This window comes from Lissotriton vulgaris, chromosome 5 (genome assembly GCF_964263255.1).
Source record: "Lissotriton vulgaris chromosome 5, aLisVul1.2, whole genome shotgun sequence".
Taxonomy (NCBI): Eukaryota; Metazoa; Chordata; class Amphibia; order Caudata; family Salamandridae; genus Lissotriton; species Lissotriton vulgaris.
This window is the reverse complement of record NC_141693.1, coordinates 595,277,498-595,565,855: the sequence shown is the minus strand read 5'-3', so window position 1 is coordinate 595,565,855 and position 288,358 is coordinate 595,277,498.

The window sequence follows — 288,358 nt, the reverse complement described above, 5'->3', positions numbered from 1 at the left end:
TTCCTCTTCTGCACGCCAAGGCTTGAAAAGTTGCAAAAGTGCTAAATAGAAAAACTCCTTTTTTTCTGGAGATTCGCCACTTAATTTTCGATGGTTTACTAATTGGCATTTTCTTTGCTTGACCAGGCATCCCTCACTTCCAATTACAGCATACACTCCTTTCTCAATATCTTCTTTGATGTTCCTCTTGAATATATAATTTTGGAGAACCTCATATAGACAAATATTCTCAAGGTGACTGCTTCGATTTGGATAATATGTATCCAACATGTTGGTCTTCAAAATGTCGGTACTGTTTGGTTCCTTTTCTGCCAAATACTCAATTTCCCGAACAGGTTTTAGAACTCGATTTCGCGTTGCAGCAAGACCAAGACTCGCCCAAACGAGACTCCTGGATTTGGCATAGAGACTTGCTGAAGACAATCGATCAGAACATTCGTAAGCTCCGATTTCTCGATGCGACAACATCTTCAGACTGAAACTGTACAACTTCTTGCTGAGGCTCTTTTCATGGGAAATGTCCTCCCACATATCCTTCAGTTCGGTCTTTTCTTTTTTGGTGATGTAAGATGTCACATACCGAGCCACAGCCATACAGTTGTCAGCCACAAACTGTATATCCATGTTGGCATTCCACATGGACAAAATCACTGGGTTGTAGTCATTGATGTACTTGGACTCTTCGTTCCTTTTCAAATTGTATGTATTCTTGGGTGATTTCCTCGTCACATTATGTCGCAGCGAAGACATCAAACTGTTCACTCTTCCTTTAGAAATCACCGGTCGTGGAAAGTTGAAACGACATTTGGTGTAGAACTTGTCCTTGTTTCTGAATTTACGACGACAGTACTTTCCACAACGATGGCTTTGGAAACGTAGAACTTGTTCTCTTAGACTTTTCTTCTCCGTTGCGTTTGGAACAGCACACGTAGAATACTGTTCGATGAAATTCATCACTAAGTCATCCGGATCTGTTCCAAATTTAGGTGCATCCTTGATCCACAGCAACATATGTATATGAGGGGCACCTCTTGCTTGGTACTCCTTTCTCCAGAAGAAATCCAACACCTCTCCAAGAGGTGGATTCTTTTTATTTGTGATGAAAGACATCATAGCTTCAAATCTATGATTGAAGTACCTGCATACATTCACAGGATCCAAAGAACACAGTTCTCCAGGTGTCTTGAATTCAATGTTTTCAATATTTCCATTTGCCTCTCGTAGAAATTCAAGTAAGTCATCCCAGCCATACTCGGCACAGCTCAGAGTGAGGAACCATGTCGGAGTTCCTAAGTTCCTCAGCATACATTTTAAGTCACCATGACGACGGTACCAGTACTCATTAGTACCACGCTGACACGCCATGAGATTAATTAAGTGAGAATCCAAAATACTGTCTTGGACATTGACTTTATGCATAAAGTCACTTGCCGAGATGTTTCGCATCTGTATACCACTTTTTAAGATGTGGTTCACTGCATATGACAGTCCAGACAGATCGCTTTCAAACAGGAGATGAAACAAATAGGGAATGCATTGCCGAAACCTAGGATCTTCTGCATACAATCGTAAAGTCCGGTATTCAGACGCAGGAATTTCACGAGGTCGCTCATCATATCTTCCTCCTTGACCTGTGGGAAATAGCTGTGGGAAACACCGAGCTTCCAAACTTTCCTCCCAAACACTAATGGGACTCCCTTTGGCTTGTTTCATTTGAAACAACTCAATAGCATTCCCCATCACTTCCTTGGAATGCAAAGGATGAACACTATAATGTTCATATATTTCTTCACTTTTAGAGGCCTCTACTTTCTCAATTTGGCCAGCACACAAATCGCTATCCTCTTCATCACTTACTTCCTCTTCTGCAACATATACATTCTTATAGTACTTATTATTTTTCTTCAAATACACTGTTGCCTTTTTGACTTTCCTAACATCCACTAAATCTTGCCATATTTTCTTATTCTTTGTCGGAACCCCATTAACCAAGATAACCAGAGGTTCCTCTTCCACTTTTTCTATTCCAATTGTGTTAATGTTTTTGTTCAAATCTAGAGGCAAATAAACAACTCTTCCCTTTAATCCTCTCTGTAAATCTGCTGGAGGCAATTTCCCTGTCTTTGGCTCCATTCTTACAATAGCCTGAAAGGGATGGATACTTTGAATCAAAATAGATTCATAAGTATTTAAATCCTTCAATTCAGAAGGAATCTCAACCAATTCCAGATTATTATGAACTGCCCTAGCAGGCATCTGGTTTTGGTTTAATTTATTACAACAATAAGTACACACACGTTGATCCGATCCCAAATCAAAATAATTTTCTACCATCAAGTATGTGGCTAAATCCTTCCATTCACTATTATTTTCCCTTTCACTTTTTGCATATAAATCCACTACCTTAGTCTGATTCTTATAATAAGTGCGTCGACAACATACACAAGTGAAATTAGGCCTCTCACTTGATTTCATCTGAAACGTGGCAATTTCCTTCTGAAAATTATCTGTACTGGAAACCTGTACATTATCTTCCACATTACCCTCTACTTCAGGGTCAATTTGAACATTCTCATCTTTACTACCAAAGTAACAAAACTCAATTTCTTCACAAAGATTCTTCACATCTATTTCAGAACCATGCAAAAGAGCAGCACATAACTGTTTAAGCATAATTGCTGGACTCTTAGCATAATACAACATTCTCACTAATTTTCTCACTTTATTATGATGCACTGCTAGCATCCTGAAATGATGAAAAACACTCTGGCATACTCTCCTGGAAAGACAAGCCAGTGAATGACCACGCAAACCTGTCATTTGTCTCACTCTGCAAGGATCTAAATCTTGCAACAACTTCATTTTCTGCTTCAAACTTTTCTTATTAAATGTCCGTATAAAATCACATAGCAAATTGATGGAAACCTGTCGCACACTGCAAATAGAACTACACTTCCAAATGTACACAGGACCCTTAGGACGTCTTCCTAAAACCTCATCACTTAGCGCCTCTTCTGTCTCTGTTGTCACAAGTTGTTCTTTTTCAACTGGACAACCATCCTTCACTTCATAAGCTCGACCACTGATGTCAACTGCATGCACCAAATCATTATCCTGAAAATAAGTCTCCTCATTAAAAAATGCCTCAGAACTTGAACTATGCATCCATTCTCCAGAAAAAACTTCACAAAAGTTAGTACGATTTACTACTCTCTTCCATCTACTTTTTGTTTTGAAATCAGAAATTACCTTGCTTAGTTTCCTAATTCTATTGATTACCAAAATAAACAACTTTCGCTTGATTTCAAAAGCATGATCAATAATTTTCTCTACATTTTTCTTCTTCCTATAAAATGCCGCTTTCTGTTGGCCTTTCTTTTTAATATTTTTCAATAAATTAACTAATATCCTATTACGGAACATTCGTTGTCGAATGTCCCTAAACTGTTGTTTCCTTCTACTATCATGCACAGAGTTATCTCTTCCTCTACCAGTAACATTTGTGATGGGTCTCTCCTTTCCATTTAAATTACTTCTCTTTTTGTTAAGAGACACATTTTTTTGAGCAAAATTTTTTTTACTACAAATATTTCTTAAGAATGATTTCGTGCTCTTACCCGGACCTTTCTTGGTGTTTTGACAAGTATTTGGGGAAGAGGACTGCTGCAATAAAACATCATCCTGCTGTCTTTGACGTTTTCTAGCCTTTCGTATTCGACTTCTGGAAGGCATTTTCCAAACTATGAAAGAATCTGCAGTTGAATCTGTGAAAAAATATAATATAAAATGTTATTAACCACTATTACCAAACAGTAAATAAATAACAGTCATCTAAAACTTAATGCTGTACTAATTATTTAACATAGCAAATATTTTCCACCAGCACTGCATCACAAAAATGACACTCAATGGTACAAAACAGGCATACAACACTCATAAATCACTCCCTAATATTTTAAATCATTAATTCAGGATGACGATAAGATGTAGCCTATCTAAAGGTTTGTTTAGGCCCAGATCTTTGGACTGGGGTGAATGTGTGTCATTGATCCACATTCAGTCCATCACCTGTTTTGTTTATTTGAGGTGAGGCCAACACATGGTTGCAGATAAGATTTTCACTGAAAAAAAACCAAGGTAAAAAAACATGTGAAGGCCTACCAATGAAGTAAATCATTAAATGAAAACCAATACATTTCTGGAAATATGCACTACTAGTGCTTCATAAGATGTTTTGGATCATATTTATAAGTTATTTGAGTATCTAGTATGCTATTTTACATTCTTCATGGTGCAAATTTATTGTAAATACGCTCCCACCTGCGGTTGGCAAATTTAGATTTTGATTATGGGAGTTAGATAGGCATGTTAATAATTTCCCAAAAATGGTATATAACCCCAAACAACCTTTGAAGCAAATGCTCTTAGCCATGTTATCCACCTCCCATTGGATAACATGGCTAAGAAGTGCTTGCAAATGTGATAAAAAAAGGCCTGCAATGCATGAATAACGCAGAAAAATCAGCGATATTCATGCATTTTCCAACAAATGCTCTTAGCCATGTTATCCACTTCCTATTAAATAACATGGCTAAGAACTGCTCAGGGCACCATGAGGAACGCTTTCCATTTAAAAAGGGAAAAATAACATCAAAGACACTAAAATGCCTTCTAAATATGAACCCAAACAACCTATGAAGCAATGTGAAAAAAAACTGCCGCAATGCATGAATATAGCAGAAAAATCAGCGATATTCATGCATTTTCCAGCAAATGCTCTTAGCCATGTTATCCACTTCCAATTAAATAACATGGCTAAGAACTGCTCAGGGCCCCATGAGGAACGCTTTCCATTTAAAAAGGGAAAAATAACATCAAAGACACTAAAATACCTTCTAAATATGAACCCAAACAACCTATGAAGCAATGTGAAAAAAACGGCCACAATGCATGAATATAGCAGAAAAATCAGCGATATTCATGCATTTTCCAGCAAATGCTCTTAGCCATGTGATCCACTTCCTATTAAATAACATGGCTAAGAACTGCTCAGGGCCCCATGAGGAACGCTTTCCATTTAAAAAGGGAAAAATAACATCAAAGACACTAAAATGCCTTCTAAATATGAACCCAAACAACCTATGAAGCAATGTGAAAAAAAACGGCCACAATGCATGAATATAGCAGAAAAATCAGCGATATTCATGCATTTCCCAGCAAATGCTCTTAGCCATGTTATCCACTTCCTATTAAATAACATGGCTAAGAACTGCTCAGGGCCCCATGAGGAACGCTTTCCATTTAAAAAGGGAAAAATAACTTCAAAGACACTAAAATGCCTTCTAAATATGACCCCAAACAACCTATGAAGCTCTAACAGTACATATCCTGAAATTTAATTCATTTCAAAATTCGTTTTTAAACACAGCATATAAATCAATTGTATACCTGCATTCATGAAGAAATGACTAAAAATGTCCTTGAGACACATGAAAGTGTTTTCTGGAATGCCCTAGCACCATTTTTGGGACACTATTAACATGGCTAGGTAACTCCCATAATCAAAATCTAAATTTGCCAAGCACAAGTGGGAGCGTATTTACAAGACACTTGTCCCATGAGGAACACTTTACATTTTAAAAGGCGAACACAACATCTTAGACACTCAAATACCTTATAAATATGGCCCAAAACAACCTATGAAGCTCTAGCAGTACATATCTAGAAATGTAATTGATTTCTTAAATCGTTTTTAAAAGCAACATATCTGTTTCAGCTTACATAACAGACCATGAAATGGCCTCCATGTATTACAATATCTTGTGTAACTGCATGCCAGAATGTTACACCAAATATGCAATTATAATTTCTCTTTGAAACTAATTCTATTAGTATATCACTAGAGACAAAACCACATTTTAAAAACACAGCTTTCTTCATCATTTTCTCCTTAAATCATACTATTCTCTATCTAAATTAAATAAATCTTTTCTCACCTTAGCAAATATTTTTTGAGTTTTGAAAACAGTCTCAGAAATACACCAAATTGTCTTCAGCAGAAGAAAAAGGATGCACTCCAAAGGCTGCAGCTATTGAAAGCACAGAAATACAGATATTCTTTTCACATATCTCTCATATTAGCCAATCATACCTCTTCCCTCACTTTTTTCAAATCAAAACCCTTCCCCCCTCTGCCCTGTCTGCCTTGTTTCCATAGCAACCACCTCCTGGAAGACCTCTCATGTTTGCAAATTCACACAACAATGTTTCAATTGAACTCTGAACTCTCAGTGCACCTGCGTATCCAGTGCAATCTTTCATTAAATGTTTCTTCCTTGACCATTCAAATTACATCTTTCAAAGAACACATCCATGCACCCTAACTTTCTGTTTTCAGAAATGGAAATGCACCAATCACTGCTAATGAATCATTAGCATTGTAAATCCACAGTTTTTTTTCTTTAGAAACTCCTACTGTTTCAACTGCCCTTTCATTACCACACTTCATCTGACTGCAGAACAACCTTCTTCCACCATGTTTAACGTCTGGATTGTTGGACATAGTTACATCCACTGGGCTCAAAGGTATGCTGAGAGCAGAAATTTACACAACCTCAATTTACAAGATGTGGAAATTAAGTGGTTGGGCCAAAGAGGATTAAAATGTCACCAATTGATACCATTGGTGAAAACCTTTATGCATTTGCCAAAACCTGACCTGTTAATAGTGCACTGTGGAGGTAATGATTTGGGCACTTTGACAGGGGTAGGTCTGGAAATGCTTTTAAAGGACACCTTGGAGCAATTAATGGCACTTTTTCCTCAAACTGCCTTGGTATATTCCAATATATGCCAAAGACAGAAATGGAGGTGGTCCAACCAATTTTGTCCACAAATTGAGAAAGCGAGGAAGCATGTAAACAAATCTGTTTCAGCTTACATGAGAGACCATGGAATGGGCTCTCTGTACAACAATAACTTGCGTTACTACATGCAAGATATCTACAGAGGAGATGGAGTTCACTTCTCAGATGAGGGCAACAGAATTTTCATTCTGAATTTAAGACTGTGCATTGGTACCTACTTATAAGTACCTAAATGTACCATAAACCCAAAAGCTCTTCTCAGAGCTACCCTACATCTGATCACTCACAATTATTATTTTTCTCTAACTTTTTTCACTAATTTTCCACAAAATTCGCTCCCCGGAGCGCTACCCGGTTCGCTAACCGAAAGCTAACCTCGCGGAATTTTTTTAAAAAAAAATTTTTTTCCGCACATATAAGCCTCCTCAGCCACGCTCAGAAAACCTAGGGGGTCAAGATAAGTCTACCATGACCCCTTCTACCCATTCTAAACATTATTTGCCCTCCATCTTGTATCTTAATGCGAACGAAACACAAAATGGTGGACTCCCGTGACGCTTAAGGTTCGCTAACCGGGCAGCTTCCCGGAAAGCGGTCCTAAAAAAAGGCGGGAAAGTAATTTACAGAATAACGACTAGAAACACTCTCACCAAATATAGATTAGCTCATACTACATAACAATCCCTTCCATTCTCACAAATTTCATTGAAATTCCATTTAGCCATTTAGCCTGTAGACCTCTCCAAGTACCGTGAGGTAAATTACTTCACAAAACACATCTGAATTGTTGGAATTGACAACCAATGAAAATGTTACTTTCATTTTCTACTTTTATTACCTGACATTTGATTGGTTATATACCTGTATATATATAAAGGGAGAGAAGGAAACACAGCCATTTTGACTACTACTTCTTGTTGTACCTCCTATTTCAAAAGCTTCAAAAAACTTCAACTTCTTTGTGAAGGTAAGTTATAATTTAATATATTGTGCACTATGACTTAATATAGTAGACTTTTTCTGCTACATATACACTATCCCTCTGTAGTAGTAGTGTCTTGGTTAAATCACATACACTTTTTTTTAGTCCTATTTCCACTCTCATACTATACACTGCCAAAAGATAAATTCACTGATAAAAACTGCCTATCTAAAATTAATCCCAACAGTGCCCTATCTCTACTAATATATATTTTTTTAATCCAAATTTCAGGCAAAATGGAAGGCGAGCAGCAAGTTTCATTTTCGATTGAACTGAAGGAGAGCAGCCAAGACAAACTTGATGACTTTATGGATGACAGTAGAGACCACGAACTTCTACAATGTGTTGAAGCAGTAGACAACTTGCTTCAAAATGAAAAACAATTACACCCTATAATAAATTATGACATTTCTGACAATGAAATGTTAGAAAATTTAATAAAGTATGAAACACAATCATAATAAAAAAAATAAATAAATAAAGAAAACAAAAAAAAACAAGAAAAACAACAAACAATTAACATACAGTATTAGAAAAGTCTTTCATTCTTTTATCCATAAAGTTCGCTGCCCAGAAAGCTATCCGGTTCGCGAACTTGGCGCTTACCACGCAAAAAAAAATTTTTTTTTTTGGACCCTCCTAGGCCCTTTTAAAACCTCCACATAAAACCTAGGGGGTCAACGAGGATCTACTATGCCCCCTTATGGTAATTTCCCCCTTTGTTTTGGCCTCCTCTTGTCTCTCGATCCTACCGAGAGACAAGATGGCGGCCGCTCCGGACTGTTTAGAATGTTGACAGACACCGGAGGGCCAATCAGCTTCTCATCGCAAAGTTCCGTTACGCGAAAGGTTCGCTAACCGGATAGCTGCCCGGAGCGCTGTTACAGATATATATCTTGATTTAAACGTTAATTTCTCAAAATCCACTGAAGCACATATATTGAGACCTAGCAAAGGCACATCGGGCTAACAGTCCCTACAATTTTGCCAAGTTTCGTGAAAATCCATTCAGCCGTTCGGGCTAAAAGTGAGTCCAACCGCCCTATGGAAATTAACATGGGAAAAAGGCGTTTTGGGACCCCCCTTTTTTCTCGGCCCCCCCTCCACAAAACCCCCCCAAATTTTCAAGGTCTGCTCAGAAACAAAATGTGCCATTTTCCTGAAAATTTCAGCCAATTCCGTCCACGAACGCAAAAGTTATTAGGCATAGAATTTTCAGAAATCCCATAGGGAAAAAATCCTAACTATATATACCTACTGGCGACCGCCAGTAGGTAATATATATATATATATATATATATATATTACCTACTGGCTATCGCCAGTAGGTATATATAGTTAGGATTAATTCCCTATGGGATTTCTGAAAATTCTATGTCTAATAACTTTTGCGTTTGTGGACGGAATCGGCTGAAATTTTCAGGAAAATGGCACATTTTGTTTCTGAGCAGCCCCTGAAAATTTGGTGGGGTTTCGTCAAGGGGGGGCTGAGAAAAAAGGGGGGTCCCAAAACGCGTTTTTTGCATTGAGTTTTCCATAGGGCGGTTGGACTCACTTTTAGCTCGAACGGCTGAATGGATTTGCACGAAACTTGGCAAAATTGTAGGGACTGTTAGCCCGATGTGCCTTTGCTAGGTCTCAATATATGTGCTTCAGTGGATTTTGAGAAATTAACGTTTAAATCAAGATATATATCTGTAACAGCGCTCCGGGCAGCGATCCGGTCCGCTTACTTTTCGCTTATCGCTTATCGGAACTTTGCGCGCAGAAAGCTGATTGGCTCTCCGGTGTCTGTCAACATTCTAAACAGTCCGGAGCGGCCGCCATCTTGTCTCTCGGTAGGATCGAGAGAGAAGAAGAGGTGAAAAACGAAAGGGGAATTTAATGAAAGGGGGCAAGGTATCCCCCTCTTGACCCCCCTAGGAATGTTGTTGGGGTTATTAAAGGGTCCCGTGGGGAAAATAAAAAAAAAATGATTTTTCACGGTAGAAGCGCTTCACGGGCCGCGAACTGGGCCGCAAACTGGTAGCGAAACGGGAATTCGCCATTTTGTGCTTCGTTAATTAAATTACTAGGTATAAGGGGGTATAAGTTGGTAATAGAAGGTAGCGATGTTAGGGACTGTTTCCAGTCGCTAACATCTTGGCACGCCACTTAGCATGTCATTAGTGATAAGTATCACTGACATGCAAAGCGGGGCCCAAGATGGTCGCTATCTCCTTTTAGCTGTCACTAACTGGTGTTAGCGACAGCTTGGTAATAGGGAGATAATTTTATCTCCGCTTTCAAGGCTTTTAAAGCCAAAAAAGCGGAGATAAACCCCCTTGATAATATGCCCCACGATTCCTTGGGGGTTTCAGCTGACAGGGCTTGGTATTGTGTTACATGGTAATTTTTCCAGGAAACGTCAGAGGGTCGATGCAGGGGTTCTAGAAGAGGTGATAAACCATTTAAGCCTCATGAACAAGCGCATGGTCTTTTAAAGATTTGTGAAGTACTCGGAGCGGCGGTGTGTGTGTGCGCCCTCTTTCAGGAGCGGGCGGGGGGGCACTGCCAGCAACTTGCCAGGTCAGGTAGTGTTCAACACGTGCATCACCCTTTCTCTGCTTGCTATTGCGCTCCATGCTTCGGAAAGGTAAGAAAAAGAACGTGCATTTGAGTTTGAAATGTCCGATCTTGTAGCAGTACACTTGCAAAGCCCACACATGACAATAACCCGATTCAAGGCCCCATTCACCCGATTTTTAAAAAAAATATAGTACTCCAAGACAGTTACATTTTAAAACTTTATTAACATTTAAATATAACGAACGCAACAAAAACTAAAAACATTTAAACATTTCTCAACACAAAAAGCAACAATGGTTAGAAGCTGTCTTTTGTGCGAATAGTCCCAAGGCAGCACAACGTGCAGAGTTCTGGACGGCACCCAGGTGATGTCGCCTGGGTGCCGCACTGGTTTAGGGATCCTACAATGCAGCACAGAAAAACAGCGTGGGGCGTCCCGGGTGGTGCGGGGGGAGGCCTCGTCAGTAGCGGTCTGTGTCCAGTGTCACATGGCTGACACAACATGTACGACAGGCACCCAGGTGATGTCCAGTAAACTGCCGCACTGGTTTTGGTATCCTACAATGCTGCTCCGAAAATTGGCGTGCGGCGGCCCGGGGGGGGCGTGGGGGAGGCGGCGTGAACGGGCCTCCCCAGGTGGCGGCCATCTAGCTGAGTTGCGCCCGCTCTTGCGGCTACAGCGTCTCGCTCACCATGTTGTTGAGTTGCTCCCACTCTTGCAGTGCAGCGATAGGCGGCTGCCACATGGCTCTTAAAATGGCGGACGGCTCCGCGGTTTTAGGCCTGGTCCACTGAAATGGCCCTGGGACACTTTGGAACTCGGACGCTTGCCTGCTAGGGCTTGGGCTCCATTCTCGAAAAGCGTCCCCTCAGCCGTGAAGATTGTACAAAAGTCTTGGGGGCCCCCGACTCCCGCAGGCTTCCGGTGGGGAGCGGCTGCCATGATTGCTCGCGGAATGACCACGACGGAGCCACGAGATGGTGGTGCTCTCATGCTGACGCCAGCTTCAGTCTGAATGATCCAGAAACAAGGTGGGGCTTTCATCGTTTGGGAAAAAAAAATGTTCTAAACCAATGAAAAGTGTTATTTTTAGGTCATATGACCAAGCCTTCCATCTTTAGGAAACCAAAAGTAAAATGAACCAATGAAAAGTTTTATAAACAAGTCACATGACCTGTTATGCGGCATAGGGCTACAAAAAGTGTAGAAAATCCGTTGGCACGTGAGGCGGCGTCAGTAGCGGACCGATGTGCGAATAGGCCGAAGGCAGCACAACGGGCCGAGATCCGGATGGTACCGAGGTGGTGTCCAGCAAATTGCCGCACTGGTGTGGCCATCCTACAATGCTGCGCCGAAAGACGGCGTGTCCAGCTGAGTTGCGGTCACTGTTGCGGTACAGTGACTCGAATGCGCCGAGATCCGGATGGCACCGAGGTGGTGTCCAGCAAATTGCCGCACTGGTGTGGCCATCCTACAATGCTGCGCCGAAAGACGGCGTGTCCAGCTGAGTTGCGGTCACTGTTGCGGTACAGTGACTCGAACGCGCCGAGATCCGGATGGCACCGAGGTGGTGTCCAGCAAATTGCCGCACTGGTGTGGCCATCCTACAATGCTGCGCCGAAAGACGGCGTGTCCAGCTGAATTGCGGTCACTGTTGCGGTACAGTGACTCGAACGCGCCGAGATCCGGATGGCACCGAGGTGGTGTCCAGCAAATTGCCGCACTGGTGTGGCCATCCTACAATGCTGCGCCGAAAGACGGCGTGTCCAGCTGAGTTCCGGTCACTCTTGCGGTACAGTGAGTCGAACGCGCCGAGATCTGGATGGCCCCGATGTTGTGTCCAGCAAGTTGCCGCACTGGTGTGGCCATCCTACAATGCTGCGCCGAAAGTCGGCGTGGGGTGCCCCGTTGGCTTATGAGGTGATGTCAGTAGTGGACCGATGTGTGAATAGGTCGGAACCAGCACAAGGCGCCAAGATCCGAATGGCAAGTCCTGGATGTTGAGTGCCTCAGTTGAGAGTTCTGAGCAGTGCTTGTAAGACTGTCTGAAGCTTATTTGCACCTGCTGCAGCTTCATTAGGTCCGGCGGAACTTTTTTCCTTTTCCTTTCTGCTTCTTTTCCTACAATCCGTTTCATCTGAAGACACGACCAGGTCCCTGAATGTGTGCAGGGGGACGCTATTGATTGAATGAAAATGGCGGCTTGACACAAAGCTGACTCAAGCGTTACTGTTGGTGCTATACAGACAAAAATTGGTTTTCAGTTTGTACATTCTTCAGGTTTTTTTTTTCCATCCAAGTCTGATTGAGAGTTTGTAGAAAAATGGCTTCAGATTTTCCACATACTACTCTTCAACATTCTTCCTAAATGTAACAATGTGAAACTCACTAGGAGAACGGCTGTTTCTGTTTCCTTTCAAAATGCTGCCAACAATATTTTCTGAATGGAAGACACCATCTTGTAGCATAAAGGGCCGAAAGGGGTTCTGGTCTGGCCGATGGTTGGTGGAGACATTTTGACTATATCTTGGACCTGCCCGGCCTCGCCCAAAATGGCGCCGGTATAAATGGGACTCGTAACTCCTTGCCCGCAAATGTATATCTAGAAAATGTTATTGTAAGTGGCCCTGTCCTATTTTAATTACAAAGTGTATGTCCACCGATTCCGCAACTGTTAGACACCTTAGTTCTTGCAACCTAATGGCCCGCTCGTTACGTTCCTCTACAGTGTAAATGTCTCCTCATCATATACGATTTCAGTTTGCTCCGTGGCCGGCCCACGTGGTTATAGGCCCGTATTTGTATACTGACATTTTCACAATAAAGGTTTTTAAAACAAAACACGGTAGTAGTATTTACATTGGTAAAGTTTTTACTTTTAGTCACTGTTTTCGAATCAGTAAAAGGCAAGTGAAATAAAGCAGTCCAATTACATGACGGATAAAAGGTATAATATGTAGGAACGCAGTAAAGATAAATGGTCAAGGGCAGTTGTGTTTTTCATGTCTGCAACATAAAGTGATCGATAAGAATCTGATAATCAGGCGTATCGGCGACTAAGACAGCAGGCCGAATCTCTTTTACTCAACGGCTCCGTCATGGAAGGAAGAAACGCCCTTTTTCTCGAAAAAGGAATATATTTTACTTGCAAGACAGTTGTAAATTTTCCGGGAAAGTACATTAGCCTGGAATATTATAACATATGTTTGAAAAAAAAATATTGTTCGAAAACAATAAAAAGCGTAATTTTTAGGTCATATGACCAAGCTTTTCATCATTAAATTAACAAAAGTAAAATGAACCAATGAAAAGTTTTATTAACAAGTCACATGACCTGTTATGCTTACGTTACGCGCTGCGCGCCGCGCCTCGGATCACTTCCGGGTGCGCTAACGCGGCGTGTCATAAAACGCATTACGCGACAACGTAGGTCAAGAATATAGTCTAAATGTCTCCACCAACCAGCGTTCAGAACACAACCCCTTTCAGCAGTCCAAAAAGTTCTGTTAAATGACAACAGAGGGGACAGGCAACAAGAACCATCAGTCAAAGAGGGGAGGGCAAGTTCTTCTCTTCCGGGTCATGTTGGGGCGCTACCGGAACTGATCGAATTGGTAGTCTATAGTGTTTCTGGATGTTTCAGACTAAAGCTGGCGTCAGCATGAGACCACTACCATCTCGTAGCTCCGTCGTGGCCATTCCACGAGCAATCATGGCAGTAGCTCCCCACCAGAAGCCTGCGGGAGTCGGAGGCCCCCAAGACTTTTGTAGAATCTTCACGGCTGAGGGGACGCTTTTCGAGAATGGGACCCAAGCCCTATCAGGGAAGCGTCCGAGTTCCAAGGTGTCCCAGGGCCATTTTAGTGGGCCAGGCCCAAAACCGAAGAGCCGGCCGCCATTTTGAGAGTCCTGTGGCAGCCGCCTATCGCTGCACCGCAAGAGCGAGCGCAACTCAACTACATGGTGAGCGAGACGCTGTAGTCGCAAGAGCGGGCGGTAAACAGCTGAATGGCGGAAGAGGCACAGTGTAGCAAAAGCGGGCGGAATGGCAACTAAAACGATAAAGGGGCGCCCCACTACAGCTTGTCTTCAGGTCAAACGGATTGTGGGACAAGGTCCAGAATTGAAGAGTCATCAAAAGGCAAAAAGTTCCGCCGGACCCCGGGAGCCGGCCGCCTATGTCGGGGGCGATCTCAGGCTACACCAGTGCTATAAGACTTGGGGAGGGTGTCGGAGCCAAGCGTCTTCTCCGAGTCCATGGCCATCACACCGCCCCTCAGGGGCCTCCGTCAAGCTGTTTAGGAAGGTAACATATCACATTGTTTTCTAATGCAGTCAGGTCCACAAACGACACTCACTTACTTTGAGAATAGTGAAGCTGCAGTAGGTGGAAATAAGCTTCAGACAGTGTTACAAGCACTGCTCAGAACTCTTAACTATGGCACCCAACATCCAGAACTTATGCTATTTGAGAATGGCAGTGACATCGAAGCATCTCAGGGACCAAAACCATTAACGTACTTTCACGTATGAAAATCTTACTTGGGGAGGGGGCAGGAGCGAAGCGCCCCCTCCCAGTCAGCGCCACCACACCGTATGTTGAAAATCTGAAGCCACCGTTCTACAAAGTCAACCAAACTTGGATTGAAAAATCTAGAAAAATGTACAAACTGAAAACCAGTTTTGGTCTGCATAGCATCAGTAGCAACGCTTGAGTCAGCTTTGTGTCAAGCCGCCATTTTGATTCAACAAAGCACAGGCATTGAAAAAGGCTGAAATTCAGAACTCTAAACTATGGCACCCAACATCCAGGAGCTTGCCATCCGGATCTTGGAGCCTTGTGCTGTTTTCGATCTATTCACACATCGGTCCACTACTGACATCATCTTATAAACCAACGTTATGTAAATAGTTTTTTAATAAAATGTTTTACCCTGTTTCTTTGCTGGTGTGTTGTCTATATTTTTAATATTTGCATAGGGTTTGTCGTTATTTTGGGCGGGATGGGTGACGGAGCCGAGCTGTCTTGCAGCCCTCATGGTGTGGAGCTCAGTTCATCTCACTATTTTCGTATTTCTCATGAAGGGTTGTTCCTAATATTTCTATTTTAGCGAGGTCAAAAAGAGATCCAATTAGTGGCCTACTGATTTTGCTTGATTACTTTTATTTTTTTTACACGATTTTTCACTATCTGCAAAGACTAAACAGAGTATTGCGACTTTGTGCTTGTTTGTAAATAGAGAATGATCCAAAGAGAACCAATTCTAAAACAGTAAATGCTTGGACAACAATCAATCAAATGGAGAGACAAGCAGGCACGACGGATTACAACGGGGGCAAAGGCTTGCGTTAACTACTGTTCACTATCTGCAAAGAGAGAGTACTACTAAGACAAAAGAGGGGAGGGGGGGGGTGCAGCGTTCAAAGCACATCAGCGTGCATAAATACGAAAATGTTTTTATCTATCACGTACTTGACATTTTAAAGCTTTTCATATTTGCTATTAAAAAACCAATGAAATTCACAGAAAAAACCATAGGTTATAGTGGATATATAGTTAGGAATTTGCATTTACAAAACCTTGAAAATTCAATGAAAAAACCATTGGTTTTAGGCCATATATAGTTAGGGATTTGCATTTACAAAACCTTATTTTACTCGCATAAAACCATTGAAATTCCATATATAGTTATAAGCGCTAACTATATATCGCGCACCCGCAATCCACTGCTGATGATGTCACATATTACATCATTCATGACATGGTTAGTGACATCACTGATGACATCACTGATGACATCTCAAATGACATCACTGATGACATCACTGAAAACATCTCATTTGACATGACTGATAACATCACTGATGATATCATTCATGTGATAATACGATGAACCTCTTCAGACTCTAATATAACCTTAGATACAATCAGTGTAAACAGACACTCACAGACTGTCACTCATCCATGGAGTTACTCACACACCTAGTCAGTCATGCAAAGAATCAATCACACCTCCATTTCCTCAACTATACAGTTATACAAACTTTACTTATTCAAACATATACTAACACATATTTACTCTATTATACAATCCCTGATACAAGTTCACAATGATCCATACAGCCACTCACACATTCACTGGCTCTTATGCACAGTTATTTATATATGTCAACTCTCACATGTACTGTGTTTTACATATGTACTTACTTTGACATGTAGCACTGAGATATCCATTCACTCACCAATACACTCATGCACACAGTCAACCGCCCATACAGCTGTTTGCACATGCACTTTTGAATCTATACATATAGTGAATTAACTACTCACACATCTATGTACAGAGTCACACACCTCCCAGCCACCCATACACACACACTCAGTCTCCCATACAAATACTTGGACAACCAATCAATAACCCATACAGTTACTCATATAGCTACGAATCAACATATGCAGCAGTTTGTAGAACAACAGATATAATGATGCACAAATTAAAACAGTTTAGTCACTAACCCATGCACTCAGTGAGACACATTTAATCACTCACTCAATCAGTCAGTCATGCACCTAGTAAATCCTTCATCCAGACACTTATACATCCACTCATTCTTCAATATGTAAAACATATTTTAACTTTACAGAAACATACAGTCACTGGATGTTGTCATCAGTGATGTCATCAGTGATGTCATTTGAGATGTCATCAGTGATGTCATCAGTGATGTCACTAACCATGTCATGAATGATGTAATATGTGACATCATCAGCAGTGGATTGCGGGTGCGCGATATATAGTTAGCGCTTATAACTATATATGGAATTTCAATGGTTTTATGCGAGTAAAATAAGGTTTTGTAAATGCAAATCCCTAACTATATATGGCCTAAAACCAATGGTTTTTTCATTGAATTTTCAAGGTTTTGTAAATGCAAATTCCTAACTATATATCCACTATAACCTATGGTTTTTTCTGTGAATATATATATATATATATATATATATATATATATATATATATATATATATATATATATATATATATATATATATATGTATATATTACCTACTGGCGGTCGTCAGTAGGTATATATAGTTAGGATTTTTTCTCTATGGGATTTTTGAAAATTCTATGTCTAATAAATTTGGTGTTTGTGGACGGAATTGGCTGAAATTTTCAGGAAAATGGAACATTTTGTTTCTGAGCAGCCCCTGACAATTTGGGGGGGTTTCATCAAGGGGGGGCCGAGAAAACAGGGGGGTTCCAAAACGCGTTTTTCCCATGTTAATTTCCATAGGGCGGTTGGCCTCACTTTTAGCTCGAACGGCTGAATGGATTTGCACAAAACTTGGCATAATTGTAGGGACTGTTAGCCCGATGTGCCTTTGCTAGGTCTCAATATATGTGCTCCAGTGGATTTTGAGTAATTTAGGTTCAAAAAAAGATATATATCTGGGCGGAGCCTAACCACACATCTGATCTGATTGGCTGTCAGCACTTCATCCAAGAAGTGTTGGCAGCCATCTTGGGACCAATATACATGATAGCACCTCATTAAAAAGCATTGTAGTTAATAGAGGGTTTTAGGACTTTAGTTACATTATAAATCATTTGTTGATGGTACCATACTCGTTTTAGGAATTGTGGTGGGTTCTAAGGTGATTTTACCATGTGAAAAAACCTTCTGCTGTGATATCATGAATATTGTTTGAAAGAAAACTAATATCTCATGATTTTCCCACAGTGGTTTGGAAGGGGATCTATAAGCTAAACTGAAAGCATATTTTCTGTAAATTCACATTATCTTTCTCAGTCATGTGAAAATGAAGTCTGACATTCTCAGTAAAACATGTACATCCAACAAGGACAGAGACTGTCAGTTGATTCCTTTGTGTTCTACTGCAGCCTCCTAGAGTGTTCTAAAGAACAACTAGAGCGCTAACAGTCCTACTTATTACAAAGGTATGGCACACCTGAAGCCATCTTGATTGGAATAAAGTGGTAACTCTTAAAACATTTAATTAAAAAGAAACAACATGAGGGGGTATATTTTGCCATAGAAAGTATGATTAGTGCTGCAGAATGAAAAATTAGGGCACATTTTGAGTGACTTCTCAAATCCTTTTCTATTTCATTAAAAGATTCTGACATGCAGTCTCCCAAAATGGCCACCAGAGACAAAAGAGCCCAAATGTAGCCCAAATATCACCCAGATGTAGCCCAAGTATAGCCCAATGACAGAATGTCCCAGAGTGTTCTAAAGAACAACTAGAGCGCTAACAGTCCTACTTATTACAAAGGTATGGCACACCTGAAGCCATCTTGATTGGAATAAAGTGGTAACTCTTAAAACATTTAATTTAAAAAGAAACAACATGAGGGGGTATATTTTGCCATAGAAAGTATGATTAGTGCTGCAGAATGAAAAATTAGGGCACATTTTGAGTGACTTCTCAAATCCTTTTCTATTTCATTAAAACATTCTGACATGCAGTCTCCCAAAATGGCCACCAGAGACAAAAGAGCCCAAATGTAGCCCAAATATCACCCAGATGTAGCCCAAGTATAGCCCAATGACAGAATGTCCCAGAGTGTTCTAAAGAACAACTAGAGCGCTAACAGTCCTACTTATTACAAAGGTATAGCACACCTGGAGCCATTGTGATGGGAATAAAGTGGTAACTCTTAAAACATTTAATTTAAAAAGGAACAAAATGAGGGGGTATATTATGCAATAGAAGGTATTATTAGTGCTGCAGAAAGAAAAATTAGGGCACATTTTGAGTGACTTTTCAAATCCTCTTCTATTTCATTAAAAAATTCTGACATGCAGTCTCCCAAAATGGCCACCAGAGACAAAAGAGCCCAAATGTAGCCCAAGTATAGCCCAATGACAGAATGTCCCAGAGTGTTCTAAAGAACAACTAGAGCGCTAACAGTCCTTTTATTACAAAGGTATGGCACACCTGAAGCCATCTTGATTGGAATAAAGTGGTAACTCTTAAAACATTTCATTTAAAAAGGAACAAAATGAGGGGGTATATTTTGCCATATGAATTATGATTAGTGCTGCAGAAAGAAAAATTAGGGCACATTTTGAGTGACTTCTCAAACCCTCTTCAATTTCATTAAAACATTCTGACATACAGTCTCCCAAGATGGCCACCAGAGACAAAAGAGCCTAAATGTAGCCCAAATATCACCCAGATGTACCCCAAGTATAGCCCAATGACAGAATGTCCCAGAGTGTTCTAAAGAACAACTAGAGCGCTAACAGTCTTACTTATGACAAAAGTATGGCACACCAGAAGCCATCTTGATTGGAATGAAGTGGTAAGTCTGAAAACACTCAATTTAAAAAGGAACAACATGAGGGGGTTAATTTTGCCATAGAAAGTATGATTAGTGCTTCAGAAAGAAAAATTAGGGATCATTTTGAGTGACTTCTTAAATCCTCTTCTATTTCATTAAAAAAATTCTGACATGCAGACTGAAACATGCACTTTGAATACCAGCAGCAGACGTCCCTGGTGAGCAGTAGCTTTACTACAGTGATCTAATGTGCAACTAGAGTGCTAACATTCAGAATTTATGGCAAATGTGTGACACATCTGAATGCCTTCTTGATGGAACCAAAGTAAACAAGCATTGAAAATGCAATAGATATCGCCCTCGTTTAAGTTAAAGCCATTCTGTTTGTAATGAGGTAGCTTTTTAGCTTTGCTTTTATTAGTGTTTTTTCAACTTTCATGTAAATAACATGCATCTGTATGCATATAAGTATATGTATGCATGCATTTATGTTTGTATTTATATAGATATACAGATGATATATGTTTATATATGTATGTATATATATATATATTCACTGAAAAAAACATAGGTTATAGACCATATATAGTTAGGAATTAGCATTTACAAAACCTTGAAAATTCACTGAAAAAACCATAGGTTATAGACCATATATAGTTAGGAATTAGCATTTACAAAACCTTGAAAATTCACTGAAAAAAACATAGGTTATAGACCATATATAGTTAGGAATTCGCATTTACAAAACCTTATTTTACTCACACAAAACCATTGAAATTCCATATATAGTTAGTTGCACTAACTATATATCGCGCACCCGCAATCCACTGCTGATGATGTCACATATTACATCATTCATGACATGGTCAGTGACATCACTGATGACATCACTGATGACATCTCAAATGACATCACTGATGACATCACTGATGACAACATCCAGTGACTGTATGTTTCTGTAAAGTTAAAATATGTCTTACATATTGAAGAATGAGTGGATGTATAAGTGTCTGGATGAAGGATTTAGTAGGTGCATGACTGACTGTATGAGTGAGTGATTAAATGTGTCTCACTGAGTGCATGGGTTAGTGACTAAACTGTCTTAATTTGTGCATCATTATGTCTGTTGTTCTGTAAACTGTTGCATGTGTTGATAAGTAGCTATATGAGTAACTATATGGGTTATTGATTGGTTGCCGAAGTATTTGTATGGGAGACTGAGTGTGTGTGTGGGTGGCTGGGAGGTGTATGACTCTGTGCATAGATGTGTGAGCAGTTGATTCACTAGATGTATGGTTTCAAAAGTGCATGTGGAAACAGCTGTATGGGCGGTTGACTGTGTGCATGAGTGTATTGCGAGTGAATGGATATCTCAGTGCTACATGTCAAAGTAAGTACATATGTAAAACACAGTGCATGTGAAAGTTGACATATATAAATAACTGTGCATAAGAGCCAGTGAATGTGTGAGTGGCTGTATGGATCATTGTGAACTTGTATCAGGGATTGTATAAGAGAGTAAATATGTGTTAGTATATGTTTGAATAAGTAAAGTTTGTATAACTGTATAGTTGAGGAAATGGAGGTGTGATTGATTCTTTGCATGACTGACTAGGTGTGTGAGTAACTCCATGGATGTTTGACAGTCTGTGAGTGTCTGTTTACACTGATTGTATCTAAGGTTATATTAGAGTCTGAAGAGGTTCATCGTATTATCACATGAATGATATCATCAGTGATGTGATCAGTAATGTCAAATGAGATGTCATCAGTGATGTCATCAGTGATGTCATTTGAGATGTCATCAGTGATGTCATTTGAGATGTCATCAGTGATGTCATCAGTGATGTCACTGACCATGTCATGAATGATGTAATATGTGACATCATCAGCAGTGGATTGCGGGTGCGCGATATATAGTTAGTGCAACTAACTATATATGGAATTTCAATGGTTTTGTGTGAGTAAAATAAGGTTTTGTAAATGCGAATTCCTAACTATATATGGTCTATAACCTATGGTTTTTTCAGTGAATATATATATATATATATTACCTACTGGCGGTTGCCAGTAGGTATATATAGATAGGATTTTTTCCTATGGGATTTCTGAAAATTCTATGTTGAATAACTTTGGCGTTTGTGGACGGAATTGGCTGAAATTTTCAGGAAAATGGCACATTTTGTTTCTGAGCATCCCCTGAAAGTTTGGGGGGGGTTTCGTGAAGTGGGGGCCGAGAAAAAAGGGGGGTCCCAAAACGTGTTTTTAACATTGAGTTTTCCATAGGTCGGTTGGACTCACTTTTAGCTCGAACGGCTGAATGGATTTACACGAAACTTGGCAAAATTGTAGATATAGTTTGCCCGACGTGCCTTTGCTATGTCTCAATATATGTGCTCCAGTGGATTTTGAGAAATTAACATTTTAAAAAACAGATATATCTGTGACAGCGCTCCGGTTAACGCCCCGGTTCGCGTACCTGACGCGTAATGGAACTTCGCGAAGTGAAGCTGATTGGCTCTCCGGTGTCTGTCAACATTCTAAACAGTCTGGACCGGCCGCCATCTTGTCTCTCGGTAGGATCGAGAGACAAGAGGAGGAGAAAAACTAAGGGGGAATTTAATGAAAGGGGGCAATGTAGACCCCTCTTGACCCCCTAGGAATGATGTTGGGGTTATTAAAGGGTCCCGTGGGGCAAATAAAAAAAATTCGATTTTTCGCGGTAGAAGCGCTTCCCGGTACGCGAACCGGGTCTCTCACCGGTAGCGTAACGGGAGTTCACCATTTTGTGTTTCGGTGGAATTTAATCACAAGATGGAGGAAAAACAATGTGGGAAATGGGTAAAAGGGGCACGGCAGACGTATCCTGACCCCCTAGGTTTTCTGAGGGTGGCTGAGGAGGCTCATATATGTTGGAATAAAAAAAATATTTGAATTTTTCGCGCGGTTAGCTGCCGGTACGCGAACCGGGTAGCGAACCGGGAAGTGAACATAAGTGAAAATTAGTGAAAAAAGGTACATTTGAAATTTTAAAAAAGTAATTATAGTTAAGGTAGCTCTGAAAAGAGCTTTTGTGTTCTGTGTAAGTTCTAGGTACTTATAAGTAGGTACCAATACACAGTCTTTAATTGTGTATGAAAACTCTGTTTCCCTCATCTGAGAAGTGCACACCATCTCCTCTGTAGATATCTTGCATGTAGTAACGCAAGTTATTGTAGTAGATGGCGCCCATTCCATGGTCTCTCATATAAGCTGAAACAGACTTATTTACATGCTTCCTCGCTTTCTCAATTTGGGGACAAAATTGATTGGACCACCTCCATTTCTGTCTTTGGCATATATTGGAATATACCAAGGCAGTTTGAGGAAAAAGTGCCATTAATTGCTCAAAGGTGTCCTTTAAGAGCATTTCCAGACCTACCCCAGTCAAAGTGCCCAAATCATTTCCTCCACAGTGCACTATTATGAGGTCAGGGTTTGGCAAATGCAAAAAGGTTTTCACCAATGGTATCAATTGGTGACATCTCAATCCTCTTTGCCCAATCCATATGATTTCCACATTTTGTAAATTGAGGTTGTATAAATTTCTGTTATCAGCATACCTGTGAGCCCAGTGGATATAGCTATGTCCAAGAATTCAGACAGAAAACATGGTAAGAGAAGGTTCTGGTGCAGTCAGATGAAGTGTGGGAATGAAATGGCAGTTGAAACAGTAGGAGTTTGTAAAGAAAAAAAACTGTGGAGTTTCAGTGCTAATGGTTCATTAGCAGTGATTGGTGGATTTCCATTGCTGAAAACAGAAAGTTAGGGTGCATGGATGTGTTCTTTGAAAGATGTAATTTGAATGGTTAAAAAAATGATTTTAAGAAAGATTGCAGTGGATTAGCAGGTGTACTGAGAGTTCAGAGTTCATTTGAAACATTGTTGTGTGAACTTGTAAACATGAGAGGTCTGTCGGGAGGTAGTTGCTATGGAAAAAGGGCAGAAAGGGCAGAGGGGGGAAGGGTGTTGATTTGAAAAAAGTGAGGGAAGAGTTTTGATTGGGTGACATGAGAGATATGTGTGATGAATATCAGCATGTCTGTGCCTTTCTTGGTTGCAGCCTCTGGAGTGCATACCTTTTGCTCTGGTAAAGAAAAATTGGTGTGTTTCTGAGACTGTTTTGAAATTCAAAAAGCATTTGCTAATGTGAGATATGGTTCCTTTATTTTAGAAAGAGACTAAAAGGCTTTTTGGAGAAAATAAGGAAGCCAGCTGTGCATTTAAAATGATGTTTTGTGTCAAGTGTTTGCATTATGTTTTCCAAGAAGCTTTTGCATTCTTTTACAAATTGTAATTGTAGATAATGTGACGTATTAGTACTGACAAGGTGTGTTTCTACATAGGAGCTGTGCTTTGTTTTCAAATTATGATCAGAAAATCGTTTTTAAGGAAAAGGAATGCTTTTTAAATTTATAAGAATGTATTTACTTGCGATGTGACTCCTGCAATGTGTCGCTTTTGTTGAATAGATGCATGATGCATCTGTGCTGTTTTTGCCCCATGGTGCTCCACATTGTAAATGTTAAAAGCGATGCATAAGTGGTACAAGGGCCTTGTAAATGCACCCCTGTGTGTGCATGGCCATTTTAAGTCACTTACCCCTGGTGCAAGGGCCTTCTAAATATGCCCTCATGTGTGCCTGGCATTTTTAAATCACTTACCCCTGGTGCAAGTTCCTTGTAAATACGCCGTCATGTGTGCTTGCACATTTCAAATCACTTCCCCCTGGTGCAAGTTCCTTGTAAATACGCCGTCATGTGTGCTTGGCCATTTCAAGTCACTTCCCCCTGGTGCAAGGGCCTTTGAGACTGTTTTGAAATTCAAAAAGCATTTGGTAAGGTGAGATATGGTTCCTTTATTTTAGAAAGAGACTAGTATGCTTTTTGGAGAAAATAAGGAAGCCAGCTGTGCATTTAAAATGTTGTTTTGTGTCAAGTGTTTGCATTATGTTTTCCAAGAAGATTTTGCATTCTTTTACAAATTGTAATTGTAGATAATGTGAAGTATTAGTACTGACTAGGTGTGCTTCTACATAGGAGCTGTGCTGTGTTTTCAAATTATGATCAGAAAATTGTTTTTAAGGAAAAGGAATGGTTTTTAAATTTATAAGAATTTATTTACTTGTGATGTGACTCCTGCAATGCGTCGCTTTTGTTGAATAGATGCATGATGCATCTGTGCTGTTTTTGCCCCATGGTGCTCCACATTGTAAATGTTAAAAGCGATGCATAAGTAGTTCAAGGGCCTTGTAAAAACACCCCTATGTGTGCATGGCCATTTTAAATCACTTACCCCTGGTGCAAGTTCCTTGTAAATACGCCGTCATGTGTGCTTGCATATTTCAAATCACTTCCCCCTGGTGCAAGGGCCTTGTAAATACGCCCCCATGTGTGCTTGGCCATTTCAAGTCACTTCCCCCTGGTGCAAGGGCCTTGTACATCAACAATGTCTGTTCTGGAACAATCTCTAAATAGAAATAGAGTCTCAAAATTAGTTGAGAATAACATATAACAGAGCACAGGTCATATGTAGAAGCATTCCATTCCATTGCTATTTTCTACCATCAAGTATGTTGCAAAATCCTTCCATTCAATTGTTTGCTTACTATTATTGATTTACTGTTTGGTAATAGTATTTAATAAAATTTTTTAAATAAATTTTCCACAGATTCAACTCAAAATATTCTTAAAAATTCAAACATGCCCTCAAGGCAAAGAAAAAAAAAAGAAGCAAAGCGACTTACACCCCACCTTGGTAAAAATGGAGATAATGGACCTTTGCAGCAGTCCTCTAGAATTAAAAGTTGTGAAGTCACCAAAAAAATTCCGGGTAAGACAACAAAATCTTTTTTAAGAAACATTTGCAGACGAAAAAGAATCACTAGAGAACATGTTTTAATTCAGAAGAAGAGAGCCAATTTAAACGGGAAGGAAAGGCCCCTCAACAGGATAATTGGCAATTTGTTAAAATATTTTAAGAAAGGTCAACAGAAAGTGGCTTTTTATAAGAGAAAGAAAAATGTAGAGAAAATTATTGATCAGGCTTTCGAAATTAAGCGAAAGTTATTTATTTTGGTAATTAATAGAATTAGGAAACTAAACAAGGTAATTTATGATTTCAAATCAAATAGTAGATGGAAGAGAGTAGTTAATCGTAGTAATTTTTGTGAAGTTTTCTCAGGAGAATGGATGCATAGTTCAAGTTGTGAGGCATTTTTCAATGAGGAGAGTTACTTCCAGGACAATGATTTGGTGCATGCAGTTGACACCAGTGGTCGAGCATATGAGGTAAAAGATAGTTGTGCGGTTGAAAAAGAAAAACTTGTGTCTGCAGATGCAGAAGAGGTGTTAAGTGATGAGGTTTTAGGGAGACGTCCTAAGGGACCAGTGTACACCTGGAAGTGTAGTTCTATTTGCAGTGTGCAACAGGATTCCATCAATTTGTTTTGTAATTTTGTACGGACATTTAATAAGAAAAGTTTAAAACAAAAAATAAAGTTTTTGCAAGAATTAGATCCTTGCAGAGTGAGAGAAGTGACAGGTTTGCGTGGTCATTCACTGGCTTGTCTTTCCAGGAGAGTATGCCAGTGTTTTTCATCATTTCAGGATGCTAGCAGTGCATCATAATAAAGTGAGGAAATTAGTTAGAATGTTGTATTATGCTAAGAGTCCAGCAATTATGCTTAAACAATTAAGCACTGCTCTTTTGCATGGTTCTGAAGTAGATGTGAAGAATATTTGTGAAGAAATTGAGTTCTGTTACTTTGCTGGTGAAGAGAACAATGTTGAAATTGACCCAGTAGAAGAAGGTAATGTGGAAGAGAGTGTACTGATTTCTAATATAGATATGTTACACAAGGAAATTTTCAACTTTCAGGTGAAATCAAGTGAGAGGCCGAATTTCACTTGTGTGTGTTGTCGACGGACTTATTATAAGAATCAGACTAAGTTAGTGGATTTATATGGAAAAAGTGAAATGGAAAACAATAGTGAATGGAAGGATTTTGCCACATACTTGATGGTAGAAAATTGTTTTGATTTGGGATCAGACCAACGTATGTGTACTTATTGTTTTAACAAATTAAACCAAAACCAGATGCCTGCTGGAGCGGTTCATAATAATCTGGAATTGGTTGGCATTCCTTCTGAATTGAAGGATTTAAATACTTATGAATCTATTTTGATTCAAAGTGTCCATCCCTTTCAGGCTATTGTACGAATGGAGCCAAAGACAGGGAAATTGCCTCCATCAGATTTACAGAGCGGATTAAAGGGAAGAGCTGTTTATTTGCCTTTAGATTTGAAGAAAAACATTAATACAATTGGAGTAGAGAAAGTGGAAGAGGAACCTCTAGTTATCCTAGTTAATGGGGTTCCGACAAAGAGTAAGAAAATCTGGCAAGATTTAGTGGATGTTAGGGAAGTCAAAAAGTCAACATTGTATTTGATAAAAAATAATGAGTACTACAAGAATGTATGTGCTGCAGAAGAGGAAGTAAGTGAAGAAGAGGACAGCGATTTGTGTGCTGGGCAAATTGAGAAAGTAGAAGCCTCTAAAAATGAAGAAATATATGAACATTATAGTGTTCATCCTTTGCATTCCAAGGAAGTCATGGGGAATGCTATTGAGTTGTTTCAAATCAAACAAGCCAAAGGGAGTCCCATTAGTGTTTGTGAGGAAAGTTTGGAAGCTCGGTGTTTCCTGCTTCAGAATACCGGACTTTACGATTGTATGCAGAAGATCCTAGGTTTCGTCAATGCATTCCCTATTTATTTCATCTACTGTTTGAAAGTGATCTGTCTGGACTGTCTTATGCAGTGAACCACATCTTGAAAAGTGGTGTACAACTGCGAAATATCTCGGCAAGGGACTTTATGGATAAAGTCAATGTGCAAGACAGTATTTTGGATTCTCACCTGATTAATCTCATGGCATGTCAGCGTGGTACTGATGAGTATTGGTATCGTCGTCATGGTGACTTAAAATGTATGCTGAGGAACTTAGGAACTCCTACTTGGTTCCTCACTCTCAGCTGTGCTGAGTATGGCTGGGAAGACTTACTTGAATTTCTACGAGAGGCAAATGGAAACATTGAAAATATTGAATTCAAGACACCCGGAGAACTGTGCTCTTTAGATCCAGTGAATGTATGCAGGTACTTCAATCATAGATTTGAAGCTATGATGTCTTTCATCACGAACAAGAAAAATCCACCTCTTGGAGAGGTGTTGGATTTCTTCTGGAGAAAGGAGTATCAAGCAAGAGGTGCTCCTCATATACATATGCTGCTATGGATCAAAGATGCACCCAAATTTGGAACAGATCCGGATGACTTAGTGATGAGTTTCATAGAACAGTATTCTACATGTGCTGTTCCAACGACAAAGGAAGATAAAAGTCTAAGAGAACAAGTTTTACGGTTTCAAAGCCATCATTGTGGAAAGTACTGTTGTCGTAAATTCAGAAACAAGGACAAGTACTACACCAAATGTCGTTTTGCATTTCCACGATCGGTGATATCTAAAGGAAGAGTGAACAATTTGATGTCTTCGCTGCGACATAATGTGACGAGGAAATCACCCAAAAACACATACAATTTGAAAAGAAACGAAGAGTCCAAGTACATTAACGACTACAATCCAGTGATTTTGTCCATGTGGAATGCTAACATGGATATACAGTTTGTGGCTGACAACTGTATGGCTGTGGCTCGGTATGTGACGTCTTACATCACAAAAAAAAGAAAAGACAGAACTGAAGGATATGTGGGAGGATATTTCCCATGAAAAGAGCCTCAGTAAGAAGTTGTACAGTTTCAGTCTGAAGATGTTGTTGCATCGAGAAATCGGAGCTTGCGAATGTTCTGACCGGTTATCTTCAGCAAGTCTCTATGCCAAATCTAGGAGTATCATTTGGGCGAGTCTTGGTCTTGCTGCAACGCGTAATCGAGTTCTGAAACATGTACGGGAAATTGAGTATTTGGCGGAGAAGGAGCCAAGCAGTACAGATATTTTGAAGACCAACATGTTGGATACATATTATCCAAATAGAAGTAGTCACCTGGAGAATGTTTGTCTGTATGAGGTTCTACAATATTACATTTTCAAGAGGAACATCAAAGAAGATATTGATAAAGGAGTGCATGCTGTAATTGGAAGTGAGGGATGTGTGGTCAAGCAAAGAAAATGTCAATTGGTAAATCATCGAAAATTGAATTGCGAATCTCCAGAAAGAAAAGAGTTTTTCTATTTAGCTCTTTTGCAACTTTTCAAGCCTTGGCATGCAGAAGAGGAACTGCTTGGAGATTTCCTCTGTTACGAAGACTCTTTCAATGCAGCCCAGGAGTCCATAGAATGTCCTGTTTTTCCAAAATATCTAGAAATGTTGAATGCAGAAATCGAGCAGGAAGCAACAATTGCAGCTGAGATTGCTAGAGACAGTTCTCAGGACAGTAAGAGTTCTGTTTCATTGAGTCAGGATCCACTAGGAGAACCAGTTATCGAAGATGAAGCTGCCACTGCCATGATTGAAGTGGAAAGAGCTATGGCACATGCTCAGGAGGATGCGGTTAACTTAGAAGATTTGGAAAGACAACTCAACGTTGAGCAGAGGAAAATATATGACGAAGTTACCAAACAAATTGAGCATGGATTAAGTCATGAGAAGAAAGAGTGCTCATGTACGTCGTTGAAGCCTGTCAGACTGTACGTGAGTGGAGAAGCAGGAACTGGAAAAAGTTTCCTCATTAAAACAATTTCATGTTATCTGCAGAAAAGGACTGAGTCATCGCTGTCTTGTGTTGTCACCGCTCCAACTGGACTGGCAGCACATAACATTAAAGGTATTACTTTGCATCGGCTACTGATGCTGCCAGTGGAGAATGATAACAAATTACAATACCACAAGTTATCTGGAGATGCTTGTTGTGAAGTATCTAGAGTCCTGAAGAAGATGAAACTTCTTATCATTGACGAAGTAAGCATGGTTTCCAACGTCATGCTTGCCTTTGTGCATTTGAGAATGCAGGAAGTTCTTAAAACAGAGTATGATGTGTTATTTGGTGGCAAACACATCATTGTTTTTGGTGATCTTCTGCAGCTGACACCAGTGAAAAGACAACCAGTGTTTAAACTGCTTACGCATGAAGATACCAAGAAATGCCTAGGGAGTATTGGCAACGTTAACATATGGTTAAACTTCAATTATGCTGAGCTGCGTGAAAATATGCGTCAGGCGAAGGATGAAGATTACAAGAATATTCTACAAGATGTTAGAATTGGGAAAGTGACCGAGCGTGGGAAAGAAGCTTTACATGCACGATTATTGTCAAATTTGTATCCAGAAGAAGACGTTCTGCCAGAGGATATTTTTCGGAAAATTACTGAGAAGAAATCTGGAATATGTTTGATGCCAACTCTTGCAGAATGTTCCATCTTCAACAACAAAATGTTGAATTTAGAGAACCAAGAGATTGTGAAACTGGAAGCTATTGACAGAATAGAGCATATGGGAGCAACAATTATTTTGTCTGAGAATTTGAAATCTAAATTGTATTCATTAGAGAAGACTATATCTAAAACTGCTGGTTTTGAAAAGACTCTGAATGTGTGCTTAAATTGCCGTATCATTTTGAGAAGGAATTTACATGTTGAAAGAGGTCTGGTAAATGGGTCAATGGGTAATGTTGTTGATTTTGAGAAATACAGAAATAGAGATGGAATTGAATTTTTAAAAATTAAATTTGATGGTATTGAGGAAGTACAGCTAATTGGTCGTTGCACAGCTAGGTTTTTGCTTGTAAAAGACTCATATGTTCGCCGTAAGCAGTTTCCTGTTTGCTTGGCATATGCGGTGACAATCCATAAATCGCAAGGTTTAAGTGTAGACACTGCTTTAGTGAATATTGGCAGTTCTGTGTTCAAAGAGGGTATGGCTTATGTAGCATTGTCACGAGTCAGAAGTTTATCGGGATTGTACTTGATTGACTGTGATGTCACAAACATTTGTGCGGATCTAGATTGTGTTAAGGAATACAATAGGTTAAGAAAAGAGTATGCGCCACATTTGCCTCAATATCCTTTGTTTGAGAAACGTGTGGTAGGCCGGAAACGAAGAAATATCACTAATAGTAGGGAGGTTGTAGCAAAAAGACCAAAAGTCGATTAACCCAAAATTGTAAGCAGAAAGAAAATGAATTCTGTTGAAGATGTTGTTGGTTTTCAATTTGAAAATAGTTCTGGTGTCAACTGCTATGCTAATGTAGTGGTTAATGTTGTCTTTTCACTAGACACTTTAAAAGAACAGATTGTGATCAATTCTGAACAAAGTTTATGCTGTTTGTTGAATTCAGTGATAGAGAAATGTAGCGCTGATAGAACAAGAGTGGAAAGTGTGTCTGAAATTTGTAATCTGTTAGACAAATGTTCAGGTCAAACGCAATTCTCTCAAAATATTCAGCAGGATTGTCAGGAGTTTTTAATGTATATGCTTGATGTATTGCAAGATGAAGGTGTAGATGTAGATTATCTGTTTGGCCTTTCTTATCAATGGCAGAATGATTGCGAGAACTGTAGGCTATCAAGTACTACTAGTGTAGACTCAGAAAGATTTATATATTTAACTTTGCCTGACAGTAAATCAGTATCCTTCAATAAGCTAGTAAATGCAGCCGATCAAAACATGGAGTGTAGCCAATGTAAGTCTGCAATGCTGTCCAGGTTAATTATACAAAGTTATGGCCAGTATGTCATTTTAATGTTCCAACGCTGTAGGTCTGATGGAACTAAATTGACAACTTTAATTAAAAATGTTGTGGCTTCACAGTTGTCAATATCAGGAAGGACTTTTGTAACTACAGCAATTATATATCATGACGGTCCTTCAACAACTTCAGGACATTACACAGCTTATTTAAAATCTGGAAACGGCTGGTCATTCTGCAATGATTCTGTTTTAACTTTCAAAAAAAGATTGCCTTTCCACCTTCAAAATTCTTACCTGGTGTTCTTACAACCAAAATTTTAGGGAAGGAATCTCGGGATTTGTTCAGAGGAATTTCAAGAGGTTCTAATGGCTCCTACTCTATATGGCCTTGTGGATAAGTGTAGTACAGAGCGAAAAATCTTTGTGTTTATAAGCTAATTCAATCAGTAGATCAAAACAAGGAGTAGAGGAAATGTAAGTCTGCAATGCTGTCCACATTTTTTATAGAAAATTATGGGTGAAATGTCATTTTACAATTTCAACTACATAAACTGAATGAAAATAAGTTGTCAAGTCTAATTAAAAATGTTTTGGCTACACAGTCATCGATTTCAGGAAGAACATTTGTAACTGCAGCTATTATATGTTATGATGGTCCTTTGACAACATCAGGATATTACACAGCTTATTTGAAATATAAAAAAGGCTGGTCTTTTGGCAATGATTACCATTTGAGTATGAAGCAATGTTGCCTTTTGACTTATTTTCAGAAGTGAGAATTTAGGGTAGGTAACTGGACTATAATGATTCTAGGTGTTGTTGTAATTTAGTGTGCTATTTTAAATTGCTTTGTATGTCTCATTTTTCTTAAAACGATGGAGCTTATCTTTCAGAAAGTGGCGGGCAGAAAATAATAACAGCACAACAGAGTATAAGCTGTTCATAGGAGATCCTTTGACGTCATGGAAAGTAAGTTACTTTTGAGGAGTTCTGATTTCTGATTGATTATATTATATTGGTTTTTTAAACACAATCATTTTGATTGTGTTTTTTTTCCCCGCTGTTATATGATGAATACCTTCAGCTCACTGTTTTCAGTGAAATTTGATATATTCTGAGAACAGCAAAAATAAACCATTAAATATGTATAATTAATTTTGTACTTTGAATTGTGATTTTTAATATGTATTCATCTTGTCTCATGCTCACTCATCTTTTACTACCTTCTATTCATTTTAAAATTTTTGTTCTTTCTTACACAGATTAAAAGTATAAAAATAACAAGTGACTAAGTTAACGGCAATTATAAGGTAAGTGTTTAGTACTCTTTACTTTACATCTCTATCACATTTAACTTTTATTAGTTCCACTGCTTCATTTCTTTAACCCTCAGTTTCCTGCCTTTGCTACTTCCCTCATTTCTTTTTCTATTACTTACTTACACTACTCTTTCCACTCCTTTTCTCAGTCCCTCTTTAAACAGTATCTCTGTGTTACTCCCTCTATTTGTCTTTCTTTTAACATTACTCTCTCGGAGCGCGAACCGGGAAGCGAATCAAAAGAAATAGAGGTTGCCAGAGTGCTAAACATTCTAGCAATTTCTTATAAAGGGGAGGTAGTTCTGAAAAGAATTTTTTTTAAATTATTTTTGTTGTTTTATATTTTTTGTATTATTTTTCTGAACATTTTTTTAGTTTTTTGTATTTTTTGAACAGTTTTGTATTTTTTTTGGTTTTTTGGGGGGAAACGAAAATGATTCATTATAAAGGGCTCAACAGGAGCAACAAAAAAAAAAGATAATTTATTTTCAGGGGCGTTTTGTACATCGATGATTTTCAAAAGCTGTATTGATTAGAGTTATACTCCTCTCTCCATAGGTAATTAATTTGCCGCAAAATATACAGGTAAATTTCATGTTCCCAAAGTTCATCTGTATATTTGGGACCATCTCCCTTGCCTCTGGTCCCGTCACTGCCTCTTGATTGGATGTACTGGCCACAGGTGGGGGGTTATTCTGCAGGTCACGTACTTGTGCAGCACTATAGTTTATAGGGTGCCATCTTTCCATATGTCGATGCATGGTATAATTCCCATAGCTATATTTCTTTTCTGTCCCTCTGGACAGTTCATTTTGGCAGATCATGCAGGTAACATACCGGGCATTTACCTTATTTTGTCCTTCGGGAAATTTAAAAAATTGCCATATATAACTTTCTTTGGCATGGGACCTCCTTGGCTGTTCAGGTAAAAACCTATTGGTCACTTGCTCCTCTTCCTCTTCTTCCTCTTCTTCCTCCTCTTGTTGTAGGATAACCTGAGGAGGTGGTCCTCTCTTCCTAGGAGGCTGTGGTGGTGGTGGGGGTCCACCAGCTGCAGCAATCAATGAAGCCATTTCTAAGCAATGAAAGTAAATGAAAGTCGGAGTGAGGAAAAAAGGTAGGGGTTTCATCATTTGGGAAAAAAATGTTCTAAACCAATGAAAAGTGTTATTTTTAGGTCATATGACCAAGCCTTACATCATTAGGAAACCAAAAGTAAAATGAACCAATGAAAAGTTTTATGAACAAGTCACATGTCCTGTTATGCTTACGTTACGCGTCCCGGACCGCTTCTGGGGCGCTGCGCTTCGCGCCTCGGTTCGCGTACCAGAGCGCTTCCGGGTGCGCTAACGCGGCGCGTCATAAGACGCATTACGCGGCAACGCGATACGTCGCGCTTGCGCGACGCGTCACAATGTTGTTTTCTAACGCGGTAGTTGCGCTACATTTACCGGTTCGCGGATCGGGTCGTGGAACCAAATTGAGTTAACAGGAAGCTGCCCGGTTCGCGGACCGGCAGCGAAACAAAAAAAATAAAATAAAAAAAATATATAAAAAAAAATTATATTACAAACATATAAAATATATTTTTGCATTAAAAGAAGAATACATTTTACAGCTTTTGATATTTGCTATTAAAAAACCATTGAAATTCACTGAAAAAACCATAGGTTATAGACCATATATAGTTAGGAATTAGCATTTACAAAACCTTAAAAATTTCACTGAAAAAACCATAGCTGATGATGTCACATATTACATCATTCATGACATGGTCAGTGACATCACTGATGACATCACTGATGACAACTCAAATGACATCACTGACAACATCACTGATGACATCATTCATGTGATAATACAATGAACCTCTTCAGACTCTAATATAACCTTAGATACACTCAGTGTAAACAGACACTCACAGATTGTCACTCATCCATGGAGTTACTCATACACCTAGTCAGTCATGCAAAGAATCAATCACACCTCCATTTCCTCAACTATACAGTTATACACACCTTACTTATTCAAACATATTCTAACACATATTTACTCTCTTATACAATCACTGATACAAGTTTTCAATGATCCATGCAGCCACTCACACATTCACTAGCTCTTATACACAGTAATTTATATATGTCAACTCTCATATGTACTGTGTTTTACATATGTACTTACTTTGACATGTAGCACTGAGATATCCATTCACTCACCAATACACTCATGCACACAGTCAACCACCCATACATCTGTTTCCACATGCAGTTTTGAACCCATACATCTAGTGAATCAACTGTTCACACATCTATGCACAGAGTCACACACCTCACAGACACGCACACACACACACTCACTCTCCCATACAAATACTTGGGCAACCAATCAATAACCCATATAGTTACTCATATAGCTACTGATCAACACATGCAGCAGTTTACAGAACAACAGATATAATGATGCACAAATTAAGACAGTTTAGTCACTAACCCATGCACTCAGTGAGACACATTTAATCACTCTCTCATACAATCAGTCATGCACCTACTAAATCCTTCATCCAGACACTTATACATCCACTCATTCTTCAATATGTAAGACATATTTTAACTTTACAGAAACATACAGTCACTGGATGATGTCATCAGTGATGTCATCAGTGATGTCACTGACCATGTCATGAATGATGTAATATGTGACATCATCAGCAGTGGATTGCGGGTGCGCGATATATAGTTAGTGCAACTAACTATATATGCGAATTTCAATGGTTTTGTGCGAGTAAAATAAGGTTTTGTAAATGCTAATCCCTAACTATATATGGTCTATAACCTATGGTTTTTTCAGTGAATTTTTAAGGGTTTATAAATGCTAATTCCTAACTATATATGGTCTATAACCTATGTTTTTTTCAGTGAATATATATATATATATATATATATTCACTGAAAAAACCATAGGTTTGACACCAGTTATAGTTAGCTGGAAATTTTACTGACATAAAACCAATGAAATTCTACGTTATAGTTAGTTGGACTCACTATAACTTGCGCGTGTAATGCACTGCTGATGACATTACATATTACATCACTCATGACATGGTCAGTGACATCACTTATGACACCATCCAGTGAATGTGTGTCTTTCTAAAAAATAAATATGTTTTATATATGTATATGTAAAGGTCGAGGAAAGAATAAATGTTTAAATTATTGTCTTAATGACAGTTTTTTTCAAAAAGAAATGATTGGATAACTGGCTTATTAAGTGTACCTTAGTGAATACATATATTAGCGAGTAATGTTTAAATATTTAAATATATGTATCAATGTTTCACTTTGTGAATAACTGGCTGCATGGGTTGATGAGTACCTACATGTGTAGGTATTTGGGTTCTTAGATTTTTTTTAGTATCAGTATGAGTGTTTCTATGGTTTCATGGGGGTATTACTAATCACATAGATCCATGAATGACTAACTCTCTCTTTGTATGTGTTTAGAAGACACCATATGTGCAGGACTGTATGGGTGGTTGAGTGTGTATAGTTTTATATGCAAATAAATGGATGTTCAGTAGTTTATTTGCATGTGTGAGTATGTGTGTGAGTAACTTTTGGATGATTGTCGGTGTGTAACAGGATGTATAGGTGTATCACTACATATGATGAGTGAGTATATTTATGAGTAACTATATAGAACTGTTGGTGAATGAGAGAATGTGTATATAGATGGTGGAATTACTGAATTGGTTGTTGTAACTGGTATGGGTATGTCAATTTTTTTGAAAATGTTAATTTCTATTTTTCAATATGTGTTTTAAGGGTTACATTACACTTAAAGGAGGTCTGTCATCAGTGATGTCATAAGTGATGTCACTGACCATGTCATGAGTGATGTAATATGTAATGTCATCAGCAGTGCATTACAAGCGCAAGTTATAGTGAGTCCAACTAACTATAACGTGGAATTTCATTGGTTTTATGTCAGTAAAATTTCCAGCTAACTATAACTGGTGTCAAACCTATGGTTTTTTCAGTGAATTTCATAGGTTTTTCAAATGCTACTTCCTAACTATAACGTGTGTAAAACCTATGGTTTTTTCAGTGAATTTCATAGTTTTTTTGAATGCTAGTTCCTAAGTATGTAATCACGTTCGTAACTACATAGTGTCACCGCCTACACGTCCTGAGAAGCGCATGTAAAGTCACATGACTTGAAAACAAAACTTCCAATTGGTTATTAGTAGTTTCTGTTCTGGAATATACACGAAGCACTCCACCCACTTTCCTCACAATCTTTTCTACTCTCAAGAGACAACAACGTCGAGCATCTTCCAGAAGTCTTTGCTGAAATGGCTTCCCTACCAGATTCATCTTCCGAATCTGAAGGAAATGAGCGACCACCGTTAAGAAGAAAAAAGGAATCTTTCATTTGGCAATTTTTCACTTATCCTGAAGATCAAAAGAAAGTGAATGCGCCAAAAGTAACCTGCACGATATGCAATTCGGAGCTCTCAAGGGGTAATCCAAATAAAAAATATTCCTTTTCTGCACACACCATGCAGCGGCATGTTAAACAAAGGCATCCTGAGCATTATGCAAAAGCATCGACAAGAGCCCTGGCCACGCTATTACCATCAGAGGTGGCCAGCACATCTTCTGGTGGACGACCTGTATCTCTATCGAGTGCTGAGATGGACTTGAGACCATATCTTGCGAAGGTGCATATGAAATGCAACGAGTGTGGAGAAATTCTTTTGTATGGAGAGCGGAGCCTCGTTCTTATTAAACTGAAAATTGAAAGTCACAAATGCCCCAAGAAAAGATAAATTTCTACACTTCATTTTCAAACTATTACATACTGAAAAATGTAGTAGCAACTTTAAGAAATCGAAAGCATTATAACACTTCTTTCCCCCCAAAAAGAAAAAAAAAAAAAAGTTCTTTTCAGAACTAACTCTTTCCACCAAAACATGCTCGAAGAGCATATTATAAGATGTTTTTTCGCCGCTTTATTTTAGTGCGAGACCGGGTGCGCGCACCCTTCTATCGCGTACAGGACCTGACACTCCCATGTGAAGTCATGTGACTTCTAAACAACACTTCTAATTGGTTCTTGGTAGTTTCTATTCTGCAATTTACACGCAGCACTCCACCCACTACCATCACTTTCTTTTCTACTCTCAAGAGACAACAACGTCGAACATCTTCCCGAAGACTTCGATACAATGGCTACCGTTCCGCATTCATCTTCCGAATCTGATGAAAATGAGCGACCACTTTTCACAAGAAAAACGGAGGCCACGCTATTACCATCAGAAGTAATCAACACATCTTCCGGTGGACGACCTGTATCTCCATCGAGTGCTGAGATGGACTTGAGACCATATCTGGCGAACGTGCACATGAAATGCACGAACTGTGGAGAACTTCTTGTATATGGAGAGCAAAGCTTTACTCTAATTAAACAAATAATTGAGAGTCATAAATGCTCCAAGAAAAGTTAAATTTCTTCACTTTATTTGGATAGTATGACATACTGAAAAATGTCGTCGCAACTTTAAGAAATAAAAAGCATCATAACACTTGTTTCCAAAAAAAAAAAAAAAAAAGTTCTTTTCAGAACTAACTCTTTGTACCAAAACAAGCTTGAAGAGCATATTAGCTGATATTTTCTCGCCGCTTTCTTATAGTGCGCGACCGGGTGCGCGCACCCACCTATCGCGTACAGGCGTCGAGACACGCATGTGCAGTCATGTGACTTTAAAACAACACTTCCAATTGGTTCTTACTAGTTTCTATTCTGCAATTTACACGGAACACTCCACCCACTTCCCTAGAAAACCAGTTTATCGTAAATCTTTTAAAGCCTCCTCTTATGAAATATTCGACATCAATCACATAGCAGAGTACTAAATAGCACTATATACACTCCGTCCCTTAATTATAAGAGACTTATTGCTATGTAAAATCAACTTTTGCTCTCCAAGATAATGTAAAATGCTGAGCCTATTACATAATTTTATTACACATATATGTAACTAGTCTCCTTCGAGTACTAACACCGTAGAAAATACCACCAATAGCGGTGATATTTTTTACACCGAGAACGGGCGATTTCTATCGCTTACAGCCCTTACAATTATAAAGTTTTATTTCCTAAGTCTCTGATCGCCAACTGTGCAACGTAAATCCCCTGTGTGTCGCAATAAGGTCCATAAACAAAAACTACAGAACCAGCATTATAAACATACACAAAACAACAAAACGACAAGAGCCACCATGCTAATATATATCCTTAATATAATAAACCTCTGAGAATAAATACATATTTCCGTGGCAGCCCATAACACAAATGTGGCGTCCTCTGACTCTGCTCCATTACCAAACACCGTAACTCCCCGCCCCCTCACTTTTCACTAAACTCCGCACTCCACCCCAGCCAAACCCCCTATTACAAACCCCCAACCTACCCTCCCTGCCCAAACCCACCATGAACCTCAAACCGCCCCTAGAAAACTTATAAGACACAGGATTACTAAAACTCAAAGAATACGCAACAGGCACATAATGTAAATAGTACATAAAGACACATATTTTTTCCAAAATACTATTTAAAAACATGTTCTATTTTTAATAAATCTATCATGCATCTGACCCTCTAGAACTGCTTTCAAAACGTGAAATATAAACCTCTACTTTTCATTTTAAAACCATACACTTTCTTCTGACCCTCTAGAACTGCTTTCAAAACATGAACTATAAACCTCTACTTTTCATTTTCAAACCATACACTTTCAATTCCATTATTTTTTTTCCACAATTCATGTAATGTTACAAACCTTTTCTAAAATACACCAGTCCGTATCATTTATAAGGATTTATTTTTAGTCTTCATCAGTGACACTTTCTTCACATACAATAGAAATCACTATAACTTTTTAAACGACAATGCTAACGCGGTAAAAATAACCCTTCATTTACTTTCCTTTAAGAATGCACACTATGTACCCCACGCATGCGTTTCTTAATCTTTGTATTTGGCAGCGAATACCGACCTTGAATCGGAAGACATGAACAAGAGCGCCATTGTCACATTTAAAACTGAACGTTGCATCTGCTCACACACATATCTTTCACTAAGCTAACATTCACAGAAAACAGCATTGATGTAAAAAAAAATTGACCTTGCTTTACAACTCCCTCAAATCACTCCCTTATTTTTTAACGCATTCTCCAGTTCAAAAAAAGCTACTTTTTTAATAACCACTAAGCAATATATAAGTGACTAGACTCCTAGAAAATGTATCAAGTCATTCTGCTCCTCTCCACTGCATAGCCGACGACCTAATTCTGTGGAGTTGCTATACAACCAGCGGTGCTGCGCCGTTTCCTGTACCATCTTGGGAAATTCAAAATGGATGTCCCTCCTGCCTTCGCAAATGAGCCGGGCCACTTAGAACTATTTCGCCAGAGGATGCTTGACTACTACGGCATCTTACCACTCTCGACTTTGAATACTTCATATCGATTATCATTTTGATATTCGCATTTCACCTGTGTGCAGCCTGTATTTCATTGCCTGAGCTGTGATTTCACGTGGGCCCTGGATTTATGTCTCTGCAATTTGGTACCTCCTGAACCGAATTACAATCACCTCATGAATCCGTTACTTGATCATGAACAGCTTTGTTACAACGGAGGGTTTATGGCCTTTGCAGCGATACAAGGAGTTGTGGGTCATTGGAATATATTCGCAGCGGCGCAAGATTTCCTAACAGAGAGCTACATCGAAAACCCACCGAGCTGCCCAATGATGGTAAAAGACACTCCAATAATGACAGATCATGAATGCTCCTTTCATCTTCTCAATTGGATGGCTGTCATGTTTTCAGATGATAACAATGATTTCATGTTAGAGGCACTTGCTGCATACTTTGCCTGCACAATGGACACTTAACTCTTTCCTAACAGCGAGCTACATCGAAAACCCACCGAGCTCCCTCTGATGGTAAAAGACGCTCCGATTATAACAGATCATCAGTACTGCTTTACTCTTTTCCATTGGATAGCTGACATACTTTCCGGAGGGTTTATGGCCTTTGCAGCGATACAAGGAGTTCTGGGTCATTGGAATATATTCGCAGCGGCGCAAGATTTCCTAACAGAGAGCTACATCGAAAACCCACTGAGCTGCCTTATGATGGTAAAAGACGCTCCAATAATGACAGATCATGAATGCTCCTTTCATCTTCTCAATTGGATGGCTGACATGTTTTCAAATAATAAAACTGATTTCCTGTTACAAGCAGAAGCTACCTATTTTCCCTAAACAATGCTTCAATAACTCTCAAACAAGCCATTGACGTCCTCATTTCCTTTTGGTTTTCTATATTCTTCACGTTCTTTTCCATATTTTCTTTTGAAGAACAGACCTATTTGCTTTACTAACAGTGGACATTATAATTTCGTGTTGTTTGACAGCTGATTCATAAAGTAATGATGTATAACCACTTGCATTTTCATATATCGTTCCCAAACTGAAAGGCCAGAGACCTTCTTCCATTTATTAAAATATAATATACTTCCTTATAAGAGTGTACAATGTTTTTTTCCAACTATATTCATTTTTCTTCAACTATAGCGTTTGTATTCCATGTACTACTGACAATACCAATTACTGTGTTTTTTGCAATTTCTGTACTCATATTACATAATGATTTGCCTTTAAAACAGTACATTTCTAAATAAACATTTCAAATATTCACGGTTTCTCTTTTAATCCATAATCTCAACTGAAATGATTTCATATTGAAAAACTATTCATGGGTTCCACATAACCTTAACTGTAGTCACTGAGGACCTTATTTATGAAGACCTTCCGCCGCCAGTGCCTCATTTTTTAAAATGGGAAAAAGTAACGCACCGGTGGCGCAAGGCCTTCATAAATAAAGTCCTGAATGTTTTCTTTTCTCGACCTCACTTACTGATACTAGAACCTGCAAGCCAATTACGGCCCGTGAACTTGTTCTTAGTAGGTCGCGCACCGTAAAGACAGTTATACCACTGTTAACATTTTTTTTTTACTGTTACTAAGCACCGACACAGTTCCGTTTCACTCAGAGTTAATCACTGCTCCCACGCTTCTACAGGCCAGACGCTATGTCGTATTTCTCTCCTTATCACCCTTTCATCTCCACAATAACAAACAGTTGTCCGCCAGCCACCAGAGAACAGACTCAGATGCAGAGGCACCAAAGAGTGAACCCATCACCAACTGCCATCTCCGGCTGTTTCCATGGTTACACCTCATTCTGCACCTTGCTGAAGGCACAGGTCAAAAGTTCATGTCTCAACGTTCTACAACAAACTAAGAACACTATTTTCCCTCCAGAATCACCTGCCAATACACAACTCTGTTACATGTCTTGTTTTTTCACACCCAATAGTACTTTTCGTTTAACATAAACATTGACCTGTTCACTCTCCACTTGTTACAATCAACCAATCATTTTTATTTTTTTAACCACACCCAGCCTCTTCCTTTTTCTTTATTTAAAATTTCAACTTCTAACTACCATTCCACTTCCAGAACCGATCGGAGGACGACTACAAATCCCTTGAAAATGAAGGTCTGGCTAATAGGACACAGTTATATTCACTGGAGTGAAAAATATGCAGTAAGCAGACGAATTTGCAACCTCAGCTTACCAAATGTACACATAACATGGATTTCCAAAAGAGGATTGAAATGTCACCAATTGATTCCATTGGTGAAAACTTTTATGCATCTCCCAGAACCAGACCTTATAATTGTGCACTGTGGTGGGAACGATCTAGGCACAATCACTGGGGTAGGTCTGGAAATGCTTCTAAAAGACACCTTTCGACAATTGATGACACTTTTTCCTCGATCTGCCTTGGTATATTCCAATATATGCCAAAGACAGAAATGGAATTGGTCCAATCACCACTGTGCACAATTTGAGAAAGCAAGGAGACATGTAAATAAATCTGTTTCTGCGTTCCTCAGAGATTATAGCATGGGTTCTATTTACCACAACAACTTGCGCTACCACATGCAAGACGTCTATAGGAGAGACGGTGTTCATTTCACGAATGAGGGAAACAGAATCTTCCTCTGCAACATCAGGCTCTGCATCGGTACTTGCTTATAAATGCAGAAAACACTCAATTAACACAAGGGCTCTTTTCAGAGCCACCTTATATCAAAGCACTCAAACTTCTGATTTACCTCCTTTTCCACACTCTTGTAAATAGGTGTGCGCGACCGAGTGCGCGCACCCCGTATTTTTTTTTCGGGGAAAAATTATATCTTTTTGCGTTTAAGGGCCTTACTGCACACCCCGAGAAAACCTACGCAGGAAGACAATCTCTACCTTCTCCCCTTTCCATGTTTCAACGCTTTGAAATGAACAATATATTTACTCGCAGTGACAAAATGGCGGACAAAACTTCCTGATTTCCTTCGAATCGAACGTTAACAGAGGTCACGCAGCAAAATTCCGCTCGCGCGCGCAGCCGCTTGGGTGCGCGCACGTGTGCGCGCCTATAGATATATAATTGACTTTAACTTTAATTTTCTCAACAACTACTGAACGGATTTACACCATTCTCAAAAAAGCGTAATCTGCGAACAAGACTCTACAGTTTTGGCAAATTTCTTATAAATTCATTCACCCGTTCGAACTGTAGCCGAGTCTAAAGGTCCTATGGAAAATAACATTGAGAAAACACGTTTTGGGACCCCCCTTATATCTCAGCCCCCACTTGACCAATCCCCCCCCAAACTTTCAGGGAAGGAGTGCAGCGAACCTAGCCATCTTCTTTGAGAAATTCGCAAAGACTCATCCACCAGGGCCAAAGTTATTCCAAATAGAATGTTGAGGATTTCCTATGGAAAACAATCCTAACTATAACTACCTACTGGCGACCGCCAGTAGGTAATATATATATATATATATATATATATATATATATATATATATATATATATATATATATATATATATATATATATATATGTATATTACCTACTGGCGGTCGCCAGTAGGTATATATAGTTAGGATTTTTTCCCTATGGGACTTCTGAAAATTCTATGTCTAATAACTTTGGCGTTTGTGGACGGAATTGGCTGAAATTTTCAGGAAAATGGCACATTTTGTTTCTGAGCAGCCCCAGAAAATTTGGGGGGTGTTCGGCAAGGGGGGGCCGAGAAAAAAGGGGGGTCCCAAAACGCGTTTTTCCCATGTTAATTTCCATAGGGCGGTTGGCCTCACTTTTAGCCCGAACGGCTGAATGGATTTGCACGAAACTTGGCAAAATTGTAGGGACTGTTAGCCCGATGTGCCTTTGCTAGGTCTCAATATATGTGCTTCAGTGGATTTTGAGAAATTAACGTTCAAAATAAGATATATATCTGTAACAGCGCTCCGGGTAGCGCTCCGGTTCGCGTACTTTTCGCGTAACGGAACTTTGCGATGCGAAGCTGATTGGCTTTCCGGTGTCTGTCAACATTCTAAACAGTCCGGAGCGGCCGCCATCTTGTCTCTCTGTAGGATCGAGAGACAAGAGGAGGCCAAAACAAAGGGGGAAATTACCATAAGGGGGCATAGTAGATCCTCGTTGACCCCCTAGGTTTTATGTGGAGGTTTTAAAAGGTCCCAGCAGGCCAAAAAAAAATATATTTTTTTTTTTTGCGTGGTGGTCCTCTCCCCAAAATACTTGTGAAATCACCAAGAAAGCTCCGGGTAAGAGCACAAAATCATTCTTAAGAAATATTTGTTGTAAAAAAAGTATTTCTCCAAAAAATGTTTCAGTCCAGAAAAAGAAAAGCAATTTAAATGGAAAGGAAAGACCAATCAAAAATGTTACTGGTAGAGCAAGAGATAACTCTGTGCATGATAGTAGAAGGAAACAACAGTTTAGGGACATTCGAAAACGAATGTTCCGCAACAGGATAATAGTTAATTTATTAAAAAATATTAAGAAAGGCCAACAGAAAGTGGCATTTTATAAGAAGAAGAAAAATGTAGAGAAAATTATTGATCATGCTTTTGAAATTAAGCGAAAGTTATTTATTTTGGTAATCAATAGAATTAGGAAACTAAGCAAGGTAATTTCTGATTTCAAATCAAATAGTAGATGGAAGAGAGTAGTAAATCGTAGTAACTTTTGTGAAGTTTTTTCCGGAGAATGGATGCATAGTTCAAGTTGTGAGGCATTTTTTAATGAGGAGAGTTATTTTCAGGATAATGATTTGGTGTTTGCAGTTGACACCAGTGGTCGAGCTTATGAAGTGAAGGATGGTTGTCCAGTTGAAAAAGAAAAACTTGTGACAACAGAGACAGACGAGGTGTTAGGTAATGAGGTTTTAGGAAGACGTCCTAAGGGTCCTGTGTACATTTGGAAGTGTAGTTCTATTTGCAGTGTGCGACTGGTTTCCATCAATTTGCTTTGTGATTTTATACTGACATTTAATAAGAAAAGTTTGAAGCAGAAAATGAAGTTGTTGCAAGATTTAGATCCTTGCAGAGTGAGACAAATGACAGGTTTGCATGGTCATTCACTGGCTTGTCTTTCCAGGAGAGTATGCCAGAGTGTTTTTCATCATTTCAGGATGCTAGCAGTGCATCATAATAAAGTGAGAAAATTAGTGAGAATGTTGTATTATGCTAAGAGTCCAGCAATTATGCTTAAACAATTATGTGCTGCTCTTTTGCATGGTTCTGAAATAGATGTCAAGAATATTTGTGAAGAAATTGAGTTTTGTTACTTTGGTAGTAAAGATGAGAATGTTCAAATTGACCCAGAAGTAGAGGGTAATGTTGAAGATAATGTACATGTTTCTAGTACAGATAAATTTCAGAAGGAAATTGCCACGTTTCAGATGAAATCAAGTGAGAGGCCTAATTTCACTTGTGTGTGTTGTCGACGCACTTATTACAAGAATCAGACTAAGTTAGTGGATTTATATGCAAAAAGTGAAAGGGAAAATAATAGTGAATGGAAGGATTTTGCCACATACTTGATGGTAGAAAATTATTTTGATTTGGGATCGGGTCAATGTGTATGTACTTATTGTTGTAACAAATTAAACCAAAACCAGATGCCTGCTAGGGCGGTTCATAATAATCTGGAATTGGTTGAGGTTCCTTCTGAATTGAAGGATTTAAATACTTATGAATCTATTTTGATTCAAAGTATCCATCCCTTTCAGGCTATTGTAAGAATGGAGCCAAAGACAGGGAAGTTGCCTCCATCAGATTTACAGAGAGGATTAAAGGGAAGAGTTGTTTATTTGCCTCTAGATTTGAACAAAAACATTAACACAATTGGAGTAGAAAAAGTGGAAGAGGAACCTCTGGTTATCTTGGTTAATGGGGTTCCGACAAAGAATAAGAAAATATGGCAAGATTTAGTGGATGTTAGGAAAGTCAAAAAGGCAACATTGTATTTGAAGAAAAATAATAAGTACTATATAAATGTATATGTTGCAGAAGAGGAAGTAAGTGATGAAGAGGATAGCGATTTGTGTGCTGGCCAAATTGAGAAAGTAGAGGCCTCTAAAAGTGAAGAAATATATGAACATTATAGTGTTCATCCTTTGCATTCCAAGGAAGTCATGGGGAATGCAATTGAGTTGTTTCAAATGAAACAAGCCAAAGGGAGTCCCATTAGTGTTTGGGAGGAAAGTTTGGAAGCTCGGTGTTTCCCACAGCTATTTCCAACAGGTCAAGGAGGAAGATATGATGAGCGACCTCATCAAATTCCTGCGTCTGAATACCGGACTTTACGATTGTATGTAGAAGATCCTAGGTTTCGTCAATGCATTCCCTATTTGTTTCATCTCCTGTTTGAAAGCGATCTGTCTGGACTGTTATATGCAGTGAACCACATCTTAAAAAGTGGTATACAGATGCGAAACATCTCGGCAAGTGACTTTATGCATAAAGTCAATGTCCAAGACAGTATTTTGGATTCTCACCTAATTAATCTCATGGCGTGTCAGCGTGGTACTAATGAGTACTGGTACCGTCGTCATGGTGATTTAAAATGTATGCTGAGGAACTTAGGAACTCCAACATGGTTCCTTACTCTGAGCTGTGCCGAGTGTGGCTGGGAAGACTTACTTAAATTTCTACGAGAGGCAAATGGAAATATTGAAAACATTGAATTCAAGACACCTGGAGAACTGTGTTCTTTGGATCCAGTGAATGTATGCAGGTACTTCAATCATAGATTTGAAGCTATGATGTCTTTCATCACAAATAAGAAGAATCCACCTCTTGGAGAGGTGTTGGATTTCTTCTGGAGAAAGGAGTACCAAGCAAGAGGTGCTCCTCATATACATATGTTGTTGTGGATCAAGGATGCATCTAAATTTGGAACAGATCCGGATGACTTAGTGATGAATTTCATAGAACAGTATTCTACGTGTGCTGTTCCAAACGCAACGGAGAAGAAAAGCCTAAGAGAACAAGTTCTACGTTTCCAAAGCCATCGTTGTGGAAAGTACTGTCGTCGTAAATTCAGAAACAAGGACAAGTTCTACACCAAATGTCGTTTCAACTTTCCACGACCGGTGATTTCTAAAGGAAGAGTGAACAGTTTGATGTCTTCGCTGTGACATAATGTGACGAGGAAATCACCCAAAAATACATACAATTTGAAAAGGAACGAAGAGTCCAAGTACATCAACGACTACAACCCAGTGATTTTGTCCATGTGGAATGCTAACATGGATATACAGTTTGTGGCTGACAACTGTATGGCTGTGGCTCGGTATGTGACATCTTACATCACCAAAAAAGAAAAGACAGAACTGAAGGATATGTGGGAGGACATTTCCCATGAAAAGAGCCTCAGCAAGAAGTTGTACAGTTTCAGTCTGAAGATGTTGTCGCATCGAGAAATCGGAGCTTACGAATGTTCTGACCGGTTGTCTTCAGCAAGTCTCTATGCCAAATCCAGGAGTATCGTTTGGGCGAGTCTTGGTCTTGCTGCAACGCGAAATCGAGTTCTGAAACCTGTCCGGAAATTGAGTATTTGGCAGAAAAGGAACCAAACAGTACCGACATTTTGAAGACCAACATGTTGGATACATATTATCCAAATCGAAGCAGTCACCTTGAGAATGTTTGTCTATATGAGGTTCTACAAAATTATATATTCAAGAGGAACATCAAAGAAGATATTGAGAAAGGAGTGTATGCTGTAATTGGAAGTGAGGGATGTCTGGTCAAGCAAAGAAAATGCCAATTAGTAAACCATCGAAAATTGAGTGGCGAATCTCCAGAAAAAAAGGAGTTTTTCTATTTAGCACTTTTGCAACTTTTCAAGCCTTGGCGTGCAGAAGAGGAACTGCTTGGAGATTTCCTCTGTTACGAAGACTTTCACTGCTGCTAAGGAGACCATAGAATGTCCTGCTTTTCCCAAATATAAGAAATGTTGACTTTGGAAATTGAGCAGGAAGCAACGATTGCAGCCGAGATTGCCAGAGACAGTTCTCAGGACAGTCAGAGTTCTGTTTCATTGAGTCAGGATCCACTAGGAGGACCTATTATCGAAAATGAAGCTGCCACTGCTATGAATGAAGTGGAAAGAGCCATGGCACATGCTCAGGAGGATGCAGTTAACTTAGAAGACTTGGCAAAACAACTCAACGTTGAGCAGAGGAAAATATATGATGAAGTTACCAAGCAAATTGAGCATAGATTAAGTCATGAGAAGAAAGAGTGCTCATGTACATCGTTGAAGCCTGTCCGACTGTACGTGAGTGGAGAAGCGGGAACTGGAAAAAGTTTCCTCATTAAAGCAATTTCATGTTATTTGCAGGAAAGGACTGAGACATCGTTGTCTTGTGTTGTTACCGCTCCTACTGGACTGGCAGCACATAACATTAAAGGTATTACTTTGCATCGTCTACTGATGCTGCCAGTGGAGCATGACAACAAATTACAATACCACAAGTTATCTGGGGATGCTTGTTGTGAAGTTTCAAGAGACTTGAGGAAAATGAAACTTCTTATCATTGACAAAGTAAGCATGGTTTCCAATGTCATGCTTGCCTTTGTGCATTTGAGAATGCAAGAAGTTCTTAAAACTGAGTATGATGTGTTATTTGGTGGCAAACACATCATTGTTTTCGGAGATCTTCTGCAGCTGACACCAGTAAAAGGACAACCTGTGTTCAAAATACTCACGCATGAAGATACCAGGAAGTGCCTAGGGAGCATTTGCAACGTCAATATATGGTTAAAATTCAATTATGCTGTACTGCATGAAAATATGCGTCAGGCGAAGGATGAAGATTACAAGAATATTCTACAAGATATTAGAATTGGAAAAGTGACCGAGCATGGGAAAGAAGCTTTGAATGCACGATTACTGTCAAATTTATATCCCGAACAAGACATTGTGCCTGAGAATATTTTTCAGAAAATTACTGAGAAGAAATCCGGAATATGTTTGATGCCAACTCTTGCAGAATGTGCCATCTTCAACAACAAAATGTTGAATTTAGAAAAGCAAGAGATTGTGAAACTTGAAGCTATTGACAGAATAGAGCATATGGGATCAACAATTATTTTGTCTGAGAATTTGAAATCAAAATTGGATTCATTAGAGAAGACTATATCTAAAACAGCGGGTTTTGAAAAGACTTTGAATGTGTGTTTAAATTGCCGAATCATTTTGAGAAGGAATTTACATGTTGAAAGAGGTCTGGTAAATGGATCAATGGGTAATGTTGTTGATTTTGAGAAATACAGAAATAGAGATGGAATTGAATTTTTAAAAATTAAATTTGATGGCATTGAGGAAGTACAGCTAATTGGTCGTTGTTCTGCTAGGTTTTTGCTTGTTAAAGACTTAGTGTAGATAGTGCATTGGTGAATATTGGCAGTTCTGTGTTCAAGGAGGGTATGGCATATGTGGCATTGTCACGAGTTAGAACTTTATCGGGATTGTACTTGATTGACTGTGATGTCACAAACATTTGTGCGGATCTAGATTGTGTTAAGGAATACAATAGGTTAAGAAAAGAGTATGCGCCACATTTGCCTCAATATCCTTTGTTTGAGAAACGTGTGGTAGGCCGGAAACGAAGAAATATCACTAATAGTAGGGAGGTTGTAGCAAAAAGCCCAAAAGTCGATGAACCGAAAATTGTAAGCAGAAAGAAAGTGGATTCTGTTGAAGATGTTGTCGGTTTTCAATTTGAAAACAGTTCTGGTGTCAACTGCTATGCAAAGGTAGTGGTTAATGTTCTCTTTTCACTAGAGACTTTAAAAGAACAGATTGTGTTCAATTCGGAACAAAGTTTATGCTGTTTGTTGAATTCTGTGTTAGAGAAATGTAGCACTGATCGAACAAAAGTAGAAAGTGTGTCTGAAGTTCGTTATCTGTTAGATGAATGTTCAGGTCAAACAGACTTCTCTGAAAATAATCAGCAGGATTGTCAGGAGTTTTTAATGTATATGCTTGATGTATTGCAAGATGAGGGTATAGATGTAGATCACCTGTTTGGGCTTTCTTATCAATGGCAGCATGACTGTGAGAACTGTATAGTATCAAGTACTACTAGTGTAGACTCAGAAAGATTTATATATTTAACTTTGCCAGACAGTAAATCAGTCTCCTTTAATAAGCTAGTAAATGCAGCTGATCACAACATGGAGTGTAGCCAATGTAAATCTGAAATTATGTCAACATTATTTATACGAAGATATGGCCAGTATGTCATTTTAATGATCCAACGATGTAGGCCTGATGGATCAAAATTGTCAACTTTAATAAAAAAATGTGTTGCTTCTCAGCTGTCAATATCAGGAAGGACTTTTGTAACTGTAGCAATTATCTATCACGATGGTCCTTCAACAACATCAGGACATTACACAGCTTATTTAAAGTCTCGAAACGGCTGGTCATTCTGCAACGATTCTGTTGTAACTTTCAAAAAAAAATTGCCGTTTGACCTTAAAAATTCTTACCTGAAGTTTTTAAAACCAAAATTTTAAGGAAAGAATCTCGGGATTTCCTCTGAGGAATTGCAAAAGGTTCATGAAGTAGAGGGAATGTAAGTCTGCAATGCTGTCTAGATTATTGGTCCAAAACTTTTAATTATAATGTCAATTTAAAAATCCAACTATATAAACCTGATGCAAGTAAGTCTGCTTCATAGTAAGCAGTATCAGTGTCATAGGAAAAGGAGAACATGAGTGAGAAAGAAGGGTAAGATATTAGTAGTCCAGGATTGTGAAAGTAATCTAAAATGTTTTCTTTATGAAAGTTGCGAAAATAGAAAATGACGGGATTTCATTATAAGAATTACAAGAGTTGAAAAGCGCTGCAACATGATTTGGCCAAGTGGAAACATGTGGTAGAATGTGAGAAGTCTTTTATTGTATGTAACATATTTTTCAAAAAGATGGAGGTTTTCTTTCAGAAAGTGGCGGGCTGAAAATATTTATAGCACAACAGAGTGTACGCTGTTCATAGGACATCCTTCGACGTTATGGAAAGTAAGTTAATTTTAAGGAGTTTTGAATTCAGATTTCTTAGGTTGTATGTTTTTTTTTAAACACAATCATTTTGATTGTGTTTTTTTTCCCCGCTGTTACATGATGAATACCTTCAAGTCACTGATTTAAGTGAAATTTGATACATTCTGAGAACAGCAAAAATAAACCATTTAACATGTATAATTAATGTTCTACTTTTTGTACTTATGATATACATTTAGAAATGTGAGGTAGATATGGAGAAACTGAGGCTTCTGTAAGTGTCAAAGTTAATGCTTACAGTGCTGCACTTCTGGGTACTGTTTTTTTTTTAAAACTGAATAGGCCTCACCTTAAAGAAACCTCTTGAAAGGACACATCTTATTTGCATCCTGAAACAATCATTTAAAATGTTAGACACAATTTTATGGTGGCTTTACATCTTTTTTGCGCTGCTATTGCATCACTATTGTGAGACATCAGCAGTGCAAAAGATGCACCATGTTCCAAAATAGGCCTCACTTCATCAGCATCAAGATACTGTTTGTTTAAAATATATATCTTTAGGATTGTGTAGGGGACGTAGAGCAGCAGAGGCTTCTGTAAATGTCAAAGTTGTTGAAAAATTGTTTCTTCTTGAACCTTTTCCCTTGTCTTTTCAAATTTTTAAATACATGTTTTAATATTTTTGAAATGTTTGTTCTCTCTTTTACAGATTGAAAGTATGAAAAAATATTTGAAAAAGTTAACAAGAATTATAAGGTAAATGTTTTCTACTCTTTTTACCCGCAATCCACTGCTGATGATGTCACTGACTATGTCATGAATGATGTAATAAGTGGACATGACTTACTTCATTGGTAGGCCTTCACATGTATTAATGCATACACTGCTGAATTTCTGCGTACTGTTTCATATGCTGGACTACATCTGCACTATGAGATACCTAAGCAAAGGCAACACAGGTGATGTGATTGTGAAATGAGCAAAAGAAACTCCACGTTTTTCAATTACATTACTTGTGTTTTCTAAGTTTACGAATGACATTGTGCAGATGAAGTTTAGGTCTGTCGATGGACACAGAAGAGGTCTGGCCGTTGTTCAAGAGTGAAGTGGACATTTTTTACTTCAATGGTAGGCCTTCACATGTATTATCTCCTCTGTATTCTTCAACAAGCATAAATTTGATATGCAACCCTGAGTAGGCCTCACCTTAAACAAACTTTTGGAGAGGACACACCTTATCGTCATCCTGAATCAATCATTTAATCTATCACATTTAACATCTATTAGTTCTACTGCTTCATTTCTTTAATCCTTACTTTCCTGCGTTTGCTACTTCCCTCATTCCTTTCTCTATTACTTACTCATTCTACTCCTTCCAGTATTTTTCTCAGTCCCTCTCTTCTCATACTTCTTCATTCTTATTCACTCATTCTGTCTCTATTAATGTTACTGTTTCTGAATGATCTCAAAAAATTTTTTAAAACAAGAACAGTAAGTATAAGGGTAGGAAACAGACAGTTATGTTACAAGAAAGACAGCTATAGGAAGTAAACAAAAGATACTGTTACTCGCAATCCACTGCTGATGATGTCACTGACCATGTCAAGAATGATGTAATATGTGACATGATCAGAAGTGGATTGCGGGTAACAGTATCTTTTCTTTACTCCCTATAGCTGTCTTTCTTGTAACATAACTGTCTGTTTCCTTCCCTTATACTTACTGTTCTTTTTAAAAAAAAAAATTTTTGGGTCGCTCCTGGTTCGCGTACCGGAGTGCGAACTGGGAGCGAACTAAAAGAAATAGAGGTTGGCAAAGTTTCAAAAATTCTACCAATTTTTTTTATAATGGGGAGGTAGTTCTGAAAAGAACTTTTTTTTTGGTTTTTGTTGTTTTAAATTTTTTTTATTATTTTTCTGAACATTTTTTATATATTTTTTGTTTTTTCTGAACATTTTGTAATTTTTTTGTTTTTTGGGGGGGAGGGGGGAAACAAAAATGATTAATTGAAAAGGGCTCAACAGGAGCAACGAAAAAAAGAAGAATTTATTTTTTGGGGCGTTTCGGGCAAACATGATTATTGATAGCTTTCACTATAAGAGTAATGCTACTTTCTCGGTAGCATATTAATTGGTTACACCGCACGCACACTTGCTTTACTTCCCCCAAGTCCATTTGAATGTTCGGGACCACCTCCCTCGCCTCTGGTCCCGATACTTCTTGGACAACAGATCTTCTCGCCATTGCCGGGGGATTTTGCTGTTCATCACGAAGCTGGGCAGCACTATAATTGTTTGGGTGCCACCTACTCATATGCCTGTGCATCGTGTAATTTCCGAAGCTGTATTTCTTGTCAGTCCCCCTTGAAAGTCGATCGTCGCAAATACGGCAAAACACATATCTGGCATTGACTTTTTTTTGCCCTTCTGGAAATTTAAAAAATTGCCAGATGTAGTTTTCTTTTCTATTGTATCTCCTGGGCTCCTCTGGCAAAAACTCAGGCTCTTCCTGTTCTTCCTCCTCTTCTTGATCTTCCTCTTCTTCTATGATTGCTTGAGCAGGTGGTCCTCTCTTCCCATGAGGAGGTGGAGGTGGTGGTGGGGGTACACTAGCTAAAGCAACTATTGAAGCCATTGCTCAACAATGAAAAAGGGACTTTCTCTCACCAAGATGAAAGTCAGAGTGAGGAAAGAAGGAGGGGTTTTCATCATTTGGGAAAAGCAAAAGTTCTAAACCAATGAAAAGTGTTAATTTTAGATCACATGACCTAGTGTTACATCATTAGGAAACCAAAAGTGAAATGAACCAATGAAAAGTGTTATTACCGAGTCACATGACCTGCTGTGTTTACGTTTCGCGCTTTGCTCCGCTTTCCGGTCCGCTTCCGGGTCCGCTAACTTGGCGCGTCCAATGACGTATTATGCGACAACGCAAAACGTCATGCTAACGTAACAGTTACGCTAAAGGAACGTTTACCGGTTCGCGGACCGAGCCGCGGCTTTAAATTGAGCTAACGGGAAGCTGACCGGTTCGCGGACTGGGAGCGAAACATAAAAAAATTTTAAAAAAAAAATTGTCTAAAAAACATGTAAAATATATTTTAAGATTTAAAGAAGAATACATTTTACAGCTACAGATATTAGCTTTTAAAAAACCATTGAAATCCAATGAAAAAACCATAGGTTATAGACCATATATAGTTAGGAATTAGCATTTACAAAACCTTGAAAATTCACTGAAAAAACCATAGGTTATAGACCATATATAGTTAGGAATTCGCATTTACAAAACCTTATTTTACTCACACAAAACCATTGAAATTCCATATATAGTTAGTTGCACTAACTATATATCGCGCACCCGCAATCCACTGCTGATGATGTCACATATTACATCATTCATGACATGGTCAGTGACATCACTGATGACATCACTGATGACATCTCAAATGACATCACTGATGACATCACTGATGACATCTCATTTGACATTACTGATCACATCACTGATGATATCATTCATGTGATAATACGATGAACCTCTTCAGACTCTAATATAACCTTAGATACAATCAGTGTAAACAGACACTCACAGACTGTCACTCATCCATGGAGTTACTCACACACCTAGTCAGTCATGCAAAGAATCAATCACACCTCCATTTCCTCAACTATACAGTTATACACACCTTACTTATTCAAACATATACTAACTCATATTTACTCTCTTATACAATCCCTGATACAAGTTCACAATGATCCATACAGCCACTCACACATTCACTGGCTCTTATGCAGAGTTATTTATATATGTCAACTCTTACATGTACTGTGTTTTACATATGTACTTACTTTAACATGTAGCACTGAGATATCCATTCACTCACCAATACACTCATGCACACAGTCAACCGCTCATACAGCTGTTTCCACATGCACTTTTGAACCCATACATCTAGTGAATCAACTGCTCACACATCAATGCACAGAGTCATACACCTCCCAGCCACCCACACATACACTCAGTCTCCCATACAAATAATGGGCAACCAATCAATATCCCATATAGTTACTCATATAGCTACTGATCAACACATGCACAGTTTACAGAACAACAGACATAATGATGCACAAATTAAGACAGTTTAGTCACTAACCCATGCACTCAGTGAGACACATTTAATCACTCACTCATACAGTCAGTCATGCACCTACTAAATCCTTCATCCAGACACTTATACATCCACTCATTCTTCAATATGTAAGACATATTTTAACTTTACAGAAACATACAGTCACTGGATGTTGTCATCAGTGATGTCATCAGGCCATGGGGGCGTGGCTAGCTGGCCAACATGGCGGACGGAGTTTGCTAGTGCTCCGATGCCGCTGGGGGAGAAACGATCCTGTCGCCCACGCCGAGGGGCCGATTCAGTCTGAGTGCAGCTGTGTCCTACAGATCCTGCACCCCGCCTGCCTCGCTGCAAATCCTGGGGCTCTGGCGGCTGGTGCCTCGGAGTTACGCCGTGGTCGGGGGTGAGGCCTGGTGTCACGCTGCGGACCGGGGGACTCGAGTAGCAGCGGTGCCCGGAGGACGAGGGCTGGAAGGTGGCGGCGCGCCGGGGGCCCCGTGACCGGAAGTGCACCCCTGGATCGGGAACCCCGACCCCGCGACAGCCGAGAAAGGCAGGCGACACCCTGCGACCCCGGGTGCCGGGGGAAAGGACGGAGACTGCGGACGGCCTTGAGCGGCGGACTGAGGCGCCGGAGTGCTGTGACCCGTGTGTTCCCGCCGGCTGAGCTACCCCCTGCCCGCGAGGGCCGAAGGTGAGAGGTCCGGGGAGGTGCGGAGGGGCCAGGTGTGGCGCTGCTGCCCCACATCCAGCTGAGGGCGGACTACATTCGGCAGGGACCCCTGGACTGAGGAACGGGTCCGGCCGGGACGCCCTGATAGCCCGGCTGCAGCGAGGTGGTGCCTGGGCCTCCCCCTGGGGCGAGCTGGAGACTGGGACGCCTGGAGGGGAGCTGATCCTACCCCCGGAGCGACATAACTACTCCATTGCCGGCTGGGCCCCAATCACGAGGCACCGGACCGGTGTGGCTGATCCGGACGGGGTGGCACCCACTAGATCCTGCTGCTGTTCTTGGGCCCTTGCTGTGAGCTGGCAGGAGAGAGAAGGAGATAGCGCCTCAGGGTGAGCGGCGCTGCGGTGGGCCCCGACGCCCCTATTAGCTGAGCCCCCCCCCCCCCCCCCTTAACAGGGCCAAGGCGGCCTTCGCCGGCTACCCCAGGTAGTGGATGCTGGGGGCGACCTGCAGGGGGGCAACAGACGAACCTCGGACGGCTGGAGATCGCCTGCGGACGCGACCCTACCGCCGTCTGGACACCGGGCGCTTAACATGGGGCGCAAAGGCTTGAAGAACGCGGAGGGCAAGGAGGGGCCAGGCATGGGCCCTGCTCCAGGTGTGAACCCCGGGGGCTCTGCGCCACTGACGCTGGCTTCCACCCTTTCAGAGAGTCAGCAAGGTGATAAGCTGGACCTTATACTTAAAGAGATCAGGGACTCCAGAGCTGTGATGGAGACGCAGATGGGTACCCTCACCACTAATCTCTCCTTGCTTAAGGCGGACCATGAGAAATTAGCGGACAAAGTGGAGGATCATGGTCTGTCGCTGGCTGAAATTGCCCCGGCGGTGGCGGAGCACACGGACTCTATCCAGCTGATTCAGCGTCAAGTCAAGACCCTGATGGACCGCGTGGAGGATGCGGAAGGGCGTAATCGACGCAATAACATCCGCGTTATTGGCCTGCCGGAACGAAGCGAGGGATCCCGTCCGGCGGAGTTCATGGAACAATGGTTCCAAGATAACGTCGCCCCTGAAGGCCTTTCACCGTTCTTTTGTGTCGAGAGAGCCCATAGGATCCCAACAGGACAACCTAAACCGGGCCAACCGCCAAGACCGCTCATTGTCCGGATCCTGAATTACCGGGACAGAGACATGCTGTTGAACCAGGCCAGAATAAAATCGGTCATACCGTGGGAGAATAAAAGAATATCATTATACCCAGACTACACCACTCAAGTGCAAAAACAACGGTCATCATACTATGAGGTGAAACAGAAACTCCAAAAGGCGAAGTTACGGTATGCCTTACTGTTCCCTGCGCGCCTGAAGGTGATCCATGACAAGAAAACTCACTTTTTCGAAAGTCCCACAGATGTGGAAGAGTGGATGGAGGTGATGGACATTGAGGAACGGCTGGACCCAACACAGGATTCTACGGATGCTGAGTCCAAAGTTGGCCAGAATCAGGAAGACAACGGGGACGGCGCCCGACGCACTCACCCAAGACAGCGTAAACCGACTGCCCATCAGCAAAAGCAGGGACAGATGGAGGCAGTGGCAGCGGTGGGCACCTTCAGGGAGGACCGGGAGACAATTCATACGGATACCGAAGATAGCACAGTCCACTCGGACTCGGACAATAGTATGGTCCTGTTCCCGACGGTGACACCTGGAACCGCGGACGATCTCATGGACAATGCCCAAGAGTAATATCTCCTGTGGACTGGACCTAAAAAGCTTGAGTACACCACAATATCCTTTTATGTGCAGATTGGGGGGGGCGGTGGGGGGAGGGGGAGAGAGATGGACTGTGTTTGCTCTGGCAATATGGGTGGCCCTTCTCTGATGGCGGACACTACGTGCCCCACCCTTGGGTGGGGTGGGAGCCTCGGGTGTGAAGACTGCGAGATATGAACCCTGTATCTCCTATGATCCTGTGGCGCTTGGCAGCTGTTCACTGGCTGCACCAGTATGGGGCCACCCCTGTATTTTCCCCCCCCCCCCCCCTGCCCCCTTCCTCTTCCCCCCCCCCTACCACGAGATGTGGCTACACTTGTCGAATAATGCTGATGGAACTCTCCCAGCGGCGCCGTTGAGCCGGCGGCTTGATCGGACATGGCACTAAGGACACGGCCAGAGCTTGACCGACCCCCCACTAGCGTATGCAACGTTATCTGTTTTATTATGTTATACAGTTTATTGTTCGGCACAGCGGAGTTCAGAGGCTGCGCCTCCACAGTTGGGGTTTGGGATAGGGTGGGTACTGTCTCCTGGTTGACACGGGCGAGTCACTCACTGGGACATATGGGAACACTCATTGCGACACCTACACGGGGTTATGGCTGACGTACAGGGTAGGTATAGGCTGGTCACCTGGAATGTGAGAGGGCTGGGGGCAGTGCAGAAGAGACACAGGGTGCATGCTTTCCTGCTGCGACAAAAGGCACATATAGTGTTCTTGCAGGAGTCACACTTGACACACTCCGAAGCACTCCTGCTGCGGAAGAAATGGAGAGGCACTGTATTCTCTACCACGTACTCTGCATTCTCCAGAGGGGCCACGATATGGGTACGTCATGGTACTCCTTTTGTGGAACTGGAGAGGCGGACTGACGACCAAGGACGCTACGTACTAGTGAGAGGTACCCTAGACGGGGAAGTGGTAGTGCTGGGCAGCATCTACGCCCCGAATTTCGACCAAGATAAGTTTTTAGCTAAGATGGGCCGGGCTCTGGCGGACTGGGCGGACGTCCCCTGGATCCTGGGAGGTGACTGGAACATGGTCTTAGACGTGACCCTTGATAGGTCACACCCCCCCCTTCAGGCAGCGGGAACACATAAACTATCTGAATTGTTTGGAACATGGCTTCGGGGCTGGGGATTGGTTGACACCTGGCGCACATTGCACCCGACACATAAAGAATATTCATACTACTCCCCTGTACACCACCTGCACACCAGACTGGACAGATTTGTATGCTCCAGCTCCCTCGCGGCCAGATGCGACGCAGCAGATTATCTGGCTAAAACGTTCTCGGACCACCGGCCGTTGACACTCGACCTACACTGGGGTAGAATACCCTCGCCTGTCCCTACCTGGAGGCTTAACCCTGCGTTGCTTGCGGATGGCCCGTTTCACTCATATATAGCTGAGGCCTTAACTGGCTACTTCGATACAAACTGGGACTCTGCGTCCTCGAACTTAGTGGTGTGGGACGCAATGAAAACCGTAATTCGGGGGGCTGCTATAGGCCGCCTGGTGGGAGCCAGACAGGAGATTCATAGTAAACTGTGCGAGGTAGAGACGCGGTTAAGTGACCTGGAAAACGCGGTGGGGCAGGACCCTGACCGCCGACCGGATCTGCAGCAGTGTAATATCGAACATGCTGAACTACTGGAGACCCTGAGGGTGATGGACTACGGAGCCTATTTGAAACGGCAACAGTCAGAGGCAGATAGGTCCGGTGCTCTGCTCGCCCGGCTGGTCCGGGATGCCCCTGAGAGCCCTACAATAACGTCTATCCGGAACGCGGCAGGTGATCTGATACACACTCAAATGGGTATTAATACTGTGTTTAAGACACACCTGGAGACCCTCTATGCTCCCCCCTCTGTCGAGGACAGGGACGAAATGACGGAATTCCTGGATGACTTGACGCTCCCAGTGCTGGCCCCGGGAGTCCAGGCGGCTCTAGCCGGGCCTATAACACAGCAGGAAATAAAGGTAGCGATCCACTCACTTAACCGGGGTAAAACCCCGGGTATGGATGGCCTACCAGGGGAATTTTATCAATCATATACTGATGTGTTGGCCCCTGTTCTGGAGAAAATATACCTCACTGCGTACGAGGCTGGCCATCTCCCGGCTACCACCATGCAGGCCTTGGTGATTTCGATCCCGAAACCCGGTAGGGACCCTCAGGATGTAGGTAACTACAGGCCCCTCTCTATGCTCTCCACGGAGTATAAGATTCTCAGTAAAGCTATTGCCTTGAGGATCCAACATCACCTCCCTGGCCTGATCCATACCGATCAATGCGGCTTCCTCCCGGAGAGGAGTACCTCCCAAAACTCGAGGCGACTCCACGCCCTCATGACAACTACACCCCACAATCTGCCACACGCGGGCTGCATAGCCCTAGACCTCCGTCAGGCGTTTGACTCTTTGACGTGGAATTTCATGTTCGAAGTCTTACACCGCTTTGGTTTCCCGGAAGCCCTGATCAAATGGATCCGTTTATTATATACGGGTCCGACGGCCAGGGCGCGCACAGGAAGGCACACTTCGGACAGTTATGGAGTCCACAGGGGCACCCGTCAGGGCTGCCCATTGTCGCCACTACTGTTTGTGTTGACGCTGGAGCCCCTGGCTATTGCGCTTCGCAACAGAGCTGCGGAGGACGGCATACCGGTGGGGGGCACCGACCACATGACTTCAATATATGCCGACGACATCCTGGTGTTCCTCCGAAACCTGCGGGGAGACCACTCGTCTCTGGCGGATATCTTCAGGCGATTTGAGGACATATCTGGGCTGGCTATAAATCCAGGGAAATCCCTGGGCTTCTTCTTTCGAGATGGCCAACGACCTCCCCTCATACAGTTCGGGGCCTACGACATACAAGTGGCACCGACCACGTTCAAGTATCTTGGAATACAGGTCTACCGGGACCCGGAGGCCCAGATTGACGGTAATATCCGTAAGGCCATTACTGGCATACGAGGTAGCGTGGGATTCTGGACATCCTTGCCCCTATCGGTAATGGGACGAGTGGCGGTCTCGAAGATGGTCCTCCTTCCCCGCATTCTGTATTATTTTGTGAACCTACCGGTTCTGCTGCCGCGTCAGATATTTACCTCACTGGATACATTATTGATCACCCTTATCTGGGGCTCGGGGAGGAGGCGGATCAGCCTTAAAAAACTGCAACTACATACTAGGCAGGGCGGACTGGGAGTGCCGGACCTGCGCAGTTACTACTACGCCAGCCAACTCCAATGGCTGACCCGATGGGTGGGGGGCAGGGACTTGCATGAGATCGCTTACACGGAGGACAAACTGGCGCGGGGAGACCTGCACTCCCTCCTCTTGCCCAATGCTAGAATTCCTGGGGACTGCCACCCCCTCCTGCACGTGGCCTTGACCTGCTGGAAGAAAGCGCTGTCGTACTCGAATGGGACCCCCCCATATGCAGACAACATACCACTACTGGGACTCCCGACACCGCAGGGGACCTTAACACGGCGCAGATTGCGACCCTGGGCGGAGACAGGAGTGGACAGGGTGGGAGACCTGTTCGGCGATGACACCTTGCTGGAACATGACTCATTTGTGCAGGCCACGGGAGCACCTTCACGCTTCTACCTACTGCACGCCTCGGTGACGCACTATGTCAGACGGGCTTGGGCCCCGCAAAGGACGAAACCGGAACAGCATGAATTAGTACATCTCTTACACTACATGGGAGCGGGGAGACACCTAGTGAAATGGCTATACACTGGCATCAGGGAACATGTACCTTCACCGATTGCTACACTTAGGGAGTCCTGGACTGCAGACTCAGGGGAAGACATTACAGACGGGGAGTGGAAAATTATTTTAGGCCATCATAGACGGGTGTCTAGGAATGTTAAGTTTCAGTTCATACAGGCCATGGTTCTCCACAGAGCTTACCTTACTCCCCAGAGGCTGCATCGGATGTTCCCTGCCACCGCACATTGCTGCCCGAGATGTTACCAGGATGAGGCACATATTCTCCACATGCTGTGGACATGCCCGAAGTTACACTCTTACTGGGGAACGATCAAACATACACTACACTCCATAACAACACTCCGAATCCCTGAGGGAGCGTTACCATGCCTGTTGGGGAATAGAAAGCGGCCCAAGACATGCAAGGCACAGCTGAGGTTTACGGACCTGGCACTGGTGCTGGCGATCAGGGTGCTCACCATGAGATGGAAGTCACCCAGGGCCCCGCAGATAGAAACGTGGCGCAGCGACTTGCTGAAGTGGGGCAAGGCAGAATCCGCGGCGCTGCGAGACGAGGAGAGCAAGGGCCTGCGCAAATATCCTATAGCTCAGGATTGGGACTTAATGATGGTAGACCTGGAGGAGATAGACCTGGACTGCTCGGGAGGCCCGGTGGGATGAACTCGCAAAGATGGCGGGAGGGGGACGAGGCCTACAGGGCACCAATGTGACTCACATCGGCTAGACCAGACCTACGGCTTTTACCACTTCAGACACACATAGTGCCACCTTGACCCGGGATGTGGAGTGTACGAGTGAGGACGACCAGGAGACAGGGGGTGGGCGGGCGGTTGGGGAGGAGGGGACAGTTGGGGTATGCTACTTACGACGGACACAATCCTGGAGGGTACGGGGTACATATGGGAACCATCCTGGGGATGCTCTGATAAGCAATTTGAAACTGAAATGCACTGATCCCACAAGCTTCTGGGTTTGAAAATGGAAAAGACTGATGTATGTTACGATAAGAAAATGTACAGAAATGTAAGACATCCTGTAACAGTCACGAATAAAGAGTTTAAAAAAAAAAAAAAAAATCAGTGATGTCATCAGTGATGTCATTTGAGATGTCATCAGTGATGTCATCAGTGATGTCACTGACCATGTCATGAATGATGTAATATGTGACATCATCAGCAGTGGATTGCGGGTGCGCGATATATAGTTAGTGCAACTAACTATATATGGAATTTCAATGGTTTTGTGTGAGTAAAATAAGGTTTTGTAAATGCGAATTCCTAACTATATATGGTCTATAACCTATGGTTTTTTCAGTGAATTTTCAAGGTTTTGTAAATGCTAATTCCTAACTATATATGGTCTATAACCTATGGTTTTTTCATTGAATATATATATGTATATATGCAGAGCAAATCCTCAAACCTCCACGCCGACAGCGTAGCGAAAGAAGAAAACAGACCCCACGTTTTCAGGCAAGATGTTGGATTTTATTTGAGACCTTTCAAATGAAGCGTTTCGAGTACCATGTATTCTTGTTCACACACCGTTAGAACAGTCAGCCTGTTATTTTTATATGCTTTCTTTCCCTGACCCTTCCTGACCCTTCCTAAGGGGCACACCTCCTGTCGTGCATCACATGACAGTGAAAATAAACATAGAAATGGGTGCTAGATTGTGGATGGGAAAACAGATGACTTTTCTTGTTGTAATTGCTAAATCACAACATAGCATGAAAAATAATACAGTATATAAAACAATTCAGTTTTTGTTTTTATAAAATGTATTGCGTCTTAAATTTTACAAATGTACATTGTAACATTTATAAAATATAATTATTTCCTACCCGAAAACATTGCACAAATCTCATAGATGGCCTTAACACATATCATGACTGCATGAATGCAGATACCCAAAATAAGGGCTGTTAAAGTGACTGGTGCTTTGTTCTTACTGCTTTAATGCAGATATCCCAAGGTATATACGTGACTAGTGCAAATTCATGTAAACTAACAACCAGATTAATACTTTACATTAAAGGCTTGATCCACTTTGTCATGTGATGGAAACATTTCTGTGACAACTCACTTTGTGATACCCACGAGCTGATGTCTAAAATATTTATTAAAAACTCAAATTTCATGAATTTACATATATCATAAATATCAAGACCTATGTACAATTATATACAAAAAAATATATATATAATGTGCAATAAACACCACATTGATTTGTGCTCATATGTACATGTGCTAAAAGTGAGTGAAAAAATAAAGCTGATAATGAATATTTAATTTTCCGCGTTATATATAATCTTTAAAAGAGAGATGTTGCAAATTCCATATACACACGTGTTATAAAAATATTATCAGATGTATTCAAGGTAATATACCTCTGCCGTGTGAATTAGAATTGTTTGCTCAGTGGGCTATTGATGTTGGAATCGGAATACAGCGTGAATCCAAAACCCAATAATGAGGTAACCAAGACTTGTAAAATCCATTACCCAGAAAAAACTCCACCTCCAAAGACGGTACTGGGGGAGACACTTATAAAAAATTGTGTAAGTCCTCTGTGGCGTTGAGACCGTAAGGTTGTTTACTGTCCAACGCCACGATGTACTGGGTCTCCAACCTTCTGAGTAATTTGTCCCTGTCGCCACCCCGTCTCAACGGGGGCACTGCATCAATGACAAAATAACTCAAACACGCCAGATCCCTGGCGTGCACCGAGTCAAAGTGCCGTGCCACGGGGTAGGCTGAATCATGATTTACTATTGCACGAAGATGCTGCAATATCCTCATGTGCACCTGCGACCTAGTGCTACCTACATAGCTCAAGCCGCAGGTGCAGGTCAGGACATATACAGCAAACTCCGTGCGGCAGTTGAAATTGCCCTTTATTGCTGTCTTAGTGCCAGAAAACGGATTGTCGTAATGGGTGGTATTTTGCCCGAATTTACATGCACGGCATGAGCTGCATTTGAAAAAGCCCTTCCTGGTGAGCCAGTCACTGCCACTGACTAGCTCTGGACTTGATTTGACTAGCTTGCTGTGCATGATGTAGGCTTTCTTAAAGGTGACAATAGGTCTGTCTGAAACTCTTGAACTTAACACACCATCTGTTTTCAAAATGGGCCAATGCTTGTTGATGATGGATTTGATTTGCCTTTGTTGGCGGCTATAGGTAATAATGAGCCTGGGTGATTGATCAAGATGTGCCGCCTCTAGAGGCTTTGGTGACAAGAGAGATGTTCTAGACCTTTCCTGAGTTTTTATTAGTGCCTTGGAAAGGGTGGTCTCACTGTAGCCCCTGGCCCTCAAACGTTCCATCATGGCGGTAGCGCCCTCATCAAATTTCTCATCGCTATTGCAGATTCGTTTCAGTCTCAAAAGTTCCCCCAACGGTATACTTTCCATTACGTGTCGGGGGTGTCCATTGCTGGCATGCAGTATGCTGTTGCCAGCGGTGGGTTTACGATATAAAGAAGTCATGATGTTACTCCCAATGATGTCAATTTGGACATCTAAAAATTGTGTCAGGTCCCAGATTCTTCGCAGAGGCAGAACCGATGCTGGCTCCCAATGCCCTATCCCCAGTGACGCCGCTTCACGAGCAATGGCACCAGAGACAGGGAAAGGGGAAGTGGACAGAAAAGAGAGACACTCCAACAACAACTGGCACCCACTTGTCCTTCTATATTCTATTGGTGATCAGGACTGCACTTGGGTTCGTAATGCACAGAGGAAAGAGAGAAAGACAATGCAGATACTCCAACTACGCTTCCAGGACATATAATACTCAAATCCAGTTTATCCTACCAGTTGTCTTTAGAGCCTTGCTCCGCTCTGTATGTGATTGCGGGTGGTTACCATGAAGGAGTGGATAGTACTGAAAAAAGGAGAACACCCCGTTAGTAACTGAATAGAGGAGATGTTCCCTGATGCTAAACCCAGTATTCCCTCGCCTACCTTCTTCAATGATAACGTTGCTTTCAAATGGGAGTCTGTTCACAAGATTGTGGAATTGGTCATGCAGTTCATGGAGACAGTCCTGAACACTTGGAGGAGGCGCGCAAAAAGGAACCGGGAAGGAGAGAGAGGGAGGGAAGAGATAGGGCAGCGCAATGGGGGAGCTCTGGGGAAAACTAGAAGGTCTTCCAGGCGATTGGAAAGTTCTTACTTGGTCCTCCGGTGTATGCCGGCTTACTGTCACCGACGTTCGCAGCCTTGTCCATGCTGAAGAGATGGAACTGCAAAGTTGAGGATAATTCTCCTCAGGAAAAGTCCAGAAAAGTCTTTCTCACAAGAACTCCTCAGACTCTTGCTAGAATAGCTGTCAAAGCGCAACCTGCTCTCGACGGACTTCTCTTCACTGAAACGTCGAAAGGCGAGAACAGTTCACAGTCTTGGTTCTCACAGCTTACAACCAACTTCGACTCTGGACTAAGATATTCAGGAACGGAACTATTGTCACAGAAAACACTGAAACTCAAAATTCCTGTGAGCGCCTTGAATTACGGCCACTCACAGTAAAGTCTATTTTGAAGTGCGCAGTTCTCTGCGCTCTCGCTCTTCAAGATTGCTGGAGACTAGAACGTCGCCGCTATGTCACCACGGCAATAGTGGCGACCATCTTGAAATCCCAAACTAATTCACATTTACCCAGAAGCTCACCATCCTAGGTTTCACCACAACCCTGGATGTCTTCTTGGAGCGGAAATGTCCTGTGTTGTATAGAGAACTGACTGAATGATTCCTGACAGTACCCCCTCGCAAAGACCGAGACAGCGGTCCTGGCTTGGATGGGAACTGAGAATGAAAGCGTTTGACTAACTGAGAAGCATGAACATCTTCAGCTCTTTCCCAGGAACGATCTTCCGGACCATATCCTTTCCAATCCATCAGATAAAACAACTTATTGGAACGGATCTAGGAGTCCAGAACACCTTTGACCTCATATTCAGAATGTCCCTGAACAAGAAGTGGAGGAGGAGGCTTCTCTATCCTAACCAGAGGGGAAGTCTTCTTCAACAAGGACACATGGAAGACTGGGTGAATCTTCATGGTAGGAGGAAGTTTTAATTTCACAGTGACTGGACCCAGAACCTCTTCAATTAAGTATGGACCCACAAACCGAGGCTGAAACTTCCTATTCCCCTTGAGATGCAAATGCTTAGTGGACAACCACACCCTGTCACCTGCCTGATACTCTGGAGCTGGTTTACGGTGTCTATCTGCATATTGCTTGTACTTCTCTTTAGCCTGAATTAAATTCTCTTCTACCGATTTGTGAAGGGAAGACATATATTTCAACAACTCCCCTGCTGCTGGCACCCCCAATTCCTCCTGAACACAAAAGGGGTTAGGATGTCTACCATAATTGACATAGAAAGGGGAATAGCCTGTAGATGCACTTTTCGCATTATTACATGCGAACTCAGCCATCCACAACTGATCAGCCCACTCTCCTCCCTGATCCATAAGAAACAGTCTTAAATAATGTTCAAGGTCCTGATTTTGATGCTCAGTTTGACCGTCAGTCTCTGGGTGATAACTTGTAGAATACCTAGGCTCAACCCCTAACCCATGAAGAAAGGCCTTCCAGAAGTGGGAAACAAATTGAGCCCCCCGATCAGAAATTACTATCTTGGGAACTCCATGTAACCTCACTACGTATTCCCCAAATAATCTCGCCAACTCTTTTGCAGAAGGGAGTCCAGTCAGGGGGACAAAATGGCACATCTTGGAGAAGGTATCCACAAAAACCAAAATGGTGTTAAACCCTTTGCTAAGGGGCAGATCTACAATAAGATCCATGGATACAGTATGCCACGGACAGGTAGGAGTTGGTAGGGGTTGTAACATACCCTGTGGAACTTGTCGTGTAGCTTTACTTCGGGCACATAGATCACAAGACAACACCTACTGCTTGACAGAGGCAGACAGCTCAGGCCACCAAAAATAACGCTGAACCAGATCTAGAGTTTTCATAATGCCCTTATGTCCAGCTAATGGTTGATCATGGCACATCTTCAAGGCCTTTTCTTGTAAGGACAGAGTTGGGAGATATAATGCTTCTCGATAGTATGGCAACTGTTGGTAACACTTGCGTTCTGGATCTTGAGCTACCCAAGCCTTGATTTCTTCTGCAGATAGACTTTTCTTGACTTCTTCTTGAAATCCATCCAAGGTGACTGTGCAGATAACTTGAGTCTCCGGAGTAATTGGTTGAACCTCCACCAAATGCTGCGTTTCTACAGTATCAATTCGCGACAATGCATCTGCCTTCCCATTCTTGCTGCCTGGTCGATAAGTAATAACAAAATCAAAGCCAGAAAAATAGAGAGACCAACGTAGCTGCCGGGGGGTTAAGGTCTTTGCCGTTTTCAAGAATTGCAGGTTCTTGTGATCCGTGAACACGGTTACTTTATGTCGAGCTCCCAAAAGATAAGGTCTCCAGTCTTCGAAGGCATCCTTCACTGCCAAAAGCTCTTTTTCAGCAATAGTGTAGTTGATTTCCGCTGCATTCAGTTTTCGTGATCGAAAAGCTATGGGATGCAGTTGTCCTGTATCTGGATGTCTCTGCGATAAGACCCCTCCAATCGCCTGATCCGAAGCGTCTGCTTCCACAAAGAAAGGTTCCGCTGGATCAGCATGACGTAAGAGTGGAGCGGACGTGAAACTCTTCTTCAAGGTAACGAAAGCATTCTCTGCCTCACTGGACCACTGGAATTTCACCCCTTTCTTGAGAAGTCGAGTAATTGGGACAATCAATTGTGAGAAACCGGAGATGAATCGACGGTAAAAATTAGCAAAGCCCAGAAATCTCTGAATCTCCTTCACGTCCTTGGGCGACGGCCAATCCTCCACAGCTCGTACTTTTCCCGGATCCATCATCACTCCCTGTGGAGATAGCACGAATCCTGAAAACTCCACTCTACTGGAACTGAATGTACATTTTTCCAATTTTACAAATAGATGATGAGTTTGTAAACGATGCAGCACCGTCTTCACATGTTCTGGATGTTCTTGAGGGTCTTTAGAGAAAATCAAAATATCATCTAGATAGATCACTGCAATCTTGTCAATCAGATCTCCCATGACATCGTTAATAAAATGCTGGAACACAGCAGGGGCATTGCAAAGGCCGAAGGGCATCACGCAGTATTCGAACAAACCGAACTTCGTTCGGAATGCAGTCTTCCATTCGTGTCCCTCCTTCATCCGCACCAGATGGTAGGCCCCACGCAGATCCAGTTTAGTAAAGATCTGAGCATCTTTGATCTGATCCAACAAGACCGAAATTAAAGGCAAAGGATATCGATTTTTGATGGTGGCTCGGTTTAACGCTCGATAGTCAATACAGATTCTTAAGGTTCCCTCTTCCTTCTTAGGAATAAAAAAACAATGGTGAGGAGACCGGGGATTGGGAGGGTCTTATGAATCCATTTGCCAGATAACGATCCAGATATCCCAGATATTGGTTCTCTTTTTCAGTAAGAGCATAGATTCTGCTACAAGGAAGCACTGCTCCCGGCTCCAAATCGATAGTACAATCATAAGAGCGATGTGGAGGTAATACTTCAGCTTCCCTCTCATTAAAGACTTACTTGTATTCTTGGTATTCCGCTGGAATTTCCACAGATGTAATCACACTGACGGTCTGCCCCCATGCGAGAGTAATTGTGATTGAGTCGGAATGAGCTTTGGTGGGTCCTGGCTATAACAATGTTCATGACAAAAATCGGATTGCATCTTCACCGTCCAATTTTCCCAATCAATTGTTGGATTGTGCAAGGCAAGCCATGGTAAGCCTAAGATCAACTGAAACTGCGGCGCATCAATCAGATTAAATTGCACCTGTTCGTGATGGCCATCTGCTTGATAAAGTTCCACAGGTTCGGTGTGACAAGTGATTGGGCCTGAAGACAGGTTGGTTCCATCCACCGCTCTCACTGGTTCACTCTTAGTTTTTCTGATGGACTGTATGCCCATTCGCTCGGCATACTTGATGTCGCAAAAATTGCCCGTAGCCCCTGAGTCTAACATTACCGCCACTCCTGGAATTTCTTGACCTCGAAACTTTAAAGTCAACTGCAAGATAAGACGAGGCATCAGAGTCTGCAACGTGTTCGAAAGCGAATGACCTTCTGGGATCGTCTTCTCAACTTCCACCATCAGAGCGACCCCTTCTACTGATGGTTCATGGCGTTTCCCTTCATCGGAAACTTAGGTCGCTTTGTGCATTCTTTAACAAAATGCACCGGCATTCCACAATACAAACACAATCTCTTAAATCTTCTCTGTTCTTTCTTTTCCTTACTCAGGGGTCCACGAACTGCTCCAATCTGCATTGGTTCGACGTCCGACTGAGCACTGACACTCTTAGACCCTTCAGTCTTCATTCTGTCAAAGCGTGGAATACTGACTCGAAAATCTCTTTTCTTTTCACCTTTTCTTTCCACACTACAAAAATCCAGCTCCAACACCAAATCAACCAAGGTCGAAAGCTCAGTTGGCCGGTTAGGTATCTGAGCTAAGGAATCCTTCAATTCATCCCGAAGTCCTCGGTAAAACAAAGCTGCTCTCTTCTCCTCAGGCCATTGAGTTTCGACAATGTGTTTGTTAAACTGTGCCTAATATTTAAACAAATCTCCTGAACCTTGTCTGAGCTCAAGCAATTCATTATCAGTAGCCTGAGATATCCTCCTTCTATCAAATATACGGAGAAACTCCGTTTTAAATCGATCAAAATCATGCAAGAAGGGATCATCTCGTGTTACCAAAGGCATTGCCCAATTTGCAGCGTCCCCACCCAGATATGACAAGACAAACGCCACTCTAGACTGGGCATCAGGGAAAAGGGTAGGACGGCACATAAAATGTAACGAACATTGGGTCAGAAACAACTGGGCCTTTTGAGGGTCACCATGAAATCACTCCGGAGCCGCTAACGGAATTAAGAGAGAAACAGAATGAATAACTTGCGCTACCGTTCTGGTATCAGATTCTGTGTTACTCTTGCTAGAACTTGGGGAGGGCCCTACGGGATTACTCATTGCCAACCCATCTACCTTCCGGGAGAACAGCAAGGTTTCCTGACGAGAAACTACTAACTCTTGTTTCAAATTTTTATTTTCCTCCCTCACAGCTCCAATCTCTCTCTGAATCCCTGCTAACATTTCCCCAAGGGACTTTAGACTAAACTCTTCAACCATTCTGCTTGGGCGAGTGAACCACTTGGGCACTTCAAACTGTCAGGTCCCAGATTCTTCGCAGAGGCAGAACCGATGCTCGCTCCCAATGCACTATCCCCAGTGATGCTGATTCACGAGCAACGGCACCAGAGACAGGGAAAGGGGAAGTGGACAGAAAAGAGAGACACTCCAACGACAACTCTCACCCACTTGTCCTTCTATATTCTATTGGTGATCAGGACTGCACTTGGGTTCCTAATGCACAGAGGAAAGAGAGAAAGACAATGCAGAAACTCCAACTACGCTTCCAGGACATATAATACTCAAATCCAGTTTATCCTACCAGTTGTCTTTAGAGCCTTGCCCCTCTCTGTATGTGATTGCGGGTGGTTACCATGAAGGAGTGGATAGTACTGAAAAAAGGAGAACACCCCGTTAGTAACTGAATAGAGGAGATGTTCCCTGATGCTAAACCCAGTATTCCCTCGCCTACCTTCTTCAATGATAACGTTGCTTTCAAATGGGAGTCTGTTCACAAGATTGTGGAATTGGTCATGCAGTTCATGGAGACAGTCTTGAACACTTGGAGGAAGCGCGCAAAAAGGAACCGGGAAGGAGAGAGAGGGAGGGAAGAGACAGGGCAGCGCAATGGGGGAGCTCTGGGGAAAACTAGAAGGTCTTCCAGGCGATTGGAAAGTTCTTACTTGGTCCTCCGGTGTATGCCGGCTTACTGTCACCGACGTTCGCAGCCTTGTCCATGCTGAAGAGATGGAACTGCAAAGTTGAGGATAATTCTCCTCAGGAAAAGTCCAGAAAAGTCTTTCTCACAAGAACTCCTCAGACTCTTGCTAGAATAGCTGTCAAAGCGCAACCTGCTCTCGACGGACTTCTCTTCACTGAAACGTCGAAAGGCGAGAACAGTTCACAGTCTTGGTTCTCACAGCTTACAACCAACTTCGACTCTGGACTAAGATATTCAGGAACGGAACTATGAATTATTGTCACAGAAAACACTGAAACTAAAAATTCCTGTGAGCGCCTTGAATTACGGCCACTCACGGTAAAGTCTATTTTGAAGTGCGCAGTTCTCTGCGCTCTCGCTCTTCAAGATTGCTGGAGACTAGAACGTCGCCGCTATGTCACCACGGCAATAGTGGCGACCATCTTGAAATCCCAAACTAATTCACATTTACCCAGAAGCTCACCATCCTAGGTTTCACCACAACCCTGGATGTCTTCTTGGAGCGGAAATGTCCTGTGTTGTATAGAGAACTGACTGAATGATTCCTGACAAATTGGGCCAATTGTCTGCTTATGTTAGACGTGAAAAATAGATTGCTGGTGTTGGTATTAAGAGCTTCGACAAATTGTTGTGCACTCAAAATGTCGCCTTGCCATATACAAAAGACGTCATCAATAAATCTCATCCAGTGTATAACATTGTTGTAACCTGGTGTTGCCACAAGATCCCGCTCCTCCCACCAGCCCACGTGTAAACACGGGTAGCTCGGGGAGAAGCAGGATCCCATGGCAACACCTCTAATCTGTTTCCAAATGTCTTTGCCGTACATAAAAAAATTGTTATTGAGTCACCAATTTACTAAAACACATAACATTTGATTATGTTCATAGTACTCACAAGATTTTTGTCCTAAATAATGTTTGATAGCCTCGATGCCCTTACAATGTTCAATACATTTATATAATGATTCAATATCTAATGTAATCATACACCAGTTTGTTTGCCATTGTATTGTGCTGAGCTTAGACAAAAAATCACCGGTGTCTTTGATGTACCTGGCAAGACTTTGGACATGACTTTGCAAAAAAGTAATCAATATAACGAGAAACATTCTCACCCATACTTTTAATTGCAGAGATGATTGGTCTGCCTGGAGTTGGGTGGCGCATTTTATGTACCTTTGGAATTAAGTATAAGTGGGGCATCACCGGGTTTTCCACATGTAGAAATATATATTCCTCAGATGATATTAAATGTTCCCGGTTATATATATATATATATATATATATATATATATATATATTACCTACTGGCGATAGCCAGTAGGTATATATAGTTAGGATTTTTTTCCTATGGGATTTTTGAAAATTCTATGTCGAATAACTTTGGCTTATGAGGACAGAATTGGCTGAAATTTTCAGGAAAATGGAACATTTTGTTTCTGAGCAGCCCCTGAAAATTTGGGGGGTTTTCGTCAAGGGGGGGCCAAGAAAAAAGGGGGGTCCCAAAACGTGTTTTTCCCATGCAATTTTCCATAGGGCGGTTGGCCTCACTTTTAGCCTGAACGGCTGAATGGATTTACACCAAACTTGGCAAAATTGTAGGGACTGGTAGCCCGATGTGCCTTTGCTATGTCTCAAGATATAGGCTCCAGTGGTTTTTACGAAAATTAACTTTGAAAAATATAAATTGGGCTACATTGGGCTATATATATGTTGGAGCCCAAATGTAGCCCAATGTAGCCCAATGTAGCCCAATGTAGCCCAAAGATGGCCACCAGAGACAAAAAACCAAATGTAGCCCAAATATCAGCCAGATGTAGCCCAACTATAGCCCAATGACAGATTGTCCCAGAGTGTTCTAAAGAACAACTAGAGTGCTAACAGTCCTACTTATTACAAAGGTATGGCACACCTGAAGCCATCTTGATTGGAATAAAGTGGTAACTCTTAAAACATTTAATTTAAAAAGGAACAAAATGAGGGGGTTCATTTTGCCATAGAAAGTATGATTAGCGAATATATGACGAAATCCCGCATACCATCAGTCCGCAAAAAAAATCCTGCATGTACTATTAGGCCGCAAATTAAAATAACGAAAACTTTTAGAACGAATATGCCTTTAGCATACACTAAACAACTAAACTACCCTAAACCCTAAAACACTATCCCCAGCATGACCCTACACTACACAAACAGTACAACACTACCCTAAACCCTAAAACACTACCCCCAGCATGACCCTACACTACACAAACACTACAACACTACCCTAAACCCTAAAACACTACCCCCAGCATGACCCTACACTACACAAACACTACAACACTACCCTAAACCCTAAAACACTACCCCCAGCATGACCCTACACTACACAAACACTACAACACTACCCTAAACCCTAAAACACTACCCCCAGCATGACCCTACACTACGCAAACACTACAACACTACCCAAAACCCTAAAACACTACACCCCAGCATGACCCTACACTACGCAAACACTACAACACTACCCTAAACCCTAAAACACTACCCCCAGCATGACCCTACACTACGCAAACACTACAACACAACCCTAAACCCTAAAACACTACCCCCAGCATGACCCTACACTACGCAAACACTACAACACAACCCTAAACCCTAAAACACTACCCCCAGCATGACCCTACACTACGCAAACACTACAACACTAACCTAAATCCTAAAACACTACCCCCAGCATGACCCTACACTACGCAAACACTACAACACTACCCAAAACCCTACAACACTACACCCCAGCATGACCCTACACTACGCAAACACTACAACACTACCCTAAACCCTAAAACACTACCCCCAGCATGACCCTACACTACGCAAACACTACAACACTACCCAAAACCCTAAAACACTACACCCCAGCATGACCCTACACTACGCGAACACTACAACACTACCCTAAACCCTAAAACACTACCCCCAGCATGATCCTACACTACGCAAACACTACAACACTACCCTAAACCCTAAAACACTACCCCCAGCATGACCCTACACTACGCAAACACTACAACACTACCCTAAACCCTAAAACACTACCCCCAGCATGATCCTACACTACGCAAACACTACAACACTACCCTAAACCCTAAAACACTACCCCCAGCATGACCCTACACTACGCAAACACTACAACACTACCCTAAACCCTAAAACACTACCCTCAGCATGACCCTACACTACGCAAACACTACAACACTACCCAAAACCCTAAAACACTACCCCCCAGCATGACCCTACACTACGCAAACACTACAACACTACCCAAAACCCTAAAACACTACCCCCAGCATGACCCTACACTACGCAAACACTACAACACTACCCTAAATCCTAAAACACTACCCCCAGCATGACCCTACACTACGCAAACACTACAACACTACCCAAAACCCTAAAACACTACACCCCAGCATGACCCTACACTACGCAAACACTACAACACTACCCTAAACCCTAAAACACTACCCCCAGCATGACCCTACACTACGCAAACACTACCCAAAACCCTAAAACACTACACCCCAGCTTGACCCTACACTACGCAAACACTACAACACTACCCTAAACCCTAAAACACTACCCCCAGCATGACCCTACACTACGCAAACACTACAACACTACCCTAAACCCTAAAACACTACCCCCAGCATGACCCTACACTACGCAAACACTACAACACTACCCTAAACCCTAAAACACTACCCCCAGCATGACCCCACACTACACAAACACTACAACACTAATCTAAACCCTAAAACACTACCCTCAGCATGACCCTACACTACGCAAACACTACAACACTACCCAAAACCCTAAAACACTACCCCCAGCATGACCCTACACTACGCAAACACTACAACACTACCCAAAACCCTAAAACACTACCCCCCAGCATGACCCTACACTACGCAAACACTACAACACTACCCAAAACCCTAAAACACTACCCCCAGCATGACCCTACACTACGCAAACACTACAACACTACCCAAAACCCTAAAACACTACCCCCAGCATGACCCTACACTACGCAAACACTACAACACTACCCAAAACCCTAAAACACTACACCCCAGCATGACCCTACACTACGCAAACACTACAACACTACCCAAAACCCTAAAACACTACCCCCAGCATGACCCTACACTACGCAAACACTACAACACTACCCAAAACCCTAAAACACTACACCCAGCATGACCCTACACTACGCAAACACTACAACACTACCCTAAACCCTAAAATACTACACCCCAGCATGACCCTACACTACGCAAACACTACAACACTACCCAAAACCCTAAAACACTACCCCCAGCATGACCCTACACTACGCAAACACTACAACACTATCCTAAACCCTAAAACACTACGCCCAGCATGACCCTACACTACGCAAACACTACAACACTACCCTAAACCCTAAAACACTAGCCCCAGCATGACCCTACACTACGCAAACACTACAACACAACCCTAAACCCTAAAACACTACCCCCAGCATGACCCTACACTACGCAAACACTACAACACTACCCTGAACCCTAAAACACTACCCCCAGCATGACCCTTCACTACGCAAACACTACAACACAACCCTAAACCCTAAAACACTACCCCCAGCATGACCCTACACTAAACAACCACCACAACTCTACACTACACTAACACTACACTACACTACACAACACTACACTACACTACACAATCACTAACCCACGAAAAAATTAACACAAACCCACTTACCTCTCTCGTCATCGTGGTTTTCACAACGCAAATGCATTTACCATACATGCCTTTAAAACGTAATTCTTTGTAAAGGCATGCGCGATAAATGCACATGCGTTTTGAAAAAATGCGGGATAATGGTATGCGAGCTCAATGACCTTGCGGGATAATGGTATGCGGACTGAAAGTCTGCGGGATAAAAAATGCGGGAAAATGGCTGCAAACCATGATTAGCAGCAGACTTCCCTGGTGAGCACTAGCTTTACTACAGTGATCTAATGAGCAACTAGAGTGCTAACATTCAGAATTTATGGCAAATGTGTGACACATCTGAATGCCTTCTTGATAGAACCAAAGTAAACAAGCATTGAAAATGCAATAGATCTCGCCCTCGTTTAAGTTAAAGCCATTCTGTTTGTAATGAGGTGGCTTTTTAGCTTTGCTTTTATTAGTGTTTTTAAAACTTTCATGTAAATAACATGCATATGTATGCATATATGTATATGTATGCATGCATTTATATTTATATAGATATGCAGATTACATATGTTTATATATGTATATTACCTACTGGCGATAGCCAGTGGGTATATATAGTTAGGATTTTTTCTCTATGGGATTTCTGAAAATTCTATGTCTAATAACTTTGGCGTTTGTGGACGGAATTGGCTGAAATTTTCAGGAAAATGGCACATTTTTTTTCTGAGCAGCCCCTGAAAATTTGGTGGGGTTTCGTCAAGGGGGGGCCGAGAACAAAGGGGGGTCCCAAAACGCGTTTTTCCCATTCATTTTTCCATAGGGCGGTTGGACTCACTTTTAGCTCGAACGGCTGAATAGATTTACATGAAACTTGGCAAAATTGTAGATATGGTTTGCCCGACGTGCCTTTGCTATGTCTCAATATATGTGCTCCAGTGGATTTTGAGAAATTAACGTTTAAAAAAATATATATATCTGTGACAGCGCTCCGGTTAGCGCCCCGGTTCGCGTACCTGACGCGTAACGGAACTTCGCGAAGCGAATCTGATTGGCTCTCCGGTGTCTGTCAACATTCTAAACAAACCGGAGCGGCCGCCATCTTGTCTCTCGGTACGATCGAGAGACAAGATGTGGTGAAAAACGAAGGGGGAAATGAAGGAAAGGGGGCAAGGTAGACCACTCCTGACCCCCTAGGATTGATGAGGGGGATATTAAAGTGCCCCGCGGGGCAAAAAATTTTGCGATTTTACGCCGTAGAGGCGCGTCCCGGTACGCGAACCGGGCAGCTCACCGGGCAGCTAACCGGGCAGCTAACCGGCAGCGTAGCTGTCAACATTGTAAACAGTCCGGAGCGGCCGCCATCTTGTCTCTCGGTAGGTTCGAGAGACAAGATGTGGTGAAAAAAGAAGGGGGAAATGAAGGAAAGGGGGCAAGGTAAACCCCTCCTGACCCCCTAGGATTTATGAGGGGGATATTAAAGTCCCCGCGATTTTTCGCGGTAGAGGCGCTTCCCGGTACGCGAACCGGGCAGCTAACCGGCAGCGTAACGGGAGTCCGCCATCTTGTGTTTTTGGAGCGTCCGGTTCGCGTACCGGGTAGCGTCCCGGTAAGCATAACAAGGGGAAAACCAAGAGAAACAGTAAAAAAAAAATTAAGGGAATAGATTTCCAGCAAACTTGGCAAAATTGTAGGGACTGTTTGTTTGATGTGCCTTTGCAAGGCCTCAAGATATGTGCACGTGTGGATTTTGTCTAATTAAGGTTAAAAAAAATATATATATCTGTAAGCGTGCTCCGGCACGCTTACGTTACGGGTTTTGTTTGCGCTGCAGAACCGATACGTCACGGTTATGCGACGCGTCATGAGGCGTCTCACGTGGCTACGTGATACGTCACGTAATAAAGAATATATTTTACAGCTATAGATATTAGCTTTTAAAAAACCAATGAAATTCACTGAAAAAACCATAGGTTATAGACCATATATAGTTAGGAATTTGCATTTACAAAACCTTGAAAATTCACTGAAAAAACCATAGGTTAGAGACCATATATAGTTAGCTGGACATTTTATTGACAAAAAACCAATGAAATTCCATATATAGTTAGTTGCACTAACTATATATCGCGCACCCGCAATCCACTGCTGATGATGTCACATATTACATCATTCATGACATGGTCAGTGACATCACTGATGACATCACTGATGACATCTCAAATGACATCACTGATGACATCACTGATGACATCTCAAATGACATCAGTGATGACATCATGACACACCAATACCAGTTACTACATACGCACTCACTGATTCCTACGTCTACACACACATTCACTCATTCACCCATACAATCACTCATACATACAGTCACTCATTATTACACTATCATATGCACTCATACACCTATGCAGACACTCACACACTGCCACTCATCCATGGAGTTACTCACACACCTAGTCAGTCCTGTAAAGAATCAATCACACTTCCATTTCCTCATCTATACAGTTAAACACAGAACACCATACTTCAGTGACATCACTGATGACATCACTGATGACATCTCAAATGACATCACTGATGACATCTCAAATGACATCACTGATGACATCATGACACACCAATACCAGTTACTACATACGCACTCACTGATTCCTACGTCTACACACACATTCACTCATTCACCCATACAATCACTCATACATACAGTCACTCATTATTACAACACTATCATATGCACTCATACACCTAGTCAGTCCTGTGAAGAATCAATCACACTTCGATTTCCTCATCTATACAGTTAAACACAGAACACCATACTTTTCACACATATACTAACACATACTTACTCTCTTATACAATCACTGATACAAGTACACATTGATATGCACAGAGTCACACACCTCCCAGCCAGCCACACACACACTCAGTCTTCCATACATCCACTCATTCTTCAATATGTAAAACATATTTAAACTTTACAAAAACACACAGACACTAGATGATGTCATCAGTGATGTCATTTGAGATGTCATCAGTGATGTCATCAGTGATGTCATTTGAGATGTCATCAGTGATGTCATCAGTGATGTCACTGACCATGTCATGAATGATGTAATATGTGACATCATCAGCAGTGGATTGCGGGTGCGCGATATATAGTTAGTGCAACTAACTATATATGGAATTTCATTGGTTTTTTGTCAATAAAATGTCCAGCTAACTATATATGGTCTCTAACCTATGGTTTTTTCAGTGAATTTTCAAGGTTTTGTAAATGCAAATTCCTAACTATATATGGTCTATAACCTATGGTTTTTTCAGTGAATATATATATATATATTACCTACTGGCGATAGCCAGTAGGTATATATAGTTAGGATTTTTTTCCTATGGGATTTTTGAAAATTCTATGTCGAATAACTTTGGCTTATGAGGACAGAATTGGCTGAAATTTTCAGGAAAATGGAACATTTTGTTTCTGAGCAGCCCCTGAAAATTTGGGGGGGTTTCGTCAAGGGGGGGCCGAGAAAAAAGGGGGGTCCCAAAACGTGTTTTTCCCATGCAATTTTCCATAGGGCGGTTGGCCTCACTTTTAGCCTGAACGGCTGAATGGATTTACACCAAACTTGGCAAAATTGTAGGGACTGGTAGCCCGATGTGCCTTTGCTATGTCTCAAGATATAGGCTCCAGTGGTTTTTACGAAAATTAACTTTGAAAAATACATATTGGGCTACATTGGGCTATATATATGTTGGAGCCCAAATGTAGCCCAATGTAGCCCAATGTAGCCCAATGTAGCCCAAAGATGGCCACCAGAGACAAAAAAAAACAAATGTAGCCCAAATATCAGCCAGATGTAGCCCAACTATAGCCCAATGACAGATTGTCCCAGAGTGTTCTAAAGAACAACTAGAGTGCTAACAGTCCTACTTATTACAAAGGTATGGCACACCTGAAGCCATCTTGATTGGAATAAAGTGGTAACTCTTAAAACATTTTATTTAAAAAGGAACAAAATGAGGGGGTTCATTTTGCCATAGAAAGTATGATTAGCGAATATATGACGAAATCCCGCATACCATCTGTCCGCAAAAAAAATCCAGCATGTACTATTAGGCCGCAAATTAAAATAACGAAAACTTTTAGAACGAATATGCCTTTAGCATACACTAAACAACTAAACAACCCTAAACCCTAAAACACTACCCCCAGCATGACCCTACACTACACAAACAGTACAACACTACCCTAAACCCTAAAACACTACCCCCAGCATGACCCTACACTACACAAACACTACAACACTGCCCTAAACCCTAAAACACTACCCCCAGCATGACCCTACACTACACAAACACTACAACACTACCCTAAACCCTAAAACACTACCCCCAGCATGACCCTACACTACACAAACACTACAACACTACCCTAAACCCTAAGACACTACCCCCAGCATGACCCTACACTACACAAACACTACAACACTACCCTAAACCCTAAAACACTACCCCCAGCATGACCCTACACTACACAAACACTACAACACTACCCTAAACCCTAAAACACTACCCCCAGCATGACCCTACACTACGCAAACAGTAAAACACTACCCAAAACCCTAAAACACTACACCCCAGCATGACCCTACACTACGCAAACACTACAACACTACCCTAAACCCTAAAACACTACCCCCAGCATGACCCTACACTACGCAAACACTACAACACAACCCTAAACCCTAAAACACTACCCCCAGCATGACCCTACACTACGCAAACACTACAACACAACCCTAAACCCTAAAACACTACCCCCAGCATGACCCTACACTACGCAAACACTACAACACTAACCTAAATCCTAAAACACTACCCCCAGCATGACCCTACACTACGCAAACACTACAACACTACCCAAAACCCTAAAACACTACACCCCAGCATGACCCTACACTACGCAAACACTACAACACTACCCTAAACCCTAAAACACTACCCCCAGCATGACCCTACACTACGCAAACACTACAACACTACCCAAAACCCTAAAACACTACACCCCAGCATGACCCTACACTACGCAAACACTACAACACTACCCTAAACCCTAAAACACTACCCCCAGCATGACCCTACACTACGCAAACACTACAACACTACCCTAAACCCTAAAACACTACCCCCAGCATGACCCTACACTACGCAAACACTGCAACACTACCCTAAACCCTAAAACACTACCCCCAGCATGACCCAACACTACGCAAACACTACAACACTACCCTAAACCCTAAAACACTACCCTCAGCATGACCCTACACTACGCAAACACTACAACACTACCCAAAACCCTAAAACACTACCCCCAGCATGACCCTACACTACGCAAACACTACAACACTACCCAAAACCCTAAAACACTACCCCCAGCATGACCCTACACTACGCAAACACTACAACACTACCCTAAATCCTAAAACACTACCCCCAGCATGACCCTACACTACGCAAACACTACAACACTACCCTAAACCCTAAAACACTACCCCCAGCATGACCCTACACTACGCAAACACTACAACACTACCCTAAACCCTAAAACACTACCCCCAGCATGACCCTACACTACGCAAACACTACAACACTACCCTAAACCCTAAAACACTACCCCCAGCATGACCCTACACTACGCAAACACTACAACACTACCCTAAACCCTAAAACACTAACCCCACCCTACACTACGCAAACACTACAACACTACCCAAAACCCTAAAACACTACACCCCAGCATGACCCTACACTACGCAAACACTACAACACTACCCAAAAGCCTAAAACACTACCCCCAGCATGACCCTACACTACGCAAACACTACAACACTACCCAAAACCCTAAAACACTACCCCCAGCATGACCCTACACTACGCAAACACTACAACACTACCCTAAACCCTAAAATACTACACCCCAGCATGACCCTACACTACGCAAACACTACAACACTACCCAAAACCCTAAAACACTACCCCCAGCATGACCCTACACTACGCAAACACTACAACACTATCCTAAACCCTAAAACACTACGCCCAGCATGACCCTACACTACGCAAACACTACAACACGACCCTAAACCCTAAAACACTAGCCCCAGCATGACCCTACACTACGCAAACACTACAACACAACCCTAAACCCTAAAACACTACCCCCAGCATGACCCTACACTACGCAAACACTACAACACTACCCTGAACCCTAAAACACTACCCCCAGCATGACCCTACACTACGCAAACACTACAACACAACCCTAAACCCTAAAACACTACCCCCAGCATGACCCTACACTAAACAACCACCACAACTCTACACTACACTAACACAACACTACACTACACAACACTACACTACACTACACAATCACTAACCCACGAAAAAATTAACACAAACCCACTTACCTCTCTCGTCATCGTGGTTTTCACAACGCAAATGCATTTACCATACATGCCTTTAAAACGTAATTCTTTGTAAAGGCATGCGCGATAAATGCACATGCGTTTTGAAAAAATGCGGGATAATGGTATGCGAGCTCAATGACCTTGCGGGATAATGGTATGCGGACTGAAAGTCTGCGGGATAAAAAATGCGGGAAAATGGCTGCAAACCATGATTAGCAGCAGACTTCCCTGGTGAGCACTAGCTTTACTACAGTGATCTAATGAGCAACTAGAGTGCTAACATTCAGAATTTATGGCAAATGTGTGACACATCTGAATGCCTTCTTGATAGAACCAAAGTAAACAAGCATTGAAAATGCAATAGATCTCGCCCTCGTTTAAGTTAAAGCCATTCTGTTTGTAATGAGGTGGCTTTTTAGCTTTGCTTTTATTAGTGTTTTTAAAACTTTCATGTAAATAACATGCATATGTATGCATATATGTATATGTATGCATGCATTTATATTTATATAGATATGCAGATTACATATGTTTATATATGTATATTACCTACTGGCGATAGCCAGTGGGTATATATAGTTAGGATTTTTTCTCTATGGGATTTCTGAAAATTCTATGTCTAATAACTTTGGCGTTTGTGGACGGAATTGGCTGAAATTTTCAGGAAAATGGCACATTATTTTTCCGAGCAGCCCCTGAAAATTTGGTGGGGTTTCGTCAAGGGGGGGCCGAGAACAAAGGGGGGTCCCAAAACGCGTTTTTCCCATTCATTTTTCCATAGGGCGGTTGGACTCACTTTTAGCTCGAACGGCTGAATAGATTTACATGAAACTTGGCAAAATTGTAGATATGGTTTGCCCGACGTGCCTTTGCTATGTCTCAATATATGTGCTCCAGTGGATTTTGAGAAATTAACGTTTAAAAAAATATATATATCTGTGACAGCGCTCCGGTTAGCGCCCCGGTTCGCGTACCTGACGCGTAACGGAACTTCGCGAAGTGAATCTGATTGGCTCTCCGGTGTCTGTCAACATTCTAAACAAACCGGAGCGGCCGCCATCTTGTCTCTCGGTACGATCGAGAGACAAGATGTGGTGAAAAACGAAGGGGGAAGTGAAGGAAAGGGGGCAAGGTAGACCATTTTTGCGATTTTACGCCGTAGAGGCGCGTCCCGGTACGCGAACCGGGCAGCTCACCGGGTAGCTCACCGGGCAGCTAACCGGGCAGCTAACCGGCAGCGTAGCTGTCAACATTGTAAACAGTCCGGAGCGGCCGCCATCTTGTCTCTCGGTAGGTTCGAGAGACAAGATGTGGTGAAAAAAGAAGGGGGAAATGAAGGAAAGGGGGCAAGGTAAACCCCTCCTGACCCCCTTGGATTGATGAGGGGGATATTAAAGTCCCCCGCGATTTTTCGCGGTAGAGGCGCTTCCCGGTACGCGAACCGGGCAGCTAACCGGCAGCGTAACGGGAGTCCGCCATCTTGTGTTTTTGGAGCGTCCGGTTCGCGTACCGGGTAGCGTCCCGGTAAGCGTAACAAGGGGAAAACCAAAAGAAACAGTAAAAAAAAAATTAAGGGAATAGATTTCCAGCAAACTTGGCAAAATTGTAGGGACTGTTTGTTTGATGTGCCTTTGCAAGGCCTCAAGATATGTGCACGTGTGGATTTTGTCTAATTAAGGTTAAAAAATATATATATATCTGTAAGCGTGCTCCGGCACGCTTACGTTACGGGTTTTGTTTGCGCTGCAGAACCGATACGTCACGGTTATGCGACGCGTCATGAGGCGTCTCACGTGGCTACGTGATACGTCACGTAATAAAGAATATATTTTACAGCTATAGATATTAGCTTTTAAAAAACCAATGAAATTCACTGAAAAAACCATAGGTTATAGACCATATATAGTTAGGAATTTGCATTTACAAAACCTTGAAAATTCACTGAAAAAACCATAGGTTAGAGACCATATATAGTTAGCTGGACATTTTATTGACATAAAACCAATGAAATTCCATATATAGTTAGTTGCACTAACTATATATCGCGCACCCGCAATCCACTGCTGATGATGTCACATATTACATCATTCATGACATGGTCAGTGACATCACTGATGACATCACTGATGACATCTCAAATGACATCGGTGATGACATCATGACACACCAATACCAGTTACTACATACGCACTCACTGATTCCTACGTCTACACACACATTCACTCATTCACCCATACAATCACTCATACATACAGTCACTCATTATTACAACACTATCATATGCACTCATACACCTATGCAGACACTCACACACTGCCACTCATCCATGGAGTTACTCACACACCTAGTCAGTCCTGTAAAGAATCAATCACACTTCCATTTCCTCATCTATACAGTTAAACACAGAACACCATACTTCAGTGACATCACTGATGACATCTCAAATGACATCACTGATGACATCTCAAATGACATCACTGATGACATCATGACACACCAATACCAGTTACTACATACGCACTCACTGATTCCTACGTCTACACACACATTCACTCATTCACCCATACAATCACTCATACATACAGTCACTCATTATTACAACACTATCATATGCACTCATACACCTAGTCAGTCCTGTGAAGAATCAATCACACTTCGATTTCCTCATCTATACAGTTAAACACAGAACACCATACTTTTCACACATATACTAACACATACTTACTCTCTTATACAATCACTGATACAAGTACACATTGATATGCACAGAGTCACACACCTCCCAGCCAGCCACACACACACTCAGTCTTCCATACATCCACTCATTCTTCAATATGTAAAACATATTTAAACTTTACAAAAACACACAGACACTAGATGATGTCATCAGTGATGTCATTTGAGATGTCATCAGTGATGTCATCAGTGATGTCATTTGAGATGTCATCAGTGATGTCATCAGTGATGTCACTGACCATGTCATGAATGATGTAATATGTGACATCATCAGCAGTGGATTGCGGGTGCGCGATATATAGTTAGTGCAACTAACTATATATGGAATTTCATTGGTTTTATGTCAATAAAATGTCCAGCTAACTATATATGGTCTCTAACCTATGGTTTTTTCAGTGAATTTTCAGGGTTTTGTAAATGCAAATTCCTAACTATATATGGTCTATAACCTATGGTTTTTTCAGTGAATATATATATATATATATATATATATATATATATATATTACCTACTGGCGGTCGCCAGTAGGTAGTTATAGTTAGGATTTTTTTCAATGTTAAATCTCAAAATTCTATTTGGAATAACTTTGGCACCGGTTGACGAATCTGCCTGAAAATTTCATGAAAATGGCCTCGTCGAGCTCCGGTCCTTCCCTGAAAGTTTGGGGGGGATACAATAAGCGGGGGCCGAGATAAAAGGGGGGTCCCAAAACGCGTTTTCCCCATGTTAATTTCCATAGGGCGGTCAATTTCACTTTTAGCCCGAACGGCTGAATGGATTTACACCAAACTTGGCAAAATTGTAGGGACTGGTAGCCCGATGTGCCTTTGCTATGTCTCAAGATATGTGCTCCAGTGGATTTTGAGTAAATTAGGTTCCAAAAAATATATATATCTATAGCAGCGCACCGGTGCGCGCACCAGGGAGCGCTCCGGGCGCGTGACGCGAGGTGCGCATGGAAAGCTGATTGGCTCTCGGGTGTCTGTAAACATTCGAAACAGTCCAGAGCGGTCGCCATCTTGTGTCTCGGTAAAATCGAGACATAAGAGGTGGCTAAAACAAAGTGGGAACTGACCATAAGGCGTCAGGGATAGACCCCTTTGACCCCCTAGGTTTGATGTGGGGGCTATAAAAGGGCCCCGCGGGGCATTTAAAATATTTTTTTTTTTTTCGTTTTGCACGGGGGAAGCGCCCGGTGCGCGCACCGGGGAGCGGCCCGGGGAGCGTACTATGAGGAAAAAAGGTGACAGAGTTTTTAAAAAATGAAGTTTGGATTTAGAAATTGGAGGTAGTTCTAAAAAGAACTTTTTTTTTCTTCTTTTTGTTGTTTTATATTTTTTTTGTGTTTTTTGAACTTTTTGAACTTTTTTTGGCTTTTCAAAACAGTTTTATATTTTTTTTGTATTTTTTTAGGGGGAGAAACAAAAAAAGGGAATTGAAACTGGCTCAACTGGAGCAAAAAAACAAAAAACCCAAAAAATTACTTCTTTTTGGGGCACTTGTGATTATCACCTGCAAGGACGATGAGTTTCACACTTTGTTCCCCATAGGAGATAAGCTTGCCACAAGCAGTGCAAGTAATTTTAAAATCAGCAAATCTCGGCTGAATGCAAGGCATCACCTCGGATGTTTCTGGTTCCGAGGAAGTGGGTTGGTTTCTTTGGGAGGGGGTCCTTGATGAATGGGGGAGGTTACTGGCCAGTTCCCGGAACTCTGCACGAGAGTAGTTGTTTGGATGCTTTCTTGTCATGTGCCGAATCATGGTATAGTTACCAAAAGAATATTTCTTATTTGGGTTGCCCCGTGAAAGTTCATCATTGCAGATGAGGCAAGTCACTTTGGGCGCATTCACCTTTTTTTCCCCTCTGGAATTGAAAAAAACTGCCAAATAAAGTGTGGTTTGGGTTTATAAGGTGTATTTTCTTCTGGCAGCCATCTTCTTCTCCCCTCCTCCTCTTCCTCTTCCTCTTCCTCCTCCTGTTCTTGACCACCAATATAATTTGGAGCTGGTCCTCTTGGTTGTTGTGGTGGTGGGGCAGATGCACCAGCTGATGCTACTAATGAAGCCATTATTTAGAGCAAAAAAGTAGACAGAGCAACAAACAGGTCTTCCTCAGTCAAAGGACAAAGTCAGAATAAGGAAAAAAGGTGGGGTCTTTCATCATTTAGAAAAAAAAACTGTCCTGAACCAATGAGAAGTGTTATTTTCAGGTCACAAGACCAGGGGCTTCATCATTATGAAACCAAAACTGTTATGAACCAATGAAAAGTGTTATTTTCTGCTCACATGACCCGACGCGCTTACGCTACGCGCCCGGGGCGCGCCCGGGGGCGCGCCCCGGGTCGCGCAGCGTAAGCGCGTCGGAAGTTTACGTTGTGCGATCGTATTCGCTCGAGTACTTCCGGGTGCGCTTACGCCCTGCGTATCACGCGGTCGCGGCTACGCGATACGTCACGATAATGTTTTCGTTTGCGATATTGGCGCTCACGGGACGCTCCCCGGAGCGCGCCCCGGGGCGCTTTGTAAAAATACGCTTTTCGGGGTGCTCCCCGGGGCGCGCTCCGGGAGCGCTCCCCAAAATAATTAAAAAAAAAAAAATTGGGATAATTGTAGGGACAGGTAGCCCTATTCTGAAGTGGTTTGTAAAAAACATTAACTTTAGAAAAATATGTATTGTGCTACATTGGGCTTAATATATGTTAGAGCCAAAATGTAGCCCAAATGTAGCCCAAAGTAGCCCAATGTAGCCCAAAGATGGCCACCAGAGATCAAAAATTGAAAATGTAGCCCAAAATTCAACTAGATGTAGCCCAACTGTAGCCCAATGAGAGAATGTACCAGAGTGTTAAAAAGAACAACTAGAGTGCTAACAGTCTTATTTATAAAGTGAAACTTATAGTTAGGAATTAGCATTAAAAAAACCTTTGAAATTCACTGAAAAAACCATAGGTTTCACACCAGTTATAGTTAGGAATTAGCATTTAAAAAACCTATTAAATTCACTGAAAAAACCATAGGTTTCACACCAGTTATAGTTAGCTGGAAATTTTACTGATATAAAACCATTGAAATTCCCACGTTATAGTTAGTCGGACTCACTATAACTTGCGCGTGCAATGCACTGCTGATGACATCACATATTACATCACTCATGACATGGTCAGTGACATCACTCATGACACCATCCTTGTGACATATTGACAGACCTCCTTTCACTATAATGTAACCCTTGAGACACATATTCAAAAATAGAAACTAAAATTTTTAAAAAAAAGGAGATACCTATATCAGTTACAACAAGCAATTCAGTAATTCCACTATCTATATACACATCCACTCATTCACCAACAGTTCTATATAGTCACTCATACATATACTCACTCATCATATGAAGTGATACACCTATACATCCTGTTACACACCGACATTCATCCAAAAGTTACTCACACACATATTCACACGTGCAAATAAACTATTGAACAACGATTTATTTGAATATAGAGTTATACACACACTTCCACCTTACTTCTATTGAAAATTACACATATTTATTCTCTTAAACAATCACTTATAGAAACACATACTTATTTAAACAGGAAATGTTACAATCTCTTACTCTCACATATACTCACTTATATACATCAATATTCATATATACTAGATTAAAACATATGTAGTTACTGATAAAGACACTAGTGAGACAGTCATTCACTCACTAACAAACACATGTAGACACTCATCCACCCATACAGTCCTGTACATATGCTGTCTTCAAAACACATACAAACAAAGAGTCAGTCACTCATGCATCTATGTGCTAAGTAATACCTCCACCAAACTATATAGACACTCATACTGATACTAATAAAAATATCAAATAACCCATATACATACGCATGTAGCTACTTACCAACACATGTAGCCACTTATACACAAAGTGAAACACTAATATATGTATTTAAATATTTAAACATAACTCACTAATATTTATTTTTCAGAAAGACACATATTCACTGGATGGTGTCATCAGTGATGTCATGAGTGATGTCACTGACCATGTCATGAGTGATGTAATATGTGATGTCATCAGCAGTGCATTGCACGCGCAAGTTATAGTGAGTCCGACTAACTATAACGTGGGAATTTCAATGGTTTTATATCAGTAAAATTTCCAGCTAACTATAACTGGTGTGAAACCTATGGTTTTTTCAGTGAATATATATATATATATATATTGATAGTAAATATATATATTTTTATATATATGTTTTATTTTTTTAATTACCCTGTTCACCCTAAAAAATAATTCCACCCTGGTCCCTTTAAAACCCCTGCACCTCATAATCATAACCCACCCTTACTCCTTAAAATACCCCAGCACCCTTAACACTAACCCATCCTGACCCTAAAAATACACCCTGCACACCAAAACCTAAAACTATCCCTGAACCCTAAAAATTCCCTTGTACTCCAAAACTGTAATACACTCAATAAACCTTATCACCCCAAAACCCAAACCTAGCCCTGCACCCTAAAAATACCCCTGTACCCCAAAACCCAAACCTAGCCCTGAACCCTAAAAAATGCCCCGGTACCCCAAAACCCAAACCTAGCCCTGAACCCTAAACATGCCCCTGTACCGCAAAACCCAAACCTAGCCCTAAACCCTAAAAATACCCCTTTACCCTTAAACCCAAACCTAGCCCTGAACCCTAAATATACCCCTATGTGCCAAAAACCCAAACCTAGCCCTGAACCCTAAATATGCCACTTTACCCCAAAAAGCAAACCTAGCCCTGAACCCTAAAAATGCCCCGTTACCCCAAAACCCAAACCTAGCCCTGAACCCTAAACATGCCCCTGTACCGCAAAACCCAACCCCAGCCCTGAACCCTAAAAATACCCCTGTACCCAAAAACCCAAACCTAGACCTGAACCCTAAATATACCCCTATGTGCCAAAAACCCAAACCTAGCCCTGAACCCTAAAAATGCCCCTGTACCCCAAATAGCAAACCTAGCCCTGAACCCTAAAAATTATCCTGTACCCCAAAAACTAAACCTTACCTTGAACCCTAAAAATGCCCCTGTACCCCAAAACCCAAACCTAGCCCTGAACCCTAAAAATACCCCTGTACCCCAAAACCCAAACCTAGCCCTGAACCATAACATACCTCTGTACCCCATAATCCAAACCTAGCCCTGAACCCAAAAAATACCCCTGTACTCCAAAACCCAAACCTAGCCATACACCCTAAAAATACCCCTGTAACCCAAAAACAAAACCTATCCCTGAAACCTTAAAATACCCAATCACCCCAAAACATATAGCTCTGAACCCCAAAACACATACCCCTATACCCATACTTACCTTATCCTAACATATAAAAAACATGCTTTTACCATTCATACATTTACAACAAATTTCGTTGTAAATGTATGCGTGGTAAAAGCCTATAAAATGTAATGCCATGCGTTATAACGACATTGCGGAGTCATGGTAGATTCATAATTAAAGTATGCGGAGTGATGGTATGCGGCAAGAAAGATTCTCGATAATGGGTGTTTACCGTTGTGCGCTTGTTTATCTTTTTACTTATTAAAATGCAATATGTAACAAGCAGATGTAGTAGTTCTTCTGAATCCTGTTATGAAGGATTAAGTGTTTTCTACTTTGTCCTCCCTGCATCAGCTTTCATTCTGTTTACAGGCACAGCACAGAAACCTGTGTTCAGCTCATGAGCCTACTTCTAGGCCTGACCTTCTTGGCATTGTATTTAAGCATGGGCGAATTTTGCGAATCTGGTGTTCACGAATTTTGCGAATTTGCGAACTCGCAATCCGCAAAATCCGTGAATTCTCGCGAATTTGGGGATTTTTTTTTGTGTTCGCAAGGATTTCTGCCAGTTCGCGAGGGTTTTGTACCAGTTCGCAATTGCGAACTTTCACGTCGGCTCGCAACGGTCGCGATTATGTTGTTTCTACGTCTGGTTCATCATCACAGATTCCCAGCACCCTCTGTTTCACCCATGCCACCCTCTGGTACATCAATGCCACCCTCTGGTTCATCATCACTGTAGATTATGGGAGGAAAAGCAAGCACACCTGCCCTACTTCAACTGACATGAATTCATTTGGGGTTGATTTATTAATGTGTCACTGTTTTAAAATTCCAGTCTGGCACCTGCTTCCTTATATGTAATTTGCTTTCTGTTGCAGTGCAATTTTTTTTCCAGGACCTTTGTGGCCTACTTGTAGCTATTCTATGAGCCTGCTGTGAGGGTCAGAGCAGGGTCATACAATTGTTGCAACTAGCAACTGAACTCTGGAGGGGCCCCAGTCAGGAAGCACTACAGGGAATTGTTACTAATGATGAGTTTGAACTTTTGCACCTGCTGAATGCTTTCACTTTTGCAAAACTCGTTTTTCTGCAGAACAGCATTACAGCAACTGTAATGCCCCAAACAAGCTTACTTGTGAAAGTTGATTTCTAATTCAAAAGTGATCCAAAGAAAGTTAAAAGGCCTCAAATCCAAAAAAGTGCAGGCAAATGTCAACCTGAGGAGTTATTCTGATAAAAATCATAATTTTCAGAAGGTCTATGCTGCTTGCTAGTGGATTTCTTGTGCAGAATTGCAATTTTTGTAATTTCGCGAGTGCAAGATTGTTGCTGCCCGCCGCACCTACATGTTCGCAAATGCGAACTTACACCGCACGCCGCAAAATTGTATCACCAAGAAAAAAAATCCGCTGCGTGCAAATTTGCGGATTTTCGGTAAATTCGCGAGCGTTCGCGGATTGCGAATTTACTGAAAATCCGCAAAATCCGCGAGCGGAACGGATTTTCCGCCCATGCTTAATTGTATTCCCCCAAATATTTTGGCTATTCCTGTTTTCTGAATTTGTTTTGTGCAAGTTATGACTGCTATCCCATCATGAAGTGATTGTGCTATAACCCTAACACATGGAAAAACTGACCTCTACTTGAGTGGCACAAGTCATTTATAGTATAAAGTACTACCTATACCCAGACCTGTAACCTAAATGCTACTAATAGGGCTACAGTACCTAGTGTGCCACCACCCTCGACTAGCACTTTAAAGCATGTTGCAGGCCTGCCAATGTAGCCTGTGGAGCAGATTTACACTGCCGTTTTGACCTAACAAAATTAACCTTTTGTTAAGCCCAAATCTTCCTTTTTAATACTTCTAAGTCACACCTAAGGTAGGCCCTAAAGGTCCATAGGGCAGGGTGCAACTTTAAGTATTTCAAGTTTACTGCTTCTTTGAAGAGGATTGTTTATATCAAAGTGGAATTAGCAAACTTATGTTAAAATGAATAAGGACCATATCTAAGTTTTGCAAAAGTATGTTGCTTCCTCCCATCCTCCTACCACCCAAAGCATAAGCCTGCCATCTTTCCAAGTGATTGCAATGGCTAGCAGCACTCAACGCTTGCTTTTAAACCATTGCTTTCAGGAGAGATGGGCCACCAAGCAGTGTGGGTGGGCCTGGCAGCTGAAAGCTGAGGAAGCCCATCTTGTCCTCTTCTGAACATCTGAGGAGGAAACCCCTGGGATTCCCTTTTGCCCAATGAGAATTCCAATGCCTGTCAACCAGTGGTACGTAAGCCATACAAGAGATTATGCTGGCTGTGGTTCGTGACATCTGTGAATGTCCAGTGGGTCTGTTGCATTCCTAGCAATTCACACCTACCCAAGTGAGGCACCCTTTCTGAAAGTGTTTCCCTACAACTAGCCATTTCCACAGAGGGAGGGAGATGTGCAGGAGCTGCAGTATTTGAGTGGTAAATCTCTACTCTTCCTAGGCCCGGAGGGGCCATGGGAAATCCCATGATGGAGTACTATTAGTCCAATTTCCAGCAGAAATCAAACTTAGCATGAGTGTGGTCGTACCTTAACCACCATAGTGAAGTCTGCCATTGGACATATATGAAATAGCCACCTCATACATTTAGAGTGCTCTGTCCTGTAGCAGGAAGATGTGAAACTTTGGAAGAGGGCAGATATTTTGCACCCCAGTCCAAACAAGAGTACAGTTCTGACCCTGAAATCTATACAGCACAATATGGAGAGAGTGTTATACCTGACACCCGTGGCAAGATATTCCACCAAACATTTTGCTTTCACTCCTGCTTTGCTCAGTTCGTTTTTGTTGGCCTTAGGACTCAGTGCACTTTTCCACTTTAGTGGAGAAGGGTTGCTCAATGGTTAGAGCGGCAGACCCTAATGCAGAGGTCTAGCCCGGGACCAGAGTTCAATTCCCTGCCTCGGCGGGTCTTGGGCTCAAAATTCCACGGACCTGATAATTCTCGCCTCGGTGCTTATTCCAATCATGGAGTCCCACTCTGCAACTCTGGGCAATAGCTTGTTTAATATCCACAACGGCCCCCACAACGCTAAGGATGCCTGGCCTCCACCTTGGTGGTGCCCAGGAGTGGACGCCTCACAGGGAAAGCCAGGATGGGTTCCACAGCAGTATTCGTACAAGCGCCTTGAGACCCTTGCGGGTGAGTAGTGCGCTATACAAGTATCAATTTACATTTACTGTTAACCAGGGCTAAAATATGTGTGCTCTCTTTCTAAGACATGGTAAAATTCACCTACCCCTGACTGGCACAGTCAATCTACTTATAAGTACCTACTATATGGTACTATGTGTATCCAGGGACTGGAAATTAAATGCTACTAGTGGGCATGAACCACTCATTATTCCTGCAACTGACGTAGCTCTTTAAACATGTATCAGGCAGCCATTGCAGCCTGTAGGTCAGTTTTAAACTGTCATTTTGACCTGGCAAAATAAACGTTTTAATAATTTGTATGGATTCTTGTTCACTCTGTGTTATTCTTACTTTTTTAAATTTAAAACATGTGCGTGCATCTATGGGTGTGTATGTTTTCTGTTCTACACATACGTAACTCTTAATACTGCTGAAGATATTGGTTCTTTAGACCCCAAGAGCACTGCAAAAGACTATGGGCCAAATGTACGACCCTTTCATTAAGCGCCTCGCAATTTACCGCTCATTACGGTTTGCAAATTGGGAGGCGCTAAATGAAATGTACAACAGTGCTATTACACTGTTTTGTGATTCCCAATGGGGTCACAAACTGCGAGGCTCACTAATATTAATGAGCCTCTCGCAGTTTGCGAGCCCATTGGGAATGCCAGCCCTCCCAGGGATGGTGGCCTGCTGGGGTCAGCAGACCACCATGTCTGGCACAGCTTTTTTAATAAAGCAGTTTTTAAGGGAAACGGGATGCATTTAGAAAAGAAAGATGAAACTTTTCAGTTTCATTTTTTTAAGTGTGGGAGGTGGTCTGCAGGACCACTGCCTGCTCTTAAAAAGTATTTTCCCAAATACTCACAGAGGGGAAGGGGTCCCCAGGGGACCCCTTCCCCTTTGTGGTGTGGTTTACCACCTACGCACGGTAGGTGGTAAACATTAGTACATAGCATGTTGACTCACAATGAGGAAGAGACGCCCCTTCCTAATTGTGCGAGTCAGTGACTCGCAAAATAGCATTTATACATGCTGTTACCCTTTTTTGCAGCCGCAAATGGGAGGATCTCCCGTTGGCTGCTGCAAAAAAGGGTGGTACATCTGGCTCCAGGTCACAAAAAAGAATCCACCATAGTCATAATTTTTTACTTCATTAGTAACTTTATCTTCTGTTGGGTTTTAAACCATGAATCAATTTACATGTTTTTACTCTGATGCAGAGACCACTACTATAGTCTGCAGAATTCCTATTGGAAACATCCTAATTACTAAGTCACTCGTGTTACTTATTATAATGCAGCATAAATTGCTATGCTAATCAATTCAAAATAAAAACTGCCCAATGCATTTCGGGATGAACTCCCTTCCTCACGGACTGATGATTGTAACTACAATAAAAATGAATGATGATGAATGGGTTGAAAACTGTTAGTTCTGAGCATCATCCTCTGCACCCAAGAACTTAATATGATGTGCAGTGTACTATAAACTTCTGTGAATTGTGAAAAATAATGTGAATTACAAAACTGTGCTTAATGTCCTGGATGGCAAAGCTTCTGGAATGGCCTGTGCTAGGTTTTTACCTTAGAGATGGGGCTAACTCATGGACACAGAGAGAAAACAGTCTGTCCCCCAACTGATGCTGTCTGTTCCCATTAAGTACTCTTTATTTCTTTGTCTACTTCCTCAGCTCGTATCCCCTCTCACCTGAATCTCTCCCCTTGCCTGCTACACCGCCTAGCCCCCTGTCCTTTTATGCCCTTTGACTAAGCACTCCTTCTGCCCTTGTTGGGGAAAGATCCAATATTTATACTCTGGAGTCTCACCGAACCCGCTGAGAGAGTACACAGCGCCAAGGGAGCCACTCAAAGTACAGGTATGATATGGCACCCCTTGCCAAAGCACTCCCTCTCCCTTTTTTGGGGAAGGATCCAGTATGTAGGCCTTGGAGTCTCAGAGACCCTCTGAGAGAGTCCACTGCATACAGGGAGCCTCTCACAACAGAGATGGGGAAATTATACCATTTCCCCTGGGATCACAGCTTACTGGACTTTGGACACAGCTTTGACTTGTGTCCCCGTCACACTCCCCCTCCTCTTTCCAAGCTGTGTCTTGTGGTGTTTGTCACATTAAATAAAGAAACAGGAAACTTGAAGAGCAGGTACGTGGATATTTATTAATCTCAGCCACAAAGATCCGTGAACAACTGACTTCCAGAGAAGTCTACATTCTAAGTCAGAATCTCTTAATGGGATTCCATGAGTTAAAGGCATAAGACATATTATAACACATTAGCATGTTATCACACATCTCCCTTTCTAACAAGATAAAAAAAAATAAACAAGAAAATTAAACATAATCTTTTAGGTACAAAGGAGGTCTACGTACTCTCTGACCCAACCTAGAAGAAGAAGGCAAACTTGGAGACAAAGGAGAAGAGAAAAGGGAATTGCCTGAATTACCCCCAACAGGATGGGCACTTTCAACAGCAGGCAACCTTGAATCAACCAGAACCACACGACTGTTATTCCAAATCCTTCCATCATCTGTTTTGTCAGCATTTCTGAAGATTTTAACTACAGAGCGAACTTCAGTGAACTTCGACCAAGACCTACACCCAACAGGAGCTCTGATGCGAACAAGATCACCAACTTTAAACTTTTGAAACAAAACAGACTTTCTGTGATCAAAATATTCCTTCCTAGAAACCTGTTTGTCTAATTCTCTACATCTCCATTCACCAATACTGTTATCAACCAAACCTTTGTTCAGCTTCTTCCAACCAGGACACCACAACGTATTGGGAACTCTCCCCTTAAACAACTCAAAGGGAGATCTTCCAGTAGTCGAATGGGAAGCCATTCGGTAACTGTTAATTCTATCTTTAAGAGAGACCTTCCAATCCAACCCAGATGACCTTGCCAACTGAATTGCTTCTTTAAGAGTCTTATTAACTCTTTCAACCGCACCATTTGACTCAGGATGGTACAAGGAACATCTCTTATGAGTCACACCACACATCTTTAAATAATCTTCAAATAACTTTGAGCAAAACTGAGGTCCATTATCTGAAAGTAAACTGTTAGGAAAACTTTCCTTTAAAAAAATACCATCCAAGAATTTGATGACAGCATCTGAGGTTATATCCCTCACAGCAGAAACCACAATCCATCTTGAATATAAGTCTATTAAGACAATCAAGTATGGAGTATCAGAAACCCCAGACAAAGGACCAACAATGTCAATTGCAACCTCATCCCAAGGATGATTAGGTAAAATCCTCTTTACCATGGGCATTTGTCTAGTCTTCAAGATTTTGTCGCTAGCACAACATTCAGGGCAATCTCTCACCATTCTCTCTATTTCCAGATCCATCCCAGGCCACCAAAACTGCAAACGAAGAATTTCTTTAGTCTTAACAATGCCAAGATGACCACAATGAGCATGGGATAACAATTTTTTTCTGATACCAACAGGTGGAATTAATTTTGTCCCACGAGTGAGAAGACCATCATCAGTAATAGAAAGTTCATCTGAAACCAACAACAATGGTTTTTCTAATCGGGTATGATTTTTTAAAGCAGAAATAAGTTTGGAAATTTCTTCATCCTTCTCTAACTCAGTCTTCCATTCACACTCCTCAACTGCCCCCTCAGTAACTTCACAAACTCTGATACTGTCATCTGTATCAAGAATATCTTCTTCATGAACATTCTCCACAGCAACTAGTCTAGACAAGCAATCTGCTGACTTATTGGCTACACCAGGAATGTAATCCACTTCAAAATCAAATTCCTGTAAAGAAATAATCCATTTCCTAATTCTTGATGAAATGGAATCCAGACCCTTCTTTGAAAAAACTTCTTTTAGGGGTTTATGATCTGATAAAACACACACCTTAGAGCCCCAGATTAAATTTCTAAATTTCCTCAAAGCCCAAAAAATTGCAAGAGACTCCTTCTCAATAACGGAGTAGTTTGTTTCCGCACCCTTAAGGCATCTAGAAGAACAACAGATCAAGAAATCATGCCCATCCTTTCTTTGCATTAAAATAGCCCCAAGACCTTTATCACTTGCATCAGTGAACATAAAAGTCGGAAGACCAGGAACAAAAGCATGCAAACATGGAGCCTTATTTAACTCATTTTTTATGCCTTCAAATTCTTTTCTGCAATCATCTGTCCAATCAAAAACAGAACTTTTGGCAGTCAACTTCCTCATGCTATGTGTTTTTTCTGCAAAATTATTGATAAACTTTCCGTAGAACTCAACCATTCCTAAAAATGAAAGTAACTCATCCTTGTTAACAGGTTCATTTATCTTTGAAATAGTCTCCATTAGTTCTTTTTTAGGGAAAACACCTTCACCTGTAATTCTATGTCCAAGATAATTCACTTCTCGCACACCAAATTTGCACTTACTTTTCTTCAGAGACATACCAGCTTCACTCAAACGTTCAAGAACCAGACACACACGTTCATTGTGTTCTTTCATATTTTTTCCAAATATTAACAAATCATCCTGATAACACTTCACCCCAGGCAAACCTCTCAGAATCTTAGCCATTATCCTTTGAAATACAGAGGCTGCCGAAACAAGCCCAAATGGCATTCTTTTGTATTTAAAAGTTCCCATGGGAGTGATGAAAGTCGTTAGCTCCTGTGAAGACTCATCCAGTTCCACCTGGTGGTAGGCAGAAGCTAAATCAAGAGTGGTAAAGTATTTTGCTCCACCCAAAGTGCCAACCAACTCATCAATGTTGGGTAACGGAAACCTATCTACTACAACTTCCTTATTTAGGGATCTCAAATCAACACAAAGACGAATTTCGCCAGTTGGTTTCTTCACAATAACAATGGGAGCCAACCACTCTGTTGCCTCAACTGGCTCAATTATCCCATTATTAATCAGCTTGTCAATTTCTTCTTTAACTTTGGTTTGTTCTAACAAAGGAATTCTCCTCACCTTTGCTACAATAGGAATGGCATTCACTTTCAGTTTGATATGATGTTTATAACCACGTAAACATCCTAATTTTTCTTTAAAAACATCTGGAAATTTTTCTGAAAAAAAATTACATAAGTCATCACTCACACCACTTTCAACACTCTCATTCACTTCTTGAATTCTCACTTGAGGAATAGAATTTGGATCAAGCGTCACACCAAGTTCTCTTTGATGTAACCACCCTAATAATGCATCACCTTTTTTTTGCTACATATATTTTCCCAACAGTTATGCGACTACCCAATTCCATTTCACCCAAGAAATACCCTAACATTTTTATTGGTTTATCACTATAACCTAGAGGTAAAATATCCGATCTCATTAATTTTGGATTGTCTGGAAAGGTATCCTTAAATAATTTCTCATCAATTAAGGTAATACATGAACAGGAATCAAATTTAAAATTAATCATCCTATTCTCTACTTTCACTAAATGCGAGGGATGGTCAATCTCATTACATTTTATCTCAAAACTGATAGTTCTAACTTGAGGTTGAGACCATTTCTTTTTTATAACTTCCCCTTTCAACATCCTTGTTCTACAAAACTTTGCATAATGTCCTCTCTTCCCACATGAGTTACACACAACTTTTAATGCAGGACAAATTGGAGAGTTTGCTAAATGTGAATTTTGACCACATCTGAAACACGAAAATCTACTAGATTGAGAAGAATACAAAGTATTAGGCATGTTAGGATTCATTACATTTGCTGTTGTACCCTGTTTTTCCTGTCCACAAGCACTCTCCTGTTTTTTTATTTGACACACAACATCATCAACTTTAGTTTCTTCTTTAGTATCAGGTTTCTCCTTTTCTTTCTTCAATTCACCCACACATTTAGTCATATGTTCAACTTGTTTAGCGGTAACCAGAACTTCTTCAAGTGGAGGTTCATCTTTCAACCATAACTCTTTTCTAATGTCATCATGTGCACATCTTAAAACAAATTGATCACAAATCCTTTCATCAAGTGTTTGTCCAAAGTTGTACGAAGATGCCAATTTTCTTAAAGAAGATACATATTCTTCGACTGTCTCATCTTTCTTTTGTTCCCTCAAACCAAAATGGTAACGTTCCATTATAGTGCTTAATCTTGGTAAATAATGACGGTCTAATTGTAATATAGCGATCTCATATTCATTCAGATTCCTTTGCTCTGCTGCAGGTAACTCTGGTAGGTGTTCCAAAACATCTTGTCCTTCACCACCGAGGCAATGTGGTAGAAGAGCCAGTTTCCTTTCTGCACTCAGATTCGTACCACATACTCTGGCATAATTCGCAAAAATTTTTTCCACTTTTTCCACTTTACATTAGGTTCTCCAGGGCTTACCAGAAAAAATGCTGGTTGAGTAATGTTCTGCATTTTTTTTATAAAGCACTTATCCCTTTTTAATGTTTATTTGTTTGATGTGAAAGAGACACTTTTTTATGTATATTAAAGTCAATTCCAATTTTTTTAAATAAACAATTGTCTTTATGTTCAAGCTGGCATGTTCAAGCTGGCAATTGTCTTTATATTCAAGCTGGAGAAAAAAAAACAATTGTCTCAATTTGCTGGGAACTAATAATACACAATGCCTTGGAATAGTATGCCTTGGAATAGTGAGATTGTGACAAAATAAAAACAAAGAATCTCAAAGTTGGAACACGGTGATAATTTGACAAAGAATGCACTTTTTACAGAATGGAACGCACAGCTGATCTCCAAGTTAGAACAGCGTGATATTATGATGAAAGATGCATTGTTCATAGAGGATGAAACGCATGGCTGGAACGCATGGAGATCGTGACGTAGGACGCTCTTCAGTTCGTGCTTACGTCAGCACACATTCTCTTTCTCCTCGCGCAGCTCGCGCTTAACTCAGCTCGCGCTCCCAACGTTCTCCTCAACTTTCAAAGCTCGCGCTCATTAGTTTTAAACATCCAGTCGATTACTTTAATTGACTAAATAATAGTTTTAAGTAAATCCCGCCGAGTTTAAATGCCCACCGCTCTCCTCACCAGATCATTTTCTTTAGTGTGATGAACGTTATTTAAGGAACTGCCGCAGGGAAGTCACCGCTTCCTTTCTTTTAATACAGCCGCTGGAGGAGGGGTGTCAAAATCTTCTTTTTGTTCTCCGTGTTGAGGCCGCCCGATCGTCGCCAATTTAATGTGGTGTTTGTCACATTAAATAAAGAAACAGGAAACTTGAAGAGCAGGTACGTGGATATTTATTAACCTCAGCCACAAAGATCAGTGAACAAATGACTTCCAGAGAAGTCTACATTCTAAGTCAGAATCTCCTAATGGGATTCCATGAGTTAAAGGCATAAGACATATTATAACACATTAGCATGTTATCACATGTCTCTCATCCTCCCCTCCTCTTTCCGTCCACCATTCTCTGTCTACCTCCCCTGCTCCTACCCGCCTCCCCTGAATCTCTCTCGTTGCCTGCTTTTTCCCTTACGTATATGTCCTTTTTGTTCGTCTCGCCCTTACATGTTACTATGTTTGCCAAGCTCTAATAACTGTGTAACCTTTGGAACGATGTGTAACCTGCAACTATGATCTGATACTCATGTAAAGTGCTCTGATACCTCCGGGTCTAGCCAGCGCTATATAAAACCTTTAAACTAAAATAAAATAAATAACAAACATATAATAGCAGCAAGGTCATATGTCTGCGTACCACATAGCTGTGGATTTATAATATCATTTCACTGATGTTGTTCAAAAGAATGTGTTGTTTTATAAACCATTGCAAAGCATATGCACATTTTTCACATCCACCCAATTTTTTTATTTTCTCCTAATAGACAACAACGTTTTAAAGTGTGTCTTTTTTTATTTTATTCGTGTTGTATATCAGTTTTTAAAAACAACTATTTATTTTAGCTCTTTCACTAATAGTTATAATTAAAAATGTATGACCCAACTGAAAGATGTATTATTTAAAAATATCAATGAAATGGCCACAACAGTGACTGACTATTAAATGCAAAACTTTAGGGGAAGCATCTTGCAGGCACTTATAAGTTTTCCTTTTTTTTCTTTTTGAGGCATATACTTGCAATAAAAAATAAAATAAAAATTAACCATTGCACTGTTTGCCATGCTCGGAACTTTTGGTTTTGACAGTGCTTGTTTGGATAGCACTTAGATGAGCTCAGGTGACATAATCTTCATATTATTAAACAGGTAATAAGATATCCCGTAATAAAAATGAAACATCACTAAAGGTAATTTCAGGCCAGATTAGTTCTACAACTGCACATTAGATTTCAATTCCGATTTCCTATTAGAATTTATGGACGTATTATTTAAAAGCATTTCGCACAGTCATGGTGTTGTCTGCTGTCCACGCTGCTAAGGAAAAACGCTCGATCGGAAATTACAATTTATGTTTTAGGAGTATGTGGGAATCATATTTCTTTCTCATCTGCACCCTCCATCTGTTCTTTTTGCAGCTGTGCAGGGGTCTTGCACGCCACAGTGTTCTTACCGTAGTGACAGTTATGGCAATTTGGAACTAAAATCGGCTGTCCTTTTAAACATGGCTTCTCCAAATCTGTCCTCTCTGACTATGGACTTCAACAAAGAGTTCCAGAACGAGGAAAGTAAAGAGACGCGGGCGTGCAGTCCAACTGCTTTCACTGGCTGTGTGTGAGAGGTTAGTGTTAGAGATAAGAGAGACCTGACAGCTTCCAAGCTTTCCACGGTGGTTACATGTAGTACGCTGTTATTAGTGGCAGCTAAGCTTATTAGCAACCCAGCTCATCATACGTGACAGAGACTGCATTGCTAGTCATAGCCTTTATTCACTGATTTGCATTCACTCCCTGGTCTTAAATTTCCCTTTTCTTTACTTCTGCTTGTTATGCAGCACGACACATGGGGTCGTGGAATATCATCCCATATGTTGATAAAGTAATGGCTTGACAGCAGTTACTTCCATCTAAATCGTGCTTCAATGTCTATTTCCTTTATTGTAATATATGCATGTTTTTAAGAGAAGAAGAATAACATACCTATTTGATGTCAAGCAATACCCGTCTTCTCCCTTTTTATGAGTGCTGAAATCGTTGATAATTGTCAAGAACAACGGTTCTTAACCTGGGATCCGCGTTCCAAATTTAAATATTATTAGCTGATTTGTAAAGTGTATCTATGGATAAACAAAAATGTAAAAAATACATATTTTTTAAATTGTAAATGTGAAGGAATTTTAAATTGTAGGCTAAACAATTAATTGGTATCCTTAGCTTAAATGTGGGAGCAGTGCAAATGTTGAAGCACTGATATTAGCCAACAAAAAGAGAACAAGCATTAGAGACTAGTTGGTAGCTTCATCTTTTAAAAAAATGAGCCTTAAAAGTAATATTTAATTGTTTTAAATAAAAAAACATAATTAGGGTATTAGCCTGATGTATACTCGATTTTCGATTTATGTGTATTGTTTTGGGTTCACATCATTAAAAAAATTGCTTTGGCAAGGGTCCCAGGCTTTCAGTCAGTGCTGAAGGCGCCAGTGGTTGAAGGTGAGGCACACTAGCACTCATTTTTTGGAGATCAGGGTTTAATTTTCTTCATTATATTTTTACCCAGAGACAAGGAGAGATAAACCTGTAAAACTCAAAAGGAGTTGGATGAAAAAGATGGAAATATAGTCACAAAAAAGAACGTTGGGCTGAAAAAACAACAGGAAGAGTGGGATAAAGTGGCAGGGAATGCCTAGCAGTGGATTAAAGAGGCGTTAAATGAATTGATGCTAAGTAGCCTTGGTACTTGGCACACTGACATTCAAAAGTGCTGGCAGTCATCTTCTGAGCAAAACATTGTGTCCCAACACGTATTCTTTTATAACGTAAGTACTGCTTCCAGTTGTGATTCTGTGGGGTCCACGGAAGTCAAACAGTTAATCAATGTTGGTCCAGGATTTGACAGAAATAAAAATAATGACTAGTCTATGAAAATGAGAAGCTCAAATACATAGTGATTTTGCAGATGTTCAGAACTAGTGAATTTACTTGTAGCTGTTTTTGATACTGCTGAAAGTACTGAAAAAGGATCACATTATTGTTATGTTAAAACTGTCACATAATTTAGGAGAAGCCTCTATACGTATAATAGCTGTAAGTTCATCCACTTGCTGGTGTTTATAAAGTGTTGATGTTGACCCATGGTGGTCATGCATGATTACTGATGCCTAACTCTAATTGCCATAGTTTTTTAACATTACCACCTACTCCCATTAACCTAATGGAGAGGGTCACAATGATATTTTTTTCCATCTTGCAGCACTGAAATGTGTGGGATCTCACCTTGCTCCTAGTTTCTTTTTCTGTTACACAGAACTCCTCTGACTTAATAAAGAAAGGGGCCGCACACTGAGACTTCTATCACCCTGGTCCTAAGGTGACCGGACACACCAGTCTGCTCCCCCCTTTTTGATCCTCTTGGGGTAGTTTTCATCAAAGGGTCTGTGGTTAGTCCTGTGTTTGGATAGTAAACACCCCTCACTAAGCAGTCTAGGATATCTCTATGACAAAATGACACACAGTTTATGATGGATTAATACTAGCTACAAGCATACTTTCTTTAGGGTTAGACTAAGATACAGGCCTGTGCTCCAAATACGCCCTTCTTTTCTAATTGCTTGTACTCATAACACAAACATTAGTAAAGTGAAAGCACAACACAAGAAAAATCTCTAACAAATTTAGAAAAACAGAGTACATTTTAATAAATAAAATTATAATAAAACAAATTTGTGGCGGTTCAGAAGAAGAGGCACAGAGACTGCTTTATTTTGATAAAGGTCTTTTTCTTTCTGTGGGTTAGTCTTTCTCTTGCTGCAGCGGCAGGGTTCAACGTGGCAGGTAGGGCACGTGCTCTTCGGGGGCTCGTCCGTCTCGGTCCGGTCTTTAGGGAGATCCCTTCTTCCCTCGTTGGTTCCCAGCGCCACATGCGGAGAAAGAGCACTGTCTTAGCAAGATAGACTCAAAGTTCTCCCAGGGGAATCAGGGGAGTGAGGACACTGGTGCACGTGTATTTACAAATCAGTACGGTGAAATACAAGTGAAGGGTTCTCGGTGAGGAAAGGAGGTAGAGGGAGGACAGGGTAAATAAGGGGAGGTAAGTTGCTCACGCTATGCACAATATTTACACGGCGTCTCCATGCCTCCCCAGCCAGCCCGACATACGCTGACGCACCTGGCTGAACCACACTCCTCCTCCCTGAGTGTGGCTGGGCGGTGCGTGGTGATTTTGGCCTCCCGGCACAGCTTCCCCCATCTCCTTCTTCTCCACGGACTCCGTTCTCCATCTCACGCCGTCTCTCCCACTCTCGGCTCGCTCTCCTCTCTTGTCCGTAGTTTCGGAACACCCCGATCCTTCCTCTTCCTGCCTTTTGTCCTATCCCCGTATCCATGCGTCACCAGAGGGCGTGTCTCCTTCCTCAAAGCCGTCCATTCTACAGATGAGCGCGTCACAGGGGGATGTGTCTTCTTCTTTAAAGCCGGCTCCGTAATAGGAACACTTCTCTTTTTTCATAGGTTGTTGGCGCCCACCAATCTTTGTATTCAGTTCTCCAAGTGTCCTGAAACGGTGGGAGAGAGGAGTTTGAAGGTGCGTCAGTTATCCACCATTCCGGGATCGCAGTAGTGTCCATATCCCGTCCCGTCACCCCGCTACAAAATTATATCCAATCAGTAGAACTGAAGTTATGATTTTTTTACATTTTTAGTCTAATCTAGTGTTTAAAAGTTCAAAGCGCCAATGTTGCTATCTAGTTGTGCAAAACCAGGCAAAAGTCGAAATGTCACGCTGACTGCAATGGGTCTTCAATCAGGTACAAGGAGTTAGATGGGCCTGATTTTGTCTTTCCCTTGAACTTTTAAGAAATTTTAAGGAAAAGTTTTGGAGAAAGTAGAGTCTCAAGGGTGCAAGGAAGCAGGTTGTAGCCAATAGAAGGTCTTAGATGATGGAGTTGATGGGTGAAGTCTTGGTGATGTTGTCAATCATAACAGGAAAAGCTCTGGGTGGTAAAATCTGAATTTTCTGGCCAAGGAGACCATCATCTTCAATGGGATGCTGGTCGTCATTGAGACCGGTGAAGGTTTTTACCTTCAGACTTAGAAGTTTGTTTGGAGCTCAGAATCACCCAGGACCTCAAGGCAGCATGCTGTAGTCAAAGGGGGCAACACAACACCGAATACCACTGCTGGGAGGTCTCACTGAAGAGGATTTGCTGCTGCAGAGAAGAACTTAATGTGACCTGCAGTGAAATTAATCCCACCGGTGATGCACCCTTGGCACCTTAGCCTGCAGGTAGGTCCCAGTCTTATGTCAGTACATTTTTTTGCAAAATGTTTTTTAAATCTCAAATTTGGATTCTGATAATAGAAGGCCAATTCAGCACCACATTAAGGTTCTAGGACTTGGGGGCACAATTTGGGGGTTTAGGACTCACTCCAGCAGAAGCCAGTAGCTCAGTTCAAGCCCCCAGAAGCTTGTTACGTCCCTGTCGCTCACACATGAGGCCAGACACTACATGTTGGAATCACTGTGGAGGTCCTGTGTTCAAGAAGGAGGTCCAGTCTGCCTTCTTCATAAAATAGGACAAGGCAGTCCTTTTAGCAGCAGGGCAGCATAGCAGAAGGGCAGTCCTTTTTCTGGATCTTCCACAGGCCCAGGAGTGAACTGAAGATTGATTTTAAGGGTTCAATATTTATACCTGATGCCAGTATTTGTGTTTACTACTACTAAATAATTTTGTGAATACCCAAAATTGTAAAGTTAGGATTCTGTCTCAGTTTAGTAGTAGTAAAGTTAGGAATCCTAACTTTACTACTACTAAATGCCTTCTTTGAATACCAAAAGTAGTAAGTTTAGGATTTTGTCTCAGATTACTTTTGTGAATCAGGCCCCTGGTTCTGAAAAGTCATTTCCTTCCCTTGCCAAGGCTTCAAACTGCCTGGGGTGACAATAGGATGGTGTCTGGTTCTTTTGTGTGTGCTGGAGGCAAGCCATTTGAAGTGCAAGTGAGGCAGGGCACCACTTCCACCCACAGCCATCCTGCCTACACCTTTGAGGTACTGTCCGAGAAGAATGCACAAACCTCAACTGTAGAGCCATTCATGTGACCCAGGATACTGGCAAAAGGCACAAAGGGTTGCAACCAGAAAATGGCAACTTATAAAAGTGGTACTTTCAGATTGTGACTTAAAATTTGACTTTACTATTAAAGAAGATTTTAATTTACAATTAATTTAAGCCCAAACAGCATATTTCTTTCTGCTCTCAATCCAAAATTAGCACTTATTAAATTAAGCCGTGCCAAGTAACACACATCAGAGGTTAGACTAACACATTACAGTGCCTGGCAGTGCATCGCCACACGGATATGCATTAATCACGCAAATTAGACCACCTCTGGCTTTTCACACTTCTCCTCGAGCCCTTTAGTTAAAGTGTGCTATAGAGCCAGTGCGAGCTGTCAACCTGAATGCTGCCAAGTTGCCTGTGGCTCCCGGTCTGAGGTGAAGTGAGAGGTTGCCATGGATAATGGAAAATTCTCAACTCTATGAGGAGAGATATACTGTGAACAGTAATAAGCCCCCACCTGTGACTGTATCTATTAAAGAAATACTCATTAAGCAAATCTCATTTTAGACCATGGAAATAGTGAGAAACTACACATTTACTTTACTAAGCAGGACTGACTAATGTGTTTAGATGCACTGTGGGAAAATAAGGATAATAGGAGTGAATGTGATGCAAAGGAAGATAAGTTAAGTTGTATTTTTGAGGATGTTCTATAGGGAGAGTCCTTTAAATGTAAGGCAAGATGCAGATCTCTCTGTGTGAAGGGTTATACCAATCCAAGAAGTCTGACCAAAGTGCAGAATTGTGCTTGTTTGACCTTTTCAGGTAGGTCTGTTGCTAATGCTTACCTTTAAGAAATGGTTGCATTTATCATGGTCACGCTAGACCCATTTCATGCATGAAACCTAGCTTTTCAGAGCAGTAATCAGGAATGCAAACCTTTTTATTAGAATAAAGTGTTGAAGGTATCTGCATTTGCTGATTAAATGATTAAAAGATTCACACTGCACTAATGCCTTTGCATGATAAATGGAGCTCTCAGTAGTGCAGCAGGGGCAGTGGTACATGGCCTGGAATCATGAGGGGCCCACTGTCGCCAATTATGTCTGCCTTTATTACCCATCCATGACACTGGGGCCCATTTTTGTTCTTTGCAATGTAGCCTGTGTTACCTTTCATACGCCACTCCTGAGCCCTCAGTTGGACTTACAAACAAAGTTCTGTGTTGTGCTTTATATTTAGAGCAGTCACTACATCTTTATAGAACTTCTTATACAGTTCAGTCTTACCTTTAACATTATTTAATTATAGCTCTGTAGTCAAAGTTGTAACAAGGCATCGGGATCCTTCCATATTAACAATTTTTTTTTCATTCTTATCTTCATGTTCACGATAATTGGCATTGGTTACGAACGGGAAACCAGCACACTTCCAACTTTTACCTAGCTTGTCTCAAATAATGTACTATCAAGCTGTACATGCATTTTAAATGAATACATGATTGGACATCTCATGGAAGGGCTTTAAGCCACCTTGAAATCATTTCACCACAACATGAAAAAATAAGAAGCTCTGTGTCCCTGCAGCATGTATAGTCGTGGCCCCTTGATCTACCTTTGTAAAAAAAAATTGGTTTGTGTTTTTGAATGATTAGAGAATTAATTTAGCTTGGGTAGACATTGCTAATCTCACCAAATTTGTCTGGATGATATTTTTAAAACTGGAGGATGTGCTGCAGTGATGATGTAATATTTTCAGGTACCATGAGGCCTTTATACTTCATTTTAATGCCAAAGCATAGTTTTTGGTGGTCAAGTGGCCTTATAGAGACAGAAAATAACTTCTCATAGCAACCCTTCTGACATTACCCAAAATGGCTGCTCTATAATGATGTGTTTAGCCATCATATTGTTAATTCATTTCAAAATTGTTTTTGTTTCAGATTTTCTGTTGATTTAAATATGTAAACACGAGCTAAGCAGGTGGAAGCAAAGGATATTTACCTTCTGACAGAGTGTTGTTAACCACAAAATCTGAGGTCTCCTTCAACAAAGAAAAATGTGGCATATGCCAAACGAATCTGAAAGACAATCTAACATTAACTGCAGTAGTTTGAAGAGAGTTCAAGATGCAGCAGAAATACAGCAAGACGAAGTTCACAAAAGATTGAAACAGCGGGATGAAGAGGATCAAATATTTTAACATACAACAGCAAGTGCTAAAAGATATATATAATGGAAAAAAGCCTGGAAATAATTTGTCAAAAAATAGTAGAAATTTGTGAGTCTTCATAAAAAGCTACAACAACCAAACACAAAGCCCATCCACTTAGAAGATCAATGGCTATCCCCCATTCACCTCCAACAACTGACCAGAAAGCAGAGGATCTTTAATGTGTTATCTGTGGTTTAACCAGAACAAGGGCCAAAGGGATTGATGAAAGTACAAGGTACAGAGTATGTGAGTCTCAAAGGGCAAACATGTTTTTATCTGCAGCTAGTTTCTTCCAAGATGAAGTTTTCAGCAGAGTAGCTGATCTAAAAAGCGAGGTGGGTGGATTTGCAGAAGAATTGTATGCCCACCCGACCTGCATGCATGCATGCATTCAAAAATATATAGGTACAATGTGCTCCAAGCAGCAACATTCCTGCCTGCCTTCGGTTAAATTTGCACACTTTGAAAAAGCAAATGTAGTTTTAAAGCCACTCTTGAGTTCTGGCTACGGGATCAAACTCAGTGAGATCAGATAAATATTTGTCAACATTAATGAAACTGCATGAATACATAATAATGACATTAAGATTTTTTGTATGAGAATGTACAATGACAGAATTTGTTTTTGTCAGTCTCACAAAAAGAATAATCCACTTACGGTTACAGGATGCAGTAAAATCAGCAGGAACCATTTTAAGAAATGTCCTGAAAGATTTAGACTTTGAACCTAATGACAAATCGTGTGATGTCCCAGAGCTCCGCAAATCATGGGAGTCAATAAGAATGCCTGCTGTTGTCTTAAAAAATTTTAAATCATTGTTTAATATCAACAAATTTAACCAATGCGCTCTCCGGCAGGAGCGGGGAACTTACTTTTCCAGACACAATCTTTCACGGAGAAGCGGATAGCAGATAGCGGACGCAGCCTGAGTGCAGGGGCTTCATTGCCGACACCGCCAAGAGTCAATATCGGCAAATTACTCGCGCTGCCGCCCTGGGACTACATCACCCGGCAGGCTAAGCGGCGGCGCGCACTCTTGGACGGCAGAAGGGCGCCAGGAGGTGCATTTAACCAACGCACTCCCCGGCAGGAGCGGGGAACTTACTTTTCCAGACACAATCTTTCACGGAGAAGCGGATAGCAGATAGCGGACGCAGCCTGAGTGCAGGGGCTTCATTGCCAACACCGCCAAGAGTCAATATTGGCAAATTACTCGTGCCGCCGCCCCGGGACTACACCACCCGGCAGGCTAAGCGGCGGCGCGCACTTTTGGACGGCAGAAAGGCGCCAGGAGGCGCATTTAACCAACGTGCTCCCCGCGTCGCGGGACACCGGCAAAGCCCGGGCCAAGGGCGGGCCCGTTTAAGCCCGTTCAAGACCAGACTAGGCCGGGTTGGGCCACCCCCCTGATATTCATCACGCGACCTACCCCTGTGAGCACTTTGTTTATGTTCGTTATTGTAATTCGTTGGGGTTTCAGCAATGCCCCCTAAGGAAGCTAAGGGGAGAGTGGACGCTGCAAACTTTACGGGAGCTATGGACCAATTTATCACAAGGATGAACTCTGTTGTTGATGAGGGGATCACTATAATGGAACGCCGCGTCTCCCAGGAATTGGCCATTGCAAGAAGGTCTTCTATGGGACACATTGCGAATGTGCGGACTCCTGTTAACTTAGGTGGAAATGTTGGTTTAAGTGCCTCACCAATCTTAGAACTCCCCATTCTACAGCTCCCCTCTTGTGATTTATCACATACCTCACTAGAAAATCAGTCTACTGCCTCAGAATCTTTGCTGTTATCTCCCCGAAAGTTGCCCATTGTGCCTAATGTAATGAAGGTACATAATACTAGACAGCAGCGTGGGAAAGACCCCGGGGCAATTCCAAAAAATAAGCAAGGGCTTACAAATAATACAGGTGGGAGGAAAAAGAAAGCCCCAAAAAGTATGAAAGAAATACCAAACCCTCCTGAGCAGCCCTTTGTAAATTCCGCCCCGGGTCAAGCTGATCCTTCACTGCCTCGCGGGGTGCACCAGGTGGCAGGAGGTGTGCTGAGTCAAGGCGATCAGGGAGGGGGGACGGCGAATGAGCCAAATGCCTTCTATGAGACTCTTAGAGCTCTTCTAGCTCCATTAGAGGTTAGATTGACTAACATCGAGGTCCACTTAAAACGGATTGAACGTGACCGCAAGGTAATAGTTGAACCCCCTTTAAGGGAGAACACACCTACAGTTACTAAGCCATTAACCAAAACTCGTGAGAATAAGGCTCCGGTCGCAGCTGTCCAGAAGAACGTAGAAGTATTAAACACAGCCCACAAGGTTTTGCCAGCACCTTCAGTTGTACCTCTTATTAAGGATACAGCATCTGTTAATATAAATAGGCTGCACATATATAATATACCAGAAGATAGCATAGGTGGTGAGATCCCAATTGCCCGTCCAAATATAGGGAAGAACATCTTACATTTACCTCCGGAGGTTTGTCCACTAGTGGTAATTTTAGCTGGGGTACCAGAGTTGGGCAAACGCGAGGTTGAAACCCCCACCAAATTGCGGAACAGGGTTGTACATTGGTTAAACGTGAACAGACCATTGCCCCCTCTCCTCTTTGCTAAAATACTTATGATCCGGAGGGTTCCGTGGGTCGGACACCTAGCCAAAAATATAAAGGGCGATTGTCTATTGATCAATTTTAACAACCCTGGAATTGTTGATCATATTTGTAATTGGAGTTACCCAAGTGCAGGTACAACTATTCACTCGCTCCCACTGACTTATTTTTATCCCCCTGGTCATTTCACCTCACAGACAGATGGTTGGTCACTGGTGCAGCGGAATAGGAGGGGACCACCTCAGGGGGGATGGCCTATGCCCTCCCTTCATTTAGAACATATTTCCAACTACAACCGGTTTGACTGTTTGGAGTCAGTTGATTGACTCGATGCTGAAGCAAGAGTGTTGAATAGTCCTTCTCCCCCTCTGGGTGGTTGCTCTTCCAATTTATCTGTGTTACCACTAACCTTTGATCTCACAACTTCAGCCCTGGAACCTATTAGGATTACTAATATTGCCACCAGTCAAGATTCTAATGGTAATTCATGTCCCCTGATTACCGGTAATGCTCACATAGATAATCTTAAACTTGCTTCGTGGAATGTGGCAGGTCTGCGAAACAAGCTTTCACTCCCAGATTGGAATAACTTTATTGATGGGTATGACAGATATATGTTCCAGGAGACATGGTCCCTTGATCCTTTATATAAACAGGGGTTCTCTTGTTTTCATGTACCTGCTACCAAGGTTGGGCGAGGACATCCCTCTGGAGGGCTTATGGCATGGGTAAGGGTTGACCTTAACCTTAAGTTCACTCATCATACTTGCTCATCTTTGGATATTATGAGACTATCCATTAGGGGCCCGATTGGTGCTACCACTTGGGAAATCTTTAATGTATATGCTAGAGGCACTCAAGGGGGGGCCAAATCATCCACTATTGCTATTTTATCTGTTAAAATTGTGCTCTCCTGACTCTTTAATTCTGGTTGCTGGGGACTTTAATTGTTCGTTTGAGCCCTTGGCAGCAGATGATATCCTTGGAGTGCATGAAGATGATGCTCGATGGGGCATTCCGCCCCTCTTGCTCACGCCTGTGAGGTGTTGGTCCCCAGTTGTTATCCAATTGAATGCCCTCATGATAGAAACAGGATTAAGAGCTCTAAATGGTCGCACCATTTCCGATGTTCAGGGGGCAAATACATATAATAGAGTAATGCATGAAAGCAGAATTGATTATATAATGGTGGTCAGGAGAGCATGGAAGTTAGTGGTGGACATGGTTATTATACCGTCAGTAGAGAGTGACCATAACACCCTATCCCTTACTTTATTGGATGTGTGGCAGAGAAACAAGCTTACTCCGTTAGATAGTGCGAGGTTATTAACTAAGAGAGTTGTACCATCTAACTGCAATAGATTCCTCAAGTGGCCCAAGTTTAGCTTAGATGAAACTAGATTAAGTGCACTGGATGGAATCCTCATCGAGCAGTCTCTAAGGCTTTCAGCGGCATGTAATGGTGCGGCTGGGCCTGTGGAGGCAGCTACCATTTATAATGATACTATAGATCAGATTGGCAAACTGTTCGTAGTTCCAGGAAAGAAGAGCCATATAACTGCCAAGCCAGTGCAGAAATGGTTTGACAGTAATTGCAGAATGAGGAAAAACAACTTGATTATTACTATTAAATCTAGTAATTCAGTCACTGTCCGGTCGGCAAGATAGCTCTATAAACAAGCCATGATAACAGCTAAAAGGGAGTGGGAAGAATCTCACTGGAAAAGCCTCAGAGCTGCAAGTAAAACCAAGAACGGTGAGTTATTTTGGGCCCTAGTTAGAAGATCGAATGGCTGTGACATGGACCAAATCCGCAACCATATTACAGATACTGAATGGTTTGAGCACTTCAGTAAACTCTATGGGGGTGAGGAACTGCCCGGAGCTCCAGGGCATTTGAGCGGTGCCCTGGCTACTGTTTCTGGAGGGGTCCTCGTAACTAGAGTTGATAAGAAAGAGGTGCTGGTGGCAATAGCTAAGATAGTACCTGCTAAAGCCCCAGGGCAGGACGGTGTACCAGGCGACCTTTTTAAAGCCAATCCTGAAGGCTGGGCCTCTTATTTTGTAAGCCTTACGAATGCTCTGTTGGAGGGGTCACCTGTCCCGAATTCATGGAAGGCGGCTGAAGTGATCCCCATTTACAAGAAGGGATCCAGGGAGGACCCTGCCAACTACCGTCCAATTAGTCTTATAGATGCGGGACAGAAGATGGTTGGCAGGGTACTCTTGGAAAGGATTCTTTCCTGGGCTGATGAGACTAATATCATCTCACCTTATCAGGCGGGTTTTAGGGCCTGCACTGGTACGATAGACCAAGCTTTTAGACTGATACTGCTACATTGGAAGGTGGTCACCATTGGCAAAGGCGGTCTTTACTTGGCTTTTATCGATTTAAAGACCGCCTTTGACCTGGTTCCCCGAGACCGCCTTTGGCTGATCCTGGAGGAGATGGGGATCCCATTACCCATTGTGAATCTTTTGGCATGCATGCAGGACGGCACTTATGCCCGTATTAGATGGGGATCACAGGAGCAAAAAACTGACAAAATCCCTGTGAACTGAGGGGTACGCCAGGGGTGCGTACTAGCCCCAACACTCTTCACGCTATTCGTGAATGGCGTAGTCTCTTTTCTGCTCGAAACTAATGCTGATGCCCCGGTCTTGGCAGGTGATAAAATCCCCGCACTTCTCCTTGCGGATGATACGTTGTTGGTATCAAAAACTCCCGCAGGGTTGCAGAAGCTACTGGACCGTTTCTGCCTGTTCTGCAAGTTTAGGAGCCTTGTAATAAATACTTAAAAAACCAAGCTCCTCTATTTTAACCCAAGTAGGTTGTCAAGATCCACCCTTTCCTGGGATGGGGTGTCTTTGGAGCGGGTAAAAGAATTCGACTACTTGGGAATTAGAATTTCGGATAAAATGAAATGGTAGCCACACATTGATAAAATGGCATTAAGCCACAAAAGGGTGGTTGGAGTATTAGGGAGGGAACATTGTGCATCCACCTCCAAGCCCATTGCCCCTGCTTTGGATATCTACGCAGCGAAAGCTGTAGGCTGCGCCCTCTATGGCACAGAGCTCTGGGGCTTTGAGTGTGTCGATGCTCTAGTTACTGCAGAGAACAAGTTTCTCAAGTAGCTGGTGTCGGTCCCGAGGGGTACTCCTACCAAACCACTCTTGAGGGATCTGGGTCGCCGCTCTATTAAGGATCTAGCCACTTTACGCCCCCTTTTATATTGGGCCCGGCTATGGCGGACCCCAGAGCTCTCAAGGTATGTAGATGGCCTAAGAAAAGTCATGAATCTTCATGGTGCCCATAAAATTAGTTGGATTAGAAATATAAAGAAGCTCCTTCTTGCGACGGACCTGCCAACTGATTGGGAGCCTGGGGTATCGCTCTCCAAGGTTGAAACCAAGCGAGTCTATTGGTCATGGGTTGATGATCGAGATCAGAGGGACCCAAACCTAGGTAGGCTGACTGAGGAGTTTCGACAGCATAAATTAAAGCCTCGTCTGGAGACCTACCTAGATTTTATCAAGAAACCAAGAGACAGATCCCTTTTCATCCAGTTTAGGTTGGGAACACTCCCCCTTTGTGATTATACCCGTAAGTGGAAGCCCCCGCACCAAACCTCTCCATACTGCCCTTTCTGTGAAGGTGTCATTGAAAGTATCCCTCATGTGTTTTTTGTATGCCCAGTCTACGCTAAACCTAGACAGAAATGGCTTAAACCTGTGTGTCTGTTGCTTGGAACCAGGGACCACTCCACTGCACTCCGAATACTTAAGGCTGATGCTAGCACAACCTTAGTGTGTGGGGTTGCCAAATTTCTTAGTTGGGCCTGGTTGATTAGGCTGAAGGCTATCTAAAGACCAAAGTTTTAGCTGAATTTTTTATAATTATAAATCTACACAAAGCTGCTAAAGTTTAATCTACTTTTAAATTATTTATTGTAACATAAATGATTTTTATTATAATTTTTTTTAATGTATTGCCAATGAATTGTGATTTTATATCTTATATGTGCTTTTATGATATCTTGTATATCGAAATAAAGCTTTGATGATGATGAATATCAACAAAACAAAACTGTTACAAACGAAAGTTCTTGAGTTCATAACAGAAGCCAACAACATTGATGATGGTTTAGAAGATATAAGCGAAAAAGTGGAAGACAATCCCATGAATAGACAGGCTTATGCTAAGAAAATGTACTGCCTTTTCCAAATCATGTTTTATGAATTACATCACAGCAAAAGGAAAGCTCCGCTGCACATGATGACTTTCCACACAATCTATGATAAGTGCAAAAGAGAAGAGCTAATCACTTCAATGAATAGGATTGGAGTATCAACCCATTGTAATGACATAGTACGGAGCAGGAACTTGTTAGCAGCTCATGCTGTAAGATCTTGGGAATCCGACAGCATACCACTTCCAAGTCACTTTACCAGGAAAGGATTTACAATTGCTGCTCTTGATAATTTTGATCTTGAAGACAGCTCTTCTTTGTCTGGAAGATCCAGCACACATGATGCTGCCATGGTGCTTTTTCAAGACTGTACCAATGAAGTAGCTTCTAGAAAACAAGCTCTGTCAGCTGTAAGTATAAACAAATGAAGCTGCACACTTATAACCCATCTGCCTTGCCAATGTGTGCAAAATCACCACAAGCCATCAACTCTTACCAGTCTACCAGAAAGTTTGAAAGTGCCTAAGGACATGGGTTTTAATTCTACCTGATGCTGTGGTCCAAAAATCTGATTTAACTGAATTTATCATATTGCTTATTCAATGCTGATTTAAGATTGAAGAAAAGCCAGTTCCTACTTGCGCTGGAATTCATGATCTTATCTCCCAGAATACCATCCCACTGAAGAAGGTTGGGGTTTTTCCAGTAATACCATCTCCAGTCACAAACTACGCAACAGTATACACAGCTCTAACACATTTCCAAAATGTGCATGCTGAGCTTGAAGACCAGCCTATCCTGCAAATATTCTGTGATGAAGGTGTTTTCCATATTGTAGTTCATATTTATATGAGCAATCCAGTGGAATTTGATGTTCTTTATCTAATGATAGATATTTTCCACATGACAAAAGTTGTGTTACAGTGTGCAGGAAGCTATCTCATTGGGTGTGGCATAAAAGATGTACTTATTGAGGCTGAAATCTTTGGGAGAAAAACTCTCTTGTTAATATTGAGCGGAACTCATTATGTCCATTCGTTACAAGGTATGCTCCTCATATCTAAGTCTGTAGAAATATTGCATTGGAATGCTTTCTGGAACAAGAATGACAAATTAGGTTTTGCTTTGAAAACCATGTTCATAGAGTTAGTCAAAGAATGTGAAGAAAAATCTGAACTTTGCAAGTATTGGGGAAATATTTTAGACATGATAGCTCCAGTGAAAAAGTTGGTAAGTACTGATTGGGAAGGTGATTGGGAACTGCACGTGAAGACTGTGGCATCACAGATTATTGTGTTTTGTGAGTTCAATTGCATAAAGTACCTGAGATACGGCTCCTGGTATTTGAAAAGAGTGAAGAATCTTGGGGTGGAAAAACCATACCTCTATAGAAAATCTATCCAAAGACAATTTCTGGTAAAATACAGAGTGGATGTTCAATGATATGGCTCCAGATATGAAACTGGAACAGAACAGACTATACAGAGATCACAGAAAAGGCCCAATGGAATTGTTGATCAGGCACATAAAAGTGAATATAATTCTCAATAACAGCTAGTTTACCATGAAGTCCTTTCTATTTATAATGTTTTCAGAGAGATGAGAAATTAAAAATGAATGGGCCATCGTGAACCTGTTCCTCACCAAAAACTTGGGGGAAAGAGAAGAGAACAGCTTAATAAACATGTTGACAGCCTTCTTCATATCGTGCAGCAGCAAGAAAACCCCTTTGAAATGATTGAGCCTGTGTGACTACATAACTTCATGACCAAACAATATGTGGATAACTATATAAAAACATGTCTATTAGATGTCCTGGTACATGGATCAAAGCTATACACAGAACTGAAGCAGGATACATTTGTATTGAAAGAGAAAAAGCTGTTTGACATGATCATTGAAGTTAAACTTCCACACTTTAATTGCCCTAGTAAGAGTGTTTTCCAACTAGCATCTACAACACAGGTTACAAAGAAATAACCTTCACAAGTACTTAAAGAGGTATATGTAGAAAAGGAAAGGGATGAATGTATCAAGGACATTTGGTCTCATAATCTTCTTCCGACAAACACATTATTTGATAGAGATTCTGCAACCAAACCAGTGAAGCACAAAACTGTACAAGAACTCAAATAAAACTTTCACTTAAAGAACTCCTATTCAAAAAGGTGTCCTTAATTGAAAACTGCTGTTGTGGACTATATGTCACTATTACGAATGGTCAAGACTTTATCCATACAAAACTGGGGAGAGGTAATTTAGACTGTTTTACAGATGTAAAAGTCGGTGTGCACCCTGCAAGAACTGCACATTGTCTTTGTCAGTTATATTGAACTATCTGTCAAAGAATGCGAGATAATCTAATGAAACTCTACAAGTGGAACAATTGACCTTGTCTGCATCTACAATTGGACAACTATATCTGTGCAACTTGATAAATGCTGGTCATCAACATCGAGCAAGAAGAAAGTGGAGATGTTGACTCACACATAAATTACTGCTGACTCAGTGAACATTGAATTTCCAATTATTGCATGTGAAATGATTGGCAATGAGAAGTTGGGGCCTGCGGAGATATATTCAAAATTTATGGGCCATATCGTTCAAGAACTTAACAACAAATTGGAGGAAACTGAACCTAGTATTGTGCCACATGTTGATTGGACCGTTCAAAATTGTTCCAATTGAGTCATTGTTCTGTCAAATGACACAGATATTATTATTGTGCTACCTACATTTGTTACGATGTTCATAAGTCAAGGATTATCAGAGTTATGGGTACGTTATGGAACAGGTGAGGAAAGACTTAATCCCACTTTATATTCTGTACAAGAAATGTGAGCTTTAATGCTGAATCTGTGAAGTTTCTAAAAGAATTTGCAGGGACAGAAAAGGATTGTGACTTTAGGGACATAGAAATATACTCTGTGGAAAATGATTTCTGAATTCAACATAGTTGACAATCTTTAGCACAGTGAGTTCAAGAGATCAGTCCCGCTAAGTGACCAATGTCATATTCTGTGCATGGACACATTAAAAGGACGTTCTACTTGATCAGAAGATGTGTAAATGTTTTGAATCATGCTTATGTAGAGAAAGATCCATGTGAATTTGGCTGGAATGTTATTGATGTGGTGCTAAAACCTACGGAATTTCTAAAGCCTCTACCTACAGAACGTACACGTACATGTAATTGCAAATCTGTGCTGTAAAAAGACATCCCTGCCTATATGCTCTTCTCAATTGTTCAACATTCTGCAAATGTACCACAAGCAATTTCCAGAAATACATAAATAAAGTGAACTATGAAAATTCGTCTAAAACGGGAGTGATAAACATGTTTTTCATATTCAGATCATAATCATTGTTTGGTGTATACATAAACGGGCACATGCATCAATGTCCTTTGCATTAGCAAACGGTGCGAATCGCAAATTTCTGCCGTTTGCGAATGCAATTGACAAAATTGGGATGCATCATGTTTTTCGCAAATTTAGAAATCGCAATCATGTTGCGATTTCTAAACTTGCGATTGCATTTAAGAAATCGCAATTTGCGATTTCTTAAATGCAATGCAAGAACATTTTACATTTGCGAATTCACAAATAGGGAGAGGTAAATTACCATGAAGTTGACCTTCATGTTAATTTGTAAAAACTTTCAAAAATGCACAAAAGTGCATTTTTTAAAGTTTCTTTTTACACACACACATGCCCTTAAAGTTATACTTCAGGGGTGCAGGGAGGGGGTCCTTCGGACCCCCCCTGCACCCTTGAAATTGCATTCTCAATTTGCGTTTCGCACATTGCTAATCTCAAATTGAGAATGACTTCCCCTTCATTCCTATGGGCCTCTAGGTCCATAGGAATCAATGGGAAGGGATTCCTTAATTGCGATTCGCAAATTGTGAATCACAATTAAGGAATTTTAAGAAATCGCAAAAAAAATTGCCATTTCTTGGTGCATAACCGTTTGCGATTTCTTAATTGCGATTCCTTAATTTTCGCAATTAGGAAATCGCAAACGGCAACAATGATGCATGTGGCCGTTAATGATTAAAACCTAATAATTTTTGTTTCATTATGATATATATGTCTCTTCTTCCTCTATTGTAACTGCCATTTTGGAAAATGACAGCAGGGTTGCTCTGAGGACTTATTTTCTGTCTTTATTACTCTAATTGACCCCCAAAAGCTATGTTTTGACACCAAAAAGAAGTATATAGGTCTCATGGTTCCTGGTATATTACATCATCCCTGCCATTTTTAAGTATTTTGTCCCCAAAAATTCGGCCCGGATCAGCAATGTCTACCCCAGCTAAATTGCTTCTTTAATGATCCAAAAACACAAATCAAAAATGGAAATCTCTGGGCAACATTTTTTTTATGGAGGTATATCAGGGGGCCGAGATTAATATCTGAGGATCTGATTGTGAGTTTATTTTTCTTGCTTCAATGCTTTTGATCTGGTAATACTTTTTCTTCACTTTTATGGTGCCACTACCTGTAATTTCATATTATAAAGTCACTCAGTGTCACTTCCAGGTATGCCATCAGAGACAAGTGGCACTTCCGGTGATACCATTGAATCAATGCCATGATGTGATTATCATTGACACCATACAGGGTCAAAGGGAAAATACTGTCACTCCTGCTCCTCCTGGTACTTGGTGAATTGACGTATGTGGCCTCCAGGTCCAGTCCTCAACCTATGCCATGTGGGATCTGAGGTCACATACATAAAATAGCTTTGGGTTGGGCCACCAATGTCATGTGGAACCACGCCTTCTGTCTTGTTTTTGACCTTTGTACCCCAGATAATCATCACTGGCTCCTCTCTCCCTGAGTCCACAGCTCCCAGTGTTAGATGTAACAGCAACCATTTTTGCAACTCGCAGATTTGGCAACTAGCAGTGGGATTGGAGTGTGATCCCACCAGATTCGAAATCAACCAGAGTTATTTCCTGGCACCGGACAGAGTTAAATACCATCAATTGCATCTTCGTCTGAGCTCACCACTGAGAATTGAGCTCTTAGAAAGCAGCATGTGTCTAGAGCTGCTAGACTCTTCTGTACAGTGTACTGAGGTAGCCACTTTTGAATCATCGCCTGCCACAGAGAACCTCCACAGCGCCAGGCCAGTGTTCAAGAGCATTGTGACAGTCTTTGTCATGCCAACATCCTCATATGAAGAGAACAGCATGCAGTGAAGCTGGCAATCAGACTGGACAAATTTGTCAATAACTTCTTGGCAAACAGATAAGTCTGATGATCTGGGCATCTTCTAGTTTTTGCTTCTCAGGCCTATTTTTCTAGAAGAGCAGCACACCACTACCCACTTACACTGTGAAAAAAGGCATAGGTAAAGATGCAAGATTAAGTATATCTTCTGAAGGTTGGTTGTACTGAAACATTGAATGCTGTTACACATCATATTAAAGAATGCTTGTGGGAAACTATGTAGTGACCTTCCATTTCAGGTGATTTGCAGTAGTTTCACTGACTTTCCAAAGTTGCTCATTTCTATATAGGGACCTTTTCTGATATTTACATCTTTAGATGGGTTTACACACTCTTCACTTTGCATGGTTTTACTCATACGAAAGTGACACTTGAAGTGTCACACATTTTGAAGTAGATCACCACTCATACTTACACTGAAACCACGGAAATGTCAACATAGGCTGGTTGAAAACATGGCAGCTATGTAAATATTATAAGGTAACCCAGTGTTAGTCAATAGAAAAGATCGGCCTTACTACAGTGAAGACAATTTTAATAGTTTTTCACTTCTAGGAGATGTACACTTAAGTACACATGTCCTACTTTTTAAATGCAATGCACCCTGCCCTATGGGCCTTTAGGGTGCAGTTGCGTTATTTAAACTACACCCTTACAAATCACAGAAACGTCCTTATGTATCGACATGTGACACTATTTATTGTGTGCCATAACTGTATTAACATGTGTGAACCTTTAACTCATGAATTAAATGTATTTACTGTAGTAACTAGAGTTTTATGAATGTTTGCACTAAAGTTCGTGTTAAACATGAAGATTTATTCTGTTTTCACGTTTGCATTTATACTTTGTCACTTTTGTATATATTATGAAAGTCATTTCTTAAGGTGTAATAATGTATCCTTTTACTCTTGTTTGCATTTGTTCTTGAGTTACATGTGCACAACTATAGCCATGTATTTGAAGGGCAGGTTTAAATGTTTAATTAAGTTAGCCTGAGGCCCTGTAACCTTCAACAAAGACCTAAGAATCTCCCTTCAGACTAGAGTCTTTAGTCCCCAGAGTCCGCCGTACAAGAACCACCACAGTGAGGACCGACACTGGTCCCAACGCACCCCACTGCTGCAAAAGAACTGCCATTTCAAGCCACATACTAACTCACAAACTGACTGTTGAATTTGTGTCAATTTCCTATAGCTTGAACTTTGTTTCATACAAAGTGAAGCACGTCAGAATGCACAGACCTGGCTTTGATGGGCATTGGTTGCAGTAGCACCAATTTCCCCTTCTCTTTTACTAAGAAAAACATTTCATGTTCGATATGGATGGCTCCTCTTCTCTTTTGGAGGAATACAGCCAAGGAAGTGTTAATCCTTGAGACTTGAAAATCCCCACAATAGATGAGATTGAGTCTGATGCTCCTACAGTGGGATTAATTATAAAAGCAAATGATAAATCAAATAAGGAGATCAGATGGATAGCCAAATACTGGCACCAAGTGTGATTATCCATGCCAAATTGTATTGCTTAAATAACTAGTCATTTATGTCTACTCTATCCATTGTGTTATTTTTATCAAGTATATACTTGCATTTTTGTATTTCTACCAACTGACCCCAAACTACGACAGAAGAAATGCCATGATAAATTGTAGATAGCACATGCACCTTCAGTCTCTCACAGAATTTTTTTAAAATTATTTTTAATATTGCAAGAAGGACCAAGTTAGATTTACATGTCATGAGATATGCAAGCAAAGGATAAGTAAGCGAGTCAATTAACATCAAAATCAAAAACAGAGAAAATGCTGAAACATTTTTAAAAAACAAATGTAGTTTTTAACAGAAAGAAATCTCCGTAAGCTTGGCCTCTTCGATCGTGGTAGCAAAGAGGTTCCTATTTCAGAGCTCAAAAAAAGTTAGCCACTTTTTTTCCTTCTTTTTCAATGCCTTTGGACCTCTATGTCTTGCTAGCGAAAGTTCCATTACATTTATTTTGTTTATCAAGGTCCACCATTCAAATATATTTGGAGGTTCTTTTAAAATCCATGATCTTGCTATGACTAGCCTGGCGCAGGCGAAAATTATGGTTATTAAGTCTTTATGCTGACAATTAACATCTTGGATGTCCAATAAAACCAGATGTGCTGTAAGCAGTGGGGTAGTGATTTCTTTACTAATTAAGACATCCGTTATCCCCTTCCAAAATGAAAGTAACCCTGGGCAAGAGAAAAGCATATGCTCTATGCCAGCTGCTTCCGTGTCACATTTCGGAGATTTTGTTCTATCGTTTGCTTGATTCACCTGCGCCCAACTAGATATTCTTTGAGGAGTGTAATATAGCTGCATGATGGTTCTGTATAGCTGTAGCCTTAGATTAGAGGAATGGACTATTGAGTTTATGTGGCATAGTGAAGCTTCAATCTGTGTGGGATTGATATTCATACCCAGTCTAGAAGACCATTTAGACGACATTTTGATGCTATCGTCGGTTTTGCAACAAATTAAGTGTCCATAACCCAGGCTAATAAGTGATTTTATTTTGTCAGAGTATAGACATACTAATATGTCCGATTGGGCCACTTCAGTAATTTTCATATTTCGGAGCAGGTAGTCTCGTATTTGGATATATTTAAAATACATATTGTCGCTTAAATCGAATACGAGTTCCATTTTGGCCATATAGATCCCCCAAAGTGTTAATGCCATGTCTAGCCCAAAGATTTCCTGCCCCGTCTGAGAAAATGTCCGGTAGGCCTGGATTACCCCATAGTCTGAGTTCGGCATTAAAAAAAGAAATCTTATCAATGATCATAATTTGGTCCCGAATTTTTTTAATATGTCTAGCTGTCTTAAACTTTACTCGTTTGAAATAATTAGGAACATGTAAACGAAATAAGAATTGGTTGCAATCGGGTCCCAGCATGTACTGATGGTAGAATAGCGAGCTCTCGTTTTTCATCACACTTCGTATACGACGAAAAAAAGTTGCGAGAAAGTATAGCCTAAAGTCGGGAAAAAGCTAGTCCCCCCTTTTCGATTGGTAGCTCCAGGAATTTCATGGCCCTACGGGCTTTTTTGTAGCCCCATAAGAAACTACTACAAATACCTTCCAGTTTAAAAAAAAAATTGCTAGGTTGTAAAGGTATGGCCCTAAATAGATATAATAGTTTGGGCAGAATCTTAATTTTTACAAGGTTGATAAGCCCCACTAAGCTAAGCGGGATCTTGTGCCATTTTTTAAAAGTTAGAGCAGTTTCCTTTCTTAACAATTTGTTGCAATGCAAAGTACTGCAGAAATCTTTTTGGAGGCTGTGGTAAACAAGATCCTGAAGGAAATCTTTTTGGTTGTTTAATTTTCATACATGCATAGTGCCAACATTGTCTAGTTTGCTGAACATCTGTGTTCCCTGTATTGAATTATTCTACATAAAAGTTATAGAATTCACTGAAAAGAGAGTGAACAAGATACCTCGCAATATTCTTTCAATTTCCTAATTCCTAATGAGGAGGGGTAACCATCAGGATTTACTCTGGAATCCAATTGAGTATACAGTCTATGGCTGTATGCGTAACTAATTGAACACTCATACAACAAATTAATCTTGATTGTAGTTCAGTGCTTTATTACAAGTTATATACTGCTTGAACAGCAGAATCATTGGCATAAGAGTTAAGAATCAGACACCCCAACAGAGTGCCCTGAAATATAAAACTTGGGAAAATTTGGAGAGTAACGATCCATTACAGGACGAATTTTGATCAGTATGTCTGGTCTAGATGGTTTTGTGGGAATGTTGCAGTTATCGTTGTATTAAAAGGCATGGCAGATAGAAACCTTGGTGTTGCCCAAATTGAGGGTTCAACTCCTAAATGAGATAGGAGTTCACACGTGTGCCCTAGAATGAGGTGTCAGAGTGCCCTGCACACAAGTTAGCTTGTGGCACAATTTCCTCAAGAAACACATCATCCACAAAAATGTGGAAGTTAATCAGTAGACAAAAAATTTGAGGCCAGATGTACGACGTCTTTTTGCGTGCACAAATGGGTTTTAGTCCCGTTTGCGCACGCAAAAAATACCTGTGGCTCTTGTACTAACCTTTTTCTGCAGGTCGCTAATATAATAGGGTTAGCGACTTGCTCTTAGAAAGAGGCAAAGGACATCCCTTCCTAATATTGAGTCCAACACCTCTGTAAGAAGGTTTTGCGACTGCAATTGCAGTTGCAAAACACTTGCTGTTTACCTCAGGGTAACCCCTTCCAGTTTGTGAATGGGTGCGCAGTTTTACTATTTGGGGGTTAGGTAAAAGCCTCTATTCATCATGACTAGCCAAGGTTTAACTACATAAATGCACCAACCAGATTAGAAGCTCACGTTACAAATGAGTTCACTAGCTGATCTCACACCTGCATACCCTATACCTCTGTTCTGTGCCCCACCTTTTGAACCCAACCAAATGAATTGAATTGAATTGAATTGAAAGAGTATTTATACAGCGCCAGACTACCCGGAGGCCTCGTAGCGCTTCAGAACCAAGAGTGACAATTCAATGAAGACATTATTTGAAGAGATGTGTCTTCAGGTGTTTGCGGAAGACAGTCAGGCTACGTATCTTTCTTAAAGACTGGGGGAGGGCGTTCCACAATTTAGCCGCTAGATGTGAGAAGGAGCGGCCCCCCATCTTGCTTTCCTTATCTTTCTAGTGGAGGCTAAAAATTGGTTGCTAGATCGGAGCGACCTAGAAGGTAGGTAGAGTGGTATTAATGGGTGGAGAATTTTAGGGCCTGTTTTCCAAATGGCTTTATGAGCTATGCACAGTGTTTTAAATTGAATTCTAGCATTCATTGGTAGCCAATGTAGCTGACGAAGAGCTTGTTTGGCCGATTGTCTCCTAGGGACTTGGAGGAGTAGTCTGGCTGCACTGTTTTGTACCACTTGTAATTTGTTAATGGTGGACAGAGGAGCTCCCAGGTATAGTGAGTTCCCATAATCCAGCCGGGAAAGAATTAAGGCCTGAATCATGATTCTTCGTGCTACAAAAGGGAGGAGAGGGAGAATTTTTCGCATCATCCTTAACAGGATGTAGCATGTTGATGATAGTATTGTGGCCTGGTGATTAAAGGTCAATTTGTCATCAAGCCACACTCCCAAACTCTTTATGTGCGGTTTGGATGGTGGGGCTGGACCCAGACATGTGGGCCATGAGGGCATGATGGAAGCAGGGGCGGCATTGCCCAACAACATGATTTCAGTTTTTTCTCCGTTAAGACGGAGGCAGGAGTCCTCCATCCATCCGGCTACTGCTTCAAGGCAGGGTGTCAGCGTATCTTGGCCCAACGATACCACCAGTTGGGTATCGTCTGCGTAGCTGACGATCTTAATGCTGAAAGGATGTACCACAGCTGCCAGCGGCTTCATGTAAATATTAAATAGTGTTGGGCTCAGTGCCGAACCCTGCGGAACCCCACATTCTAATAGCTGAACAGATGAGACTGTATCTCCCTCAAAGACTTGGAAATGGCGATCACTGAGGAAGGAGGCAATCCAATTCAGTGCAGCGCCCGACACCCCGCTCATTCTGAGGCGGTTGGTCAAGATGGAATGTTTGACAGTGTTGAACGCTGCACTGAGGTCCAACAGGATGATAGCTGCCCTTCCTCCTTCGTCTACCAATTTCCTTGCCGCTTCTGTTACTAGCAACAGTGCAGTCTCCGTACCATGGTTAGATCAAAATCCGGTCTGGGTGTCATCCAACAGACTGTTTGATTCGAGATGATTGGTGAGAATGTTGTTTACATGTTTCTCAACCAATCTAAGCCAAGGTAGGAGGGAAATTGGCTGATAATTGGATAGAATGGAGGGATCCAGACTAGGCTTTTTAATCAGTGCTTTCACCATTGCGCACTTCCATATTAAGGGGACTATACTGGTCGATAGAGAAAGATTTAATATGTCCATTATGGTAGTTTCGACAGAATTAATTATTGCTTTTAGCTGTTTGGGCGGTGCAGCATCTGTCGGAGATCCTGAGACTACTTTACCAATGATTGTATTGAGTGTCTCTGGCGTCAGAGGGGCCAGATGGTCTAAGATAGGCACTCCGATTAAGTTAGTAAGATGCTGACTATCTGTATCAATTTGGGTGGGGTAAAAGGTGTTGTATATCGTCTCTATTTTTTCTTTAAAGAATGCTGCGAGTTTGTTACAGCGTTCCAGGGCTCCTTCTTTAGTGGGGAATGTTTGGGTCGGATTAATCAGAGTTTTCGCTATTCGAAAGATCTCTTTGGGAGAATTTGCTGCAGTGGCTATTTTTTCCTCATAAAATTTAGCCTGTGTTTCTTTTATCTCCTTTTTGTAGCTCCTAATAGCTTGTCTGTATATATCTTTTGTGTCTTTCGATTGAGAGGCTTTCCAGGTTCTTTCAAGTCTACGGCATGTTTGTTTTAACAATCTTAGTTGAGGAATATACCATGGTGCAGTGTTTTTCCTGTCACATTTCTGTATAATAACTTTCGGGAGAATGGAGTCTAACGTATTTTGGATCCAGATATTAAATTTGGTATTTGCCTCTTCAATGTTAGTTCCTATTACAGGTTGAGTGGCTTTTAAAGAGGTTTGCCATTTATCCAAAGGTAGCTTACCCCACTTTCGATCGCATATTACATTGAGAGGAGGTGCCTCTCGCGTATTTTTAGTGACCCAGAACAGGGGAATTAAAAAATGGTCGGTCCAGGGTAGAGGGATAGGATCGCCTGAGGTAAGATTTTGCAGGTTACGGAATACAGGGTCCAGTAAGTGGCCTTTCTCGTGAGTAGGAAGTGGGCATTTTAGGTCCAAACCTAAAGCCTGAAGGCCAGATAGGAGATTATTGGTGGTGGACAGAGAGACATCATCTAGATGAATAATAAAGTCTCCTAAAGTGGTGTAATTGGCCATGGTTATCACTTGTTCTGAGGCTAGATCAATCAATTTTGGAATAAAATCCTTGAGCGTCTCTGGGGGGCGATATATCAGAGTGCCCGATAGACAGTCTGTAGAAGATAGCTCTAGGGAGAAAGGAAGGTTTTCTCCTTCTGTAAAGATTGATGGCAGGAGGCGACAGCTATACTTATCCTTAAAAATAATGGCTAGCCCTCCACCTCTACCTGTGCTGCGGTCTAGTCTACAGATATTGTACCCTGGAGGTAGGGCGCGAACGATGTCTGGTTCATTTCCTGTTTGGAGCCAGGTTTCGGTCAGGAATATGGCATCCAATTCCAATTCTTCTATTAGAAGTCCTATTTCTGTGCAATGTTTTGGCAAGGATCTGCAATTTAGAAGTGCTAGATTATAAAGTGTAGTGGACGTATAGGTCTCTATCCCGGTGGTCGTGCTTTTTAAAGTGCCTATGACAATGTTGGCGTAATAAAGGAGACTTAGCAGGGTCCAATGTATGTTGACATTTCGTCAGCTCAGTAGGTCTTAGCCGATATAAAGTAGTGTTATCATAACTCCTAGAGTTCTTGTCTAAAGGACTTGGGGTAATGGTCCCTTGGCCCGGTCGGCCGCGGACGGGCGCAGACGGGCAGGACTCTGGCACGACTCCGGCACAGGTCCGGCGCGTCCGCTGACCGCGTCCGCTGCGCAGAGGCATGACCGTTTCCTTTTATCTACAGCTGGAGCGCGTCACCGCGCTCGCCCACACCCAATATGGCCACTGATTTGGGATCGGCTGCCCGAGACCAGCTCTCAGCGTCAGTACTCAGCTGAGAGTGGCCCGGTGGCGAGGGAAGGGGGAGAGAGATCTCTAGGAGGTCTCCACAGAGTATCCTGAGTTAAAATGCTTTTTAATCAAGCCGAAACACGCAGGTTCAATAAACTCGGTGTATATTTTAAAATGGCAAGTATCACGAATATCGCGAAGTATCACAAATTAAAAATAAAGGGAAAGAGAGACCTCCCGGCTGTTGCCTCAAGAGGGTGAAAAGCGCACTTCTTAGTCAAGCGAACGCGCACAATTGAGTCCTTTTATCTGCAGCTGGAGCGCGTCACCGCGCTCGCCCACACCCAATATGGCTGCTGATTTGGGATCGGCTGCCCGAGACCAGCTCTCAGCGTCAGTACTCAGATGAGAGTGGTCCGGTGGCGAGGGGAGGGGGAGAGAGATCTCTAGGAGGTCTCCACAGAGTGTCCTGAGTTAAAATGCTTTTTAATCAAGCCGAAACACGCAGGTTCAATAAACTCGGTGTATATTTTAAAATGGCAAGTATCACAAATATCGCGAAGTATCACAAATTAAAAATAAAGGGAAAGAGAGACCTTCCGGCTGTTGCCTCAAGAGAGTGAAAAGCGCACTTCTTAGAAATGATGTCTATTTTTAAGTTTGGTCTCACTACGATGGTATGCAACATGCTACTACTATCTTGCACATAGTTTCTGGGAAATACAGCAGCATAAATCTATACAGCCAGGACATATGCTGCACAACCTAAGGATTAAAAAATGGTGGTCTACTATGGCCCTTTTACTCATGTGTGCCCTGTTGACCCTCTGTTACGGTTGGAGGGTGGAAGTGTGTGAGGAAATCGGGTAATAGGGCATCACCTGCAACAAAGACATGTGATATTACTTGTGGAATGTTGTAACTTACCTATGTTCGTTCGATAACTTTATTTCGGCCACAAGGGCCATAAAAGTTCATAGAAATGCATATAATACAACATTTAAGATAATAAATAAGAATAGCATTTAAAATACATTACATATTCAGATTTGCAAATACAGACAGTACTATGCACAAAGTAAAACAGAGATTAAACAAGGATTCATTATCGAACATCATATTGGGTTAGAACAGGAAACTTGTACTAGACGCTGAGCACAGTAATCAATTTTCTACGTTTGTGCCAAATTGCATTCAAAAAGCGAGAAACAGCAAAAATAATGGGGGGTTGTGTGTCATATTTTAACACCCTCAATGCATGTGCACACTGGCGGAAGCCTATGTTTATACAGATTACAATTAGCCAGTGCTTACGTGGACCCTGGTACGCTGGGCAAAAAAAGAAAACATGAATTTCATTTTCCAGGTGAAAGCCACAGGCCAGCACTCTGAGCGGGAGAGTGCCTAATCTAAAGTTCATATACAATTTTCGTGCTACTGCAGGGAATATTAAGTCTACAAATTCCTCTCTTTTGTAATCTACTTTAACATGGAGGAACTAAGCGGTCAATCTGCCCCCCTCGGAACTCGCATGCAGGGATGCTAGATTATGCTTCTTATAATGGCGGCTCAAATCGGCTTTCGATATCTCCGGACAAGCGACTTCTGGGGCTTCCCAAAGCTCTGATAGGCCTAGCCAACGACTAATTAACTTTATGTGGGCCAGCCACCTGATATTCATGCTTCTCAATGCATCCCAAATTTCCCTGAATTCATTTTTATAGCAGACGAGTTCCGGCACGGACCACAATCTTTTCCAATATAATAACGGGCGTAAAGGCATAACCTCCTCAATAGGGAGTAGAGCTAGATCCATGCGCAATGGTACAAGTGGGGTACTTACAGGAAGACCCAGTATATTCCTCACAAATGCGTGTTCCACCTTGGCTACATTTTGAGATTTTTTATGCCCCCAAAGTTCAGCCCCATATAGAGCTGCCGATCTAGCCTGAAGATTATAGATTTCAATCACTAGAGCCCCAGGCTTGAATTCAGACTCTCTATGCAGCTTCTGGATCCCCCCACCACCTTTGTTAGCTTAAGTGCGGCTTTGGCCAACTGAGAATCCCATTCCAGGTGTTCTCCCAAGGTGATACCCAGGTATTCAAAGGTCTTCACTCTCTCGAGTGGGATTCCACCTAGGAGGGGGTTCGGGCGTGTCTGCCTCGGCGGGTTAAAGATCATGAACTTAGCTTTGTCTAGGTTTATCTCCAATCCCCTAGATACACAGACATCGGCAAAGCCATTGAGGATGCGTTGGATGCCCGTTGATGTCTTGGACAACTTACCTATGAATCATATGTCACTCGAAAACCCATCAACCAACTGACATGCATAAAGAGACTTTCAGAACATGTAGATGTCATGCATGCTTCCGGGCAAGTCTGAGTACACATAAGTGAAGCAGTCCCTGTGAAGCAGTCCCTTGCATTACAGATAGCTTACACGTTGATAGACTGCTAGTGGTGAAGTGCAGATTAGATGTTTTCTGTTGTGAGGTGGCTAGATAACCTGTACCTGTAATCAATGGCATGTAAGGCCCAGGGGAATTGGGCAAAGGCATATAAATTACTAGCCAGCTTTTGCCTTTCCACAAGGGACTCTGGACTTGCAATAAACTGTTGCACTATTCTGTGATGCATCTCAGCATCTGGTGCACACATTGATTTATGCTTGCATGTAAAATGCCTCTGTTGGCTGAAGTGACCCACTAGAAAAATCCAGTGGCCATGAAATGGAGTGCAGACAGTTATTAGACATGGACATGGATAGTATGGGAGTGGGCTGTAGGCAAATCAAGTTACTGCCCCAGGATCATCAAGGATCACTTCAGGTGAGAAGCGGTTCCTCTGAATCACTGCTTTGTTTTTAACATGCCAAAAATATTGACCATTTGTCCGTACACTCTCTCTCTCCTCCTTAAATATTGTTTACTTCAAATGAGAAGCAAAGTTTCAAAGACATTCACTTACATAGTGAAGGTAGAAAAGTTGTATGGCGTGTGACTTCATTACTTATGTGGTCAGCATGCATGTAACTGGATAATGATATAGTAAGTTTCACCTAGATTGGTAGTGGAGTCCTGAATCATCACTGCCTCCCTCTTGCATTAGCAGGCGGGGGCCAAGTGTTGTAAAACCTATTGTAATTTGTTATTTTTAAATGACATATTTCAAACAAGTGTTAACAACAATATTTACAATTAAAAAATATCAAAATGTGTTCCCATTGTCTTCCTATTTGTCTCTACTGTTATTTGATGCATCCCTTGATTTTCTATGGAAATGTGAGTGGCCTTGTGTGGTGCTTGACTTACTTCAAAGCTTGGCTGGAGTACATTAATAGGCTGTGTGGTTGGTCCCTTGTAGCGCTGTAGTAACTGTAGAAGTTATTTTGTGAAAAGCAATTATCTTTTTATTTTGAGGGTGTGTTTTAGTATTAGCATGTCCGTCCCTAAACTCCTCCTTGTTTTTGCCTAAATCTCTCCCATTTAGCAGTAAGTATTCCCATTTTTCAGTCATTCCCCCTTGTCCTTCCCACAATTACTAAAATAATTTATACCCATGTGTGTGGAGATCTCTAGACATGAGGTGGAGACCTCAATGCAAGAAGATAAGAGAGGCTGGAGTCTCCATTATTAGCTTTGTGAACAGTTTTGCAGTTTCTGAGGAGTGCTACTGTAGTACTACTGTTCACACTACAAAATACAGTCAATGAACCAGAACCCATGTCTAATCTATGTTATTGTGAATCCAAAAGGGGTGCCGCTCGCAAGCCGTTTGTTGGAATTTCCTTGTGACCAGCGCGGTGAAAACAGCCTCTTGAGCTTGTCCTCTGACACTGGGATTTTGGACCCTTGACCTTGCTTCGTGAGGGTGCGGGACTGCGAGTCCCAGGCGGCAGTGCACGCAGGAGATCGAGCGCACCTGGGACTTTACCCGCCCCCCTCCTCCCGGCTGCTTATCACGGCTCGCGGCCCCCGCTCCGCGGGAGCCGCTCGCAAGCCGTTTGTTGGGATTTCCTTGTGACCAGCGCAGTGAAAACAGCCCTCTTGAGCTTGTCCTCTGACACTGGGATTTTGGACCCTTGACCTTGCTTCGTGAGGGTGCGGGACTGCGAGTCCCAAGCGGCAGTGCGCGCAGGAGATCGAGCGCACCTGGGACTCTTCCCGCCCCCCTCCTCCCGGCTGCTTATCACGGCTCGCGGCCCCCGCTCTGCGGGAGCCGCTCACAAGCTGTTTGTTGGGATTTCCTTGTGACCAGCGTGGTGAAAACAGCCCTCTTGAGCTTGTCCTCTGACACTGGGATTTTGGACCCTTGACCTTGCTTCGTGAGGGTGCGGGACTGCGAGTCCCAGGCGGCAGTGCGCGCAGGAGATCGAGCGCACCTGGGACACTCTTCCCACCACCCCTCAAGGTGTATAAAGCACGTCCCATTTACGCGCCTCGCAGGGCGCGCGCGGGACGTGTCTGGGCGAAGCCCGGGCCAAGGGCGGGCCCGATGTAGCCCGTTCGAGCACGGGCGAGACCGGACCGGGCCCCCCCCCTTTGGCTCGTCTCAAAAACACCCTAGTTAGACACTGGCCGGAAGGGAAAGGACCTTGTCTTCCAGAGAAACTAGGAGCAAAAGTGCTCTGGCCAGTGGAGCACCAACCGGCACTCTGGATAATTATTTTGTTAAAGCAGGCGCCCTCCTGATCGATGAAATTACAGTACTAGAACGGTGGATATCCCAGGAAATTGAGTGGGTAAGAAGATCTTCTATGGGAACTATAGCACACGCAAGGACTCCCGAGAAAGAACTTGATTGTATCCCTCCTGTTTCAGGGGACAGCGGGAAAAATGGGACAATGGCATTGTCTGATGTAGATATTTCAATCTCTTTTAATGATCTTCCTCACCCACTAACTCGACCTCAGATCCTTATACAATCTGGTACCCCCCCCCCCCTTGCTGTCAACATTGCTAGTCCTAACCCCAGAGATAGCCGTTTAAAGCAAGGTGCTAGAGAAGGAGCAATACCGAAAAGGAAAAGAGCTACCCAAAACCCAGGCGGTCGTAAGGCAAAAACCGCCAAGTCCAATCCTGTATTGGAAGCCGACTCTGTCGAATCTGGTAAATCTGCACCCAAACTGCCTGAGAAAACCACACTTACATTACGAGTAAACTCACCTCTTCAGGCAACAGCGCAGGCGAATTCCAACTCCAGCCTGACGGAAGGAGGAGTCATTACCATCGCTAATATGACTGCTCTCCTGAAGTCTCTCCTTAGCCCCCTGGAAGCCCGGCTATTTAAAATTGAGTCCAGGCTTACGACCATAGAAAAATCAACGGTCCGTCTAACAGATGCCCTCAAAGCTGATAATAAAGTCAATAGGGGTGGTGCTGAATCTAAGAACAAGAGGGTTACACTAATTCCATCAGTGAAGGAGGTTAAACAGCCCACACCAACTACACAACCTGACCCGATTACCACCCACTCCCCAATTTCCAAGCCAACTGAAGGGGCCCCCAACCTGACCCAATCAGGGCCCAACACCAAAGCCACTCAGGGAAACCCGGTCAGGACACAAAAAATCAGGCCCCTAATCTTCCCCCAGAGGCGGGACCATATGTAGTTATCCTAGCTGGCATACCAGAGCTGAAACCAGAGACCATAGAATCGGCCACCTCTCTGAAGAACAAGGTGGCCAGCTGGCTCGCCATAAATCGACCTCTCCCCCGAGGAATAGTGAGCGAGGTTCTCACGGTAAGAAGAGTCCCCTGGGTTGGTAACTCGAGGAAATCAATCAAAGAGGACTGTGCCGTGATTAACTTTATGGACCACAGGACTGTTACTCATATTTGTGGCTGGCCTTATCGTGATCTGGGTACTTCTATACTGCATGCTGGCACTAAACTGTCGATCATTACCTAAGCATAGCACTCAAATGTCCATACTACTAGAGGAGCGCGAGCCAGATGTTATGTTTTTAACAGAGACTTGGCTTTCCACTCATTCCGACCCTGACCTAGTCGCAGCCCTACCAAGTGGATACCACATCGTTAGATCGGACAGACCAGTGGGGAAAGGCGGCGGTCTGGCCATTATACTCAAAAACCAGTACCGTTGCCGCACCACAACAGAAAGCATTCCCGAATGCGAAAGCATAGAATTCTGTATAGAGTTCAATGCCAATACATCCTTCTCGGGCACCTTGATCTACCGTCCTCCCGACCCATCAAAGCTGTTTCATAGATCGCTCCCAGAGATCATTGCTAAAAGGGCTATGTCCGTGGCGAACTACACAGTCCTGGGTGATTTGAATTTCCACTTCAACTCCCCCTCAGATAACATTGCCAAAGACCTAACAGACGACCTAGGAGCTCTGCAGCTGTCCCAGCTGGTCACAGCCCCAACTCACGAGAAGGGCAACCTGCTAGACCCAATTTTCAGCAGCTGCAGCGACCTGATTGTCGACTCTCCTATCCCCCTCCCATGGACGGATCATTTTCTGATACCGTTTTCCTGGGCAACCCACAAGACCCCTCAGTCACCCCCCTGTACAACACTCAGGAGGAACTGGTCAAAACTCCAGCTGGAAGCCTGGCTGCTTAGCCTGGACGCCACCCATCCGCCTCCCTGCTCAGACCCTAGTGCAGCAAACGAAAATTATGTTAGCTGGATTACGAACTCACTAGACACGATCCTCCCTCTCCAGAGATCCTCGTCTAAAAGAATGCAGAGATCAGCGCCCTGGTTCTCTGACTCCCTAAGAGAACTAAAACGTCGTTGTAGGCAACGAGAGAGAGCCTGGCGCATGGATTTTCTCTCGGAAAAAAAGGACGCATATAAAGAGGCAATAAAAACTTACAGAGAGGGGATCAAAACGGCGAAATCAACCTTTTACTCTGACAAAATCCTAGAGGCTAAATCAAAACCCAGGGAAATTTTCCAGATAATAAAACAATGTTCTAATGTCACCACTGCCCCCCCTCCGACTAAAACCCAAGTTCAATGCAATGAACTTGCGGACTTTTTTCATAATAAAGTCCTGAAAATTTACTCCACCTTTCAAACAGGAGCAACAGTTCCAGAGACAGTTGACCCACCCTCCCCGAGAACACTCCCTCCCCATGCCCAGTCAACCCTCGAGTACTTCCCTCCCCTGGACCTTGACACCCTCGGTAAAATGGCACGGCAAGTCAAATCAGGTTCCCCACGCGACCCAGCCCCACCAGAAGTTCTGATGCAAGCTCACGAAACCACCCTGCCTGTTATCCTAGAACTCCTTAACACATCTATAGCCTCAGGTGTCGTTCCTATAGCATGGAAACAAGCCATGGTGCGGGCGCTGCTAAAAAAAACAAACTTGAACCCCGACGACTATTCCAACTACCGCCTCATCTCCCTCCTCCCTTGGGCTGGCAAGGTGCTGGAAAAATATATAAACGTCCAACTGGTCCAGTTTATTGAACACCACTCCCTACTGGATACATCCCAGACAGGTTTCAGGCCAAAACACGGCACCGAAACTGCCTTATTAGCGGTCGCCAAGGAATCTCGAAGGGCTCTGGATCAGGGAGGATCAGTGGCAGTGATCCTCCTTGATCTAAGCGCCGCATTCGATACGGTCAGCTATGCCACCCTGCTGAACCGTCTCCGGGACATCGGGGTCTCTGGCGATGCTCTAAGGTGGTTCGGCTCCTTCCTGTCCGACAGATCATTCCAGATCTTCGATGGGGACACAGTATCAGCCAGCAAGCCCCTCAGCTGCGGAGTACCACAGGGCTCCTCTTTGAGCCCTGTGTTATTCAATGTCTACATGAGACCACTGGCTGGAATCGTCGAACCGTACGGCATCAAAATTGTGTCGTACGCCGACGACACTCAGCTAGTGGTATCATTGGCTCAAAAGAACATCAGTCACCCCCAAGGAGGCCTACTGAGCTGCCTAGAGGACATAAAGGAATGGATGACCAGCTCCTCCCTCAAATTAAATGGAGATAAAACAGAGCTCCTGCTTCTAGGCCCTGCCTCGCCAACACCTTTTATCTCCTTGTGGCCCCAAGCCCTGGGCACTCCCCCCACCCCCAAGGAAAGCGTCAAGAGCCTAGGAGTGTGGCTGGATAGCAAGCTGTCCTTCTCCACCCAGGCTACCAAACTGTCCGCCACCTGTTTCGGCATCCTCAAAACCCTAAGGAAGGTCCTTCCACTTCTGCCTCCAGAAGCCAGTAAAGTGGCAGTCCAAGGCCTGATCCAGTCCCGCCTTGACACAAACAATGCTCTATACGTGGGGGCTCCCGAGATGACCCTCAGGAAACTCCAGATAGTGCAAAACTGCGCAGCGCGCACCCTGTTAAAAATTCCTCGAGCTCAGTCAGCCAGATCCGCACTAAAAAGTCTTCACTGGCTGCCAGTTAAACACAGAGTGTCATTCAAGGCGTTGTGCATTGCACACCGAGCATTCTGGAAAACAGGACCTGCTATTAACAGCAAGCTCGTCATCCCCTACCACCCAAACAGGAACCTCCGCTCCTCTGAGGCCTTTCTGGCAGTGGTTCCCCGAGTAAAGAAAGCCAGAGCCAGTGGTAGGATGTTCTCGGTGAACACCGCCAAACTTTGGAACACCCTCCCCCCCTCACTCCGTTCCAACCCGGACCTGCTGTCATTCCGTAAAAACCTGAAGACCTTACTATTCACCAAAGTCTCCGAGCTATAATGTGTCACTTCACCGGTCCCTTCAATTCTTACCTCCCAGCGCTTGGACGCCCCCGGGCAGCAATCGCGCTCTATAAATCTATTTCCATTCCATTCCATTCCATTCCAATCCCTACCTCTTTCCTTTTTCTACCCACCCTCCAAGTACGTATCCGACGAGGAGGGATGGTAAATAGTTCCTAGATGAGGGGATGGCTGGGGAGGCCGGGAGGGAAGAGACTCCGTCCGGCACTTAAACAGGCAGCCTGCCTACTTTAACACATATAATAGGTTACGCTGCCTGGACATGATTGACTGACATCCCCAGAAGTGGGGGTGGGTGGGCAAACAGCGAACTAGTAGGGCTGAGGGAGGAAACAATAGTCGATCTAATAGTCACACACAGCGCATTATAGGGACTGTGTCCCGTGCCGAACGGCACCGTGACCAGGAGGGCCAACCCCTCCAAATGGGGTTGTTGCCCACTTATGGGGAACCGGTAGGAAATCTAGGGGACACGGTCGAAATTGCAATTCTACCTGTGAGTAAACTTGACATGAAGATACTCTCATAGAACCTGGCTGGTCTGGGAAATAAGCTTGATTGTCCAGAGTGGAGCACCTTTGTGGATAGTAAAGACATCTGTCTATTCCAAGTAACCTGTGCACAGGAGGAACACCCGCACTCAGGCTTTGCGGTATTTTCCACACTTGCGAGGTGGAGGGAAAAGGGGCGGCCCTCTGGCGGCCTTGCAATTTGGGTGGCTTCACACCTAGGTTGTAAGGCCACACCTCATACCATAGTGTCGGATGACATTCAATGTGTCATCCTGGAATAGCAAAACTCCAGCAAACTGGCATTGGTAAACGTTTACTCAAGGCTGGTGACCGTAACTAGGGAATCGAGTACCATCGAGGAACTTTCCGCCTTCCTTAGTTATCTCCCACAGGGAATTTTATTCCTGGTAGGAGGAGACTTGAATTCACACTCCGAGCCTCTCGCAGGATTATCCGACGAGATTTCACTGGAGGAAGATGCGGTGTGTCTAGTTCCCCCAACGGCGGCCCCTCCACCTAGAGCCTGGACACTGTTAGCAGTACAGATCACCATGCTAACGCTCATTAATGGGATCAGGGCTTGCAATGGACGCACGAAGTCTGACATTCCACCTAAATGTACCTTTAACAAGGCAGGAAGGGAGTCAAGACTGGACTACATTTTTGTGCCACTGTCCTCCTGGCCGCACATTGAGGACTTCCGGGTGATACCCAGGAAGGATAGTGATCATAACGCGCTAGAACTAGAATATTCCCTCCCTGGCATTAGTATTTCAAACGGGGGGCAGATCCCATCGAATTGGGACTGTCCCTGGCCAGCAATAGACGGAGAATGAGGTGGGAAAAGTTAGCTGCCAATTCAGAGAAGGTCTCAGGGCTGTATGCCCGTGTCATCCCTATTTTTGAAAGGGTGAGCGCATTAATGAAGCAACCGAACACTGCTGATGCCCACACAGAACTATGGATGGCTCACGAGGACCTTATTAAGTCCATGGCACAAGTTCTTTTCTCCATGGGAAAGTCAGGGGGAGGAAGGCCACATTGTCCTACTTGGTAGAATGCGGCTTGCCGAAAAGCTAAATCTGACCTATTGACTGCCCTCAAGGGAGGTAAAAACAGATTTCCTATACAGGAAAGGAGAAAGGCTTACAAGCGGCTGACCACCCACGCCAAGGCAGAATAGGATTTCAAATGGGAGAACCTGACCATCACATTAGCTGCTAGGGATTCCCAGAAGTTTTGGCGAATAGTGAATGCAGGGTCTGAGGAACTATCTCCTGCAATTGAGACTAATATCTCAGCCGAGGTTTGGCAAAATCACTTCCAGACCTTGTACACGAATGGTGATGGTGCCTCTAGCGATGCACTGCCGCCTACGGATACAATGCTAGAGGCTGACTATTTCACAGAGGCAGAGGTACGGGTGGCCATTTCAGGGCTGGCCTCAGGAAAGGCGCCTGGCCTGGATGGCCTCCCGGGTGATATATTCAAACAAGAACCGGACATCTGGGCTACCTATTTTTTGACAATTTTTAACGCAGTTTTGAGGGGCATGGAGGTGCCCTGTACTTGGCTGGGAGCAGAGATTGTCCCTATATTTAAGAAGGGATCGCCTCTGCTTCCAGCCAACTACAGGCCCATAAGCCTTATTGACGTGTCCCAAAAACTATTCGGCAGGCTGGTACTTGATCGCCTCCAGAATTGGATTGAGGAGTTCTCCATTCTTAGTCCCTACCAGGCAGGTTTCCGAAAGAAGATATCTACAACGGATCAGATCTTTACATTAAATCTTCTGTTCTGGAAGACTGCAATAATCAAAGGAGGCAGCCTTTATACGGTCTTTGTAGACCTGCGCGCCGCCTTCGATTTGGTCCCAAGATCTAGACTGTGGACCGTGTTGGCGGAGATGGGCATCCCTACCGACATCCTTAACATTCTGATAAGACTGCACCATGACAACTTTGCACGGGTCAGGTGCGGTAGAAATGGGATGCTATCAGGAAGATTCCCCGTTGACAGGGGGGTGAGGCAGGGTTGTGTGCTTGCACCGACCCTGTTCTGCCTCTTTGTCAATGGGGTAATCAACCACCTGAGGGGGATAGCTGACATTGATGCTCCAAAGCTCAATGGCAGCAGGGTGCCCGCTATTATGTTTGCGGACGACACCCTGCTGTTGTCGAAATCCCCGATGGGAATACAACAGGTCTTGGATGGGTTTTAAACCTTTTGTGCTGAGCGGGGCCTTGAGATCAATGCCCTGAAAACTAAATACATGATTCTCAGCCCCCCCTCCTTCAACACGCCCCAATCCCACCGTAGGCACACTGAGACTGGAGAGGGTCCATACATTTGAGTATTTGGGGGTGACCATCAACCAAAACATGACCTGGGATACACACCGGACAAAGGCTAACACTAAATTGGCCCAGTTAACGGGTGGTATCTCCAGGATGGCGAACAGATCAACCCATAATCCACTCTGCCCAGTGCTCCAAATCTACAAAATGCAGGCCCGGGGGGCAGTTACATGTGGGGGGGAGTTGTGGGGGCATGTACCTGCACAAAACTTGACAATCACTGGGAACAAATTCATCAGACAGTTAGTGGCTTTACCATCAAGCACCCCACTCTTCCCGCTCAGACTAGATCTGGGCCTAAAATGAATTGAGGAAGAGCTGGGATTAAAACCACTAACTTTCTGGCGACGAATTTGAAATACCTCAGAGCTCTCGAGCAACCGGATGGAGTTACAGGAGATTTTAACTCTTCCAAATATAATGAAGATTCCCTGGTTAAAATATATAAAAAAAGATATGCGAGAGCCTAGGTAGGCCAGAACTGTGGATGGACCCATTAAATGCTTGTAGTAAGATTTCGCGTAAATCTTTTTCAAAGGACTTTTATGATTTTAAAAGAACATCTCTACTACAGAATCCCCGTATGGGGTCTTTAACTCAACTATTTATTAAATTCAAAGACTCCTATCACGAGGAATTTGTCCTCGATGCAATCAGCCCTCCCTTGACAAGAAAACTATTTTTACAGTGGAGATATGGTACACTCCCTTTTAGAGCATTCAGCAGCACTTGGCCCCACCCCCCTACCCCTGAGCTCTGTCCAGCTTGTACGTACCACCAGGAAAATGATTTGCATGTATTATTTTTCTGTAAAGCTTATCAGAAACCCAGAAAGTACTGGCTGGTCCCTCTTCTTAAAAACCTGGGGTTCAGGCATTACTTGCCAGCTTACAGAATTCTAAAGACTGTCGTTTCACCTTCAATTGTGTTTGTGTTAGCCAAATTTATAACTGCAATGTGGCATATACGTACTCCTTGTCTGCAACTTGACATTGATTCGGTATAATTTTTAAAACTATTTCTTTTCTGCTCACATTTAATTGAAATACAGTGCATTCAATTCATGATATTTTAAATCAATTCGGTGTTTCATGATAAGTAATATAATGGAATTGTCTGATTTTGAATAATTGGATGATAGTTGTAATGTCATTTTATTTAATCATTGTAGAATGAACTTGTATTAACTTAGCGCATTTTTTTAACTTTGGTGTTCTCTTTTATGATCTATTTGATCGAAATAAAGAATGAATAAAAAGAAAAGAAAATCCAAAAGAATTCTATCCAGTTGAAATCTCATCCAGTTGCAATCCCCTCATGACCAAAAACTTAGGGGCATATTACCAACAACTAGCGATAATTATCGCTAAGTTGGCTTAGCGGCAATATTTTTATCGCCGAGCTGCGGCGATTTTTACCGCTTAGGAACCTTGCTATTATCAAGGTTTATCTCCTAAGCGATAAAAATCGGCCGAAATGCATGAATATCGCTGAAAAGTCAGCGATATTCATGTATTACCGAGCTAATGCTCTTAGCCATGTTATCCACCTACCATTGGATAACATGGCTACGAACTGCTCAGGGGCAGGTGTTAGCTTTTGGAGATAATCGCGCTTAGCGCGAATATCTCCAAAAGTTGGTAATAGGAGATAGCGATGTTAGAGACTGTTTCCATTCGCTAACATCTTGGCACGCCCACTTTGCATGTCATTAGTGATAAGTATCACTGTCATGCAAAGCGGGACCCAAGATGGTCGCTATCTCCTACTAGCTGTCGCTAACTGGTATTAGCGACAGCTAGGTAATAGGGAGATAATTTTATCTCTGCTTTCTTGGCTTTTAAAGACAAAAAAGTGGAGATAAACCTCCTTGATAATATGCCCCTTACTTTTTTCAAATAACATCTTACACTACTGCGTAAAATAAAGCACATTCCAGCTGGCAGTTTTGCCCTCATGCCAAAGTAGGAAAATCTTTTAGCAGGTTCACCAGTGCAAATGGGAGCTAGACCCCTTCACAGTGGCTCCTACCTTTCTTACTGTACGTCTATGCCTTAGGACCTAAGCAACAGCGAAAGATTGCCAATATTTGATGTACCCCACAGAGGCGAATATTGTAGAACTTCAGACAGAAATAGGTATGGGAGAGGCAGTGCTAGGAAGCGAAGCCTCGGTACCACTCTGAAATGCATTTCTGCTAAGGCACTGTGGTTTCCAGGAACATATTTTTTTCAGACAACCCATTAGCTGTCTCCCAGTAGGATACCTACTGAGGGATTTGAATTGTGCAGCAGGCCCACGGCAACAAATATTTTCCTAGTGACATTATGTATCTGATGTTTCTATATACTCCAGGCCAGCACTTAACCTCCGCATGCTTATCATTATTAAGGTAGTGTGGTGCAAATGATGGGCACAAAGTCTGAACTGAAATGGGAAGGATACGTTTTATTTAGGTCTTAATGATAATTGAACCATAAATCCAATTTTTTGTCTTAACTCCTATTTGCTCTCCAAAGAGGGTTGTGATTCAGGCACACATTCTGCCTGATTCTGGAGCTTGCATCTATGATTTGAAGCAGCAATAGCCCGAAGCAAATTGGGGGAACAAAGTACACAAAATTACAATTTGTTCACCCAGTAACGGGTACAATCGTGTGCAAATTCCAAGTCATCCCCTATTTCAATGATATGCAAGCCATATTCAGCTGCAAATAGTGCACACATTAATTTTCAGCCACTTTGTGGGAGTGCAATTTGGAACAGAGTTTTGAAGAGGATCAATAATCACATCCCTAGAAAGTGAACATGTGTGCCCTTTACTGTTATTGAAGGAATTTGTCATCTACTCTCATAGAAATGTTTGCGCCTTTCCATCACTGGTCACACACTGACTCTGTCTCAGTTATTGTGGCCTATTTAAACCAGTGTCACTTGAGGCCTAAGGCTGGCACTGTCTATGTACCCAGAGAGGTATCTTTTTTGTGTAAGTGCTGATCCTACAAGTTGGTTTTCGCATGAGGGATAGCCTGGCAGTCTAGTTTCAGAGGCTGTGGGTATGCGAAGCCTGTGTGGTATCTCAGCTCTATGAAGGCTTGGGAGGCAGAAGGCCAAGGAAAGGATGGTTTATGGTGTGAAGCTCCCCCTTAGGGTACTTTGCAGAGAATCTCCTAAAATGTCCACATGCCACTGTGTGAGGCAGCAACATACCTGCAAGGCCCGCTTCATTCCTTCACCCACTGATGCAGACTACATCAGAAGAACAACCAGAGGGAGAAACAGTTAATTAAATATAATTAATATTTAAATGACCCGGCGTTACCTCATTTTGAAAATGATTTTCATGACGTCCGTTTGATGTTTTTATAAAAGCTTCATTCGTTCTACTGTGTTTCTTGTTTGTTGTCACCAGCCTGTATTCTCTAAAGTTAACGAGGGAAGAACGGGACTTGTGGCTCATCTTACAGCTTCAGTGTTTTGATATTTAATGGAATACAAAGGTTCTCTTTACGAGTTAGCCAGGATCTGGTGGCTGTAGTTTCCCATGATTAAAGGACGGAAAGTGCTGACATTTTCCACCTGCTCTGAGCATGTAAAAAGTGCATATAGTTATGCAGGTGGGTTGGGTGGAGACAGGGATGCAGGTCAGGCTTAAGACTGTCTAGGCAGAGTATTGTCTGTTCAACCCGGACTGCTGCCTACAGGAACAGGCAATGCCGGGGCCTGCAACCCTTGTGCTGCACCATCTTTAAGCTCCAGAGACTTTAGGCCCAGAATGATCAGGTTTGGAGCTTGAGGAAGTTTATGGAGATACTTGGAATTGCGAATTGTGGAATTCCACATAGTGTTATACCTCTGAGAGAAACACTCAGGGGCATATTATCAAGGGCAGTATCGCAGCTTTAGCAGCACTTTTTGCTGCTAAAGCAGAGATATGTTTATCGCCCTATTTACAAGGCGTCGGTAACATGCATTAGCGCCTGCTAGCAGCAATTTTGTAACGCATCTCATGCCAGCGATAAACATCGCTAATGAGATGCAAAGTAGGGGTTCCTTCAAAACTACAACATGAAAGAGGGTGCTAACACAACAGCGCTGTATTAACAAGTTGGCCCCGGTCTTGTGAAGCGATATTAAAAGTCCCGATCTGGTCAAAACCTGACTTAAGCATGTTTAGTAAGGGAGGTGGCTTGACAGGTTAAGTCCACACTCCCATATTAGCTTTTCATTAGCGCTGTGAAATCATCGCTTGATTTCTCACACTAATGATGATTATCGCCGTCTATCGCTGGTTTGTATATCGCCTATGAGCTAAGCGTTGCTAATACGCCGCTAACACGGCGATGTAATCCAGCTACAGATGGCGATAATCAAATTTGCGCTAAGCGTGCTTTGCGATATTCAGCGCATGCCGTTGATATTATGCCCCTCAATCTCCTAATGAGGCTTAAAATATTTATGAAAATATGCAGTATGTTTGAAACAAGTCTGGTCTTTTGCTATAAATTGTCACATGTTATATTTAATTTGTAATAGGTTTGTATGTCTGGTACTTTCTGCTGCAACAAATGGGAGTTTGATGCATTTAACTAGTCACTAAGAGGCATATTTATGAGAGGGTTGCATCATGTTTTCACCATGCAACGTGGTACATGTGTGACGCAAACCTCGAAGTCAGATTGGTTAAGCCACGCAAAGCCACTTTGAGTGGGTCCAAAAATTTGGAGTAACGCAATGCAGCGCAAATCGCTGTGTTGCGTTACTCTGTCCTGGAAAGGTGTTCCAGGGGCATTACTGGGGTCTTCCAAAGGAACTCCCATGATTTTTGATGCATTCCCAGATTTACAAGAGCTTGTAAATCTGAGAATGCACCAAAAAGGTATGCCTCCCCAGGAGAGGTGTAACGAGGATAAATATTTTTAATTTGCCTCATTACTTCCTCTTTCTACGTGTGCTGCCTTTCAAATCACACATACAGAAAGGAATATCCCCCTGAGGATTGTTTTTGTGCAGGAAGATGTCCCTTCCTGCTCAAAAACAATGCTGCATGCAACGCGGGAACCGTTTCACCATGGTGCAAGGGTGCCTGCTTTGGCACAAGGCAGTCTATTGTGTGCCAGAGCAGTGGGGAAGGTAGGAATGCACTGTATGCTTTAAATACAGCACAAACCTGCCCTTTCCCAGTGATGCAGTGCAGTGAACCAAAGTCAGTTGCTGCACTGAAATGTAGAAGTAGACCTCAGCAAGGCATACCAGTGCTAGGGGTTTGCCCTTCTCTGCACACAAGACTTCAGACCAGCAAACAGAAGTTGGAACGGAAACTGAAATGCCAAAAAAACATTTTATTAAACCACATGAGGTGGAACTACATTCACACAACACCCTTCGGCAGTGTATGAAGTAGCACAAGGAGTAGAAGAACAATGGATATTTTATACCCACACAGGAGCTCAAAAGGATGCAGTTCCAGTTCATCTCGGTTTAAACAGCCTCACAGTAACAGACTAGAGCAGGTGCATGTGCAGCTATAGATTCTTCTAAGCATGTGCAGATTAGCAAGGGCTAAGTATAGCCAGTTCTTGAGCAAAGCACAAGGGCAAGCAACAGCAATGAAGGAAAGAGCACATTGTTAGCACATGGTCCGACAAGATGGCTGCCGGAAAAAAGATGGCTTCAGCTCAATGCTAACAGCGATCTCTGCCAAATTTCCGCAGCACCACTGTTTCATAAATTTCCCTCTAACTATCGACTGAGAAGTACTTATGCTGGCCATTTTCCAAAATTATCATTGTTGCTTTGCTGAAAGGTGGAACATTTTTACCTTACAATTACCTGAACTGTGTTGAAAATGTGAAAATTGAATGAAACTGTTGTAAAGTGTTTCTTTTGTCTATGAGTAGTACAGTAGCTTTGCTGATTAGTGCTGTTCCTTTGTATTACTTTGAACTGGGTCTGGTGGCTCAGTGGACCAATTCAGCCGATGCAGGGATCTGTATTGTTCGCGTGGTCACATGTTTAAATCTTTTTGACCACCCCACCCTCCCCGTCTTCTAAATTTCTGAAATCGATAAAGCGAATGTCATGGATGAACACAAGTTCTAAACATGTTATTTTGAGAGTATAGTAACGCTTTCTTCTGATGTGAGTTCATATAATGTGTGCAGACTTGTTGAAAATATGCCTTATTGACTCTAGCAGTGACACGAATGGTTACTGAAGTATATTTATTCATCCCAGCCTATTTTTTGCCAGCAGTGATGACCTAAAGACATGCTAAACTGCCACAAAAATGTAACTGTAGGGTCGCTCATACTCCATCCTGGAAAAAACAGAAATCCTTGTGAATTTAGGATTCAATTGAGGATCAATTGGGACCACAGCCTCCTCTTAAACAATATTTTCGCACAGAATCACAAAAGGGGAGGGGTCCCCTGGTACCCCGCTTCCCATTTGCAAGTAGCATACCACCTACTCGAAGTAAGTGATAAAATGTGAGTGTTTTCTGACTGCAAATGCGGTTGCAAAACAATGGTACATTCCATTGTGACTCGCTTTTAGGAAGGGCGCTCCTACCTAATAGCAAGAGTCGCAAACGCTATTTTGTGAGTCACCGACTCGCAAAATAGTATTTGTACATGCCAGGACCCTCTTTTGCAAACAAAACAGGTGATGGACAGAATGTGGATCAATGTCAATGTCACACATTCACCCCAGTCCAAAGATCTGGGCCCAAATCCATCGTTTTTTTCACTCCTCGGATGCTTGATTCCGTTCTGGGAAGGACATGGCTTTTGTAGTTCGGACTGGACTGTTCCCATGGGGCACAGGGTCAGAGCTGATTTGCATATCGCCATTGTCTAACCCAGGGTGGTGTGGAGTGCAAAAAAACGATGGATTTTGGCCCAGATCTTTTGACTGGGGTGAATGTGTGACATTGATCCACATTCGGTCCATCACCTGTTATGTTTGCAATACCGCCATAAGTGCGCTGGGGATGCTCAGACGTGGGTCCCAGGCACTCCACACCACTGGAGTCAAGCTAGCCGGGCTGATGAGAGGTGTTACCTCGAAACCGGTCCGGTCCTCGGATGCTTGATTCCGTTCTGGGAAGGACATGGCTTTTGTAGTTCGGACTGGACTGTTCCCATGGGGCACAGGGTCAGAGCTGATTTGCATATCGCCATTGTCGAACCCAGGGTGGTGTGGAGTGCAAAAAAACGATGGATTTTGGCCCAGATCTTTTGACTGGGGTGAATGTGTGACATTGATCCACATTCGGTCCATCACCTGTTTTGTTTGCAATACCGCCATAAGTGCGCTGGGGATGATCAGACGTGGGTCCCAGGCACTCCACACCACTGGAGTCAAGCTAGCCGGGCTGATGAGAGGTGTTACCTCAAAACCGGTCCGGTCCTCGGATGCTTGATTCCGTTCTGGGAAGGACATGGCTTTTGTAGTTTGGACTGGACTGTTCCCATGGGGCACAGGGTCAGAGCTGATTTGCATATCGCCATTGTCTAACCCAGGGTGGTGTGGAGTGCAAAAAAACGATGGATTTTGGCCCAGATCTTTTGACTGGAGTGAATGTGTGACATTGATCCACATTCGGTCCATCACCTGTTTTGTTTGCAGGACCTTCTTTTGCAGTCGCAATCAGGTCGATTTCCTGTTTGCTACCACAAAAAACAGTCATGCATCTGGCCCATGTACCTAGTCTTCTGCAACGTCTAATAGTAGGAGTTACAGAATATGTAAAGAAGTTTGTATTTATTAAACACCTATTATTTCTTGAAATATCGTTGGATTACATTTAAAATGTGACAATCCTGATTATCTATCCTTTGTTAAGTTACATCATATATGCTGTTTCCAGGAGACGTGGGTGGATAAGAGAAACGTAATCGATTTTGCACCTGCTAATTTTCTCGGATTTACAATAGGAGTAACTAAACCCAAAAAAAGGGAGGCCAATTGGAGAACTGTCAACATGGGTTTCTATAAAACCAGACTGACAAGCACAACAATTGCCCACTCCAAAAGCACTGATATATTATATGTTAGATTAATAAGCCAAAAAAACACGAAGCAAATCATCAGCATTACAAATGGTTATGTCCCAATTGACCAGAACCCAAAGGACTAGTAACTGAAATGAGAACTTCAATACATTAATTGAAATACTATATATTGTTTGTATGTGGCGATTTTAATGTCACGCCACCTATAGACATCTAGAACATGATCACGATAGAGGAAGAAGTAAACTGTGGTATCCCAGCGGCTGACTTGACAAAGGAAATCAGTACCAACAGCTTAAAGAGAGGGTAGTACTTTATAAATCTGGCATTGTACTTAAATCTATGCTTTCTCCATTGACTCTCCACCTCCAATAACCCGGCTGTCTCAATATTTAGATGTGGCAGACTTCCAAGTTTAATCAATTACTTTCTGATAAATATTAAATCCTGGGTCTATGTTCTAGAGATGAGGGTATTACAATAGATGGAGAGTGACCACAGCCTGTTGGTACTGAATTTCAAATGTAATCTTAAACCATCAACAGTAACATATGTGCTCCAGATATTGCACTATATATTAGTAGAAGGGCAATGGAATGGAACAAGGAAAGACACCTTAACAAGGGAATGTTATTGATGGATATCTAAAGACCAATCTACTTCCATTTGCATGGACAAACATGAAGAGTTTATTGTCATCTTTAATGGGTATAATGAAATAATGGGTAAATTAACTATCTTTTGGTCAATAAAAAGCCCATGTAAGTAAGTCGGAAATAAGACCTCTGACTGGTTTGACACAAAATTCAGGGTCAAAAAGAGAATGTTATCAAATGCACAAACTATCTGACATATTCAAGAACAAAACTTCAAGAATATAAATATTAATAAAGAAGAAAAATGGCCAACGAGCCACTGTGATGCATTCACCTAGCCCCAACCGCGGAGAAGACACTGGAGCCAATGCTGGACCTCCTATCCCTCCAGAGGACAGCAAATACCTAGGAAACAAAACCCTAGAACACACACACTGTTCCCAAGGGGAAAGTGGGGTTGGGATAAAATAGGAAAAGAGAGGCTTGTGGTACTGGATCTGCTCTGCGACTGTGCAACACTGCGCAACAGGATCTTTCACTTCCGAGACCTTCTACATTAGCTAGGCAGATGTTCCTAGGAGCAGTACCTCTGCTTTTGAAATGATGCAATGCACTGGAAATAACAAGAGGGGACAGTTACCATTAGTACACTAACAAGACTCGACATACAAGGAATATGCATTCAATTCAGTGACACAAACTTACAGGTTTCATCAGCAGCAGGGCATGAAAGCAGAATAACCAAAATCACAGATTGGAGTGTAGCCCTTCTAGGAATAACTTGAAATACAGATTTTGGTACAAGGTTCATACATATATCAAAGACTCTGAAGTGCTTTCTCTAGGCACTACTGTTCATCTGAGAAACATGAAGCCAAGTCTTTAATCCGTGCACAGTACAATTTTAGCACCAAGGTTGTAAGAAGGGTCTGGAGTAATAACACACAAGAAGCTCTGGAGTAATTCACTAGGAGGACATGGAAAAAAAGTCTATGATCTTTGAAGATGGGGATATTTCGTCCTGTTTACTACTGTAGGAGGTTTAGTGCACACTAACCTGATACCAAGTATTTAGCCTAGTTCTTCCACTTGACTGAAGTTCGGTTTTAAAATCAAGGAAGGCAAAGTATAGACTTCCTTCCCCAAGACAACAACTTTCCAGTATAACTTAACTAAACGAAATACTTGATTTATTGTGACGGTCCTTCACCGGAATCCTGCTTGGAGAGAGGATATCATTCTCATCCATCCAGTCCTGGATTTTAGCCAGGACGGAATGACAGAAGACCTTTTGGGAATAAGTCGATCAAGCTGATCAGACGGTAGTTGGAAGGCATTGATCTGTCCCCTTTCTTGAAGATGGGCACCACTTCAGCCCCTTTCCACGAGTCGGGGATTCCCCCCTCCAGCTATGTAGTTGGCAAATAACATAAAATATGTAGTCTGGGATGCCATCCGGGCCTGGGCCTTTCGCAGTTACAATTGCGTCCAGGGAGTTCAAAATTTCCTCTTCAGAGAATGAAAGGGTATGCGCTTGGTAGCATATGTCCTGAAACACCTGATTTCTATCGTGGGTTCTAATAGGAGAATAGAGGTCACTAAAATGTTTATGCCATTCAACAGCTAGAATATTATTGGCCAAAAGGGGTAATCTTTCAAAGTTACCTTTGGACAAAAGGGTCCAAAACGTCCTGCTAGCTGGATGGCGGGTGTCTTCTCTAAGATCTTCCTACCTCCTTTCGACCCATTCTCTCTTCACTTTAGCCTGAACTTGTTTATATTCCTTCCTGGCTTTGCGAATACTTGGTGCGTCCCTATTTATAATAGCTATGGACAGTCTCCCTCTCGCCAGTCTACATTCCCAATTAAACCATACAATAAAGCCCAATGGTCTACCCTGTTTTAGCCCGGTCTTGTGGCCATGGACAAGAAAAAAACTGGTCAGGTTATTTTTTTGTTTTTTGCACAGTTTTATATAGCACAAACTTGACCCGAATTGGGTATCAGAGCTCTTTACATAGCACCAGTTACGTTACATGAGGACACACATTAATTTTTGTTAGGCACAGGGAGATTACGTGATTTGTCCAGAATCACAGGATGTTTTTAGCATCATTACTGTGACTTGAACCGAGTTCCCCAGGTCCGAGGTCGAGCGCCCTAGCCGTTATGTCTTTATGTGAGCTACTGCAAGCAAATGTTTTAGACGAATCATCAGGCTCAGCACCCAGGGTCCCTAGGTGCTTTTCTAGGTGATTTGTAATCAGTCTAGTCTTAGTTTCATCTGCCATAATGGCAGCCATTTGATCCGACGTTTGTTATTGGAGGGGATTACTTCCTTGGTACTCAATGGTGTTGGCCCGACCTTCGCTCTCACACCCAATGTGTGATCGACAATAAGGTTAAGGGGATTATGGTCGCTGTCACAGGATGGGCTGATAGCCATGTCCTCTATCAGGGGCCATAATGCAAAATCTACTAGGAGATAGTCAATCCTACTCGCCGGCTTTCTGTCCACTGAAAGTCATCCGTCCTCCTTTGTCGGAGCTAGTTCTCCAATTTGCGGCTCTTAGCCTGTGTTCTAGAGTAATGTCCTTCAGCTGTAATGCTGATTTTGCCCATTTTTCAAAGGGGTAAGCTCCAGAGGTGGCACCATCCATGCTTTGTCCTCCTCACTCATGTCATGGGACTCTGCCCAGTCTAGTGGTTTGAATGTCACATTCAAGTCACGATTAGGGGATGACCATCCTGTCTTGCTTCCAATAGTTGACCCAGGGCAAACAAAGTTGGAGAGCTACCTCCTCTCACACTTTTGGCATACACGTTGTAAATGTCAATAGGCTTGCCCTTGCCATTGTTTAGTCCTACCCCTAAAATGTCAGGGCGGTTAGTGTCCAATTCCTTACAATCGCAGGTGAGTGATATGTTAATTAGGATAAGCAACCCACCTGGCAGCCGGCCATGTTTGGATGGAATGGCCTGTCTATGGAAAGTCATGAACCCTGGTATAAATGTGGGGATCAGGCTCCATGTTTCCTGAAGTAAACAAATGTCATGATGGTTGATGATGTCAAGCCAGTGGGGCTTATCTAGTGTCCCCTTTATACCCGCCACATTCCATGACACTATCTTCAGCCCCCTACTAGAAAGTGTTGAAAGGTGAGTCTGGGGAGACAGTGGGGTATATGGGGTGTTTGTCTTTATTGGGGAGTAGCCAAGTGTATCCGGAATAATAGCCTGCACATGATCACTTAATGCAATGACTGGAGCACTATCTATGACTGGTTGTGTGTTTCAGAGCATACCCTCGAGCTCTGGAGGGGACCCTCTTGGTGTATGTGGGCTATAAAAGGAGTATGCTTGTAAGTAGGGATGCACTCAAGATCCACTACTACGGGTGTAGAAAGTCAATCATTCTGAGAAAGTGGTGAGATGGGGTGAGCCCCCAAGAAGCTGAGGTGCAATATTAGGTTGTTCGGATATGTGAGAGATGTTTAGTTTCAGCTTAATCATTGTAGTAGATGGAGAATGCGATCGTAATTCCATGCCAAATAAATTCTGAACCAGTATATCGTTTGCTAAAGTAACTTCAAGGGCATCAGTTAGACTATTTTTAAATAGCCTGAACAATATCGTCCCTTATTAGGGATCAACAACCTCTAGTATACCTCAGCCAAAGTATGGCCTTGTTTTTAAGAGTTTCTACATTCTCATATTTGGAACTGTTGTTATCCACATTGGGGATGTTAGTTATATATATTCGTTTCGACTGAGGTGCAAATTAAATGGGATAAGCTAGTTGGGGAACTTGGGAGGGTGGAAATGCCCTACTAAAACCTCTGCTTGATCCATGTGGCGTCCGTTTAGGCAGTGATGTATGCCTTGCTAGGTCCCATGGCACAGCCCTATACTTCTCACCTAGGTCCTTCGAAGTCCTGTCATGGACAATCTATGAAATAACTGTTGCCCTCCCATTGGCAGAAAGTGGGCCTAACTGTGGAACGGGATTCTTAGTTGGAACTTTCTAATAGGTTTGCTTTTTGGGGGGCCAAGCAGACCCTGTCCTCAAGTTAACATAATTGTGGGCAGTGGACACTGGTGAGGGGACTGAGGTCTAATGCATTCTTGTAGTTTGAGATACATTTTTGACACTAGAGTTGAGCAAAAATTCTATGGAACCTTTTAGGGCAGCTATTTCCCTCCACAGATCTAAATTGGAGGGTACATGGTCGTTATCAGCCCCCATTTCTCTGCATGGGGTGCAATATGGACCTAGGAGGAGGAGAAGTATTAATATGCTCCAGAGCACTATGTATGTCATTAGTGGCTGGAAGGTCATCTAGGAGGGCAAACCAGTTACTCAATGAAGATCAACTACTATGTCCAGCTCAGGAGAGCACACATCACCTGAGGGACACAAAGGATTATGAGGGGCCAACTACGCTTTTCCAAAAAGATTTGGAATTTTCTCTTACCCAGTGCTTTTAGATCCAGTCGAAGTGGATGCATCCCCTCGCAATCAGCGACAATAGTCTTGATGCTGTCTAGCACTCCATTCATCCCTTCATTATCAATTTCGTGCCCTGGGATCTGGCACCATTTATTAGATCCCTTTTTGGACGCACCACTCACCCCAGCCTCAATCCCCTTTCTTTTCCGCATTCTGAGCCGGCACAACATCAACCAATAGGTCCACAGGCCAAATCTACGTTTGGTAAAGGAAATAAGCAAGCAAAGCAAAAAGGGGCAGTACTCAAGTTAAAGTCAAGTCTTGAAAAGTACCTCAGGGATTCACTGTCCAGGGCCTCGAGCTGATGATGACAGGGGGGGTGGCCCAGCCTTGCCTCTTCCAAGCCCTCAGTTTAGGTCATCCAAAACGAGCTAGTCCTGGGGGACTCCTAGGAACTACACAACAGATTGTGGTTATTAGCACAAGTGATGGTGAGGATGTAATCCCAGGCTGCCCATGGTGGTAGTCCGTTGTGAGCCCCAGCACTGCGGGAGCCCGTTAAAACTTTTAAGCACCTTCGGCATGTTAGTGATGATACTAGCACCTCCTGGCGCAAGAGATGGTGAGGGACGTAGTCCCTGCTGCCCCCGGTGGTAATCCAGTGGTAATCTGTGGCGATCTCCCAGCTAGAGTCAGGGGGCCACTGCCGGGTCTTATGTCTCCCATCTGGGGTGTGTGCAGGCATCTCACCTCTGGTGGCGGTTCACAGTTATGGCTGCTATATCAATTGCGGTGTGAGGATGTGTGCTAGTCCTCTCCTGTCTACCCTCTGATTTTCAGATGTCTTGGTTTAGGGCCTCAGCGCAGGCATCAAGGGTGTGGCGCCAGAGTTCTATTGATTTCAGACGGGGGTCCCCCCACTGGGATGTCTCCTGTTGCCGGGTGCTTGCTGAGGTGAGACCGTGCCACAATCTTTCCCCGTGCCTGCCCTCGCCTTTGCGGGAACTGCAGCTGTTTTTTTGTGCCCAAGGGAGGGTGCAAAGATCCCAAGCTTGCCACTCGTGGCCTTCCTGATAGGCGCACTCCTCACCTTAGGGAAGCGCGGGTTCACTTTATACCAGTATACCACAGGATGAGGCACTTAATTTAGTGAAGGAAGTTCTAAAAGAAGAACTAATCTGCATTCTGCAGCACAAGTAGAACAAGGAAAATGCCTCTAAGTATTGTTTTTGTGGAGGAAGGTGCCCCTTCCTGCAGAAAAACGATCCTGCCTGCATTGTGGTCATACTTGCACCATGGTGCAAGGGTGCCTAAGTTGGTGCTAGGCAGCAAATTGTGTGCCAGTGAAGGGGAAAAGAATATGTATACTCCATATTTCATAAAAACAGTGTATTCCTGCCCTTTCACTTTGGCATAGGGCATCGCCGCAAGAAGACTTGTGGTGCTGCCCTATGCCAATTCCTTGTATATGAGGCCCAGGATGTGGAGAGCATGGGCCATCCTGCCAGAATGGTTAGAGGAGCAGAGCTGTGCCTTGCCTCCCTTAAACATCAAAGGGCTTGCCTCCTGCACACACAAATGAACCTGACACTGGTCTTTTGTTATCCCAGATTTCTTGGAGCCTTGACAAGGGAAAGAAATATCTTTCCAGAACAAGATGTGGGGGTAGTGTAGGGAATCCCCCCACCCCCACTTCAAAGGCTGGCACAGGTACAAATATTGGACCTGTAGAACTCCTCTTGAAAGTACACTCTTGGATCTGTGGCCTTCACAGAAATAGGACTACCTTGCTCCCCAGAGCCCTGCTGCTTGGGGCCTGCCTTGCTTTCCAGAGGACTAGCCAGCTGCTACCAGAGTCTGCCTTGCTCTCTGAGGAGGAACTGGACTTACTCCCTTCATCCCAGGTTAATCTGACTGATATCAAGCATCAGTTGGCTGACCTCCTTTATGACTTACTGGGACACAATACGCTCCAAAATCCTTCATGCATCTGTCCAGCTGACCTGCTGCACTGTAGCTACAGCTGGACCTGCCAGAGCCCTGCTGGACTCTGCTAGAGCGAGTTACTGATATCCAAGAGCTGCCTTTCTAGGTCCCAGTCACTTGGCTGGCATCATTTAAGCTCTTTGTGTGAAGAAAGGTGAAATCCTGAAGTTTCGGACTCTTTGTGACTAGAAATGGGCCAGTGCATGCTGAGATTCTACAGCCACAATGACCGCTGAAGTTAAGCTCTGGTGAATCTGACTCTTCACACTACAGCAACCGCTAGCTGCAATTGGCAATGTGAGATCTGCACTTGTAACTACAGCAAGGACAGCCAATGTGAAGCTCCAGCAACGACCGTCTGCCTCACCCAACCACCCCCTCATGCTACAGTGATGACAGCCCATGCCACCCAGCATGCTCTTCTAGCTACAGTGATGGCTATCCTCAACACACTCTTTGCTCCTTACTGTCTCCTCTACTGCAAATGGAACTTTCCTTGCTGGATTTTGACAAGATAACTTTTTCAGTGTGACTAACCAGGTTCCTTTATCCAACCCATGCTCCATTACAGTCGGCCTGAACTTGTGACTTTCCTCTGGTCTAACACAACCAGATGACCACGAGTAATGCTTTGTGCTTTTAGGTGCTATGCTGTCCTAAAATGTTGACGCTTCATGCCTCCAATTCTATAGATTACAGTTTTTGTTGTTCTGGTATCATTTTATTTATTTAAAAATGTACTCTATTTTTCGAAATTGGTTTGAGATTTTTCTTGTGTTGTCCCTGCACCTGACGTACATAAACATGTCCCAAGGCCCTGCAGATTTATTCTGTATAAGGGGCACCAATTTTTTTTTTATCTGATCACATTCGTTTACAAAAGCATTGGTGATTGTTTTTAAAACATCCATGGTTGTTTTAAAAACATGTTGATTCTAGAAAAACCCCTGGAGTGACCACTTTAGTATAAAAGACCCTAACTCCCCTCTACAAATTAGAGGCAAATTTCTTCCAAGCTGAGACTGGGGTCCTGCATTCCAAATTGCCGACAAACTGTGATCTGACATCCCTTGTGGGTTGTCCTCCTCAATGCAAAGATGGGGTCCTTTGTTCTAAACCATCAGGTGAGGGAGCTGGTTCATCCCTAGTGGTGTCTTGGCTGCCCATACATACACCTACACATCCAGGTTAGGCTAGGTACAGTTTGGTAAATTACTTAGGGTCCGCATTTTAGAAATATGCAAGTTGTACTGTTTTATCTGAACTGTCCTCTTTCATCTTATTAGCACTATGGTAGGAATGTATCTACTATTCACTAAATTGGTACTAGCAATCTCTTTTGTGTGCTTCTTTTCTCCTAATTATTGCAGCAAATATTTTTTACACCAGGCTGTTACTGGAACAATAGATTATTATTGAAAAGTCCTAATTGCCATCCTGTGTGTTTTCTGAGAGAAAGCAAGCCTGAGTGTCTCAGCGAAACCTACTGTTCTGTTTTCCATGATCCCTGAGTAATCAGGGTTGTCATGTTCAGTGGTTACCAGAGATTACCTGCTCCAATGTAGAATATTGGGGATGGTAGTGGCTTTGTAGAGATAGCTGGTCTAACGGAAGTGGTCGGGACACCAAGCCCTCCGTTTAGGTCATCCAAAACAAGCAGGTCCTAGGGGACTCCTAGGAATTACACAACATATTGTGGTTGTTAGCTGAGTGTCATCCACACTCTTCAACCAGTAACTTGATTTCTTACAGAGACTTGTTATGCCAGAAACGTAATGAAGTCCCAGGGCCAGATTTTGATTTCTAACATCTCAAGCTAATGTCAGGTGTTTTCATAAAATTATAAAACTCTGTTTTGGTGGCCGATTCCATTCTAGCATTTTGGCGTACCACTATTTTTTTACCCCTTCAGAAGAAGGGCAGTAGATAGGATCCAACTAATTATAGGTGAATATCCCTGTAAGATAGAGTGGGCAAGGTCTTAAGCTGTGTGCTACTCAATAGGTTGTAGAGCTGGGTTAACGAAAATTCCATTCTTATTAATGCCTAAGCTGGTTTTCGTGATGGCATCAGTATAATCGATCTGGCAATTATACTACACATGATCTGTGTTAAATACACCACAATATTGAAAGTTCCCTACTATTTGTCCTTTTTAGTCTTGAAATTGGCATTTGATCTAGTCAATAGATTTAAACTGTGGCAAGGCCGTCAAAATTGAGAAATTAAATAGGAATTGTTACAAGCAATCCTAGGCCTACACATGGAAACCAATGCATGTGTTTCATTTGGGGCATCTAGGGTGTCTAATAACACCTTTTATTCCCATAGATGTGGGGCAGGGATGTTTTCTAGCATAACTTTTATTTAGTCTTTCTTTTAATGGTGTTGGAGCACACCTGTATATAGGTAGCATTTATGCAGCAAAGTAATGCAAAAAAAAGTATAAATCTTTCTTTTCGCTGAGGATGCATTATTGCTCTTTTGAATGCAAGATGCTTTGCACAGGTGGCTATCTTATTTTGAGGAATTTTGTAAGGGTAAAGCTCTACATATTAATTCCACTAAAACAAAGATAATGGCTATGAAGCAATCTCTTTCTCTATGGAAGTCATTACTAATTTATGGCCAATACATTGACAGCGTATTAATGTTCGATTACTTAGGTATACGCTTCAACTACAAATTAGGTTGACCAGCTCACATAGAAAAGGCGCTTCTCATACTAAGGCTAACATCAAATGCTGTAGGTCGCCTCAAACATAAAATTGGCAGCCAATCTCTGAGCATTTTTCTGCAAGTGTATAGGCCGAAAGCAGTAGTTTGATCAGTTTATGGAGCCAAATTTATTGCGGTTATATTAAGGTTAGAAAATTGCAGATAATTTGAAATAATTTGAAGGACATTGCTATGGTTGGGCTCTTGAACATCACTACACCCTTGTATTTGGAAAGGAGTATTTGGCCCATTTGTGATATTATTGCACTACGTTCTGCGGTATTGGCTGTGTCTGAATAAAAAACGCAATGGGAAATATATATGAAAACCATAATAGAATTATCTCTGATGGGCAAGGTTTACAATAACTTATGGGCAACACTTGTCAAAACATTTTTATCAGAGATAAGGTTTGATTACTATTAGAACAATCTTGCCACAATTTTCTCGGATGGTGCTAAACAAGTGAAAGAGGTATATTGGCTGCATAGGTATGGGAGAAGGGTGGAATCTTTGGAGAAATCACTTACCGCCAGTGAATGAAGAGGAAGTTTCGTATTGCATTTGAATTATCTGTAGGGGTGCATCATAATCATGTGTAGAGTGCACCCACATATAATCCTGTCTTGTATAAATGTGAGTGCTAGAATTATGAACCATGTTAATGTATCTACGTGACATATTTTACTTTACTGCCCAGCAGGATGCGAAGTTAACTTAGGAAATAATTGTCACTAGGAGAAAACGCTAACAAAAAGAAATCGTGTTGTGAAGTTTGACACACCTCAGGTACTAAATTTGTTTAATAATGATACTTTCCATCATTAGGTAAATGTGCTAGTCAAAGTCAAAGAAAGCTTCATTCGATTGCTATATCGAACAATCACAAAAGCTCATACGAATAAACACATCAATCGTTTCCGAATTAAGAATATCATACAATTAAGAAATATTGTCCATGATTTATAATAGAATTTAAGCAAAATAAAATTATCATAGTTCCAATTTCCAATCAAAATTGATTAAATAAGCATATATTTCCTTTGACTCAATACTCACTTTAAAAAAGTTACAATCCTAAAAATACTGTGCTCATTATCCGTCATGTACTCAAAATTTCCACTGTCTGCCATCAAATAGCTGGCTCCACTACAACATTCACAATGTACATTGTCATGCAGTATGTATGTAATCATCTACAAAGCATCAACATACATGGGACACTCGGTTAACCTGCATCTCCCAATAAAGACCTACTGCAGAGCAGGCCACAAATCTCTTCAGTGATGATGAAGAGGACAACCTGCACATATGCTCAGACAACCTCCAATGGCTAATGGACAGCCTCCGCACCCCACCCCCAGGGAGCAGGGCAGCCCAGCTGCTTTGAGGTGACCTCACCTCCTGCACATGCCACAGAGTCGGAAACACACACCACCACGGCCGTCCACCAGGACCCCTGACCAATTCATGGAATTCCAACGCCGTTTGTTGGGTTGCCAGGAGGAGATGGGTGATCAGCTGCGGGTGGGTTTGAGGATCATGGCAGCCAAACTCAATGCCATACGTGGGTGTCTGAGTCCCATCAGAGACCACTTACAGTCCCTAACGGACACCCATTGTCTGCATCATGCTCTCCGACAATCCTTGGCTGACATCACTGGGGCCATTACTTGGATACAAGAATGGCCAGCCAGATAGTCCCCAGCGAAGACAGCACAGAGTTGGCACAGATGCGAAGGACAATTGAGACCATGGAGCCAATGCTGGCTGGAAGTATGGCTGCCATGGCTGAACACCAGCGAGATGTAGCTTGGATCTTCCATGCCTTGCAGTTCCTCATCTTGCCATTGCTGCCACTGAACCTGTCCCAGCGGGAACTTTGACACACACATCATCGACCCCTGATGTGTCAGTAGCACACAGTGATGCAGCCCAATCATCTGCGCACCCTGATGTGTCAGTGGCACACAGTGGTGCAGCCATAGCACGAACACACACACCTGACACACCAGACACAGAATACGTATCAGAGGAGTAAGATGTGGATGGTAATGACTGTGTGATGAAGGAAGTAGTAGCCTCCATCCCCACCATATGGCCTGTCCCTGTTTGGTTCAGCCCTATGTATCATGCCCTTGGACAACACCTCCCACTGTCCCTGGGAACACTCTGCGACATTCACCTGGACCCTGACATGGACTGCCATATCTTCACTGGTTACCAATTCCACAGCAATCCGGCTGCAGACTGCACTCGCCATCTTCCAATTCTGCACTCTCCATCTTCCAAATGGGAATTACTCGGGGGGGAATGTTTCATTCTTGTTTTTAATGGACATTGCTGGTTGGTACTTAGAGCCGGTCCCCGGTCCACCACGGTCTCCTAGTGACCAATTGTAGTGGAGGGACGCGGCTCCTCCCCCTGCCTTCGTCATTTCCGATGACGAGAAGGCATTCAACAGGGTGGAAGCTTGGCAGTGCAATAGACAGCAATCAGACCGCAGCGCGCGCTCCCACGATCTCTTGGCAGCAAACTGTATTTTTAAAACGCTACTCACTTCACTGGGAATTACTCGGGGGGAATGTTTCATTCTTGTTTTTAACGGACATTGCTGGTTGGCACTTAGAGCTGGTCCCCAGTCCACCACGGTATCCTATTGTCCGATTGTAGTGGAGGGACGCAGCTCCTCCCCCTGCCTTCGTCATTTCCAACGACGAGAAGGCTTTCAACAGAATGAATGACCATCCGCGCAGCGGGCGCACCGATGGCGCACCAAAGGCAAGCCTGTCTGCGCCCGTCTGCACTCTGGACGTGCCCAGTGCCAGGCATTATGCCAGTTTGGACCGTACAGAAGGAGAGACTCCCAGGCATAGGTATTCCAGGGCACTGTTGTGCGACATAGGTAAGCAGTCATACGGTGTTAGCACATCAGTTCTGGATTCCTCAGTGGGGATAAACTTCATATAAAGGGGGGGGTAATGAAGTGTGGCCTCCTTAATGTTAGGTCACTGCCAAAACACGCCATGGGGATCCAACTCCTGATTGAATCACTTGAACTTGATGCTCTGTTCATGACAGAAACATGGACAGAGTTGGAGCGTGAGCTAGGGCTAGCCTGCCCAGTAGGGTTTAAAGCACTGCATAAGCCAAGGCAAGGTGGTAGAGGTGGTGGGACTGGGGTTATTTTTAGGGACTCCTGGGACATCACCCCGCTTGATATTGGTGTAGTTGGTCACATAGACATTTTAGGGTTCTCTATGAAAGACCGGTCTGGGCACATTCTGACTGGTATGGTCTGTTATAGACCCCTGGGTAATGTTACTGTGCAACAGCAGCAGCAGTTTGTTGACGTGGTTAGCAACATGGCCCTTACCCATCATAGACTGCTGATACTGGGTGATTTCAATCTATAGCCCAACGGGAGGTTGGACATCAACTTGTGCCAACCTGCACCTTCAACAATGGGTCCAAGATGCGACCCATATAGAGGGGCATGTGTTGGATCTGATATTTGCCGGCAAAAACTCAATATTTATGGACAGGGTCCTACCAGTTGGCTGGTCAGACCCCTATTTGGTCGAATTTAGAGTTATCCATGTTATAGGGACAAGACTCACATCTATTGAGGAAAGGTATTTTATAGGAAGGGACTGGAAGGCCTTTCTAAAGAAGACCAATTCTGGTCAGCACCTAACTTAGAGTCTCTCTTTGACCCTAGGAAGTCAGTCATTGAGAACTGTTCTGGTTTTTGTGATCACCTAACCCGATTGGTTAATCAGCTTGCTCCTCTGAAGACTATTAGGCTGCGGGAAAATCATCCGCCCCATGGTATACCAATGAATTGAGGATGCTTAAGCTAGAATGTAAGCACACTGAAAGGCAATGGCGAAGTTTGTACGCCAGTGAGGCTAAAATCAGATGGAGGGAATTTCTAGCCGTGTACAAAAAAGCTATAACCAGGACTAAGGCGGCTTATTTTGCAGACCTCATTCTCAAGTCCTCCAATAGAGCACCAAATGTGTCTTCAATATACTGAGAGAGCTGACCAACCCTGAGTGCACAAGGAATAAGATTGTGCCCTCACAAGAACTGTGCAACAGATTGGCAGTGTTCTTTCAGGAAAAGATAGATAGGATTATTGAAGGCCTCAAATCTGATACCCCTCTGGTCAGAACCGTAAATGTTGAATTTAAAACACCTAAAGATTGTGAAATCAGGGAAATGAGGGCTGAATCAAGGAGTCAGGAAATAACCCTCGATCACTGGGAACTGCCATCGGAAGAAGAGTTTATTAAGGTGGCTATAGGGGTTTCTTCTGGCTCGTCGCTGGACCCAATTCCCCAGAAACTCTGGAAAGAGCTTGGTCCTAAGGTCTTTCCACTGCTTCACCAGCTATGCAATCAATCACTTAGCAGTGGAGTGGTGCCCCCCTGTTGGAAGATGGCGGTGGTTTCCCCCCTCTTGAAGAAACCTTCACTAGATCCTAAATGTCTTAAGAACTATAGGCCAATCTCCCTACTGCCAGATCCAGTGAAAATAGTGGAGCGCCTGGTCAGCCGCGCACTTTCGAGCTTCCTGGAAGGCAATAATAAGCTGGGGGATGAACAGTTTGGGTTCAGACCAGGACACGGGAGCGAGAAAGCACTGGTTACCATGTTGGACAATCTTCGGATGCGTGCGGTCAAGGGACATGCTGTGACTCTGATCTTGTTAGATCTGTCCGCCGCTTTCCACACGGTAAACCATGTCACACTGCTGTCGAGACTGGAGGAGGTGGGGGTGACAGAAACGGCTTTGAGCTGGTTCCAGTCTTAATTGTAGCAGATAGACGGCAGGCTGTTGCCCTCCCTCCCTTCCAGTCAGAATTTACTAATAATAGGCATGGGGTACCGCAGGGGTCATCTATCAGCCCGATACTATTTAATGTGTACATGCGGCCGCTTTTGGATGTCATCAAAGCCCACAATATTAGTGTGGTTAACTATGCTGACGACGCCCAATTAATAATGTCCCTGGTTGGTGATCAGGTGGATTCCCAGGATACCTTCCACAAGTGTATGCGGAAATGGTGTCGTGGTTAGGAGACAATGCACTGCAGTTTAACAGCGACAAAAGAGAGATCCTGCACTGTGGGGAGGGCAGAGTGCCCTCAGTTCTACCTTCGGATTTCTGACATTTCCCCACAGATGGTCTATGGGACCGGTGAGCATAGTGCGTAATCTGGGGGTCAGTTTTAACAACCAACTTAACCTTGAATCGCATGTTAATCAGGTAGTCGGGAACTGTTTCAAGCTCATCAGAGGACTCCGGAAGGTTCTACCACTGCTACCCCCGCAGGCTAGAGGGACAGTGGTTAGGAGTGTCATCCTTATCCGCCTGGACTACTGTAATTCCTTATTGCTGGAGTCCCCCAGGTATTTAATATCGAGGCTTCAGAGTTTTCAGGCGACAGCAGCAAAATTGGCCCTGAGGAGACCTCGAGGCTCATCAACTTCCCAGGCATTGGCTGAGCTACAATGGCTCCCGGTGAGCCAAAAGATATTGTTCAAGTCGCTGTGTATTGCCTTCAAGGCACTTCACGGTACTGGGCCCAAGCCATTTCAGGGTAGGTTTGGTTGGTATGCCCCTGTACGCAACTTGCGATCCTCTGCGGCTAGCCTGGCAATCACCCCGAGGTTCAAGCGAACCACTATGGATGGAAGAGCGTTTGGAGTAGCAGCTGCTCGCCTATGGAACAGCCTCCCTTTGGATCTGAGGCAGACACCGGAACTACTGTCATTTTGGAGGAAAGTTAAGACCTGGCTGTTCCCCAGAGGGTAACCGGTAGTCAGCATTGCGGATCATTTCATTTCAACTCACTGTGTCTTAGCGCCAGGATGCCAGTGGGGTTGCAGCGCGCTTTTAAGTGTGGAATACATACATACATACATACATACATACTTACATACATACATACAATTCACTTTTCATTCTCCAGAGAACTATGGTTAGCCCACCACTGGGCTACCATGTAATGTGTGTTTGGCATTGCCATGTACAGTTCCAGCTCCGGCAGGAACCAGAATGTCAATAAAGCATTCAAAATTACACAGACATGTCATGTCTATGTTAACTCAATTATGAAAGTATGGATGGATTTAGGGACATTGATTGCTCAAGAAGGTACACCTGGGTAAATGACATCAATGCGCATGTTTGACCCTGAGCCACATGGCCAATTTGATGACTGTGAAGGTGTGATCTAGCTGTGGCCTCATTGCACTTAAACAACAAACTCGCAACCCCCCAGGGTAGGCACACATCCATGTAGTAGTAATTACTTTATTTGTTGAATAATAAAAATCGTTCCAAATATAAATAAAACATAATAGGTGAAAACATTTTTGCCCATAAAATATGAATAAAGCTTTACACTGAAAACTTTAGCAGCAATATTAGAGAGTAGCAATGAATAAAGTGCCTTTGTGCTAATGGCTAGAGGACAATATCAAAACACTATAGTTAAAAAAACTGTTAAAAGCTTTATCTTCAGTATTAAATTTGATTAACCAATACTGTAACAGTTTCAAACCTTTAGTAAAAATGATGTGAAGTTATATACAACACTTTTAGAAGCAGGATTTAAAAGCCAATTTTCATTTTCTTTTCATTTTTGTATTCAAGTCAATAACGAATGTTACTGTATTAACAATCCGTATCAGTTTTGGTTAGTAATTCTTTTACAGCAATAAAACTAAACTTTACAAATTGAGAGATCAAGCAGAGCATAGTCCCAGTAAGACATGTAATAATGGCGTTCCAAAATGTTCTCACCCCTAATTCATTAAAAAAAGATCTTAACAAGGTCTCCCCCTCTTCAAGCATGTATTTACAATATGTATTAAAGTTTTGTCTTAGGAGCCACATAATCTACAAAGTTTAGTGGGCCATTTTTTTCCCATTTAGGTATTCCATCCTTGGTAGGATATCTCCCAAACCGCAATAACATATATGTATGTATTTAAGAAAGATTTTAAGTGGGTCAACTAGTATAATTGAGGTTCTAATTTAGAAAATTAGTTGGTAACTGACCAGGAATTATACTTTTTTCCTGAGCTCATCTTTATCTAAAAGACTCGATAGTAGAGTGACTGATCGATTCATTGTTTGTTTAAAAACAGTTTTGCTCCTAACTTCTTCTTCAAAGGTTGGGTACTCAAAATTATGTAAACTCTCACTTAAAAAGGATCCCCAGCTACTAGCATGCTCATACCTCATTATCTCCTGCCAGCACTGATTTGCAAGGGTACCTTGTTCTGAGAGATATAACAAATATAGAAATTTTTAAAAGGCAGATTGTCGTACCAGAGATTGCCTTTTCAGACCAAATTCTAATCTTACATTAGCATGTCCTATATACCTGGGATCCTAAAAACTGATTTGTAGATTTGTATTTGTATGTCATCAAGAATGTTAGCGTCTTTACCATGAAAAATCATTGAGCAGTAACCCAAAGATGGAATCAATTTTGCTTTCATGACCTTCAAAAGATGTTCGTGATTTGGACATGACAACTTGTACATCAACTTTCTAAAAGCAAATGACAAAGCTGTTGCCTTTGCTTTGAGGTTAATAAAATGCTGTCTAAAAGACATATTATCATTAAATGTTATTCCTAGATATTATATCACATTTCGCTGTTTCGATATGCAACCCATTAATGTTCCGTTCTTTATTATCTGTTTTGGTTCCACCTATGGTCATCATTTTTGTCTTTTTGGAATTGATTTTCAAACCATTAAGGGTGATATAATGATTAAAAGAATCAACCAATCTTCTTAGACCCATGACAGAATGACTCAATAATATAGTGTCATCGGCGCATTGTAAATATTTAATGTCTTTGCCTAAGAGGGAAGGATAGTGAGCATTAACTTCTTTAAAATGTATAGGAAGGTCGGCCATAAAATGATTAAAAAGGCATGGAGCCAGAACACAACCTAGTTTCAGACCAGTCTTAGTTTCAAGTCAGCGGTTGGTACTTCTGCCATCTCCGACTTTGATCTGAACCCATGTGTTGGTATATAACAATTTAATCATATCAAGCAATTGTATTGGGATGTCCCAGTTCAAAAGTTTAGCCCAAAGTAGGTTTCGAGGAACAGAATCAAAGGCGGCTTTAAGGTCAACAAAACAAATATATAACTTTTGTTTTCTATATTTTGCCCTTTCGTCTAATAAAGTCAGTAAAATCAAGTTTGAGCTGGTTGATTCGCCTCTTCTAAAACCAGTTTAGAAAGCTGGAATAAGAATTTTTCTTGTGGCCCAATCTTCCAGGTCTTCAAGGAGGCAGCTCGCAAAGATTTTTGCCTCCACATCAGTTAGGGGGATTAGTCGGTAATTTGCATGAAAGTCTTGTGGACCACTTTCATATATATTGGCTGAATTAAGTTTGTCGGAGGTCCAAAAGGTTCCTCGGGAGCGAAGACGAATAATCCACACCCTTCTAGGAAATACGACTTGGAGGACAAATGCGAAGAAGTGCTCACAAGTACTTATTCCCCAAAAGTGTGGGGAAAACCAAAGAGTGACCACCACTCTTCCCCAGATGATGTAGAAGAGGTTTGTCTGGAATGAACTGGTCAAGAAGGTCTTGTACTGTAGGGAAAAAGGTACCATACATGTAACACTTGTACTATAGAAACTTAGCACACTGATAGCAAAACATAGGGTCTCACTCACCTCCGCACTCTCCACGATGTCCTTAACATAGAGACCTTTCTCCGGCAATACTCCCAACACTCGGGGGTTAACAAACGCTAGTGGTGATGAGGGAATGTAACCGCCAGGCCAAGTTCAATCAGAAGAGGAGGAGTGGGAAATGAGGCTAGGGCGTGATACATAGAATCTCCGTGAGCCTAAGAGTTCAAGCTCAAAGAAAGAAAAATGTGGCCCAGAAAGTGGGAAAAGAATAAAGAAATAAAAGGACTATCCGGCTCTGAGGGCAAGAGAGCTGAACAGTGAAGGCTAGAGGGCCTGCTTCTAGACACCAGCAGAACTAGCACCTCCTTCAGGACAAGGGGAAAAGAATGACACTGATCCACTAGTTGTGGCGGGCCAGCGGAACAGTGGAGACGCGTTGTCCGACTTTTGAAAATCAAGCTAATCCAAAAAGGGAAATGTAATTACTGTCCGCTCTGGGGGGGGGAGCGAGATAGCGGAACAGAGGGTGTGTGTAGTCCGACTTTAGGAAACACAGCGGGACCAACACGCACTCTTCCTGGCTTTGAAATCACACCAGTCTCCGGCTCTCGGAAACCAACGGGAGTCACAAGGTGGAGCCCACCAAGATATAAAGCAGAGCAAACGCCAAAAACGCGGCGCGTTGCTCTTCGGCCTGCAGGAGGGAAGCTAGCTGAAAGTAGGTACCAGGATGGGAGAGCGGTACCGTACAGGGGAGATAGCCGTAGCAGGAGTTCAATCACACCAGCACACCAGCAAACTCCAGCATTCAGGAACGGGAAATGTTTTCAGGAAAGGGGGCGTGTAGATCAGGAAAGGGGGCGTGGACAGCACCAAGGGATCGGATCAGTAAACCAAGCAACGACGTAAGGGTGGAGGTGTGTTTTAAACATCTTAGGGAGCGTCTCAAAACTGCCTACATGAGACAGGTCTATATTCAAAAGGGAATGTCTCAAAATTACTGGAAAAAAAGAAAACAGAGGAGACGCTATTTTACATATCAGGGCTAGTCTCTATGACACTAAATCCGTGTCCTAACAATACTTCCTTGCCATGACTCAGGAACTGATCCAGATTTAATAGCATTATTAAATAAAATCATTAAAACCTCTGACCAATGCTTAAGATTTGCTTTAAAAATATAATTTGGAATCCCATTGGGGCCGGGCGCTCTATTTGATTTGATACTGCACATTGCCTTTTTAATTTGCTCTACAGGCCCTGACTCCTTTACTTGTGGCCCAGTTTGGACAGTGTGCGGGACTTGCTCCCTAGGCCCTAACTCCTCATCTTGTAGTTTTACTTGGGATATATGACGGAAAGAACCATATTTTCTGCCTTTTTCTCTGCTTGATATGTTTATCTTCTGGCAAGTAATATTGATATCAGGCTGTGGGTTCAAGGGTGCAAAGTAAAGATTATAAATGAAGGTTGCACAAAAAGATTCTTTGATATTAGCGCTGTTCGCTTTTTTGCTACCATTTTCAAGATTGTTAATTATGCCCCAGAATAGTTTGGGTTTTTGAGTTTTACATGAGAAATGTAGTTTGGTCCATAATCCCTCATAACAGGATTGTTTGACTTTCCATATTTTGTTTTTATATTGTTTTCTGCACTTTATTAATTTATGAATTTGTTAAGTTTTCAGTGCTCCATACGGTTTTCTGAAAGTCGCCCTAATATCTCTATTAAGCTCTCTTTTAAGGTGGGGCAGCCGATTAGTATACCATCCTGATTTGTTTGTTGTCATGACTGAGCCTTTTGATGTTATAGAGGGGAAAAAACGATCCAAAAGTGAAGCACACAGACAAGGCCAAATATCAACCATGGATTTCCCTTCTTTTTTCTCCTCCAGAACTTTGGTGATTAAGAGGTATAGAATATATAATATTTCCTTTTGCTTTCTCGGATTCCATACGAGCCTTTTAAGGCTAAAGGCTGTAGGTGCAATTTTCATTGATCTTGCTACCGGTAGATAATCCAGTTATAGTGCCTAGGAAATTAATTGTGGATTCTAGTCACTTTCTATCCTCGGTATTGATATTTGTGAAGCAAGTATGTCAGCCTTGCTGAGATGATGAAGTAATCAATGACAGAGAAGTTGCCTGTTTTTTTAAATGTGGGTATTTGACCATCGTCCTGTAATAACACGAGGTTACATTTTTTTGAGCTGAGAACCACACAGCTGTGACAGTGCTTTCATTGGTTTGTTGATGCAGTTTTGCTTAAGGAAATGTGTATTAAAATCTCCTCAGATGATTATCATTGCGTCTCGGTGGTCATGATACAGCACTTTTACTATTTCCCATAAGGTAGTGAATTGAGCTACTTTATCAGAGTTTTTTGGACTTAAGTAAACGTTTAGGAGTATTATGGGTTGTTTAAAAGCTAATTTGATACACAAAAGCCATGCCAATTGAAAGTCAATCTCAAAATGTTTGACATCCAGACTTAAGGAAACGTAGATGGATAGACCTCTGCTTGCACGACCAAAGGCAGCCTTACGGAGAGCTATGTTCAGATACTCATAATAGCCAAGAAGGGGTTCCTTTTCCATGTACCATGTTTCCTGGAACATTAAAATATCAAAGTCTCTGAGGAAGCTTATTGTGTCGCGATCCTCTATTAGCGTTTCAGACCATTTGTGTTCCATGAACAAATATTAAAGGATTTTAATACTTTGTTAGAGCTCGTTGGGCATCATTCATGCATGACAGCACTCCCTTTTGTCAGTATTTTAGGGAGCCAACTCCAGTCATAAATGAGAGCTGTATCTTTCTTTATCTCTTCACATACACGAGGGCCTGATTTACAGCTCATAATCTTAATCCCGGGATGACAGATCTAATTTTGTGAATGGCCCTAAGGCTCCTTTTAAAACCCTCAAATGTCCTCCTAATGTTGACATCAGTTGCAGGATACCCTAAAACTGGACTATTAGATGTTAGCGTCAGGATCAGCAGAGTAAGATATTGATTTTCGCTGATTTTCCATATTTTTATGCCCCATTACTCAAATTGAGTTTTGTTTGCTAAAAGTTACTAATTATGTTTTCTCGATGCCAGGTTGTAAGAGTTATCTCTTTGTTGGGATTATTATGATCTTGCTTGAAGTCAACTGAATCTAAGTCATCTGATGTTAAATCTTTGATTTCAGTAATTGGGTTCAGCAGTTTCAAAATATTACCACGATTCAGAATATCATATGGACCTTATGTGGTATACTGTGGACAAAATGCTAGTTTCATAGCTGTATCTGAGAATGCATTAGTCTTTAATTTCTCTTTTTTTATATTACCATTTTTACAATTTTTCTCCAATATCAGCCGCAAATCTGGAATGACCCCTTCCCGGTCACAGTATCATTCACTATAATTTTTTCGGAGGATACTGTATGCTTGATGTTAGTCGCACAGTTTTCTGGAAAGGCGACAGTATTAGCAGTTTTCCCTATAACAGCATTTTGCTCTTCACAATGTTGATCAATTCATCTATGAGCCTGGTCTTGTCCACTCACTTATGAATTGGATGATGCAGTGATTTGAGATGATATGCTGTTCTGGAACATTTCGGAAGGTGGTCATATTGGGGCCTGACCAGTTAGGTCAGCTGTAGTTTTGCTACGGCAGGATTCCAAGGGTCTAGTGATTGGATAAACTTATTTCGTACTGAGCTCATTTGGCAAGGCGTTGATTGTGGATTTTTTTGCGTTTTTTGATTTATTGTGAGCATTCCTTAGTCTTTTTCTTGCCCTTTTGGTTAAACCATCAGTGTTCATATTAGGAATTGGAGTCTGGTTTGAAGTAATTTGTAGGACAATAACTTCGTCTACTGATGTTTGATCCATGGATTTATTTCCTTCAATTACGTCCTGGGATTTCTGTGTCGTATTTGATATGGTCTCATCATTCAGGGATTGGTTTTTCCTGGCTGCAACATTTCTTTTTGATGGAGCTATATTTTATTGCTGAGATTTATTTTTAGTAGAGCTCAATTTATTTTTTGTTAATGATTTTTTTCTTATCGCAATTTTGAAAGTTCCCAGTTTTATCTGAGGGTCTCGTACTTGAGGCTTTTGTAACCAAAAGGGAACTATGGTTATGTTCGGTCAAGAGTGTTTTGTTTTGTACAATTCTGTCTGACATCACCTTTACCTCTTGCACCATGGATCTCACAATGGTCGGTAGCTCTAGGATTTTATCAATTAGTTGCGCACAGGTACATGTTAACAATTGGTCTTCTTTGTCTGATTGTACTATGGCTACTACGCTTGATAGGTGAAGAAGTTTAGAATGTATTCCAGCTACTTAGATGGCCAATGTGTTTAATAAATCCCCTTGAATATTCAGTTTATCCGAATGAAAATTAAGAGCTTTGGTAATGTTATCCATTGTGTTAAGTAATCTGGCCCACATTCCACAATCTGGGCTATTTTGTTTATTTTCTGAGGCACAGGATCTATCCCAAAGGTTTTCGTCATATTTGGCTAGTAATGATAGGTCGGATGAACTAAGCGGATTAATCAAAGAGTCTGCTTGCGTGGGTTTACTTTGATCGTTTAAAATGAGCGCATTCTCAACTGTGACTTTGCCTAGGACCTGAGTTGACTTTTTGTCTTTATTAATGATACTCGTTTCGGGAATTAAACTTGATCAGTCCATATTACATAACTTTTTACTGCCATTTGGGCTGGAGGAGGCCTCTGGGATCAAGGTTTGGCAGCCCCTGGTAGTTTTCCTGACTTAAGTATAGTGAGGGAGGACATAAAGACGTCACCCCTTGAATTTTTCTCCGGATTCATTGATCACAGAGTTAGTCTCACTTTGACTACGACCTTGAGGTATTAGCATAATTGTGTCTTTACCCCCATCAGATTTTACAGTGGGAGACGTAGAAGCCGTAGAAGCCATGGAAGTATGTACTTAAACTTTGGCCTCAATCTGTCGAATACGTTGTGAGGTTATTGTTGAAATTTTCACAGTGGCTGAAGACAGACAGATCCCAGTGTTGTTACTTACAGAATGAAAATCACTACTGGCTTTCATTGCCTCTGACTCTGGGGGAAGTAGGGCAACAACCAACATATGCCCTGAGTCAGGGCCTAAGCTGTGCAAAAACACTGTGTTAGACTCAGTTGTTTGATCCCCCTTAGCACAAATGGATGCTGACGATGTTCCGTTATCGTTAGCCTTATTTGCAGATTTTTGCCGCTTAAAGAAACCTGTGAATGATGGTTGGCTGTTGCAGACTCGAGAGTGTCGGACGTCTGCAGGGGAATTTGAAGAATATACTGCTGAGTTGGCTGGGTCTTGAGGTGTGTCTCCTTTAGGGCTACACTGACTGAGCAGCAGATCATCCCCAATGTCTAAACTATCCTCATTCTTTCGGCACCGTTTTAATTGGGTTTGTGGGAATGTCCCACGCTGACGACCAGACCTCATTGTGTGGCGTAAGAAAAAACTTATGTCTTGTACCGTTTTATACAGCCACTGGCCGTGTTTCTTTGCTTCTCGCTTCTTTTCTTTTGTCACAAAGTTTTTAGTATTAAGTATTAAGATCCTTAGCTAGGTGTTGCTGGGTGTTGCTGGCTAAAGGTTGTTGACAATTGGGATTTGGGTGCTCAGTGTCCGGTGCTGAGGAAGGCGGAATGCAGAAACCAGGGTACAAAGCACGATTAATGGGAATCACCGCTCTCCTTTACTCAGCTCAGCTTCCCTTTTTTTTAAACTCATGGTCTCACCGTTCACCCCCTCTTTATCCCTCCTTCTCATTGCACATTTCTTATGTTCATATGTTACTAGTTTCTGTATGCTGTATACTGTGTAATAGTGTGTAAAGGGGACGGCCTTAGGCTAGGCTATCACCGATTTCACTACTCGCCTCTGTTCGGCACAAATGCATAGCTGTGCCTCGTCTGCTCTTGTGCTGTGCTGGTGCCGGAGTCAGTGTCAGAACGTGAGGGCTCTCAAAAGTCTGCTCAGCTTAATCTGGCTTGAATACACGTCTAGAATGGGTTTGGGTTTGGGTTTGAGTTTGTGACCCATTGACCGTTGTCCACACTGTCCTAATGCCTTGCCTGCAAGCCTCCAGCCTCCACCGATATTTTTTGCCTCTCCCCTCCGCTTGTCACTGCTTGTAACTGCTTGTAACTGCTTGTCACTGCTCAGCTACTCAGCCGCCATCCCGAGGAGCACGGAATCACGGGTCTTGCGGTGTCTCTACCACCTCAAACCACCAGTTTGCAACCACCGGCTCACAAGCAGCCCTCAGCCCCCTGCAGACAAGCTAATGAGGGCAAGGGGAGGGGGGGCTAAAGCATAGGAATGAAGCAGGAGTAACTGGGACTGGTAACTGTGACCGTCAGGTGTTAGGCACCAGCACCGGGCACTGTGCACCATACGTAGCAGGAGTGTAGCAGAAGCGGGAGGTCAGGAGAGCGCCCGGCGTCTTCCTCGTCGTTCTCTGCTGCTCTGCAACTGCTGCTGTGAAACCACGGACCAGAGCCAAGGTTTGGAAACTGTCACAGTCCACGACTCCTGTAACAGTGCAGGCACAAGAGTAATAAGAATTTTGATGATTTATTTGAGCATTAACATACACAACTGGCTGGAAGCAAGGTAACAAGGTAACAAGGCAACGTCCATGTGTTAAATAGGGCTGTGTGTAGTATTGACAAAATCGGGTGCAGGCCAGAAGTGGTGTCCTCCATCATATGTTCAATAGAAAAAGGGCAACCCAATACTCCCCAAGGAACTGGGTAACATAAGTTAAATAGATAAATGTACCTTGAGGACTTATTTATCTCATTACTTACTCTATATCAAGTCATAAATATGTACATTGATTCATAATGAACATAAGAAACGTGGTATCTGATATTTTTAGTTTTATATCATATTTGAAATAAACTCCAGTCATAAATCATTTACAAAAAAAGGAAATCGGCAACAAAAAACACTACTACATTCAATCTGGCTTCTGGTAGTGTGTTATACCGTTGGTACAATATGTATTATACAAATATATACATAACGTGCTCCTGAAACATCAGTCAGCTCATTCGTCAGATCTTTTTATGAATGCTGTTGTTAATGATTGTAACCCAAACGGTATAAAGACGTCGACGTTTCGGTCTTTAACGTGTTATTCTCACCAAGACCATCCTCAGGACTGTGTGTTGCTCAAGATATCTACAAAGAATATACAATATACACAATATATTAAACCCTACCACTAATGTCCAATATAATCAATTGTCTGCTAACATTAACCGTCACCACACCCAGTGTGACTGGACATACTTGTCTACAAAAATCCAATACTTACTATGTACAAAGTCAAATTTCACCAATCTTCCTAATCCACTTAGAGGTTTCTTAACATTAGCCAATCCAATTCCGGCGTGCTCCTGTACAAATATACAAATATATACAATCTGCATATGCCCCATCAGCATGTCCCTACAGCACTGCTTATGGCTAAACCTATATATAATCACCATATCACTTCTGTCAGGCTTACCTCCACAATGTTGTAGAAACTCTTCGGTTAAACCGGGTATCAATCCACAGTATGTCTCCAATAGTGTAACGTTTATCTACAAAGTAAAAGGGGGCCATCCTCAATTAATATCTGTAGACTAACACCGACACCTCTAAGTACAACTCGTCCCAGGACGCTAGTACTTACTTGTACAATCCGCTCTCGACGGGACACAACCTTGTCTCTATCAGTTAGCGTTCACACTGCTTCTGTTACCAGAAGATGATGAACCGTGATCGCGGAGTCCGCGCATGCGCAAATGATTAAAGACGCGCATGTACGAATGGTGGCCATATTGGAGTGGTGATCCTGGTTGCTATGGGATACAGTCAAGTTAAAAACACATTCTCCCGCTAACAACATCAAATAATGACATCAATCTAAATCTAAAGAAGTATATTACATCTAGAACCTCTACACAGAAACCAAAGATGAACTTCGTATAGCCAAAGTTTGAGTCTCTTGGGCACTGACCTCATCAAAGGGACCAGTCAAAGAATAACACAATCTTTGATGTGACCACAAGGTCAAAGAATCGTAACCCAAATACATTTAAAGGGTTGCTAAACTATGCCATTCCACACATTGATTTAATCCATGCACTATCGTCTTGCAGGTCCATATCCATCTGTTCTCTTTTAATGTTAGCAGACGATCTACATTGGTCCTCCTTTTTGAACCCTTGATAACTTCAAGCACAAACCATTTCATGTCTTTGGGGCCATGTGATTTTTCAGTGAAGTGCTCTACTAGGGGTGCTGTCAACACTTTGCATCTAACTCTTGATTGATGCTGGGCTATTCTTTTTTTCACTTCCTGTGTCATTTTTCCAATGTATATTAGGCTGCATGGACATTGTATACAATAAATGACGTTCTTCGTCAAGCAATTGGAATGATGTTTCAATACAAATTCTTTCCCATTAAGCATGCAAGATTTAGTAACAGTGGTCGTATCACATGCTACACAATGTCCACATGGGTAGTGACCCATAACAGGTGCCAAACCCCACTTACTCTGTATGCTGTTAACACAAGGCTCCCTATAGGTTTTCACCAAATGGTCGCGCAAGTTCCTGGCTCTCTTAAAAGCAAAGTAAGGACAACTCAGCTGCGGTTCAACTTTTTGTACTAGATGCCAGTTTCTTGATATGATCTTTTTAATCTGGTTGGATTCAGTTCCAAAGGTGGTAACACAGGCAATAGTGTTGCCAGCTTTTTCTTTTCGTTTATTCTCATCCAGAAGAGAAGATCGATCATAGTACCACGCTCGTTTGAGAGCTCTTTTTACCAGTCTACTGGGGTATTGTCTGGCCCCCAATTTTAATTGTAGGATTTTTGCCTCTCTGAAATAATCCTCCCTTTTGGTACAGTTACGTTTGATTCTTAAAAACTGACCAAAAGGGAGGTTATCTCGTAAGTTCCTAGGGTGGTGGCTAGAATATTTTAAATGAGTATTGCGTGACGTGGGTTTAGTATATAAGTTAACCACTAGGCTGCCATTGTTGTTCAGGATGTTCAAATCCAGAAAATTTGTAGATTGGTTACTATATTCAATAGTGAATTTCAAGTTTGTGTTTTGCTCATTAAGCCATGCATGGAATGACAATCAATAGATGATCCTCTGTACCTTCCCAAATCAGACAGACATCATCTATATACAAAATAGAGAACTGAGAGGCAACAATATACAGTACAGTACATAAACCAAGCGGTTTTCAAAGGGTATTCATATCTGTTCATAAAAAAGAGTAGCGGTCCTTCAGATTATTCTTCAAAGTATTTATTTATTGCAGTCTTCAAACACAATCTTGACAGAGATGACAGCCAACGCGTTTCGCCCAAATAGGGCTTCCTCAGGGCAAGATAGTATTTTAAATGTCAACTGGACTTCAGTGTGATATCACGCGGAGGGCGAGCCTGATTTTCAGATGTCGAGTTAACGCTGTCTAAAAGAGAAGAGATCCACACGCTTTTTATTTAAAGATGGATGCCAGCATACATTGAACATGAACACGGTGCTGGCGCAAAAATTTGCTTTCTGATGAATCTTCCTCTAATGTGTATACTGGTCAGGTCTGAATCAGTAATACATATTTTTCCGGGTGGACACTATGATAGGTGTCACTGGATGTAATAAGTTAAGTTTCAGAGCGCGGTGGAGCCATCCAGCACCCGGTTCCGAGTCTTAGTAGGGGTCAGTCTTGCAAGAAAAACGCGTTGGCTGTCATCTCTGTCAAGATTGTGTTTGAAGACTGCAATAAATAAATACTTTGAAGAATAATCTGAAGGACCGCTACTCTTTTTTATGAACATATATGAATACCCTTTGAAAACCGCTTGGTTTATGTACTGTACTGTATATTGTTGCCTCTCAGTTCTCTATTTTGTCTGTTTAATTAAGGTTCTATAGCAGTGGACCTAAGAGGTGGGCAACTTTGGCAAATAAGGTTTTGCTTTGACTGTTGTGTATATATAAGGGTAGTGCAACCGTTGATTCCTACTGCTATTTGTTGCTTTTTGAACATCATCTATATACCTTAGGTATCTTTTGATGTGTGCTTCAAATGGGTTATTGTTATGTATGTTTTTATCCTCAAAATCTGCCACATACAAGTTGGCTATATCTGGAGCGAAAATCGCTCCCATCGCCACTCCTTTTCTTTGACCATAGAAGTCTTCATTAAATAGGAAATAGTTACATTCAAGGGCTATTTTGGCACATTTAATGACAAAATCCACTGGTACTTGCATAGGGCGGATCTGCGTCTCTAAAGTTTTTTCAAGAATATACAATGCCTCTTTCTGTGGAATATTGGAGTACAAACTCTCAATATCCATCGTTACCAGGATGTTATTCTTTGAATCAAATGAAACTCCTTCTAAAGCATTTATAACACTTATACTATCTTTAGTGTAAGACTTGGTGAGTGGCACAAAGAGCTTTATAAAAAAGTCAACATACTCAGCTAGGGGTTGTAAAATTGACCCACACCCCGTCACAATAGGTCTTCCGGGGGGGTGTTGTTCGCTCTTATGTATTTTGGAGAGTGTGTAGAAAGCTGGAATTGTAAAGTCTTTCTTGTTCAGATATTCGTATTCTTTTTGACTTAACCACATCCCATCAAGGCCCTCCTTAGTCATGACTAGTATATCTTTCCTGATCTTGTCTGTTGGATCTCCCCTAAGTTTAGTATAATGGAGAGGATTACTCAGTTGGCGCAATGCCTCCTTATCATAGTCAACTTTGTCCTGCACTATTATACTTCCCCCTTTGTCAGCGGGTTTGATATAAATATCATCACGTTTAGCTAGTGCATTCAATGTGTCATGTTGTTCTTTTGTAAAGTTGTATTTCACATACTTCCTCTTCTCTTGGAATAATTGGTCTAACTCTAGCAACACCACGTTTTCAAAAGTCAATAATTCTTTTGGCATCAGATTGTTGGCAGGATAGAACATAGATGGACAGCGGAGGCCCGTGACATTATGGGGATTGTGAATGGGGGTCTTACTGAAAAAATGTTTTAGACGAAGTGAACAGAAACATTTTTGGATTTCCATTTGAGTTGTAAAGTGGTCGTTCCTATTCGTAGGCACATAGTGACAACAGAATGTAACTTCACATACCTACTCACATACATCTGTGGACACAGTCTGTTTGATGTATAATATTGCTCCACATGGCCAGAAGTTGGAAACCATACTCATATTGCTGAAGACACGTAAGTGCACAGGTCTGCCAGCAATTATCCTGAACACAATGTCTGGCTCACAGAGGTGGAGGAGTTAAAAGGGACCCAACCCCATTGTACATGCGTCAGTCAGTCCCTACCTGCATATGGACAATGCTCATTGAGGCACACAACTTGTCATACTGATCAACACTCATCACAGTTTGACAGTAGTGAAGTTGCGTAGACTTTATTAGCATGTGCGTGTCAGTATGGGCAAGGCAAGGGCCACAACAGGCAGGGGAATCTTAAGACACTTACACGTAGGTTGGGCACATGTCGCAGTGCAGGAAATGGGGAGGCAAAAATTAACAAAAATCATTACGGATGACAAACGCGCTCAGCCCATCTTGCTTTGCTGGACGATTCATGTGATGTTTGGCGTCTGCTCTTCGTCCCGTGTCAGGGGACACAACTCACAGCCCATTGGATTGGCATAGTGCTTTCGTCCCACCGGACTGCGCCGACTGCCAGCTCTGCTGACAGTAAGCAGGCTAAAGGGTCCTACAAGGTCACATGTCATACTACATTGACATGTGTGTACTCTCCCCACAGCAGTATGTTTGAATTGGGAACGTTGCCAAACAATATTGTGCTGCTCCGCCCATGGGACTGCATCACCTTGCACATGTGTGTGTACACAGGGTAGTTCCATGCACATGCATTCTGAGTCCAGGCGAAGGCAGACATGTCCACTGTTGTGGTGGGATATGTGAGCATTCCTCAAGTTGCAACAAGGTGTGGAGACCTGTGCTGTGGGTGGCAATTGGATGTGGCTGCAGGAACGTAGTTACTCGTCCATGAATGCAAGCGCAGCTTCATGTGCAATCTCTTCCAAGAGTACATTGTTGTTGAGTTCAAGGAACACCAGACCAATAGGGGAGTGCCTCGATGTGGTCACTGCACACAAAGAGTTGTGCAATCTCCCATGCACAACTGCCAGCACATACGCCAAAGATCACGGCATCCCATGCACAGGTATCCTGGTGACACTCCTGTTCGTGGGCCAACAGGGTGTGTACTGTCAAGTCATGATCCAATTCTGCCACCGTTAAGTTGGATAGGCAGACCTCCATGGGCCACTCGAATGTGCATGATTGACAGTGGAACCAGGACTGGACGCAGGTGACGTAGGCAAGACGGAAACTCAGACGGAAACTGATTCGGAAAACTGCCATTGGCAGAGATCCCAAGAGATGCAGCATTACTGCACGGTACAGTTCCAAGTGACAGGGGTTGTGCCCGGGATGGCCTGCCATTGCATTTTTTGGTCTCGGAGCACCGGCAATCCTCAGACCGGCGGCAGTTCGGTGGACGATATGCCACAGCTCTGGTCAATGAGTTGTATGTGTGTGCAACATTTGGACGCATGGGTTGTTTTTTACCAATGTGTCAAGGGCATCCCTTACAGGTGTAGCTAGAGCAGGGACAAGTGTGTGTGGGGTGTGGACACGTTGGTCTTTCATTAGCTCAGTTTGGTATCTCATGCAGGGTGTGCCAGCCGCATTCATGACCAAGGTCAGAGGTTCGGTTGTCCTTTCGCCTTGTATATTGAGACAAAGGAGCTTTCATACCTAATTTGAGTCTGACTACTGCTTGCATTTCTTAAATATGATGTGGCCTTTGTGCTGACTTTGATGCCAGGCCTTAGATTTGGGGTGCACCAATTGCGATACACGTGCAGCAGTTGGCATGTATGAATGAGCCAAGGGCACGATTGGCCTTGTGCTCCTTGTTCAGTGTCTCTCTTTTTCTCTCTCTCTGTCCTTTGCTGAGTGCCCGACACACCTTCTTATCTTGGATATTGTCTTGCAGGCTGTGACTCACATATTGTCCAGGGATGCCCCACCATGACTTTTCTGCATAGTTGTTTGGAGGCAGATTTGGGTGTGATATTTTGTTTGGACTTTCAATGGTGAATGAATAAATCAGAATTTCTGTACTCACATGTATATTGATTGTTGTAAAGGTGCGACATCAGGTGAATGCTTTTGTTCATGATTTCATGAAGTTGATGTGCAATATCCCCCACCCCCCTGGGCCCTGGTAGGGCCGGTGGGGTGGGGGATGGTGGTGGTGGGTGTTGTGGCCCTCTTATGTGTACGGCCTGCATGATCTTTGGATCCATGGCATCTGTTGCTCTTCAGGTGTGGCTCTGGGCTGGGCTCCCTTTTCTGCTGCAGGCTGTCGTCCGACTTTACACCAGGTCAGAGCAGGTGTTAATTTCCTGCTCCTAATGCGCCTTATCGCATATTTTGTGATCTTATTGCCAATCTGGCTGGTCGTTGAGAATGTTGCGGAGTGGTGTTGTTGTGGCTTTTGGCACAGGAACGCCTACTCTGCATCTTGTAAGAGATAGTTGCCAGTGTCATCTGTGGCAATGTTTTTTGGGGCTGCTATCTCATGTAAACTGGTGTTATGGGCTGTTAGCACTAGCTTGTGAATGGTGAGATACATTTATCGCAACTCGGCCATAGTTCCTTGAGAATATGCCCCTTAGCTTTGTAGATTTTAATGTGCTCTTCAGGTGGTCTCCGATCCAGTTTTCTTGCAAAGTTGATAAGGGTGGTTATTGTTCTTAAGTGTGCTAGTTTTTCACTGCTACTGCTTGTACCCAGGTGTCATTTTGGTCAAAGAGAATTCCCAAATACGAGAATCTCTTGGTGACCCCAATCTTCTATCCTGTCACAAACATATCCTTAAATCTCTTGATACCATGGCGACATCGCATAATAAAAGTCTTCGAGGAGTTCACTCTTAGACAGAGATCTTTCATAAAGGTAGAAAAACTGTCTAACACCCTCTGGAGGCCTACTTGTGTAGGAGACATCAATACTGCATCATCCGTGTATAGGAGAGCTGGTATTGGGCATCTGGCTACTTGAGGAAAATCTTGGTTGTCTTTCAGGAGTGCCTCACTGAGACCATTACTATAAAGATTGAAAAAAAACGTGGCCAGGACGCACCCTTGCAGCGGTTGTGTGGTCCATAAATGCTAAGAACAGCTTCGCCTTCTTCGCCCTTGTGTAGTTCCCTATTAAAATTGATAGGTTTAAATTCTGTTCTACTATCCCCAGACCCGCACAAAAGCCATTTTGTAGGTCAGATAGGAGAGTGTCCTCCTCCGCCCAATCCTGAAGACGTTCTAGTATTATTCAATCTGCTATTTTTGTTAGAGCATCCAGTAAAGAAATAGGCCTATGTGCTAGTCAAAATATAAATTACTTATGCAACTTGTAATGCTAAAGCGATACCTTCTTATGTTAGCCAAAGTTCAACGCCTAAAATGCAAACTCTTGACAAACTCTCCATGTTTTGCATTGCAGCTGGAAATGCATTCGCTGAGGCAAAAAAATGTCTTTGTTTTAGCAAGTAGGCAAGGAGAGAAGAAGTTACAATTACATGACTGAAAGGTGATAAGGGAGAAAGTTGGTAGCCCACAGGAGAAGGCACGGGAACCAAATAGGAATTGTTGCAAAGGAGGTACATGGAGAGCATTGAGGAAAAGTATGTTTATGACTGTACACATTGTGGAGTATGTGCAAGAAATTTGTAATGGGAATCCGACCTGTGGATAACTGGTTTTTGGAATTAGGGATAGAAGCACACATCATTTTACCTTTGTATAGGGAGCATCTCAGAACAAGCTCTTTCTCTTGTGATGGTGGCTTTATGAGCTTGACCCATCTAAATGGTGGAGAGATTTCTTAGGAAGACTCTGGACTGACACCTTTCCTTCTGATTCGGAAATGCTTACTTACTAACATAGGGATGTCACCTTAGTGATAGAGTAGGGGTAGATTTAAATGCTCTTCATTCACCAACCCTCGATGCATGGAAATCCGGACTCTTGCTTCTTGATTGTCTTTATCCTCCTTCTGGGCCAGCTTTAGCACTGGTGACGCACTGTGCAACAATCATTTTTGACACCCCCAGACCCCATGACTGCCTCCTCAGATTTGCTCATACCACCAGGCAAAAGTGTCCCTCATCTCTCCAATCATGGTATTACTCAAAAAGACACCCCCACTGAGGTTAGTGCCATCCTCCACTGGTCAGCGCCCTGTGCAGCCGCACCGGTCTCACTGCCCTAAAGCTGGCCCTGTCCTACTTCTCGAACACATAGTTCTGCTTATGTTGCACTGTCAGAATTGGTGTGCAGATTCAGTTTTATGCTGTTTCCGTTGTATCTCTATACTCTTGTGTTGAGGGTGTCTATGTACAGTTATTTTTGTATTTGTAATAAATCTAACTAACCTTTCTTAGGGCCTCATTAGGATGGCGGTAAATCCGCATCCTCCGGGCCGGCGGAAGCTACCGCCGGCCCGGAGGATGCGGATTCACCGCCGCGGCCACATAAAACACCCACCGCCAGATTAGGATGGCGATGGGATTGCGGTGAGACCAGCGGCAGACAGCAGGTCTGTCCACCGCTGATCCGCAGATTTTGGAGGGCTATTTGGTGGCGGTGTCTGCAAGACACCGTCAGCCAAATTAGGAAGCATGTGTAGACATGCTTTTCCGCTGCAGGTTTTCTGCCGTGGAAAAGCATGTGGACTTTTGCTTCTGGGGGGCCCTTAGGGGCCCAAGGGTGAAGAGGGGTGGGGGTGCAATTGGGGGGTACCTGTGGTACCCCCCTGCATTTGCATGCACAAAGCGGCAGGCACCGCGCAGTGCCTGCCGCTTTGTGCATGTAAATGCAATGCATGCATTTTTAACATTGCGGCGGGCCCCGCTTGAAGCAGAACCCGCCGCAATGTTAAGGATACGGGATTACATCCTAATTTGCATGGAGGGACCGCCACTGCCCATGCGGACGGTCCCTCTACCTCGGGGGTGGCGGACGGACGCAGGTCCGTCCGCCATCCCAATGACCTCCTTAATTTTCCTTTGGTTATTATGTATCAGGAAGGGATATTTCTAAATTGATTGTGCTAATAATGATTTTCTCCCCTTCATACTTTCATGCTGCTTAAAAGACTCATCAAACTGTCTCTAGAAAAGTTCCAGAACAAATCGAAACAGTCCTTTCAAAAGTTATCTTTCAATAAAATAATAATTTAGACCAGAGTTTTTTGTTGAGTGTATCCATCTGAGGCACTTTGCAATTTATATGTTAAATTTAGATTGGGCAGACTCCCTAACTGTCTCTTTGTGGACGGTTAACGAAGACTCTATGAGCAGAGAGTTCTTTAACTACAAACACGAGGGTCATGACTCGAAAATGCACTTTCTGCAGAAAGACTAATGCTTTGCGTCGCAAAGGGTAAGCTACCCTTTTAAACTAATTCTCTCTAACATTACGTACTAATGAATTGGCTCTTTGCTACAGACAGATACTTCAAATTATGTCTGTGTCAAGTTAAGGGGCAGCATGGTGCAATGTGAGAAAGCAGTAATGTGACTGATTTCTGAGTAATTGAGTTGTATAACCTATTGATGTTATCACAGTGTTAATGTTTGGATTTAATAGTCAGATTTTTGAGTTTTGTGTTAAATTTGTTATTTTTTAATTCATTTCAAGAAGATTTTTTATCTTATTTTATTATTTATTTGTTATGACATGCTGAAAAATTAAAAATAATGAGAATGAAACATTTATTTAGTTTCGTAAAGACAATAGATATGTAAGCTATACTAAAAGTTAAAGGGAGGTGTGTTGTTATACTACCAGAAGAACATGGATGATAGGTCAGGGTCTTAGGAGATTGCCTTAAACTTTTGGGGCAGCTCCTGTGCCTGGATGGGGTTACACTGGGCGTATGAGGCTCGGTTGTGCCAACGGTTGTTGGTGGTGGGTACTGGAAGCTGGCTGTCTGTACTGCAGCATTCTGTACCATACATCATTAGCTTTCATCATCCTGTCAGGACCTGAAGTGCCTAATGCAGCTACGGGTCATAATCCCAATAATGGAATTGTTGATAGCTGATGGATGGGTCACTGACACATCTTGGTGGCATTATAGGTAAAATAGGTATTTAGGGGCTACATGTGGGTAAAGTACATTTACAGATTCTAAAATACAGAATTTTACTGATTCGGTATTTGAGAATCGGTAAATGCTATGTAGGAAAAAAATCGGTAAATATTACCGAATTGCTAAGATTCGGTATTTACCGAATCGGTATTTACCGATTCGGTAATTCACATTCATTCCTATGGGCCTGGACGCCCGTAGGAATAAATGTGAATAGATTCGGTATTTACCGATTCTGTAAATTGGCACCTACATCACAAAAACCTAATTCCGGTCGGTAACGGATAAAATTCGGTAAATTCGGCAATTACCGACCTGAATTAGGCTTCCTACATCTGGCCCTTAGGCCTAGATGTAGGTAATTTTATTTTACCACTTCTTAAATACCGAATTTTACTGATTCGGTATTTAAGAAGTGGTAAAATAGAGGGGGGGGGGGTGTAGGTATTACAGAATCGGTAAATACCGAATCGTTAAGATTCTGTATTTACCGATTCTGTAAATACCGAATCGGTATTGCCTATTTATTCCTATGGGCCTTGAAGCCCATAGGAATCAATGAGCATTACCGAATCGGTATTTACCGATTCGGTAAATACCGATTCCAGCAAGGGTGCAGGGGGTGTCACTTTGACATCCTCTAGCACCCCAAATACAGGCATGTGTGCCATGTGGCACACAGACATGCCCTAAGGGCATGCCTGTGTGTCACATTGCACAGGTGCGCATGCAGAGATGTGCATGCACACCTGAATTCGGTATTTTACCACACAATAGGATTGTGTGGTAAAATACCGACTCTTAAGGGCCTGTGGCACTCTTAGGAGTTTCACCTGCATATGGATTTACCGATTCGGTAAATATACCGATTCGGTATTTTACAGAATCGGTATATTTACCGAATCGGTAAAATTACCGATTCTTAAAATAACATGCCCCCACATCTGAAAACCCTAATACCGGTCGGAAACGGGCGAAATCGGCCGTTTCCGACCGGTATTAGGGCTCCTACATCTGGCCCCTAGTTTCTTCTGTAACTGTTATGTCTTTTTATCAACCTTATACTTATTGCATGGTTCTTAATTTCAGTGAAGTCATTTCCTGCGATGCCATAGATAGAGCAACAAGTGGGGCAAAGATTATTTGAATTTCATTAGAGTCAAAGGGGGTGTTATGTCACTTGCACTACCCCAGACATTTTGATGAATCAACGCCCATGCTTTCATCATAGTTTCTGCTTTATTTTTTCAAAGCAGTGTTGAAATACAATACTGAATAACCCATTCTGAGGAAACATTAATATCTTCATTATTGCGCTACTCCCTTTCAGATAGATCCCTCAACTCATAAGCCAAAAACGGGGCCTGACCGTTGTTAGACCTGAAATTGACACTTTCTGCAATGGTGTACAACATTTTCGCCACCTGTGCTACTGGCATTTTGCCAGCGCTCCTCTTGCTTGCAGTGTAGTCCATCAATCCTAGTATGGCACGTTTTGAATGTCCCATCCATGCATAAAAGACATAGGGGCATATTATCAAGGGGGTTTATCTCCGCTTTTTTGGCTTTAAAAGCCAAGAAAGTGGAGATAAAATTATCTCCCTATTACCAAGCTGTCGCTAACACCAGTTAGTGACAGCTAATAGGAGATAGCGACCATCTTGGGCCCCGCTTTGCATGTCAGTGATATTTATCACTAATGACATGCAAAGTGGGCGTGCCAAGATGTTAGTGACTGGAAACAGTCGCTAACATCGCTATCTCCTATTACCAACTTTTGGAGATATTCGCTCTAAGCGCGAATATCTCCAAAAGCTAACACCTGCCCTGAGCAGTTCTTAGCCATGTTATCCAATGGGAGGTGGATAACATGGCTAAGAGCATTTGCTCGATAATGCATGAATATCGCTGACTTTTCAGCGATATTCATGCATTGCGGCCGTTTTTTATCGCATTTGCGATAAACCTTGCTAATAGCAAGGTTTATCTGCGATAAAAATCGCCGATGTGCGGCGATAATGTTTGTCTCTAAACAAGTTAGAGACAAAAATTATCGCTAGTTGTTGGTAATATGCCCCATAAGCACCAGATAATTACCACCGAACTCCCTTACCAGTTCAGATCTATGAAATGTAACAAGCTGCGTGCTGATCAAGAGCCTTGCAACGCTTTCCACAATAACACCCCGGTGTTTTGAAATTAAAATCCACAGGAAATCTTATTGTAAAAGTGGCTTTTAAAAAGACAACAAAGGTCTGTTATCCATTCATCCCCCACAACTGTGCCTCGCGGTCGCTTTATTCAGTTCCACGCTCTTTTTCTCATTGCAGCTCGCAGTTCTCACTTAAAAATGGACACAGGAGTGCTGAGAAAAACATACCAATCTCGTAGCTCTTTTGGGGTGTGTTATGAATTATATATAGGAGGCTTCTGGTCCTGGGAAGCAGAATGAATCCATAACGGCGTTTGATGAGTCAGAGAGTATTAAAACAGACTGAAATATCCGAGCGAATGCTCAGGGCTGTGGATTAATCCAACGACATCGTGTAGCAATTTATTGACACGGACTACTGTAGAAACTAACGCTGGTCACTTCGTTTTCTGTAAAGAAGTAGACAGGTCCAAACTGTGAGTGACTAGTGTCTGTTTGCGGGTTGGGAGGTAACCAAATGATTCTCTAATACCAACCAATTCTAAATGGTGCCTTATATCTGTTCTTGAGTCTTTAGATATGTGGTCAACCTCAACGTGTTTAGAGTATGTGATAATTCTGAGCGGCAAAATCAGTCCTTGCTTGAATTGAAAACATCAAAGTGTCATTATCACAAAAGACGCTGATAACCATGCATAGCTTGAAACTGAAACAAAAATGAGGCACTGAAGGAAAAATAGATTTAGCTAATGTCAAACAGTTTTATTTAACGGAGTCATGACTTAAGCATGACTTCCAACAAACTATACATGCTGAGTTTATCAGCTCTGACAAGAGATCGGAATGAGCACCAGTTCATGGATTTATGAAGAATGTTTGCTTGCATGCAATGAAATGTGCATAAGATATGTGTAGTAAAGAAGAATCTTGAGACAGGAAAAGGTAAGAACTGTCTTGATTCTGTCACCCACTCTCCACAACTCCAGAGAGAGATGCCAACATTCTGAGGCAGACTCTGGAGGAACCTATCAACGGGAAAGGGTGAAGGGGGTGGGGGGGGGGGTGGAATATACCATATTGATATGTAAACACAGGAGGAAGATTACAACACATTTCCCTTCGCTAATGTTTGACATAACAGATGATGACAGTAGTAGTCGTGGAACAGAATACCGTCCTGGAAATCTGCAAAACAGGGAAGGGAAAAAAGGAAGAGGGGAAAACAAAGCATCCACCGCTATAATCACAGTGGAAATACAGTGACGTAACGAACAACCCAACAATCAAAAGGATAGCAATAGATCATATGTCACCAAAGTATAATTTTATCTCAAATGGTTCCTAAACAAGATGACCAGAACATATACCTGGAAGCATATCCTTTACATTATGCAGCAAAGCCAACCCACCCTACAAAAGTGATGCGGCAGATGCAAGATCTAAATCCCACGCCTGAGACACACTTGATCTATATTATTAGGGTCAAGCATTATTCCAAGCTCTTTTAAATGATTCCAGCCTAATAGGTTTGACCCCTCTTTTACAATATAAACCAAACCACTTGTGGACCTTCCTCTGAATTCTATATCCATTTCTATCATGCCCTCCAGGTGTATGGGTTCCCCAGCATAACTAGTGGGCAATATGTCAGGTTTTACTACCATTAGCCTAGAACTCTTAAACAGATCATTCATCTCATGTAGATTAATTAACGTAAATGGAGAACAAGAATCTGCTTTCAACTATCACATGGTTTTTGTTCAGGAAAATGGTACATTTAGGATACGGATGTTGCAAAGTACTACTCTTAGAAGTTTCCACATCCATGTTTCTCACTTGAAACACATACCTGGGAGAGTGTTCCTCTACATTGCTAACCAGTTTAACTTGGTTATTCTCTCCCTCCCTGCACACTCTTGCAAAGTGTCCCTTCCGATTGCATTTCATACATGTAGCATTGCGGGCAGTACAATGAACATTATTCGCAAGGTGGTTACTGCTGCCACACCTAAAACACTTTAACCCTTCGTTGATGCTCAAAGGTTTTTCTGTCTTGACTTCTCTTGCTTTGACTTACAAAATCTCGCTATCACAGATGTCATCCTGATGCCCTCCAGCATTAACTACGCTACATACCGGTTCTTTGGGAGGGTACATCTCTAAAATGCACTTAGCAGTGTGTTCAACGAATTGTGCCATGCTAACGGCTTATCTCAAAGATGGGTTTTTTGATAGAAGTTTCTCTCTTATGCGGGGATTATGGGTATACCTTCCTATCTGATCCCTGATTAGGGAATTGTTAAGTTCCCCAAATTCACATAATTGGGTTAGGCCTCTAAGAGCCGCAATGTAATTGCTAACTGACTCATGTTTACCCTGCACACGAGTAAAGAACTTATGTCTTTCTAGGACGACATTTACTTTCTCTCCAAAGTGAATTTCCAACTTCATAAGAATGATTTTGAAAACATCCAAATCAACCTCATCATCTTCTAGCTTGGGATCAGGTAGGGTATCCTATATCTTTCTACCTTGTACACCAAGGTTGTGCAACAGAACATGTTGTTTTCGAACAGCAGAGCATTTTCCCTCCCCAATATCAATGAGGTAGGAATCAAACAGGTTAATCCAATCCTTCCAGTGGATTTCTGGATCCCCAATATCCTTTAAAAAAGAGGGTGGATGACTCATGGATGAAGCAGCCATGGGGACAATACGGGGAAGCGGTACTCAAACACTAGGAAGGAAATGGAGGTAAAAAGTGAGCGCTCCCACTATGTATTAACCAAGGGATAAAGTGGCATATAAAGTTGAAGTTCCTACCACGTCTCACTCATACAGGTAACATATAAGAATAATCTCTTCGCTGAAAGGGAGGTCCTTTGTAGTGAAGTAAAAGAGACACTTTTTACATACTAACTTCACTTAAACTGAATCTGTTTAAATTACTAGAGTAACCACTTAAATAATAGCTGAATAAGGTTATACAGACTGTACTATAACATTGCAATATTGACACACCCAGAAACTCAAAACACCTCCCCACAATAAGCTTAAAAAAACTCAGACAAGGTATCTAAAATAGCTGGGGAATATAACACAGAAGAGTAACATAGTAGATAACCCCAGATTCATGAGCCACTCTGCAAGAAATCACAGGTTAAATGACCTTACGTCAGCATACTATGTGTACTACGGATAGTATGAGTACAGAAAAGGCAAATACCAAACTTGTTGTAGGAAGATACAAAATGAAAGGTGAGAGAATCTCCCCCCAAAAAATAATAGGGAATTACTGGGGAGGGCAGGAGGTATCTAAATCAAGCAATTACAATGGAATTAGAGAAAGGTGTGCGTATCACCGTTGACACACACACACATCTTAGGTACTGAGTCCAGGGAAAACGCTGTTGCAGTCTTGTAAATAAATATCTTACTTGTGTCCCACACGCTGGTAAATAGAAGAACTGGGATATACAGTTGGTCAAGCAGGAGATGATCCCGCTAAATATGTACTTCTCTCAGTAGGAATAAAGAAATCAGAAGGCTGCCGGGATTTCCCCACAGAGAAAGTTACAGTGACTGTGGCTGTACGCTGGAGCATGTCTGCTGACAGGAAGCAGAACTGAGGCGGCCAAAAGAGCTGGAGCGCCGGAAACCGGTGTGAGGAAAAAAACTGCGGGGCTCTTCTGAGGAACACTGACGAGAGAGAAGAGTAAGGCGGTACGCTGGGACTGCAGGCGGCCTCTCGACGTCAAAGGGGGCCACGAACTGTGTGGCAGCAATCTTGGTGGGCTGCCAGTCTGGTGTGCGCGAAGAACACACAGCGAAAATCGCTGACACAGAACAGCAACTGAGCGCCTCAGGGGAGTGCGAGGCAGATGGCACCGACCACCAGAACAACTCTCAGCAGCTCACTCTCCCACAGGCACCGAGGCGGCTGACTCGAACTTGAGAGTTGCCATCGGCTACAAGGCATGGCAACAGCGTTGAAGAAGTTTACTTCACCGCAGGACCCAACACTCCATGTACATCAACCTGTGAGGTACACTCACTGAAACAAATACTCTTCAGCTCAAAGAATGCCAAGACTCGCCAACAACAGTCCTCCTTGAAGAGAATAACTCTCAGCTCCACCAAGCCCTTAAATTGAATAAATGAAGGAAATATGGTTGCACTGCTGTATGCTGTACCACTACACCAAACAGCTGACAGGATCCGAATCACTCGTTTTTGCGCAATCAACGTGAACACTTAATGTGCTGTAAAAAGTACCATAACTTCCTCTTGAGCTGACAGCAGGGCACAAATCACACCGCAACTCCTCAGTAAATATCCTTAATAGATTTGCACAGTGTCAAAACGGAAATCTGAATTCACTGTCAGACAAAGGAATGTCTTATTACTTACCGGTAATCTTCATTACCCCGATTAGGGTCCTCCCCGTCCCAGTCCTAACAACGTGAGGCAGTCCTGCCTCCACCCAGCCAATCACAACGCCAGTATTTCAATAATACATAAGCCCCGCCCACCTACCGCCATGCCTGTTATCAACAAGACTCCGACACAAACACAGCGGGAGGGTGGGAGGGAAGAGTACTGGGACCGGGAGGACCCTAATCGGGGTAATGAAGATTACCGGTAAGTAATAAGACATTACCCCCTCATGGGTCCTCCCCGTCCCAGTCCTAACAACGTGAGGAACTAACAAGCAGAGAACCAATAAAGAAAACACGCAGGACACCAGGGATCCATGCAGAGTACAAAACTTTAATCAATAAAAGATTAATGAACAACAGCGTTCAAGACGCCAACAGAAAAACTGTCAGCAGAGGCATGTAAAACATCAAGCCGATAATGTCGCACAAACGTGTGATGAGACTGCCAGGTGGCCGCCCTACAAATCTCCTGGATAGAGACCCCCGCCGCCTCAGCCCAGGAAGCAGACACAGAACGCGTCGACCGACCCTGTACATGAGACGGAGGAGGCAAATCCAAAGACTTGTAAGATTGACAGACTGCCAAACGGACCCACCGACTGATCGTGGAAGTGGAAACCTTCTTCCCTTTAGCTACACCCCCACAGGAGACAAACAGGGCAGGAGAACTCCGGAACCCCAGGGAACGTTGGACGTAAATCTGAAGAGCCCTGCGAACATCCAAAGAAGGGGGAACAAGGGAATCCCCATCAGCAGGCAAATCAGGAAGAATCACCTCCTGCTGCAAATGAAAACTCGAAGAAACCTTAGGCAGAAAAGCCGGATCAAGCCGCAAAACCACCCGATCCGGGAGGAACTGCAAATAGGGAAACGAAACAAGCAAGGCACCCAACTCACCCAACCTGCGAGCAGAGGTAATGGCCAACAGGAAAGCCACCTTAGCGGACAGCCACAACAAATCCGCCTCCATCAAAGGCTCAAAAGGGGGCAACTGCAGACCACGCAATACAGTAGGCAAATCCCAAGAAGGAATGAGTACAGGAGAAACCGGCCGACGAAGCCGAAAGCTCCGAAGAAGCCGACTAACCAAAGGAGCAACACCCTCCAAGGAGGCCCCAGGACCCCGACAAGCACGAACCGCCGCCCATTGAGCAGACAACGTGGAAGGGGAAAGGCCTTTCAAAAAACCATCCCGGAGAAACTCCAACACAGAAGTAGGAACCCCAAGTACAGGATCCACCCCATGAGAAGAACACCAAGAAACAAAAGAACCCCAATGGCGGCCATAGCACTTAAGGGTCGAAGTTCGCAGAGACAACTGGATGTCACGAGCCACCACTGACGAACAACCCAAAGACTCCAAAGTCAACCGCTCAAGAGCCAAGCCGTCAGCTGCAAACGACAAAGACAAGGCAGAGACAGGAGTGGAAACTGAAGAGGAGATGGACACAAAGGAAGCCGGACAAACCGACCCTCCGCCAGCTTCAGCAGGAGAGGAAACCAAATGCGGCGAGGCCAGAAAGGAGCAATCAACAGGACAGAAACCTTCTCCCTCCGAATCTTCTGCAGCACCCTCGGGAGGAGGGGAATGGGAGGGAAAGCATACGGAAGGCCCGAAGGCCAGGGAATCGAAAGAGCATCCACCGCCCAAGCCTGAGGACACAGCACCTCCGAACAAAACCGGGGCAGGAGAGAGTTGTGAGGGGACGCAAAAAGATCGATCCAAGGAGTCCCGAACCGAAGGCAAAGGGACAGGAACAGAGGAAGAGAGAGATGGTACAGAACAGAAGATGGAAGGTCGCGGCTCAAAGCGTCCGCATGAAAATTCAACCGTCCCGGAATGTACACCGCCCTCAAGGCCAACAGATGAGATTCCGCCCAAGCACAAATCATGGAGGCCAACATGTTCAGAGACGCGCACCTGGTCCCCCCCTGGCGGTTCAAGTAACAACGAGCCACCTGTTTGTCGGTACGAACTAACAGATTCGCCCCCAGGAGATGAACTTGAAAGAACTGCACCGCCTCCCAGACTGCCGCCAACTCCCGCCAGTTCGAGGAACGGGTGCAGGCACCCCGAGACCACCGACCCTTGGCTTTCAAGGACCCCAAAGTGGCCCCCCAACCCCAGAGACTGGCATCCGTCGTCAACAAAAGGGGAGGAGGAAGACAAAACCGCACCCCCTTCTCCAGGTTGGGAGTGCAAAGCCACCAGTCAAAGTCCTGAATCAGAGCAGGAGAGAGAGGAATCAGAGTCTCGTAATCCGCCCGGGAGGGGTCCCACCGAGCCAACAGATGAGTCCCCAAGGGCTTGAGATGGAGGCGAGCCCAAGGAACCACAGCAGTGGTCGCAGCCATCAACCCCTGGACCCGCAACCAAACACGAGCCGGGGCAGAGGGACGACTCAACAGATCCCGCAGCAGAGACTGTAAGGAAAGGATCCGAACAGGAGGGAGAAACACCGCCCCCAGAGAGGTGTCGAACAGACCCCGATGAACTGAAGTCTCTGAACAGGAACCAGATGAGACTTGGCCAAATTCACCTTGAAACCCAGCTCCTTGAACAGGGACAATGTAGCCTCCACCGCCAGAAGAGCCTGAGGGAAGGAGGAAGCAGAGACCAAACAATCATCAATATAGGGAAACACGGAGAAACCCCGATGTTGCAAAACCCCCACAGCAGGAGCCAATACCTTGGTAAAAGTCCTGGGAGCAGTGGAGAGGCCGAATGGCAGAACCCGAAACTGGAAATACATCCCCTGGACCACAAACCTCAGGAACCGCTGACTGGCAGGATGGACCGGAACGTGAAAATAGGCGTCCTCCAAGTCCAGGGAAGCCAAAAAATCTCCCTCTTGGATGAGGGGAATGATGGACTGCAACATGACCATCCGAAAATGATCCAACCGCACCAACTTGTTCAGGGAACGGAGATTCAATATGGGGCGGAAGGAACCATCGGGTTTTGGAACCAGAAACAGATGGGAATAGAACCCCAGGCCCACTTCCTCCACCGGAACCGGCACCACCGCCCCTTTCCGGAACAGCATGGTGACGCCGGACAACATGGCAGACCGCCGCACGGGGTCTCTTGACAACGGGTTAACCAGAAGACAATCCAGAGGGGGAGGGCATTGGAAGGGAATCCGGTAACCCCCCTGATGATATCCAAGACCCATTGATCGGAGATCAGAGCTGACCAACGGTCCAGAAACAAATGGAGACGAGCCCCCACAGAGGCATAGTCACTTTTGTCCAGCACCAGAGGGAGGCTGTGGCAGCTGCTGCTGCTGTTGCTGCTGAGGCCGGGATTTATACTGGAACGCGGCCCCCCGACCACGGGCCCGACCACGAAAGGGCTGAGAGGACCAAACCCCCTGAAACCCCTGCTTCTGGAAAAAAGACCTTTTCTTAGGAGCAGGCTGAAAAGGCTTCAACAACTTCTTCTCCTCCGCAGAGCGCTGCACCATCGAATTCAAGGCATCCCCAAAGAGACGAGGACCCTCAAAAGGCAGTTTATGGACCAAAGACTTCTGAGCAGCATCAAGACGCCATGGCTTTGTCCACAGAGACCTCCTCCGAGCCACCACCGCCCCAGCAGCCGAGGAGAAAGCCCACAAGGAATCAAAAGTGACATCTGACAGGAATTGCGCCAAAACCTCCATTTGAGCCAACACAGGAGTAGGGTCCCCATGATCCTGAAGACAGTCAAACAGCCTCTCGAAATCCTTGAGCAGGACCTGAGACGCATAGGCCGCATAAGTGCTAGCACGCACCCCAAAGTGAGAAGCGGCGTCAGAACGCTTGAGAGCAGATTCCACCTTACGCTCCACCGGATCAGACAGGGAAGCCTCCTCCGAAGACAAAGAGGAAGAGGAGGAAGCCATAGAAGACAAAAGAGAATTAACCTTCGGAATTGCAGGAAACTGGGAATCAAAGTCCGCCAGGCGATATCGCTTCCCCAGGAATCGTGGAATACCCTGCTTATCCACCTCCAGCCACTCCTTAGTGAGGATATCCTTCAGGACATCATGGAAGGGGAGGTCATCCACCACAGAGGAACTATACTGAGCGTAAAATCCATCTTCAGACAGGGATTTAGGGTCAAACCCAAGCACCTCTCGAATATGCACCAGCATGTCCGAAAAAACCTTGCCCTGGATGTACTTTCCCTTAGGGGAATTGTCCAGTTCTTCCTCATCATCCTTAGCCCGCTCAGCCGCAGGCACCAGCAGCGCAGACTGGACCGCAGAATCAATCAAGTCCCTTAAATCAGCCCTAGAAATCTGCAAGACGTCGTCCTCCAGCAGATCCTGAATATTATGCTGCTTGGAAACAGCCTTAGCCGGCACAGGAGAAGAAGGCCCCTCACTCATGGTGACAAAACCCAGAAGTTACCAAACAGGAAATCACCACAACACAGGAAGTGCCCAGCAACCTCCAATAAATACTGCCCCCAATCAACCAATCACGCAAAGGTGTGTAGGAGTATGAAAATAAAAAGAGGGCAGCCCTGATGTCTCCACCCACAGCCACAGGTCAAAAAGAGAATGGCCGCGGGGGCCAGACGCTGCGACAGTGCAGCAGCGCCGGAACGACCCGAGGCCAGGATACCATTAAAACTCTCCGCCCCAGCCCAGCACATGAGCGGGGAGCACACCTGACCCCAGAACAGGAGCACGGCCGACCGGAAAACCGGACCGGCCGAGCCGTGCATTACAAGAAATACAACAGTATTAAATAAAACACACAAGAAAAAACTCACGGAACCGCCACCAAAGGAAACTGGATCCAGGGACCGGAACCGGGAGCACCAGCGTTCCGACAGCCGTCGGAGCAGAAAAAAAACAGGCATGGCGGTAGGTGGGCGGGGCTTATGTATTATTGAAATACTGGCGTTGTGATTGGCTGGGTGGAGGCAGGACTGCCTCACGTTGTTAGGACTGGGACGGGGAGGACCCATGAGGGGGTAATGTCGTACCAGCTTGGCACCCCGAGAATGGATGAATATGGTGTAGATGGACCAGCACCATTCGCACTCACGCTTCCGATGACTCCAGGGCAGCTGATGTCCGACACTGAGTCCTTCACTTGAAATCACGCTTGTGGCAGCTTGGTATTAGCTTGACCAAGGTACATGGCACCGATGACTATGCACATGTAAATCGCTTCTCACCAAGATGTAAATTTACTCGCAAAACAAGTCCAATACAGCCTTGAACTGTAGCAGATGGAGAGAGTACAGAAAGGGGAGGTGACAGCTTGGCCCCCTGCACCAGTTTAGTCGCCAGTGGAGTAAAGAAGAATCTTGAGACAGGAAAAGGTAAGCACTGTCTTTATTCTGTCACCCACTCTCCACAACTCCAGAGAGAGATGCCAACATTCTGAGGCAGACTCTGGAGGAACCTACCAACGGGGAAGGGTGAATTGGGAGGTGTGGAATGTACCATATTGATATGTAAACACAGGAGGAAGATTACAACAATACGGTTCATATTAACAACGTGTGCGTTGGAGGGGCGTGGTCTGGCCACAAACAAAGATGGCCTCCTGACCTGTGAGCTCCGCTGTGAGGGGGGCCTCAGACAGAGACGGAGACCATTTACGCATGGCTTGAGGAGAGATCTTAGCAGGGCTCTCAAGCCAGGGAAAAAGATATGCTGACTATTTGAAGTGCTGATGACATGGTTAATAAGCAACGGGAGCTCCGTGTTATGTGAGACTTTAGGGCTGAGGTAATTACTCCAGTCACGGCTCTCGAGTTCCGAAGATTACCGCCCTCAGCATTCCATTGCCTCCAGCTGAGTCCCTGGCTTCCCTGTGATGCGTGCACTTTCACATGTGTGCCAGAATGCATTCCTCAACAAGGATAGAGCTACTTCTTGACGGTTACTTTAATTCTGAAGCCTGAATTCCACAGAGGAGTCAGAATAGCCCGTGCACACAGTTCTGAGGTGGCGAGTGTTAAGCAGCTGCGCAAACCTTTGACAATTAAAGTGCGATGCCGTCTCTGAAGAGAAGTAATTTTCTACTGTTTTAAATAGTTCACCTTTATTTTCCCTTCTGACTAACTCGCCAAACTCCCTGTCCTCTCCCACGCAGTTGAGCTTGAATTTTTAATGAAGTGGATATATTAAAACTTTACTTTTGCTGGCAAAATTCATAGTACCCTTTGGGATGACTGAACAGCAAGCAACGGACATTATGGCATAATTTAAATATGCGGCTGTATTATTACTATTCCACACTTTAGCTCTCAAATTTGACCAGATTATTGAGGTGCCCAGGAGAGAAATGTTTTGATTACATACACAGTCATTGTTTGAAAGGCCGCTTCAATTTAAGAGACGTTAATACTGTCTTCAAGGCTCCTCAAAGAGAATTGTTATAAGCACCTGTCGTCATCCCTTCTGATCTCTCTAAAATCCTCAACATTTTCAGAATTATAACCTGTAATCTGGCAAAGTGTTCAGAAGGAAAATACTAAGAATACAATTGAAATTTTGAGAGACTGCCACGTCAAAATAATAAATTACAAGTGAAAAGTATAAATCAAACCTCCATTGAGTAAATAGCAGAGTGGAAATCTCTAATATCTGAAATGGAAGATGTGAGATAAACCATTGAAACTATTTTGTCAGAGAAAGAGATTGTCAAGAATATAATATACCTGCCAGAAATTCACACTAACAACTAAAATATTCAATATAATTTTCTAAAGTGGATCATTTCTCAGTTTTTTTTTTTAAATTTTTTTTTTGGAAAACCTTTATTTATAAATGCACAATACACAGCGTCTGCCTACAACCGCACGGGGCCGGCCGCTATGACATTTCTCAGTTTTGTTGTTGCTTTGCCTCTCTGCATTAACCTATTGATCCAACACATTACCACATGACTTCTCTAAAACAAAAAGGGGTCGAATGTCTACTGCCAAGCACGGAAGTGAAACTTCTAAACAATCACTTTTTGCGGATGTACTCAAACAGTCTACAAAATGTACCCCTTCTACAACAGAAGGCTCGTCACTCAAGGATAAACTATGGACGTATACTGCAAGAAATTTCTGCTGTCAGCCAATGACTGGAAGGAATGGATATATACTCCTTAGCAGCAGAAGCCAAATCAATATGAGCAGATATTGCTGGCTTTCATGCAAAAGCAGAAGGGCTTGATCAGAGACTAACAGTTGTGGAAGAGCATCTAGAATTAGTACAGCAGAGACCAAGAGCTGCTACTTCTTTGTAGTATACTGATTGACTTAGAAGATCGAAACAGGAGGGATAATGTTCATTTGTTCAGAAATAATTGAAGGTTCGAACGCTAGAGTATTCCTCCGCAGTGTTGTTCCAAACTTAGTGGGCATTGCTTTGATCCTCCACTTGAATTACAGCGTGCACATCGTATTGGCCCACTGCATAAAGATTCTGCATCACATCCATAACCTCTTAATGCTTGTATCTTAAGACATGAGCAGACAAGGCAACTATTAGTTTATGCATGCACTCATTCACTGATGATAGCCATGAAATTCGACTGGCAGCCGACTTTTCCAGAGAAACTAATTTATTTATTTATTTATTTATTTTATGTATTTGTATGGCGCTCAGCTACCCAACAAGGGTTTCCCGGCGCTTATGACATATGGATGGTCAAGGAAAATACTGTATTAATAGTTTAACACAGTTGTTTCTGAAACAACCAGGTTTTTACGTGTTTCCGGAATTTTGTGTAGCTGTCCTCTTTCCGGATATAAAGGGGGAGTGAGTTCCATAATACCGGTCCTCTAACAGAAAAGGATTTCCCACCGGATCTTTGTAGTTTGAAACGGGGGACGACAAAATTCGAGGCCGTTTGAGAGCTAAGACTTCTTTGTGGCAGGTAGGGAGAGGCTAAGGCTTGTAGGTAGGAGGGTGCCGTTTGGTTTTTGATTTTAAACATGTAGCTCAATGTTTTGAAGTTTATCCGATGTTCAACCCTGAGCCAGTGCAATTCGTTCAGATGTTTTGAAACGCTTTCGGACTTTTTAATCCTACACAGGAGTCTTGCAGCAGCGTTTTGAATTAGTTGGAGTCGCTTGATTACTGCTAAATTGGAACCAAGGTAGAGGACATTTCCGTAGTCAATACGTGAAGTTATTAAAGCGTTGACCACAGTTTTTTGCGTGTCTAGGGGCAGCATCCAGATGATTTTTTTTAGCCACTTGATTATGGTGAAACAGAGTCCAGTGACTTTGTTTGCCTGCTGTTTCATAGACAGGGTATTGTCCAGGATGACCCCTAGGTTTCTTACCTGGGAGGCTGGCGGGGGAATGTTGCCCAGCTCAGGCGGCCAGTGGAGAGGGGTCCAGAGCTCCTTATTTCTTCCCAGTAGAAGAACCTCCGTTTTGTCTCCATTTAGTTTCAACTGGTTGGTGGTCATCGAGTTGAAAATCTCTTGGAGGCCATATTTCAGTAGGGAGGGGGTTAACGTGTTTGCTTCGGAAAGAGAAAAGATAATTTGTGACTCGTCAGCGTAGGTCATCAAGGTCAGTCCTACGTGGTCGGCCAGGTCTGCCAGTGGTCTGAGGTAAAGATTAAAAAACAGTGGGCTTAGGCTGGAGCCTTGTGGAACTCCATGTGGCAGGGGGAAGATGTCTGAACTAGCGATGTTGGATTTGATCTGGAAAGTTCTTCCGGATAGAAAGGACTTGATCCATTTTAGGGCATCGTTACGAATGCCATTTTCTTCTAGGGTAGACAAAAGGGTTTTGTGTGATATGGTGTCAAACGCCGTACTCAAGTCCAGAAGAATGAGTGCGACTGTTTGACCTCCATCCAGGAGTTGGCGAATTTTTTCTGTCACACCTAGTAGAGCGGTCTCTGTGGAGTAGCCTGCTCTGAAGCCTGACTGGGAGGGGTGAAGAAGATTGTTGTCTTCAGAAAAAGAGGTAAGGGCGGAGTGAATGTGCCTTTCCATGAGCTTGGAAAAGGCAGGGAGCAGGGAGATAGGTCGGTAATTGGAGAGAACTGTGGGGTCGGATGACGGTTTCTTCAGTAGTGGGGTCACCACTGCGTGCTTCCAGCAGGAAGGAACAGTGGCGGTTTGAAGGGAAGCATTTAGGATAGCTGTTATGGCAGTCAGGGCTGTAGGTTCAAGCTGTTTTAAGACACTCACAGGGAGGGGGTCACAAGGGGAGCCTGATGTAATGGATTTTAGGGCAGATTGTTAGGAGTTACTGGTTATTGGAGGAAAATTGTCCAAGGTGTTTATTTTGTCAGGTGCCAAGGGCAGGTCCTGGCGAGGGCAGACGCAAAGGGGTCTGGACGCAATATTTGTAATTATGTTTTCAATCTTGTCATTGAAAAATGTCGCAAGGTCCTGACATTGTTTTTTAGTTAGGGGGTGGGCAGCGGCGGCTGTTTGGGCCCCAGTTAGATCCTTTACAGTGTTAAACAACGTCCTGGCTTTGTTTGAAGCATTTTTGATGGAGTTTGCCGCATATAAGGCACGTGCTTTTGCGCAGGAGGAGTGGTAGGCATTTCTCGCCTTATTGTAAGCGATCTTTTTTGCCGGGTCGTAGTCTTTGCGCCATTTTCTTTCAAGCGCTTTGCACTTGGATTTTTCTTCTTTGAGAAGTTCATTGAACCATGGGGCCGGGGGGTGGTGGAATTTTTTATTTGCTGTTTGTAGGGGGAGGCACTGATTGACAGCGGATGCCAGCCACTGATTAGTGGCTACAGCAAACTTTTCCACATTTTGGTCCTGGTGAGGTATGCTAGTGGAAACTAATGATCACAGATAGGCATTCCTTTCAATGGGACCTCAACTACGACAAATGGACATCAAGTATGGTCTCTTCGATCCGGCCCGCTTCCGCATCACCTAAGATGGAATTTCTAAAGATTTTTATGAACCTGATGATCTCAGTCTATGTATAGGCCAATGGAAGCCACAGGATATGGAAATGCAGCATTTTAATCCAGAATTAACTCAACCCACCTCCTCCATTCAAACACTGGGCAATGCACGACGGAATATCAACAATCCTAGACAAAGAGGCAGAGATATTGATAGGTCTATTCGAAGTCATGAAGACAAGGCGTCAGCTCTTCAAACTATATCTACCTTCATTCAAGAGCAATATGGGGATAAATCTCACTCTTAACCAAAAAAGGAAGTGTAGAGGAAGTGATAGAATCACCCTCCTGGTAGATTCATTTAAACAAAGAGATTCTATCAAAAAAAGTGCAAGTGTTATTTTTGAGGTTTTATTATATATATTGAAAGGGAGATTGGCTCTTCATCGGACCAGTGGGATGAAGGCACTATGTGCTTTTAAAATACCCCTCACACACTAAGAATCCCTTAGTGTCATGCTTCATCATGGGGGTCTTCCCGTCCCTCTACGGGGCGGGGCGTGCTACGACCTACGAGCTACGCGGGAGCACTTTAAGTTTGTGGTGAATGATTATGTGTTAGTGCAGTGACAGTGGAGGTAGTGAGGTGTAGGGACCTGGTAATGTGATTAAAAAAGGGTTTAAAAATTCCCTGGCTAGTGGAAAAAATAATTTTATTCGCTTCCCTAGCTGGGAATGTTAAAAAGGGGTTGTGAGGTAGGGCTGTTGGCACCTACTGGGTCGACATGTTTCACAGACAGTCCCCTACTGTCTGATCATCAGGACCATTGGTGGTCCCTACTAGGAGGTACTCAGTTCTAAGTAGTTTTGCCTAGAGTCCTACAAACCGATAGCAAAAATCAGCTGCCAGTTTGTGCTTCAGGGCATGAGTTGGCCCGATGTGAAGCTTAAAAAATGAATGAAAAAAGACGCACTGGTCTCTGGAAGAGAAAGGAAAAAATAAAAATAAAGGAAAAATATAACAGAATGAAATATTCATAGCACATTGTTAGATTAGACCTTGTCATTGAATTTTAAACGTATACATTTCTTGGCAACATTTTAGGAAGGTAGCTATTACCAAATATACTCCTAAGTGGGGAGCTTTTTTTTCTTTTGAACAAACACACATATAGTCTCAACACACATACAACAGCGACTCACAGAAAAGGACTGACACCCATTACTACCAATGTCTCGGTTCTTTTGTTGACAAAAGTTTTGCGATCGGTTTACTCGTTTTCCGAGTTGCGATTGCAAGTGATGAGGAAGGCGCGGAAATATATACAGAATATACATACTTTCCCCGTTCTGAAAGAGCGCCTCATGAGCCGGCAGATACGAGGGTTTTTCGACACGGTCAACTAAAGGGGATAAATAGAGCCGCATCCTCTCGTTAGACGGCATTGTTCACGGGAGCATATTTTACCTTATTGTTTTTGAAGATCTGTCGCACTTGGCTGTTTGTTCACAGTCAATTTACTTACGTAACCGCTGATCGACAGTGCTTTATTCCTACCCCCGTGCCGCTCCGAGGAGAACATCAGCTTCACCTCGCTCTCGTCTATTTATACATATACCGGTTTTGCATTGTCATCGGCATTGTATTATTTTCCAACTACTAGTCTGCTAACCCAAGATGGCCGCTTGTTTTTGGAACACTTCCTGGTTGGAATGAAAGTAGTGTTTTTTCTTTGTCTATCGGGTACAATAATTCTTCAGAGTAAAAATTATTTTCGGTTAGTTAGACAAGTGGTAGTCTAACCCCTAGAGGGGTATGTGGATGGTTTTTTTTTTTAAGTAGGTTCTTTTCAGAGAGGAAAGGTCATTTATATTCAGTACAGTATCATAGTCGACCCCAGGGTATATCGTCATTTAGGCCGTTTTTATTGGATTTAATTCTGAACACCCATCTTTGTTCTTTTTCTAGGAGTTGTTCCTCTCTGGCAACCAATTCAATTATTGTCCATGACATTTCTCCTGGTTTGTGGCCCATTTCCAGGAAGTGGTTGGTTAATTTTGTGCTGGATTTTTTACATTTGACGGTGCTCTTATGCTCACCTATCCTCGTCTTGATAGCTCTGCTGGTCATTCCTACATACTCCATATTGCATGGACACTTTATCAGATATATGGCATTCGAGCTGTTGCAGTTACTGAAGTTTCTTTGCTCCCAAACTGTGCCATCATTGAATGTAATTGTTGTACTCTTTTTGGTCAGGCAACACACTTTACAATTTCCACATGGGTGGTGACCGTGCACAAAGTTCACATTTTTCGCTTGATTACTGTTGGCAGTTCTTGGTCTAGTGTGGACTAGCATGTCCCGGATGCTCTGTGCTTTTTTGTGCGAAAAAATGGGTTTTGGTAGTTGGAGATTGCCACTGTTCAAGATTCTCCAGTTCTTATTGATGATCTTAGTCACCTGGTTGGAGCTCGTGTTAAATGTGGTAACACAGATTGGTCTTCGTTCTTCCTCTTTTTGGATTTTGTCTTCCAAAAGGCTTTCTCTACAGTTGTTCCTTGCCCTTTTGTAGGCCTGCTCGATGATTCTCTTTGGGTATTGACGTTCCTCCAATTTTTTCTTAAGATCTTTTGATTGAATTTTGAAATTGCTGATCTCTGTACAGTTTCTGCGAAGACGCAAAAATTGTCCAGATGGTAAGTTGTCCCGCAGATATTTGGGGTGAAAGCTCTGATACATTAGTAGGCAGTTTTTGGATGTGCTTTTAAAGTGAGTAATAGTCATCAGTTTACCATCCTTTGGGAAAATGTTTAAATCCAAGAAGACCAGATTGCTTCTTGAGGTTGTACTTGTGAAGTTTAGAAAGTCATCTTGTAGATTTAGCCATGTCAGGAACTGTCTAGAGGTTTTTTCATCTCCATCCCAGATGATAAGGATATCATCGATGTATCTCTTCCAGGTCTTAATGTAATGCCTGAAAGGGTTCCTAGGGTTCAGGATTCTGGTGACCTCTAGGTGGTGAACATAGAGTCCGGCTATGCTCGGAGCAAATGTGCTCCCCATGCTCGTCTCATGCTTTTGGAGATTTATGGTGCCCTCATATTCGAAGAAGTTCCCTCTCAGTGCCAAAGAACAGCATTCCATGATCACATTGCATGGGGTTTGGTAGTCCCATTCATCTTGGAAGAGCACATCTTCTATTATTGTTAAGGTCTCTTGGTGTGGCAGGCTCGTGTAGAGTGATTCAACATCGCAGCTTATTAAGAGTTGGGTTTCAGGATTGAAAGTTTGATCTTCAAGTAAATTCAGGACATCTTTTGTGTCCTTGAGGTATGTAGAGGTACGTTGGACCATTGGTCTCAGGAATGCGTCTGCGAATTTTGACACCGGTTCCAAGATTGAGCCGATCCCCGAGACTATTGGTCATCCTGGGGGATTTTGGAGATTTTTATGAATCTTGGGCAATGTATACCGGTAGGGGGTCTTTGGGTTCTTTTGGCATAGAAATTCCCCTTCTTTCTTCGTGATCCAATCGTGTGCCAGAGCTTCTTCTATCATGGTGTTGATTTTAGTTCGTATTTTTTCAGTTGGATCCTCACGTAAGATCTCATAGTTCCGTTGGTCACTTAGGAGTCGCATACACTCATTGTGATATTGTTCTTTACTCTGGATTACGGTTGCACCCCCTTTATCCGCAGGTTTTATTACTAGTTCTTTATTGTTACTCAGTTCACGCAGAGCTGTTCGTTCATCCTTAGAGATGTTTTGGTACACGTGTTTGTTGGTTGGATTCAGTTCTTCCAATTCCTTCATGACTGCATTTTCGAAGGCAAGCAGTTCAACAGGTAATGTGCTGTTCATTGGGGTGAAACTAGATTTTGGTTTCAATCCCGTGTCTCCTTGGTTTTGGTTATCTTCTTTGACTTTAAAGAATACTTGGAGTTTGAGACGTCTCATAAACTCCTGTATCTCCTTAATGTAGGGATAGATTTTTCGAAGAAATGAGTCTAATAGTCAACCTCACAGACACCGAACTATCTGCGTCCCAGAAAAAAGTTTTGGAAAAAAGGACTTGGTTACGTCCCCACAGCTAACCTGGACAAATTCCATCTTTGCAAGGAGATACAGGAGTATGTCATGAAGGAATTGGAAGAACTGAATCCAACCAACAAACACATGTACCAAAACATCTCTAAGGATGAACGAACAGCTCTACTAGTAATAAAACCTGCGGATAAAGGGGGTGCAACCGTAATCCAGAGTAAAGAACAATATCACAATGAGTGTATGTGACTCCTAAGTGACCAACGGAACTATGAAATCTTACGTGAGGATCCAACTGAAAAAATACGAACTAAAATCAACACCATGATAGAAGAAGCTCTGGCACACGATTGGATCACGAAGAAAGAAGGGCAATTTCTATGCCAAAAGAACCCAAAGACCCCCTACCTGTATACATTGCCCAAGATTCATAAAAATCTCCAAAATCCCCCAGGACGATCAATAGTCTCGGGGATCGGCTCAATCTTGGAACCGGTGTCAAAATTCGCAGACGCATTCCTGAGACCAATGGTCCAACGTACCTCTACATACCTCAAGGACACAAAAGATGTCCTGAATTTACTTGAAGATCAAACTTTCAATCCTGAAACCCAACTCTTAATAAGCTGCGATGTTGAATCACTCTACACGAGCCTGCCACACCATGAGACCTTAACAATAATAGAAGATGTGCTCTTCCAAGATGAATGGGACTACCAAACCCCACGCAATGTGATCATGGAATGCTGTTCTTTGGCACGGAGAGAGAACTTCTTCGAATATGAGGGTACCATATATCTCCAAAAGCATGGGACGAGCATGGGGAGCACATTTGCTCCGAGCATAGCCGGTCTCTATGTTCACCACCTAGAGGTCACCAGAATCCTGAACCCTAGGAACCCTTTTAGGCAGTACATTAAGACCTGGAAGAGATACATCGATGATATCCTTATCATCTGGGATGGAGATGAAAAAACCTCTAGACAGTTCCTGACATGGCTAAATCTACAAGATGACTTTCTAAACTTCACAAGTACAACCTCAAGAAGCAATCTGGTCTTCTTGGATTTAAACATTTTCCCAAAGGATGGTAAACTGATGACTACTACTCACTTTAAAAGCACATCCAAAAACTGCCTACTAATGTATCAGAGCTTTCACCCCAAACATCTGTGGGCCAACTTACCATATGGACAATTTTTGCGTCTTCGCAGAAACTGTACAGAGATCAGCAATTTCAAAATTCAATCAAAAGATCTCAAGAAAAAATTGGAGGAACGTCAATACCCAAAGAGAATCATCGAGCAGGCCTACAAAAGGGCAAGGAACAACTGTAGAGAAAGCCTTTTGGAAGACAAAATTCAAAAAGAGGCAGAACGAAGACCAATCTGTGTTACCACATTTAACACGAGCTCCAACCAGGTGACTAAGATCATCAATAAGAACTGGAGAATCTTGAACAGTGGCAATCTCCAACTACCAAAACCCATTTTTTCGCACAAAAAAGGGCAGAGCATCCGGGACATGCTAGTCCACACTAGACCAAGAACTGCCAACAGTAATCAAGCGAAAAATGTGAACTTTGTGCACGGTCACCACCCATGTGGAAATTGTAAAGTGTGTTGCCTGACCAAAAAGAGTACAACAATTACATTCAATGATGGCACAGTTTGGGAGCAAAGAAACTTCAGCAACTGCAACAGCTCGAATGCCATATATCTGATAAAGTGTCCATGCAATATGGAGTATGTAGGAATGACCAGCAGAGCTTTCAAGACGAGGATAGGTGAGCATAAGAGCACCGTCAAATGTAAAAAATCCAGCACAAAATTAACCAACCACTTCCTGGAAATGGGCCACAAACCAGAAGAAATGTCATGGACAATAATTGAATTGGTTGCCAGAGAGGAACAACTCCTAGAAAAAGAACAAAGATGGGTGTTAAGAATTAAATCCAATAAAAACGGCCTAAATGACGATATACCCTGGGGTCGACTATGATACTGTACTGAATATAAATGACCTTTCCTCTCTGAAAAGAACCTACTTCAAAAAAAAACCCATCCACATACCCCTCTAGGCGTTAGACTACCACTTGTCTAACTAACCGAAAATAATTTTTACTCCGAAGAATTATTGTGCCCGATAGACAAAGAAAAAACACTACTTTCATTCCAACCAGGAAGTGTTCCAAAAACAAGCGGCCATCTTGGGTTAGCAGACTAGTAGTTGGAAAATAATACAATGCCGATGACAATGCAAAACCGGTATATGTATAAATAGACGAGAGCGAGGTGAAGCTGATGTTCTCCTCGGAGCGGCACGGGGGTAGGAATAAAGCACTGTCGATCAGCGGTTACGTAAGTAAATTGACTGTGAACAAACAGCCAAGTGCGACAGATCTTCAAAAACAATAAGGTAAAATATGCGAGAGGATGCGGCTCTATTTATCCCCTTTAGTTGACCGCGTCGAAAAACCCTCGTATCTGCCGGCTCATGAGGCGCTCTTTCAGAACGGGGAAAGTATGTATATTCTGTATATATTTCCGCGCCTTCCTCATCACTTGCAATCGCAACTCGGAAAACGAGTAAACCGATCGCAAAACTTTTGTCAACAAAAGAACCGAGACATTGGTAGTAATGGGTGTCAGTCCTTTTCTGTGAGTCACTGTTGTATGTGTGTTGAGACTATATGTGTGTTTGTTCAAAAGAAAAAAAAGCTCCCCACTTAGGAGTATATTTGGTAATAGCTACCTTCCTAAAATGTTGCCAAGAAATGTATACGTTTAAAATTCAATCACAAGGTCTAATCTAACCATGTGCTATGAATATTTAATTCTGTTATATTTTTCCTTTATTTTTATTTTTTCCTTTCTCTTCCAGAGACCAGTGCGTCTTTTTTCATTCATTTTTTAAGCTTCACATCGGGCCAACTCATGCCCTGAAGCACAAACTGGCAGCTGATTTTTGCTATCGGTTTGTAGGACTCTAGGCAAAACTACTTAGAACTGAGTACCTCCTAGTAGGGACCACCAATGGTCCTGATGATCAGACAGTAGGGGACTGTCTGTGAAACATGTCGACCCGGTAGGTGCCAACAGCCCAACCTCACAACCCCTTTTTAACATTCCCAGCTAGAGAAGCGAATAAAATTATTTTTTCCACTAGCCAGGGAATTTTTAAACCCTTTTTCAATCACATTACCAGGTCCCTACACCTCACTATCTCCACTGTCACTGCACTAACACATAGTCATTCACCACAAACTTAAAGTGCTCCCACGTAGCTCGTAGGTCGTAGCACGCCCCGCCCCGTAGAGAGACGGGAAGACCCCCATAATGAAGCATGACACTAAGGGATTCTTAGTGTGTGAGGGGTATTTTAAAAGCACATAGTGCCTTCATCCCACTGGTCCGATGAAGAGCCAATCTCCCTTTCAATATATATAATAAAACCTTAAAAATAACACTTGCACTTTTTTTGATAGAATCTCTTTGTTTAGATAAATCTCACTCCCCCTTAAAATCAGATACAGACTGTGGATTAACGGGAACCTATGTACAATCCAGATCTCAATCATAGTTATGCTCACATTTATTTCCTACTAGGCACATGAAAGAATTTAATGAACTCAAAGTATTGAGAAGACCGACGATGCCCAGCCATTGGATAGCTGAGCATTATATATATTGTTCTGTTCTTATTATATTTATTATATTCATTGTATTAACTTTGGCAAACACATTTTAACATTTTGTTTATTTTAACAATAGTTCACATATTAGATATTTTTCATATTTATAAATGTTATGATCGTCTTTATCACCGATTTATATGGAGTCATTCATTTTAATGTTATTGTTAGCAATCCAATGTCTTCTTATCTTGATTGTATTACATATACATAAATCCTTTTAGCTCAATTGTTTAACAATATGTTTTGATATTACAACATAATGATACAGTTTGTCAATAATACTACACAATTTGATCTACACTCTGTAACTGTCAGTCATTCAGTCAAATCAACTTTATTTGGCTAGCTAAAGCCATAAAAGTACAACATAAAACAACTTACAGACATAAGGAATTGTATAAGCAGCATTTGAATCAATTAAAATTCATATCTTTGTATATTTAGAATCGATTAAAACATCATACAAAAGTTAATAAAAACCAACCACAATTATGACTAATAGGTAACTTTGGATGATGATCCACATAGACATACTATCAGGCTTGTTCAGAATGATTAACTCTGCTTTATTCTATTCCTGTATCTAATTGCATCAATTAAAAAACTAGCTACCCCCAGGCAGATTACTTGTGAGCTTAACATTTGCAAGTAGACCAGAGCTGGCCTTACTTGCACACAGTTTTGATCCTTTACCAGCGGGAGGATGTACTTTCTGCGTAGGTGATCATAATGGGAACAAAAGAACATAATATGTAGAGTATCTTGCTCTGAGAAGTTGTCACATGTGCACCTATTTGGTGAGTTTGATTTAAAATAACCTTTCGGAAAGGCCAGTAGCCAGGGTTCCATATTTAAACGGAATCTTGTCAAAACAAAGAGATGATAAGCTTTGTCTATTTCGGTCAAGTATGATTGCATCTGCTGCCCCAGGCTCAGTGTGTCATACTTTCTCACTGAGGGTTTAATTAGTTCCTTTGCCTCCCTTAAGCATTGACATCTGTCTAAAAACTTCAGCTTAACTGCTCTACCGGCGGGCTTAGTCAAAGGGGTAGGGAACGTAAACAGTTCATGGCAAACCTTTCTTTCTCCGTTATAACTTTTAAATATTTAAGCCATGGGATGTTTAGTGCCTTATCCAGTACTAAGCAATCAACAATATACTAACTGAATTATGGTTTTATAAACATTAATCATTGTCCTGTCCTCCTAATTGGACCCATCCTTGTAGCGATGCTCCAGTGTGTCTGGACCCGCGGCTAAAAGTTTGAGATCCCTTGTGCCATCTAATAATTGGCATACCCTCTTTTGTATTCCTATTACTATTCCTTTTCCTTCTCCTTTTCCTTTACTCTCATCTTTTTCCTTTTCTTTTCAAAATCTTACATTACGTATCATCCTTTCAGGCTCAAACTCAGCTTTGAGCATCTACACCCTTCTTATTTAACACTTATCATTTCCATCTTTAGTCGATTCATTGATCATATAATTCTTGTTGCAGGTCAAGGTATTCCATCATACCTATCACTCATTCCCTCTCTCCTTCCACTTTCCTCACTTATTCTCTCTTTTCTTTTCTTTCCTCGTCTCTTCTTTTCCTTTCATATCGCATAACAAAACCTCAATAATTCTTTTGATACATATTGACACATTTTGACATTTATAGTACCATTTATCACTAATTGTTTTCCTTTCTTTGTTAGATATGGTTATCTCACATGCCCTTCGAGTAGTAACTTGGAATGTTAATGGATTAACACACTATATCAAAAGAAAAAAAAGTACTTTATTATTTACAATCTAAACATGTGGATATATATCTACTTCAAGTAACACACCTCAACACTAAAGAATCTGAAAAATGACACAGAAATTGTGTGGGAAAAGAGATCTATGGCAGTATAAGAGGAGGAGATGATCCAGAAGCGAAACCTCCTCGTAAATGTAAAGTTGGAATTCTTATTCGTAAATCCCTTCCAGTGACAGTGTTAAAAACCTGGACGGATTCAGATGGACCGTGTGTCTTTACTAAATTAAAAATTGGTGAAACTTTTATTTGCGTCGGTTCAATTTACACTCTGACTGGAGCGAAAAAGTAATTCCTTCTCCAGCTGGACCGTCTTCTAACGGAGATAGGCGCTTCACAATTCCTCATTGGTGGAGACTGGAACTTGGTGCGAGATCCAGTTCTGGACAAAACAGATCCTTTAGATAAGACTAATGTGGTAGGAAGAGCTCTGATGAACAATATATTGGCAGACATTGGCCTAGTAGATCACTGGTGTTTATCTCAACCAGCAGATATAGAATATACCTTCATTTTGCCCACTCATGGTACACTTTCTCGTCTTGATTATTTTCTGATCTCTCAAAATGTGGCGCAGTTGACACAGGAATCTCATATTTTAGAGGCAGCACTCTCCGATCACTCTCCAGTCCTTCTTTCACTGGAAATTGGATTAGCCAGACTGGGACGCAATCCCCGACGTATGCACATACTGCGTTACAGAATCCTAATGGAAAAGCTCTATTACTATCTGACCTCCCAGATTAGATCTCCATCAACCAGGATTCCATTGATTTGGGTAGAACCTGATGGGCAGTAGCAAAAGCTACTACACGTGGGCAGCTCATGAGAGATGCTGTACAAGCTAATAAACAAAATGCTGCCAGGCAGAAAGAACTGGAACAAGATATAGAGTCCTATACCCGTTTACACACAAATAATCCTACATTTTCTCAATGTAAATCTTTGGATAATGCTCGCATGGCCTTAATAATCTTTTTACTTCTAAAGCAGAGTATGCTCCGCAAAGACTGAAAGGGAGACATTACAGGGGGATAAAGCAGGGAGGTTATTAGCAGCACAGTTACGACAAAGAGAAGCAGCTATGGCCATACCTGCTATAAAATCAGCTAGAGGTAATACACCAACCAGACCTCAAGCTATTGTCAATGAATTTACTTTATTTTATAAATCTCTCTACACTGCTGAGATTCATGCTGAAGATGACAAATTAGAAGCATTCATTACACAGGCAAAATTACCCTATCTATCGGATGAAGGCAGAGAGTTATTAGAGGGAGAAATTACTAAAGAAAAGATTTCACATGCTATAGCCAACTTACCTTACCATAAGGCCCAGAATGAGGATGGTTTCCCTGCAGAATGTTATCTCTGGGCAGGACCGGAGGTGATGGATTCTCTTCAGTCTGTGTTTCAAGAAGCAGAACATCAGGCCTCCTTAGGTCTTTTATCTACTAAAGCCATATTTGCTGAATTACCCAAACCTGGTAGAGATCCTTTATCGCCCCATATCCCGATTAAATTGTGACATTAAAATTTTAGCCAGCATCCTTGCATCTCACTTACGAAAAATCTTACCCTTTTTGATTCATCATACACAAGTTGGAATTGTCCCAGGATGCTCTTCCAGGAACCATCTTCGCACTTTAGCCCACATACTATGGTCTGCAAAACGTCTTCAAAGTGATGCATTAGTCTTGTCACTTGATGCAGAAAAGGCATTCCATCATATTGAATGGGGATATCTTTTTAAAGTATTGCAAAAATACGGTTTGGGCGATCAATTCATAGCCAACATATGTCTATTATATGATAACCCTACTGCACAGGTAAATTGCGGTAGCTTTGTGTCAGAACCATTTCCAATCCGTAGAGGAACTCGTCAAGGCTGTCCCCTCTCTCCGCTCCTCTTCCTTCTAGCTATGGAGCCTTTAGCAGCCACATTACGCCAAGCTACCAATGTTTCAGGCGTATGCCTTCCGACAGTAGAATTGAAAATCTATTTGTATGCGGATGACATCCTACTTACATTCACAGAGCATCCTTGCATCTCACTTACGTAAAATCTTACCCTTTTTGTTCCATCATACACAAGTTGGATTTGTCCCAGGATACTCTTCCAGGAACCATCTTCGCACTTTAGCCCACACACTATGGTCTGCCAAACGTCTTCAAAATGGTGCATTAGCCTTGTCACTTGATGCAGAAAAGGTATTCGATCATATTGAATGGGGATATCTTTTTAAAGTATTACAAAAATACGGTTTGGGCGATCATTTCATAGCCAAAATATGTCTATTATATGATAACCCTACTGCACAGGTAAATTGCGGTAGCTTTGTGTCAGAACCATTTCCAATCCGTAGAGGAACTCGTCAAGGCTGTCCCCTCTCTCCGCTCCTCTTCCTTCTAGCTATGGAGCCTTTAGCAGCCACATTACGCCAAGCTACCAGTGTTTCAGGCGTATGCCTTCCGACAGTAGAATTGAAAATCTATTTGTATGCGGATGACATCCTACTTACATTCACAGAGCATCCTTGCATCTCACTTACGTAAAATCTTACCCTTTTTGTTCCATCATACACAAGTTGGATTTGTCCCAGGATACTCTTCCAGGAACCATCTTCGCACTTTAGCCCACACACTATGGTCTGCCAAACGTCTTCAAAATGATGCATTAGCCTTGTCACTTGATGCAGAAAAGGTATTCGATCATATTGAATGGGGATATCTTTTTAAAGTATTACAAAAATACGGTTTGGGCGATCATTTCATAGCCAAAATATGTCTATTATATGATAACCCTACTGCACAGGTAAATTGTGGTAGCTTTGTGTCAGAACCCTTTCCAATCCGTAGAGGAACTCGTCAAGGCTGTCCCCTCTCTCCGCTCCTCCTTCTCTTCTTCTAGCTATGGAGCCTTTAGCAACCAAATTACGCCAAGCTACCAATGTTTCAGGCGTATGCCTTCCGACAGTAGAATTGAAAATCTGTTTGTATGCGGATGACATCCAACTTACACTCACAGATTTTCGCAATTCTTTATCCTTTATACTTCAAATTATAGATAATTTCTCCTCTTTTTTAAGCTACAAAATTAATTGGGACAAAAGTGATGCAGTACCCATTTCAGATGGGACTGCAAAAGTGGTTTTACATGGATTTCCTTTTCATTGGCAACCTTCGCGACTCAAATATTTAAGCATATTAGTGAAGAAAGGCCTAGAAGGGATGAATATAGATAACTTAAGCCCCCTCATTACTCAGATGCAGCGCAACTTTGAAAAATGGAAAGCTCTAGGACTTTCAATGTGGGGTTGAGTACAAGCCATTCAAATGGTTACTCTCCCACGTTCCATCTATATTCTTGGTATGCTCCCCATTCAGATTCCTTTAACCATACTATGTTCAATAGATTCTAAGTTAAAATCCTTTGTATGGAGCTCAGCTGGACCTCGTCTATCAGCACTGAAATTAAAGGCTTTTCGTTCCTATGGAGGACTGAGCTTGCCATCAGTGGAACATTATGCCCTTGCATTACAATTATCCCAAATGACTTATAAGATATCAAAAGTTTCTGTAGTGCCGCAATGGGTGCATATAGAAAGACATCTTTCATCAACAGAATCAGGCCATTCCATTTTATATGGGAAACAGACTTATCATAATAATTCTGTGATTTTAATCTTATCTGCTATGCGTGGGTCTTGGCAGCGAGCACACCGATTATTAGGTTCACATCCTCGTAGCCACATAAATGCTCCTTTATGGGACAATGCGAGAATACGTATAAATAAACAACAAATATTTTGGCAACTCTGGAAGGCAGCAGGTATTTCTACCCTAGATCAAATTCTCTCTAGTGGTGAACCTAAAACGTTTACACAATTACAAGAGGAATTTGGTCTATCTATCCTACAATCTGGGAAATATATGCAGCTTCAACAATGCTTATGGAGAAGCTTAGGATCGCATCCTTGGTTGCTACAGGCTTCACCAGTAGTAACATATCTCCATACTTGGGGAAACCATAAAGGGGTTACGTTAGGTTTCTATGATGTACTCACATCTCATATTTTTTCACAACCTCTGTCACAGAAATTACATACCAAATGGCAGATGAAACTATCAATCTCATATAATGATGATGAATGGACAGAGATCCATAATGATTTAAATAAAGGTACACGTGAAGCAAGACTAACATTTTCTTTATTTAAAATTCTACATGATTCGCATTGATCACCAACAAAGCTCCACAAAGTTGGTTTACTTTCGCATGCTAACTGTTGGATTTGTGATAAAACTGTGGTTGACATATCCCATATCATTTGTGAATGTCAGTTGCTACAATCTTTCTGGGAATATGTGGGTAAAACTTTACATACTACAATGCCATTGCAACTTCCACTTACTTCTCCCACTATTCTTTTACATGATAGGCATCAATTACCAACACTGTCTAAACCTCAGCATTGACTTCTACATACAGCTTTAGCCACAGCAAAAATGTGTATTCTGCGACAGTAGAGGTCGCCTAACCCCCATCACAAAAAGCATGGATGGCAGCTATGATTCACATAGCCTCTAATGAACGTGCCATATATAATCTCCAGGACAAGACAGATTTATTTCTTCAAGTATGGTTACCTTTCCTAGGCCCAGGAAATTATAATGATCAATTTTGTAGTTAATAACCTAAATCAATCAGTAATAATGTTGAACACTAGTGGTTGCTTTCTAATATATTACATATCAAATAACTATTATCCTTTCAGAGATTATTTTTGTGCTTTTCTATTAATGCTTGTATGTCTTTATACATTCATGTGTATATACGTATTTATGGGTGCATACAGACATATGGGTATATATATATCCAGCTTTTATCCTTTCCTACTTTCACATGGTTAGACTTCTTGTGTTTTGATCCATCTATTATGTACTTTCTATATATATTTTATCTATTTCTATATCAGTGTCCCTTTACTATTATTCTTTTCATTACCCTTCCCACCCTGCTCCCTGATTCCGCAACATTATAACAATTATATCAATGGGACCATAATATTTAGTATTTTTACTATCTCATATCTTTTATAGAAAATAGGCAATAATATCATAATAAGAGATGTATTATGCTTCACTTTTCTTTCCTATGAGATCGTTTTTTTCCCCCTTCTTTATTCTCCTTTAGACTAGCTTATATCTTGAACAGAAAGGTAAGTACACACCCAGAACTGTTAGTTATTATACTCGCCCTACATATAGCATTAAAATATGCAGAGTTTCACCTTACGAAATGTTAACACGCATAATGCATATTTAGTCCCTATTTCATTATTCACATTTAGCCTATAACGTTTTTTAATATTTAAGTGCTTTACAGTGATTTATTGGGCATATTTTTCATTAGATAGGTTTCCCAATTATAAATCACAGTTTTTTTAACTCCTTATTGTTGGTCAGGCCTGATTTTATTGTTATTGATATATATATATATATATATATGTGTATTAAATATTACTATTGGAGTTTCTTATCTTTCTTCCCTTTTCCCTTTCTCCTCCCTTCCTTCCTTTGGGCTTAGTACCTATATAAGTCTTTATATATTTATATATTAATATGTCTTTGTCAAACATCGAGAGACTTTAGTCGCATCTACATTTATTACTTATTGTTAAATGTGATTGAAGTCACTGTTTGATGATGTAATTTTATCCAAAAGATTTAATAAAAAATTACAACACAAAAAAAGAACGTTTGCATTATCTGTCAGAAAATGTGTATTGACACGCTGGATGGACTATATATAATTTTGATTCAAAGTATTGCAGAATCTGCATGTGTATTAATCACAGATTACATTGTAAAATCTGATTTATTTTTATTTCAAGAAATTGGTGATGCAGATGGTTATGGGGGGCCTTTTGCAACTCATGCTTTATTATTCGTTTTCAAGAAATAGTTTAAACCCATTGTCTTGGGTGGGCCTATTGTAACAGACAGGGGCGGATTTAGAACTCTTCACATGGAGATAGTTTTGGCTTGTTAATGTCACCCTCACTAGGCTCACGCTCAGTAGTGTAATGAAACGTGAGCCCCCAGCCCTGCAAGGTACATGAACGGGCCCCCTTCGGACTCAATTAGGAGCTCTCTGGTCAGGAGATTGTGCTCAAGGGGCCCCTGGAGCTTGGGGCCCAACACTTCGGGGCCGCAACCCCACGGCGCTGCAGGATCCTATGTTACACCAATACCCATGTTTGCACATGAGCTACTGTTTTCATCAGAAGTATGGGATTTAAGGATAACAAGACTTCTTCCATTTGTTTTTTACACTATTACCTTGACATCTGGAGGGCATTCTGAGTAAGATGCGCTGTGATCCACACAAGCCACACCACTCTGGATTTCCCTTGAACAAGTCCCAGACTGCAGGGTTGGGTCTATTTTTACTGCTGGTGGTCGCAGGTTTTGTTCCTTTAGCCTGTAAACAATGCATAACTAAATAGCTTTAAAACATGCCTAGCAGGCCACGATCACTTCAAAACCATTTGTTTTTCATTTGGTTGGTTCTTGTCTCCTACAGGGTCATCATAAGCGGCCCTGCTTGGCAGGGCTTCATGGGGAATTGGTTAAGGGGATTCTGTGTCTTGGCTTAGACAGTGTAGTACATTTTTGAAATATTACAACACATTTCATTTTAGTATATTAAATTATACCATTGCATTATATGACAATTGTTAGAACTGATTCTAATCATGAACTTTGAAACATTAATGGCCCATCACCACTGCCATTATAATGATGCAATCAAGAAGAAAATCGGTGACCTTTTGCCCTCTAAATATAGCTTATGTTATGGTATTACTATAGTAGGAGTAACATTGTAGTCTTCTGTTTTTGTGCAGTGCACACCGTGAACCGATGTATTTCAAGGGGATCTCATGTGATGATGAAAGGAAAGGAGGCAAGGTGTAAAAAGTAATTGCCTAGGATTACACATTGTGGTCATGTGGAAGGCGAGATTGATGCAAGGGTTCCTGCATTCGTGTTGTGCAATTCGACAACACCATGGTTATCTCTTTCTTTTTTCCGTTTTAGATGAGAGTTTTATGTTTCGTTTTTTATTAGCTGAAGCACTGAGTAATAGCACTGTGTTAAATCCATCAATGCTATGCATATTTCACAAGGATTAGTGGCTGTAGGGTTTGGAAGGGTTATGCTTTAACGCCAAAGCTAAAATTAAAACCAGAGCACCCACCCTTGGTAAATGCATTTAATCCTCATAGCTAAAAGTATTTAATCATTTTCACCCATTCTTGAATTAATGCATCAACCCACTTCTCAACCATCCAACTATTTAGACATGCGCCTGTGTGTCAAATTTCCAGCTTTCCATTCAATGATTGGACAAGGTTCTATAATGAAAAATGTGTTGTGAAAATCAACATATATGCAGTGGATAGGATCGCTCACTTGCTACAAGCAGTATGAGATCTTGTGTCCCAAAATGTGCCAGGGTCTGCTTTTGGTGTCCAGTCAAGCCCTGTTGGGGTGTATAGTTTCTACAAATGTCCTCCTGTTGATATGGTTCCTTGGAAGCGACTGACACGAGACCCATATACAGCAGCCCTTCAAAATAGAAACATAAAGGAAATAGGGCCTTTGTAGGCATGGTTGTCATGCTGGAGTTGCAGTCTGGCAGAGCTGTTTTAAGGTATTAGCAACATGGACAATTACCCAGATCCCCCGCCCCCACACACGCACACCTTTCAGGAAAACCTGGTAAAGTGATAACTGTGTGCATTAATAACAGCATCTCTTTTTTCAAATCTAACACATTTTGTTCAGAGAATAAAAATAAATTACAAAATTCAAATAGAATATACTGAAAATCTAACACATTCTGAAATAAAATCTTATATAAAAAAATCTCAAAAGTTATCAGCTTCCTAGAATGTAATACCATGCTTAATATTTAGTTTTTTGGATTGGATTGGATTGGATGCGGATTTATAAAGCGCGTGGTTACCCGGGAGCGTCCCAGCGCTAGAGTACCTTTGTAAAGGTAATGGGGAGGAGGACACATTATCAATAATTAACTAATTTTAGAAATACTGTAGATCCAAAGATATTTTCGAATTTTACAATAAATTGCAAATTAAACTTGAATATAAATTGTGTAATACACAGCAAGCAAAGATAAAAAAGGTACTGATTTTTAAAATACTCCTAAGTGTTATGTCTTGCTTGAAGCTCAGACTAGCATTGTTAAGGAATATAGTAAGGGGTAACAATAGTGGTTCTCTATTAGTAAATAAAAAGGAATGTACAGTAAAAGCTCTATCTAGTCTATGATTAAAACAAACTGCATACCATCATGCTTTGTATAAAATGTTAGAAGTATTTTTCAAAATAATAGTTATTTGTTGAAAAGCAATGGTTAGTAAGAGGGCAACCAGTCTAGTATTGTAAGATACTAGAGACCACACACAATCCAGAATTCCAAGAAATAAGTTAATAACTTTAGAGGGGAAATTTCTCAAAACATTATATTAATTTGTTTCCATACTTGCTTCCAAAATTCGTAGGTAAGGGAGCATAGGAATAACATATGCATTATAGACCCTTTTTAACCTTGCAACTTGGAATGAATGGATTGCCTAACCTTAGCGCTTGCTCTCTCAGACAGTTGGTTGCAATTACATTCAAAATAAACGTTCTCTCCTTACATCTCCCCACTTCTTCTACCTGATCCCTCTTTCCACCTCTCTTTCTCTCACTCTACATGTCACTATGTACCCAACCCCTCTTTTTTCACACTTTCTCAACTCCACTTATCATTTGTAGCCATTAAGGGGAGGGATCAGGGCTTGGCAAAGCCAGGTACCCACATATTAATACTTGCCCACCCCAAAATGAAACTAGCAGCAAGGTAGACATTTCTTTCGAACTAAAAATGCTTAGCTCATGTTAACACTTCTGATTACCTTTGGCATGCAAGCTAAAATTAAAATCCAGCATTGCATTGTGAAACAAACTTCAAACCATTATTTCATTTTTCAGATAAGTCAAACTTATCCTCTACAGTAATCTCCTTAACTTATTGCAATGTGGGGATAATCATAACCCTCCCTTTTATGAAATGGGTCTCTCTCAAACAAAAATGTATTGCTCAACTTTGTTCAAGTTATCCTTCCTATGGCACTAAAACATTAATCAACCTGCATCCATTTTTAGATCACTAGCTCTCTCACCTACCTAGTCCCATTGATCGCATCCACCCACGCGGTGCTTCAAAGTGGAGCTATGATGGTATAAATAGTTTATAAGCTAACAATGACATCACCTGGGACGTTAAGGCTAGGATAATGAGACAGGGAACCCACCAACCACCTGCAAAAATGAACGTCTCTCTACAAGCCTCCAGAATTATAGTTGTAACACCTGGAATCGTTGGCGTGGTTTCCCTGCCCTGACTTTTTTGCTTTAAACTTGTCTCAGGCCTGGCACTGCGGAGCCTTTGTGTGCAGTTTGAACTGCCATGTTGACATGGCAAGGTAACCTACTTGCCAGGTCCAAGCCTTACTTTTTAATACACATAAGACAATCCTAAGGTAGACCCTAGACAGCCCCAAAGGAATGGTGCAGTATATTTAAAAAGTTTGAAATGTACTTTTAAGTTTTACATGTCCAGGTAGTGAAAAACTATGACATTCTTTTTCACTGTCAGCCAGAATGCCCTCCCGCTCGACCTATTCCTCTAACCTGACAAGCATGACTCTACTCATGATCTTAACTGAGGAGTCAAGAAGAGAAATGGGGCGATAATTCTTCATATCAGACCGACTGCCCTTTTTATGAATCGGGACAATGATAGATTCTCCCCAGGTTTTCGGGGCCTCGGTACACACAGCTGCATTAAAGACATTAGCCAGGAGAGGTCCCCACATCTCAGGTGCTGCCTTATATACATCAATCAGCACCCCGTCAGGGCCTTGGGCTTTGCCCCCCTTACTTGCACGTATGCCAAGTTCAACCTCACCAGCTGTTATATCCAACGGTAAAACAATCCACCTGCTAGGGTCGATATTTACACTTCCATTAGTATAAAAAATGTTAGAAAAGTGAGCGACCCACCCTTCACTCGGGGCATTGGAGGTCAACTCTGGTATCTTTTTGTCTTTAAGGAAAGGAGAATTGACTGTGGCCCAAAACAGAGTACTATTGGATAACTCCGCTGCTTGGTTAAGGGAGTCCCAGGCCTGCTGCTGTAACTCACTCTTCCTCTGTTTCAGTACAAGCTTATAATCCACTCTTAGTTTGATAATGGAAGTGGTGTCCCTGGGCTTTTTTGCAAGCGCCTGTTGAGTTAATGAGGTAGTGCATAAGTGATCGAACCAACCTGGTCCGTTTCTACGCTGTCCGCTATTATGTTTAGTGAACCTGGCATTGATAGAATTATTAATACCTAGGAAAGAGATTAAAACCTTCTCATAATCAGCGCTATTTTCAAGGATGAAGATAATATCTGCCAAACTATCCTTCACTATAGAACTGTTTAAGTCGTGGGCCTTATCCCCTGCCCATCTTAATCTAACTCGGTTAGGTCTGTGTGGCTCAACATTGGTGATTTTAATTCCTACTTTAACCGAGCTACCACCCCAAAAGATAGTATCCAAGATGATATAATTATGATCACTTAATGAGGTTACTTCAATTCTGGGGGGAGCACAACACGAGATAATATCGGAAGAAACAATCACATGATCGATAACAGAGCTAGAATGCCGTTTTTTAAAAGTCGGAATGGTTTGGCCATTTACATCTTTCAAGTGGTCCAAAATTTCCAGGTCATAACAGCCCATACATTTGTGTAGTGCTTCCCGATAGCTGTTATGTCCAAAATGCAAATCATCCCACGCGGCATTATTTGTGACCCCACAGACCTTTTATGTTGACAATTCACATAATGAGATATTAAAATCACCTACCCAAATGAAATCAAATGTAACATTCCCTTCTAAACATACATTTTCAATGGCACTAGCCAGGTCGGTTACTACTGTCACCCTAGTATTGTCAAAGATGTTATCATAGTAATTTAACAGTAGGATATTACAACCTTTGTCCTCAAGAAGCCAAAGAATCTGAACATGATCTCCCACAGTTTTATACTTTTTTATTACTATTGGGCGAAGAATAGATACTAATATCAGTAGACCACCTTTCGCTCTCCCTGGTCCAGTACCCTGTGCTGGGAAATTATAAGAAACAAATCCCTCATAACTGACATCTTCCCTGCACCACGTTTCTTGGAAACAGAGAATATCGTAGGTGTTAATGAGGTTCGACCAGCCAAGAATATTCATATTCCCATTAGATTTTAATACTGCAACGTTCCAACTGACGATTGTAATCCCTTTACCCCTTATTCCTGTGCCATCTGACATCAAAAGACCGTTAATGCCATCGCCCTCATTTTGGTTTCCATGGCTCTGGGCCCCACACTCGGTGGTCAGACTTAAATCGGCCACCACATTTAACTACGGTGCTATGATATTATCAACTGTCTTGTATAACTGAACACTTCGGGTCTCACAGAGTTGGGACTGACTGTCCTGGGCAAGTCAGTCATTTGCATCCAAGGAGTTTAGAGCATGGAATTGATTTTGAATCGGGATATCAGAATGTGGCCTATGAGAAGGTGGATGGAGCCTGGTACCATTATTGTCATATGGGACTTTGTTAAGGTGGCTATTGAAAAAGCCAAGTGAGCGCATGCACACACTGTTATCAGGGGTCGGTAGGGAAGCTGCTCTAAGCAAAACAGTGGTGGTGTGTTGTGGGTGATTAAAATTAACAATAACGCAGTCGCCCCTGCAATTCTTCCTGGAGTTCCCTATCCAATTGACCCTTCTAGTAGTCAACACCTGATCAGAGTAAGCAGTTGGAAACCCACATTGTCTATGCAGCCAAGAAACAGTTTTACTTTTTAGCGATTCATGAGATTCCTGCTGGCTCTGGCTCATATGGGTTTCGGTGGGCGGTATATTAGTTAAAACCACCTCATATGGTGCACAATCAGGAGGGAGGTTCATAGAGCGCCTTCTCTTCTCTTCAGTCCATCCCACTTTAATCTCATCTGGTTTTACGTCCTGCTTGTCCAAACAGGCCGTAAAAGGGGCGTTCTGCGTAACTATCTCATTAACGCGTGACCCCCCCTCAGATGGAGCAGCTTTACTAACACTAGTGCTCTCTGCTGGAACCTTAGAGCTACTCGCTGAGGCTTTACTAACACTAACACTAGTGCTCTCAGCTGGGGCCTTAGAGCTTCTCACTGAGGCCATATGGGTGTCCAAAGGGCCCCTAATCTTATAACCTCAGCAGAAATCTGGTCAAGTTTAGCCACTAGGGGTTTAATAATCCCTTCTATCTTAGAATCAATGACACTGACCAAGAGATTAAATTGCCCGATATCCATTGTAACTGAGCCGTCTTTAACCGTAGACTCCCCATCCTCAGCAATATTTTTAGGAGGGGTAACTACTCTTTTTTTAGTCTTACGGGTTCCCCCTCGTTTAATTTGAACTTTCCTGCAAGCTCTAACCACTCTAGGGGCAGGGGCTGGGGAACACTGTACCGAGGTATCAGGGGAGTCGTCCAGCACAACTTGGTTGGACACCAGTTGCTCTCGCACTTCCTTGTCGATAACATCGGGATTATTGAGACCACTACTATCATCTAATGCTGGTGGGACTAATAAGACTGGCCGAGTGGGAGACAAGGGGGGACTACCTAACCCTAGAGATAATCGCCTATCATTATTAATTTTGCTGACTACCTTAACTAGGTAATTATCTAGTGTGGCCAATACTGGTGGGGTTTTCACAGATTTCAGTTTAGACATAATTAAAATATATAACTAGGACAAAACTACTATTAATATCCGAAAGCTATCATGAGTTGCACAAGAAAAGTAAAAATAAGGTTATATCAGCGCCAGTTCCTGGTGGCACTGAAATTTTTTAAGAAGCACTAATAGTAATACACCACCAAAGTAAATCACAAAGTCTCACAGTGTAGGGGTTGATGGCCTCGACAACACCCAGAGTCCTTGGCCCAGCCCAGCCTCGTTCTGCCCCGGACTGTCACAGACTGTCCCGCCCTTGTCCCGGGCTTCTCCCGGGCACGACCCCGCACGCGATCCCGCGACGTGGGTGATATGGTGCTACTTATGCGCCTCCTGGCACGAGGAATGCGGGCTTTGGCGTCTTCCGCCGCAGGGGAGTCTGGGGATTGAAGTTCTCCGGTCCGTGTCCCCCTCCACACAGCAGCCGCTATGGATTGAGTGTGCGGCAGCGGGAAGGGAGACAAACAGGCAGCAGCTTGGGCCATTGGAGAAGGCGAGTTGCAGTCCACCACAGGTGAGCCCCCACAGTGAGGTTCCCCCGCTCCACCGGTGATATATCCAACCTATTTTCTTGTTAATATCTAAAGTACGTACGTCTTACTCCCAAGCCAGGGCATAAGGTTGCAGATCCGGGGATGCGTGGAGTTTCACCCAAAATAGGAGATGGCGTAGTTTGGCCAGATCCTTTATAGAGCTGACACCCATATCTAACTTGAGAGGAAGTAGTGGTGTACTTGATGGAAGTGAAACTAAGTTCCTCAAAGATCTGTTCTCAGTTAAAGTGAGATTATCTATTTCATCAAATCCCCACAGCTCCGCGCCATACAGAGCACTGCTTACTGCTTTGGATTTATAAATATCTAACGTTAGAGCGACCGGTTTAGTGTAGTATCCCGAGTGTTCCTTTCTCAGGGCTACCACTATCTGTCTAATCTTTATGTTGGTCTCAGTCATATGGCACTTCCAGGATATTCCCTCAGCCAGCTTCACACCCAAATATTACAAGCTGCATATTTACAACAAACAAGGGGTGATACAAGACACATTTATGGCATGATTTTTACAGCAATTCCAGCATCATCGTAATAGTTAAGAAAAATATCTGCTATGGAGCCACTGAGATCCATAGCAGTTGTTTATTTAAATTCTTTCAACAATTCTTTCAACAATTATAAAACGTGATGAGCGTATGAGTCACATGCATAAAAAGAAGTATGTGACATTGAGCATCAGACAGAGCAACAGAAAGGCCACATTTTACAGGACGAAACATGTCATCAAACATGGGGTGATACAAAGCACATTATGACATATTTATACAGCATTTCCCACAGCAAGTGAAGATTAATATAAATATTTTTACAACTCCAATATGGAAATAATTTGTCATTGTAGATAACCTCAAGTGTATTTTGCATAAATAGAACAGAGAATACGCACATGTGCAAAAATAAGAAAGAGAATATGTACATGATAAATAGTCAGGTCAGTATGTCTCTAAATATCCACAATGAATAGGGGAATGAGGAAGGTCATCTATAGGATTGTCAGCCATTGTTCAGGGTGGCCACTTGCCGTGCAATCTCCTCATATTCATTCAGCCCCTGTGCAGTGGTGTCAAAAATGTGGATCCATTTGCATTTTCTAAGGTACAGGGGGTTTGTGAAACTCCCACACCTGGTTAATGCGCTTTTTTTCTAAAACCCACCACTTCAGACTATCAGTTGAATGCCCCAACATGGAGATATTATCAACCAAGGGTGCCCCCTGGACCTTACACCTTAGCCTACTATAATGCTGTAGTATGCATGTCTTCACCTTTTATGTAGTCTGTCCAATACATATGAACTCACACAGGCATGTTATGGCGTAAACCACACCCATAGTGTTACAGATGTGTAAAACTTTTCATTTCTCTGGTCAAAGAGCATGCTTTTCATCATCCACATTTAAAATGTCCCAGTCAAGGGGGTGTTTGCCACAGGGTAGAGGGATTCGCTCTGATGGGTGTAGGGAGTAATGAATTTGACCACGTGATCTCTTATACTTTTCCCCTTCTTGAAGGCATGCATGGGTGGGTTACATAAACCTACTTCTTCAGCCACAAGGTGCCAATAGTGATTGATAATTTTCCTGACCTCATTACTCCGTGAACAAAATGTAGTAACACAAATCATGCACTCCTGTTAATCAGCAGCTCTCTGTTTGGGGTCACAAAGGAATCCCTGTGACAGAGCTATGCTCGTTTACGAGCTTTTGTCAACAGACTCTGCAGGTGCCCCCTGTGTGCTAGTCTGGCAATAAGATTAATCCAAAATGTATTTTTAGTTTGTGCAGTTTCTCCACAACCTGAGACATTGTAAGAACAGTAAATTAGCTATAAGGTTCCTTGGGCAAGGATCCCGGCCGACACGCATTGAAGGCAGGCAGGAGGCTTGGCTTTCGAGGTTGCTCCCGGTCACCTTTTCTTCATTCGGACTAGGAAACCTTTACAGAGCTTTTTCTCGCAGGGTCTTCACCAGGCCGGATTCGGTAAAGGTTTGCTGGCCTCGAATTTCGACTATTCCCGGTCACACTCTGGAAGTAGAACCTACAGATCTTGTCTGCATGGCAAACCTGGATGGCAGGCCGGCTCGCGGTTGAAGGCAGGCGGCTTCGCTGGCCAGATTGAGTTGGATCCCTTATGGAGCTTTTTCCAAAAGTTCTGTAACTTCTTCCTGCAGTTCCCCAAAGGGTCCCAAAGTGTCTCAAACTCACTCCAAGGGTCTGGAAGCTCCAAGATGGTCCTTGGAAGTTGAGGACTTCAGTTCCCACAATCCACTTGGGCTAAACTCTTGCAATTCCACTGGTAGTTCACCAGGTTGAGTATCCTTGGTGGTGAGGGCTTGGCGCTGATGTAAGCTGAAGCAGACCTTGGGGCTCCTCCGTGGCCTCCCTTTCTCGTAACCGATCCTGACACACCCGAAGGGCCCTCGGTGCCGCAAACTGGAGCGGAATACGGCGTGCCCACATAGGCGCAGTTTCAGGGCTTAGGTGCGCTGTTCAACAGAGCTCTCGGCATTTTGGTCTGCTGGAGTCTTCCCGCTGGCATATGCAGTAAAATGGCGGGGGAGCGGAGTGGCTGAGGCGGCGGCTGGTGTGAGGCGAGAGCTTCACTAGAGACCTCCTGGTATTTCGAGCGGAGCAGTGTGGGGGAAAGGCAGGGCGGCCGAGTATATTCCAGATGTCCGGCCCCTCCAGCCTGACCCTAAGATGGCGGCGTAAGTGACGAGAGTCGGGCTGAGACGATTCTGTTGGTACCTGGACTGCCTTCACGCCGCTAGACACACCTTGGCGAGGGCTGGCGTTTTCCTCGCGTCTACCTGTGGACCCGAGATCGGACCCGAGCTGGGGGACTGCCTGGCATAAGGCCCTGGAGGTGAGAGGCATCGTGACCCTGCGGGCGGGCGGACACCTGCGCCTGTAGATCACTGATTGGGCACTACAGGAACGGAGCAAACCCTGTGGCGGGTTGGGGCTGTATGTGGTTCCCTGAAGGCCAGCGGTGGTGATTCCCTACATGGTGCTCACGGCCCCGCGGATTGAGACTCTATCTAGGGTGTACATAAGGGCGCCTGTCAGAAGGATGCTGAGCTGCACCCGGGCACGAGGCCGGCCTCGCGGTGCTCAGGAGGACAACAGGATCCCCATGATTGGTTTAATTCATTGCAGGCACAGAGGTACTGGCTCGGAGAGTGCTGGAAGGCGGGGGTGCAAGGGGGCGTAGACGTCTAGTCCCACCGGGAACATACGGCACCGATCGGATCCAGGGGTGGTCAGAGACTGCTGTCTGGACGAGGGGCACTAGCCTTTGACCCTGTTGCCACAGAGGTCCCTGCTAATAACGCTACACCCCAGTTTCATTATTGGCCCCTATTTGTGTCTGACCCACGCTGCTCCCTGGCACACACGTAGGCTCCTGAGGCCCTAGGGACACCGGCTTGACTCACGCACGGTCTGGGGCTCGACTGGCCCGCATTGTTCTAGTGGAGGCTCGCGCACACCAGGAGGCTAGTGACATCGTGCCCCAGGGCGTGGGACTGTATTCTACTGGTCCTGTGAACCTGAGAGCTGCCTCACTTGCCTATACTGATCATCCATCCTGTTGCTGGCCCATGAGCCGGGAAGGGTACCCAGGAAGACGGTTTGTGGTGCCCAGCGTGTTGACGTTCCTCTGTGGGGTGTTGCTGCGCACCCTTGGTTCAGTGCCAGCCTGAGGAGGCGCTTGTGGTGGAGATCAGCGGAATGGCTCAAGAAGGACAACGGTGACCTACTGGGGAGGTGTGGGTCTGCGGTCTCCCCCATCACTGCTACTTTGGACTGCACCTATCCACTAAGATAGGCCATGTATCGAGGAAAAATTAGGGCTTTGAGGTGCTACGCTTGGACGCGCCGGACCAACACACGGAGGATGAAGATGGTGAGGTGATGGGACGGAGAACGGGATGGCCTGGGGACCCTACCTTGGGTGAAATCATGCAGGCCATAGTGGCCTCCCAGGAAGCGCTTGAGAAATGGATGGAGGCCATCGGATCAGACCTTACCCTGCTGAAGGATGATCACCGGAAGCTCAAAGAGCGAGTGACGACCCATGAAACCACCATGAAGGACGTTCCCGGAGAGGTGGCGGGACTGCATCACTCCCTAAAAGTGTCAAAATCCTTGAGATGCGAGCGGAAGACAGTGAAGGACGCTCCCGCTGCAACAATCTCCGTCTCGTGGGGGTCCTGGAACGCGAAGAGGGAGATGACGCGGTCCGGTTCCTGGAAGACTGGTTGCGGTCGGAGGTGACGCCGGAGGGCCTTTCCCCCTTTTATGCGCTGGAGCGAGCGCATTGGGTCCCAACTCGCCCACCAAAACCTGGAGCCCCCCCACGCCCAATGGTGGTGAGACTCTTGCATTACTGCGACTGGGACTTCATCCTGCAGAAAGCCGGGGAACAACAGAACCTCCAAATCTGGAACAGTAAGGTGTTGATATTTCAGGACTACACCAGGGAGGTCCAGCGTCAATGGTCCTCCTTTCTAGCTGTCAAGCGGAAGCTACGCTAGCTCGGCCTCCCGTATGCTATGCTATTCCCGGCGCGTCTGCAGGTGACAGCAGATGAAGAGACTAATTTCTTTCTCACCCCACAGGCGGCGTGCGACTGGTTGGAGAAGCGCGGGGTCACGGCCTTGAATACTTCGCGGGCGGCTTCTGCTCGAGAACGTCAGGCGACTACCTCGCCGATAGGGCGGCCCACCTCTCCGATGGTGCAGCAACTTGAGCGAGACAAGGCAGTGAGAGCGGTGCCGACCATCTCCGGAGGGGTACCTAGTCCGGCGAGTACGGACACTGATGCTCGGAAGAGTGGAACGGGGAGCCCGGGATCTGGAAGTGCCCTGGGACTCTCTGACATGGAGTTGCCGAAATCATGCCACAGATGGCTGATGAGATGTTTGGTTGAGGGGCCAGTGAAGATAAGTGGGTCGTTTGTTGCCAGAGCTGTTGCGAGAGCTGGTATTGGGGGCTGACTTGCGGTGGGGCACTGTGGTGGGCACTGATGATCCCCGGTCGCCGGGGCCCTTGTAAGATGAGGGGAGTTTTCTTTTGCTTAGGATGGGGGGGGCTGAGGGGGTGTTCTGGGGGCAGTGAGCGTGATGCTACGAGTTACCTCCTGGTTATGGTTCTAGATATACTCAGTTTTTGTTTGGATGGGAACTGTTTTTTGTGTGCCTGTCCTGGGGTGCGGGAGTTGGGGGAAGTTTGAGAGTTGGGTGGGGGAGGGTCAGACATGTTGCTAGGAGGGGTTTAGGTACGTGGGTGTATGAATGGATTCCACGAGCACCTCCATAGGTCTTAAAGTCATGACTTGGAACATCCAGGGGATGCATACCATGTATCAGCGACACAAAATACATGCTTATTTAGTCTGCAGGGGAGTGCAGATCGCACTTCTTCAGGAAACTCATTTGACAAAGGCGGAGGGGGTGGTGTTGCAACGCCGCTGGAGAGGGCAGATTTTTCACACTTCTTACTCGGCTTATGCACGGGAGACCCTGATCTGAGTGCGGGCGGGCATCCCATTTCAGTTCGTGAGGAGGGTGATAGATCCAGAGGGTAGATACACGGTGGTCACGGGGTGACTAGACGGGCGAGACATTACCTTAGGAAGCATATATGCACCTAATACTGAACAGTCCACTTTCCTCACGCAGCTCTCACAGACAATGGCAGGGGTGCTGAAGTGCCCTGTTTTACCAGGGGGAGACTTTAATTGTGTGACAGATGTAGACCTAGACCATTCCCACCCTCCTCTCCTTGATGCCCCTACCTGCAGACTAGCGGAGACCAGACGGGATTGGCAGAGAAGCTGGGGACTTACAGACTCTTGGAGGGCCCACCACCCTGGGGAGCGAGACTACTCTTATTTTTCCGCGGTCCATGAATTACACGTCAGGCTGGACGCGGTGTTGGCCTCCCCAGATGTCCATATACTGCTCACGATGAGTGAATACTTGGCTAGAACGACTTCTGAGCACAGTCCCCTGCTGGTGACTCTGAACTGGGTTCGAACTAGAACGGCAATCCCCAGCTGGCGACTTCACCCGGAGATCCTGGAGGATCAGGTCTTCCGAACCACCATAGGTACTGCCATAGAGGACTATTTCCGAAGCAATGTGGGCACTGCTTCCAGTCTGCACAGTGAGTGGGACGCATTCAAAGTGGTGATAAGAGGGAGGTGCATTGGAGAGACTGTGGGGGTAGTAAGTCCCTGTTGAATGAAGTTCAGCAGGCAGAACAACGACTCCGGGAGAAAGAAAGGGAGAGACCGGGCCAGGAGGACATTCAGGAGGGGCTTTCGAAGGATAAGGAAGAGCTTGCAACACAATTGGAGCGGCTGCGGTGTTTTGATCACAGGGCCTACCGGCCTACCTGGTGCAGGCGCACGCAGAGCGCGATATATCCGGGGCACTTCTGGCATGGCTGTTGAATTTGGCGCGCAGGGGCACACCGATTCTTGAACTCTGTGACGAGAGGGGGGTGACTCATTATGGGCAGCAGGCCATTAATGGGCAATTCCTGGATTACTATACCACTCTATACTGTGGCACAGTAGATCCCAGAGAACTAGAAGAAGGAGACTTCCTTGATGTAAAATTACCACAGCTTGAGGCTGAAGAGGCAGAGAGCCTTGGTCGGCCGGTGGAACTGAGCGAGGTCAGGGCAGTCCTCTAGCGCATGGCCAAAAAGAAAACCCCAGGCACGGATGGACTATTCTCGGAGTTCTATGTCACCTACCTTGACGTGCTGGCTCCGCAGCTGGTGACGCTATATAACCAATCGCGGCAGGTGGGCTTCTTGCCCGCTTCGACGAGGGAGGCAATGATTGTCCCGCTCCTTAAACCGGGTAAGCCGGAGTGGGACAGAACTGCGTATTGTCCCCTGGCGATGTTAAACATCGATTATAAAATACTGAGTGGCATCTTAGCCAGTCGATTGGTGGTACACATGATGACACTAGTCCACAGAGACCAAGCTCGGATTATCCCCACTCGAAACATGGCCTTGAACATCCGGAGGCTTTGCCAGTTATTGCATGAGGCAGGGGCAGGAAACAAGGAGGCCTGTGTACTGTCTATAGATATCGAAAAGGCTTTCGATAGTCTAGAATGGCCATGCCTGTTCCGAGTCCTGAGGGCCTTCGGCCTCAGTTAGGGGTTCGTGGCATGGACGAAAATTCGATACTCTCGATCGACGGCCAGAGTCCGAACGGGGGGTGTGATCTCAGCTGCTTGCGACGTGGGCAGGGGAACGATGCAGGGGTGCCCACTGTCTCCCCTCCTGTTTGCCCTTGCAATGGAACCGCTTGCGGTTCGTGCACGAACGGGGGGCATTAAAGAGGACCAGAGGGGATGGGCCGGATGCACCACATTGCCCTATACGCCGACGATTTACTGATGTTCCTCTCAAATACCACTTATGAACTCCGGGGGGCCGGGAGTTGTTGGCGAGTTTGGGACGGATGGCGGGGCTTAATGTCAACTTGGCCAAGACCTGTTTATTTCCGCTGCGGGGGCGTGGTGATCCTCCTGAAGAAGCTGATGGGAGGGTAGGTGACATGAGCCCATAGATTTATTTGAGGGCAACATAGGGCGAACCCTGGTTGACACCAAGAGTAGCCTTGACTTTTGGGCTTCTTTGCCCCTGTCGGTTGCGGGACACGTGCCCTTGCTAAAAATTATTACCCTTCCTCGTTTACTTTACTACTTTGTTACATTACCACTTTGGATACCCAGAAAGTGCTTTGCCCAACTCAACTCCATGGTTTTGAGTTTCTTGTGGGGAACGGGGAGACGGAGAGTTGCTCTGCCGACCATGATGTGCCCGCGACGGGAGGGGGGTTTTGCGGCGCCGGATTTGGAGGCTTATTACCATGCGGCTCAGTTCCAATGGTTCGCACAACGGTTGACAGGGAAGCTGGGTTTCTCGGTAGACCAGAGAGGAGGCGACCTGGAGCTTCGCCGCCTGGGCTGGATTTTGCTGCAGCTCCCGGTACGGGAAAAGGAGGTGTCCAGGGACTTGTGGGTTCTGAGGCAATGCTGGAATAGGGCTCTGCGACGCAATAAGGGGGGCTCGGCTTATGCCCCTGAGATTCCGATATGGTTTTGCGTGGAGCTCCCACACGGTGGGGACTGGCAGCGCCTGCATGACTGGGAGGAACTGGATGCTTGGTTTGTGCACATGAGTGTTATGTCTGGCACATAGGGCTGCAGCAGCCGGCAGTAAGTTGTGAGAAACGGGGGGAGGTACATGGAGGTGGATGCGTCGTCCCACCGGAGGTATGGGCTCCTGACATTGGACTCGGATGAAGTGTGTGGAATGTATGTTGAGCATTGAACCTGTGGTTAGGGACGGTGACATGTCTGAGGGGAGGAGGGTGGCGGGGCTCGGATGGGAGGGGTGGCTCAGAGGAGGGGGGAGAGTTGAGGGGGGTGTTGCTCTGATTTTGTCTTGTTGGTGTATGCGCTAGGACATAGAGGCCGAAGATGCTTGTCTCTGCAGGGACCGACACAATTTAATCCTGCAGGGCTACCTCTCAGATCGACTGGGAGGTCATTCTCAATGTTGGCAAAGACTCATTCCTGGTATCGACAGAACTGCTGGACTGCACCGGTTTCTGTGAGACAAGCCACAGCCATGTTGGGAAAACACGTATTGGTCCGGTATTATATGGTTAACACATGGGAATGGAGAATGTATGAGTTGTGATTATATGTTAACTAACTCAATAAAATCTGTTTACAAAAAAAAATCCTTAGTGGTGATGTTCCAAGTGAGCTCTGTTAACCTGTAGCATGCAGTCCAGTCTTTATTCCTTTTTACAACAAGATAATCTGGGGATCTCCACCATAGGAGATCTATACGAAGATTGGGCGCTTCTACCATTCCAGGATCTCATGCAGAGGCATGAACTACCGGCTCAGGACTTTCTCTTTTTTTTCTTGTGTGCAGACACTGGATGCAAGGGTTGGAGGAACCACAGACCTTCCTTCCCTGCCAATATGTGGTCACCTCCGTGGGTAGACTCAAGGCAGTGACATGTTTGTGTAGGAGGCTGACGCAGGGCTTGAGGGCTCCTCTAGAGGCACTGCGTATTAAGTGGGAAACCGATGTGGGAACGCCAATAGAGGAGAAACCCTGGGAATTGCTCATGGAACGGGCCTGGAAGTGCTCCCGGAATGCCAGATTCCAACTTATCCAATTCTATGTGTGAGTTCTTTGGCTCACACACTGCCTGTCTGCGGTGCAGACTGGAAGGGGCGGCATTCATGCACATGTTCTGGGACTGCCCACTGCTCCAGAGATATTGGAAGGAGGTATTGGCAGCGTCTAGTCTGCTGCTGACGAGGACCTGTGTCACCGTTCTTCTTGTTTCGGTCGGGATCCACTTGTAGATCCTGCGGAGCATGCGGAGGGTGTTGTAGCAGGAGGAGGAGACGGCATTGACCTGTTTATACATGAAGAGGGCGGAGTGGAGGATGAATCCTAGGTTGCGTGCATGTTCGGTGGGTGTTGGTGCTGTTCCCAGTGTGGTCGGACACTAGGGGTCGTCCCAGGCTGAGTCGGTGGGTCCGAGGATGAATACCTCCATCTTGTCTGAGTTTAGCTTCAGATGGCTGTTCCTCATCCAGTCGGCCTTCATTCCCTTGTGGAGGTTGGTTTTGGTGGTGTGCGGGTCCTTGGTGAGAGAGAGGATGAGCTGGGTGTCGTCAGCGTAGGAGATGATGTTGAGGTCTTGTTGGCGGGCCACTTGTGCGAGGGGGGCCATGTAGATGTTGAACAGCGTCGGGCTGAGAGATGAGCCCTGGGGGGCACTGCAGATGATGTCGGTGGCCTCAGATGGAAAGGGCGGGAGGCGGACGCTCTGGATTCTGCCGGAAAGGAAGGACGTGGTCCAGTCAAGGGCCTTCTCTTGGATTCTGGCATCTAGGAGGCGTGTCTTTCGAGGGTGATGGCAGACCGTGTCGAAGGCGGCTGACAGGTCCAGGAGGATGAGGGCTGATTTTTTGCCGTTGTCTAGTTGGCACCTGATGTCGTCTGTGGCGGCGAAGAGGGGAGCTGTCTCGGTGCTGTGGTTTCATCTGAACCCAGTCTGGGATGGGTCCAAGATGTTGTTGTCTTCCAGGTGGCGGGCCAGTTGCATGTTGATGATTTTATTGATGACCTTCGCTGGGAACGGGAGCAGGCAGATAGACCAGAAGTTCTTGAGGTCCTTGGGGTTCACCTTGGGCTTCTTGAGAAGGGCGTTGATTTCGGCGTGTTTCCAGCTTTCCCGGAATGTCGCTGTTTCGAAGTAGAGGTTGATGACCTTCCGTAGTTGGGGTGCGATGGGAGCGTCTGCTTTGTTGAATACGTGGTGTGGGCATGGGTCTGAAGGAGATCCTGAGTAGATGGAGTTCATGACCTTGCTTGTCTCCTTGTCGTTGATGTTGGACCAGGAGGTCAGGCGGTTGGCGCTGGTGGGGTTCACAGGAGAGGTGGGGTCTGGCGTAGTCGGGCGGTCATGGTGTTGAAGCTGTCATGGATGTCAGTGATCTTGCAGTGGAAGAAGATGGCCAGTGAGTTGCACAGTTCTTGTGAGGGGGGTATGTCATTGGCATTGGCGCTGGGGTTGGAGAGTTCCTTTACGATGCTGAAGAGCTCTTTGCTGTTGTGTGCGTTGTTATCCAAGCGGTCTTTGAAGGAGGATCTCTTGGCTAATCTGATGAGGTGGTTGTGTCTGCGGAGCCCACGCAGCCCACGGTCCTTGTGGGCTGCGTGGTTGTCCGGTGTGCATTTGTGGAGCAATGTCTTCTCCAGTTTCTGGCATTCACGTTTGGAGGTCTGGAGCTTGACGGTGAACCAGGTGGCTCTTTTGTTGGCGTGGCTGTTGGAGGGTTTCTTGAGCGGGGCGAGGGTGTTGGCGCAGTCGTCGATCCACTGTCTAAGGTTTTGGACTGCGGCTTCTGGGTTGGTGGGGTCGGTAGGTGGGTTCTTGGCGAGGGAGTTGATCAGCTGGTCTTCAGTAACTTTGCTCCAGCAGCGGCGAGGCAGCTGTTGGGTGCGGTGGTGCATGGTTGGTTTCTTGAAGGTGAAATGGATGCAGTGGTGGTCCGTCCAGTGGAGTTCGGTGGTGTGGTTGAAGGTGACATGGGCGCCTGTGGAGAAGACGGGATCCAGCGTGTGGCCGGTGGCGTGGGTGCAGTGACGAGTTGTCTGAGGCCGAGGTTGGCGAGGTTGTCGATCAGGGTGGCGGAGTTCACGTCGTTGTTCTTGAGGTGAAAATTCAGGTCCCCGAGGAGGATGTAGTCCATGGAGACGAGTGCGTGGGTGCTGGCGAGGTCAGCGATGGAGACGCTGAATTGAGCTCGGGGTCCGGGGGGTCTGTAGATGAGTGTTCATCTGAGGGTGGTGTTGGGGTCGGTGTGGATCTGAGAGTGCAGGTGTTCGGCGGTGTTGAGGGTGTCGTCTGCGTGGGTGGCAACCTTCAGGGTGGACTTGTGGACGATGGCTATTCCTCCTCCGATTCCGTTGGCGCGATCCCTGCGGGTGATCTTGTAGCCATCTGGGATGGCTTGGGCGATGTCGGGCGTCGAGGAGTCGTTCCACCAGGTCTCGGTCAGGAAGGCCACGTCTGGGGCGAAGGTGTGGAGCAGATCCCAGAGTTCGACGGCATGTTCGCGTGCTGAGCGGGTTTTGAGGAGTATGCAGTGGAGGTGGTTGGGTCCAGTCCTTGGAGGTTTGGTGGCTCTGTCGAAGGTGAAGCTGCAGGTGTGGCAGGAGAAAGGTCTGTGAGTCCGTTTCGGGGCGGCTTGGAAGCAGGTGTGGTTTTGTCCGGCGTTTAGTGCGTGGAGGGTGCTGGCATCATAGCGGAGTCTGGTGTCGTGGTGTTCGCGGGGTCCAGGGGTTCAGGCGCTGGGCGTGGTCCAGGCGCAGTCAGTCGCAGACCGGCTTCCCTGTGGCTCGCCCGCTGCGTGGCCTCCATAAGAGGCGGATAGGGAGGGTGGAGCAGCTGGCAGGCGGAACTGGGGTGGCCAGTGGGGAGCAGGGGGGAAGGGCCACAGGGACGCAGCAGCGGGAAGGAGAGGGAAATGATGGAAAAACAAGCGGGCAGCAGGGAGCAGGTACGAGGCAGCTGGCGGCCGTGTGGTGGCATGGGGAGTGACCTGCCTGCGAGCAGGGTCAGAAGTCACTCCTACGCCACTGCGCAGCCTCCTTAAGAGGGGGAGAGGGAGGGAGGAGCAGCTGGGAGGCGGGAGCGGGGTGGCCAATGGGGAGCAGGGGGGCGGGCCGCAGGAACACAGCGGCGGGAAGGAGCGGGAAATGGCGGGAAAACAGGCGGGCGGCAGGGAGCAGGTACGAGGCAGTTGGTGGCTGTGTGGTGGCGTGGGGAGCAACCTGCCTGCGAGCAGGGTCAGAGGTCGCTCCTAAGCCACTATGTGGCCTCCTTAAGAGGGGGAGAGGGAGGGAGGAGCAGCTGGGAGGCGGGAGCGGGGTGGCCAATGGGGAGCAGGGGGGCGGGGCCGCATGGACGCAGCAGCGGGAAGGAGCGGGAAACGGCGGGAAAACAGGCGGGCAGCAGGGAGCAGGTATGAGGCAGCTGGTGGCGTGTGGTGGCGTGGGAAGTGACCTGCCTGCGAGCGGGGTCAGAGGTCGCTCCAACACCACTGCATGGCCTCCTTAAGAGGGGGAGAGGGAGGGAGGAGAAGCTGGGAGGCGGGAGCGGGGTGGCAAATTGGGAGCAGGAGGGCGGGGCCGCAGGGACGCAGCGGCGGGAAGGAGCGGGAAACCGCTGGAAAACAGGTTTGCGGCAGGGAGCAGGTACGAGGAAGCTGGTGGCCGTGTAGTGGCGTGGGGAGCGACCTGCCTGCGACCCCTAGGATGGCTAATCTCCAAAGTCTCTCCCCCTTGCATCTGCTCATTCCTTCCTTAATCCTAGCATCTGGCTAGGGTTCACACGGGTAAAGTTGTAAATGGCACTGGAGTCCTCCCCTTCCCTTGAAGTCCATTGTTAGTGACTCTTCCACCTGCTCTGGCATTCCTGTGCAACAGGACACACCAGCAGAGCTTGTAAACCCCATTGTCTCTTTATCACCTCTTCAAATAAGCCTGGCTAATCCACTTAACTCTGACCATGCAGGATAGATCACTGGAAGGCTGAATCTGGACTTTCAAACAAGAAAGTCTTATAACTTGTTGTATGTACATTTAAGGAGAAATTCAACAATATCATATTGTTTAATTTAATAATACCATTCAGGGAAGTCTTTGAATGGTACTTTTACCCTTCTCCTATGAAGAGTTATTAATTAATAATTGTCTGCCATGCTAACCTATGTTACAGGGGATTTGCAATGGGAAAAATTACTTGGGCCATTTTTCCAGCACCAGGGCTTATAAAAACATATTTTATAAGTACTCTGCCTCTAGCTACAGGACCCTCACACCTGGTATATCTAGGCGAGACTTTATGGGTTCTGAATATGCAGAAATATTGCATATCCTCCCTCCACAGTGCTCTTAGAACCAAAGTCGAGTTTGTGCAGCACTTTATCACAATGTGGGGATTGACATGTGCACTTTCACTTAACCCAGGGCATATAAAACTCATTTTATAAGGGTCCACCTTATAGATACCTGACCCCCACCCCTGGGATACATAGGGGAGACCCTGGGGTACCTAATATGTCCAATAATTGTAGGTTATCCATTGTTAAGTGTCCCAGAAACCAAAGTCAAGTTTGGGCACAATTTACTTTTTAAAAGCAGTCCTGCAATACTGGGCTACTTTTAAACTGACGTAAGGCTCAGCAGTGCACGCATGCAAATGCAGACAAGGGCTGCTGGCCTCTAAACTACCATGCTCTAATATTTATAAGAGACTGAGATGTACTTTCAACCCACCTACCCTATTATGTAATAGGGCCCTATGGGGTAGGTCATGCCAATCACGGGGGAACGCCAACCCATAATGCACCCTATTGTATGTAGGTGTTTACACTGTATTCTAAGAGGAGACTTTCAGCATAGCACTGGCCCTGGGCCTGGTTAGGTAGAGCCAAGGGTCAGTCAGAGTCAGTTACCACTGGTACCAGTCAGCAGAAAAGTTGGGGGGAGGGGGTACCCAGGGCACAAGATGACTTTGCAATAGCAAACATTTTATTTACTTTATATCCAGCAGCTCCATTAAAACGAAAATGTACAGGCTGGAAATGATTAGTGCATTAGGACCTGAGTCCACTTTCTCTTCTGCGCATTGCACTCCTATGAACTGTGGATTGTGTTAAGACACCACTTTCTATAAATGCCATTAGTTGTGCTTGTGAAGGGACATCAAGACTGCCTTAGTGTAATGCACATCCACGTTCTTGAGATTGCCTTGAAGAGAAGTTAGCATATCATGGAACTCCACTAATCAAAAATTCACTTCCACAATCTAAACCATGATACTCACACTTCAGACGTCTCTGTATCAGAGAAAGCCATAGAGCAATCCCCAATATTAGGATCAAGTCCTGGGCATCAGGCAACCCATGAAAGGTCAGGTCTGTTTTTGAATGGGAAATTATTTCACAAATAAATACTCTGTTCTGTTAATGGTTTAGAGGTGCTTCTACAAAAATTAAACAAACCTTTGGGTAAGGGCCAACTACTTCAAAAAAACATTAAAACTTTGTCTAGAATAAAGGTTCCAATGTCTATCAGAAAAGAAACTACACAGAAAAAAAACCCAATAAATAGTGTTTCAGTTTGTATCACATATCAAAAATGCTATTTCAACATCAACAAGAAGTAATAATATTTAGTCCTGATGTTCATAACAAGGAACAGCAGGAAAGCAATAGTGCACAAGGGTACCGGCAACTTGAGGGGAGGGGGTGACAAAATCACAAAAATATGTGTTTTAAACATATATTTTTGCCATTTTGTCAAGCCCAGGGTGACAAGTGTCATCACTAAGGGGGGTGACAAAATGACAAAAATATGTGTTTTAAACATATATTTTTGCCATTTTGTCAAGCCCAGGGTGACAAGTGTCATCACTGAGGGGGGAGACAAAATTGCAAAAATATCTGTTTTAAACACATATTTTTGCCATTATGTCAAGCATTGGGGTAACAAGACATTTTCCACATCAGGTACCACCTGACCTTGCTACGCCACTGTGCTTGAGTACTGTGATTCTAAAGTAAGTATCTTTTCAGGAGGGCCACAAATGGCCAGTCCCCACAATGCCTGCTCAAAGATTGTACTTTTTCTGCAATCCCTCAGGCAATATTCTTCCCAAAGGGTACTGTAAAAGCACTTGTTGTCCCTATACACCACACCAGTCTCTGACTTTCATGTCCTTACGAATATCAAAGTAATATTTAAGAATTTTTGGTAGCAGTGCCCACACTGGAGGGGTGAAAGTGGGTAAAAACGTAGGCCTAATAATGAACAGGTGCAAAATCTGTTTTGGGTGCAAACTCCACTGTGCTCAATATGGGATTATGATTCTAGCGAACATTTTGTCGGACACTTAGGTTTGCATATGCAATTTGCTGCAGGAAAAAAGTGTCACAAATTTCAGGAACAAAACCTACAAACTGGCATTTTGCACACCAAGCAGTGAGTAGAATTATGTGCAAATTGTGTGCAACTCCCCATTCGAGACTGTGCAAACTGTAATCATTTGCAAATTGGAGCCAGATTACGTTTTTAAAGTTCATGCTTTCACAAAATTATGGGTCACAATTTTCACCTAATTTATGTGACAGTGTGCCGTGGACGTGTCAATGTACTTCAGCCATAGCAATGGATTAGCAGCACTAAAGTTGAAAACCTCTGATGGAACCACCTCAGATTTTCCTAGTTAAGAGCCCGAACAGTAAAAATTCATTTATCTCACTTCAGATCATATGCAAATTATAGAAAGGAATGTAGTAAAAGAGCAAAAAATTACTCAGGTTTCCCAAAGCAGAGCTATCACACAAATTACAGAGGCTCTACATTTAGTGGCAGAGCCATCCTTCAGAGTACACATAACCTACAGCCTCAGTCACCTCACAAAACAGCTACCCATCAGGTAACATATTTTTTAAAGTTTTTGTCCTACCAGAGAAGATTTCCCCTCTAGATTACACAGATCGCAGATCACAGATCTTTCAGATCAAACCTAGACCCAAAGCAAAGTAAGACCCAAGGATATGCAGAGCTTACATTTGTTAACCTTCCAGCAGAGCAACATCTCAAGTTTTATACGCTTTACATGCGCAGTCCTTTGTACTAGTGCTAGTTCTAAATCTGGAATCTTAGTCTCCCAAACGTAAAAAGCTGGCTCTGTATATACTATACTAAGGTGAGGTATAGTGTGCACGGAGTCCAGTGGATCCCCAAAGGTAGGCAGAGGTTGAATTAGATAGTACCTTACTCTCTATTTGTGGTAGTGTGGGCAAGCAGTAAGGACCTATCAGAGGGTAGGGCTAAGCATTTATTGTACACCCTCAGGCAAGAAATGTTTTCACACACTCAACAGAACTCCGACTAATTTGTTTTGTATAAAAATATTATTTAGTTATATTTATTTTCTAGAACTAAGCCAGGCCTGGTACATTTAAGTAAAAAAATACTTTACAAGAATCTGCAGTTTAAATACAGTTTGAATGCAGTAGAATGCAATTAATTGGTTACAGAATAATTTGAACTTGTAAATAGTCAGAATTGCTTTTCAGTTACTTTTTTCACACAGCCAGGTATCTCTAGATACTAGGTGGTGCATTTCCTAGAAGAAGGGAAAAGGTGGTAATATCAGTATAGGTGTGCAGTATTACTCACGATACACACTTAGTCCTGGAAAAACAGAACTGGGTTTATGGGTCTGTGGGTAGGATTCGGTCAGATGGTTACCTGAGTCGCACCACCAGCAGTACAGAGGCGACTAGTTGCACACTGCAGGGACCACCACACAATAGCCAACTAGCTAAGCACAGTTGTGGGCTTGGGGACTGCAGTGAGCAGGCCATGAGTTTGAGAAAGCAAAAGCTCCTGGGGTCGAGGTCAGCACTGTAGGGCCCAAAGGATGATACAAGAACTACACCACCAGTGGCACAGAGGCTGGGTGTAGAATGCGGACTTGGCTGAAGCTGTCGGTGGCTGATGAGGTTAATGGGGTCTTTGGTAGTCATTGTCTTGTGACACAAAGCATTTGGATATGGAGTCGGTCGAAAGGTTGTGGTTGGTCTTTCTGGGCTACTTTGGTTATGGAGTTGGTCAAGGTATCATCTTTGGTCACAGTTGAGGAGACCTTTCAGCCGTTGGTTGCAGATTTGGTTTTGGAGATTGTAGAGGTTCAGGGGACACTGAGATCCAGGCTAGGATCACCGGGGGGACCTGCTGAGGATATTGAGTCTCTCTGACTCGGGATGCTGGCAGCGAAGTTATGTAGACTTACTGAATCGGCCGGAGTCAGAGTCTGTTGGTTTTGAGCAAGTCTGGTGCTCATCATGACAGACAGACTCTATTTGGTTGTGAAGGCAGTGCAGGTTCTCTGGGTTTTTGAGGGTTGCTGGCTGCAGGACACACCAAGGTTTTGCAGGAGGAGGAGTCTGATGTCCGGACAAGCTGGTAAGGCTGGGGCCAAGTCAGTGGGTGTCCTCCTCTTCCTTTCTCTACGTGGCTGTTCGGTCTTTCCCCTTCTATTTTTTTCTTGTTGGCTCTGATCTGAGAAGGCAAGGTTCCAGTTGCCACTAAATACTAGATTTAGGGATGCTACAGGTAGGTACATGTAGGACCAATTAGTCCTTCCTTGGGGTGGGTACACCCCATATTATGCCACTCTCCAGTGGGAGGGGGGCATATGCCTCACTCTGGTTGGCTGGGTCCCCCCATCTGTAAGATGGCAGGGAATGAGAGTTGTGTTTAACCTCGCCTCCCCCACCTGAGGGGTGCGCTTGGCAAAGGTAGGCACACCTCTCCTCCTAACTTGGTTTTCCTGCCTATTCTCCAGCCCACATTTTGGGTCAGAACTGGTGGGAGACAGTTATTGGGAGCAGCAAATGGCTGGGGTAACTCAAAAAGGTGACAAGCCTTTGAAGCTTCCCCTTCGTGGACCCTGCCCATTGGGGGAGGAGGCTTGGCACCTCATCCCAGGATGTGCTTTGTTTCAGGACCCTGAGAGCTGCAGGCTCTTGACCAGGGGTTTAGAAACATGGCTCATGGTGGCAGCTGGTGAGCAGCCACTCAGCCATGACACTAGAGTGAGGTTTGAGGGGGCATCTCTAAGTTGCCCTCTGAGTGCATTTTTCATTAGATCCCCTACTAGCACCAGTGTGAGTTTAATGTGCTAAGAAGTTTGATACCAAACTTCCCATTTTTCAGTAAGGCCAATATAGTGCTGTGCAGTTCCTAGTAACAACCTCCCATACCATATTCTCTTTGTGGCATTACTGCACTTACAATGTCCAAGAATTGAATTAGACTATGTAGGGTATACAGGGCTCGGGCACCTGTACCCTCACCACTGGTATAATACACCCAGCTAAAGGAGTGGCATACCTATGCCAGGGCAGTGGGTTATATATTTACAACAAGGGGTGGTGAGGGACAGAGTCTCTGAATTAAGCAGAAAGCTCTCACCCAGTCAAGAGATCAGGGCTAGATCCAACACCGTTTTTTAGCTCACTGCACCATCCCAGTTTCAGAACCTGGCTGTATGCAAATTAGTCTGTTCCCGTCCCAGTGCATGATGGGAACAGGGCAAACCAAACTGCAAAAGCCAATTCTTACACTGGGAAGGAAACAAGCTCCCGGGGACCGGTTTCTGGCATTACAGCCGTCTTCGGCCCGGTTTGCTTGAATCTTGATGGTGCAATGAGCAAGGGTCTCACATCTGAGAATACCCTTCCACGCTTAGGGTGGACAAAAATATTTACAACAAAGGGTGGTGAGGGACAGAGTCTCTGAATTAAGCAGAAAGCTCTCACCCAGTCAAGAGATCAGGGCTAGATCCAACACCGTTTTTTAGCTCACTGCACCATCCCAGTTTCAGAACCTGGCTGTATGCAAATTAGTCTGTTCCCGTCCCAGTGCATGATGGGAACAGGGCAAACCAAACTGCAAAAGCCAATTCTTACACTGGGAAGGAAACAAGCTCCCGGGGACCGGTTTCTGGCATTACAGCCGTCTTCGGCCCGGTTTGCTTGAATCCTGATGGTGCAATGAGCAAGGGTCTCACATCTGAGAATACCCTTCCACGCTTAGGGTGGACAAAAATATTTACAACAAGGGGTGGTGAGGGACAGAGTCTCTGAATTAAGCAGAAAGCTCTCACCCAGTCAAGAGATCAGGGCTAGATCCAACACCGTTTTTTAGCTCACTGCACCATCCCAGTTTCAGAACCTGGCTGTATGCAAATTAGTCTGTTCCCGTCCCAGTGCATGATGGGAACAGGGCAAACCAAACTGCAAAAGCCAATTCTTACACTGGGAAGGAAACAAGCTCCCGGGGACCGGTTTCTGGCATTACAGCCGTCTTCGGCCCGGTTTGCTTGAATCCTGATGGTGCAATGAGCAAGGGTCTCACATCTGAGAATACCCTTCCACGCTTAGGGTGGACAAAAATATTTACAACAAGGGGTGGTGAGGGACAGAGTCTCTGAATTAAGCAGAAAGCTCTCACCCAGTCAAGAGATCAGGGCTAGATCCAACACCGTTTTTTAGCTCACTGCACCATCCCAGTTTCAGAACCTGGCTGTATGCAAATTAGTCTGTTCCCGTCCCAGTGCATGATGGGAACAGGGCAAACCAAACTGCAAAAGCCAATTCTTACACTGGGAAGGAAACAAGCTCCCGGGGACCGGTTTCTGGCATTACAGCCGTCTTCGGCCCGGTGGGTTGTAGGCATGGCACACAGGGATGTGTGTCATGTTGACTCTTCACTTTGTTCTGCACCAAAACACGAGGCTTGCAATGGCAGAGTGTGTGTGTGCGATGGTATAAGGCCTCTAAGGGTGGCAAAATAAGTGCTGCATCTCTTTGAGGCCTTTCCTAGTCACAGTGCCCTTGGTACCTATCGTACCCAGGTTTTCAGGTTTTAAAGTCTTTATTTCGATTAAAAAAATCATAAAAGACAATTAATAACAAACATTGATTAGCAATAAATTCATTAACAATAAAAAAGCATTAAACAATGAAAAGACAGTCCTGAGTCAAATTTTCCTTGGGGGGAAAGAGGAATACAAATAAATTCCAAACAGAAAAATGATAAGACAAAGATATTCAAAAAAAGAAGAAGCATGTACCATCGGTGTTTTAAAAAAGTCTAAGTTAGACTAAAGTTTTGCCCTGAGTATCCAGGCCCAGCCCAGAAATTTGGCCGTACACACTGTAATAACTTCTAGTGTGTTAGTTCTTAATACATGAATGGCCTCCTCAGATTTTCTAATGGGCAGGCGCTGAAACAATGGTTTTAGCCATTTGGCCCTAGGAGCATGGTATCTAGGACAAGCAAACAAAAAATGGCCCACTGTTTCCTTATGTCCTGGGCACCATTTACAATGATCCGTGGTACTTGATGGCCAGTTTTTCGTGAAGGTGTTCAAAGGCAGTGAGCCCACCCGGAACTGTTGAAAGAGTTTCCTATCTAAGGATTTGGAAACCTTATCCCAATATTGTTCACGAGATGGGTCCAGCTTGAAGGAAAGGAACCTACCCGTGAGGTTGGTAGAACTGGAGGCATTGATTCTAGTCAGACGAAGCATAGACCAATACAATTCTTTTAATGCCAATTTGGAAGGGAAGGTACCGGTGGCAGGGGATATCCATAACTGCTCTAGGCCCATATCCATCAGGATGGATTTTACCATTTGGAAACCGGGAATTCTCTCCGATCCCCTGATTGACCTAACTTCTGCTACCCCGTTTGCAAATAATGTAAGCTCGGGGGAGGTCCATAGGCGCCTCCAGAAAGCAACCAGTCTAAACCTGGCCATCTCATTAATCGGAGGGCATCCTAAGTCCAGACAGAGGGGAATAGAAGGGGACGACTGAGGCAGGCCTACCAAATTTCGAAGGAATTTACACTGTATTTTATACAGACCCGTAAGATCCATATGGCCCCACAAATCTGCACCATATAGAATTGCAGGATTGATTTTGGCATCATAGATTTTAAGAGCTGGGATAACCCGCTTGGTGATAGATTTCCTTTGCTCACTAAGGAGGCAGCCAGTAAGTCGAGCAAACTTAAGATGTTGAGCATCAACTTGTGCTTTCCACCTCAGGCGACTATCTAGCGTAACCCCCAGATAGATCATGTTCTCCACTTGATCCAGCTTGATTCCACCCATACTAACTGAGCTCCGGACAGGACAGTTCTTAGTTAACACCATAAATTTGGATTTTCCCACGTTCACCTTAAGGTCGCTGATGACACAGAACTCCTCGAAGCGGTCCAAGGCCCGCTGTAATCCGCTGCGTGTTCTGGAGAGGAGTAGGGTGTCATCAGCAAAGATGAGCATTGGGAAACGCTGTCCTGCCAACATAGGGGCGTCTGTCGGGGTCGATTCAAAAAATTTGACCACTTGGTCAATGAACAGTAGGAAAAGGGTGGGTGCCAATACACACCCCTGACGAACACCTCGGGTGACAGGGAAAGGTTCGGTCACTTGGCCCTGTCCTCCCCATCTTACCCTCGCAAAGTTCTCCTCATGCAATTTAAGTATCAGATCGAGCAATTCTACAGGCATTCCTAAATTCCTCAAGACTCCCCACAGTTTGTCCCTCGAGACTAGATCGAAGGCGGACTTCAGATCAATGAACGCAGCGAAGATGGTACCGCCGCCAAGCTGCACCACCTTCCAGTAGATCAGACAAAATCTGAACACCTGGTCGATGGTGCTTGTTCCCGATCTGAAGCCCGCCTGCATGGGGGATAGGATGTCCTCCATTTCGATCCAGCCTTGGACCCTGCCCAAAACCATGCGGGCAATGAGTTTTTGCATAGAGTCAATAAGACTAATTGGGCGGTAGTTTCCTGGGTCAGACCTACTGCCCTTTTTGTAGATCGGTAAGATCTCTGCCCCCTTCCAAGATTTAGGTATTTTTGCACCTGCGGCTATGGAATTTGCCACCTTGATGATATATGGTATCCACAGGGCGGGGTTGGCTTTAAATAGGTCAGCGGGTATAAGATCCATACCTGGAGCTTTCCCTCGCATAGTGCAATTTAGTGCCAGCTCGACCTCGCCTTCTGTGAAGATGATGGTCTCGCTTCGGGTAGTGGGTTGGTATGTCCTTTCCAAAATACTGGGTGGCATAAAATCCTCGCCACAAAACTGAGTTGAGTAGAAAGTCACCCACACGTTAGGGGGCACATGGTTTGAGGGAATACGTGCGTCCGAGTCCTTCCCCCACTTAACTATTTCCCAGAATTTAATGGGGTTATTGGACAAGGAAGCTTCCAATAGATCTAACCAATACTTGTCCTCCCACTCCAGTTTGGCTACCCTCTGTATTTTCCTGTAGGTCTGTCTAGCCACCTTCACTAAGCCCATATTCCGAGACTTGACTGCTTTGACCAAGTCAGTGTGGGCTTCCCTACATTTTTTGTTGTACCATTTCTGGGGGCGGGTAGATGCTGTGTGGTTTCCCTGCCGGCAAGGTTGCGAAAGCAGAGATTTTAAATCGTCAAAACAACGATTATGCAGATTAATGGTAAGCACAGCTATTTCGGAGTTGTCCCCCAACTCGGCGTGGGTCAGCATTTCGTTATAGGTATTATTTACCACGCTGAAAATCTTATTCCTCAATGCCTCATCCTCCTCAACTTTTGACCATTTTAGCCTCTTCCTATCATTTGTTAAATAGGTATCCCCCGTCTGTGAGGTACCGGGTCCTGCTAGTCTCGCTAATCCTGGCAACCCTAGTTGCAGGGTCAGGGGGTTATGGTCACTTTCTGGACGGGATGATACCTCCATGTCCACCAACAGGGGCCAATCTCCTACTTTCAATAGGATATAATCAATGCAGCTTCTTCTTAACCCATTATCAAATGTGAATTTGGCTTCCTGGTCTGATTTTGTTCGACCATTACAGGCCCGAAAGCCACAATTTAAACAAAAGGCCATCCAATTCACCGCTGCCTCAGTGGCGGGTGCCGGTTTGACGGACAGCAGGTCGGGTATGCCCCATACTGCATCCTCTGCGGAACCCCAACAGTCCCCTGGGTCTAGTAAGGGTTCAAAACAGCAATTTAGGTCCCCAGCAATGAGAATAACGCTATTGCTATCTAGGGCTGCCAAAATAGGATCCAGTGCCTCCAGCAAAGGTGGCGTACGGCCGCCCGGCAAACCACGTACATATATGTTAAACAGGATCAAGTCCCGATAGCCAGACCTGCTCAATTTAACTATGAGGAGGTCCGGATTTTGTACACATATCTCCGTAGTATGATATCCCAGGGATTGTTTGACCCAAATCAGTAGCCCCCCTGAGGCTCTCCCTTTAGCATTTCCAGTAGTGCTTCGAGTGGCTGCTTTATAAAAATTAACATAGCCATGCCTAAAGATTGGGTCAATGGCCCAAGTTTCCTGGAGCAAGATGATATCAAATTTCTCCATGAACTCCAGCCAGTCTTCAGAATGGATACGACTTTTAACCCCAGCAATGTTCCAGGACACAAGGGCAAGAGTTTCCGATGTGGGTACCGCTGCAGGGACCACCACCTCTGAAACTACAAGCTTGTCCTGACCAGCCTCAATAACCCACCCATTTTCAGGTCTTGCAACGATGTTCTGACTATTTTCTTTCAACGTTATGGTGGTTCCCCCTGCCCTATGTGATGGTGTGTCCATCCCAGTTGGTACTGGGATCCTCTTACACTCCTCTGCCATAATTGTGGACTGTGGGGACTCTTGACCCTGCCACCAGCTCCCTACCCAAGGGTCAGCATTTTCTATGTGGAATTTTGGAAGTCAATCAATGGCCTCGAGATCAGACAGAGGACCAAAATGGTTAAATAGGGGTGGGAAAAGTGGTAGTTGCGGTGTCCTTATCATGGGGTAGCTCCTAAAGGTGGGCCGACCCTGTTTAGGGGCCTTCAGGGCGAGTGCCTGCCTTTGTGGATAGAAATATGTGAGGTCTAGGGTCTGGACGTCCCCCTGCCTAGCAAACCTAGCTTCTCTACAGATTGTGTCCACCACCCATGGATCCCTGAACGATATTAAAATACAGTCACCCTCCAAGTCTTTGCTACCCTGGCCCACCCAGTCGACCCTTCTCACAAATAAGATTTCTGTGGGCGAAGAAGGGGGTAGGGGTCTGTTTTTATTCAACCAATAAATGACCTTGTTACGCAGGTCACCATGAGTCTCCCTTTTGCCAGATTATAGGGGGGCTACACCAGTCAGTACCATAGTGTATGGTGTAGCCTCTATGGGGATATCAACCCGGGGTGTTGGATGACTGGAATGCTTTCCCACCAAAGGCTTTTGAGTACTATGTTGATTTACTGGGGGCCCATGTGAGGAAAGGCTATGGGTGGCTGTACCAGGTTTTGGCAGGGAGGGTGGTTTGGTTGTGTTACGTCTAGTGGGGGTTGATCTAACTGGTTTATTCACGGGTTTTGTCAAGTGGGTACGTTGGGGCAAGGCCTCTGGTACCTTACTTGGAATATTTTTAGAAACACCACCCCTGTTTAATCTATCAGTTGCTGACCCTGGAGGTTTATGGTTGCTGGGATTACCATTGACAATATTTGGAATGTTCGATATTTTTGGGACAGGAGGAGGAGGTTTAGCCCCCCTTGAGTTAATACCAGGTATAGACAATAGTATAGCAGAATTCACATTAACTACAGCCTCCAGTGCATCTATTTTCAATGTCATTAATCTAGTCCGCTCCAAGACAGGTAACAAAAGGTTTTTCATCAAAGCCTCTATCTTACCCAACAAGGAATCATCGCTGCTTAAGCATGTTGGGCAGGGGTTCGAGGAGCCCAGGGAGATAAGGGAGGGGCATAAGGCATTAGACAATGTATTGATACATTGTGTTTCGCTGGGGCGGCCTGGTGCCGATGGGGGATTACCAGCGGTATCTTTTAATTTGGGCAACTTGCATTCTCTCCCACCCTTATAGCTCGTGTCTTGTTTTCTCTTCCTTGAAACCTTGACTGTACCCAGAGAGTCTATATGGACTAGGTCATTAGAGACTGTTTTGGGTGAATCAGGGGGTAAGTCAACAGATTCCGAGCTATATTCGGAATTTTGACTGTCCTGAGTATTAATTTCCCCAGTCACTTCATGATCATCCAGTGGGTGAACAGGATGAGGTAATGTGTGTACAGAAAGATCAGTCCCCTCGCTATCCATATGGACTATGGCCTCCGTAGTGTCTAGATGTATACAATTAAAAGCTGCGTGTGCTTGTGCATGAGACACGGGACTTGGGATCTTGGCCAGCCTACCCAGTGAAGAACGTTTTCCGCTGACCAAGTCAATGGAGAGACGTTTTTCCACCATTGCAATTTCCTTTTCTAGGATACCCGTGGCACGTGTAATAAAGGCGTCCAGTGGACCCGAAACCACTCCTGAGGGTGTTTGAATTTGGACATTACGTGTTTTACCAGATCTTAAAACCATGATTTCTAAAAAGTACCAACTGCAGTAATCCGAGCTAAGCACACTCTTTACACAAATAAGGTGATAACTTAATAGTCCACACAGTCAATACAAAGTCTCTTATGTCCTTCCAAACTATGGGGCACCAAATCGCCTACCTTACTAGTTTCACAACTAGCCAAGAGATGTGGGCCAGGGCCGTCCGCTGCCGTCCTCGAACGGCCTCAAACGGCCCGCTCTTAGCCCGGTCTTTGCTCCGGGCTGCGTCCCGCGCTGCGGGAGGAAGGGTCCCAATTATACCGGCGTTCAGGGAGGTGGGCCGGCCGCCAGGGAGAGCGGACTGGAAGTTGTAGCCGGTCTAGCAGGGACTCCTGGGTAATGGAGTCCCTGACGCTCGCAGCCCTGCAGCCCTCAGCCACTGATGACACAGTCTTCCCCCTTGAAGTCCTGGGCGGTTGCCCCTTACTTTCTCCGGCGATGCGGCACCCGCGGAGCGGGTGCGGCGAGGTCCGGTGTCGGCTGACACAGAGTACGGTAAGCGCGTCCTGGAAGTGCGCTGTCCGCTAGGTAGACGAGTGAACAAGAGACCCTTTATAAGGGACTTACATGTGGCCAGACAGTTGCCAATTGGGTGTTGCAACTGTACAGTTTAGTTAAATAACATAGGCCCTGGGTACCTGGTTGGCAGGAACCCAGGGCACGCCCCCAGTCAAAAGTACATCAAAATTAGGCAAAAAGTGGGGAGCAACCATGCAAAAAGGGGCACTTTCCTACATCAAAAGCTGAGCTATTCAAAACCAAATATCCTACAGTGATACACTATAGGCAGCCGGTCTACCCCTCAATTCACACACTAGATAAAGACGTGAGCAACAGGTAGCAGAACTCTATCGCAGGCAAACGTATAATGACAGTAAATTCATCCCAATGGTGAATTAGATTTAACAGTGTAGGCCTTAGACAGCTGCTATTCTTTTTGCTATATTGCTTCTATTACACATAACATAGACCAACTAAGTGAGTTGTTCAGGAGCACCCTGTGAGTAAACAAGAAGCTTGAAAGAAAACCTCTTAGTTGCCTTCTGGAGTAGTGACATTTTCACCCCATCCTGATATACTGTAGGAGTGCATCATAATCATGCATAGTCAGAACTCAAATATATTCTGTGTGATTAATGTTACTAAGGAAAACAGAGTATTTCATATTTAAAGTACTCCATGTGGAGATTTATGTTTATAAAACGTGACTGATAAAGGTCTATGTAAGATATAAATATTAATGTGACAGGGAAAGTTAATGTATAAAATGTGTCTCATTGGAAGGTTAATAAAATAGAATGTGTATGTATAGACTAATGCTTAAACATTTATACTTGTAATACGAATGATTTCCATGCAGGTGCATTTGGAATCTCATCTTCATAATTCTTTACAGTTTATTCACGCATTAAGAAGTTGTATTCATTATATGTGTATAAATGTGCATATATTGTATCACCCTGTGCACTGCTAAGTTGACATAAGAGTGGGCCTTGAGTATTCATTCAGTTCAGTCTAATTCATGTATTACATATTTAACCTTCAATGTAAAATGTAAATGCTTGTATTTTTGTTTACACTGCAAGTGTGGACAAAGCCTCATTAGTTAGCATAGAAGGGTGTAACAACCAGATTTTCGGACCAGATGGAATCAGCTCCTAGGAGCCCCTCTAACCCAGCCGGAACGTAATCACCTCCCTCCTTAGAACGTATTTACAATGGGTATGGATATATGTATATACATCTCGTACCTAAGGATGGGGAAAAATAGCAATAAACATGCGTAGGTTTTCTACAATATCCTATTCATACCAACTAGTCTCGCGGCCACTTAGGCCCAGACTAATCTACCCTAGGGCATGTCTGATTATATACTCTTACACACTGATCTCCCTCAGTGCTCACTCGACACGCAATCCGGCATGTCTACACACGGGCCTGCAGTCCCAGTGCTCTCATTAACACACGATCTACAATCTGGCAGATCTCCACACCGTGTCCTCCCGGTGCTCTCATTCACACACGATCCACAATCCGGCGGATCTACACACCGTCTATCTCCGGTGCTCTCATTAACGCCGTGTACCAACGACGATCACTTTCCTATGAACACTTATGGAAGAAATCTCTCATTGTCTACTCAGGATAAAACTACGATAATAGAAATCAGTACGGCTTTCCAAATTGAAATATGTACCTTCTGCTCTTGGCATCAAACGTTCCCTCTCTCCCTCATTGCTCAGTCATTCCTTACCTGATCGGGAGTCGCATCCGTTCATGCAAACAATGTCTGACTAGAAGACCAGGTTACCCTGATTGAACAAGAATACAAGGCACATGTCTAATATATCTATCCCCTAGCTTAAGTTTATAAGCCCTGATCAAAAGAAAAGGGTACGACAATGCACTACTGTGCCTCATGGATAGGTCCTACTTATAGTCCTAATCCCTATACTATAAGGGTAATAGGCTGGAGTCATCTTCCATCATCCTCCCTCTAAAGAGGGCCGAAAAAGTCGGTCATTACACTTCACCCTTGACTCCAGTCTATTAACCATGTTCTACATGGAACTAACATCAGTGGAAGAATAATAAGAAACAAAATTAACTGATCTATTTCTCTTGCTAAATCTACAATATTGGAGTAGAGAAGGAATGCACCGAATAAAGCAGCAAATGGCCACTAAAATACAAATAGAAATCATAATACCCCCTAAAATCTGTCTTAAAGAATGTAAGTCAGGTAACCAATTAAAGAGCCAGTCAAACCATCCCTGATCAATATGTTGTCTAACTTCTGCAGTCAAGTCGTGAAGTTTGTCAATATGGGCCTGGATCGATTTAGAGTGGTCAGATAAGTTGAAGCAGCAAAGACCTTCAAAGTCAGAACAGTCATGTCCATGTTTTAACAGGAGATAGTCAATCGCTGCACGATTCTGCAAAATCGCTCTGCGCTCACCCTGGGCATCTAATAACAAGTCAGATAAAACGGTAGAAGTCTGATTAATGGACTTAACCATCCAGCAGGCCATCTTGCCTATTGTTTTGGCATTGTAAACGGCCAACGCCGGGACACCACTAATAGAAAAAGCTAAACTAAGATATTCAGATTTAGAATAAAGATGAACGGAAGAGTCACAGTCCTCATGTAACGTCATAGAATTGCGGACCACACGGGAATGGGAACTAGGGTGCGAAGAAAGCATTAACAAGCTTAATCTAGTGATAGCACATGGACCTCCAGAAATATTTGCAGGAATATAGGGCCAGGAGGAATTCCGGCAGGAAAACAACCAGCCAGAGGGCAGCAACATTGCACGGTAATAACTAGGAGCAACTAATATACGTTTACATGTCATATTATTTTTAACAGAAACACATGAATTTGGGAGTCTTTGTAAGCACAGCAATCGTTGATGAGCTGAAAAAGAAGAGGCAGCTTGTAACTTCAGTTTAACACATTCAGTAATAGCCTTAGGATCACAGGTCAAAATAAAGCATAAATCACCCTGCGAGATGTTGTAGGTAGTAATTTGGGAATGAACCGGGGGAACGGAGTCTGAAAGAACAGTACACAAAGGGCAAAATTCATGGGCCGCAAAGTCGCCCAGAATATTATTGGGTCGGGCACTCGAAATATTGAAAATATGCTGCAACGTTTCAGTGGAAGCAGGGACAGCAACCAAGCAGGTCGCCAGGATGTCAGTCACAGACCTCATGGGAGTGAGGCAGAAATGTGGAGAGTTAGTCACTCTCTCTGCCAAGGTGATCCAAAAGTTTGACGAGGAATCCCACGCAGCGAAGGAACGCGGAACTCGGGTTAAATGCCCTTGAACAATATGAGGCACTTTTCTCTTTCTAGAATGCTGACAGATGGGACAATGCAGAATGACATCTTTAATCAAATTTAAAGGAATATAAATTCCTTGATCGGCAGCCCACCTGCTAGTGGCTCTTTCTCCAAAATGCCCCGCCTTCTGGTGGGCCCATTTCACCAATCCCGCCAAATCAGAATCTTGCATGTCCACCACTGCCTCAGAAATTTTAGACTTTTCATCTGCAATGTTATGTTTGTCAAGGGAGTCTATCGGGGTGTGAGCATCCACATGAAAGATTGTCACAGTACTCTGTGGGAGCAATTCCCAAATTTCTTGCCATAGTTCTTTACCCCACAGTTCTTTCGAATGCAATTCCCAGTTATGAGAATGCCAGGTTGGTAGCCATACCGCCAGTCCATTAGAAGTGGACCAGGAATCAGTGAAAATGTGACATGTGCCAGGTAGTTCCTGTTTCAAAACTTGGTAAACTGCATACAATTCAGCATATTGACTACTTTTTCCATCACCAGTGGTACTCAATAATTTCTGCGTGATTGGGTTATAGGACACTGCTTTCCAATGCCGTTTCTCACCAATGAACCTCGCTGAACCATCCGTAAACCACACATGTTTTCTGTCCTCCGCGGACAAATCATCAAATGGCTTACCCCACTTGACAGGAGATTCCTGCACTACAGGCACAGAACAGTCACTTCCAGTCTCATTCGATGGCGCCTGCGCCACTCGCTCATGCAACACTGCCACACCTTTCGGACCCACACGTGCCCTGTCCTGAATGTACCATTTCCATTTAATCACGCTCGCTTCTTGAGCATGTTCAATTTGATGGGATTTCGGCGAACTCAAAACCCACTGCATGATAGGAATTTCAGGTGTCAAAATCACAGCATGACCTAGGGTCAATTGCTCGGTATCCACCAGAGCCCAGTAACATGCAAGCAATTGTTTTTCAAAAGGTGTATAACGCTCACCAGCCTCAGGTAACTTTTTAGTCCAAAAACCTAATGGCACTTTTTGTCTGCCCTAGACTCCAATTGGCATACAGTCCTTCCACAGATACATTCAAATCCACATCACCCTCGCCCACAGGCCACAAATCCAAGGCGTACTGAATCTCTTCTTTCGCCAAATTAAATGCATTCTGTTGTGGTTCACCCCATTCAAACGCATTCTTTTTACGAGTGACTCGATATAAAGGAGCCAAAATCTGACTCAAATGGGGAATATGCTGACGCCAAAAACCAAACAAGCCAATGAAACTCTGAGCCTCTTTTCTATTCCTCAGAACCGCAAAATCTAAAATTTTCCGCTTTACCTGTGGGATCACTTCTCTATGACCTTCATGCCAATTAATGCCTAAAAATCTAACATTTTGGGATGGGCCTTGTAACTTATCAGGATTAATTTCCCAACCTTTTGCACGTAAACAGTCAAGGATCTGATCTAAATGGTACTGGACCTGATCTTGCGTCTCACCTTGAATCAAAATGTCATCAATATAATGACACACCTGAATTTGTGGATGTACGGGCACCTCAGACAAATGTTCCGCCACCAGCCGGTGACAGATCGTAGGACTATATACATAACCTTGAGGAAGACTCCTAAACGTTATTTGGCGTCCATTCCATGTAAAACTGAATTGTTCCTGACACTCGGGGGCAATTGGAATTGAAAAGAAAGCATTAGCAATATCAATGGACGCATACCATGTACCTGGATGCTTTTGAATTCTCTGAATCAAAGTAACAATGTCTGGCACTGCAACAGTCAAACGAGGTGTATGCTTGTTCAACTCTCGATAATCAACAGTCATGCACCAAGAATCATCACTCTTGCGCACAGGCCAAACGGGATTATTCCAAGCAGAAGTGACCGGAGTTATAACTCCAGCATCAACCAAATCCTGAATTGTGGCACTAATTTCTTCATGACCACCTGGAATATGGTATTGTTTCTGAGAAACTATTTTCGTGGCTTGAGGAATTTTAATGGGGGGCATCCGTAAACGGCCAACCCGTACGGGTCTGGACGAAATGTAATGCTTGGTTCCAAATTGATAACAACCATCATCCAAATCCTTTCAAAATATCAATTCCAATTATATACTCCAAAAGTGGTACAACTAACACAAAATATTCTTTACGGGGAATCCTACCAATTTTCATCTCAAGTGTAGTTTGCCTTGCAGGGGTCTCTTTTCCACCTAAACCAGTAATTGTGAAGAATTGTCCTTTAAATTTCTTTGATTTACCATGAATTAAAGTGGCCTCCGCTCCTGTATCTACCAATGCTCGGGCCCTTTGGATATTACGATGTTTCCAAAAAATCTCAATATCTACATAGGGTCTGTTGTCTCTGTGAGCCCACCTGCGTACTGGAGCTTGACCTATTTCCTAGTCATTTTTACTGCGTTCTGTCAACCAAGACAAATCAGGATAAATGCTCTCAGGTTTCTTGGGTATCAAAATTTCCTGTTCATATCCATCTCCATTACGAAATGGATTTTTGTCATTTTCATAGTACTGTGAATTACGATCAGAAAGCCTATGACGATCCTCCCTTCTTCTCAGCTCAGGGGAATAATCCCTCTCATCTCTATATCGGTTAGAAACACGATCATCTCTCCCCCTTTCTTTTTCCCCCTCTCTCACTCTCACTTTGTCACGACGAGGGGACACATCACGGTCATAGCGCCGGTCATCACGGCGATCAGAATCCACACGACGCCTTTCATCACCACAGTCATCAGAACCACGGTCATAATCATTCTTTCGCACACGACGGGCACCCTCCTTCCGATCCAAACCACGCTTACGAAATATCTCCCACAAGCGATTATTAGGTTCACCGTCAATGTCCTCCCTTTTCACACCATCAGCCAAAAGTGCAAGAAACATATCACGTCTAGAGAATTTATAATCCCCAGCAGTACGACCTTCAGGTCGAGATTGTCTCTCAGGTTTAAACCATTCACCCAACTCACCAAGCTGACGAACGGATTCAAGCACCGCAGACAAAGGATTGCCAGTTTGATTAATCAACAAAGTCATCATAACCTGCTTATAAGCAACAGGGGAAGAACGGATAATGCGATTGCGTACAGAAGATGTTAAAAGACCATCCAACAATCTGTCAGAAGTACTGAGAAAAATCGCAGTCTTCATCACTTCCTCTTTCAAACGCTGCAACGCATCGCGTAAAGTGTACCACGGCTTGTCATTGGCAGGCCAATCAGATTCAGTAGGATATTTATGATTACAGCCTTCAGTTGCAAGCTGGAGCAAACTAATCTGACCAGCACCATTATAATTCCGAAAATGATCTTGTACAGTAGAATCGGAACTCAACGAGCAAAATCGTAAACAATCACCAGCATCAAGCATGATACCAAATTCAAATTCAAATTCAAAGTTTCTTTATTCGACTGACAGAGAAGCAGTCATAAAAGCACATAATACAGTAATATACAATTCATTCATAGAAAGAAAAAATTATCTTCCATTAACCATATAAGATACAGTGGTCCTATGTGAATATATAAGCATTATACCAGTAGCACCCAGTTCATAAAGGCGCACCATCCAAGTAAGCAAAGCTTCACCGGGCCGTTGACGAAATCGTTGTAAAATGTCACTAACCTCCTGTTGAGTAAAATCTTCAATACTATCCATAGCAATACCAGCAGGATTACCAGGAGCCTGTTGCAATTTGCGACGAAATACAGGATGAGCAGAAACCTCCGGAAGAGCCTCCGAAGATGCCCGGTCCTTAGATTTAGAAGAATAATCAGGGCGAGACACGTCATCAGAATGAGAAGAGCGACCACGGTCGCCAGGAACATCATCATTGTCACAAGAAGAAGATTTACAATCATGCCCGGAGCGAGAAGATTCGCGCCTGTCACCCTCCTCAGCCGAGGAGTCAGAAGCATTTGAATCCCAGATATTACCATCCCACTCGTCCGGGTTCCAATCCAGTCCGGCTTTCGCCACGACCAGACGCACTTTCCGTGTAGACACACGACCACGATGGTGTCTGTATTTATATTTCGCAATGCGAACCGCAGCCCTTTCGGCTATAGTTTGATAAGTCTCAAGTTTGTCGGCAAGCAATTTATTCTGACACCGCAAAAGAGTATGCGCATTTTGCACTTCAACAAACTTTTCTTCCACATCCACAAACCGCTTTTGCAACTTAACAAACCTCTCATGAAGAATTCTGTATGCAGCTAGCACAATCCAACCTCTGCGTCCCAAAATAGGAAGCTCATCACCCTTCACTACTGGAGCTTTTTGCAAGCAAGAAACCACATCAGCCGGCTCCGCCTGCTCCAAACAAGAGGACCAATTCTCACTCAAACCAGTAGAATCGGCCCACTCACGGGCCAAGATCTCGTAAGGCGTTGATTCCCAGCCGGGAATATTAACAGGCAATTTGAAAGTAGATTTCGACTTTTTCGAAAACGTGACACACAAAAAATATATACACAATTACAACAAAGAAAAATACGTACGAGCCGAGCGCAAACCAACAAGATCAAAACAATACAGCGCACACAGGCTTCGTAAACAGTTTGTGACGCCAGATGTAACGACCGGATTTTCGGACTAGATGGAATCAGCTCCTAGGAGCCCCTCTAACCCAGCCAGAACGTAATCACCTCCCTCCTTAGAATGTATTTACAATGGGTATGGATATATGTATATACATCTCGTACCTAAGGATGGGGAAAAATAGCAATAAACATGCGTAGGTTTTCTACAATATCCTATTCATACCAACTAGTCTCGCGGCAACTTAGGCCCAGACTAATCTACCCTAGGGCAGGTCTGATTATATACTCTTACACACTGATCTCCCTCAGTGCTCACTCGACACGCAATCCGGCATGTCTACACACGGGCCTGCAGTCCCAGTGCTCTCATTAACACACGATCTACAATCTGGCAGATCTCCACATCGTGTCCTTCCGGTGCTCTCATTCACACACGATCTACAATCCAGCAGATCTCCACACCGTGTCCTCCCGGTGCTCTCGTTCACACACGATCCACAATCCGGCGGATCTACACACCGTCAATCTCCGGTGCTCTCATTAACACCGTGTACCAACGACGATCACTTTCCTATGAACACTTATGGAAGAAATCTCTCATTGTCTACTCAGGATAAAACTACGATAATAGAAATCAGTACGGCTTTCCAAATTGAAATATGTACCTTCTGCTCTTGGCATCAAACGTTCCCTCTCTCCCTCATTGCTCAGTCATTCCTTACCTGATCGGGAGTCGCATCCGTTCATGCAAACAATGTCTGACTAGAAGACCAGGTTACCCTGATTGAACAAGAATACAAGGCACATGTCGGTTCACTAAGAACTGGGGTCTTTTTTATTACAATAATTATAAACACACACACACAACACTATATGATAATATATATATATTCTGCAAAGAAAAGTAAAAGATTAGAATGCGCGCTCTATAAGGGAAAGGGCGGAGGTCACCTGGTTAATATGAAGTTGGGGTTCGTCAGTCATCTAGGTTCCCTTCTCGTCTGTGTCTTGGCTCGTCTCGGAATCACACCTTAGCAGTCACGGGTACACGTCTGCACCGCTATGCTCGATCTCCTCTGCTTCCCTCCAAGGCACTGGAACCTCTCTCGTTATTAGCTGCTATCTCTCTCTGTCTCTGATCGCTCTGCACTGCTTCTCCTTCTCCTTCAATCTTTCTCAGAGAGTCTCAGCTTTCTCGGACTTCAAAATGGCGACTGTCTGCCTGGAAATAATTAATAGCATAGATACTAACGGCTAGCTGCCGCCTACAAACTGACTGACTCATTGCCTAACACTTTCGCTAATATCAAAGCCTGTCCCTTCATGGAAAGTTACGGCCAGTAACCTGCCGCCCACCAAATTCTTGTACCTTCCCGTACCAAGGACACGTTCCCAGCCGGCCGGCCTGAAGTTGTGTCTTCGGAGTGGAGAAAAATACAGTCTTTCGATAAGGGCCAGCCTGAGCCGGTTCTCTCCAAGCGAACAACACCTCGAAACTAAAACATTACACTTGACCTAGAAAGCCTCTCAAGCTACCAGGCAGAGGGCAAGATGGAGTCTGTCCCGTTTAAGGCCTACAAGGCCCGAAATAAGCATAACTCCAAAGAAGATATACTAACACTCTTGCAAAAGGATGGATCATCACTAATACTAATATATCTATCCCCTAGCTTAAATTTATAAGCCCTGATCAAAAGAAAAGGGTACGACAATGCACTACTGTGCCTCATGGATAGGTCCTACTTATAGTCCTAACCCTATACTATAAGGGTAATAGGCTGGAGTCATCTTCCATCATCCTCCCTCTAAAGAGGGCCGAAAAAGTCTGTCATTACAAAGGGTTTTGTTTCCATTTCATAGCAAGGTATGAGGAGAAAACGTTTGTCAAGGAGAAACGCGGTAAAGAGCAAAGAGCAAGGAGGAAAGTTCTCATAGAGGAGGAGAAGAATGGCCAAGGATGAATGATGTTGCAACTTATTGATGTTGGAAAGGTGGAGCAAGTATCCAGTTTCTGCAGGAATCATGGAATAATACTGGAGAAAGTCATGTGGGATTGTCTACGTTGAATGCAACTAATATTTTATGCTGTAACTTAGTGAGGGTCAGTAGAGACATCTTAGGACTTCATGAGGAAAAGACTTCTGCTCTGCTTCTGCTTGAGTGGCATTATGGTACTTGACCCTTGTTTGGAGTTTCTTCTACTGAAGACACTGACAGCTAACACATTTTTCTAATTTCTCATCTTTATACAACACTTTTAGTTTAGGGTTGTCTCTTTCAAGATATTATTTGGAAAGATAGAGTGCCCAAGCTTACCTTTGAGAATCATTTGATGAAATTTAACTCTCAATTCGTTTCCCGATTACTTGCATTGTCAAGATAGAACTACTGTTACATAGGGTTTATCTCTTAAAGAGATTTGGACACATTTTATTTGTTCTGTAGTTTTATACCCTTATGTTGAGATTGGTATATGTGAACCTATATTTTAGTTTGTAATGAAACCCTTCTAATCTCAAGTTCAGTTGTGGACTAGATTTTAAAATGACTAATTGGTTACTCTGTATTGAAAATATAAATTGTGATTGAATTTCTCCCTCTTACCTCTCATGCAGCCACAAAGGTCATCGGGTTGCGGATAAATGTTTGGATGGGCCCAAGCTCTCTCACTAACCACTCTCTCATGAATGCAGCTTTGTAGATTTTCACCATTTAATGTTCACTTTTTCAGATGTTATTACTTGCTTTAGTTATGTTTTTTTATATAATATGTTTACTCTATGCCTCAATGCACAATCTCTGCCATCCATCCTGTCACTTTTCCTCCTCTGCCCCCCCATCTCTTTCTTTCTTTCCCCTACTATCTTCCTTTTTTCTTTCAATGCCTCTCGTTCTCACACATTGCCTAATCCAAACATTATGCCGTTACACTGGCGGGCATTCTTTTCAGTGACCTCGTCCCCTGTTTTAATACTGCACTTTCAACATTTGTCCACAGTCCTTCGTAGTCGGTTAGCCAATGAGGAATGGGAGGTGGGGGGGGGGGGCACTTTGTGATTGCGGGTGGCCCCAGCACAACAAGCTGCTGCAATAATAAAGAAATGTTCAGCGAGCCTTGATTGACTGCATCTGTAACCTCCCGAGAGTTGTACTGCAGGCCAATCATAGGCTGTATTGATTTTCATAGAAACATGGCTGCGAGTTGAGCACTTTTGTTTTAAGGCCCATATTTATTATTGCAGTAAAGCAGCCTGTGTTAACGGGCTACACACAGTGTCCTTCTGGCGAGTCAGACTAGGAGTTAGTTGGAAATACAGACAGGAGGCAGGCTTTTTATTACCCTGCTTTTGGCTGCTACACTCCATACTAATGCTCAATGGAGTCTATTCTGGAGCGGCCTGCACACGTTGTTATTGATTTTTTGGGATGATTTCCAGCACAGTTATTAAATATGCAGTCAATGCATGCCTTCTGGTGCTCTGAAGGCGGTGTTATTTTTCAATGCTAATAATGAGGCCCGTTATATGACAGGCTCCAGCGGCAGCCTCGTTGCTCAATCTATTACCACAGACTCCACGGGAGAGGGAAGGCCATGGTTTTATCACATCTCGGCAGGCGCCATGCAGCCGTCACCGAGGCTGCAAGTAAGCAGCAAGCTCTCTAGGAGACTCCCAGAGACCAGTCTCTGCCTAGCCGTCGAACCTTTCCTTTGAAGTAGTGGTTTAATAGGACTACTATTAACAGCTTAACAAAACCCTAGGAACCCGATCATTGGGGGTCACAAATGAGCAAGTGTCAATTTATACCAAATCAACTTTGGAATGGGGAATAACATGCAAATATTACATTATTGGATTATGGATTTAAGTAGCTGGTATTTGTATAGCGGAGACCTAGCCTAAAGGCAGCGGTGTACTGTACAGGGTCAAAGTCAAAGGCAAAGTCACTGAGTGATAGGAGAGGTAGCTGATTCGTGGACGGTCACTGCATTGTGACATAGTGGGGCATATTTACAGGGGCACTGCACCACAGGAACGTCAGTTTTTAAAGATGTTCCTGTGTGCAATGCCCTGCTCCATATTTACAAAGTGATGTGAAACCACTTTTTGTGAATTATCACCACTTTGTAAATATGGTACCATGTCACGCAAGTATCTGCATGAAATGGGAGAGCCATTATTTCTAAATCTGATGCTGCCCCAGATTTACACGGATCGGTAAATCTGAGGCAGCGCCAAAAACTAACCCCATGACGAAACGAGGAGAAATACTTTTATTTATCCTAGTTTCTGTTTTTTTTTCTGTGTGCTGCATTGTACAGCACACATAGACAGAGCACAATGTCAGTACTGATTATTTATGTGCAGGAAGAGACACCTTTCTGCACATGAACAATCATTAAATAATGTGGTTTGCTACTTCCATGGGTGCTTAATTCTGCAGCACACATAGAAGTAACACATTCCTGCACACAAACAATCATTCCCTGCAACACAGGCACCTATACACTTTAGTGCAAGGGTGCCTGTGTTTGTGCTAGGCAGCTAATTTTATCACCGGTGCTAGGGAAAACACAGGTGTGCACTGTATTGTTGTGAATATTGTGCATCCTTCCATTTTGGTAATGCCAGAGCATGGCACTGCCAAATTTGGGGCTTCGCCGCACTCTGACATTTCCTTTTACACATACCATTGTGTTCTTTTAAGATGTACGTCTTCAACTTTTTCCTAAATTGAAGCACTTTTGGGGGATTCCTGATGGATACTGGAGTGTTATTTCAGATCCAAGATGCATAGATGTTGAAAGCCTGTTGCCTGGTTATTTTTTTTTACACTTCTTAGGCCCTCATTATGAGTTCAGGGTTAAATTCCTATCCATGTGCAAACCCGTCTTTGCATAGGGATCGGAATTATGAGTTGTATGAAAATTGTCACACCCTCATAGTATTCCCCTGACAAATTCTGACAGGTCACACCTGACAAGATTTATCGGCATGCCAGATATCGGTCAGTACATGTGAGTTTTGGTGTGTTAAGCATCAAAATCCTCATGTATTCCCCAAAAACGTGTAATTAGGTGATTTCTAATGATCACAATAAATTCTGACTCTGGGGAGTTAGATTTTATCAGGTACGATAAATACATGGCAGCTAGCATTTGGCAAGGGTGGTGGGGGCGGGTGTCACAATAAAAATAAATAAATAAATTAAATGCACTTACCTTCCTGTGCGACAAGATGTCCTCCTCTTCTCTCTTCAAGGCAAGCTCCATGAGGGACCAAGTCAACGCCCTTAACCAATCCTAGCGCTTCTCTCACCAGCATGAGAGAAGCACCAGGATTGGGCTCTCTCAGCGCTCTTTAGAGCACTGGAAGCCTGTGCCTTCTCTAACCCAGCTGTCGTGGACAGCTGAATTAGAGAGATTTAAAATGTGCATGTCTGACTGGATGTCACAAGACAGGTTTCCAAAGTGACATGCACATTTAAAACTTAAGCGCAAAGCTCCCTACTGCCACTTGGCAGCAATGGCCCCACCTGTCTTGTCACTCAGTTTGGGATGGGTTGGTTGCCATTTTGGCTATTGTTCAAATGGTTTGTGTTAAAAGAGATATCGAATGGGAATGCTCTCTAACTGGAGCGTCACAGTTCAAATCCTAAGAGCATTAAAAACAGCCACAGAGTTCCCTAAAAGGGTCTTGTGTGGGTAAGTATTGGTAGCCACCACTGCTTCACCCACAGATTATTCTGATAGCCCCACATGTCTTGCAGGACCACCACATAATAAGTCATACAGTGATCTATTGTGTTTGTTTTATCTATTACCTACACACTTTTTGATGACTCAGTGTATGTGGGCCAGACTCTGGTATACAACACTAAAGATCTGAAAATCCCTCTCTCAAAGATTCTCATGAAGAGTTTACTTGTTATGTCTGTTCATGGTTCATATGCAATGGCATTTTTGTGTAGGCCTGAGTATTAAGAAACAACAAAATCCTAAAATACCATCCAAATCAACAAACAGAAAAGTATATATGTCACATCCATAGACTTTATTTCTCCTTTGTGAGACTCCTAATAAGCAGAGTTGCTTCTGCACAAATGTTCCAAAACAATGTCATGTGCATTTACCAGGAAATAAAATTATGTATATTTCTTTGGGTATACCAGTATAAGAACCCGGCCTCAAAAAAGGATAGATATAATATAACTCCATTGTGAATCAACTACCACATATACTCTCAGAGGTTTGCAAGGGGTTAGGTACATATCAAGAGATTCAATCCATACAGTATTCTCAAGAAAATAATCTACTAACGTGAGAATGGCGCTCAAACCAGAAAGACAGCATGCTTGGTCTTCTTCATTGGGGAAGCATTGGTTGAATACCATGTCCTTTACAATGTTATGATAGCAAATGCATGGGCACCATCATTGTATTAGTTTGTGCGACTGAAGAGGAGGCTGGCCACAAGCTTCTGGTTAATGCTTTGTCAGAAGGCAGATCCTTTAAGCAATGAACGACAAGGATGGTGAGATGCACACCGATGTACTCCATGTAAACTGTGCTCCACTGTAAAGAACTGTAAAGGCGTGCTTGCATGTTTCGCGCTTCGCCCAATTGCGATAAGTATTGAATGAGTGCGAAGGGACCTCATGTGATCCCTATCAAGCTGCACAACCAAGTCCATGACTCAATGAATCAAATAAATAAAATTTATATGTTTAACCTTCACTTTTTCACTATTTACTCCGCTTACTTTTCACCTTTTCTCCTTTGTTTAATCGATTAGTTTTACTCATTTCCAGATTAAGGCAAAGTTTTTCATAAAAGCACAGGAGCAAAGCCGTTTCCACATGTCACGTCTTTATTTAAAAGTCACCCAATGCATTTCAGGATATTTCCCTTCATCAGGGGTATCTAAAATACAAGACTAATACACATCAGCTTCATTCTTAAATTCCTACATTTAACAAACAAACTACATGCATCTATTCAATTAATTGGAACTATACCGAGCTACATGCAAGACCACTCACATTTGTGCATGAATTCCTATTCTATTCTATTCCTTTAAACATCCCTCGACTTTAACCCTCAATGTTACACATCCCAACTATTGAGACCTTCTTGTATCACAATTCTAAACACCAATGCTTCGGTAATGCTTTTGAAACCCAACAAACCCCTAGAACCACTAATATTATATACTTGTACGATATCAATCGCACCATGCTTACCGTAACAAGTGTTCTGCCCTCATAATGACCTGGATTAACTCAATATCCACCAGGTTCAGCACTATTATTAGCAACCTTGAAATTACTGGGAATTTCCATTCTGTACCTCCGCACATCTTTCCATAGTAAGTGGTACCGGCATAGACTGTGTTAGCTTTCTCAAACATTTATCACCCCTCCACCTTCCCACAGGTGAGTAATCAGGTGTCATAGTGAATGAACTAAACTCAGAACCGAAATATGTATTCTACGCTGGTCCTCCCTTCCTAGATCCTAGAAGCAGCCAAGATGAAAGCCTCAGTAGGACTGGCATGTAATTCAGAGACTTTTTAATATGATCAAGGGGTCCGTCAAAAACCAATGGAATGCCTTTAGAGCTGACTTGATGTGCTACACTTAAATCAGGGGACTTGCCTTCTGGAAGTCTTATTCCATGCCATTTGCAGTATCATAATGAGTTATTTTGGGAGTGCACAGTAGATTCTGTTACAGTAGGCCAGCTATTGTGTCTAATAGGCTTGAGTTAGCTCTGTACTATTATCAGTTTGAAGGAGTGAGAGGGTTTTCCATAGGAGTGATCATTGAAACTTACTTACTTTGACAATCAGGTTAGGCCGAAACAAATTACACTTCTAACTAGCATGCAACTGATGTAGGAGGAGGACTCAGGTTGGTGCATTAGTTCGAAGTAAATGATGCTTGGGCAACCAACCCTCCGTTTCAACAGAGGAAGTTGCACTTCATCCAAATGTGAATGTGATCAAGGCACTTAGTTATTCCCTCAGGCTTTTCTGACCTGTCCTGGAGACTTCTGTGAACCTGGGTATTCTTAAAATGCATTTGAAAATGTAGCTGATGCTCATCTTGTTTTAGAAGTGGAGCAGTATTCAAATATTGAAGATCATAATGATAGTGAGTACCAATAGGATATTTCATATTGAACTATGGTGGTGGGTGATAACATCAAGATAATACAAATTTGTTGCGTAGGGTGGCAGAGACGAGACATGGTCCCTTCTACGATCACTTATAGAACACTGACACTCACACCTCTTCAGCAGAAATATGAGGTCAATCATGCTTCAAGGTTACTGGAAGTTAAAGGCTCACTATCACAAATTGGTTGCCTTCATGCAAGAAGCCAGTGGGGCCAATTCACAGAACTAATCTGAGACAAAATCCTAAACTTACTACTTTTTGTATTCAAAAAAGGCACTTATGATTTATGGTATTCACATAAATCACTTATGACTCCTAACTTTACGATCGCACATGGCCGGAATTTCTACACTCGGGCCAGGATTTTTGCACCTGGAGTGGAAGTCCTGCACGTGTGTCAGAATTTCCGTTTCTGGGCTGGAATCTCCACAACCGGGCTGGAATCTCCATATCCGGGCCGGAACAACCGCACTGTGGCTGGTTGATTGTTTTTCTCAATGCTAAGCACCTGTCTAAGTGCCTACCATCCCTGCCATGCATCAGCTGACACACTGCAGCCCAACAGCCAATCCCAGCCCTGCCGCATTTATTAAAGCAGAGCAGACACACACAAACTCTTTCAACATGTCGCTGAATGGGATTGTTGCTCTGTCCCTTTCCATGTGGCAAGCAGACTTGAGGAGGAGGAGAGTAGAGAGGATCTCCAGACAAAGGATCAACCTATTTGGGATGTCCAGCCAAGATGTCAGGGACAGGTACGGTTTCCCTCCAGAAGTCATCTTGGAGATGGTATGTGAGTGGGAACAGGAACTTGACTCTGTGACCTGCAGCTCCCATGCCATTCCAGCCTATCTCAAGATCCTTTCTGCTCTCCAAATCTTCGTGACAGGGTTGTTTCAAAGGGTCTCCAGTGACCTTGACGGCCTCTCTCAGGCAAGCCAGTCACGGTGCTTGCATCAGGTACTGAGCTGCATCACTGCAAGAGCCCACCACCACATATAAATGCCCCATACACTGTACATGGGACAAAGGGCAACTAGAGATTTCTATCTCATTGCTCGCTTCCCACATGTGCTGGGTGCAATTGATTGTACCCATGTGGTCCTTTAGCAACCCCGCTGCATAACACACATCTTCTGCAACAGACACTGACGGCATTCCATCAATGTGCAGGCTGTCTGTGATGCCAGTGGAAGATTCATTGATGTGCATGTAGTGTTTCCAGGCAGTACCCATGACAGCTTTGTATTCTGCATGTCACCTCTTGCCCGGCAGATAACTGGAATTTGGAAACATGTGGCTACTGGGTAAGTACCAAGCACTAAACATTAGGGATATGTGTGAATTAAATGTATGAATACCACCTTACATTAACAACAATTGTATAATACGAATCATCAAGCAACATACACGGACTCAACAGGCACTGTATGTACCAAAGTATAGCTCATGTTCTGTGTAAATTAAAGAGGGAAATGTAACCAATTGCTGTTTCTTCCCTCCTCAGGCGATGCTGGGTATGCACTCTCCCCACAACTCCTCACACCTTACAGAGATCTAACTACTGTACCCCAATGTAGGTACAACAGGGCACACATAGGAACTCGAGCTATCATAGACTGCACTTTTGGTCTGTTGAAGTCGCAATTCAGATGTCTTGACCGTACAAGGGCTATGCTGATGTACTCCCTGAAATTGTGTGCAAGATCATACTAGCCTGTTATGTTTTGCTCAATATAGCTTTAACGCATGGCTTACGCATACCTCTTGTACCTCGGATAGCTCTGAATCCAGGAAATCGGGCCATTGCACATAACAGAGGTCAGGGTATGAAAGTCTGTGATCAGCTGGTTGCCATGTTTTTCACATGAGCAACCTGTTGAGTCGAAGACAAAATGTTTGTTTGCAGTCTGTTGTCAAAGATAAAAGTTGGATAATTAAGACTAAGTCCAAAAATTCCATCCTGAGACTACTTTGCAAGCCATACTAACTGCATGTAAACTACAGCTGTTGACACGAGTCAAAAGATTGACCGTGCATCAAGTCATTTGCCCATGTCAGCAATTAGTGTAGTGGATGTCCCTAAGGAATGTATTGACTTAGAGGAAAAGATGTACATGAGTTTTTACCCCCAACAGTTTTGACTCCCCCACAAATGATGGGCCCACAACGTGAGTGATGATGTTATGGGTGAATCTGGCACTATGTGTCTGGGATACACAGCACTGCTTCCCCACAGTTTTACATTACAAGTCATGTGTTGAGCACGAAATATGGACTATATGTACCATAATGCAAAGGAGGAGAAAAATAAACTGGGGTTTGATGTTGTGTCATCCCTCCCTTGCCTGTCCAAGCCAAAATATCAATATTGGTCTGTTCTCCCTTTTGTTTCATGTCTATGATTTTCTCTTACACTGTCATTTCAGGTTTCTCCACTACAGAACTACAGGATGGCAGTGGATTTGATCTGTGATTGTGGGTAAATCAGTCTGAATACAAAATGGCTGTCAACTACTTCCTCTGATGTATTTTCTGTCTCCGGCGAACCCGATGCTCCGGAAACTGAAATTAGGTTTTCGGGCCATAACCTCCAAAATTGAACCGGGACCTATTATTTCATACAGCAAATGACATACAGGAAGTGGGAGACAAGAAATACATCACAAGAAGTTGTTGACAGCCATTTTGTGTTCATTCTGAGTCATCCTCTCTTCAGATCAGATCCTCTGCCATCCTGCTGCTCTTTTCAACCTTATTTCCCCCAAAATGGCTGAGGGTTATGAGGAGAAAGCACCCCTTTTCACTGAAAGGGAATTAGACATTTTAGCTGAGGGGGTGCTGACCAAATATCCTCAGCTATATGGAGGACCAGAGGACCAGCTGAGTAATGCAGCACAGGCCACACTATAGGCCAACATTGATGAGCGCTGCATTGCAGTGGGCATTTACACCAGCAAGGTGAGAGCATGCCGCAAGCGCTCAGAGGACCTAAAACGCCAGGCCAGGCACAAGGCTGAGGAGCTACTGGGCCAGTCTTCCCAACACCATGTGCATCGCCCTCACCTCTCCCCATTGTACAGGAGGGTCCTGCATGCAGCTTGGCTGACCCTCCATGCTTAGTTGGAGGAGCATGAGCAGCAGAGACCTGGTAGGTGCATTATATGTAATACGTGTCTGGAAGTATGAGGTGAGTGAAAACAGGGCTGTACCACCGTGTGTCCCATGCCTCCATTCACCTATTCTGTGTCTATTCAGCAGTCATTACGAAGCAAAATTCTCTCTGTAGCACATTGACTGTACAGAGCAGAATTGATTCTGGGAGTTGTAGTTTCTTCATAACAACTGGGGAATTGAGCCAAACACAGGCATTGGTACAGAATTTTACACTGCCAGCACCACTAATAGTGAACCAAGGGAATCATAACTGATGTGCGCATTAGATGCGGAACCAAGCGCAGCTGACATTACTGCCTGGAGGAGCAGTCGTTTTTCCCATTTGATTGCCCGTCGCTCAACACTGGAGGAAGGTTCATCCTCCTCATCATCATCATAAACCTGGAACACAAAGGCCAGGGCTACGGAGTTACATACTGAAGATAACCCCTTGGTAGCTTGGCACGAGCAGTCCGGCTTATCCCAGAGGCAATGTGTAAAGCGTTTGTGCAACTCACACACACAGCAGCGACACACTAGGCACACCACACCAAACCTCCACACAAGGTTATATAAAAAACTAGCCTTTGTATTCTCATAAATATATTAGAACCTAATCACACAATATACACTGTGCCAACTGGCACTGGGTAGTAATTTACAGGGGACTTATGTACATGACAGGGCCAATCGGTTCACTGTCAGAACCATCAGGAAGCACAAGTAATAAACACAACCAGTGACTACTGGTAAAATACTGCACATAGCAGAAACATATCATGCATAAACACGTTAGGTATGAATCACATTTAGACGTGCACCGTAGTAGCATTCCATGGGTCACCTCAGGCATAAACAAATTATGTACAATCTCCAGGCCTTGTGCCATACCAGCACCTCAGGTGCTCACAGGCCCACTGGCCTTCCTCTAGGGGCCCGTCTAGGCTTCCCCACAATGCCCTAGGTCCATCCAAAGCCAGGGCTCTAAGCTGCCACTGCAGCAGGGTGCAGGCCCAACCGACCAGCACCAGAAATGAGGGTGCGGGTGTAATACACCCTGGTCTCTCTAGAGACCCAAAACAATGCCCCTAACATTGTAGCTGCCCGTGAACTGGCGGTGCAGCTGTGCAAGATCAGCACCAACAGTGCCTAAGAAGCCCCTCTTTCCCGCTATCCAGCTATTACCAGATTCTGCTGAAAGATATCACAGATTGTACCCGAGGTGACAGAAGTGACCTCTTATGGTCTTGCCTCTGCTGTTCCTCTAGGAACTTCCTTCTCCTTGGATTATGTCGGCCCACAGGGGGATTATTCCACTTCTGGTGGGGTCAATAATCAGTCAAATTAGGGTATCCAAGGTGGTCCAGTTCTACAATCTACTGCTGCTCCATTCCTTTTGATACGGTGTTCCAATACATTCTTCAGGAACTGCTCCACAATTCCCCAAATGGGCGAAATAAAGATTGTCCTCCCATTGTTACACCAATCTAGGGGGATGTTTGTAAGGGGTTAACCCAGGTCAGGGCCAAGGAAGAGCCCTCGGAAGTTGAACCTAGTTTGGGTGGGAGGCGAGTATATGTAAAGAATCGAGGATTGGGGAAGATTTTACACTCCCAGATATTGATATTATATTTAATGAAAAGAGTTTTTTAAAGTTAAGTTCTTCTCCCCGGCATCTCTCCAAGCCTCCCATGTATCGTATCTCAAGTAATTTATTTAGCTCTTCTTCAGAATCTGTTCAAGATGTATTCTTGCCTTGACACAGCCTAAGATTGGGAATGGTGGGTATAGTGTCCCCTCTGAATACCTTTTTTTGTATTTAAAAGATTGTAAATTCCATTTTGTCTCTATTATATTCTGACCATGTACTGGAAATTAAGTCAGTAATTTTCTTTGAAGTACAGAATGTAATTAAGTCTGGTCCTGCTAAATCTAGATTTATGACACATTTTCCTATGGAATTAGCGGCAAACCACAATCTCCCTAATATGCCTTGCTGCCAGAGCAGGGATATACTTCTGTTCACGCGTGTATACCCCTTCATCTGCTATCTCCCCGAGAACCTGGGTCCGATTTTGAAAAGGAAGAGATTTGCCTAAATACATTATTTTGGAATTTAGAAATAGGCCCCACCTTGGGATACCTAAAACTGAAATATTTACTATTGTTTAAAAAAAAGTCAAAAACAGGCATAGGAGAAGTTGGAAAACCCTATGTACTCCTCTCAAAGCCAGGTAGGGGAGGTGAGGCAGAACTATCATCTCCTATTACCCTCCTCGCATCACATTCCAATCTGTTGGTGGCAGGTGGTTTGAAGGAAGAGAAGGGGGACAACCCCATAAGAAATCAAAAGGGCGAGAATAAGAAAAGGAAACATATAAAGGTCAGACGATTTCCCAAACTTAAAACTATACACCTACATCTTCTGAGGGACTCTGTCATGCAGTGTGACATACAAAGAACGAGGGAGGAAGGAGTAGTAAATTCTCCTTCTGAAGGTGGTGTTCTGAGGTTGGTCCTACACCACACATGGTTTCAGTAGGGAGGACTGGGGGCTTTGGAGTGGTGGTGTTTCATCCGAATCTGACACCTCAGTTCCCAAAGAAGCTCCATTCCCCTTACTTAATTAGTTGTCGACCCCTGGGAGGGGAAACGGGAGCTGGTTGTGGAGTCTCCTTGCCCCAGCCAGTGATAGGCCAGGATGGTCAGAATCTTGGAGGGTAGACTAAAGAGCCGAGGGCTATTCAAGGAGGGTCTAACAATGTCCATATGGGGTGTAAACTATTGTCCAATATAAACTAGGAGGGTGGTTCCCCCGAAACTCTCACCCTGCACCTTAGTACGCAGCCTAACGGGGGCAAAAGCTTTTAACTACAGGGATAGGTTTCCCTTATGGATTCCTGGGAGGGACGCTATAAAGAAATTCAGTGAGGCGCAGAATATCTCATCTTCTTTCCTGGACTTCACTTGGTTATTTGACTATGAATCCTCTCCAGTAAACAAAGGAGTTATCCTTAGCTCCTTATCAGAGATTGAGGCCTTATGGTTGATAGCCCCCAGGGATATCTCAAATTGGAAGATCTACGTATCCGATACACTTTCCTACTCTAGGGTCACCTTCTGCTTCCCGTTTGTCACTAATTTGGATGCGCTGAATCGTGAGCACTTTCTTAAGGGAGGAATTGATGTCACATCTGTCATAGAATATGGGGAATCTCCCCTCAGGCATTCTGTAACTCAGTGTCTGAACGGTCCAAAGACCTCTAAATCAGTGATATCCGAAGCGATCGGTCGCAATTTAGAGGTCTTACCTGGAAATCCCAAAGATATTGTCCTTTCTTTGGGTCAAAAGGGACGAATAATAACCATAGTGACGCACCTGGCAGCTGATCCTCAGGTTCTGGATTTGAAATACAACTTGGCCCAATGGAACTGGGCCACTGGAGGCTTGAATAATGCCCACCCCTCAGCTGAAAGGAGTCGTCCCTTGAGGTAGCTCGGGGGTGGGGGTTGCTCCTGTCATGAAACATGTCTGGCCTGGATTAGAACAAGTAAAACCAATGTTTTTGAAAACTCTGAACCCTCAAATTATATGTTTACAGGAAACTTGGGTCTGTAAAGCATTTGATTGCAATGGGTTTCTTGTGTTTTCTAGCTATGCTAAGTGCTCTGAATGAAGCCATGCTCATGGGGTGGGGCGGCATCCTGCTTAAAAATGTAATCAATTAAAACCAGATGGTTTTAGTCATCCATCAAATCTGTGCTTATGCGTGAAGTTAGCATGTTTTGGAGATAATGTTTGCTCCTCTTTTTTCCTCTAGGCAAATATGTATATTCCACCCGGAAGACACTTTAATTATTTGGTGAGTGCACTTTTTTTTCATTTCTTTACAATATAGCTATCAGGGATGAATGTCCCCATATAATAATAGTGAGAGACATTATTATTATTTATTTATTTAGGAGTTTTGTATAGCGCTAGCCAGACCCAAGTGTATCGGAGCACTTTACAACAAAGGTGATGGGAAAATCAATACAAAAACATAACAATAGTATACACAGAGATTCACTGCGAGTCAAAAGTCTCAGAACAGAATGTAGCCTTAAAAACCAGAAAAATTACAAATAGAGGGATGATATACACAGGGGTGACGCAGGACTAAGTTGGTAGGAGGGTGAGGTAGAGTTTTTGAACTTAGGGTGACTGGATGTTGTGGTGGGCAAGAGTCTGCATTCAGGCGGTAGCTATTCATTCGGCAGGGAGTTGTTGAGGAAGAGGTCTTTGAGCTGCTTTTTACAAAGGAGGGCTTAGTGCTGATATGGATTGTGATGGAGTTCCAGATTCTTGGAGCATTTCCAGCGAAGGATCGAGAAGAGCCTTTTTGTTTGCATGTTTTTGGGGGGATGAGGAGTAAGGCGTTTTAGGTCCTTAGGGTCTTTGGCTGGCTCTGTTGAGTTTGGTGGCCAGGTAAGCGGGCTTCCCAGTGTGCAGGGCTTTGTGCGTGAGGCAGGCAGTTCTGAAGTTGGCACGCAATTCAATTGGGAGCCATTTTAAATCTCTGAGTGCCGGTGAAATGTGTTCAAATTTCTTCACTCTGGTGACCATTCTGGCTGTTGCATTTAGAGTTGCTCTCAGAGGGGCTAAGTGGGACTTTGCTGTTACTGTGAGGGTTGCATGCCTGGAGATTTATGCCAACCTTGATAAAGAAGAAATCTGGTCAATAGCTGAGATCTTATTCCCAGAAAAAATAAGAATGGACAAATGAGGGCTGTCCTTCCTCGAGACTATTAGAAGATTGGAATTCATTATATTAAATGGGAGAGTACCCACAAGTGTAGCTGCTTCCTTTACTTTTCTTTCCCCCTGACCCAGAGTCTTCTAGACTATGTGGTTGTTTCTTATCAAATGTTTGGGGTCTGTGAAAATAATTTTGCTCTCTCGTCAATAATGAATGAGCATAGTATTGTGGGCATGACAGCTGTCTTTAATTTACCGGCATAGGATATGGGGAACTCTTTCCTGGGTATGGCCGCCTTTAATAAATCAAATAGATGCTCCTTTGGGACATCAAAAAATATGCCCCCAGTCAATTAAAACATTCTGAGGGTTTATACAGATCGGTTGGGATGTGTGCCCAATAGTCCTATTCAATTTTTTAAGGCCCGAATGGAAGAGATTCACAATTTAGGTTTCAGTATTGTTGGCCCATGAAAGCCTTAATTAGGCATACTCTGTCTGAAAATATTAAATCAAGATATAAATCGACTAATAGGAAAACATCATTCACAATTTTCTATGGATCACCAGTAAGAAATTAACCACCTCAAATGAGTAACAACCCACCACAAACTTAGTGAAAGGAGAAGGAAATGCGACTCGAAATGAATTAGCTTGAGGGAGGCTGCAAGGGCCAAATACTCCAGGAAATATTGGTGCCTGATCGCAGAATGTTACGATTCAAGGCAGAAGGCACTGCCCATCCCTATCTCCGAAAAGGACAGGGTGGATATATCTCCCTATTATTCGCAAACAATAGTTCCTGTAACATGAGGACTCTCTTTTGGCATATGGTCCCCCCTGAGAGGAGGAATTAATGGGGTAAATAAAGATCACAAAAACCTCTGGTGCATAGAGCTCTAATGGAATTCCTATTGTGATGATCAAAAAGGAGGCTGTTGCCTGGGGAGCCTTTCTTGCCCAGTTATTTAGTTGTTTTCAATCTGAGAAAATCCCCTCTTCTTGGAAGGATAGTGGTGTAGTTCCTCTGTACAAGAAGGGCCCTGAAACCACTCCATTAATCTCCAGACAGATTTTTGCTGGACGCCTAGGGCAAGCAATTTGCTAAGAGCATCTTCCACCATTTACGATGGGCTCATGACCAGAACATTATACCCTCAGAACATGCCAGTTTCAGAAAGAAGCATAGTACACTAGATAATATTGTGGCTATTGTAGAGAAATACGTTTTCCTTCAGAGTTTTCCAAATTACACTGATATTATCGACTTCTCCACAGCTTTTGATAGAGTGGACAATCGAACGAGGTGGATAAAGCTCCTTATATTGAGCATCCCACATCATCTTTTGGTTCTCATAATGGAGCTTCTGTGAAGAAAGATGCCCCTAGAATTGTTACAATGTCAGTTGGCTGTCTGTTATATGCTGATGATGTTGCTACCATTGATTTGACGCCAATAGGCTTACAACATCATTTGGAAGCCCTGCCCAAATATGCAGAAGCCCATTTCTTGAAAATTAACATCATCAAAAGTAAGACAGTTTTCTTCCATAAGCAAGAGCTTAAAATAAAGAGGTGTTTCCAAAGGCTGTTGGTTTCCCAAAAACTTAAATTGGTTGAGCCTTATCTATATCTTGGAAAGGTCTTTTCAAAAACTGGCTGGGATAGAGAACACACTGAGCTCTGTGTAATCAGGGCTCTTTACCATGCTAGTGCACTGCACAGATTCTAGACATTTTGGGCATGTTTTATCAGTTTTTAGGGTAGAAATTCCTCCTTCTTTGTTTTATTCAGATGAGGTGCTGAATATGAGCTACTGGCTTCCCTTTGACAAGGCCAAAGGCCAAATCTTGCGCCAAATCTGCAACTTGAACTCTGGCTGCACCCATGTTATGCGCTTGAATTTGGCGTAGTCTCCTTATATATATCTTGTGCGCCAGCGGCTTTTATGTGGGGTAATTCTTTCCTTCAGGGGATGAGGGAACACTTAGGGCTGCCCTGACAGTCGTAACGTTTTGTAGGTTGAAACATTCCACATTCTTTAGGCCCTTTGAGCAAGCAAATTATTTATTCAGGCTTAGCTTGAATATTGATTCCCCCATGCTAAAGTTCCTGTTAAAGTTGGTTATAAAGAGGTCTGTGTCCTCCATTAGCTGGGCCAGAGACATTGCCTTGAGTCAGCCCAAGTTGCACAACGAGGTGATATGTGGGAGTGCTTTGCAAAATAAACCACAGCCCTACTTAACTTGGAACCTACCCCATGGGATCAGAAGGCTGATGCTCTTGTTGAGAATAAATTTGCAGCCCTCAAGAGAAATTACTATCATTTGGGACAAATACCAAAAAAGGAGAGAATTTGTGAGATGTGTCAGCTACAAGTCCAAGATATTATTCACATGTTATTTGAGTGTCCGGAGTTGCAAAAGACTAGGGGCTATTTTTTACAGCCTTTTTTCCTCAAATTCAGCATTTACTTTTCCCTCGAGGCATTTATTTTGTCCCCCCAAATGAAATGGTTTGTAATAGGACTTATTTTTTTTTTTTTTACTTTTCTGGAGATTTATTAAGATTTTTATTTGTGTCATCTTAAATTGCTGTATTTATTATTGTTCCTCAGTTAGGTGTACTTGCGTTGTAATATTTTAGTATTGTTTTGTTTCCACTCGCACTTTGTATATTGCTCTTTGCACTTTGTTGTCTTACAAGACAGTTTTATTCTCTTCTGTATTCTGCTTGGTATGCATGGTAGTATATTTTAAGGAGATAGTTTTACATAAAGAAAGAATATTTATTGTTGGAAATGTATTCTTTGTTTTATCTTTACTGTTTAATTATATGGACATCAGGTGGAGTTAGGTATCATAAAAATAAACTTGACTTGCCCCATTAATGATTAAATTAGTGACCACATTAGTAAATCTAAAAATAGTCTTTAGATAGTCCAATTTTTTAAATAGTCTTTTTTTTATTTCTATAATTAACTGCTAAGGATTTTCATCAAGTCCCTGAAACTAACAGGCATATGCAGCAAAGTAAATACCGGAAGCAAATGGGCAGATTTGCAATTTAAGGAATCTCTAAATTGAGATTCCTTAAATTGCGAATGCATTTAAGGAATCCCAAATTGAGATGTCTTAAAATGCAATGCATGAAAGTCAAAAAAATAACGAATTCGCTAATAGGGTGAGCAAATTACCATGAAGTTGGACTTCATAGTAATTTTCTAAAACTTTGAAAAAAGCACTTTTGTGCAGTTTTCAAAGTTTCATGTTGCGCACACACATGCCCTTAGGGCATGTGTGTGTGCAACATATCTGCATAGATCAATTTCAGGGGTGCAACAGGTTGTCATTTTGACACCCTTGCACCCTTGAAATTGCATGAGCAATTTGCTAGTATCTACTGGTACTCGCAAATTGCCTTTAGGCCCATAGGAATGAATGGGACAGTTTTCCTTAATTGCGATTAGCAATTTGCGAGTAGCAATTAAGGAATGTTAAGGAATCGCTATTTTAATAGCGATTCCTACATGCATATGCTTTTGCTATTCCTAAATAGCGATTACTTAAAAATCGCTATTTAGGAATAGCAAAAGGCTACGTTGATGCATCTGCCAGTTTGTGATTAGAAATGTAAAAGTCTGTGCTTTAGTTAGGACAACGTATTCAGTGAACATTTGTTTTGTAACTTAATAAAAAGGTCCTAACTTTAGTAAACTAATGCCTGATTCCTAGCCAAGCTCAGGAGCTTGACCTGACCCCTCACACTGACCTAAACCCTGCTCAATGTAGGGCCCTCTCTAATGGCTTTGGGATCAAAACAGGCAAAAGTCCCAAGAAGGAATATCTCAAACAACTGATAGCTCTTATGGCATAAGGTGTGGGTAACCCCGGAGACAGCTTTTAATTGTAAACTAATCACTGACTGTCTTACCCTTGACGGTGTAAGGAACATTAAATGGCTGTCTTATGTGAAAACTTTGATGACCAAGCTAGGCCATCCTGAGTTTTTTTCGAGACCGTCCAGTATGGAAGTGATTGCTAGGAAATCACTGAATCAACTGCCCATGGATCATCTAGTTAACAAAAGATGGTCCATAGAAAAACTTAAAAACTCAGTCTTGGCCTTTCAGGAAATCACTACTAACCCAGGGCCCCAATTGTACCTTGTAAGTGATTTAACCTGCTATTCGAGAATGCTACTGTGACGGTTCAGGTTTGGAGCTTTTTTTTCGTATAATCACCTTTCCAACCTGCAATAACTGGTCGAGGGAATTGCCCACCTGCCCTTGGGATGACTTATCTCCCCAATCGAACTTACACTGTATTTTATTCTGTAAATAAAGCTTGGGGCCACCGCTCTAGCAGAATAGCCTATGTTAGACTGCAACAGTTAGAAAATGACACTGTGGCACACGTTATATCTAGCTTTCTAAAATTACAGGTTAAGTTTAGAAACTCTATGTAAAGAACTCTATTTTCGTACATATTAGTATTTTAGAATTTTTAACCACCTGTTTTTATTAATTTGGAATTGCGCTGATTGTAATAACAATGATTTTAACGTCTTGTACTTACTTGGCATTGTCTGATTGTATGTTCTTTTTTAACTTGTATGCTTTTATGAATTTATTTTGAATATCGAATAAAGGTTTTTGTATTGCAATTTGATAGCTCAGTTTGAAAGATTTAATCCAGAATTAGTGACTCGATTTGAGGATGAGGAGCCTACTAATGAAGGTGATGATGGGAATAGACATACATCATTAGTCTCAAACACAGCTGAGGTCCCCTCTGGAGAGAACCTCATGCTAGAAAGATTGAACAGGAGATGGAAGTTAGAGGCTCAGCTCCTGGAAATAGAGAAAGAAAGAAAGGAAATGGTCCTAGGGCCTATCTCTGGTAGCAGCCTACAAATAAATAGGGAGAGTGGGAGTTCTTATGACTCAAAACTCCCCAAAGAGATTGTTCCTAACCATTCAGAGGGTGATGACAGCACCAAGTGGTTTACTGCATATGAGATAGCCTGTGTAGCAAGAAACGTAGCCAGAAATAATTGGGCTCCTCTCTTGTGGGAACTATTCTCAGGATAATGCAGGGATAGACTCCTGAGGTTGCCTGAAAGAAATGCTTAGTCTTATGACTTCATGAACGATACATTAATTGAGGGCTTTAGACTCACCACTGAGAAGTATAGAATAAGATGCAGGGAGACTTAAAAAACCTAGAGTCAGTCCTGGGTGTAATTCGTTGATTTTTCAGTGAAAACACTAAGGGGTCGATTCCGATCCTGGTATAAAACCGTCCGTACGATTCGTATCCGGAGCCATCTCCGTACGAATCGTACCCGTCCGTCCGAGTCGCGTAGTACGATACGTATTTCGTGAATCCATCCGAATTGTCGCAATCCGTACGTATTGCAAGGCTGAAACTGTGAACGTACAACTCGTACACATGCCGTACGACCCGACGAGTACGATCCAGACCGGGGTATCAGGACACGAGTCGTACGGTCCACGTCATGTAAGTTCGATTCGTACGGAAAAGCGCACAATCACATACACACCGTACGGCGCATACCCCCCATAATCGCAGGGGTATGGCGCGTACCCCTGCGATCATGGGGGGTGCACATTGTATACCCAGTGAACATGGGGTACGCGCCGTACACCCAGCGTACATGGGGTATGGTGTGTACCCCATGTATGCTGGGTGTATGGCGCGTACCCCCCATGATCACAGGGGTACATGCTGTACCCCTGCGATCATGGGGGTACGCGCCGTACCGGGGGGGCATTCCGTACCTTTTTCGTCACGAACTTTGCTTTTACGGCTGTTTTCAGCTCCCGTAGAAAAAGGGTCGTACGGTGCGTACCCGACACGTATCGTACTTGCTGGGTCGTATAAACCAGCCGCGAACCATACAGATGTCGCGTGCAGCGGGTTCCGAGTGAGACTCGTACGGAGATTTGAGTCATACGGTCTCTGTACGATTCGTACGGAGTCCAGCTCCTGGTACGAATCGTACTTCGTCGTGCGTACGGGGGACATTGCAGGGTACGATTCTTAGGGGAAAAACGCTCCGAACGGCTATTCGGAGCACTTTTTACCGGATCAGAATCGGCCCCTAGGTGGTTAGTTAACAGGTAACAATGCGAATGACTATGAAGAGTTTTACAATTTAATTTTGAAAGAACATCTTTTAAGTTATTGTTACAATGAGAAATGATATCAGCAAGTATTAGACCTAGGTCCACATTCTCCTCTAGAGCTGGGAAAAAAGTCAGGCGACTGAGTCAAAACAAGGGTAACTAAAACTAACAATATTGGGGGATACCACAAGAAAGAGGCCAAAAAACACCACCCAAAGTCCAAGTAGTAAGTCCCCCAGATGGTTTGCCCTTCCCCCCAGATGTGGCGGGTATGCTGTAGGTTGCGTAACCGGGTCTATGGATTGTCTCCCTTGCCCAAGTGTCCAGCAGCATACATATATCTGAGTCTTGGATGAAGGCACCCCACACTCTGGGTTGTCTATTTAGGAGCGGAGACTTGCCACATTCCACTATAGTATTTTGAGCTTTGATGAGGAGTTTGTAGGGTTGCTAAGATTTTCAGATTCCCTATCCAATGGCCAGTAAACGCTCCTGACTATGGACTCATGAGCCTCAGCAGTTATTGGAGATGGATTTGACGGCTGTTGGAAATTGTGGATCTCCGGTAGTAACTGCAGTTTTCTTGAGAGGAAGTTTTCCCGATGTCTCATTCCATTTATCGCTACTGTCTCCTCTAACCTCTACTAGTCCTTGCGTAAAGCATAGGAATGTCAATGCCTCTAGTTTCGGCCCTTCTCTCATGTGGTTCATCTTTAGATGTTTCCAGTCAATCTATATCCTCTATAATATTAACTGCCGCATAGTGGTTGTTCACTGGGATGTTATATCTAGATTGGTTCCAGTCCCCACCACTATCGGTTCTAAGTGGCATGTGCCTATGTCTAGGAAGCTTGTAGAAGAACCCCAATGGTAAAATGTGGATACCTGTTTGCTCAACTGTCCAGTTCCCCACCCTGTCGAGTAATATTTGACAAGGTTGGGTGACCCAAAAGATAACACCACACAATCACCCCCTAGCAACTTCTTGGAAGTACCTATCCACCCACCTGTCTGGCCATTTTGAATTCAGTGAAGAGTGGGGAGGATAATCCAGATCTCGAGCTTAGCACGGACAGTGCTTTGCTTTTGAGAGAGGACCAGTGTTCCTTAGTGTCATCAGGTAACATGGGCACATTGGCTAGCACTATGTATAGGGAGTTGCCTCCAGTGGAAGGTGTAGGGTGTTTGTGACGAATGTACTTCTTAGTTTGTGAGATGCTTTGTCTTTTCCAATTATCTTTGGTGATTCCCTTATGTTTCCATGTCTAAGTCTACCAGTTAAGGGTTCATTTTGTATATTTAATAGACGTTCCTGGATATAACTTTTGGCCTGCGTCTAGTGGTGCACAGTAGACGTGCCTGCCTGGATCTGTCTCATGTTCTGGGGAGCTAATTGACCTGATTGTAATGTGGTCATGAGACCAGGGTTTGAGAGTCCGGATTGTGAGGGCAAGGGCCTATCATCTCCTGTTTTTTGTGTGTCCTTTGTGGTACAATAACAGTGGCAAGAATTAGTAAAAGGGGGTTGGCTGATCAATGGCCCTGGCTGGCTCGGCAGAGGCTGCTGCATCCGTTCGAGTTTATCAATGCATGCTTCAATTTGATTTAATTTTTGAAATAGGGGTTCTAATAGAGTTGTAACCAGCCCTCCCATTTTCCCTAGAACTCTCTACTTGCTGTGCACTGTATAGAAGTTGTAGGACTTGTGGGGTGTGCTATATTAGCGGGATTGATTACGGAAGGAGGCCCCTCAGCCACCTCCTGCATCTCCTCCCTCATGGTTCTACTTTTGCGCCCTCTCTTTGGTGCTAGAAGAGTAAGCTTAGTTTGACCCTGTCCCTTTCTTTTCCTGGGATGGGTAGGGGAACTTGTCCCCTGATTGAACTTACCCTTCGGTTCCCTGGTGTTTATTTTGGTTTTGGCATTTGGATCCCTCAACACAACACTATCCTTTTCTTTGGTCGTGTTGCTAGTCGTTATCCTGGTGGGGGAAGTACTCTATTGGCTATCAATACTGTTAAAAACCTCTAACGGATCGATGCTGTTAAAAGCCTCTAACGGATCGAGTTAGGGCGATTTCATTGATAAGGGCTGACTCGGCTCGTAACAGAAAGGCATCAAGAGTCCCTACCACACCCTGTCCTGAAAGGGATTTTCTTTTGTTAATTTTTTCAATGTATCGATATGCTTAAGTTATAACATCATATAACAGCCTATGCCGAATAGGTAGTCAGCGGGCAAACAAATAATATCAATCAATCCAAAGGGAGCCCTTGGCCCACAAATGCTAGCCCCCCAAACAAACAAAAGCAGAATGTATAGCTTTAGGGCTCAAAGTGTTAATAAGGTGGCCTAGCCCAGCCTCTTACGGTCTCTGACGGACTCGGCGCTTGCAGGGGTCAGCTTCAGAAACATGCCCCCAAGGAATGCCGGGAATTGTAGTCCGGCGCCACGCGCAGCCCCTTCTCCCAGGAGCTGGTAGAGCGTCCCAGCCAACGGCAATAGCGGTACCTGCAGGAGCATGGTCGTCCACCCCAGGCAGCCTAGCAAAAATGAGAGGTCCTTGGGATAATGATGGCCAGTGATGTGAAGAGATGCTGTTATCAGATGGCAAAAGTGGTGTAGAAAGTCACAGTCTCGCCTCCAGCTAGGCAGGATCCCCACAACACCGCCAAAAGGCAGGTGAAGCAAGTGGATCTGCCCCTGCTTGAAACTTTAGGAGCTCAGACTGTCTGGAAAGAGCAGGATAAAGAATTTAAGGGTATGTCCCGCTTTAGTGTGTCTTCCTCGGTATTTCTGGCTCTCAGAGGTAGGATCAGGTGCCACATAAGCTGTGCCAAATCAAAGCGAGGGCTCCTGGCGGCTTAGATGACCTGTAGCCTCCCCGTGTAATCTCCAGCATAGGATCATCGGGGAATGGGGCGCTCCAGCCGCCTCACTGCTTCAAATATCGTGCACGGAGTGGCACGGGCTCCACGAGGCACCCAGCAGGAAAAGCAGCAAGACAAGGGTACCTCTGTGCCACCGCTAGGCCACCCACACATCACAGACCTCACCACTCTTCGTGGCCCCCTGCCGGCAGCCAGCACCGGCCTCCACGCAGCCCCACAGGTGCAGTCCTTCTCCGTGAAGTGTGGCAGAGGATTGTGTCATCCAGCATTCACTTCCCACCACATTTTTATATCCTACCCTTCAGAGACTTCAGGGATAGTTAGTAACCATAAATTATTCCGCCTTGAATTGTTTTCCAAAGTCTCAACTTTATCCCGGAGCTCTTTTTTATTTGATCTTAATTTATTGATATTGCTTTCGCAAGATTTCACCTCTTCCCTGGTCTGCCCCACCACGTTTTCTATAGTAGACACCCAATCCACTAAGGCATTAACCTTAAACTCCAGCGCCTTGCATGTTGCTTGTATCCTCTCTTGATTTTTTTCGGACTTTGCGAAACTCGACTTCATTTCTTTATAGAGTGACCACATCAAGTTCCCAATTTCAGCATGTGTAAGTAATTGGTCTGGTTGAGATCACAGACGCAGTGCCACCCTTTGTTCTTTGTCCCCTTTGTTTTTTATTTACTGTATTGGCCTTCAGAAATGCTGCTAGTTCTTGTTCTTTTTCCACTAATGGTAATTGAGCTACGTCATTGTCTAAAGGGGCTGGAGCCGCATTCCTGTTTCTTAACGAATAACTTATGTCTTGGATGCAGCTTTTTGTGGTCCCTTTCCTATCAGAATCTCTGTCTTGTTCTTTTTAGGAAAGTCCTGCACTTGGGGTATTAAGTCAGTGGAGGCCAATAAATCCCTGGTGGTAATTTTGTAACAAGCTTGGAGGCAGACAGAACCCCTTGCTTGCCCATTCCCCTCCTCTTTGTTGAATTCATACACACTGTGTCTTTCAAACCTTTATTTTCTTTATTTCCCTCGTTAGTTACTTTTTTATGATCTTGGTCTGAATTGACAGCTAAACTGACAATACATCGAAGTGGGCTGCTTGGGGGCCTCTGTAACTCACTTTTAGCGAAGCTCTCCTCTGCAATTGCAGTCCTTCAGCTGCAGTAGTCCAAATGCTTCCTCATCTCCCAATACCTCTCGAAGGGCTGTGACATGACTTTCCAGCAGATACCGCCTCTACCTCTGCATTCACCTCCATTCTGCTGCTTTCTGACCACTGCAGCAGCCGAAGACTAAATTCCCGGCGTTTGATATATCTCGAACTCTAGCTCAACCTCGGTAGTTAAAAGTAAGCCTTTTCCAAGAAAAATCCTTTTGGTTACGATCCACTTGGAGCCGTTTGCATGTCGTGGGTGCACCTCACTCGACGGAACTCGCGACCTGAGCTCCTAGCCGGCCGCCATGTTCTCCCCTCCTACTTCGGTCTCGGATTTATTCTTGAGTGCGTGTCTTATTTATTGTCTCTGTGAGTGCAACAAATTCGTAGCACTACACTTTGATAAGCCTTACTGCTCACCCGCACTACAACAAATGAGAGTTAGTATTATCTACTTATACCTCTGTATACACATTGGGGCTTCCCCGGACCTTCTACATAGTGTACTTCATTTTAGTACAGAGAGCCAGTTTCCTACACCCTGTCACACACTTACAGTCCTTGACCGTTCCAACCAATTCACCATCCCGTTTACAATTGCATCAAACAGAAAACTAAAGAGGAAAATAACATTCCACTCCATCAAAGACAATCATCTGAAAAACTTCAAGAATTTAGGAATCTGCCCAAAATGCTACTTGCACATTACAGATGTCAATACTCTCTTGGACTTCCACAACACTACTCCTAGAATGCATGTCAAACGCTATGCTCCAATGAAAACCTGATCCACCAAATCATACTTACCACTCTTGTATGCGAAAGAGCTAGAGAAAAATAGATGTACCCTTCAAAAAAAGAAATGGAAATGCAGAAGATTATTATTTCCAGATAACTTCACCCTACTCAAAACAATCTAATTTGGGATCCTTCATCATTACAGCTAAAACCTCTTTCTGCAAGCCCACCACCAGCAAGGCAACCATATGAAGAAAAGCCCTCTACACGGTTGTCAAATACTGCACCAATCTCCCAGAAACCACACTCACTGCTTCAGTCAACAAATGCAACACTATCATGCTCTTCGTCACTGAAATAAAGTCTTTTTTAAGCTTTCAGCATAGTCAACCCTTCAGCTTTAATCAGCACTCTAAAAATATGTGCTGGGAATATTAAGGCACTCTCCTGAAATTATTCATATCCTACCTCACCAACTCATGCCAGCTTTTACAAATAGATTCCTCAAGAATAAAGACACTTCCCTAATTCCTGTGGAGTACCAAGGACGCTGTCCTTCCTCTCATCATCTTCACTCTTCATATGGAACCTCTGGAATGCATTCTTGCAGACATCAGCATCAAGATCCATCAATACGCAAATGATACCCAACTCCACCTAAAATAGTCTCACCCAAAAACATAGTGTCGCAAATCCTGCCTCAACTCGTGGAATCTTGGATGTTAACTAACTTCCTGAAAGTAAACCCTACAAAAACAGAATTCCACCGGTTTGCCCACAGATCCAAACAGACCCAGTTTCAAGACTGTCTCTCTATCAGAAACATACCAGTTTTCACCCTACAGCTAACAGACCATGCAAATATCTAAGATTCACCCTTGACACAGACCTCTCATTCAAGCAACACATTGCAAGAAAGATCAATACAGTTTGGTTCCAACTCTCCCTCTTGTAGAAAGGGGAACTGTTTCTTTCAGAAGATGATATCAGAACAAGAGTACAGTCCTTAGTCCTCCTCATCTAAGCAGAGAAATGCACAGTAACCACAATACCACCCTAGAGCAATCAACAGCAAGACACCAGTTTACCTGGCAAACACACTAGCCCCATCTGAGAGACAATACCAGAGCAGAAGCCTTGATAACATCAACTGGAGACAAAACATTGCAAGACAGAAAATACCAGAAGGCAAGCATCCTCTCTTCATGCTCCTGGCATCTAGAAGCAGAGTCCCATCAACATCAGATCAGCACCAACTCTCCTAAAATTCAGAAAAAAGCTGAATGCCATCCTCTTCTAGGAGAACTGTAGTTAAAGTGATGTTGTGGTTAAAGATTAAAACCATTAAAGGCTTTGCATTTGGTGTTTGAGATATTGTTGTGCTTCTAACAATAATATGCACATTTTAATGGTTGGGTTTAATTTGTAACCATACCAGCACTTTTACTCCCCTTGGCTTTTCAGATTTATTTTTTATTTTTTGATCAGATACCATATCCAAGAATTTCTTGCACCCAACCCTCTTCAGTCATTTACAGCAGGCTTTAGCCAATGGGCATGGGTGGAGGTCATCCTCTGCACCCAATCCTGCCCTGTCAGTATATCGCCACTTCAGAAGAGCAAAGGCTAACCCTGGCTGCCTTTGGAAAGGACACGCACCCAACCCTCTGCAGGTGGGCAAACACTGCTGCGCACAGTCTTTGACCATGTACAGTGGGAATTGACCACACTACCCGGCCTCAGGTTCTCAAATGAGGCAGCCAACCAGTTCTAGAAATACAGAAGTTAAGGTAGCAGTATTTGGCAATTATATTTGTATATACAAAGATCACACTGGTATGGCAGTACCTGCTACATTAGTTACAGTTTTTAATTTGGAGATTGCCCAGGTTAAACCCTGTTTGTCTCTAAAATTATGTTTTTGGGCAGCGGTCTTGCATAGGAGCAAATTAAGTTGTGATTTTGTTAATAACAAAACATTTTCAAATACTCTGCATTATGTAAAGCTGTAAAGGGCACACATTTTTTGTTTAAAAATGTGGGGAATTTGACTAACCTGCGGTGACTATTTGCAGCACTGGTAAATGTTTAGGCCACTGCAAGGGGTTATTAAGGCTAATGTTGGTATGAGGATGCCACTGATTGAAAACTGCCCCCATACTGTTCACTGATCCTTCTCGCTAAAGCACTGCAAGTCAATGGGCCATTCCTCCTACTGGTAACTCGCCCAAGGCCTCTCAGTTATCCCTGTCCATTGTCCTTCCCAGTCATGTTCACATTGCCCTGTTGGTTTTCCTCCCTCATACCCCCAATGACTCACTTACCTTACTGATGGTGATTGTGAAGGGTTGATTGCTTAAGAGGATTCAGGCTTCCTCCCTTTACAATTTCCTGCTCAAGGATGCCCCATCCTGGGGACATTCTACACAGTCATTTAGAAGTGGGCTATAAGGTTTACTAAGCAGTGGTGAACTTGGGGAAGTCTGGAAACTTTGTCTGTTTTGCCAAAAGTGACATTTGCAATCTTTATCTGACAGTGTAGGTGTAATAAATACATTAGTTACCACTTAAATAGATAGCCTCCATGCTATAGATAGAACAAGTAGAAAATTCAAGCAATATGGTATGATGCAAAGTTTATAAGATTTTGTTTTGTAACTAAACACTACTACTACTGAAACAATGTGTTTAAGTCATTTGAAAAAGCGAGTCAAATTCCATAGCTCAATGATGTCTCATGGTGTAATTTGAGAAGGATGACATCATTTCCAAAAATGTTGCATTGAGGTACACAAAATCTGCAGATTGTGAAGTGCTTGACTTCAGGGGATCTCCAATCTGTTCATGGTTGGGAAATTACAGAGGCACCACAAGAACAAAGAAAAAAAGGACAGAGATGAGACAACATAGATGCTCAGGGTCTTTCATCATTGCTATCCCGTGAGAGGGATTCCAGGAAGATGCCTTGAACCATGTACCTTGTGCATTACTAGATCTGGTTGACTGGCATCTGCCAACCAAACCGGACCCTGGCTGCAGGATCTCTGAAAAGTGGGATTTATTTTTCCTGAATATCCTAGAATCATTCACAAATTTAGAAGATTTAAAAATGTAAATATTTACAATGTTTCAAAATTAAATAAAAAAATTGTAAAAAAAGTTACAACTTAAAAACGAGAGACTTATTTTTGCTGAATATCACACAGTCATTTACAAATGTTGAGTGTTAACATTAAGCTTGATCCTCTCTCAGCATTCTTGCCAAGCACTTCCGGTTCTGTAACACTATTGAACTGTACTGTTTGATCTTAATGCAAACAAACTGTCCCAACCTTAGTATCTTTAAAGTTTCTCGC